The sequence below is a fragment of the Capra hircus genome, chromosome 8 (assembly GCF_001704415.2).
Source record: "Capra hircus breed San Clemente chromosome 8, ASM170441v1, whole genome shotgun sequence".
Lineage (NCBI taxonomy): Eukaryota > Metazoa > Chordata > Mammalia > Artiodactyla > Bovidae > Capra > Capra hircus.
This window is the reverse complement of record NC_030815.1, coordinates 34,860,903-35,149,260: the sequence shown is the minus strand read 5'-3', so window position 1 is coordinate 35,149,260 and position 288,358 is coordinate 34,860,903. Positions and strand designations below refer to the sequence as shown.

The following is a 288,358-nucleotide window of genomic DNA, read 5'->3' as shown; positions in this document are numbered from 1 at the left end:
AAGCTACTAGTGACAGAAAAATGATTAATTGAAAATGAATAAATTATGATACAGTTTCTAGGTTTCTTAATGGTTCCCAGTGATGACTTTCAGTCCATCTATCTAGATTCATCTTTTCATTTTCAGACAACACACTGTTTATAATTGGTTCATTCATACATCAAAGGAATGGTCTGATTACTTTTTATTGTATCATGGTTTTTCCTGTTTTGATTTTGAGGCTCTGGGTGTTGAGGAGTTTTTTCGCCTGTTTTTTTTTTCCCCCCTAATAAACATTGCCTAATTTAAAAATGCATTATTCAGGGTTGCTTTTCCTTTGAACAAAATGAATAACACATAAAATGACCTTCAGATTTTACAAATAAGCCATGATACTTAATTCTTTACAATTTGCTCTAATTCAATGTTCTTTTTTCTTTGCCCTTATGAAACCACGTTAACATTAATGATGTTTTCTTTCGATCACTAACCATATAAATTCATAAATACCATACCTGAACTCTGAGCAAATATTTTCTAAATAATTATGTACATGTGCACCATTTTCTTTGCAAGAGGATAAAATAGAAGGAAGAATAAAAGCAGATTCATAATTTTCTTAATTAATATCTTGGAAAAATTAATGTGCACTTATACATACTTATTTTTTTCTTTTGATTATCTGTTAGATGAAGCTTGGCTCAAAATAGCTAATTCTGCTACAATATGTCTCAAACTCAATAACTTTCATCAAAACAGTGATAAAATTGCTGAATAAACTCATACTGTAACCAGAAAGAAAACACAGACACATGAACACAAACACAAATTAAATAGTTATATAAACCATAGTTTAAGCCAGCTGAGAATTTAAAAATAGAAGCAGAAAGCAGTTCTCTTTAAATTGCTGATCTCCTCATACGTCTAGTTGCCGTTAGTTGTTTCGGTCAGTGAGGAGGATCATTCTGACAGCTACAACTTGTTAGTGTTTTTTAATAAGATATGAGCAGAAATATTATAAGATATTCTTAAGATCTGTTTGATGTTTTTAGGCCATTATTTATACAATACTGAAAGAATGGGGACACAGTAAAATAGTCACATGTTCTTTTCCAAAATTGGGCATCCTCAATTACCTCCACAGTAGCATCAAAACTATTTCTTATTTGGCTTTGTTTAGACAGGCAAAATCAATTCATTCACTTCCCATGAAGTACCTAAAAATAGGACTGGGAAATAGAGGGCAAGAGAGATCAAGCGGTAATATTTATTGAGCAAAGGGATTACAGTTTAATAAGATGGTTATATATTACATAATAAATAAGTTGATGCTATAGATATATTATATGATATATAAATATTATAAACATGTATAACATTTGCATTAGTTCCATAAAATATAAATATATCCTGACATTGTGTGTGAACCTGTATGTATGGTTAGGAACAGGTGCTCTATTAAATGCTGGTCCTAAATAATATTCTAAGACATACATTCTACTTACTATCTGAGTTTTGTCCTAGAGCTATAGTTTTGAAAGTTTTCTGCTTAAAGGATAAACCGTGGAATGCATCCTCAACTAATGCTAGTTAATCAGTAAGGTAGAGGACAGGGTTTATAAAGCTCCCTGTTCTCATCTAGGACCATTTTCAATTATTTGTGCCCTCCTTATCATTTTTAGTTTTGCCATTAGAGATAGGAATCAGTATAAATGAAGTTGTCTTTAAAATCCAGCTACAATTCTGATCCCCTTCTTTATTCACAGCCCCTAAAGATATTTATCCAGTCAATATTTGTTGAGTGCTTAGTGTTTGGTCCAGGTACTGAGATGTAACTGGAAATGTGACAAACACAGTCCTGCCCTCACGGACTTAATAAACTAAAGGCAGACTAGGAAATAGCTAAATAAAATGCAAAATATAAATGGCAGCATCTGTAATGTGGAAAAATAGGTATTTGTTTTACCTTGAATGGCCAGTTTGTGTACATGCAGCCTTCTGGATTGAAGTTACACAATATGCGGTAGAATTCATACCAATCCAGGCATAATTTTTTCCTGGGAATCTGCTCACAGATAGCAAATAAATATGTGGCTAAGATTTTCTAGCCTTATTTACTTTTCAGGTAGAGGTGAAATATTGCAAAAGCTATGTATTATGGAAACCAAGTTTTATTTATTTATTTATTTATTTATTTGGAAACCAAGTTTTAAACTAGCCCAAAGTGTTAAACTTGATCAGATGCTCTGAAAACAGAGTATGACACTTGAAAGTCAATTGAAAAGCTGTGAACCTATTGCCATTTTCAATTTGAATGCTAGTTTGTGGATTGAAATTAGTGTGAAAAAGAACAAATACCCAGTGATTAAAGCTCAGAGCAGTCGTGCTGTTGCTAAAACACTACTCCAGAGGGGAGGGCTCTGAAAATCTCTTACAAATGCATGCAAAAATAGATTTATTTTCGAAAAGCAGAAAATGTGGTGAAACATGTATTTCCCCCTTCACATTGTATGCTCTCTTAAACGCTCTTTAGCTGTATGATTATTATATCAGAGCTTAATGTGGAAAAACACGCTGAGTAGAAAAGGGAACCTGCATTAAAGAGCTTGAAAGGCTAGAGAATAGTAGTTTCCTTCCTGTGCAGTCAATCACAGAAAAACATGGGCTGCTTCAGTGCATAAAAAATTAACTTGGGTGTGTTTGGGGCTGGGGCAGTAGAAGTGAGGAAGGATAGAAATTTCAAGCCCTTAAAAACTTTCCCCCTTTTCCTGTAAGATTCTCAATTTGAATGTGTCTGTTTCACTATTTCTAAAAAGGAAATCTGGTTGCTCCTAGTCAGGGAAGGTAACGTCATATCAATATAAATATCCAGCTATACAAAGGATTTGCTGATTTGATAATAAGGAACAAGAATACTGGTGAGACATGCACTATTTCTGTTACTGGCTTCTAAGACGTATCAGGATAATTGCTTTTTGTGTTTCAGTAATAGTCTAAGCATACCATTTCACTTGCTGCATTATTTTATAATTACCTATTTCTGTCTCCCTGCTTGAGGATAGAGACTCCTATTTGTCTCCAAATTCGCAGCACCTTCTCAGTGCTGGGCAGAAGGCAGACCAAAAACAGTGTTTAATTTAACAAATGACTATGCTAACTGGCAGTTCAGCTTTCTCTAATAAGTCATCAGTTATAGCATTTTTTTTCTCTAAACACATCCTAAAGTATTCTATAGTAAATAGAATTTACAAGTTACAGGACAAAAATTAATCTTAATAATTTGCGTAATAAGTCTTACGATGGCATGCACCTAATGGAATCAATAATCTTCATACTTCTTTTGCAAATCTATAAACACTTTAAAATTTTCAAATTACAATATAAAATATGAAAATGATCTGTTGGAGATGATCAAATCCACTGAGCTGACAGAGCAATATGTCAGCACCTTTGCTCACATCTACAGCCTGGAGCTTTGTGAAGGTAAGCAGCACCTTCATCATTCTGGCATTCTATTTTAGTCTAAGTCTACATCAGAAGCCTGCCAGGGCTCAGTGCTGATAACAAAGCACTATCGCTTTTCAAAGTGACAGAGCACAGTGACATATCAACACCAGGACTTAAATGAAAAGCCCCTTCTAATTTAACTGGGGATCTGCTGAAGCTGTATTCAGCCCAGTACTCTTGTTTTCAATTAAAACTTTCTTGTAACAAGAGAAAAGTTTGGCGTTTCCTTTCCTTTTTTGAAGCAGTTATGGAATTAAGTGGAAAGGACAGTATAGAACAGAGATGACCCAGTAACTGCTAAGTACCTATCAGCCTTTTTTTTATCTACTAATTGCAGTTCCTATGGTTCAAGGAAAGTTCTACCTACTTAACTTCACGCTGCTGAAAGGATCCTTTCTTTCAATATCCTGTTCTTCGAGGATTTTCTTTTTTTGTTACAGTGCATAAAGCAGAAAGGGCACATCAGATATCAATTTCTGAACACCTGCTGCATGCCAGGTAGTCTCATGATGGGGATGGGGGGCTCTTACCTGTGCTAGTTCATGAAATTTCTACTGATGTTTCATTATTTGTTAATACCAAAAAAGGAACACATGAGTAAAGAAACTAACATCTCTGTAGTCACACAGTAGTAAACAGTAGAGGTGGAATTGGAGCATATATCCCTGTCCTGCAAGTCTTGCATATTAGCTACAACATTGCTAAGGTATAAAAGTGAAGACTTATGGGTAATAGCAACACTGTCTTGATCAGTTTTTATTTAATATTACTTCCAATTTGTACTTTTCTTAGATGAAATTTCTTAGAACATATTTAGCCAATAGTCTTTTATCCTTAAACTGATTAAGAGCACCTCAACACACTGTAAATTTCTAACATGAATTCATACTACAGCTTAAAATCTGTTTCTGAAAACTGTGTTGGTGTCTGTTCTTACTTTAAAGGCATAGTCTGAGAGATTGCCACTACCTACTGTAGAAATGTGGTTAAGGGTATGTGGTAAGGACACAGGTTAAGACCTATGTCCTCTTTATAAAGCCCTATAACATATCTCTCAAGACTCAGTGCTAAAAAGCAAATAAATAAAAGCTTTGCTTTTCTTAAATAGCTGATATTTTAAAACCACATAACTCATGGATGCTATAAAACCTTTTTACTATTTCTGCTTCATCTAGTAACAATCCCAAGGCCAAGTTCATTAACCATGTTTACAATTTTTTGGAATTATTTTTCATTCTTAAGTTTACCTTTAGGTTAACATATACATTATATATATGCATACATTATACATATTACATGTGTGTATACATATATATGTATGATTTTATTTCTGTATGTCTTCACATTTACTCTATGCTCATATATATCATGTATATTTTTATAATTACCTCTACTACTTTTGAGAATGAGATGAGTTATCAATAAATAACTAAATGGAAGTTAGACTAGAGTCAGAGGGAGGGTATAGATCAGACTTTTTAATGCATTTTTTAATACCATTAGATCATAACCAGAGCATCCTTCAGAGCATTTCCTCACGTTTGTTGCATTTCAAATCACTAAACCACAACACTGGGTTTTCAGACTGCTATCAGTGAAAGAATAGACTACCCTACTTCAGGGTATAAAACCCCTTACTGCTGCTGATAAAGAATAATTTTAGTCACACACATGGGTACAGCACCAGTTAGAATTTTGGAAGGAACATTCCCCTTTAGGGATAAAACAAGTTACTAGCAATTTGTCTCTGAGACAATCATTAGGTACAAATTGTATTTTTGTATATATATTTATTTAGTATAGCTTATGCTCCCCTATTGATGCTTAGAACATTTTTCTTCAAAAAGTGTTCTGGTGAATTGGCTCCACATCAAATCTCTATCTTCTCTAAAATGGCATCAGTCAGTCTGCCATCACTTGATTGATCAAAGCTTGGACCAAGGAAGGGCAGCCATATGGCATGAAGCTCAATGATGCTATGCTGCAAACTAGAAAATCTGAAATCAGCAGATGCCAAGAAGTGGAATGCATAGTGATGTATGAATTAATGCAGGCAGACAGGAATAAAAATATTGATGCACTTCTAAATTGATATTGGTTCATGTGTATCAATGAGTAGTTACAGAATCATTTTCATTTCCCAAACAAATGCTCTAAAGAAAGATTTTAAAAGATTTTGTTTTAAAAAGTCATCTGCAATTGAATATATATGTAAATGCATAATCTTGAGGTGTTTTTTTTTTCCTTTTTAGAAGCATTGTAACCAGACTGGCATCACAGATACCATAAGAGTAAGTCACTCAATCACTCAGCAAATATTTACTGAGTGCTTTCTTGTGACAAGTGATGTACTAGACTCAGATAATATCGAATCAAGGAAGACAATTACTTTCATGGAGGTTAGTTTCAAGAGTGAGGAGAAAGAATGCAAAACAAATTAATGTGCAAGATAATTTTAAGTAAGTACCCTGAATAAAAGAAAATAGGGTGATGTGATAAAATAATAGGGAGCAGCGAGGATGAGTTTACTTGAGCCAGAGTGCTTACAGTGACATATTAGTTGAGACCTGAATGGAGAAGAGTATGTTATGAAAAGATATGGGAATTAAATGCCCCCTGCATAATCAGGGGTTGCACTTGAAACCAGCTGGTGCAAAAGTTCTTACAGAAAAATAAGCTTAGACTATCTGAAGGCAGAAATAAAGCTTCTGTGGCTTGAACAGAGTGAGTACAAAGTGGGAGGTGGTAGCAGAAAAGAAGAAAGACATCTTGACAAGATGGAAGGCTTCTGTTGCATATTACTTTTGTCTCTTGTACAGATGAAACTTACCAGGGCCTTATGTTTCTAATACGTCATGAACTGATCTTTGGAATCCCTCCAGATCTAAAATATTATGTTGAAGTATTTCTACTTAGAGTTCTAGCTATCTTTGGTAATTCATTCACATTACCCATCTCTGGCATTTAGAAATGGTTAGAAACACATGGAAACACAGTTCAAAACTAAAAGGGTTAAGGCATCTGTCTGTGTCAGTAATGCACTGAAATTTTAAAGCACTAGATAAAAATGTATTTGTAAAATCAGTCGTCCCGAAGTGCTCATTCCATTAACTGGGAGTGTTGTCCATTTTTGGAACCTGTATTAAACTATTTTAGGGTGTTAGGATGCTACTTAGTAAATTGCTGCTTTGCTTCAGTGAGCTAAACTTTAAGCATATATAGACTATATAAAACCAATCCATATGTAACAATCTACTTTCAAAAATCAATGACTTTCAGCCTTTTCCCAAATGTCATGCCATTGTCATATACCTCCCCCCTAGTACTATTCCTTAGGGTGGAATGGGAATTACTCCCATGATGACATTTGGGTAATTTTCTCTCCTTTTTTGGGATGAGATTCCTCCCAAAGGAAAGGGTTACCTTTCATTTAACCTTCCCCAAGATCATTACTTTAAGCTATTAATTAAAATAAATAAAATTCGATCAGCTTAAAAAGCAACTTTTTTTTTTCTCTCACTGAACATATAACTTTGTTTTTATATCATTTTCACTGAAAGTTCTTAAAGAGAGGGGAATATCAGACCACCTTACCTGCCTCCTGAGAAATCTGTATGCAGGTCAAGAAGCAACAGTTAGAACTGGACATGGAACAACAGACTGGTTCCTAACTGGGAAAGGCTGCATATTGTCACCCTGCTTATTTAACTTGTATGAAGAGTATATCATGCAAAATGCCAGGCTGGATGAATCACAAGCTGGAATAAAGATTGCCAGGAGAAATATCAATAGCCTCAGATACCAGGATGACATCACCTTTAGAGCCTCTTGATGAAAGTGAAAGAGGAGAGTGAAAATTCTGGCTTAAAACTCAACATTCAAAAAACGAAGATCATGGCATCCAGTCCCATCACTTCATAGCAAATAGTTTGAGAAAGAGTGGAAACAATGAGAGACTTTATTTTCTTGGGCTCCAAAATCACTGGAGATGGTAACTGCAGCCATGAAATTAAAAGACGCTTGCTCCTTGGAAGAAAAGCTATGACCAACCTAGACACAATATTAAAAAGCAGAGATATTACTTTGCTGACAAAGGTCCATCTAGTCAAAGCGATGGTTTTTCCAGTAGTCATGTATGGATGTCAGAGTTGGATTATAAAGAAAGCTGAATGCTGAAGAACTGATGTTTTTGAAATGTGGTGCTGGAGAAGATTCTTGAGAGTCCTTTGGACTGCAAGGAGTTCAAATCAGTCTATCCTAAAGGAAATTAGTCCTGAATATTCATTGGAAGGACTGATGCTGAAGCTGAAACTCCAGTACATCGGCCACCTGATGTGAAGAACTGACTCATTGGAAAAAACTGATTCTGGGAAAGATGGAAGGCAGAAGAAGGGGATGACAAAGGATAAGATGGTTGGATGGCATCACTGACTTGATGGATATGAGTTTGAGCAAGCTCTGGGAATTGGTGATAGACAGAGAAGTGTGCTGCAGTCCATGGGGTTGCAAAGAGTCAGACATGACTGAGCAACTGAACTGAACTGAAGTGAGTATCTCCCAGGGTTTTGCAACATGCAGGTGTAACATGATCACATGAGAAATGTGTTATTTACACACACATTTATGTTTGACATGTACATGAGTGTCAGGCACACTCCTTAGTGCTGGGGATACAACTGCAAGGTATATATATAATTTCTACCTTGTGGAGCTCATGGCCTAGGATGTATACGTATGTGGAGCTATGGGGGACGGGTTACAGACAGGTTAACAGTCAAGTGCAATGTGCAGTGATAATGTCTATGGTGGGAAAAGGACTAAGTAAAGTACGAGCACCAAGGAAGGGTACCTAAACTCATGTTTAAACAGCCAGAGCACATTTTAGAACAAGGGACAACCAGAGAGATCTTAAGGAAAAAGTAGCAATAAGGCAGACAAAGTGGCACTTGCAAGATTTCCAGGTAAAGTATTAAAAAAATAAAAATAAAAAGGTTGGTGGTAAGAAAATAAGTTCTATTAGCTTATTTATATATACTAGGTTATATTTCCGGAGAAGGCAATGGCAACCCACTTCAATACTCTTGCCTGGAAAATCCCATGGATGGAGCAGCCTGGTAGGCTGCAGTCCATGGGGTCGCGAAGAGTCGGACATGACTGAGCGACTTCACTGTCACTTTTCACTTTCATGCATTGGAGAAGGAAATGGCAACCCACTCCAGTGTTCTTGCCTGGAGAATCCCAGGGACGAGGGAGCCTGGTGGGCTGCCGTCTATGGGGTCACACAGAGTCGGACACGACTGAAGCGACTTAGCAGCAGCAGCAGCAGCAGGTTACATTACCTGAATTTACACATCTGGTGAAAGGAAGCTGAGATAAAACATCCTTTACTAACTTGTTTTTTCTGTGATATCAGAAGATAAGATTATTCACTTAGCTTAAGGGAGAAAGTTATGCGGTTCTAAAATACTGAAGATGGTGAGAAAGTGTGAAATACAAGTAGTGGGCAATGGTTCCACTTAGAGTTTGGATGTAAAACATTGCAGAAAATTTCACTTCCATCTTAGTCACAAAAACAAGTAGATAATCTACAAAATCATAACTAGCTTTTACTTTGTTTTCTAACTCCTCAGACAGTTGAGGTATCAGGAAAAAAAAAAGATTAAATAATAAAATAAACATATCTTTCTAGGAGAGAAAAAATCTACAGTTCCTTTCATTCCTTGCTGAGTGGCAGGGGGATCTACTTGTCATAGATCTTCAGAAATGAAGTAAATATTGCTTTATTAATCCATGGGATGGGGGGAGGTGGGAAGGAGGCTTAAGAGGGAAGGGATATATGTATACTTATAGGTGATTCACTCTGTTGTACAGCAGAAATTAAAACAACATTGTAAAGCACTTATATTCTAGTAATTAAAAAATAAACCCTGCTAGGCTATCCAATATGACTTGTTTTGGTCAAAGCAAAGTTGTAAGTGTTATGCATGCAGCCTTGAAAAGTACCTGCATATGAGGGTTTATCCTTTTGGAACACTCCCCCTTGGATCCTAGCTGCCATGATATAAAAAAGTTCAGTTTTAATGCAAAAAGAGAGGTCACACAGAGCAGGCCAGTAAGATCAAACACCTTGTGAATAAGGAGGCTATATGGAGAAGAACTGAGGCACCGTCTGATAGTTTGTATCAAGGTACCAGAAATAAGAGAGAGGTCATCTCAGAATTTTCATTCTAGCCCAACTACCAGCTGAATTCAGTGATGTAAATCATCATATGGAGGAAAACTGCCTCATCAACCAGAATCATAATGAATACTAATGTTTAAGCCATCATTTTGAGATTGTTACACAGCAATAGATAACTGAGAACACTAGTTACACTGTTAACAAACTTAATTCCCACATGTGGCAGGCATGATGAATGAGAATGCCAGGGAGATGTTGTTACAGAACGAGTCTGAATCCAGCCAGTACGTTTCCCCAATTGCAGAGAAGTGGGCTGATTAGGATAGGAGAGAGGAGGGAGCTTCCTTTGGGCATGTGGCATATCTCCCAACGTCAGTGCCTGCTGAGGAATGACAGCAGGACAGGGATGCTGAAATAACAGCTATGATGTATTTTGAACTTGAACTGACTGGCTAGCTAAGGTTGGGTGAAGCAGAAAATGAGCCCTTGAAAGAAGAAACATTTAAAATCAATGGCTTAAGTTTCTATTAAAAACAAAACAAAACAGAGTAATAGAGCAAAGTAAGGCAAAAAAGAGATGATAGCAGAGGTCAACAAAATTGAAAAAGAACAAAAGTAGATAAAATTGACAAATGCTTAAGTTGGTTCTTTTAAAAGAGCAATAAATTTAACAAAATCTGAGTTATTCTAATCAAGAAAAAGCAGATACTGAAACAGAACAAATGAGAAAAAGAAACAAATACAATTTGACAGTATTAGAAATGAGGAAGCAGATATCACAACAAATCTTTCAGTTCAGTTCAGTCACTCAGTCATGTCCAATTCTTTGTGACCCCATGGATTGCAGCACAACAGGCTTCCCTGTCTGTCACTAACTCTGTTGCCCAAACCGATGTCCATTGAGTTAGTGATGCCAACCAACCATCTCATCCTCTGTCATCCCCTCTCCTCCTGCCTTCAATCTTTCCCAGCATCAGATCTTATCCAATGAGTCATTTCTTCAGATCAGGTGGCCAAAATATTGGAGTTTCAACTTCAGCATCAGTCCTTCCAGTGAAGAATCAGGACTGATTTCCTTTAGGATTAACTGATCTCCTTGAAGTCCAAGGGACTCTCAAGAGTCTTCTCCAACACCACAGTTCAAAAGCATCAATTCTTTGGCACTCAGCTTTCTTTATAGTCCAACTCTCACATCCATACATGACTACTGGAAAAACCAAGCTTTCACTAGATGGACCTTTGTCAGCAAAGTAATGTCTCTGCTTTTTAATATGCTGTCTTGGTTGGTCATAGCTTTTCTTCCAAGGAGCAAGCATCTTTTAATTTCATGGCCGCAGTTACCATCTGCAGTGATTTTGGAGGCAGAAAAAATAAAGTCTCTCACTGTTTCCATTTTTTCCCCAGCTATTTGCCATAAAGTGATGGGATCGGATGCCATGATCTTAGTTTTCTGAATGTTGAGTTTTAAGCTGACTTTTTCACTCTCCTCTTTCACTTTCATCAAGAGGTTCTTTAGTTCTTCCTCACTTTCTGCCATAAGGGTGGTGTCATCTGCCTATCTGAGGTTATTGATATTTCTCCTGGCAATCTTGATTCCAGCTTGTGTTTCATCCAGCCCAGCATTTCACATGACATACACTGCATATAAGTTAAATAAGTGGGATGACAATATACAACCTGATGTACTCATTTCCCTATTTGGAACCAGTCTGTTGTTCCATGTCCAATTCTAACTATTGCATCTTGACCTGCATAGGGATTTCTCATGAGACAGGTCAGGTGGTCTTGTATTCCCATCTCTTGAAGAATTTTACACAGTTTTTTGTGATCCACACAGTCAAAGGCTTTGGCATAGTCAATAAAGCAGAAATAGATGTTTTTCTAGAACTCATGCTTTTTCGATGATCCAGCGGATGCTGGCAATTTGATCTCTGATTCCTCTGCCTTTTCTAAATCCAGCTTGAACATCTGGAAGTTCACACATGGTTGAAGCATGGCCTGGAGAATTTTGAGCATTACTTTGCTACCATATGAGATGAGTGCAATTGTGTGGTAGTTTGAGCATACTTTGGCATTGCCTTTCTTTGGGAATGGAATGAAAACTGACCTTTTCCAGTCCTGCGGCCCCTGGTGAGTTTTCCAAATTTGTTGACATATTCAGTGCAGGATTTTTATAATATCATCTTTTAGGATTTGAAATAGCTTAACAAATTTTACACACATTAAAAGAATGAGAGAATATCATGAACAAATTTATACCAAAATCCTAGATAATTCAGATAAAATGAATAGATTCATTTGAAAACATAATAGACTCCTGTTCATTTCAAGCCAAAAATTAGTTTAAGGTAGATCACAAACCTAAATATAAAGTTAGAACTATAGGAGAATATCTTCAAAGCTTGGATTAGTCAAATATCTCTCATGAAGCACAAAAACATTTTTACCCTGTACATAAAAGCACTAACCATAAAAGAAACTATTATATGGAAATTAATAAACATTAAAAATGACTACTTATCAAAGATACCAAGAAAGTGAATAAATCAGTCAAGCTACAGAATAGGAAGAAATATTATCAGTACTTATATCTGAAAAAGAGCATATATACAGAATATATAAATATCAGATCAACAATACAAAAATAAATAAGAAATTAATCGTGGGCAAAAACTTGAATAGAAACTTCACAGAAGATACTTGAATGCATATCAGTCATATAAGAAGGAACTCAATATTATCAGACATTAGAGAGATAACAGTTAAGCCATAATAAGATATCATTTCAATTTACTAGAAAGCCCATAATCAACAATGCCAACAATTCCAAATGTTAGCAAGAATATAGAATAACTGGAAAGTTTATAAAATGCTAAGGGTTACACTGGTAGACATATAAAATTATGCTATTTTGGAGAACTGCTAGGTACTTTCCTACAAAGAATTAGAAACTTACACTAAAATCCAACTACACTAATAGGTATTTATCCCAAATATATGAAAACCTACATCTGTAAGAAACTTCTATCAAAGTTCTCACAGCAACTGAAAACAATTCAATTATCTATCTACAGGAAAGTGAATAAATAAATAGTGATATATTCAAGGAGTGAATTACTACACAATGATTAAAAAAATGGAACTACTGATAAAAAACAGCAAAACAAAGAATTCTCAAAAACATTCATTTGAGCAAAAGAGACCATATACAAAATAACAGATATTTTGAGATTCTATTTACAGAAATTTTTGGACTAGGCATAAGTAATTATGGAAATAGAAATTAGAAAAATTGCCAATGGTAGATAACTGGATTTGTGCAGGCAGTTTTCTAGAGGGATGCAGATATTTAATATCTTGCCTCAGGTGGTAATTCCAGATAGATATAATTATCAAATTCATTGGACTTAGTATCATAATGTCATGCCACATTGTCAAATCAATAAAATAACTCTATATATGACTTATTTTAATTAAGAAACAAACAACAAAAGAATGAGCCAGAGAGGAAATTAAGTTTGATTTTGGCTTTCTTTATAATCCAGTCCCTGCTGTAGTGTTGTAGAGTTGTTTTTTCTAAAGGGTTTATTATGTTAAAACTAGTCACTATAGTGGAATCAGAAGAATATGTGCTTTTACATTAAAAAATATGTGTTTGTTAAATGCATATTGTTAGAGACAGCCATTTTTCAGAGCTCTTAACAAAATTTACTTTGAGTCCACATTTTATCAGGTAACTGTCAGATTAGAACTTCTACCTTCAATTTTGTAAGCTATTCCAAATTTCAAAAAAACCCTGGATTTAATCTGTTCTCTTGTAGGAAATGCATCTAAGCTATTGCCCATATCTCTGTGATATACTTCAAAATAACCTTGGTTTGAATTAAGCTTCGGAAAAATGGTGAGCATTTAGAAAGCCTATTTAATACCAAAGTAACACAAAACTGTTTCTTTTAAGACAGTACTTCATTTTATTCAGTTAAATCTTTAGCTTTTACCTTTTTCTCCTAATATTTTTATCATAAGGATCAAATATAAAAGAAGCAAGTATTATTTATAATACTAATTTTAATTGATTATATTAAATTTAGATTTTTTATGCTCTCTTTTCTAAAAATATTGTTAATAGATGTTGTCAAATAATTATACTGCTTAAATAGTTTAAATTAGATCATTTTGATTTGCTACCTACATATGACACACACACATTTTAAAATTTTATTTAGGCTTGCAAATTCAATTAAGAACTATCTCTTTCAAAATATTTTCTCATTATGGGCTATATACTTAATCCAGCAATGCTTAAAATGTTTTAAACACATATTTAAATTGCCTTCAGACCAATTTTGAAGCAAAAATAATGTCAGTTATCTAATTTTATAATAATTTAGTTTAATCAAGACTATTATTTTAACATCTAGAGGCACTCTGCATTCACACAAATTAGATTCATATGGGTTTTTTCTTTGCATACAAATAAAACTTACCTTGGATTGTACACTTTAAAAAATTTACTTTTTTAGAGGCAAGGACAAAATTTTAGTAATAATTTTACTTCATATATTTTAACTTATCACTTGCCTTATAGTTTAATTACAAAAGTAAGTTAGAAAGTAGGAATTCAGAAGCAACCTCAGAAGCAACCTCACCGTTCACATTTCTAGTTAGGGTAGGTTTTTTTCCTAACTCCAAATAAGTTTCAGTTAACCCAAATCCCATGTTATTTAAGTCAAAATTAAATCTCAGCTCTCTCATTCGTTGCAGATTCTCATGTATTTCTGTTTTAGTTTTCTATCTTCATTCAGGTTTTACATTTTTCTATTTAATGTCCTTTTATAAATTTTACCTTAGATGATTTTTTTTCTTTTCTTCATTTAATTTCAATTTTGTTCCTCTTTTTTAATGTATCCAATATTAACTTCTAGTATTATCTATTTAGCACTTTGGTATTCCCCATTACTGATTATTTTATATACATAATTGCCTCCTTTATATGTAAAATGCTAGCAGGACCATCCTTATTTGAAAGTGCTTCTATTTATCCTATTATATCCCGCATTTACAACAATAATAATTGCTACTACTTCTGCTTATTGACTACACTAAAGCCTTTTACTCTGTAAATCACAGCAAACTGTGGAAATTTCTTAAAAGAGATGGGAGTACCAGACCACCTAACCTGTCTCTTGAGAAACCTGTATGCAGTCAATAATTAGACCCGAACATGGAACAATGGACTGGGTCAAAATTGAGAAAGAAGTACAAAGCTGTATATTATTACCCTGCTTACTTAAGTTATATGCAGAATACATCATGTGAAATGCCAGGCTAGATGAATCACAAGCTGGAATCAATATTTTCTGGAATTGCCAGGACAAATATCAACAATCTCAGATATGTAGATGATGCCACTCTAACTGGGCACAAAGTGAAGAGGAACAAAAGAGCCTCCTTATGAGGGTGAAGAGGAGAATGAAAAAGCTGGCTTAAAACTCAACATTCAGAAAAAAAAGAAAATCATGGCATCTGGTACCATTACTTCATGGCAAACAGAAAGGGGAAAAGTAGAAGCAGTGACAGATTTTATTTTCTTGGGCTCCAAAATCACTGTGGATGCTGACCGCAGCCATGAAATTAAAGATGTTTGCTCCTTGGAAGGAAAGCTATGACAGCTTCTTAAAAATCAGAGACATCACTTTGCTAAAAAGGTCTGTATAGTCAAAGCTATGGTTTTTCCAGTAGTCATGCATGGATGTGAGAGTTGCACCATAAAGAAGGCTGAGCACTAAAGAATTGATCCTTTTGAATTATGGTGCTGGAGAAGACTCTTGAGAGTCCCTAGGACTGCAAGGAGATCAAACCAGACAGTACTAAAGGAGATCAGTCCTGAATATTCATTGGAAGGATTAGTGCTGAAGCCAAAGGTCCTAACTTTGGCAACCTGATGTGAAGAGTTGACTCGTTGGAAAAGACCTTGATGCTAGAAAAGATCAACAGCAAAAGGAGAAGAGGGCAACAGAGGATGGCATGGTTACATAGCATTACTGACTCAGTGGGCATGAATCTGAGCAAACACCAGAAAATACTGGAGGATAGAGAGCCTGGAAAACTGCAGGCCACAGGGTCACAAAAGTTGGATATGATTTAGTGATTAAACAATGACAACCAAGCTTTAATCGGTCTTGAGACTTAATGAACTTGAAATCTAAGAAAACTCATCTTTAAAATGTGAATAATAATAGAGCCTACTTTAGACTGTTTTAATAATTAAATATGTAAAATGATTGCTTCAGTAACTGTCACTCACCTAGCAAGGGCTTCATAATAATTGTCCTTAACAACCTCAGAAAGGCATGCCTTCGGGTTGTCAAGTGACAAAGATATTTATCTGTGTTTTAGCATATTTAATGTTAGTCTAAAATAACTCGTGCTGAGTTTTCTATTTTCTTTAATGAGTGGTATTAAATATCTGCATTACTTTTCATTTCCAATGAGGGTTCCCAGAACAATTCAAATAAAATACCCACCTTTATTCTCCCAATTGTCTGCATTTTACCTTTGTGTATGTGTGTTTCTGTGTATTTGAACATTTCCTAAAACATGACATCAAGAGCTAAGGCTGGTAAATCTATCTTCCAGCTCAGATAAAGTATTTAAACATTCATGGGCCAGTTAAAATTTCCAATTTGATGTTTTAAAAACACTACAGTTGATAAATATGTCTTGTTTCCAGTAAACTCACAAAGAATTCCATTTATTTACCTAGTTTATTTGAAAAATGAATAATCTTTGAAGTGAAAGAAAAATGGGTATGGAAATGAATTATGCACAGAGCTTGAGAACAGAAAGCAGAGAGTAATTATGGAGGAGTTATGAGCTGAATGGACGTCTTTCTAGATCACACAATGCTGAGAAAGTGGAATTCTAATCATCCAGAATGCAGGCCCCTTTATGAACATTATAGCATTTTCCTGAGATTTCAGAAAGCGTAAAACCTCAATGCTGGAGAGTAAGGGCTGCTCTAAACACACTCTAATAAATTCTAAACTCCATGCTCACATAATCATGCTGAGCAATCCAAAAATTAACTGACAGAATTAAAGTGTTTAAAAGTAGGTAACATAATCCATTTTCTCTAAATTTTATCATTGTTCTGCAATGGCAAACACAGAAGCAAAAACTGTTAGACATATGAAGAGACAGAAAAATACATCCTGTATCCAAAAGGAAAAACAAACAAACAAAAAATGCAGTCAATAGAAATACACATGATGGAATTATCAGACAAGGACTTTAAAACAGACACAGTAAATGGGATGAATAGTTTAAAAGAAATATAAATTTAACAAATGAATAGATAGGAATTCCAAGCAAAGAAATAGCTGTATAAAAATGAAACAAATGAAAGTTGAGAATAATGATAAAAATAACCTAATATAAAAAGCTAACTGGATATGTTTAATATCAGACTATATAGTATAGAAAAAAACAATCAGTACTCATATAAGCAAAATAGTAGAAAATGCCCAAACTAAAGCTCATAGAGAAACAATAGTTGATATCCATCTCTGATATTGTAGGAGAATATGTCAATAATACAGTTTAACTTACATTTGGCTGAAGTGTGAGAAAAGAAGGAATGAAAAAGTTTGGGGCAAAAAAAAAATTGAAGAATATTTTTCAAAAATTTGCATAAGTTCTGCCAATTTGATGAAAACATAAAGCCACTAGTCTAATAAAACTCACTGAACCTGAAGCATGATGAGCATAAACACAATCACACACACACCCACACATACACAGACACAAACACACCCAGAAAATGCCTAAGACATATCAGGCAAATTGCTAAAAGTGAAAGAAAATGAGAAAAATTCCCAAGCCCTCCCAAGAAAAAGGATTATTACAGTTAAAAGAACAAAGATTATATTTTTCTGACTTTTTTCTTAAAAACAATGAAAGACAGAAGACAAAGATACAATATCTTTAAAATGCCAGAAAAGTAAGAATAAACAGTCATCCAAGATTTCTTTATCTAGCCAAAAATGAAGGTGAAATAAAGACATTTTCTGAGCAATATGATGTAATTTGTCATTAGCAGATACATACTTCAAGAAATGATAAAAGTAGCTTTTCATACTAAATAGAACTGATAATAGATAGAAATTAGAATCAACTTGAAGGAGGATGAGGATTGCAAATAACATCTAGGACAAACAGAAAATAAAAGCTAGAATATAAGCATAAAGCCAAATTTATCAATAATTATATTGAATGGAGATAGACTAATATTTAGGGTAAGCAATCAAAAGGCAAGGATTTTCAGAGTGTGTCATAGAGCAAAATGGAACTATTTGTTGTTTATATAAGTGCACTGCTATATGAAGACTCAACTAGGTTAAAAGCAAAATGATGGTAAAATTATACCTTAAAAGCACTACTTATGAGAAATTTGGAGTGCTGTATAAGATGAAGTTGATTTCAGTAAAAGGAACATGACCAAAGGTAAAGAAGACTATTTTATAATAATAAAATGGTCATTTCATCAAGGAGATATAAACAATCCTAAATGTATCTGCACTGAACAGAAAGCTTCAAAATAAATGAAGTGAAAATTGACAACAGTAAAGGGAAAAATTAAAAATTACCGAATTATATTTGTTTATGCTTATGCTCATTTCCAGTAACTAACAGAAAAAAATAAAAATATAATTAGCATACAGAGAATTTGCTTAACACTATCAAACAACTTGACATCATTGGTATTTTTAGAACATTATACCAACTTCAGAATATGTATGTATTTACTTGAAGAAAAGCTTAGGCAGGTATCTTTGCAATGTTTCAGTTGGTAAAAATTCTTACCTGAGATACAGAAAGCTCAAACTTATAACTAAAAAAAATAACTGAAAAGTGGATTTTATCAACTTTGTAAAATTATGTTTACTAAGAAGACACTGATAAAACTGAGTAGAAAAAACACAAATTGAGAGAAAATTAGGTATAATTTTGTAAGAGCACAGATGACAAAAGACTTAAACCAGAATGTATAAACAACTACAACCCAATCAAGAGACTAAGAGCATAAATTTTTGAGTAAAAAAAGTCAATAGATACTTCTAAATGGAAAGTATCAGAATAGCGAATTAACACATAAAAAGGTGTTCAACATTATTGGTCATCAGGAAAGTGCAAATTGAAATCATGATGAGATGCTACTTAATATCCAATGTGAAAGAATAAAGTCAACAAGACTTATCATCAACTGCTGGTAGGAGCGTATCAAACCCCAATATGCTCTACTGCTGCTGCTAAGTCGCTTCAGTCGTGTCTGACTCTATGCAACTTCGTAGACGGCAGCCTACCAGGCTCCCCCATCCCTGGGATTCTCCAGGCAAGAACACTGGAGTGGGTTGCCATTTCCTTCTCCAATGCGTGAAAGTGAAAAGTTCTATGATCCAGCAATTCCATGATGTGGTATTTATCTTGCCTAAATGAAAACATGTCACAAAAACTGGTTTTATAAATCATATTCAACCAAATGTACTCCACTGATTTTTGACAAAGGTGCACAACTAATTCAATGGAAGAATGATTCAATAAATATATTAAAGCAACTGGACATCTATATGCAAAAAAGAAAAAAGAATCTTGTCTTAAGCTTCACGTCTCATACAAACAATAGACATTATCTCAAAGTTCAGCATAGACTTAACTATAAAATAAAGAATGAAACTTTACAGAAGAAAATCACAGAATGTCTTGGAGGACAAGGGCTAGGCAAAATGTCTTTAGAAATGACAACTAAAAACATGATTGATAAAATTAAAGACTGATAAATCGAACTTGTGATGGTTACCTTTTCGTGTCACCTTGGCTAGACTATGGTGATCAATTGTTTGTTCAAATACCAATCTATAAGTATTGTAAGGTATTTTTAAGGACGTGATTAACATTTAAACTGGCAGACTTTAAATAAAGAAGATTATTCGACACAATCCCATCAGTTAGTAACTTTGTAGAGAATTAACAACAATAATAAATCAGACTAAATATTGGTTTGCTTTTTATTAAATAAAAAAAGATTTAAGTTTCCAAAAGGAGAAGGAATTCTGCCCCAGACTGCAACACAAAATTTCTGCCTGAATTTCCAGTTTTCATAGCATTCAAGACTATAACATCAATACTTACATGAAACTTTACTAAACTATCTTGCCCTACAAATTTCAGTCTTGCCATCTCTTGAAACCATATAAACCAATTAAAAACAATCTTTCCCACTCCTGCTCTGTCATATATAGGTATATATATGATGGAATTATGAATTATATTTGTATGTATTACAAATAACAATATATTATACAAAATATATGTCTCCTATTGGGTTTTATTTCTCTGCAAAATATTGACTAACAGGGCATAATGAATATTAAAAGTGTTTGCTCTACAGATGCTCATGAAGAGAATGTAAAGGTAAGACATATCCTGGGAGAAACTCCTAATCACATATCAGGCAAACAGCTAATGTCTGGTATAAACAAAGAACTCGCAACACTCATGAGTTGAAAAAAACTCAAATAGGAAACCAAGCAAAATACATGAGCAAATATTTCAACAAAGAGAATATAGAGATGATAAATAAATATACTGAAATATGTTCAAAAGCATTAGCTATCAGGGAAATGTAAACTATAATCACAATGAACTATCACTATACACTGATCAAAATGGATAAGGAAAAAAAAAATAGTGACAACACCAAACACTGGCAAGAAAATAGAGAAACTAAACCACTCATATATTTGCAGGTATGGATGCAAAATGGTATAGTCATGTGGAAAATAGTTTGGTGATTTCTTATAAAACTAATTGTACAAATACCATATGACCCAGTAACTGTACCAAATATGCATATTTTTGTATAATCCACATGACAATGTATGTTCACACGAAACCTATATACAAATTTTCAAAGCAGCTTTATCAAGAATAGCCCCAAACTGGAATCTGCTTAAATATCCTTTAATAGGTTCAAAAAATTTGGGGATATCCATACCACTATTCAGCAATAAAAAGGAATGAATTCTTGATAGCACCACTACTTGGATGAATCCTAGAGAATTAAGCTGAATAAAAAAGCCAGTCCTAAAATGTTATATATTACTTGATTCAATTTATGTATCATTTGAAATGACAAAATTTTAGAAATGGAGGAGTGATTGGTGGTTGGCAGTAGTCTGTAATGAAGTGTGGATGGAACAAATGATAGAGAATGGATTGAGGAAGGGAACATAGGTGTGCATATATAAGAGCAACGTGATGCATACTTGTTGGAACTGTTGAGTCTCTTGATGATGGGTATTCAGTCCACTCAGTGTGGTGGATACTCTACATGTGATAAAATTGCATCTATATAAAAACATAGGGGCTTCCCAAAGGCGCTAGTGGTACAGAACCCCCCTGCCAATGCAGAAGATAGACAAGGGGTCCATTCCTGGGTGAAGGAGATGCCCTGGAGGATATGGCAACCCAGTTCAGTATTCTTGCCTGGGAAATCCCGTGAACAGAAGAGCCTGGAGGGATTTTGTCTACAGGGTCACAAAGTCAGACACGACTGAAGTGACTTAGCACAAACACATACCAGTAAAACTGCAGCAATTTGAATATGGTAGGGAGATTGTATCAATGTCAATATCCTGGTTGACATTATAGTATATTTTTGCAAAATGTTACATTGGGAGAAAGTCGGCAAAATGTGTAAAGATCTTTGTGTTATTTCTTATACTTGTATGTGAAATCTATAATTATCTCAAAAAAATTTCAATAAAAGAGAGATACAAGATTGATACATAGATTGTTAAATTTTCATACAACAAATATTACTTAGAAATAAAAATAATAAGTAAAATATGTTTAAATCACAAAACCATAGTATGATGAGCAACTAAACTCACAGGAGTACCTATTGCATGATTCCACTGATATGAAGTTCTTTCACAGTCAAAATTAATCTACAGTAACAGAAAGCATAACTGGTTGCTTTTTAGTGGAACAGAGACTGTATGAAAAGGTTGTTGGTAATAGCCTACAATTTGATGGAAATGTGGAATATGCAGGTATACAAACTTTACAAAACAACAAACTGTGCACTTAAGGTATGAAAATTTTACTCTATACATTATTCCTAAATTTAAAAAATGCAAACTACTATTATATAAAAGATATGTAAAAATCAAAGAAGTTTTCTGCACTAAGACAATATCCTGAATCATAGATTTTTCCTTGCATCTTTAACTCTCATCTTTTCAGTTCAGCTGCAATTTATTTAAAGGTACCCTTGTCTTTCTCTTTAAGAAGGGAGGTGGGAGGGGGGTTCATGTTTGGGAATGCATGTAAGAATTAAAGATTTTAAAATTTAAAAAAATAAATAATTAAAAAAAAAGAAGATGGTACAGCTTTAGAAAAAAAATGATATGGGTTTTAATAGAATATCTACTCCATTTTGTGATAGGTCAGGGATTCCAAATTTAGTGAATTTCTAGACTTCCCTTAAAATGGTTCATTTTAGGATTTCAAATAGCATAATGGATTTCATACTTTTGAGTGTAACTCCTTTTTATCCAGCCCACACTCAATAGCCCCATTTCTCTTCCCTAACCTAGAGAGTACAACAGAACAAAAATGGGCAATAGGAGGAGTAAATTTTAATGCTCCCAGAGAGTATCTGTTTTGGTGAAATACATATAGTTTTAGCCCCTGAAAGGCTATAGTTCCACACTGAGACCAGAATGCATCTTAAGACAGTATTCTTTGTATTTCTAATTTGATGGCATTTCAAGTAGCCAGGGCAAGGTGAATGGGATGATTTCTGATGATAAACAACCAGACTTTTAAAAAACTTTATAAAAATTACAATGGTTGAAGCACTAAATCCTTAATTACAAAATTTTGTAAAGCTGACAAACTGAGATCAAAATGCTACAACATTTAGAAATCTAAATATTCAAAATAAAGGTCTCTAATTATTCAGGAAAGCTAGCATAGTTCCAGTTTCCCAATGATGGTATTGGGGACATTGTTTATATTTAACGTTACATCAATACATGTACTTTGGTTTTTATGCGATAACACAGAGTGCGCTGGTACTGGAATAGATATAGTATTTATGTAGGATTTTAAAATAAATATATCTAAAATTTCTCTTGAATGTTGATGTATTCAGAATTTTTACAAATACAAATAATGTCAGCCAATTCACTCTTTAACCACCAGTTAGAGTCCTGAGACAGGTTTCCATGAAGCTAAATACAAATTCAGGAAACAGGCTGAAGATATTTACATTCATGTTTGATTCCTATGGAGGTCCAGCTACATCTTCTGTCCTCCTTTCATTAAGCCCCCTTTACTTCAGTTGGAGAGCGCATATCAGTGGTGAATATGTAGTACCAATCAGTCTTACTGCATAAAGCTGGTGATAAAAAGCTGATCATCTGACTCCACCAACAAAGTCTCACCAGCCATCATCACCAGAGTCAGGCACAATGCTCCAAGTCAATTTACATATCCTGCCAGTGGTCTCTAAGTTGGAATGTTGCAGCTGATGATCTAATGGGAAAGACTGACTGAGAAGAACAACAAGATCACCTCCTTGAAATGAGGCAGAAGCAGCAGCAAATATGCAAAACACATAAAGATGCACATAAGCCTGACTGCTCATCACCATCACTTTGAAGGCTTTCTAGTGTATGGATCTGTATGCCCATTTCAGAATCTACTCTAAGTCTGAGAACCATCAATATTCAGAATATCATTTATTCTTCATGTAAGACAAATATCTCACTTTTACAAATATAGAACCTGAGACTAAGGGATTTAATTAATTTGTCCATTTTAACTCCAAAGCCCACACCATTTTGTTGTCCCATGAAATCTTTAAAACAAAACAAAACTGAAGGGAAACAATAGGCAGAGGATATGTAAAAAGAGGGAAATTAGCTTGAGGTCATAAAATCATGCTTTATGCATTTGTGAAATAATTTCATTGTCAGCTGCTATATTCCAAATTTAATTTTATCTCAAAACATAAGTAAAACCTCCAAGTCTCTAAAATTGTTTTACTCCAAACAATGTGTTTGTCAATCAGATTCCCAGAAATCAGTAAGTTTATTTAGTTCTCCTTATAATTTAGCTCTACTTATAAAGTGAAATGTGCCAATTTGCAGTATAGCTTCCTCAATTAATGTGCAAATATTGTATACTTCCTTCTCTGTAGTGAATATACCACAAGCCTGTTCTAACTAAAGACCTAAGCACAGTCTGAGATTTAGCTACTAATTTTCAGATGTTGCTCCCAGAGCTCAAGGTTAGTGCTTGAGAAGGCTCCAGAGATTCCTGCATTTTAATGGAGCAAAATCACATGGAGACATGGGTTCCATTCAAAGGCAAATACTTCCTGGCAGTTTGCTTCACTTCCTAATACAATTGGAGTCCTTTGCTGACAGTAAACCAGTGGCAGGCGTGCTTTCATGGTGACAGCTGCAGTTCTGACATGGATCACAGACAAGTTCTGCTGGCAGTGCTAGAACATCTGGAGCATTTGGTCCAATTCCAACAGTCAATTTGAGTGAACTGTCTTCTTCCATTTCAGAAAACAGAAGTTCTGAATGCTGAGGCCAAATTTGCACTGAGGTAGCACAACGACTCACTATATTTCTTATTTATTAAATATGGAGGCAAAGGCCACAAAGCATACCAACACTTTTAAAGTCTGGGAAGATAGTTTGTAAAACAGATTATGGGGGCCCTTTCCTTAGGATTTCCTTTGATAATGTGAAAGTATTTGACACAAAGAAAAAAGAACTAACACTTATCCCCCAGAAATTAGTGAGAAGTTGTTACATTGATTTGTAATAGAAAATATTTCATACTTATTGCATGGTGAATGAAGTATTTTTCTAATCATTAAGAATAATATTCAATGCTAACACATTAAATACCATTCTGCTAAGATTACACAAAACAATCAATGTCACTTAATTTCTCAAACCTACTGTTGTGTAGGAGCAAGTGACTTCATTTCCATTTAACAGATGAGGCTACTCAGACTCAAAGAATTAGACAATTGCCCAAAACCTGTAAGTAGGAAGCAGGAAATTGAGATGCTTTCCCAGACTGGAATTGCAAATATCACACTTCTAATGTGTTTTAATCTTTTGAGTACAGTGTGTATACTCTTAGCTTGCAGAACTTATGAGGTTAGTGAGGAAGGCATATAATTTTTCTTTACTATTAAGTAATTGCAAATATGCCAGGCCATATTGTGGGCACTAAGGAAATCCCTATCAAAATATTCATTGTATGAGAATTTAGGACAGAAAATGTTAGAAGAATCAGGCAAAGTAGCTTAATTTGTTTTCAGATTCAATACTTACATCTAGACTAAACAAACAATGCCCACAATTTCTGAACTTAATTGATGATTGTCGAGCCCTCTGGGAGTGAGGAAGAAAAGTTGACAGCTATAGAGACACACCCTCCAACAAGAGAGTTCACATATGAGAACTTTGCCTGTTCCTGATTTGGTGGCTTTTCAAGTAAATGAAACAGATACTGATGGGAACATGGCATCTAAGGATATAATTTTTGAATATTCTATTATGGACTGGGTAGAAAATTTAAATTCAACATTTACCTTCCACTTTTTCATATGACAGTATTTCAAGGGATAAGTGGGAAAGAATCCAAAAATATTAATTGCAAACTCCATCACTGTGCTCATGTGGGTGTATGAAATACGGGAAATGCTACCAAGTAATTTATCTTCAATGTTGTGCCAACAAGGACATGACTTCTTATAGTCCACATGCCAAGGAATGTCCTTTCAAATGATATTTGAATATTTTATGGATGAGTGTGTGACTAATGGATAGAGACTAATACGTTTTCCTGCCACAATATTATTGAGACCAGAGTAGTTACTTCTAGTACACACTGACAAATGTTGCTGTTTTAGTTTTTTTTTTCTTTGATTTGAATCATTCATTTCTTCTATTATATTGGTAGCTTTCAGGGGGAAAAAAATCTTGATGTGTTTTTTAAGGGGGAGGCATGTCAAGCAAATAGTGTAGAGCTAAATATCTTTACAGAAACGTGTTCTGGCAACACCCAAGAGAAAATGAACAATCATACCCTCTCTGGCACGTGAAAATGTTGGTCGATGTTTGGCACCTGAAGAAATTACCCATGAAATGAATACTTGGGGCTTGACTCATTAGAATTCAGTGCCTGTGTCTTCAAATGAATAAGAATCTCTCACAGATACTGAGAAATAGAGATAAAAAGGAATGCAGAGAAAATGACAACACTTCTTAACTATGCAGGAAACTTAGATTTAATGGAATTTGCTTCCTAACACACACAGTATGAAAGCGCGATTATAGGTTCACAAGGTCATAAATTTCAACACAAGGAAAACTATGTATGTTTAATTATTCAAAGAAATAGCCAATCAGAAAAATATAACTTTTAATTTAACTACCTTGCTTCTAGCTCTATATTTATGTATTATACAAGTTTTATTTTATATCTATAACCTAGTCAAATGTAGGTTGGAATTTTTAGTATTTTCATAAAGAGAAACATAACTTCATATATTTAAAATTCAGATGCAATTTTTAATTTTTTAATTAATTTATTTTTCCTGCTTCTGGCAGACTCAATTTTTAAAGATAAATGTATCATAATGACATATTTCACAGTTTTAAGTGTATTTTAGGAGAAGTATATGTTATACTACTACCAACATATGTTTCATAAATGTGTTTTTTTCCCGTAGAATATTTAATATGTGTCATTGATGCTCATATTCTCTGCATCATTTAATTATGTAAACCTGTATTTTCCCCATACTTATTGACCCTGTTCACCATCTGTATAATGTCCCATACTATCGATGGGATTCACTAGAATGAGGGAGAAAATTGCTTATAAAGCTGGACAGAACTAACAATGTCATATTTTTGAGTTTGACTTCACTGGAATATAGTCTTATCAACTCTGCTAATATACAAATAAATACACACAATTACATGATATCTCATATTTTATCTGCAACTATATATCAGCAACACTGCATAATGAAAAGCATCTTTCACCAAATGATTTCTTCCTGTTTGCTTTATATTTTAAAAATAGGTTAAATTCAGTGTCTCGTGGACATAATATATATAACTTCAGAACTGTGTTTTGCATTCAAGTAGTTACAAAATACATGTCAAATTCATGTGTTCTCATGTATACAGATGAAAGTATATGAAATATTAGCTACTAACTGATATTTTTCATTACAATGCATAAGAAGAGAATAAACCTGAATCTAATTTTCTTACAATATGTAACATAAATTTAATAAAAGTTTTAACATTAAAAAGAAATGCAAAAACTAACAAATACCTGCAAAAGTTTAAAAGATTGTCCTCCTCTGAAAGTTTACATATAGAATAATAAATGAATAGGAATTCTGCTATTACATTTATTCTTTTTATCTTAAATTATCCTTTATATAGCCTTAAAGTGAAGTCGCTCAGTCGTGTCCAACTCTTCGCAACCCCACGGACACCAGGCTCCTCCGTTCATGGGATTTTCTAGGCAAGAGTACTGGGGTGGGTTGCCATTTCCTTCTCCAGAGAACTTCCCGACCTAGGGATCAAACCCAGGTCTCCCACATTGTAGACAGACGCTTTCCGTCTGAGCCACCACTTGATCTTAGCCAAAAGGCTTAGCGCATACTTATTACTGTTCATAATTATTGTGAATAGACTATAAACTCCTGGAGGGCTGGCAGTTATGTTTTGCTCATTGACTCTAACTTGCCCCCAGCTTTTTCGCCCAGTGCCGCCGTCTTGTTGTGCAGTTGCTCAGTCGTGTCTGACTCTCTGTGACTCCCATGGTCTGCAGCACGCCAGGCTTCCCTGTCCATCACCATCTCCTGGAACTTGTGCAAATGCATGTCCATTGAGTCGGTGATGCCATCCAACCATCTCATCCTCTGTCATATCCTTCTCCTCCTGCCTTCAATCTTTCCCAGCATCAGGATCTTTTCTAATGAGTTCACGTTTCGCATCAGGTTGCCAAAGTATTGGAGCTTCAGCATCAGTCTTTCTAATGAATATTCAGGATTGATTTCCTTTGGGACTGACTGGCTTGATCTGCTGTCCAAGGGATTCTCAAGAGTCTTCCCCAACAGCACAGTTCAAAAATATCAGTTTTTCAGTGCTCAGCCTTCCTTATGGTCCAACTCTGACATCCATACATAACTACTGGAAAAACTATAGCATTGACTATATGGATTTTTGTCAGCAAAGGCCCCATGCCTTGCCACAATATAAATACTAAGTATTTTAAAATTAGTTGTTGGTGCTGAATCAGGTGAAAGAAAGGTTTAAAGACTATAGCTCTGTTTTAATTTCTCAGAAGTAACAGAATATGAAACCCTTGTTTCTTACATGGTCGGGCTATCAGAATAAGTAATTTACATAAATTCTTTGGAATCCAGCACCTCATTCACAAATTCTGATTGATTGGCTGTGATAAGCATAAGACATAATGTCCACAAATAAAAGAAAGAATATTCTTCCAGCACACTGGCCCTCAGGGCCATTCAATAAATAGTCACTAATTTTTCCATACTACTTGAAAGAAAATGGCATTTTCACAAAGAACAAGCATATGACATGATGTGTGTGAGCATGCTAAGTTGCTTCAGTTATGTCCAATTCTTTGTGACCCTATGGACTGTAGCCCACCAGGCTCCTCTGTTCATGGGATTCTCCAGAAAAGAATACTGGAATGGGTTACCATGCCCTCCTCCAGGGGATCTTCCCTGCTCAGGGATCACACCCACATCTCCAATGTCTCCTTCATTGGCTGGCAGTTGAGTTCTTTACCACTAGCACTATCTGGGAAGCTCTAGCAGGTACTACTCAAGTAGTAAAAAAGAGATTACCCTCCCTCTAGTTTCAGAACAAAAATTAGAAATGTGGATGAGAAAATGTACTCAGTTCAAAGCTTCGGTAAAATAGAGTCTTCTGTTGCTTTCAAAAGAGTCGGTGTCTGTTAATCTATACAATATACGTGTTGATAACAACTCTTTATCTTCAGAAGCACTGGGATGTTCTCATTACTTCACACATATCACCCACTTTAGGTTCTCTTCCTTGTCAGTCTCATTTTGTTGCTGTTGTTCCCTCTCTTCTCTGCAAACTCTTAATGTTAGAATGTTCCAAGGCTCAGTCTTAGATATGTTTCTTTATGCACGCACAGTAAAGATTTCATTTCATCTTATGGATTGAAATATCATCTTTATACTACCAACACCTATATTTTTATCTTCTACACTGACATAACTTTCAAACCTCATATACGCAAAGGCTTGCTTGATATTACAATTTAAACAAAGACTGAAAGGGTTCATCACTAACAGGTCTTTGTTGCAAGCTAAAATCAAAGGGTGCTAATTAACATTTTAAAATATATGAATCTGGAAAAGTCCCTGGTAAAGTCAAATACACAGTAAAATCAGATTTTCTATTACTGTATTGATAGTACATAAGTCATTTGCAATTCTATTAAGACAGGTAGAAAAAACTGTATTAAAAATAACTATAATAATGTTTTTTGATATACACTACAAAAGAATGTAAACAGTAACATTAAAAACCTAAAAGGAGAGTGAGAAGTAAAAAAATAAATTTTCTTTTTGCTTTCAAAGTTAAGTTGTAATCAGCTTAAAATAGAATGTTATAATTATAAGATACTTTATGTAAGCCTCACATTAACTACAACAGGGACAAACAAACAAACAAACAAAATAGCTATGGTAGATACGCAAAAGATTATGTGTACAGGAGTCATAAAAATGATGATAAAGGAGTCAAAGCATACCACCACATGAAATATTCAAATCACAAAGGAAAATAGGAAGAGAAAAATTAAGGTGCAAGGAAGGGATCTACAAAAAATTGAGAAAACAATTGACTCAATGACTATAGTATTTCTTGTTTAATTGCTAAGTCATGGCCAACTCTTTTGTGACTCCATGGATTATAGCCTGCCAGGCCTCATTGACCATGGGATTTCCCAGGCATGAATATTAGTGAGTTTCCATTTCCTTCTCCAGGAAATTTTCCCAACCCAGGGATTGAATCTGCCATCTCTTGCACCAGCAGGAGGATTCTTTACCACTGAGCCATCTAGGAAGCCCATAGTAAATACTTACCTATCAATAATATTCTAAATAATAGATTAGATTCTACAATCAAAAGATACAGAATGACCAAAAGAATTTTAAAAAATAGCAATAAAAAATATCCAATGATATGCTGCGTGTAAGAGACTCATGTTAGCACTAAGGTTAAGAATACACATAGAGTGAGACTGAAAAGATAGCAAAATATATCTTAATGAAATGTTTGTTTTTGTTTTAAAGCAGTTATACTTATTTATATCAGGAAAAAATAGACTTTAAGCGAAGAAGCATCACATGACACAAAAGACTGTAACTGTATAATGAAAAAGGGTCAATTCATCAGGAAGATATAACAAATATAAATGTTAGTGCACCCAACATAGAAACACCTAATTATTAATAGCAAACAACAATAGAACTAAAATGAGAAATAGATAGCAATAGAATAGTTGGGTACTTTAATACTTCATATTCAGTAATGGACAGACCATCCAGAGAATCAAAAAGGAAACAGCAAATTTGAACAACACTAGAATATAGAGACCTAATGGATAAGTAGTATACAATATTCCACCATCAGCACAAGAATACACTTTTCAAGGACACATGGAACAAGCATAGATCATATGTTAGGCTCATAAAACAAATCTAAGACACTTCAAAAAGACAAAAAATTATATCAAGTATCTTTTCTGACCACATAAAATGAAGTTGGAAATGAATAACAGGAGGAAAGCTGCAATGTTCACAAACATGTGGACATTAAACAACACATTTCTGAACAACCAACCAATGCACCAGAAAGAATTCCAAAGAGAAATTTTAAAATATCTTGAGACTAAAAGGAAAAAAAAAAAGAAAAGATAACATACTAACACTTACGGAATGCTGCAAAAGGTGTTCTAAGAGGAAATTTTATAGCAATAAATATGCACATCAAGGAAAATAAAAAATATCTGAAATTTAAACCTAACTTTACCCCTCTAGGATTGAGGAGAAAACAATAAACTAACCCCTAAGTCAGTGGAAGGAAGGAAATAATAGAGATTAGAGAAGAAAGGAATGATATAGAAATAGGAAAACAATAGAAAATATTAATAATGTTAATATTTGGTTCCTTGAAAAGAAAATGAAAAAATCTTTAGCTAGACAAGAAAAAAGGAGACGATTCAAATAAATAAAATTGTAAATGAAAAGAGACATTACAATTTATATCATGGAAACATAAAGAATTATAAGAGACAGTTATAAACAATTTTATACCAAGAAATAGAATCATCTAGAAGAAACTGATAAGTTCCTAGAAACATGCAACTATTAATACCAATACTGAATCATAAGTTTTTCCAGTAGTCATGTATGGATGTGAGAGTTGGACTATAAAGAAAGCTGAGTGCCTAAGAATTGATGCTTTTGAACTGTGGTGTTGGAGAAGGCTCTTGAGAGTCCCTTGGACTGCAAGGAGATCTAACCAGTCCATCCTAGAGGAGATCAGTCCTGGGTGTTCAATGGAGGGACTGATGCTAAAGCTGAAACTCCAATACTTTGGCCATCTGATGCGGAGAACTGACACATGTGAAAAGACCTTGATGCTGGGAAAGATTGAGGGCAGGGGAAGAAGGGGATGACTGAGGGTGAGATGGTTGGATGGCATCACAGACTCGATGGACATGGGTTTGGGTGGACCCTGGGAGTTGGTGATGGACAGGGAGGCCTGTGCTGCGGTTCATGGGGTCACAAAGAGTCAGACATGACTGAGTGACTGAACTGAACTGAAGTGAATCATAAATAAAATGTCTGAACAGATGAATAATGACTAAGGAGATATAAACAATAATTAAAATCTCCCCCAAATAATCATCTTTCAGTGTCATATCTTTTTGCCTCTTCATACTGTTCATGGGGTTCTCAAAGCAAGAATGCTGAAGTAGTTTGCCAATCCCTTTTCCAGTGGACCAGATTTTCAGAAATCTCCACCATGGTCTGTCCATCTTGCGTGGCCCTACATGGCATGGTTCATAGTTTCATTGAGTTACACAAGGCTGTGATCCATGTGATCATTTTGGCTAGTTTTCAGTGATTCTGTCTGCCCTCTGATGGATGAGGATAAGAGGCATGGGCAAATTTCCTGATGGGAAGGACTGGCTGTGGGGGAATCTGGGTCTTGCTCTGATGGGCGGGGCCATGCTCAGTAAATCTTTAATCCAATTTTCTGCTGACAGGTGGGGCTGTGCTCTCACCCTATAGTTTGGCTTGAGACAGCCTAGTCCTGGAATCTTGTTCTAAGATGGCAGTTAGAAGGATATGCACACGTCTTCTCCTGTGAGTGTCTGAGGCTCTCTTGCAGGGGCATGGGTCAGCAGTGACCTGCTGCAGGAACAGGGGTGCTGGCATCAGCAGTCCTGGGAGGTGCAGCATGTGGCATAAAGTACGGAAAGATGAACACCCCAGGTCTATAGGTGTCCAAGATGCTACTGGAGAAGAGCGTAGAAACAGCTCAGAAAGAAAGGAGAGGCTGAGCCAAAATGGACACGACACCCAATTGTGGATATGTCTGGTGGTGAAAGTAAACTGTGATACTCTAAAGAAAAATATTGCATAGGAATCTGGTATCTTAGGTCCATGAATCAAATACAAAACTATTAATTAAGGTAAATTAGAAGTCATCAAACAGGAGATGGCAAGAATGAACATTGACATTTTAGAAATCAGAGAACTAAATTGGACAGAAATGGGCAGATTTAATTCAGATGACCATTATATCTATGGTCAAGAATCCCTATAGTCATAGGCCTAATGAGTCCAAAATGCAGTACTTGGGTGCAATCTCAAAAACAATGGAATGATCTCAATTTGTTCCCAAGGAAAATAATTCAGCATCATAGTAATCCAAGTCTATGCCCCCAACCACTAATGCTGGAGAAACTGAAGCTGACTGGTAGTATGAAGACCAAAAAGACCTTCTAGAACTAACACCAAAAAAGATGTCCTTTTCATCATAGGGGATGGGAATGCAAAAGTAAGAAGTCAAGAGAGACCTGGAGTAACAGGCAAGTTTGGCCTGTTACTCCAGGTCAAAATGAATCAGGGCAAAGGCTAACAGAGTTTTGCCAAGAGAACACACTGGTCATAGCAAACACCCTCCTCTGACAACATGGACATTGACTCTACACATGGACATCACCAGATGGTCAGTACTGAAATCAGACTGATTATATTCTTTGCAGCAAAAGATGGAGAAGCTCATAGAGTCAGTGAAAACAAGACCTGGAGCTGATTGCGACTCTGGTCAAGAATTCCTTATTCCAAAATTCAAGCCTAAGAGAAGAAAGTACAGAAAATCACTGGTCTGCTCAGGTATAACCTAAATTAAGTTGCTTATACAGTGGAAGTGACAAATAGATTCAAGGGATTAGATCTGATGGAGTACCTGAAGAACTATGGGTGGGATTTGTAACACTGAACAGGAGGTGGTTACCAAAATAATCCCCAAGAAAAAGAAATGCAACAAGATAAAACGGTTGTCTAAGAAGGCCTTACAAATAACTGAGAAAAGAAGAAAAGCAAAGGCAAAGGAAAAAAGGAAAGCTATACCCAACTGAATGCAGAGTTCTAAAGAATAGCAAGGAAAGATAAGAAAGTCTTCTCAAGTTAAACAATCCAAAGATATAGGGGAAAACAACAGAATGGGAAAGACTAGAGATCTCTTCAGGAAACCTAGAGATACCAAGGAAATATTTAATGTAAAAATGGGCACAATAAAGGACAGAAACAGTACAGACTTAACAGAAGCAGAAGATATTAAGAATATGGCAAGAATACACAGAACTATACAAAAGAGATCTTAATGACCCGGATAACCATGATGGTATGCTCACTAACCTAGAGCCAGACATCCTGGAGTGTGAAGTTAAGTGAACCTTAGGAAGCATGACTATGAACAAAAGCTAGTGGCAGTGATGGGCTTCCAGCTGAGGTATTTTACATCCTAAAAATGATGCTGTTAAAGTGCTGCACTCAATATGCTAGCAAATTTGGAAACTCAGCAGTGGCCACAGGACTGGAAAAGGTCAGTTTTAATTCTAATGTCAAAGAAGGGCAATGCCAAAGAATGTTCAAACCACTGCACAATTGTGCTCATTTCATATGCTAGCAAGGTAATGCTCAAAATCCCTCAAGCTAGGTTTCAACAATATGTGAACTGAGGATTTCTAGCCACAAGAGCTGGATTTAGAAAAGGCAGAGGAACTAGATGTTAAACTGCCAACATCCATTGGATCATTAAAAACCAAGAGCATTCCAGAAAAAAAAAAACAAGAAAACCACACTAAAGCCTTTGACTATGTGGATCACAAAATACTATGGAAAATTCCTACAGAGATGGGAATATCAGTGCATCTTACCTGCCTCCTGAGAAACCTGTATGCAGGACAAGAGGCAACAGTTAAAACCAGACATGAAACAACAGACTGGTTCAAAATTGGGAAAGAAGTATGTCAAGAATGTATACTGTCACCTTGTTTATTTAATTTATAAGCAAAGTACATTGTGTGAAATGCAGGACCGGATGAAGCACAAGCTTGCATCAAGATTCCCATGAAAAGTATCAATAACCTCAGATAAGCAGATGATATCATCTTAATGGCAGAAAACGAAGAGGAAGTAAAGATCTTCTTGGTGAAGGTTAAAGAGGAGAGTGAAAAAGCTGGCTCAAAACTCAGTATCCAAAAAATGAAGATCATGGCATCCAGTCCCTTCAGTTCCTGGCAAATAGATGAGGAAAAACTGGAAACAGTGGCAGAATTTATTTTCCTGGGCTCCAAAATCACTGTGGACAATGACTGTAGGTAGCATGAAATTAAAAGATGCTTGCTCCTTGGAAGGAAAGCTATGAAAAACCTAGAGAGTGCATTAAAAGGCAGAGACATTACTTTGCTGACAAATGTCCATCTAGTCAAAGCTACAGTTTTTCCAGCAATCATACACAGATGAGAGAGTTGGATCATAAAGTAGGCTGAGCACTGAAAAATTGATCCTTTTGAACTATGGTGTTGGAGAAGACTTTCGAGAATCCCTTGGACAGCAAGGAGATCAATCCTGTCAACCCTAAAGGAAATCAAACCTGAATATATATTTTTTAAAATTAATTAATTAATTAATTTATATTTTACTTTACAATACTGTATTGGTTTTGCCATACATTGACATGAATCCGCCACGGGTGTACATGAGTTCCCAATCCTGAACACCGCCCCCCCCCCACCTCTCTCCCCATATCATCTCTCTGGGTCATCCCAGTGCACCAGCCCCAAGCATCCTGTACCCTGTATCGAACCTAGACTGGCAATTCGTTTCTTACATGATAGTATACATGTTTCAGTGCCATTCTCCCAAATCATCCCACCCTCTCCCTCTCCCACAGAGTCCAAAAGACTGTTCTATACATCTGTGTCTCTTTTGCTGTCTCGCATGCACATTGGAAGGACAGATGAGAAGCTGAAGCTCCAATACTTTGGCCACTGGATACAAAGAGCCAGCTCACTGGAAAAGACCTTGATTCAGTGAAAGATTGAGAGGAGGAGGATAAATCAGTGACAGAGGATGAGATGGTTGAATGGCATCACCGATTCAGGACATGAGTTTGGGCAAACTCCAGGAGGGAGTGAAGCACGGGGAAGCCTGGTGTGCTGCACTCCTTGTGTTTTCAAAGAGTCCAACATGATGGAGTGACTGAACAGCAACAAATAATGAAGGCTCAGAATCAGATTTTTTGCTAGCAAATTCTACTAGATACTGGTTTGGCCAGAAAGTTCACCTGGTGGCTTTTTCTGTAAGATGGCACTAAGAAATGAACAAACGTTCTGGCTGACCTAATATATAAAGTAGAATTCATGCTAACAGTTCTCAATGTCTTTCAATAAATTTAAATGGTGGCAACACTCCCAAATCCATTTAAGAAGCCAATATTACCCTGATACCACAACCAGATAAGAACACTATAAGAAAAGAAAGCTACAGACCAATATCCCTGATGAATTTAAATGAAAAAATTCTCAACAAAATTCTTGCAAATCAAATTCAACGGCACATTAATAGACTATACACCATGATCAAGTGGGATTCACCCCTATTTATCACGGATATTTTCACATATACAAACAAACGTAAAAAGACATACACATAAAATAGAAAGACATCCTATTTTTATGGATCATAAGTTGAATGGATTAGAAAAATCAGTTACAAGAAAGAACAACAAAAGTAGAGGCATTGCATTGCCTGATTTTTATCTATAAATATAAAGCTTTAGTAATCAAAACATGGTACGGGCATAAAAACAGACACATATTTCAACCTAAAGGAAGCAAGAGTCCAGAAATCAATTCATATACATATGGTCAACTAATATTTGCCAAGAGAGCTGAGAATACTCAATGGAGAAAGTAATCTTTTAAAAAAATGCTGTTTGAAAAACTGGATTTTCACACGCAAATGTCTGACAGTGATTGCCTATTTTTCAGGATTCAAAAAATTAACTTGAAATGAATTAAAAACTTAAATGTAAATCCTGAAACCATAGAACCCTTAGAAGAAAACTGAAGGAAAAAAGATTCTTGACGCTGGTCTCAGTTATGATGGACAACAAGAGCACATGTGAAGAAAAAGCAAAAATAATCAACTGGAATTACATTTTTTTCTAACAAAAGCACAGCAAAGTAAACCACTAACAAAATAAAGTCAGTTTGCAGAATGGGAGAAAATACTTGTAAGCAACATATTTTTTAAAGGGTTAATATCCAAACTATATAAGAAACCCTAAACTAGATATTAAATAAAACAAATAATCTGATTTTAAATTGCATTAGTAATATTAGTAAATGAATTAGTAAACTGGAAATATTTATCTAAATTGATAACTGTAAAATAAGGTATTTGGTTAATTTCCCTCATTCTTTGCTACTCTAAAGACTTTTTAAACACACATCAATTCTGAATATTCATTGGAAGGACTGATGCTGCAGGTGAAGCTCCAAAAATTGGGCACCTGATGCGAACAGCCCACTCACTGGAAAAGACCTTGATGCTGGGAAAGGTTGAGAGCAAGAGGAGAAAGGCAGCAGAGGATGAGATGGTTGGATGGCATCACTGACTCAATGAACATGAGTCTGAGGACACTCAGGGAGATAGTGAAGACAGGGAAGCCTCGCGCGCTGTAGTCTATGGGGTCACAAAGAGTTGAATATGACTCGGTGACTGAACAATGAACTCTGCCTTGATCTCTTCTGATAGCAATCATGAACTGAAGTAATATGCAGTCTTTTAAGTTTACAATTTGAAGGCTATATAGAAATGGATAACATTTCTTAAGGGTAAAAGTATTTATTACATTTAAATTGGGAAAAAATGCATGTCTTAAATGATGGTTTCTATGAAGCAGCACAAGGATGAGAAAGAAAAGCATGACATCTATTTAAACCTTGATATTTCAGAATCTGTACCCTAGGATGACTAATGAGGATACTTTTCTTTCATAGTTTCCTTTTTTCTTGTATTTTTAAAACTAGTTCTTGATATTGCCAAACTGTCTTTTGAAGGATATGCAAATAGTTTTGGATACAAGAAATACAGTGAAATGCTGCAAATATCCACATATGTCAAGAGCAAACTGTAGGTCTCCTTACTTTTCAAAATTTTGCATTTTATACTTTCCCATAACATATTTCCAGAACTGTACACATTATTCATTTTTTACACAATTATGAAAACAATCAAATTCCTTGCTAGAAACAAAACAAGAGATTAAACTTTGGCCCTGCTTCTTGGGATTTTGAAGACATGTGTGAGAAAAGTCCAGAATAGAATGAAGAGAAGTGAGATAAATGGATACGGCCAAATAGCACTCTCAAACCCTCTTTGTTGATGGTGTTATCTTTAGTGAGAAGTCTGTAACTTCATTTTTTGGTCTTCTCATAGGCCAGAGATGTCAGATGGATTTATAAGTACACTCTGATGGACACAGGATGAATCACTTATTGGCTGTTTCCTCATTTGTGACAACTCAAACACTATACTGCTAGGTTTTCTCCCTAAATATTTTTTTCTTCCCCAGTGATTTCATTTTGAAATATTATTTTTCTTGTCCAATACTTATCTAAAACAATCATAATCTACTAATTGTTACAATTCATAAATGGACAATACAAATTATTCTTGTATTTAAAAATTGTTACATATCTGTATGAATCTTTGAATTCAAAGCGATGAAAATAATTTGTACATGCTACCTTTACAAACACAGTGATACATATGAAGGTAAATTATAACACAACCATAGGATTTATTTGTTTTTAACGTGCAGTGAGGTTAGTTACTCAAAGAATACAGCAATTAACAATGATGTCATTGATAAAATGTTTCATCTCAGGATTTTTTTTCCCATTTTATCAAATCTATGATTCTTCATTACAAAATTCAACACTTCACAGGGTATATACTGGCTTTGGATAGGAAATCAGAATAAACAGGGTGATTCTGGAAATTGATCTTGCATAATGACACATAAACATTATTTTATTTTAAACAAAATCAGTATTTTATGGCAAAGAATACACATTTATCAGGAGTTTAACAACTGAACATGAGAGAATATAAAGTTAGCAAAATTTTAGAAGATTAAAAACCATATTTAAAGAAAGTCTGCATGTGCATTAGGTAATTAATAGTGAGATTCTGTAGACTGCCTCTTGGAGGGCAAGTTTTTGGTTAGGACAATATTTTGCCATTTGAGGAAAATGTTGTGAACCACTTCTCTAGGGTATCTTATGTCCTTATCATGGGAAAAAAAAGATGTCCAACTACTTTCTTGGCTTATGTACACTGACTCCCACACTACCGGTTTCCCAGGCATACAGTCGAGTACACAGATAATAAACCTACGTTCATTATTTGAGAGTCAAATACAAAAGCAGCGAGAACACCAGCCTGCCTCTCAGAAGGTAAAGTCCAGTAAAGAGATCACCAAGTAAATGTAAAACCATAAAATAATCAATCTAATAGAAATAGAGCCATATTTCAGTGGGAAAATGATAGAACAATGGGCTATCTGAGGACTCACAAACAACTTTACAAGGAAGGCTGTGAAACTTGAAAGAATGAAGCAAGAGTAGCTCCTTTTCAGTTAAATATGCATAAGCTGGTCAGGTATAAGGGAAGGTTATAAGGAGGATAGACGGAGTGAGGGTTGCTTCTTGGAGTGTAATTGTCATGTTTTTGAGAGACTAGCATGGGCGAAGGCAAAAGCTTGAAAACAAAAGGCCTGTGAATGCATTGTGGATGGGAACAGGGCTGTGTGATTTTGTGAGAGATCAAGTTTTTATGCTGTATACTTTAAAATTATTCTACTGAAAATGAGTTACTAAAGAATTTTGAGAAAGGATGTACACATAAATACTAAGAACTGCTTATTTACTAGGCAATTACCTACTTAATTTGATTTTTGCATCTCTGGAAACTTTTCATTCTGAAGTAGAACCATAGCTTATCTATTTTGTCCTCAGGGAAAATAAAAATATGCATTCTGGAAGAATGTAGTATACCAACAAAGTATAATAAGTATAACAGTTACTACTGGATACCTGAACAAGAACCATCTCTCCTTTCCATCTTCTTAAAAGAACTTGAATATTTTAAAGTTCTTTCTTTCTCTGCACAGACCTGAGACTCTGGGGAAGCAGGACACATTTTCAGATACATAGCATAAACATAATCTGTTTAAGCCAATAGGAATTTAGACTGGGGCATGTGACATGTTTGATCAATGAAATGTGAAGGAATATTTGCGGACAGTAGGCAGTCAGGTGGGACTTATTAAATAGCTTCCTTAACCTCAAAAGACAAAGAAAGTGAAGTCTCTTATCTATTGGGTATCTTGTATCTGGGTGGGAAACCTGAGATTATGGTAAGCATCTTTCAACACTGAGGGAAACTTGGCAAGGACAAGGCTATGAAAAGGGACAAAGTACAAAGATGGAAAAAAATAGGCCCTTGATGATGTTAGTGAGTCACTAAATTAATCATTCATGGAACTATACAACTGCTCAACTTCTTGTAAAGTGTAATGATAAACCTTTTTTAGAGTTTAAGCAAGTTAGTTTCCTATTACTTGTGACCCAAAGCATACCAACTAATACAGAAAGAATAATAAAATGTAAAGGGATTCAAAATTCATAGTGTAATTTTCCTTGTTTAGTATTTGAACAAAAGGAAGATCTGAGAAAATGAATGACTTGGTAAGGTCACACATAATTATAGGCAAAGTCAGGATTCTTAAGTGTCACAAATAATTTGCTAACTCACCTTTGGCATATTTTAATTTGATCTCAAAAATAACTCTCTGATACTCTTGTATAAAGTCATCTAGCAGTGTATAGTGGGTGATTAAGTGCTTAGGAAATGCTGATAAATACCTGACTGAGAGTATGGGTTCTTGTTTTTAGTTTTGCCTGATAGTTTTACATTCGTCATCCAATGATGACAATGAAAATAATATATGCTTCTTATACACAACCAATTCAGTCATACCTCTATTGATCTACAGCTATTTCTACTTGCTTTGGCCTCTCTATAATGTTATGTACGCTTTCTTTACCATCATCAGATTCTATGTTCCTTAAGCACTAATTATAACTTACAGTGAGGCAATTCTTAACTTTCCTCTGACAGTAAGCTAAAGTTTTGATGGAGTAACAAGGAGATATGCAGCATAGAGAACTTCATAGGTGATGACCCCTTTATATCTGCAGGATAACCTTAGACCCTTCTATAATCTCTCAGGAACTATACATTTCCTGCAGGCTCTGTTCATTGTCTATCAGTTTTCCTAGCACATAGAGATGCTCAATGTGTTTCCTTGGATTATTGAAGGTATGGGTAGTAGAAAATGGCTATCTACAACAGAGATAAGCAAATGAGAGAAAAGGCATAAACATTGGGGAAGGCTACTAGAGGAAATGAATAAATCCTCTTAATTTTTCCTCCACCTTTCCTTCATCAAAACAAACAAACAAATCTTTATCTAATCAAAAATCACATAATTCCCTAGTAATTTTTAGGAAATGCTACTATAATGAAATTGAAACCATTAATCACATAATAATTGCTATAGAAAAGAAAAAATGTATTTAAAGGAAGAAAGTGGCTCACGAGGTAAAGATTGCTTTTAAAATCACATTTGAGTTTCAAGTACAAAAAAAGACAGTCACCAAAGACTGGTATCAAGAGATAACAGTGGCAGTTTATTAATAATCTGTCATGTAAAGCTGACATATTAGAAGCTGAATTCTGCTCAGCTTTACAATGAAATCCCATCCATTTTATTACTGCCAGAATTAAATATGTTCTGTTGAAAGTCTTAAATATATTTTAAAGTTCTTTTTTTTCAACGCATTTAACTGCTTTAACTACCACCTCGTTATCAACAAATCAACAAAAGTCTAATCTTGATTCCCATGATATATCAAACGGAGTGCAAGATAGCATACACTTTCTTCACAGAGGTTGATAAATTTGCATTTAAACAAATGGAAAAGCCTTAGCAACTAAATTACTTGTTCCTAACATGCTGGGAACAGAAAGAAGGCTAGATGTAGTGTGGAAATAATACAGAGTAAGTAATGCTTGTCTCCAAGCCAGGCTTCAGCAATACATGAACTGTGAGCTTCCAGATGTTCAAGCTGGTTTTAGAAAAGGAAGAGGAACCAGAGATCAAGTTGCCAATATCCGCTGGATCATTGAAAAACTGAGAGTTTCAGAAAAAAAAAAAAAATCTATTTCTGCTTTATTGACTATGCCAAGCCTTTGACTGTGTGGATCACAATAAGCTGTGGAAAATTCTGAAAGAGATGGGAATACCAGACCACCTGACCTGCTTCTTGAGAAACGTGTATGCAGGTCAGCAAGCAACAGTTAGATCTGGACATGGAACAACAGACTAGTTCCAAATAAGAAAAGGAGTATGTCAAGGCTGTATATTGTCACCCTGCTTATTTAACTTCTATGCAGAGTACATCATGAGAAACACTGGGCTGGAAGAAGCACAAGCTGGAATCATGATTGCCGGGAGAAATAACAATAACCTCAGATATGTAGATGACACCACCCTTATGGCAGAAAGTGAAGAGGAACTAAAAAGCTTGTTGATGAAAGTGAAAGAGGAGAGTGAAAAGGCTTAAAGCTCAACATTCAGAAAATGAAGATCATGGCATCCGGTCCCATCACTTCATGGAAAATAGATGGGGAAACAGTGGAAACAGTGTCAGACTTTATCTTTTTTGGGCTCCAAAATCACTGCAGATGGTGACTACAGCCATGAAATTAAAAGACTTTTACTCCTTGGAAGAAAAGTTATGACCAACCTAGATAGCATATTCAAAAGAAGAGACATTACCTTGCCAACAAAGGTCCGTCTAGTCAAGGCTATGGTTTTTCTAGTGGTCATGTATGGATGTGAGAGTTGGACTGTGAAGAAAGCTGAGCAGCAAAGAATTGATTCTTTTTAACTGTGATGTTGGAGAAGACTCTTGAAAGTCTCGGACTGCAAGGAGACCCAACCAGTCCAATCTGAAGGAGATCAGTACTAGGTGTTCATTGGAAGGACTGATGCTGAAGCTGAAACTATAATACTTTGGTCACCTCATGAGAAGAGTTGACTCATTGGAAAAGACCCTGATGCTGGGAGGGATTAAGGGCAGGAGGAGAAGGGGATGACAGAGGATGAGATGGCTGGATGGCATCACCGACTTGATGGACATAAATTTGGGTGAACTCCGAGAGATGGTGATGGACAGGGAGGCCTGGCGTCCTGTGATTCATGGGGTCGCAAAGAGTTGTGCATGACTGAGAGAATGAATTGAACTGAACTGAACTGAAGTATTAAAAAATAATACAGAGTAAGTAAACCCATAGGATTCAGGTATGGATAATTTAATCAAAATTATGTGTGAGCTAGCCAGGTAGGAACAATCTACTCAAAAGTGTAAAAAGCTGATACTCTATACATATTTAAACTAAAATATTTCAGTTCAGTTCAGTTCAGTTCAGTCCAGTCGCTCAGTCGTGTCCGACTCTTTGCGACCCCATGAATTGCAGCATGCCAGGCCTCCCTGTCCATCACCAACTCCTGGAGTTCACCCAAACTCACATCCATCAAGTCGGTGATGCCATCCAGCCATCTCATCCTCTGTTGTCCCCTTTCCTCCTGTCCCCAATTCCTCTCAACATCAGAGTCTTTTCCAATGAGTCAACTCTTCACATGAGGTGGCCAAAGTATTGGAGTTTCAGCCTCAGCATTAGTGCTTCCAATGAACACCCAGGACTGGTCTCCTTTAGGATGGACTGGTTGGATCTCCTTGCAGTCCAAGGGACTTGCAAGAGTCTTCTCCAGCACCACAGTTCAAAAGCATCAATTCTTTGGCGCTCAGCCTTCTTCACAGTCCAACTCTCACATCCATACATGACCACTGGAAAAACCATAGCCTTGACTAGATGGACCTTTAGTTGGCAAAGTCATATCTCTGCTTTTTAATATGCTATGTAAGTTGGTCATAACTTTCCTTCCAAGGAGTAAAATATTTAGATAAGGCATTTTATAAGTAAACATCATTGAATGAGTTTTTCATAAATATTAATTGAAATGCCTATTGAAGTTGAACTCTATTTTCTCTATGTATTGCCCATCACCAATTATTCAACATATTTTTACATAACCTATGTTAGCCTTAGACTTCCAAAATGCTATGTTGACAAGCAGTGTTTAGAGGAAAATGAGCTAAAAAGCATATGAGCTATTCAAACAATTTGGAAAAATATTAAGGCTTGGTATAGAATTAAATAATAAGCAGAGTTCAGAGAGTTCGATTAAGGATTTGGTATGGCAATTAACAAAAAATATACAATACTTTGTATTTTGTGCTGAGTTAGACTGATAGTTTTCATCCATCAGGTAGTTAAAAGTATGTACTCTTATTACTTAATCCTAGGGTTTCCCTGGTAGCTGAGCAGTAATGAATCCTCCTATAATGCAGAAGACATGGTTTAGATCTGTCTACACATTTGCACTTACCAATTGCATTGCCAATGACTGAACAACAAGAGAATTTGCCATCTGCCTCTATGGAGACCAACCCACTGCTGCCATAGCTGTTGCCTTTCAACATCCTCTGAGGGAGTTCAGGGTGGAGTGAACTCCCACCCTGAGTGCACTCAAAAGCATCAATTCTTCAGCACTCAGCTTTCTTCACCGTCCAAATCTCACATCCATACATGACTACTGGAAAAACCATAGCCTTGACGAGATGGACCTTTGTTGGAAAAGTAATGTCTCTGTTTTTCAATGTGCTATCTAGGTTGGTCATAATTTTCCTTCCAAGGAGTAAGCATCTTTTAATTCATAGCTGCAATCAACATTTGCAGTGATTTTGGAGCCCAAAATATAAAGTCTGACACTGTTTCCCCATCTATTTCTCATGAAGTGATGGGACCAGATGCCATGATCATAGTTTTCTGAATGTTGAGCTTTAAGCCAACTTTTTCGCTCTCCTCTTTCACTTTCATTAACAGGCTTTTTAGTTCCTCTTCACTTTCTGCCATAAGGGTGGTGTCATCTGCATATCTGAGGTTATTGATATTTCTCCCGGCAATCTTGATTCCAGCTTGTGCTTCTTCCAGCCCAGCGTTTCTCATGATGTACTCTGCATAGAAATTAAATAAGCAGGGTGACAATATACAGCCTTGACATATTCCTTTTCCTATTTGGAACCAGTCTGTTGTTCTATGTCCAGTTCAAACTGCTGCTTCCTAGCCTGCATACAGGTTTCTCAAGAAGCAGGTCAGGTGCTCTGGTATTCCTGTCTCTTTCAGAATTTTCCAGTTTACTGTGATCCACAGAGTCAAAGGCCTTGGCATAGTCAATAAGCTGAAATAGATGTTTTTCTGGAACTCTCTTGCTTTTTCCATGATCCAGTGGATGTTGGCAATTTGATCTCTGGTTCCTCTGCCTTTTCTAAAACCACCTTGAACACCTGGAAGTTCACAGTTCACGTATTGCTGAAACCTGGCTTGGAGAATTTTGAGCATTACTTTACTAGCGTGTGAGATCAGTGCAATTGTGTGATAGTTTGAGCATTCTTTGGCATTGCCTTACTTTGGGATTGGAATGAAAACTGACCTATTCCAGTCCTGTGGCCACTGCTGAGTTTTCCAAATTTGGAAATATATTGAATGCAACACTTTCACAGCATCATGTTTCAGGATTTGAAATAGCTCTACCAGAATTCCATCTCCTCCACTAGCTTGTTCGTAGTGATGCTTTCTAAGTACCACTAATTTCACATTCCAGGATGTCTGGCTCTAGGTGAGTGACCACACCATCGTGATTATCTTGGTCGTGAAGATGACATTGGATCCTCATAACTAATAGAAACATTTCTAAAATGAGTGCTTAATGAAATTGAACTCTATCTTCTCCTAAACCTTATATATTGACCTTTCTCTTTGGAGCTGTTTCTCAGAGCTATATGAGGTGCTGCCTCTCAGGCTGCAGTCCTTATTTTGCCCCAAATAAAATTTTAACTCACAACTATGAAGTTGTGCATCTTTCTTAGCCAAAAGATCCCTGGGTAGCAATATGCCGGCAAATTTGGAAAACTCAGCAGTAGCTACAGGACTGGAAGTGGTTAGTTTTCATTCCAATCTCAAAGAAAGGCAATGCCAAAGAATGCTCAAACTACTGAACAATTGCACTCTTCTCACACACTAGCAAAGTAATGCTAGCTTAAAATGCTACCTTCGGCTCAAAATTCTCCAAACCAGGCTTCAACAGTGTATGAACCATGAACTTCCAGGTGTTCAAGGTGGATTTAGAAAAGACAGAGGAACCAGAGATCAAATTGCCAACATCTGTTGGATCATTGAAAAAGCAAGAGAGTTCCAGAAAAACATCTACTTCTGCTTTATTGACTATGCCAAAGCCTTTGACTGTGTGGCTCACAATAAACTGTGGAAAATTCTGAAAGAGATGGGTGCTGGGAGCCAGCGTGAGGAATCCCACCCATGACAAGGTCATGCGGAGAGGCCTGATGGGCAAGGCGAGTCAGGTCTCAGGGTTTCCCCCTAGAATTTCTCGAGCATGTACCCCCAAAACCAGAATCTGCCTGCCTTATTGTACTGTGCTTTTCCATTCTTCTGACACACTCTGGAAATGTTAACTCAGGGCTTTAGTCTTCTGCATTTGAAAGGGATGTTTCAGTTCAAACCCCCTCTGATAACTCTCTAGCTTGCCTAACAGGTTCCCCTGTAATTTTTACAGCTGGTGAATTGCTTACAGCCCCCTAACCGTGAGAGAGACAAAGCTTAAAGCATCTTAAAGATACAGAGCCTTTTCTAAAGAGCTAAAAATCATATTGGTGATGGATTTCACATTGACTCAATGATTGCTGCCAGGCCTCCATATTCTTTATCTTTTAGACACCTGGGAGTATGTTAATCAATGTAATCGGGATATGGAAAAAGGTATATAATAGTTTTGATGTTAGCAGCACTAGACTTTTGAGTTAATTACTTTTCTTTTGTTATAAATCACCACACTCCTTTTGCTTGTTATAAATTGCTATATCTTTGCTATGTAAGAATGTAACTTTATTTAGTGCTTTCTGAGAGTGGCACCATATTTTGGGAAGATCAACACAAATAAGTCTTCTGGTTGACAAACCTTTATCAGAAAAAAGGCTGTAAAATGTTAATTGGCCCTTTTGGCCAGAAGATGATGTAAATCACCTAAGACCTGTGTATACAACTAGGTATGCAGAGAGAAAAGCCTGGATTTGATGAGTCTGGACTGCTAACGCTGCATAACTTTGTGTTACCCATTGATCTCCATGTACTATCAAAAGTAGAAAAAGCCTTCTGAACAATAAAGGATGAACCAGTTTCTCAGACTAGTCTCTCGACCTAGTTTCTTGGAAATCTGGCTCCCTCTGTGTCTCTTTCTCACTCTTCCTCCCTCTCCTTTTCTGGCTGAATTCCTATCTGGAAGTGGGAGGCTCGCCACATCTACTAACTTGCCTGGCTTCTAAGATCCGTGAGAGAGAGAGCCCAAGGCAGGGCACTCTCCAATATTCAAACAGGTGCCGGTGGCCCAATGTAGATGGTGCAAATCTCTTGTTCTGAGATTTTATTGGCCTTCCCCGTAAACCAAGTTATTCAGCCTCATTTCTCCACTAATTTTCCTACTACACTATTTTTCCTAATCTAATCTTATATTTCTAATTAAATAAATAGATAAGTTTTTCCTCGCCTACGCCATCCCCACTTCAAATTACCCTGGATCTCCCGGGGCTGGACCCCGGCAGATGGGAGTACCAGACTACCTGACCTGCCTCTTGAGATATCTGTATGCAGGTCAGGAAGCAACAGTTAGAACTGGACATGGAACAACAGACATGCTCCAAATCAGGAAAGGAGTACGTCAAAGCTGTATATTGTCACCCTGCTTATTTAACTTCTATGCAGAGTACGTCATGAGAAATGCTGGGCTGGATGAAGCACAAGCAGCAATCAAGATTGTCAGAAAAAATATTAATAACCTCAGATATGCAGATGACACCACCCTTATGGCAGAAAGTGACAAAGAACTAAAGAGAATGTTGATGAAAGTGAAAGAGGAGAGTGAAAAAGTTGGCTTAAAATTCAACATTCGTAAAACCAGGATCATGGCATCTGGTCCCATCACTTCATGGGAAATAGATGGGGAAACAGTGGAAACAGTGACAGACTTTATTTTCTTGGGCTCCAAAATCACTGCAGATGGTGACTGCAGCCATGAAATTAAAAGATGCTTACTCCTTGGAAGAAAAATTATGACCAACCTAGACAGCATATTAAAAAGCAGAGACAGTTTGCCAACAATGTTCTGTCTAGTCAAAGCTATGGTTTTTCCAGTAGTCGTATATGGATGTGAGAGTTGGACTAGAAAGAAAGCTGAGCACTGAAGAATTGACAATTTTGAACTGTGGTGTTGCAGAAGCCTCTTGAGAGTCCCTTGGACTGCAAGAAGTTCAAATCAGTCTATCCTAAAGGAAATCAGTCCTGAATATTCATTGGAAGGACTGATATTGAAGCTGAAACTCCAATACTTTGGCCATCTGATGCGAAGAACTGACTTCTTGGAAAAGATCCTGATCCTGGGAAAGAGAATGAGATGTTTGGATGGCATCACTGACTCAATGGACATGAGTTTGAGTAAACTCCAGGAGTGAGTGATGGACAGGAAGGCCTGGCATGCTGCAGTCCATAGGGTTGCAAAGAGGTGGCCACAACTGAGTGACTGAACTGACTGACTGACCCTGGGTAGAGAGGATACCCTGGAGAAGGAAATGGCAACCCACTCCAGTATTCTTGCCTGGGAAATCCTATGAGAATCGGACATGACTTAGTGACTAAACAACAAAAAGGGCTGCTGCTGCTGCTGCTACTGCTGCTAAGTCGCTTCAGTTGTGTCTGACTCTGTGCGACCTCACAGATGGCAGCCCATGAGGCTCCCCTGTCCCTGGGATTCTCCAGGCAAGAACACTGGAGTGGGTTGCCATTTCCTTCTCCAATGCATGAAAGTGAAAAGTGAAAGTGAAGTCGCTCAGTCGAGTCCAACTCTTAGCGACCCCATGGACTGTGGCCCACCAGGCTTCTCCATCCATGGGATTTTCCAGGCAAGAGTGCTGGAGTGGGGTGCCATTGCCTTCTCTGACAAAAAGGGCTATGAATATCAATTCACTTTTTTTTGTTTTGTGATTAAAATTTGTTTTAAATAGACCTGAAGGTTTTATTTCTTTTTGTTTAATTTCACAATTAAAACATAAATCCTCTTTAGAGATCTCACACTTGAATTCCTCTCATCAAGTGGGCAATACTTTAGTACCTACTAGCATACAAGAGTCTAGGGGGAGAGAAGAGGAGAAAAGGAATTCCAGGATGTAAGTATACTACCCAAGACAAAATTTTACCACAAATACCAAAAATAAAAGCCAGTGTATGTGTGCATGTATTTTTCTCATTCCTTGGAGAAAGCATTATGTAATAGTGCTCATAAAGGACTTTGTAAGGAGAAGATTTTTAGAAGTTCAAAAAAAGTAGAAATAGAAGTCATTCCCTCTTAGTTTCAGTTCATACACTTCCAAATTAAGGCAATGGGAAATAATTTTTAAAGTTTAAGGACAGATGATTTTAAACTGAAGCAGCTAAGTGGTTAAATGTTTACTCAGTCAATGTAAATAAAAATTTTACCCAAAAAAGAAGTGCATTTTCTATCAAATGTTCTGAAGATCAAGGTGAGCACAAATCTAAGAAACTGGGCTTATTGGCATGGTATTATGTGTATACAAAAGTGTTAAAGGGAAAGTATATGACATTAGATTAAGGAGAATGTGCGAGCATCAATAATATAATGATGACTGTAAATGACACAACATTATATGTGTTTGCATTCACACACTAGGTTACTAGGATAGTTGCTTGCATTTGCACTTAGTCCCTCAAGAGTGTCTTATTATTTGGGGACCCCATGAACTGCAGCCCTTGAGGATTGACTGTCCATGGTATTTCCCATGCAAGAATACTGGAGTGGGTTGCTATTTCCTTCTCCACGGGATCTTCTCGACTTAGGTATCAAACGTGTCTCTTGAATCTCCTACACTGGCAGATGGATTCTTTACCACTGTGCCACCTGGGAAGCCCAGGGTAGTTGGGTAGGCACCTTTTTTTCCTTTCTTTCTTAGTCCTTAACAAATAACTGCTACTTGGCTTTTATGGATCTTCCCTGGTGGCTTAGAAGTTAAAGTGTCTGCCTACAATGCGGGAGACCCAGGTTCAATCCCTGGGTCAGGAAGATCCCCTGGAGAAGGAAATGGTAACCCACTCCAGTATTCTTGCCTGGAGAATCCCATGGATGGAGAAGTAATTAACACACACACACAAAACCTATGTGCCTCTCTTTGAATTGCTACTTAAATGATTTCTTTCTTCACTGTTACTTATTCCCTCAACTTTGTTTAGCAAAGTGGAAATAGCATGAACTCTGGTAATATATCATGTTGGTAATATATGTAAAAATCCTTACTATCTTGGAATTTTAGGTTTTTATCCTATGATAATACCTCTCTCAGAGATTTTGTGAAGATTAAACAAAATAGCAAGAGATTTATTTTAACTAACTACCAGAGTCCAATTTTTCCTCTTAGTAATGCTCCTTCTACAATTTTGTTTTAATGTTCTGTGTTATCTACCTACTTTTCTTTTCATATAAAAATATATCATTCATTTCTCTCAAAAACAGCTTTCCCAAAAGTGATCTAAAAACAACCTGTTTTAGAATCACCCTTGCAATGTTTGATTAAAACATCACTCCCAGATGTTACTCCAGATCTACTAAATCAAACACCCTGGATGGCAGGAGTACCTGAAAATAAATGCAATGTTTTAACAAGCTTGCTCTGGGAAATGCTTTGCATGTTAAATTTGCATACAACTAATTCAAATCATTATGCTTACACAATGGGCTTAATAATCCTGTATTATGTTCTATCACTTCTTTTTAAAGAAAATTTTAATCAAAGATAACAGGTTGCCTACTACATTTGCCATAAGAAAAGCTAAAGGCGGGAAATGGAATTAGTTTCATTTAATAACCCAGCTTGAACAGAGCGAACGATGGGAGGAGTTTATCCACTAAAGCACTTATCAAAAACCTATGCCTGACTCTGCTTTTGGTGACTTCTGTTCTTTTTTCTGAATTCTTTGTATTCTTTGTTACTAAATACTAATCAATGTATTGCTTTTTTATCTTTTTGTTTTCAATCTTAATTTTGAGAGAAAAAAGTATCTTACTATGGTACAGAAATCATAAAGGAAGAAATCTGTAGTTTAGAAGCCAATTTTGTTATTGTTCTCTGAAAATTTGAGCATATAAATGGCAAAGCAGTAATACGGTGAAATAAATATTTTTATATTTGCATTTATAAAAGGTCTTCCTGAATATTTCTATTTATGTTTTTACAGATGAAAGGTAGAATTGCTCATTATAGTAAGATTAATATAACATGTTTGATGCAAAAGCAATTCATTTCAAACCACAAGTTCAATCAAGTGGATGAAAATACATATGAACACTGATTTTAGGCCCATAAAGATGACTTTCAAAGATTACATGAGAAGAGCCAGAGTATTTAGTTATACACTTATTTTTTCCTAGGAAATTCACACAATTTTGAACGAGTGAGCTAAAAGCATTTTGCTAAGCAGTATATTAAAAAATTTTTATTCAGATTAAGTCACTGAGGCTGGTTGGAAGAAAAATAATTAGCTTTAATTTTCCAGTTTCCCCATTCTAAGTAAATGTAAGTTAATCTTGACTTTCTTTTGATAAGCAGAGAATAACACAGGATTTAGATTTTTTTTTTTTACATATAGCCCTTTTTCTGTTTCCTTTGTTATTTTCCCAACCTCATTGGCTTTTCCTGGGAGACTAGTGGTTATCGCTGCCCAGCATGTGATACATCTCTCTAAGGGCTATAAATACCTTGACTTTTCAAACATGGCAATGGGAAATCTTTCAAGGTATAAAACATGAAATTTTCCCACAGCAACTAGAAAACATTTGGGGATAAAAAGCAAAGAGAATCCTAACTGGGATAGAATAGAATCCTGAGTTATCAACTACCACAGATTTGTCAGTCCCCTCGTTTATGACTTTCAATCTTTTTAAAGGGGGAAAAAATCTACTCATAGCTGGTTACTGTTGGAGAAAACAGATAAGGTTTAATCCATGCACAGGATAACAGAATCAGTAATATAGCCTCAAAAGTCTCAGATGCTTCAGCATTAACTCAGAAGCCACTTCTTTTATTTTAATGTAAATATATAGCATCAGAAAATTCTAGAACTCAAAAAAAATCTTATAAATCATGTTGTCCCACTATCACATATTATAAATGATAAAATGAAGGCCAGAAAGCAATACTCCGAGAAAATCTTGTTAAATGGAAATATTCCCAAGGGGGATCTGCCTTCACTTTCTTGCAAAGCTCATAATCTTTCTGTAATTTTACAACCTGCTCAAATTTTACACCCATAAGAGAAAATGCCTTCATAGACTCTAGTAGGCATCTATTATAATCTTAGCCTCTCCTATAAAACTTTCTCCATGTTCTTCTAATAGGATGTATCATCTCTAGTCTACTTCTCTCTGGTTGTCCAGCCTTGAGCAAGCTGCATACTTTCTCTTCATCTCAATTTTACTGGAAGCAAAAGTCCTTTCTCACAGAGGTATTATGAGGATTAAAAGAGATAATCGCTATAAGGAATTTAGCACATGGCCTGGCACATTTTGCATCCTCAATATATCTTACTATTGTTGTTGGACTAACTTATGATATACTCACACATATTTGTCCCTTTCACCCCTCAGGATGTTGCAAAATGAGCTCTTATTCAGTTTGCAGGCTAATGATTGGCACTGTGTTATGCATATATTTACTTTCAGTAAGTCTGTGTGGAACACATGAAGGAATGAACACTCTCACATGCTTGATCCCTGGTGACATTCTTTTTCCATATGTCCTCCAGAATAGGTATGGTGTCTTTTAATCCTTTATATATAAATATATGTATATTCTTAACTGAAATCACTTCCAAAAGTTTAAAATGAAACACTGAACAAGCCAGTGCTTCTGTTATATGTGTCCTTAATAAGGTTAGGTTTCTTAAGTTTTACTTGAGAAATTTCATACCAAGTTTAGGAAGTATCCTTCTTTGATTTCTCAAGAAGAAAATGAAGTCCCTCCCAAATATATTGGATTCAGTCTTAATTTATGTTCAACCTTTTCCTGATACTGTGGTTTGACCTGAAAATTTTGTAGTTATGTTTCTATTTCATGCATGGGCAAATGTTCTAGTAATAGTATTCAAAATAATTTTGCATGGTAAGCCTTTCATACAACATTTTACTTGTCATGCTTGAAATTTACATTATAAGAACAATTGACTTACTAATGATACTTTTAAGGAGTTGTGAAAGTTCATGAATAAAATTAAATTTTATGAGTAATTTGAACTAAAATAGTTCTACTTTAAATGATTGGATTAATAGGTGAAAGATATTTAAATATAATAAATATGTGTCAATGTGTTATAATTATCTCTGATTTTTAAAAGTACATCTTTGCAGTGACAAAATAATCAATGATCATAGTGATAAGCATGTTTATTCTGCTATTATTAACAGACTCATTGTGCAATAATGATGTCATAGCAATTCCATCTCTATAACAGATATATATGCTAGTAGATGGACAGATCCTATGAACATGGGAAACCAACTTTACTAAGAGATCTGTTAGAACCTCTTGAGGTTAGAGATGAACCTCTTGAGGTTAGAGACAAATCTCACACATTTTTTGTTTGAATTTAGATAGAGGGTTTATTAAAAACATTATCGCTTGTAAGAAAGAAGTACACTTTAATCTCTTATTGGTTTCAGAGATTTATTAAAATAACAAGATCCTCTTACCTAGTATTTTTCATACAATACTTTCCAGGAGAGAGTCTACCTTAAGTATATTCACTTCATAGATTTTATAGCTGGGGCAAAAGCTTAATTTAAAAATCCCCAGTCTATGTCTGATGCAGGATACAGCATGCTTGGAGCTGGTGCATGGGGATGACCCAGAGAGATGTTATGGGGAGGGAGGTGGGAGGGGGGTTCATGTTTGGGAACGCATGTAAGAATTAAAGATTTTAAAATTAAAAAAAAAATAAAAAATAATAAAAAAAATAAAAAATAAATAAAAAATAAAAATAAAATTGTATAGTTGAATACTGTGCATTTGGAGGAATAATAAAGCTGTTGTTGCTTAAAAAAAATAAAATAAAATAAAAATCCATACTTGGAAAATAAACTTACCCTTGCTCCTAAATTGTAGATGTTCAGAGCTTATGATTTGCCCATTGATTCACAGATATTATTAAATGGTGTTGTTTTTTAGATAGTGGGAAGGTGGGTCCCAATTACGCTGCTTCAAAATACAGTATCTGTAATCTCTATTTTCTTAGTCTGTCTTTCTCTCTCTCTTCCCATTACCTCCTATAAATGTCCAATACAATGGAAGTATCATCAGAATAATAACTATTGAATCTGTTAAAAGTTGCTATGTAATAAGTATTTTGGAATAATAACAAAATTTCCTCAACTCGCTCAGCTTTTTCCATTCTCCACATTGTTTAATTTCCTTTTACAACAATATAGATCATGGTCCATTCAAGAGCATGTGGCAAGAGTGGGAGGAATCAGCAGAATGTCTGTGCCAAGTTTTTAGTGATACCATTATAATTTTTGATGGTAATTTACTTATGTGGTGAAATAATCATAATTTAACTTAAGCATATAATGGAGACATCAAGTTAGTTTTAAATACCTTCTACTTTTCAATTTATTTCGAAATAATAAGGTATTCATAATGACATTATCATAACTCCTTGTCATCCACCAGATTGGAATGAGATGCATCAGCTGAAACAAATTCATGTTCTGGTATGTTTATAGAAAATATATTTGCATTCTTGCAATAACTATAAATCAAAATAAACTCATTGAATATGTGACTATCACAAATAACAATAGAAATCAAACAACCATTGTTAGCCCATTTATTAGAATCTGAGATTGAAAATTCAATATATGTAATTGTTAGATGTAAATATCTGAGATCCCTAAAGTATTAATGTTCTTCCTTTTATCATATCATAATTCTTCAGTTGCTGACGTAAAGTATGGTTATCATGTGTAAAGAGAAACTCTTTGAGAAGCCAACTGATAAAGTGCCAAGTTTTTCTGTATTTGTTAATCAAGGCTAAATATCATACGGTCATCTCAAGACTATAGCTAGGGATATGCTGGACTAAAATACAAAACTGCCAGAGGTGATGGTCCCATGAGAGCTTCTTCCCTTAAATGGTAACATTCAAATCTCTCTGTTGTATAATCAGATAATATCTATTTTCCTTAGCAGTGGAATGGTTTGAACTAAGTGCAAAAAAATTCCCAAGGTCAAACTTTCAGGGAAAGTGGATCAGAATGCAGGTCAGACTGTGGTCTTGTGAATGGATATCCACTATGATAACTTTAGCTAGTAAATATGTGAAAGAAGGGATGTCATGATGCAAAGGAAGGCAATCAGTGGTCCCACCTCCAGAGACAGAGAAAAAGAATGACAGAGAAGCTTCCTATGTTTTCACCCTTGTTAAAGAAGGCAGATACGGATGTATAGAAACTTCTTTGCAGGTTAACAAAATGAAAGAAAACACTGTTTTCTTTACACTTGGATTCCTTCAAGTTGAGAGATGCAGTTTTCTAGAGAAGATAATAGTAAAGACAGAAGTTTATAGAGACCTTTCAGCTTCTTTTCATTTTAGTAAATTTATCCTGTTTAATTTTAATGTTTGCTTATGTTTTCCTGTGAGAATTCACATTAAAATTAGAAATTCTTTGCTCCTTGGAATAAACTCTTCCTATTTTTTTCCCAATAATTTCTTTAAAGAATAATCAGCTATTGCTACTCCTTTCATTGCATATACTGTCCAGATCTCACTATAAACTCACATTATAACCCCAGAGCTTATTGAAGTTTGTTGCACTACATGTACATTTAATGTCAGCCTCATTCCACAGAATGCTTGGGTCCCAACAGTTGCCATATGCCTTTGCAGCATCAATTCATACATACTTCTATAACCATCAACCAGGACTGTTAGCTACGAGAAGCTGCTTTGCCAGATCATTGGCTTTAATGAATACTTAGAATGTACAGCATTGAATCCTCATTTCCTACTTCCCTTCAAATAGTTTTTGTTTGAAGTAATAACTGCAAAAGAGAGGGAAGACAAGATATTCTTGATTCCAAATGGAGTTATTGATTCTATTACTAAAACCTGCCTCCTAAATCCGTCTTAACCAACTTAGTTGTGAATGGTTTTGCTACACAAACCAATTGTTCAAATGTAGGATTCATGCTTGCCATTTTTTCTCTCACCATCTATTTCAAATCAAATAAGTCCTTTTGGTTCTGCATCCAAAATACATTGTAAATTCATCACAGAGATCCCATCCTAGTTCGTTATCACATCTCTCTCTAGAACTCTGCAAATGTCTCCTCCTAACCGACCTTCTTTCCACTTCTAGAAATACTTCCCACTAATTCATTCTCCACAAAGAACTTATCTTAAAACACTTAGGAAAAATGATCAACAACTTCCAATGGCATTTACAACAAAATCCAATACACTTACCATGACCTACAAGACTTAAACTTTGTCATGCCTCCTTTCTTTTTACTTACTGTGATCCGTGCACAACTAACATTATTTACCCTCTTCGAACATTCCAAGCTCCCCTTTTCCTCAAAGGGTAGAAATCTATTTATACTCCTTTTTCTCTTCATTCCCTCATATGGGAAACTCTATTTTTCCTTTGAAGCAGTAAATATCAAATTCTGTACCAGTTATTTTATATTTGAGAATGTATTTCTTCATAATATTTTTCAAAATTGAGACTTACTTTACCAATAATCCTTTTTCTTCTCAGATGGTAAAATTAATAAATATATATGTCTTGTCTGTTCTACCATTGTAACATTAGCTAGCCATCTTCACAGTGCATAGTAAATCCTTCACAAATGTTGGAATTTGTGGAATGAAGGAAGGAAGGGAGGGAAGGAGGAGGAAAGGAAAGTTTGGAAAGAGGATGTATTTCAGAAAAAAAAATGGCTTATTTAGCAAAAGAAACTAAAACTTCTACCTGGTTTATATAAACTTGATTTTCTAGATAGCAAAGATTCAGAGAACATCTGCTGTTGCCAGATATTGGGCCAGGAACTAAAAATATGACTTTTCAGGGAGAGAAAAAACAATATTTCCTTTAACAGTTAAATGAATATATCATTAAATATGAACTAAAAATATACAGATGATATTTTGGGTGTCCAATAATTTCACTCTAAGTTTAGTAAATTTAATCTTATGTGCATTTTACTACAATAAAATGTTAAAAATAAAAATTAAAATGGCATTTAACTACAGAAAAGAAAAAAAATTCAGTCTTCATTTATAGTACCAAAACATCTTAGTTGTTCGGATTTTTTTTCAGAATATATTTCACCATTTTTTTTTTTCTTTTTAAAGGGTGTTTGTACTCTCAGATTATAATTTCATGGCTAATTCAATTTTGTTTTAGTTTGGGGCTCAAATCATATATAATAAAATATTCTACATGCTGACATCTCTTCAGTTTCTACTGTTTTTCTTCCTTCAATAAGTTAGCTGTGTATCTTTGAACTTTATTTGCCCTTAAACTCTGTAATCTCTGTGTAAAAGAAGTATATTTAACTGTTATCTTCTATTCAGTGTCTGTCTTCACTGGATTTTTTTTTTTTCTTTAACTATCATTTATCTTCAGGGATAGACAGATTCATGAATTAAGGTTTGTGTAAGCTGTGCTGTATTTCACAGATAAACTCATTATTTAGCTATTTAAAAAGACTAGCGCAGGATTAGACTTATTATTGCCATGTAAAGTCTTTGAACCAGTCTTCAAGACACCTTTCAGTTTTTCATTCACCTTTGTCCTTCCTGCTTTAATTATCCCACAGTGATTAGTAATGCTGTAACAGTGTAAATCAGCTAATTAGTTTATAATTAGCACACACTCCATATTTTTTCATCGTTAGCTATCTAAAGCAGGCAAGATGATTCAAAAGAATAACAACTCTGGGGTACTAATCCCAGGCTGTCTCCAAATATATGAAAATAAATCAATGTCATCTTTCTTTAATTTCAAGGATTAGTCTATAAATCCTCAATTTTTCTCAGCAGACTTCTCACTATTATAAAGATTTGAAAATTAGTAACTAATTGTTAAAACACAACTTTATATCATTTACTTTTGCATGCCCATTGTTTGAGTTATGAGTTACTCTGAAGTCAATGAAGTGGCCTGCAATAAAAACTCAGATATTAAAAAAGAAACAGTCTATTAGATATGTGTGTATTGAAACTATTAAAATTTCCATTTGAAAAAATATTTAATTCCATTATGTTTCATTAAATCTCTCAAATATTTTGACTACTATAGGGAAAATTGAATGTATTTAAATCAAAAACATTACTGGAAGAGGAAAAAACACATTCAATTCACAGAACTGCATAAAAAGACAATACAATCTGTGGCAAACATATAGACATTTATATAATTTACTCAGAGTTTTAAGAAAAAAAAAATACTGTGTTTAATATTATCATTCCTGTTAGGCAAAAAACAAGTATGTAGTACACTACTGTATTCCATCAAAAATTTAAGTCACATGTCTATATTGATATCTATCTATTTATGCATGTGTACTCAGTCATGTCCTATTCTTTGCAGTCCTGTGGACTGTAGCTGGCCAGGCTCTTCTGTTCATGGATTTTCCAGGAATGAATACTGGGGGGAATGCCATTTCCTCCTTCAGGGAATCTTCCTGACCCAGGGATGGAACCTGCGTCTCCTGTACCTTGTGCACTGACAGGCAGATTCTATTCCACCGAGCCACCTGGGAAAACTTATCTATCTATACCATCTCTACCTTTGACTATCTTAATGAGGTTTACACAGCCATACTCTGTAATTAATCCTTCATGATATATTTATCATGATGGTTGCTGTTCAGTGTTCCTCAACTGCCGTCCGACTCTTTGCAACCCCATGGACTGCAGCAAGCCAGGCTTCTCTGTCCATCACCATCTCCTGGAGCCTGGTGATGCCATCCAACCATCTGATCCTGTCATCCCCTTCTCCTCCTGTCTTCAATCTTTACCAGCATCATGTTTTTTTCCAGTGAGTTGGCACTACGCATCAGGTGGCCAACATACTATAGCTTCAGCATCAGTCCTTCCAATGAATATTCACGATTGATTTCCTTTGGGATTGACTGGGTTGATCTTCAGCGGCCCAAAGCATCAATTCTTTGGCACTCAGCCTTCTTTATGGTCCAACTCTCACATCCATACATGACCACAGGAAAAACCATACCTTTCACCTGAGGGACTTGTTGGCAAAATAATGCCGCTTTTTTAAAATATGCTGTCTAGGTTGGTCATAACTTTTCTTCCAAGGAGTAAGCATCTTTTAATTTCAGGGCTGCAGTCATCATCCACAGTGATTTTGAAGCCCAAGAAAATAAAGTCTGTCATTGTTTCCATTGTTTCCCCATCTACTTACCATGAAGACATGGGACCAGATGCCATGTTCTTCAATTTTTGAATGTTGAGTTTTAAGCCAGCTTTTTTACTCTCCTCTTTCAATTTCCTCAAGAAGTTCTTTAGCTCCTCTTCACTTTCTGCCATAAGGGTGGTGTCATCTGCATATCTGAGGTTATTGATATTTCTCCTGGCAACCTTGATTCCAGCTTGTGCTTCATGCAGCCTGGCATTTGTATGATGTATGCTAAATGTAAGTTAAATAAGCTGGGTGACAATACACAGCCTTAGTGTACTCCTTTCCCAGTTTGGAACCAGTCTTCTGTTCCATGTCTGGTTTTAACTATACAGGTCTGCGTCTTGACCTGTATACAGGTTTCTCAGGAGGCAGGTAAGGTGGTCTGGTGTTGCCATCTCTTGAATAATTTTCCACAAAATTTGTTGTGATCCACACAGTCAAAGGCTTTGGCATAGTCAATAAAGCAGATGTTTTTCTGGAATTCTCTTGCTGTTTCCATAATCCAGTGGATGTTGGAAATTTGATCTCTGGTTCCTCTGCCTTTTCTAAATACAGCTTGTACATCTGAAAGTTCTCAGTTCATGTACTGTTGAAGCCTAGCTTGGAGAGTTCATTACTTTGCTAGCATGTGAGATGAGTGCAGTTGTGTGGTAGTTTGAATATTCTTTGACATTGCAATACTTTGGAATTGGAATGTAAACTGACCTTTTCCAATCCTTTGGCTACTGCTGTTTTCCAAATTTGCTGGCATACTGAGTGCAGCACTTTCACAGCATCATCTTTTGGGATTTGAAATAGCTCAGCCAGAATTCTATCACCTCCACTAGCTTTGTTTGTGGTGATGCTTCCTAAGGCCCACTTGATTTCCCACTCCAAGATGTCTAGCTCTAGATGACTGATCACACCATTCTCGTTATCTGGGTCATTAAGATAATTTTTTGTATAGTTCTGTGTATTCTTGCCACCTCTTCTTAATATCTTATGCTTCTGTTAAGTCCATACTGTTTCTGTCCTTTACTCTGCATATCTTTGCATGAAATGTTCCTTTGGAACATTTTTCTTGATTTTCTTGAAGAGCTGTCTAGTCTTTCCCATTCTATTGTTTTCCTCTATTTCTTCACATTAGTTACTTAGGCTCCTTGTTATTCTTTGGAACTCTGCATTCAGGTTGGGTATATCTTTCCTTTCCTACAGTTATATGTTTATTCAATTTAGATGATATAATGTTTTGGATACAAGAAAATATATTTTGACAATAATTTTATTTGAATGCAAAAAGATTAGCCTAATATTCTGAGGGCTGTCTTTTTTTTCCCCACTGGTTCTGTAGAATATTTTTCAGACTTGGTTCATTCAGTAATATATGATGGAAATAAATTGCCTACAGTTAAGGTTAAAGTTACATATTAAGTTTGCTATGCTGCTAGATACTTGAGGGCTTCCCAGGTGGTGTAGTGGCAAAGAATTTACGTGATAATGCAGGAGATGCAAGAGAAGTCAATTCCATCCCTGGACTGGAAAGATTCCCTGGAGGAGGAAATGACAACCTACTCCAATACTCTTGCATGGAAAATTTCATAGGCAGAGGAGCCTGGCTGGCACACTACAGGGGGCCACAAAGACTCAGACATGACTGAGCACCAGATATTTAATTTCAAAATAATAGCCATATGATTATGTTATTTGAAACTTATAGGGGACAATGCACAAATACATATACTATTTTCATAAAATATGACAAATTACTTATAAACAGCTACATCAAATTATTAAACACAAATATCAGTGTTGTCATGTTTATATATGAATTTTACATTAAAAAGGTAACATTATCACAGAGCATTTACTATCCTAATGAAAAGCTATCCAGCTAACTATCTTAAGTATACAAGATATTACCACAGAAGAATTATCTTTAATATCTTGAGATCATTAAATGTGAAAATTCAAATGATAATTCAAAACTATAGAAAAATATCTTAACAATCACTGCTAAGGTAAATATTTCTTAAATAGCACATTAAAATCCTAATCACATAAGAAATAAACTTAATAAACTAGAATAAATTAAAATGAAGAATTCTATCCATCAAAAGATACTATCACGAGATAAGAAATTCCACCAAATGGTTTCATACATAGTGTAAGTATCCAGTGTCATGCGGGGTAAATTTTTAAAAACTAGCTTTCCAATAAAAAAGTTAAAGCCTGGTTTTCAAACGTTTGCCAATGTATGTGATGTAAATGTTTCTATCATGGCACCTTTTCAAACTAATAAACAGCTTTCAAAATTCTTCACACAACAGTTGGCGCTTATAAATCAAGTTGATCCACTCCAGTATATTAGTGAATGTATCCAGTTTAGGATTCAATTTTCATATGTATATAATAAAAAAGGATACATACCATAATTATATAAGGATATATAATATGACAAATAATTATAAAGTTTTTAATATCTTTAAGATATTCAAATTTAAAAAATCACTCTATACACATCAAATGAACTGAAATAGAAGAAGGAAAAATCTAAAGCATTACTGAGATACTGTATACTCAAATATACAGAGCAACTGAACTGACATCCTGCTGTTGAAACATGATATAACCACTTTGATAAAATGTCAGTATCTACTAAAGCATAACATATATATATCCTATATATCCAATAAAATATATAACAGATTCCCTAAAAAAGCATGTTCCAAATGTCTATATAATCATTACTTATAAGAGCTGAAATCTACCCAAATGCTTACAAATGAGAGAAAGGACCATAATCTGGATACAGTTTAATATTACACAGCCATGAGAATGAGTGATTTACCAATGCATACAATCTCACAAATGTAATTTAGAGCAAAAGAAGCAAAGCAGTACATACCATATGTTTACATTTATAAAACGTGATTAAGTAAGCAAGGTAATCTATCCTTCTAGAATTCAAGATAGTGCATATGCTCTGTGGGTATAGTTGCTAAAAAAGTAACTATATGAGGTGGGGTTTCATGTACTCTTTTTTTATCCTTTTGTTTTTTAATTTCTATGAGTGCTTGTTAAATGGGTATGTTCATTTTATGGCAATTCACGGAGACTGTGCCCTGAGATATGAGCAATTCTTTCTATGTATGACATGCTTATATAAGAATATTAAAAAGACTAGCAATTCAAATAAATCTTACAAATATTTTGTACCATTTTTTAAGTTAAAATAATTTATCATTTCATTTAGTTATATTTGTAAACTACAAGCTACAAATTAAATAACAAATTCTCAAGGATGAAATTATTGCTCTATTCATATCCAAAAAACATCTTCCATTATTAGCAGAGTTCTTGTGGTAGAGCAGATAATTCTATGTGGTATTTTTTTTTTCTTTTTTATAATCATGCCTGGAATATTTCTAATAGCCTCACCAAAGACAATACCTTTGAGTGCCCAGAGGTGGTTGCTGCCTATAGTCACTTAAAACAATTTCTTTGATATACATTTCAGTAATGCTGTTTTATCATATGAAACAGTAATGCTGTTTTATCATATGAAACAGTAATGCTGTTTTATCAGATCAAGAAGAGATTTAGTTCATTGTCTCTGTGTTTCCAAAGATGTCGTTTTTGCCCAAATATGAAATGTATGATACAAATGCCCATACTATCTGCAATTTATATCTCAATTACAAGCTAAATCTTTATCAAGTTTACTATTAAGGAACAGATACGTCCTGAAAATTCTCTTACTAAAATAACCCAATTAGTTTTACAACACAAACATATGTTTAGTTATATTCTGTAGTAATCAATTATAAATGCAATATATCTTCACACTTTTAGCACATTATTGAATGTATTAACCACATAAGTTAACAAATAAATAACACCCCCCAAATCACCTTAGGAGTTACTGGTTATTTCTTATCATTTCTATTTCTATAGTTATATGGTTTGCTTTTAACTCTCTAAAGCTCCAACATTAAACTTTCATAGAAGAACCCAATTTTGATAAATCCTGACAAGTGTTACAATTAATTTTCAATAACTCATTGCCCTATTCATTGGCATCAAACAAACCTCACTATAAAAATTTTAATATATAATACTGTCATTCATAGTCAAACAATTTTTCTCCATGGTATAAATCTTTACCTTTCTGAGCAATGCTTCAAATTCACTTAGGAGTCTATCCAAGACTGTATCAAATGACTATCAGTTGACTATATTACTATAATCTACTCAAGACCATAAACATTTGATAGAAAATATTGCATAGCTTCTTCAACATTTATGTAAAACTAAGGTAAAGTATCAAATTACCTAAGCAAATTCCCTTTACTGTTATTAATCAAGCAGAGGTAACAGGTAAATAAATCATATAATTTAGTATATTAATCATAATCTTACCACAGGCTGACAGGTTAGGAATTCAAAGAGAAAGTTCACCACCCTGAGACCTAAATAAAGTACAACCAGAAACATTTTGTATTAGTAAAGATATTGCATGTTAATTTAAGATCATAAAATGTTAAATAGTGATTCAATATCATGAAAAAATTTATTGTATGTGTAATTAGTGTATATATTTTGACTACAATATTTGTCTAAAATAGCATTGCCATTACTCAGTTCACATCAGATTACTGTGATTTGAGATCAATTACTCTAATTTCAGCTCTTTAATGAAGGAATAACAAACAAGTAGAGAATTTTTATTGTCTCTTGCTTCTTGCGGGACTATGGGTGAGGGATATATTTGTAAACAAAATATATTTTGCATATATTATTTTAGAAAGTCTTCTCAGTTACACTCGGTTAACAGTGTCAAATACACACACACATATGCTATCATACACATGCATGCACACACATGTACAAATATGGTTATTACACCATTGTCCAGTTGATGTGTTTTAATCAGTGGGTAATATATAGCTATTCATGAATATAAATCTTTTATTTTTCATTTTAAAGGTCATGTAATATTCCATAGTTTATTATACATCTTTAATTGTTTAAGATATTTAACGATAGCTCTTTATGAAACTGGTTATTGTTATTTTCACTTAATCAAGACATTTGATTACTATCACATATAATCATATTTAGTAGTTAACATGCTTTGCAACAGTTTTATCATTTTGATGCAGTGGTAACTTACTATTCAACACACGTTTACTAAGCCGTTAAATTTGCTTCCTGATAAGTAGATACTGTTTTCTATCAACAAAATAAGGAAACTGAAGATTTTATTTCTACCCTCTAGTGAAGAAATTAATAGCATTTATGAACCTTTTAGAAAACTCATGAATGACATATATAGGCAGGTACACTATTGTGTAATGTATCATCATGTTGGCTAAAAAGTTTGCTTGCGTTTTTCTGTACTGTGTACTCTGGAAAAAACCAAATGAACTTTTTGGTCAACCCAATACAAATTCATAAAACATACAAATTGTAATAAATTGAATCTATATATTGTACCAGTTCCTTATGAGTGGTGTTGGTTTGGAGGATATGCTTCTCTCAGGTTCCTAACCATTAAATCTTTTTTACTGCTAATGAAGGAAACATTGTATAACATATTTTATCTGATAAAAAATGCTATTTAATTCTTAGTAGAAATTGTATGTGGAAATGATCTTGACAGTACTATGAACCACTTGAAGAATGAAATAAAATATTTCTAACATTCTTCTGATCAAATATTAGTGGAAAATAAACTAGTACTATCAATTAAGTGTAAATATTTACATTATTTTTTATGCAAATTGAAATGCACATGTGGAGTTAAATCTTCAATAATGCACGCTCAGACTTTCTCAGTCCAAGTCACTGAACCAACTGGGAGACTTGACTGCACTCTGAGTCTCTGATTCTCTGAGTCTCAGTTCATTGTGTTTCACTCCAGTTATTGGCCATGCCTTCAGGTCTCCTTGCCCCAAGTCATTATTCTGTTTAATAGCCCTCTATGGATGTCTTTGCTGCCTATCCTTTTTGCTAATTCCAGTGCACATGGACTAACTTTGCAGATGTCCTAAACTCACTATTCAACTGCCTTCTGCTTGCATTTTCCCTACAGGAGCAAGGAAAGGAGATGACTTGAAAAAGTCTACTTTCTACTGATGTTGATTAAAAGGGAAACCTTTCCTAGTTGATCTGAATGCTAGTTGATCTGAATGCTTATACCCTAGTTGATCTGAATGCTTATACTTCATAAAGTCATTCAAAGAATTATAGTGACTTTTCCCCATCCTTACCTCTTTAATCAAGAGGTGCATCCGGTTAAATTTAAGGCACATGTTAAAAAAGTCCATCAGCAGATGAATGGATAAGAAAGCTGTTGTACATATACACAATGGAGTATTACTCAGCCGTTAAAAAGAATACATTTGAATCAGTTCTGATGAGATGGATGAAACTGGAGCCGATTATACAGAGTGAAGTAAGCCAGAAAGAAAAACACCAATACAGTATACTAACACATATATATGGAATTTAGAAAGATGGCAATGATGACCCTGTGTGCAAGACAGCAAAAAAGACACAGATGTATATAGTGGACTTTTGGACTCAGAGGGAGAGGGAGAGGGTGGGATGATTTGGGAGAATGGCACTGAAACATGTATACTATCATGTAAGAATTGAATCTCCAGTCTATGTCTGATGCAGGATACAGCATGCTTGGGGCTGGTGCACGGGGATGTTGTGGGGAGGGAGGTGGGAGGGGGGTTCATTATTGGGAACGCATATACACCCGTGGTGGATTCATGTCAATGTATGGCAAAACCAATACAGTATTGTAAAGTAAAATAAAGTAAAAATAAAAATTAAAAAAAAAAAGTTAAGTATTAGAAACAATATTTGGTTGAAGCTAAGTATTGCCATTGGGGAGTGAACTCCTTAGATACATCAATTGAAATTTTTAATTGTTATTATTATTTCATTATTAAAATTTAAGTTCAAGCTTTAAGATTTGACATTATACTATAGAAACAATAATTTCTTTTAGCACTATCAGATGCTAGGTTACTCCTGCAGGCACTATGTTACAATTTGCAATATAAATTGATACTTTCAATCAAATAATACAATTTCTACATAAAAAGCACATAAGGTTATTTACGTCCAGTTATGCATAGATTGCTTATCTCCATCTAAATGTGAGTACTCAGATATTAAGAGTCAATCCAAAGGACATCTGTGTTTGTATCACTGACCCTGTTATACTGATCAGATATGTTGGATACTCAGACTCAAAGTCACTGCTGCTGCTGCTGCTAAATCACTTCAGTGGTGTCAGACTCTGTGCGACCCCATAGACTGCAGCCTACCAGGCTCCCCCATCCCTGGGATTCTCCAGGCAAGAATACTGGAGTGGGTTGCCATTTCCTTCTCCAATGCATGAAAGTGAAAAGTGAAAGTGAAGTCGCTCAGTCGTGTCCGACTCTTCGTGACCCCAGGGACTGCAGCCTACCAGGCTCCTCTGTCCATAGGATTTTCCAGGGAAGAGGACTGGAGTGGGGTGCCATTGCCTTCCCTGCTCATGCTTAAATTCAGGGATTCTAGAAATGACATTAAATATATTTGCTTTTTGTTTTTCAAAGACAAGGTCAAGCCAGGGAGGTGATTTTAGGCATACAAGAAAGCCAAAGCAGAAACATGGCCTACCCCAACATTAATCTGGGGCTTCCCTGGTGGCTCAGAGGTTAAAGCATCTGCCTGGAATGCCGGAGACCCAGGTTCAATCCCTAGGTCGGGAAGATCCCCTGGAGAAGGTCAGGTAATCACACATTTATTATATGTCTACAATCACCTTGTGTGTGTGCTAAGTCGCTTTAGTCGTGTCCAACTCTCTGTGACCCTGACCCTATGGTCTGAGTCCGCCAGGTTCTTCTGTCCATGGGATTCTTCAGGCAAGAATACTGGCATTAGTTGCCATCCCCTCCTCCAGGGGACCTTCCCAGCACAGGGATCAAACCCTCATCTCTTATGTTTCCTGCACTGGCAGGCAGGTTCTTACCACTAATGCCAACCTGGGAAGCTCCTACTATCACCACTCGGGAAGTCCCTACTAACAGCTTAGTGGATCCTAATATTAATAGCAATATTAATAGTTGTTAACATTGGTTGAATAACTACTATGTGACAGGAAGTAGGTTAAGTACTTTAGGTTCAACTCATTTAATCGTTAGAACAATCCTATCAGATATGATTACCAGTATTGTATAGATAAGACAATAGAGGGCTTCCAGTGTGGCTCAGATGGTAAAGAATCTGCCTGCAATTCAGGAGATCCAGGTTTGATCCCTGGGTCAGGAAGATCCCCTGGAGAAGGGAATGACAACCCACTCCAGTATTTTTGCCTGGAGAATTGCATGGACCAACGAGCCCAGTGGGCTACAGCCCATGGAGTTGCAAAAAGTTGGACAGGACTGGTCAATTAACCTACACACACACACACACACACACACACACACACACAAGACAATAGAGAAATTTTAAAATGTACGCAAGAGCACAGAGTCGTAGAAGTGGTACAGCTGAATTTCAAATACAAACTCTCCTACTCCATTAGTTACATGCAGCATAGAAATTCTGATTCTTTTAATGAAGAGGAATTGTGAAAGAAATTGAGTTTTGATTGTATTCTATTTAGAATGAAACTTAAAACTTCAACTCCATAAAGCAGAGATACAACTATACTCTCAAATTTTTAAAATAAATCTACAATAATGGTAAATAAATTCTTCCCATCTTACAACTCCAATATATTATGATTAATTTTAGATAGATAGCTCCATAGTGCCTACTTTATTAAATGATAAATTGAAACGATACAGTATTTAACAGTATGCCAATTTCTAAAATTTTCTGCCAATGGAGTTTAAAATACAATGGATTTTATAAAATATGTACATTTTGTGCAGTATATATGCAGTTTTTGTATAAGTTATCAGAAATGCTTTCTTGGGAAACCAGATAGCCATCTATTTAGTTAGAAAATTGCAAATAATGTGTTTTATTTTTAAAAAGCCCAAAGTTTGAACTCTTAATTCTTTGAAGAGTGTCAACCTTATCTACTCAGAAATAACAATTCCCGTTATAATTGTAGACTACATGTATGAGAAAAAAAAGAGTAGTTTCAGTGAAGCTTGGCATATTGTAAAATCTCAGTAAATAACTAATAAACACCTACATAAATAATGCTTCAATAAAGAAATAATTGCTAGACAATTCCCTAGTAAGAAAACGATCCTGTATTTAGGTGTTAGATTTTTACCTTAGCTCAGTAACACCCAAACTTTCTCAATGTCTTTTCAATGCCTAGATCATTTCTTTCAAAACAGATCTTAAATCCTGGGAAAGTTAGAGTGATAGTGATAAGTTTTGAATTATCAACTCATCCTAAGATTAGATAATTTGTACATATGTTATTTAACTGTAAACAACAGATACAACTACATAAAGTTAACTCAATAATCCACTTACTTATTCAATAAATATTTACTGAGCAACTATTTAGTCACTATTATTCCAGAATATGAGGTTAAATGATGAACAAGATAAATATGGTCTTTTCTCATCCTTTTTATATCCTGGTTACAAATATGGCACTTAATCATTTTATATTTTATTGCCACTATCAAAAGCCACTACATATGTTGCCCTAAGAGTCTAAAACCTTTCATAAGGATTGTTCTTCAGGTATTCCAAATCTTAGCTTAATGCATTTTAATAAGTTCAAGTGGCTTTAAAACTATGACAGAGAGTTCCAGTTATCCTCTGATATTTATCTTTCCCTATTTTCAGTAAAGGGCTGCTGACTTAAGTAGGTTAATGGCTACTTGGAAAAAGATTCTTAGTCTTGGTGTTATGAAACTAAACTCTGGAAAATGCCTGTGTGTGTAACTACAGCGAGTAACTTCCAGGAAGTGGCCCTGAATATAGACAACATACCCATCTTTTCCCCCTATTCTCCTTAATTCTCTAGCTAGAAGGTAGTATTAATGCCTGAAACTCTAGCTCCAGTGACCCTTTTTTTTTTTTTCAAAAATCATGAGAGGATACTACCACCCCCCACCCCTGCTCCCTTAAACTCTACTCTGTAACAGTACAGTAATAAGATATGGACTGAATCCTGGACAAGGTGTCATCTCAGGCTTGGATGGAAAACCATTTGAATATCTGAGAAATTCTATAGACACGGAAAGCAGATTAGTGGTTTTCAGGGACTGAAGGGTGAGCAGAAGGTGAATGACTGCCAATAAGTACAGGATTTCTTTTCAGATCATGAAAACAGTATAAAATTAGATAGTGGTACTGGTTGTGCAATGCTGACTACCTGTGCACTAAAGCCACTGACTGTACACTTCAAAAAGTTTCATGAAAAAATAATCTAATGGTATGAGATTTATATCTTAATAAAGCTATTATAAAATCACTTGTACCTGGCATCACCTTATTAGTTTAATATGATCTCAAAGAATTTGGATACATTTTACTGTGACAGAAAACTAATTGTACAGCATATTCTTTGGGGATTCAAATTTGTCTGAACCTATTAGTTTCTAACTATGCATTAACATGTTTGTATACATTAGAGAAAATTAAAATGACAAAAGATGACAATATTTCTTCCATGGTTTAAAATCTACTGAGGAAAGATGTTATTTGTGAATTAACTCCACAAACCATAATCTCCCAGGGCTTCTGCAAGGATTTCATTATATAATCGGAAGTTATTTGAAAACTGCTATATTTTAAAATATATGACTAGGGGAAAAAAAGTTGCCAAAAACATTATAGACTGGAATTTGTCTTTTAGGCTGTTGGTAGAGGTGCCTTTGATATTTTTGCAACTGAACAACTATCTGCTTTGAAACTGTGCTTACAAAAATGCAAAATGTTAAAACCTCTAACTAAAGTTTTATCCTCATTAAGAAATTATCAAATTAAAGTAGTTATTACAAATATTTCTGGTGTCAGGGAGGGAGATATAGAAATAACATCAAGCAATCCATATTGAAAGTGGGTATTTACATGTTTTAAACTAAAATGTATAGATCCTTACATTTAATATTTTGACTCTTAAATATCACTGTCCTTAAACATGTCACTCCAAATTATTCAAAATATTAAAATTTTATAAAAAGTTTGTTGTATTCATATGATCGGCAACAATAACTTCCAACTACAAAGGGGGGCATTATAAAGAGATTATCCAAATTCTTTTTCATGAGTGACAATGTCATGCCATAATTTTCCTAAGTTGACATTCAGCTGTATTAATTAATGGAGTTTCAAAAACAATAATGTTCATCATAAAAGTTGTGTTATAGATATCTACACATTTGGGTGAAATTAAAATTGTAAACTGTAACTTCTGGAATAATATCACAATCTTTTCATTACTGGAGTTGGTTATATTGAGAAATCGTAAGAACCTATGAAAGTTCACAGAACTGGTTTAACTCTATACATATTATTCGGTAGCTATGGAAACATTAATTTTCGTCTCACATCAGCTGTCGCCAAAGCCCTGATAAACTCTAGAGCTTCAGTTCTGCAGCTGCCATCACGACTCTTAGATCCTTCTCTCTCCCTGTTCTCAAAACAGAGCTGTACTGGGGCCTCACAGTGCCTGTCTGGCTATTCCTGCATAATTGGCTACTTGAGTAATCCCCTGGAAATACCCAGTATTCCTCCTGCTTTCCCTTTTACCATTTTCATGGCAATTACCAACACAGAAGTCGAAGTAAAGTGTATGTCAGCACCTCTCAAACTGAAAAGTACAGACTTCTGAAACATGCATGAAAATCACGTGTGATTCTTAATAAACTGTAGATTCTCACTGAAGTTCTGGACTTGTTAGAACCAGACTCTCACGGCCTGCTCCAGAATTAAGGACCAGAACCTTCATTTTAATCATATGGGCAAGGTTTCTAAGCCACAGGTCCTTTATCTCTTAAAATGGGGTAGTTTTAGATCATGTACTCTGAAACCTCTCTGTTTACATTTAATCTCCCTTTCACTCTAATCCTCCCCAGCTCAATGAAATGATGTTCCATAAAACTGTCTCCTCTAATCCTTGGGAAAGAAAGTTGCTATACCAAAGTGTTTGCTTCCTGCTTTGCTATTCTACCACACAACTAGCCATATGTGTTGCTCATGTTTCATCATTGTTATAATTTCTTAACAGTTACCTACCCATTACATTCCTAATGGCCACTAAAGTGAAATATTTCTAATCTCTTCTCTTTTCTGTCCTTTTCCTATATTTCATTTTCTCTCCTGCTATGCCATAATTTGCTCATACATTTTAAGTGGATTAAAGTTATTCACATTAACAGCTTCAATTTTTCTATCTCCAGTTAAATAATGTACCTATATATTCATCTGTTCCTCCCTTATTACTTTATATTCAAGGAAACAAAGATCCATCTAGCCCAAGCTATGGTTTTTCAAGTAGTCATGTATGGATGTGAGAGTTGGACCATAGAGAAAGCTGAGTGCTGAAGAATTGCTGCTTTTTGAACTGTGCTGTTGGAGAAGACTATTGAGAGTCCCCTGGACTGAAAGAAGATCCAACCAGTCCATCCTGAAAGAAATGAGTCCTGAATATTCATTAGAAGGACTGATGTTGAAACTAAAACTCCAATACTTTGGCCACGTGATGCAAAGAACTGACTCATCCTGATCCTGGGAACAACTGAGGAAAGAGCCTGATCCTGGGAACAGGAAAAGAGCCTGATCCTGGGAACAATTGAGGATGAGAAGAGAAGAGGACAACAGAGGATGAGATGGTTGGATGGCATCACTGACTCAATGGATTTGAGTTTGAGTGAGCTCCGGGAGTTGGTGATGGACAGGGAGGCCTGGAGTGCTGCAGACCATGTGGTTGCAAAGAGTCAGACATGACTGAGGGACTGAAATGATTCAAGAAAAAAGACTTTCTCTCCTTCTTGTATTCTTATTTTCTTTTGCCTATCCTAACTTCACCTTTTATGCTTTTTCTAATGACAATTTCTCATTCTCCATTTAACTGTTCCTTTCAACCTGTAATTTCAAGCCTTTCGTTTCCTGGAGAACTTTGCCTTTGACCCACTTCTTCAAGTTTCCATCTTTTACTTTCCTTTTGGGTGGGCAGTCTATACTTACTTGCTATACCTAACAATATGTTGTTTACCCTAATAATGATAATGACATTCTCCGTCGATTATCTCCAATAGTGCCAAAACACTAGATCATGTTCTTTTTAAAGTCATCATCACCCTCAAATAACTAACAGCAGGTGCACTTCTTGACTATTCTTCCTTCCTTCAAGTCTCTTATTCCAGTGATTCCATCAGTGCCTTACTTTTTATTTTTAGGTTTTGTTTTTGTATTTAATATTCTGATGAATACAACTTAAGGATTTTGCTTTTTTTTTTTTTTTTCTCCTTCCTAAGGATCTTTAAATGTAGGCAGTCTTGCAGCATGTTTATGTTCAGCACCAAGCACAAGGCCCAGGGGTGGAGCTATACTTGGGGATTTTCAAATGAATTATGTGAATCAGAGTGCTGGTGTATTTTATGACTCCAATGTTTCTACATCTTTCATATCTGAAATTATCCTCATACTCATGACTTCAGTACCAGCTCTATGGGTAGTATTTCCAAACCATTTTTTATAGATCTGCCTGTAGTCCCCAGCTCAAGTTCTAGTTTCCAACTTTGTGCTATACATTTAAACTTACCTATGGCATAGTTAACTTGAAGTCAAAAATGTCCAAAACAAAATCCATTCCTGTGTTGCCAAAACCCACTCTACTCTCTGGATTCTACTGATAGCTCTAACGTCATTTTTTCAACTTCTTTGGCATATAACATTACAGCATATAACACTAAAATATATATAACATATATTATATATGATATTATATAACACCTTAAGGTATACAATGTGTTGAATTGAAACATTTTTGTATCACAGTAAGATTACAACTAAAACCTCAGCTAACATCACCATCATACAACAAGATTATCATTCTTTTTTGTGTGGTGAGATCACTTAAAATCTATTCTCTTAGTAATTTTTTTAATGTATAATATGGTATTGTTAATTATAGTTACAATGCTGTGATTAGATTCCTGCCACTTATTCCCTTTCTAACTGGAAATCTGTATTATTTGACATGTCACTATTCTCCCTACCTCCTAAACCATGTATGCTCTGGTTGGAGGTTGTGAGTAAGGAAAAGCTGGAGGTAGGTTAACTAGGGCAGGGCACTCAATGTGATTGACTGGGGAGCATTTTTGGCTTTCTCTAGTTGGTTTTGAGTTGGAAGCAGGAGACAAACATTAACAAAGTTGGTAATCACTCACTTGAAAATATCCTGAAAGTACTGGACTTTCCTAACCACACTGAGCCAGCTGAGGCAAAAGTTGTGGCTTGGATTCCTAGGCTTATTGATCGGAGCTTTAGTGTCATACCTGGTCTTATTGTTGTCCACTTATGACTCCACTTATGTCTCTCATGACTCGTTTTTCTCCTCCAATCACAGGGAAGTTCAACTTATTAAGTGAGCCATTTATAATACATTGATGAATGTTTGTTAATACAACAAAAGTCTAATTCAATTGGCACCCAGAGAATTATTATGTGGCTATAAATGCATAATAAAGTTGTAATTTCTGCAGCATGCAGGCTCCGTCATGGTTCATTGACGCTAGAGCGTGGGCTCAGTAGTTGTGGCGCATGGGCTTAGTTGCTCCAGGCATGTGGAATCTTCCAGGACCAGGAATCGAACCCATATCCCTTACATTGGCAGTGCTGAAGTTACTGAAGCCCACCAGCCTAGAGCCTGTGGTCCACAACAAGAGAAGCCAGCACAATGAGAAGCCCACATATCACAAGGAAGAGTAGCCTCCTCTGGCCACAACTAGGGAAAGATTGCGCAAAGCAACAAAAACCTACTGTAGACAAAAATAAGGTAAATAAATATTAAATAAATAAAAAAGAAAACCAACAAGAACCTAGTGGATAGCAATGGAACTCTGCTTAATGTTATGCGACATCCTGGATGGGAGAGGAGTTTGGGGGAGAATGGATACATGTATATAAGTTTGAATCCCTTGCTGTTCACTTGTTACTATCACAACATGGTTAATGAGCTATATCTCAATAAAAAGCTAAAAAAATGAAGATGGGATAATTTGAGTACTAACAAAATAATAAAGTTGACATTTTTATGAATTGAGTTTTATGTACCAAAGTACATTTTTATTTAACATCAAAAATGTTTTTATTGAACATTCTTATGTCTCCTAGTTATCAACTGTTCAATATGAAACATAATCAAACTGCATTAAAGATAATTTAATTTGTCTCAATACTTAAGATTTTTTCCCCATGATTCTATGAGGGAAAATATCTTTCTTTTAAATACTAGGTTTCTTTATTTTTTAACTAGAAAACCCCCTGAATATTTTCACACTTCTCCACCTTTTCTATTACATAGGCTAGACTTTGTTAAGTAAAAGAGATCTACCCAGATCTAATGCAACTACTTAGCCCATTTGTACACTCTTGACAACTGCCTAATAAAAATAGAGAGAAAAAAAGATTTTTTTCTTTAATATGATTTCTATAATCTTTTATTCAATAGCATAGGAGATATATTTTACCAGTGTTTGAAGAAATTTTTAGTCATGTCCTTGTTCTCACAATTAGCATGTATTTATTGAACATCTATCATGTATCTAAATATAATATCAGACAACGGGAAACACAAAGCATTACCTCTTTTTTTATGATGTTTTGTTAGAGAAGACGTTTAGTTTAGAGAAGCCAGTCTATTAGATCAATGTTAAACAATAAAGGAGGAGAAAATGTGTATAAAAAGACAAAATATATGGTACAAATACAACTTTTGTACATAGAGGGACAGGGGAGGAAAAAGCAGAACTTTATTTAGAGGAAAACAAACTTGGGATCAAATCCTAGCTGTATCATGTCTAGCAAGTCATTTAACTTACTGAGGCATCATTAATAATTATAATTGACAATAATAATGATGGTAGCAAACACATATGAGGATTACATGTGTTTCAGGATTTTTCATATGCTAGTCAATTTAATCGGTCTTCCAAACAACTCTAAGTGGTAGATACTTATATCTATTTTATAAATAAATTAACTGAGGAACACAGAAATAAGGAACTCAAGGACATAGATCTAGTCAGGAGAGGAGTCTGGTAATGATATAGTCTCATTGGTCACCATAATTTATTTGAAATAATTTAAAGGACCTCTATGGTAACTAACTCTTGGTACCTGTCCCCACAAATATCCATTTGTTTCCTTCTAACTGAGTACCAGTTACCATGCATGCTTCTCCACCTTCAGAGTATATCAGAATGGCTGAAGGGGTTGATTGTACACAGATATCTGGGCCCTGCCCCCATAGTTTCTGATTCTGTACTGGGGACTGCAGTCCAAAATTTTGAATTTCTAACAAGATCCTAGGGCCTGCTGCTGCTGCAGCACCCTGCTTTGAGAACCACTGAGTTAGTACTTACTAACAGAATCACACTTATCTGGTCTTGGCCTCTTAAGTTCTAAATCTAATGAAATTCTGTTTTGAGAACAAAATAAATACAATAGATTAGTTAGCAAATAGAAACATGCCCATGTAAGTTATTTACATTTGTAATAATCAAATATGGTTAAAACTTATAAAATAAAACCCAAATGGAAACAAAACCCAGTTGGCTAAATGTACCATACCAATCACTTACTGTGGGATAGTTTATAATATTTCTACTTTTTGAAATACATTTATAAATAAGAATCATGGAGCAAATATTGTTCTATAATCTTTTTTTCCCATAGTGCAATCTATCAAAATCATTTTCTGTTCTGCTACAATATAAGTTCCATAAGAGCAGAGATTTTTGTTTCCTTTGTGGATGAATATGTTTGAATATGTTTTATATTGAACAGTTGATAACTAGGAGACATAATGTTCAATCTAAGTATTTAGGACAGCATCTAACATGTAGAAGTTGTTCCCAAATGTTTGCATGTCTCATTATTTCTTTTGGTTTACAGGAATTACTGAATTTAAAAATATAAATGGTTTACAGCTTTGGATTGGTATTACCAAATGACCTCCAGGAAGACTAGTCTCCCCTCTCACCAGCCTGGGGGACTTGTGCACATGTCTCTTCCTCCTAAACACCCCTGCATCAGCCAATAGTAACATTTATTGCTATGTGTTTACCATATGTTGTTTTTCAAATTTTAGCATCTTTAAAATGAGGATGTATACACAATGGAGTATTTTAGTTTTGTTTTTTGTTTTTTTTTCCTTTTGTACAACTCTATAAAATAATGATTTCTTTTATAATTCCGTCACATTTTAGGAAAAAAAAATCCAGTGACACATAAATCTTAGTGCTGCATTTGTAAACACTAGTCATAATTACTTCAAAAGCTATCTAATACTGTTGAAATTTTGAAAGATCACTGGAACACTAGGTGATGAATGTTGTCATAGGCTGCTGATTAACTTCCTGAGAAATATCTTACTTTCCGTGTGCTTACTGAGGAATCAAAACAAGAGGACCTGTCTTAATGACTACAAATCAATATTATGTATCCTGTGCTTTAAAAAGATAGGCGATAAAGAGAACATGCTACAAGATTTAAATAAAAAAAAAGACTTTAAAATAAGAACATGTTAAGAAATAAATGAAAATATGTTAATACAGATGCAACCAAATCCCTGTAATATTTCCATGGGAAGAAAATGTATGAAGTCTTTAAGAGAAGACAGCTCAGTTGGTAAAGAACTTTCCTGCAATGCAGAAAATCCTGGTTTGATTCCTGGGTCAGGAAGATCCCCTGGAGAAGGGAGAGTCTACCCACTCCAGTATTCTTGGGCTTCCCTTGTGGCTGAGCCGGTAAAGAATCTGCCTGCAATGAGGGAGACTTAGGTTCAGTCCCTGGGTTGGGAAGATCTCCTGGAGAAGGGAAAGGCTACCCACTCCAGTATTCTGGCCTGGACAATTCCATGAACTGTATAGCCCATGGGGTCGCAAAGAGTCAGACATGACTGAGTGACTTTCACTTTCACTTTACTGAATTTATCTGACATATGCTATAATGGCAGTGTTGATTTTACTCTCAGATATTAAAACTAATATCATATCTGGTGGGCTACAGTCCATGCGGTCACAAAGAGTCAGACGCAACTGACCAACTAAGAACAGCACAATAACATCAGATAAAACTATTGTATGTTTTTTCACCATTACCTAATTTTCAATATTTTAAATCTTTAAAAGTAAATATTCATTTGGTCAGTTACTTAGAAATAAGAAAGATGAAATGATGTGGATTGCTTCATAATGAATAAGCATAAGAATGGTCAAGTTCATTAGTGATACATACAAAAATTTTTAAATCTGATAATTTTTTTACCACAAAACTGAAAATATCTTATTGGAATGAAATATTAATTTTTTTCCTAAGCCTCAGTTTCTCCAAATGGGATACAAAGAGTTCATACCTCATTGCCAGAACTAATGGATATAATGCATGTAAAGTGTGTAGAAAAGTTAGAGTGTATAACAAGTATTCAACAAATAGCAACTATCTCACAATGACATTGATGATTAAAATATTTAGAAAATTAATCTATGTGCCTGCTCGAAGCTTTAATTTCTCTTTTCATGTTTACTTCTGTAATTAACAGAGGATTCATAGCAGTAGTGGTATAATTGCCCACCTTCATAAACATGGACATAGAAAAGAAAAAAAAAAATTAGCTTCCTTTCCATTGCTGTGAAAGGGGGAAGGAATGCAAATATGTATAGGTATACCAAAGATTATATCTATATTCACCTCTGCAAAGGTTTAATTACTCAGCAATTTTTCTCATTGAGGAAAGGGAAACGTGTTTTGTTGTTGCTATTTTTCCCTTGGATTTTGACAGTCAGTTAAGGACTCCTTGTAAGAGAATATGATGAGAATAGGGTTTGAAGCAAGAGGGAATGCCTCTGAAGGAGATGTTGAGAGTATGGGAGGGAATTATTGCAGATTACAAGAAAGTTGGAGGACAAATGCCAAGTGATTGAGCATAGGGCATTCCCAGGGAGCACCCTCAAGAACCAAGGGAGTTCTCCTAAGAAAGGAGAGAATTCTCTGTCCTAAAAGTCAGACCTAAGGAAGAACCAAAGTGAAGGTAGTGGAGGAAGGCCAGCCATTTTCCACCTGATCATTAGTCTTTGTTGGGTTGAAATTCTCGAGTAATCTGTCACTTGGAGAAATTGTTTCTTCTTTAACACCGCATGCCACCAACTGACTGTGCAGGAAGAGTGCCCTTTATGAATTAGTTCAGTATCCTTTTCATTACTTTCCAAAAGCATCTACTTCCCAAAGACCTGCAGCTAGAGTAAAGGTGGTGGGAGTGCTGTCCATCCACTGACGTAGTGTAGGATGACATCGGTACATGGACAGTGGATGGCAGGTGATAACACAGTCATTACAATTCTACAGCATTTCTGTGCATGAAAGATGTCAGTTCAGTATGAACCAATTTAGAATCAAAGAAGGAACACTTGATAGTCTAGAGTCAAAAATAAAAATGAACATTCAAAGATAAATATATTAGAGATATTTCCTTAGACACAAATGTTAGAGTGTCTTGCCAGTTCTCAAGATGAGCAGTGTAATAGAAGTAAGGAAAAACACCATTCCAATTAGCTCCATTGCCAAATATTTTGTCCTTTGGAGTTTGTGTGTAATCCCGTGAACATACATGTCCTTTGCAGGAGTTTGTGTTTAACTAGGAAAAAATGTATTTGTACTTTAGAACACATATATTTATGTATGTGCAAAGGAATACATGTGTACATTATTTATCACTGTGCTTAAGTTAAATAGGTATTAATTTATATAGATTGTGTTTATTCTAAGCCTTGGTCAAATGCCAAGCTTAAAATATAGGTAATATTAAATGTATCTTTAGTGAATACTTTCTGAGCAGAGAGCCAGATAAAATAAACAGCATGATAACAGAATAATCCCTGAATAATTCTTATCTGGGTGTTCTACATGGTACACATGTATTATACATAAACACATTTATATAGTCAATAAAATATTCAGAGATACACTTTCCATTTGCTTAATGTTTCTTGAAGAGATGATGTCACATTATATCATCTCTATATCTTCTATTGTACATTTTATAGAAAACCTTATATTCTCTTCTATTTAGAGAGGTTGATGGTAACTGTTAATACTCAGAAATATATTTTAAAATGCCACTAGCACTTCACTTTCACTTTTCAATTTCCTGCATTGGCGAAGGAAATGGCAACCCACTCCAGTGTTCTTGCCTGGAGAATCCCAGGGACGGGGGAACCTGGTGGGCTGCCGTCTATGGGGTCGCATAGAGTCGGACATGACTGAAGTGACTCAGCAGCAGCACTTCATATATAATTTGTGATGTTAGCATGACTAGCATGACTTTCCCAAGACTAGCAAAATGTACAAAAAATGATTGATTGCTAATCTTTCATGAATCAGTGACAAATCAAAAGCTGAAATAATATAGTCTAGGATATGGTTTAATATTAAGACTTTGTTGTGTGCTAGTCCATATTCTTCAAACCAAGATCTAAATTGCCTTAAGAGGACTATGTATATGAATTGGACAGTGAATTGAACTATTATTAGCTTAAATTCATTTTATTTATTTATTTTTTACATTTTTATTTTTACTTTACTTTACAATAAATATGTGGATATATATATATATAAAACACATTCTGCCCTCAATTTAAAAAAATGTCATTCAGATTATCAATTAGTATATATGATATTATTCACAATCACAGAACTCAGTACACAAAATTAATCATGAAATTTGTATCCATTATTTTGGTAAGATTATCCTGCTGTGAAGTAACTGGATGGGTCAGAGAAAGAAAATACCTCAGACCGAGAAAGCGAGTATTTAGCCGGAATGGAGATGCAAGGACTTCTGTCAAAGTAGCTGGAAGTGAGAAGCTCTCAGTGGTTTCTCAAAAACTAACAAAATTGAGAAGACAGAAAACAGCCCTTAAACACATGCCCAGTCTCCAACATTGAAGGGGGGAAGAAGGCAAGGAGAAAGATAAAAATCATACTTAAGAGCAAAAAGTGGGAAAAGAGAAAACATATAACCACCTCCATTGCTGAATATCAGCCCATCCAAATGAGAATGGGGAAAAGCCCTAGCTCTGAAAAAAGTAAAAAATGTTTATTACTATAGTATAATAACAGCATGTTAATTATGCTGAATGAGGAATATTTTCTATGTAAAAGTGACAGAAAAGTTACAGGCCCTGGTTTAAATTTCACTTAGGAATAAAGAACTAGTCCCATATATTAGCCATAAAAAAAAGGAAACAAAAATACTAAAGTTGCTTCAGGATGACATTCTTTGAGTATGGATTATTTATGATGATTATAGAAATAATTCATACTTAGAGAACTACTTATGAGCAAACATATCATACAGTTGCAAAAACTAAAGTAGGGGAGAATTTTATAAAGCTAGGGAAAGTCAACAGAGGGAAGTATGGCAGAACAGTCAAGACATAAGGACAGTAAAAAAAAAATAAAAATTAGTGCTTGTGGGGAAAAAATGTCATTGATAATGATGGAGAAAGAAATTTGGTTCAAGAGTGCAAGTGGGGAAATGAAATAGGTAGACAAGAAAGAGAGGCAACAGAAATACATATATTTGTAAAGTTGGCAGTAAAATAGAGAAGTAATAATATATATAATAGAATGGACAATGACAAACACTAAATTAGTAGTGTTGGTAAAAGAATACACTGCTGCTGCTAACTCGCTTCAGTTGTGGCCGACTGTGTGACCCCCATGGACGGCAGCCCACCAGGCTCTCCCATCCCTGGGATTCTCCAGGCAAGAACACTGGAGTGGGTTGCCATTTCCTTCTCCAATGCATGAGAGTGAAAAGTGAAAGTGAAGTCACTCAGTCGTGTCCGACTCTTAGCGACCCCAAGGACTGCAGCCTACCAGGCTCCTCCATCCATGGGATTTTCCAGGCAAGAGTACTGGAGTGGGTTGCCATTGCCTTCTCTGAAAGAGTGCACATCATTCCCTAAATTTCCTTACTATTCAAACTAAAATTTTTTTGTTGTGCCATAGTTTTCATTATTCCTGCTACTCATATAAAGGTTAAGTGCCAGAAAACATATGTGTCTGAAGACTTTTTTCCTACAAACTATTATATAGTCAGGATTTCAAGATTTCAGCAACTCTAAAGAAATTCCAAATGGCTCTCTTAGAAATCAGATTTCATGGTAGCTTATTCTGTTCACCTATGATATAATTCATTTTTGCCATCTTAAGTTATATTCATCAGAAAATGCCTGAGATGATAAAAGCCTTCGGTTTTATGCCAATAAGTTTAGGTGATTTATTCCACAGAAACGAAAGAACTAATATAAAGCAAATAAAGGAATAAGCAGTCAAAAAATACAGCACAGTGTGAAAAGTACCATAATGGAACAATGGGAAAAAAGACATAGGAAATCAACTCTGTTAACAAGAATCAGGGAGGTGGCGTTTAGATTGGATAGGGATTGAAAAAAATAGGAACTATTCCAAGTGTGGACATTGGAAAAGGCTTTCTAGGTAGAAAAATCACATGCAAAAAGGTATGGAAATCTGAGGAAATAGCATGATTCAAAAAGTGACAAAAGTTTTGTGTACTGGTTGCTTAAATGCAGGTGGAGTCTATCAAGAAGGTTTAGAAAAGCATCCCAAATTTCATGCATCTTTGTAAATGACTAAGCATGTGCAAGACGTGAAATTCTCAAACTGATTACTTGGTTATAGGAATACATTTCCTCTCAACCATATACACTTACAATATGGCTAAATTAATTGATTTTGCCAAGATTATCCAATTAATGAATACTGGAACTTGGATCCCTACCTAGGCACTGGTCCCTGTATTATACTGCCTCTCTGTTACACTGAGATTTCAGTAGAGAACACCTGTTCTATGTCTCCATGAGAATTCAAATTTCCCATGTTGAAATAACATATTTTATACTATTTCCCAAATATGTTTCATGAAATGCTAATCCTAGAGATATCTGGTTGGGAAATGGTCAAATAAGTCTGGAAACTCGTCACCAAAATATTTGCTTGGAGATGCACAAGTGATGCTCATTTCTTTAAAGTTCTCAAAACTCTGACAAAAATGAAGCCTATTTAATTATTTTAAAAGAGTATTATGACCCATTTCATTCTGTTGAGTTATTTTCAACTGGTTTCAACTTTATTTGGGGTTATTATGCTTCTAATTGCTCTTAACATCTCACTGAATGACTCATTGAGAAGTGTTAATCAAGGGTGAAATAACTGAATCTTTTACTCATTAAAAATTGGCTTAACCATTACAGACATTATTCTACAAAGAAAAGCATCCACACTAAGGATGCACTCTAGCTCTGAAAAATCTCATATGTATCATGCAGGTGAATAAAAATGATAGAACTCTTTCACCAGCAGATAGAATTTTCTTATTCTTCTTTTGCTAATGGAGATTCTCTTTATTTCTTCACTTTCTTCTTATTTCTAGGTCCTGTGACAAACCTTATCCTGTCATTATTCCTTAACCTCCTCTCCACTTTTGGCCTTTCCCAAATACTGCTCCTGACTTAATCACCACATCTCAATTTCCTGCTGATATTCAGAGGATTGAACACACAGGTAGAAAGTATAGTCATAGGACCTTGAGATGAAATAAAAATCAAAATGAACCTAGGCATATTTCAGTTTAATGGTTACTTAATTTGTCACTGTCAACTTCTGATGACCAGCGCATGCATTCTTCATCTTCAAGACTCTTATCTCTTTTGTAAAACTTCTTGAACCATCATGCACAGTAAGTTTGTCAGACTTCCTGGGACAAATGAATTTTTGATGTTGTGTGTTGTCTCTGCTACTTTATGACCCATTTTGAACTCAAACAAAAAAGCTGCTCGAGTTTGCCTTTAAGAAGTGTTGAAACTGGAGCCGATTATACAGAGTGAAGTAAGCCAGAAAGAAAAACACCAGTACAGTATACTAACACATATATATGGAATTTAGAAAGATGGTAAGATAACCCTGTATGCGAGACAGCAAAAGAGACACAGATGTATAGAATGGAGTTTTGGACTCTGTGGGAGAGGGAGAGGGTGGAATGATTTGGGAGAATGGCACTGAAACATGTATACTATCATGTAAGAAACGAATCGCCAGTCTATGTTCGATACAGGATACAGGATGCTTGGGGCTGGTGCATGGGGATGATCCAGAGGGATGATATGGGGTGGGAGGTGGGAGGGGGGGGTTCAGGATTGGGAACTCATGTACACCCATGGTGGATTCATGTCAATGTAATGCAAAACCAATACAGTATTGTAAAGGAAAATAAAGTAAAAATAAAAATGAAAAAATTAAAAAAATTTAAAAAAAAGGAGTGTTGCATTCAATATGCCAGCCAATTTGGAAAATTCAACAGTGGCCACAAGACTGGAAAAGGTCAGTTTTCATTTTAATTCAGAAGAAGGGCAATGCCAAAGAATGTTCAAACTACCAGACAATTACACTCATTTTGCATGCTAGTAAGGTTACACTCAAAATCCTTCAAACTAGGTTTCAGCAGTACATGAATCAAAAACTTCCACACGTAGTAGCTGGGTTTAGAAAAGGCAGAAGAACCAGAGATTAAATTGCCAACATTTGTTGGATCATAGAAAAGGAAAGGGGATTCCATAAAAACATCTACTTCTGCTTTATTGATTATGCTAAAGCATTTTACTGTGTCAATTTCAAAAACTTGTGGAAAATTCTTAAAGAGATGAGAATACCAGACCACCATACCTGTCTCCTGAGAAATATGGGTGTGGGTCAAGAAGCAACAAAATAGAAACTTACATGGAACAATTGACTGGTCAAAACTGTGAAAATAGTACAACAAGGCTGTATATTGTCACCTTGCTTATTTAACTTATGTGCAGAATACATCATGCAAAATTCTAGGCTGGATGAATCACAAGCTGGAATTAAAATTGCCAAGAAAAATATCAACAACCTCAGATACACAGATGATAGCACTCTAATGTCAGAAAGTGAAGAGGAACTAAGGAGTCCCTTAATGAGGGTGAAAGAGGAGCATGAGAAAGCTGGCTTAACACACAACATTCATAAAACTAAGCATATGGCATCTGGTCCCATCACTTCATGACAAATAGAAAAAGTAGAAACGCTGACAGATTTTATTTTCTTGGGCTCCCAAATCACTGCAGACAGTGACTGCAGGCATGAAATTAAAAGATGCTTGCTCCTTGGAAGGAAAGCTATGACAAACCTAGACAGTGTATTAAAAAGCAGTAACATTATTTTACCAACAAAGGCTCATATAATCAAAGCTATGGTTTTTCAAGTAGTCATGCTATGAATATGAAAACTGGATCATAAAGAATGCTGAGCACTGAAGAATTGATGCTTTAGAATTGTAAAGCATTGTAATTGTAAGCAATTGTAATTGCTGGAGAAGACTCTTGAGAGTCTCTTGGACAATGAGAAGATCAAACCAGTCAATCCTAAAGGAGATCAACCTGAATATTCATTGGAAGGACTGATGCTAAGCTGAAGCTCCAATACTTCGGCCACCTGATGGGAAAAGCCAGCTCATTTGAAAAGACCCTTATGCTGGGAAGATTGAGGGCAAGAGGAGAAGAGTGCGGCAGAGGATGAGATGTTTAAACAGCATCATCAACTCGATGGAGATGAGTCTGAGCAAACTCCAGGAAATAGTGAAGGACAGAGGAGCCTGGGATACTGCTGCCCATGGGATAGCAAAGAGGTGGACATGACTTCGCAACTGAACAACAGCAAACCAACCTTCATGGACTAAATGTCTCACAACCTGCATACCCTCCAAACCTCACCTAGCTTAGACAAAACATCACAAGACTCTTTTAGATCTCCTCTACAGATGACACTTTTGACAAATGGATCACTATAGTAATGGCTGCTTAAGATATTTTTTAGAAATAGAGAGCTAGAGTTGCATAGTTTTAACCAGTCAGTACCACAGACCACTCAACTAGACCTGTGTGAATTTTTAATAGATGACATTTTGTCTTCAGGGGACCAAAAGCTCCACCCTCAGATCATGTGAATCATTTTCCAATCATGTCCCATGAAGAAGCATATATCCAATAAGCCTGGACAGAATATAGATTACTCCACCTTTTTCCTTGCCTCCAATCATCTTTCCCCACACTCAGACCATCTTGCTTCTTTACCCCACAGATGTACCAAGTCCCTCACCTTTGGAGAGACAAATTTGAAACTTATTCCTCCATCTCCTCATTGGCTACCTCATGAATAAACCCTTTCTCTGCTGCACACCCTGACATCTCAACATTCAGCTTGCTGTGCATCAGACAAACAGATTTGGTTCAGTAACAACATGCCTAGGGTCATGCATATAATACAAATTTGAACTTGTTTTGAAATAGTCATTTTCTGACTGCTAATTCAGTACCCGAGTGGTCTATACTGTGATAAGCAACAGAGACAAGGAAGGGGGATAAAATAGCATTCTGCCTCCTGAGCAGGACCGTGCAGTTCACCTAAGCCAATGGCAACTTCATTGTTAGGACTCGTACTGCCAACATTCTCACCGTTCTCACAACATCAAGAGTCTCACAACTAAAGCCCCTGCTTCCACCATGACACAGGCATGCAAGAATATGAGTTCAGGGTCATCGATTCATAAATGGCTTTTTTACCCCACTGTAGAGCTAAATTAAAGCCCTTCTATATCCTCTTGGGTAAAATTCCTTGTATAGTTACATAACCTGCACTACTGTATATGTTAGGAGGGAAAAGGGGTAAATGAGAAAGAGGGGTATGAGAGCCAAATACAGAAGGGAGGGGAAAGCCTGGTCTTTTATATTTTCTCTAGCCTGAATTCATTATAATTAGCGATCACAAAATCTCTCTTAATGCCTCCATTTTTCTCTGAGCTTGGTGAGCATCTATATGAGTATTACTTTGAGTTCTTGATCTGGTAAATTGCTTATCTCTGTTACATTTATTTATTTTTGTAAGGTTTTATCTTTTTCTTTTTGTCTTTGTCTTTTTAATGTTTTGTCATGATTGCTGCAGGTTCATTGGAAGACAAGGTTGGATCCTCAGACTGCTGGCTGTGAGGTCCATCCTGCCCACTGTGGGCACACTGGTGGTCAGGGCTACCTCCTGGCTTTCCTATGGCTCGATCACAAATACTGTGGTGTGCTAGTAGACAGGCTGGCCCCCATCCTATCTATCTGTAAGGCCTGGCTGCAGCTTTTGGGAGCACTCTAATGGGTGGTTCTTTTCCCCACAGACAGAGCTACTTTAGAGAGACATCCACACAAGCTAGGGGTCCTGCTAAGGTGGGCTGTGTGGGGGTCTGCTTTGGACATCGCACAGTGTTAGGTAAGGTGAAGAGTGAAAGAAATGTCACCTGCCAGCACTGGCCCAGTTAGGTTGAAAGAGAGTGAAAAAAAGGGCTGGTCACCAGTGCTTCTGCCCCAGAGGAAGTTCTCCCAGATTACTGCCCCTCTGGCGCATACCCTGAAGTTAATGAATCTCCTTCTTGCATAACCCAGTGGCTTTCTAATCTATAACTTTGCACTGAGACTTAGAGGGAGGGAGGGAGTTTGTGTGTAATCCCTTCAAGAGCAGAGTCTTAAGAAGGCTTCCCCCAGTAGCCCTCCGGATTTCCCAAACGTAAGTCCCACTGTTTTTCAAAGACAGGTGGTCTGGTGGCTTATTTTCCTGATGCATGCACCCTGGGCTAGAGAGCCCAGTGTAAGGCTTGGCTGCCTTGCTTCTCAACAGGGCTTCTGTGATTTTAGAAGCCTCCCAGAGGAGGATTTTGACATCTTGCAACAATTCTGACTTTCCTGTGTCTCTGCCCTTTTTACCTGTCTGGACATGTGTTTTTCTTTATATTTGTAAAAGATCTGTTTTGTGAGTCTTCAGGTAATTCTTAGAGACAGTTGTTCTATATGGAGCTTCAGTTTTGCTGTGTCTGTCGAGGCAAGGTCTGTATCTTCCTATTTTGCCATCTTAATACAAAACTTGAGTGTCAGTATTTTTTGATTCAAAGTGCCCCCTGACCTGCAATTTAGCTCCTCAAATTTCTTGGTCCTTAACACCACCCCTCAAACTAAACACTTTTGAACTGATAAATGAAAATAATACCGTTCTAGTATCAGGATTAGAGCAGTGTGGATATTCAGAATAAATGCCTACCCTGAGAGTACTGTTATCTAATAATGCTGTGGTCGGGTTTTAGAGTAATATTTAGTGCCTACATCTCTACATATTAATTATTACCGCACTTCTAGAATCCTATAACAGGCGGCATTCCCTGAGTGCTCACATTCCAGGCACAAGGGTGAGCAGCACTCTCATTACCTATGAGACCCATGACAGTGCCGCACATCAGGGACAACCACATGAAGCCCTTTCACAGAAAAGGGAGGCTAAGCCCTGAAAAGGACACATACTGTACACAAGGCCACTCACTCCCCTTTAGTAAATAGCTACATTTGGACTTGGGCTGAAGTGCATGCACTCATGTCTTCTTGGACCTTGAGAAACATTAAGATAGTCTAAGCTTTCTTGAGCCAGATTTGGACCCTGCTAATTCTTCAGTATCTACAGTATCCCCTTTAGGAGCTTTTTTATCATAGGCTAATTCTCCTATTCTAACCTCCATGTCTCTCAGTTTCTTTTTCTCATATTCTTATCTTTAACCCCATGTGTTTCATTCTGAGTAGTTTTCCAAAATTTATCTTCTAATTTATTGATTTTCTATTTAATTTTCTTTATCTATGATTTAACCCTCATTTCTAAAATTCAAACTGTTATGAATCAGCATTTTGACAATTTCTGTAAACTTAGAAACTCATTTCTCTATACTTCCATTAATATTGGAAAATACAAAAGAATATGTGCTACCATTCACAATAGAAAAAATAGTTATAAAATATGTGGTCATTAATTGAATACAGAATGGTTACAGACTTTATGAAACAAATTATAAACTATTGACATTAAAGAAAACCTGAATAGAGAAATATATGATATTAATTAACCAAATTAACATTGTTAATATCTCCTAAATTGCCTCTAAATTATTTATTTTAATCTTTGGCTTAATTCTTTGATAATATTTAAAATGCACTCTGAGTTTAAGCACATGAGTTACAGATGAATTTTTAAAACCCTGAAGCTTGTTAACTAAGGACTGCTTTCATTTTGTGTCATATGCATCTGGGATATACAAATTGATAACTGAAAGAAAACTCACAGAGGTACAAAAGAGCACAAGTACAAAGGGACTTTCTAGCTAAGTCTTTGTAACACAATAATTTGAGAAGGTAATAATGAACTTTTAATCTGAGACTGAATAATGACAGGGGAGAATACAGTGGACACATTTAGTATGTCATTAAGTTTTGGTGGAAAACTTATACTCCAGCATGTTACTTTCTTTACAATGAAAATATGCAAAAATAATAAACTCTTCCTCTGTGGATATTACTCACCAATCACCACTCATTCATTCACTCCTGTCTGCTGCTCAGGCCAGTTTTAATGATTAGGCACATCACGGAGAATAAACGTTCTAGTCAGGCACACTGACACTGTGAAGGGAGTCATTTTGTGCCGTGTGAGAAATATCTAGCAGCGTCTGTGGCATTGTAGAGGAAAGAGTGATGAACATAGGAGGAAGCAGGCAGATGTCAAAACAATCAAACAACCAAAAAGCTCTCGCCTACAAAGAACATCGACTGTTCCTTTTAATGTTCTTTCTTCCCTTATCCTCAGGCGGAATCTCACCAGCCATGCCAAGTATTCTATAACTACAGCAGAACTGTTCATCCTTCTGTTTTCATTCACTGACTGAGAAGTTAGAAATATATAAAAATTCCCTTTGTACTAAAATTTAATGAATAGTTCCCAAGTGGAAAAGTGTTTTTCCCTTCCTCACAAAATGTGAACTAGCTTGCCACATTTTATCAGCCTGTCTTATAAATAGGAGCTGTGGTAAAGATACATTGGCTAGTGAGGTTACAGATTTTGTGTGTGTGTGTGTTTCATAATATATTTGGTTGTTCAGTTCAGTTCAGTTGCTCAGTCATGTCCAACTCTTTGTGACCCCATGAATTGCAGCACACCAGGCCTCCCTGTCCATCACCAACTCCCGGAGTTCACTCAGACTCACGTCCGTCGAGTTGGTGATGCCATCCAGCCATCTCATCCTCTGTTGTCCCCTTCTCCTCCTGCCCCTAATCCCTCCCAGCATCAGAGTCTTTTCCACTGAGTCAACTCTTCTCATGAGGTGGCCAAAGTACTGGAGTTTCAGCTTTAGCATCATTCCTTGCAAAGAAATCCCAGGGCTGATCTCCTTCAGAATGGACTGGTTGGATCTCCTTGCAGTCCAAGGGACTCTCAAGAGTCTTCTCCAACACCACAGTTCAAAAGCATCAATACATCAGAGTTCAAAAGCATCGGTGCTCAGCTGTCTTCACAGTCCAACTCTCACATCCAACATGACTACTGGAAAAACCATAGCCTTGACTAGATGGACCTTTGTTGGCAAAGTAATGTCTCTGCTTTTCAATATGCTATCTAGGTTGGTCATAACTTTCCTTCCAAGAAGTAAGCGTCTTTTAATTTCATGGCTGCAATCAACATCTGCAGTGATTTTGGAGCCACCCAAAATAAAGTCTGACACTGTTTCCAATGTTTCCCCATCTATTTCCCATGAAGTGATGGGACCAGATGCCATGATCTTCGTTTTCTCAATGTTGAGCTTTAAGCCAACTTTTTCACTCTCCTCTTTCACTTTCATCAAGAGGCTTTTTAGTTCCTCTTCACTTTCTGCCATAAGGGTGGTATCATCTGCATATCTGAGGTTATTGATATTTCTCCCGGCAATCTTGATTCCAGCTTGTGCTTCTTCCAGCCCAGTTAGGGTGACTTTTTTTCTTAGTTCATGGTATAGCTAAAGCTATCTAACAATTATTCTAAAAATCTAAATATTTTAATTGATTAATAGCCCAAAATTATGATAGAAAAAATACAATGCTGGAAAATAAAACAATGAAATCCAGTCCAGAAAACAAGCAAAGAAAAATCAAGAGTCAACTGATCCAGGGTCAATACACTGAAGGATAAAAGATTCAATTTTGTATATATATATGATACAGAGTTTAATAGTTTACAGTCCACTCCAGTACTCTTGCGTGGAGAATCCCATGGATGGAGGAGCCTGGTGGGCTGCAGTCCACTGGGTCTCTAGGAGTCGACACAACTGAGCGACTTTGTTTTCACTTTTATTTTATTTATTTATTTTTTTTAAATTTTTTTATTTTTTTAATTTTATTTTTTTTTATTTTTTAAATTTTAAAATCTTTAATTCTTACATGCGTTCCCAAACATGAACCCCCCTCCCACCTCCCTCCCCATAACATCTCTCTGGGTCATCCCCATGCACCAGCTCCAAGCATGCTGTATCCTGCATCAGACATAGACTGGCGATTCAATTCTTACATGATAGTATACATGTTAGAATGCCATTCTCCCAAATCATCCCACCCTCTCCCTCTCCCTCTGAGTCCAAAAGTCCATTATACACATCTGTGTCTCTTTCCCTGTCTTGCATACAGGGTCGTCATTGCCATCTTCCTAAATTCCATATATATGTGTTAGTATACTGTATTGGTGTTTTTCTTTCTGGCTTACTTCACTCTGTATAATCGGCTCCAGTTTCATCCATCTCATCAGAACTGATTCAAATGAATTCTTTTTTACGGCTGAGTAATACTCCATTGTGTATATGTACCACAGCTTTCTTATCCATTCATCTGCTGATGGACATCTAGGTTGTTTCCATGTCCTGGCTATTATAAACAGTGCTGCGATGAACATTGGGGTACATGTGTCTCTTTCAATTCTGGTTTCCTTGGTGTGTATGCCCAGAAGTGGGATTGCTGGAACATAAGGTAGTTCTATTTGCAATTTTTTAAGGAATCTCCACACTGTTCTCCATAGTGGCTGTACTAGTTTGCATTCCCACCAACAGTGTAGGAGGGTTCCCTTTTCTCCACACCCTCTCCAGCATTTATTGCTTGCAGATTTTTGGATCACAGCCATTCTGACTGGTGTGAAGTGGTACCTCATTGTGGTTTTGATTTGCATTTCTCTAATAATGAGTGATGTTGAGCATGTTTTCATGTGTTTGTTAGCCATCCGTATGTCTTCTTTGGAGAAATGTCTATTTAGTTCTTTGGCCCATTTTTTGATTGGGTCGTTTATTTTTCTGGAATTGAGCTGCAGAAATTGTTTGTATATTTTTGAGATTAGTTGTTTGTCAGTTGCTTCATTTGCTATTATTTTCTCCCATTCAGAAGGTTGTCTTTTCACCTTGCTTATATTTTCCTTTGTTGTGCAGAAGCTTTTAATTTTAATTAGATCCCATTTGTTTATTTTTGCTTTTATTTCCAGAATTCTGGGAGGTGGATCATAGAGGATCCTGCTGTGATTTATGTCTGAGAGTGTTTTGCCTATGTTCTCCTCTAGGAGTTTTATAGTTTCTGGTCTTACATTTAGATCTTTAATCCATTTTGAGTTTATTTTTGTGTGGGGTGTTAGAAAGTGATCTATTTTCATTCTTTTACAAGTGGTTGACCAGTTTTCCCAGCACCACTTGTTAAAGAGATTGTCTTTACTCCATTGTATATTCTTGCCTCCTTTGTCAAAGATAAGGTGTCCATATGTGTGTGGATTTATCTCTGAGCTTTCTATTTTGTTCCATTGATCTATATGTCTGTCTTTGTGCCAGTACCATACTGTCTTGATGACTGTGGCTTTGTAGCAGAGCCTGAAGTCAGGCAAGTTGATTCCTCCAGTTCCATTCTTCTTTCTCAAGATTGCTTTGGCTATTCGAGGTTTTTTGTATTTCCATACAAATCTTGAAATTATTTGTTCTAGTTCTGTGAAAAATGTGGCTGGTAGCTTGATAGGGATTGCATTGAATTTGTAAATTGCTTTGGGTAGTATACTCCTTTTCACTATATTGATTCTTCCGATCCATGAACATGGTATATTTCTCCATCTATTAGTGTCCTCTTTGATTTCTTTCATCAGTGTTTTATAGTTTTCTATATATAGGTCTTTAGTTTCTTTAGGTAGATATATTCCTAAGTATTTTATTCTTTTCGTTGCAATGGTGAATGGAATTGTTTCCTTAATTTCTTTTTCTACTTTCTCATTATTCGTGTATAGGAATGCAAGGGATTTCTGTGTGTTGATTTTATATCCTGCAACTTTACTATATTCATTGATGAGCTCTAGTAATTTTCTGGTGGAGTCTTTAGGGTTTTCCATGTAGAGGATCATGTCATCTGCAAACAGTGAGAGTTTTAACTTTCATGCGTTGGAGAAGGAAATGGCAACCCACTCCAGTGTTCTTGCCTGGAGAATCCCAGGGATGGGGGAGCCTGGTAGGCTGCCATCTGTGGGGTCGCACAGAGTAGGACATGACTGAAGTGACTTAGCAGTAGCAGCAGCTATAATAATGTTTGATTTACAGTTACTTATGTTAAACATTTTCTTTTCCTTATTAAGCTGTAAAAAATCAATTCACCCTTTAAAGAAAATTCCTGTCCAAGTTAACACCTAACATCGTTGGTTGATAATCCTCTGGGGAATGGTGCCCGCCCTTGTTGAGGTTGACATAACAGAGGTAGAGATATTCAGATCAAAAATTCAATGCCAGGCTCTTAGCTCAAATCTGGACCCTTATTCTAAATGTAAGGTACCTTGTCATCATAAATCTATTCATTTGTTCTGGAAATAATGAGGGACTACTTTGTGTCAGGAATAGTTCTAGATGCACTGTGAATTAAATAGACAAAGATCACTGTCCTGGTGGAAGATACAGGATAGCATGTAGAAGAGACAATAAACAATAAATATAAGGCATGAGTAAAGTATACAGTATGGTGATAAGTGCTAAGAAAAACAAACAGTGGGGGGTATAAGAGATGAGGGATCTTTGGTTTGAGAATGAAGGTTGCAGGGAATAAATAATTAGAGGATCGCTAGTCATCATAAGCCTGTGTATTCTGTATTTCATACACATTAAAGTAGCCTTAACTGAATGAAGATTAGACGATTGCTGTGCATGCACCTGTGAATCTCCTCTGGGAAGATGATCTGCTGTCTTCATCAGACTCTACAAGTGATCATGTTCCAAAGTCACGTTAACTACTATCCTTTCGTGTAAATTACAACTGACACAAATCAGAAAATACAAGTGATTAGAAAGTTATTTGATTCTTGCCATATATTATATTTTTAAACTGAAAATTGTATAGCTATCATTAGTTTGATTAACAGCATTTTGTTTAATATCTAAAGGTTCATTTTTTTTTTTTTTTTACTGGGAGACATGTGTGTGCTTGCGTGCTAAGTCGATTCAGTCACGTCTGACTCCTCATGACCCTGTGGACTACAGCCTGTTGAGTCCTCTGTCCATGGGATTCTTCTTTGCAGCACTATGGACTGAAGCCCACCAGGCTTCTCTGTCTATGGGATTCTCTAGAAAAGAATACTGGAGTGGGTTGCCACGCCCTTCTCCAGGGGCTCTTCCTGACTCAGGGATGGAACCCACATTTCATTATGTTTCCTGCATTGGCAGGTGGGTTCTTTACCACTAGTGCCAACTAGGAAGCCCATAAAAGTGTATTATTTGAGAGTTGGTCCCCAGTTTATCAGTCATTATCAGTAACAGTAAAAACTATACTACTTGATGAATGCATTTATTAGCATCTCAATTATAGGTAGAAGGTATTGATCAAACAACAGAAATGCATCTAGTCAGTTCAATACTATTTCAGTGACAACACATAAAAATATAAAATCCATTTAACAAATTTAAATGCACTTCCTTTAGTTTACTATGTATGATAGAAACAACTTTGAAAATCAAATTCCACTTGTCAATGTCAATTATGATATAGTTTAAGTAAAAGCATTTATCAGATTTTATGAAAGGGATGCTGGTCCTTTGTAATCTAAATGATTTCTGTATAAAAATAGATTAACAGAATTTTAGTACTCACTGTAATAATGTAATGTATTTCTTTTGGAATTAATGCTTTTGTTATAGAAAGATACTATAAGTCACTATAAAAATCATTTTAACTTTATAAAACTATAATGATTTATGATGTTCCATGAAGTGTTCTTTGAACTGGAAATTCTTCACTAATTCTGTCGTAAGCACCAGTATTGTTACTCTTTACATCGTACTGTTACTCTTTGATCATTCATCAAAACATATTTTCTTTAAATAGTTTGTGTAGACATTTAAATCATATATGTATGACTGGCAAATTTTCAAGAGGATATGTTAGACAAGATCAAAAAAGAGCCATTTCCATGGCAAATACGTTTACATTTCTAGTCTTTAATCATATGTTCTGTTCTTTAGCTTACTAAAATGAACATACCCCAAACACTTGATGGCCAGGAAATAGATACAATTCACAGAATAATATATATTACAAAAGAAACTAAAAGAACAAAAATAAATATATGAGGTGAGGTATATTATAATTACTTTCTTATAAACTTCCCTATCTTGCTTAAACAAGAAACTAACCATGCTATTATTTAAGTAAAATCTAATATGCCAGAGCTTTTTTTTCAACTGTGAACTATACACTCAAAAATTGAGATTTTTTTTCTGTTAAATCTGTTTGAATGGAACTTGCACAGCATTCTATTTTTATCTAGCCAAACATTTCCTTCCCATTTGCCCATTATTTTCACATAATTTATACACTGGAACTATACCATAACATCATTCCAAGCCTTTATGGCAATTCCACATTAGACAATTTGTTACAATGCTTCTCACATTGAAAGAAAGTAAAATTTAGAAAATGATTGTTAAAGGCCTATTATATCCAAAGCACTGTGCTACAACTGAAAAAAAAGTGAAAACTTATGTGATTACATTTAAAACATTTTTCGTACATCTGTTCAATCCCTGACCTATATTTTCTATGCCATTGGCAGATATGAACTCTCCATGTTACAAAACAAGCTAGGAAAAAAGCCTTGCAAAGATTTATAGCATCGCCTCCTCCTTATATTACCAATACATTTTTAAAACATTCTTTTTTCATTTGTATGTGTGTGTGTATGTGAATGCATTATGAAAAACCTGGTTCTCTATAACAAATATTCTCTATCCTATATAGTTTACTAATGATTTAGATTGTACCATATGCAGGCAATAAGGAACAACTGCAGATGTATAATCATGAACCTGATATGATTAAATTTGTATTTCTGATCATCAATATAGAAAACAGAAAGTAAGGAGTTCAAACTAACGTCAGAGAGAACAATTAGGAAGTTAAGGCAAAACTACAAGGGCAGGAATTATATATATATGAAGATCATTTCTAAATTTCAAAGTCTTTACAAATGTTAGTTATTATTGTTAGTTGGATTAATGATTCTGGTAATTAAACCTCCTTGGATTAGGTACAAGGATGAGCTGCATTAGCCAAATTTCTCATCATAACAGGCTTGTCATAATGAGACTCCTTTATGTTATAAGTAAAGGCCAGAGTGCAAGACTAAGCTGCTGGCTGACTGTTTTGCACTACAATGGCCCAGCTGTCTATTTAAATAACTCTTATGATAAAATGAAATCTGTTATTATGTTAACGTCCCTTGGTGCTGCAGAAAACTATCTAAAACTGTTCCACAAGGAGTCACTTTTAAGAGCAGGCTTTCCAGGTCAACCAGAATGAATTTTTCTAGATGTAACCTAATTTAAATGGCATATAAATCTCCAATTTGCCATTTGCTATGTAGATAATCATAAGCATTCTAATAAGAAAATGTAGGTGTCATTACACTCAATCAAATTTACTATTAAGTGACTAGCTAACAGACTTGGAAAATTTTACATCCTTTATCAATAGAGATGTCATTAAAAACAGACCCTGGAGCTATTTTCTGAATTTCATTCTAAAATCAAAGTATATTATCAATATCTGGTTCTGTCTCATTATAATTAGTTTGGTTTTCAGTAGAAGAGCAATGTCTTTAAAGCTTATTGTATGTTAGAATTTAAATCTGATTTTTTAAATGACACACAGCTTTCAGGTATTTCCTCCCCCCATCTATGCCCACCCATTACTGCGCTGTCATCTCATACGGCTATTAATAGAAACCTCCCACCATTTTGGGAAGTTATGTCTGGGAAATCTTAGAAAAACAGCTATGAATCAAGATGTTAAGCAAAAAAGTTGCTGATCATAAACATTTCAGGAAAAAGCCCTAATGCCCCTGAATTTTAGCCTGCAAATAGTGGCCTCTATTACACACTTATAATATCTACCACCTGGGGGGTAACACAAGCCACAGAAAAGGTTGTCTGACATCAAAAATACAACTGAAGTTCCTACTAAAACACTAGATTGAGGCAGACAAATTTCTTAAGGCCCAAAACAATAACTGATCATGAAGCACATAGATTACGTCTGAGTATACACCACACACAAGCCTGCAGGCTATACTTTAGAAAAGAGTGGTCTTCGTCAATGATTAAGGTAGGTAGAGCTAGGTGGAAAGATCATTTTGGTGGGGAAATCTGACTCCTCGGCACTGCTATAAAAATGATGTGCTTCTGCCACACCAGAGAGCAACATTGAATTCAGAGGAATTTATCCTCAGATGAAAACTTCCCAAAGCAGAGCACATGACTGATACCACCATACAGACTGAATGTAATGAGTTATTTAATTACGTACATTAAAGCCTCTTGAAGGTGAAGATTAAAAGGGCAATGATATACTTGTCATGATATAGAGCATAAGATGAAAAAATCAAAAGTAATTCTATCACACTGAAATCTATGGGGAATGCTGGGCATTTCTGTTTTTACTGATAGGTCTTTAACCTGATAATAAGCTCTTTGTAGGGAAAATCCTCGGAGAAGGCAATGGCACCCCACTCCAGTACTCTTGCCTGGAAAATCCCATGGATGGAGGAGCCTGGTAGGCTGCAGTCCATGAAGTCGCAAAGAGTCGGACACGACTGAGCGACTTCACTTTCACTGTTCACTTTCATGCATTGGAGAAGGAAATGGCCACCCACTCCAGTGTTCTTGCCTGGAGAATCCCAGGGACGGGGGAGCCTGGTGGGCGGCCATCTATGGGGTTGCACAGAGTCGGACATGACTGAAGTGACTTAGCAGCAGCAGCAGAGAAAATCCTACACATACACACACACAAACACACATATTTAAGCCACTTGATGCACTAGACACTGTTGTTCCCATGCTCAGTTGCATTCGACTCTTTGTGGCCCTATGGACTGTAACATGCCAGGCTCCTATGTCCATGGATTTTCCCAGACAAGAATACTGGAGTAGGCTGCCATTTCTTTCTCCAGGATATCTTTCCGACCCAGGGATTGAACCCAGTCTCCTGAGCCTCCTGCACTGGCAAGTAGATTCTTTTATGACTGAGTCACCTGGGCACTATGCTACATGAATTTAGCTAAGTTTATCCTCAAAACAAGCTTAAGAAACAGAAATCATTAGTACCTTTACTATATAAATGAAAAAACTAGCTCAAGGTCACACAGCTATGGTGAACTGAGATTTAATTGCCCAAAGTCTGATAACACTGTCAGGCTTCCTTAAGAAACCTGTTAAAGAGGAAAGTACAGTCTCAATATGGTGTTAGTTGAGCTAAAGCCCATGACATTAAACCTAGATTTCATACCTTACCTAACTGCAGTTTTGACCTTCCCCCAAAATTTAATCTCAATTGACCATTCTGAAATTTCTGGTCAGGAACAATGATGTAATCTCCCTGTGGGTCCTCTCCAACCCTCAAAGGAAAAATAGGCAAGCTTCATGATAGACCCTCACCCTTCTCCCAAAAGAAGACGACCTGGTCTAAAACAAATTTTCTTTGTCTTTTCCTAATAACTTCTTTGCTCCACCTTCCTCCTATAAAAACTCTCCATTTTATACAATTCTTCTATTTATCAGATGTGATGTTCCCTATTCATGAACTGTTGAATAAAGCCTATTAGATTTTCAGATTTACTTGGATGAATTTTGTCTTTTAAACATAGGGCCACAAGTGGGTATTTCATTTTGTTGTTGTTGTTAGTTTCAATCTGTTAGGTAGTTAGAATAGGAAAAAAGAGTCCAAAATAGCGGTGGCTAAAAGACAAAGAAGGGAGAAGCCTGCAAAATGGAACAGAGGACTGGAGTGAGAACCTCAGGTGACACAAACAGCTCTTCTGGCTAGCCCAATTTACATAGGGCAGGCTCAGGGGAAAGAGAAAACCCGTATAATAAAAGGAGCCAAGACTGAGCCCCTCTCTTGTTTTGGGTCGGCTCACCCTCATACCTTCAGGATGTATTTTCCTTTGCTTGCCAAATAAAACTGAGCTGTAACCAAGCTATATCACTGGTTCTCCGTTTCAAATTTTTTTGCTGTAGAGAGACAGAACCATAGAAATTACACACTTCTTTGATCTATCAGGTGCTATTTCTTGGATTTAACCTACCTGAAACAACCTCAGACCGGCCCCCGCGAGGCAGAGGCCAAGCACAGCGGAACCCCAACTCGGTGAAAGCTCACATGGTGGAAGCTGAATGAGAAGAAACCCCAGCACAAGGGATGTGACAAGAAGCCCAGTATTCTGGAAACCGGGACAGCAAAAACAAACTTGGCAGAAAGTTCATGTGGCTCAGTCCCAGATTCCAGAAGACCTCCGGTTAAGGTAGGAGGTCCTCATCCCAGTGGCTGGAAGGACACATGGCTAACAAAATCCTAATTTCTTTACAATCTTCTTATGCCAAGGATTAGGCCTGTGGAAACGGTGAGCACAGGTCAGGTATTCACCAGATTTTCTGCCAGGTTATAAAGGGGATTCCTTGGCACATTTTTCCCACTGCTTTTTCCTCCTGTCCTTCAGCTCCTTTATCTATGCCACTGCTTATAAAGATTTGGGCAGGGCATCATCTTTCCATTTCTGAAAGCTGTAGTTGAAACTTTTTACCTAAGATTGGGACTCAAACCCACATAGCAGAGACACTGTGCTTTGCTTAGTCACTCAGTTGTATCCGAGTGGGACTTGAGTCTAGTCAAAACCCCTGGTGCCTTGGTTTCAGGACCTAATGAAACTCAGGTTCTTGATGTTTCATTGCAAAAAATTCAGTGAGAGACACAGTGAAAGGTAAGAGGCAGATTTATTCAGATTCAGAGAGAAGCACACTCCAAGAGTGGAGGCCATCACAGAGGATGAGTAAGGTGACCATGGAATGTGGTGTGGTTAGTTTTTTATGGGCTGGGTGATTTCACATGCTAATGAGTGGGAGGATCATTCCAACAATTGGGAACCACCCACTCCTGGGTCTTTGGATAGTGCCTTGGAACTGTCCTGGTGCCTCTGGGTGTATCATTTAGCTTGCAGGTTGAGAATCAAGATTTAGTTGAAACTGACTTGTCTGTCATCTTAGACCCATTTGATTTTAATTGGTTTATATTATGCCCTTGGGCTATGTCATTCTTTCAAAAGTTGTGCCCTACCCCCTTCGCTTCTGTTTCACGCTCTTTTCCTGAGCCCTGTCCAGGACCACAGTGTTGCCTCTACAATCTTCTGGAGGGACAACCAGAAAATAGCTGGCCCTTGGCAGGGAAATACTGTATAATATTAGCCCTGCCGGCTGTTTGGGCCCAAACCCTTACCACCTTTCTCCTAAAGTTACAAGCATACCCCCAGATCAAATCTCCACTCCACTTTTATGAGCATCTGGTCCGTTGTCCTCTTACCAATTTGTTCTTAGGCCACTTACTACCTCCTACAACCAGAACCCTGCCCCCTTGTAGGCAATGTTGCTCCACCCCACTTAAAATAAAATACTCTTAATGCCACTTACAGGACCAGATAACCCATTCCTTTGTCATTACTTCTGTTATTACCTAAAGTGGGTCTATGACAATGAGATGTTGGAAAAACCCTAAGCTGCTCTTATGGAGGACTAGGGGAGGAAATCAAAAACTTACATTCCCTCAGAGAAATAAGAGGATAAGGCTTATGGCTGTTTCACGAGGTTCCCAGTCTCAGGGTACAGGATTCGATTTCTTTAAATAATGTGATCTGTTCCCATCCGAGGTGGACAAACCGGCAATGAGGTAAGATTACAACCCCTTAATCCTACACAGCAATAATCATGCTGGAGACCTTGGGGATGCCCAACTCCAGTCTGGGGGTCCCAGGAGGTTGACCTGCCTTGATCTTCCTAAGGATCTGGTCCTTGGGAGGTTGTCAAGCCTCAACCTGCCCAGGGATCTGCCAGTCCAGGGATCCCAGGAGGTCGATATGCCTCAACTGCCCAGGGACCCAATTCTTGCATGCCTTGACCTGCCCAGGGATTCAGTCTCCAGGAGGTTGTCATGCCTCAATCTGCCTGGGAATCTGTACCCTGACCCAGGGACACCTGGCTTTCAGGTTGCAATAGTGCTGGGTAGGATAAGCTTCAGAAATACACACCCCTAAGGAAGTCTACCCTTGGAAATAGTAGGAGGCCTATTAGTTTTGGGCTTGTGCTTGGTCTCAGCAATAACTCAGGAGACCAAGAAGAACCCCACTGCCTTTCTGGAAAGTATAAAAGAGGCCCTCCAAAAGTTTATCAATCTGGACTTAGACTCTTACGAGGGACAGGTGATTTTAAAGGAAAAAATTCCTGTCCCTGTGCATCAGACATCAGGATAAAGTTACAACAGCTAGTGCAGCAGGACCCTTCTGCCTCTTTAGATGAGACGGTCCAGACAGCCACCAATGCCTTTTATAACAATGAACAGGAGAGGAAGGCCAAGGCCCAGGAAAGGGAGAAAAGAATAGAGACAAGGCATGCCCTGATGCTTCCCTCCAGGGAAGCCCTATGGCAAACCCTGAGTTCTTAAAGGACAAGGCATGAGGCAAATGCCTAATCTATAGACGGGCAGGACATTGGGCCAAAAAGTGTCCAAACCATGACAAGTTTCCTATAAATGGCTTGCTACAAATGCCATCAGTTGGGAGACTGGGTGTCACTCTGTCCCTGGCACTCAAGAGCCTCAAGGTCAAGCACCACGATGGTTCAATAGGACGGAAGCAACCTGCTCCAGTCAGCCTGCCTGTCACAGATAACCCTCACAGGGCTAGAGCCAAAGGTGCAACTGGATGTGGCAGGTAGGTCCGAGAATTTCTTGGTTGACACAGGGGCTACCTATTCTGTCCTGACCTCCTATTCCAGAGCCTTCTTCTTCCAAACCTGTACCATTTGGGGTGCTACAGAAAAAACAATTATAAAAAGATTCCAAGCAATTCTTTGTTGCTTGGACAGACAAATATTTTCCCACCAGTTTCTGGTGGTCCCTGAGTGCCCTACTCCCTTATTGGGAAGAGATATACCCTCATAGCTCAGTTGATAAAGGATCTGCCTGCAGTGCAGGAGACCCAGGCTCAATCCATGGTCAGGAAGATCTCCTGGAGAAGGAAATGGCAACCCACTCCAGTATCCTTGCCTGGAAAATCCCATAGACAGAGGAGCCTGGTGGGCAGCAGTCCATGTATTATGAAGAGCTGGGCACAACTGAGCAACTAACACAAGGCATTCTCACTAAACTTGAGACCACCCTTGTGATGGGAAGCTTTTCAGCCCCTAGAGCCCTACAGCTTCCGGTTACTACTGAGGAACCCATTACACTGTCTCCAATAGGGAGGGATGAAAAACTATAGGAGGACAAAATTATCCCCCAGGTATGGGACCAGGGGACTCGTGGTCGAGCCCACCAAGCTGAAGCAGTTATCATTGTCCTCCAAGATCCCACTCAATTTCCAAGCCAGAAACAATACCGTTTCAGAAGAGAAGCTCAGGAAGGATTACAGCCTCTAATGAATAAATTCCTTGCCTGTGGGCTATTGGACCCCACCAATTTGACTAATTCCACAGTGTAACACCCCGACCGTCCCTGTAAAGAAAAAGGATGGGACCTGGTAAATGGTTCAAGATCTCTGGATCATAAATGAAGCTGTATTCCCCCTCCATCCCACAGTTCCCAATCCTTATGTAATCTTGGAAGAAATCCTGCCTGGTGCCAAGTGGTTTATAGTCCTGGATCTCAAGGATTCATTTTTTTGCATACGACTGGCTGAAGAATCTCAATATCTTTTTCCCTTTGAGTGGGAAACTCCAGAAGAAAAACACCAACAGATGACTTGCACAGTATTACCTCAGGGGTTTAGAGATAGCCTCCACCTGTTTGGACAGGCTCTTAGCCAGGATCTCCTAGATCTGGACCTGGGACCTAATGGGAAAATATTACAGTATGTAGATGACTTACTAATCTGCTCTCCAGATGAGAAAAATGCCCAACAACATGCAATTCAGGTTCTAAACTTTTTGGCAGAGAGAGTATATAAAGTCTCCCATGCTAAGGCACAGACGGTCGAGACAAAAGTCATTCACTGGGAGTTCAGATTACACACAGGTCCAGGAGGCTGTGCTCTGATGGAGTACAAGGAATCCTCCAGTTGCCCTCCCCCACGACTTGAAAATAATTGCAAGCTTTCCTGGGACTAACTGAGTATTGTAGAATCTGGATACCCAAATATGGTCTAATTGCCCAGCCCTTATATGAAAGCTTGAAGGGATGGGATGATTCAATCCCACAAATATAGGGAAATCCTCAAAAGAAGGCAGAAGCTACACTAAAAGAAGCCTTAACTCAAGCACCTAACTTGAGGTTGCCAGACCCAGAAAAAGCACTCCAACTTTATGTCCATGAAAAAGAAGGAATAGCCTTGGGCGTGTTATCTCAAAGGTTGGGACCTGAGCCCCAGTCTGTAGCTTACTTACCCAAGAGGATCGACCCAACTACCTGAGGCTGGCCTCCCTGCCTTCAAAATCTTGCAGCTATTGCAGTCCTCATACAAGATGCTTTAAATTCTCTTTTGTGGGCAAACTATTTTTACCAGCAACCAAGTGAAGCAACTCCCAAACGTGAGAGGCCATTTATGGATGTTTAATCAAAGGATCCTCAGATATCAAGTAGTGCTGATGAAAAATCCAGGCCTGATCGTATCGCATTTTGAGGTTCTTAACCCAGCTAACCACCTGCCTACCCTCAAGAGCTCTCTCCCCTTTCATTCTTGCCTAGAAACTTCAAACCATTGCACAGAACCACAAGAGGGATTGTCGGAAGATCCTCTGACCAATCCTGAGGAAATCGAGTACACTGATGGAAGCAGCTTTGTTCTAGATGAAAAAAGAAGAGCCAGATATGCAGTAGTCTCCAATTTTGAGATCAATAGAAGCTAAACCTCTGCCACCAGGTACTACAGCCCAATTAGCTGAGCTCATAGCCCTATTTGAGCTTTAGAGCTGGGAAAGGAAAAAGAGTAGCCATTTTCATTGACTCCAAGTATGCCTTTCTGGTGCTACATACACATGCTGCTATTTGGAAAGAAAGAGGCCACTTGACCACCTGAGGGCCCCCAATCAAATATGGTGACCAAATCCTTAGGCTCCTGGAGGTAGTCCATTAGCCCACTGAGGTTTCAGTCTTCCATTGTAAAGGACACCAAAAAGCGTGAACAGAAGGGACATGAGGGAACCAAGCAGCTGATCAGGCAGCTAAGAGAGCAGCATTACAGAACAATGACCTAATAGGGGTTACCACCTTAGTTCCACTGACTAATTTGCTAAAAACTCCTTCATATACTGAAGGTGAGACTCTTAATTCTAAGAGTGAGGGCTTTCAAGAAGATCATATGGGATGGTTCCGAAATGAGGGACTCCTTTTCTTCCCGGGAACCTCCAATGGAAGTTGGTTAACTCCTTATATGCCACCACTCATTTAGGGGAGTAGGCCCTCCAAAGATTACTAGAAAGTTCCTTCAGAGGAACAGGCCTCCACACAACTATATGGCAAGTGGTCTCCCTTGTCCCTCTTGCCAATTAAACAACCCTGAAGGAGCTCGAAGACCCCAGCTGTCCCGCCCATCCAATGGCATGGGATATATCTATGAGAAGACTGGCAGATGGACTTCACCCAGATGCCAGTTTCTCAAAAGTATAAATACCTACTAGTCATGATAGATACATTCACAGGATGGATTAAAGGTTTTCCCACCCGGACTGAGAAGGCTGAGGAGGTGGTAAAAGAAAACTGCTTCATGAAATCATTCTGAGATTTGGCCTTTCCAGGTCACTACAAAGTGACAGTGAGACATCATTTACTTCTAAGATCACTAAAGCATTGGGCATTACTTATTATCTCCATTGTGCCTGGAGGCCTTGGTCTTCAGGAAAAGTAGAAAGAGCCAACCAATTCTTAAAATAAGCAATAAAACAGATAATCCAGGACACCTCCCTGGGATGGAAGGAGGCTTTACCAATAGCTCTCCTCCGCCCCCACATTGCCCCTAAGGAACAGGTTGGTCTCAGTCCTTATGAGATGCTATATGGGAGACCTTTTGTTTATGTCAATGACCTTTTCTTAGATGCAGAGGCTCAGACCCTCCAGTCTTATACCATGGTCATTGGGCAATTCCAGCAAGATATATTCTTCTTGGGTGTCAACCAGGACACAAAATATTCTAAAGAGCCACCACTATATGCTCCAGGGACTCAAGTCCTAATTTAACTCTGGACAGATGGGTCCCCAAAGGCTCAACTCCAGCCCACATGCAAGGGCCTCTAGGCTGTAATACTTTCTACCCTCACAGCAGTCAAGATATCAGGACATGACTCCTGGATTCACTACTCATGAGTCAAGCCATGGAAGAAAACAGAAGAGGACACTCAATACACCTGTGAACCCCTAGGAGACCCAGATATCTATTTAGGACTACAAATGAGTGCCATTCTAACGAATACTCCCAAAATTAATTTTCTGGGGATAAGACTTCTCAGGGTAGCTCTAAAGAGCCAAAACAACACAGCTTGGCAGGGGTTGTGTTCCAAAACAGACAGGAGATAGATCTCCTGATCTTTGAACAAGGAGGGACTTGAGCCATTTTGAATGAGTCATATTGTTTCTGGGAAAATACCTCCAGCTAAGTTGAAAAAATCTCACAGTTCTCAAGAAAAACATTCAGGTCCTATGGGATCTCAAAAAATCAGGTAGAGAGTCTTCAGGAGGGCTACAATCTCTCTTTAGGGTATCCTCCTCCTGGTAAGGGGAAATTTGGAGTTGGCTAATGCCCCTACTACAGCCATGAAATTAAAAGATGCTTATTCCTTGGAAGAAAAGTTATGACCAACCTAGATAGTATATTCAAAAGCAGAGACATTACTTTGCCGACTAAGGTCCACCTAGTCAAGGCTATGGTTTTTCCTGTGGTCATGTATGGCTGTGAGAGTTGGACTGTGAAGAAGGCTGAGCACCGAAGAACTGATGCTTTTGAACTGTGGTGTTGGAGAAGACTCTTGAGAGTCCCTTGGACTGTAAGGAGATCCAACCAGTCCATTCTGAAGGAGATCAGCCCTGGGATTCCTTTGGAAGGAATGATGCTGAAGCTGAAACTCCAGTACTTTGGCCACCTCATGCGAAGAATTGACTCATGGAAAAGACTCTGATTCTGGGAGGGATTGGGGGCAGGAGGAGAAGGGGACAACAGAGGATGAGATGGCTGGATGGCATCACTGACTCGATGGACATGAATGTGAGTGAACTCTGGGAGTTGGTGATGGACAGGGAGGCCTGGCGTGTTGTGATTCATGGAGTTGCAAAGAGCCGGACACGACTGAGTGACTGAACTGAACTGAACTGAATGCCCCTACTAACCCTGTTATCACCATATTGATGCTCTTTATGACTGCTCTATGTAGTATCAATTGTCTAACCCATTTTGTCTCTGCCCAGGTCAACAAACTACAACATGCAGTGCCAGGTCAATAAGGATATATAAAACTGCATCTAACCATGGAAAATATCACTCCCCCTTAGATGCACACTGAGGCTTGAGACTAGCAAGAGGTGGAGGCCCAATGCCCCTTGCCATCCCAGCACAGCAGGAAGTAGTCAGAGAGACCTTGATGCCCCTACTCCCAAAGAAGTGGGCCTCCCATCTCTTGATGAGGGAATGTTAGATAGTTAGAATAGGAAAAAGGAGTCCAAATTAGCCATGGTTAAAAGAAAAAGAAGGGAGAAGCCCACAAAAATGGAACAAACCAATTAAATAAATTTAAATAAAAAAGGTCTGAGGACCTGAGTGAGAACCTCAGGTGAAACAAACAACCCTCCTGGCTAGCCCAGTTTACATAGGGCAGGCACAGGGGGAGGAGAAATACCATATAAAAAGAGGAGTCAAGATTGAGCCCCTCTCCTCTTTTGGGTCAGCCTGCCCTCATGTCTCCTTTTCTTGCCAAATAAAACTGAGCTGTAACCAAGCTGTAAAACTGATCTGCTCTTTTAAATTTTTGCTGCGGTGAGACAGAACTGTGAGATTATACAGTCTCCTGACAAACCTATCTAAAGAGACTGGAAACGATATACCCTTAAAACACTTGGGAAGAGAACGTATAATCCCGGAAGTTGTGTCAAACTCCTGTACCTAAATACATAGATTGCTAATTAGAGAAATTTCACTGGTGAGTGTTCTGAGGAATTTTTCCTGGTAGATTCCAAAGGTTTGCCTCAGAAGTGAGGCAAATGTGACCAAGAAAAGTGGAACTGAATTTGCACCCCAGAATATACACCTTTGACGTAAGCATTATTTTAGGTTTATATTTTTAAGAACCAGTGTACATAGGAGAAACTGATAACCAAGTAGAAGTACCCTTTTGTAAGAGACATTTACATTCATAAGGGAAATCTCCGTCTTTAAGGGTATCTCCCTCTGTGTACCAGGGAGAGGAAGATAGTTCTTTATCTCCAGAAACTGTCATCAAAGGAGAAGGCAAAGACTTAAATCCGCATAATAAACATACCCTACTTTACTGTATCATTCCTGATAACATCACATAAGATAACCCCATATGTTTTCTTTTGTCTTTAGCTGGAGACGGTTTTTAAGGTGGTGGCTTGGGCACTTCTGGGGAGTTGTTCAGTTTTCATGGCTATTTTCCAAGAATACAGGATATTATTAAACTTGTTTTTCTTCTATTAATTATTTTTTTTATTACAGCAGTTTCTCCGTCAAGAACATGGAAAGGTAGAAGAGAAAATCCTTTCCTCCCCAGACAGTGGCAGAGGAGCAGCCACTGACAAAGCAAGATGACGAAAAACACCCAGTCAGCGTTGCTCCCCGAAATGTAAGTCAAAAACAGGGTCAAACACCCTTTGCTGCAGCAGAAATATTGCCTGCACTATGCTCTATAGACTGTGATTGAAATAGGGTTAATGTATACTCCCAGTACACATATACACTCCCACTCTCGAAGACAGAGAGGGAGATTACAGGGTTTTAAGTCACCAGTTACATCCTACAGATTCCTTATTTGTAGAGAAGGTAGTCTGGCAGAGTGGAAAGAGCTTGTATTTTGAAGAGCAATAGACCTAGATTAAATATGGGTTAATTTCAGAATCCATTATCTACCAGGTAAAACATATAACTATAATGAGACACAAAGAAGTTAAGATCACTGCCTTCAGGATCAGACTGATCAGGATCATAATCCAGCTCTGTCCCTTACTTCTGTATTTCCATGTCTGAAAAAGAGATGCAGTGATCGTAGCTGCCCCATAGATTTCTATAAAGATTAGTCAAGTTTTGAGGTACAGAACATATTTCCCTACATGAGCTTACTAAGCATTAGTTACTATTGCTGTCATTACTGGTATTATTACATAAAACCAAACAATTACTTTTAACATATTTTTAAATAAATTAAGTCATAAAAGTAATTTTAAAGCACCTAGAGCATAGTATTTAATCTTTGCAACATGTCCTTTTCATTAAACAATCATCTAAAATATAGTACTAAAGTTTTTGAATCAAGGCTTTCCAGTTGGAAAAGGCCTTTCTTTTCTTAAAGAAAAGCTTTTTCCTTTCTTAAAGCAAGATGGGTCCTCAAGTCTAGCATTCTCCATCTAAATACCTCCTTCCCTCAAATGTGATCAGTGGTCCTTTGCCAAGGGCATCCCTGCTTGAAGGCTAATACGGACGCACTTTAACCTACAAGAGTGTTCCATGAATAGAATCTAGAGATGTAGAAAAACAAAATTCCATCTCTTGAGGAGTCTGAGATGAGCAAAAAAGGCTTCAAACTGTTAATAACATGGAATTCTTCCAACTTCTGTTGTTATGCTTTGCATCTACTCAGAATTTCATCCCTGTCCTCTGGTGACAGTTGTGGCACATAAGTTGACCCTACTTAACTTGCTGTATGATTCCTTGTTCAGTGCTTTGTTAATTTTAAATTTATTAGAGTTGACAGTTTGCCTAAATATATTATTCTATACATTATTTTCTAAGAATTGTCCTCTTCTGTGGCTTGCCACCTTGCATTTACAGTCTCTAGGATTTGGTTTATTCTTGGTTTGGAATAAAATAGCTTCCCTTTGTTCTGGTTCTTTATTTCCCCTGTGCTATCAGAGATGCTATGACATTGTAATTACACCTAGCATTTCAAATTTAAAATAATGTGTTTAATTTTTGTGAAAGGTCAGAGCATAGATCCAAGCGTATATACTGTGTAAGAAGCAAGGAAAGTGGATGTGAGATTTGTGCACATATACTCGATTTCCTGATATTCTCATAATGTTTATCCATGGCATTTACAAACTTACACTAATTTATTATCAAATGAAAGTCTCAAACACCCAGTAATTTTAAAAGCAAACATATATTAGAAATAAGAAACTTAAAATAGAATTGCCTAATTGAACATCAATAAATCAGACAATGGTGTTTCTACACACATATGCATGGAAATTATGAATCTTCCTTTAAAATTTTTGTCTGCATAACCTTAAAATACAAAAACAAATAAGAAGAATACAGCTTTGTCAAGAACATCATAATAAGCAAGAGTGTGTAAGTTCATAAGCTTGAATTCTTCCTACTGAACACCAAATCTAGTTCACTGGCACGCTGTGTTAAGTCAACTCAGCAGTTTTTTTATTGGAAATTTTACATTTAATAACTAGATTTTTAATGTTTTAAAAGTCAGAAGATTTAGGCTACTATTCCTGATTGGCAAATGAGGCTGAAAGTGAATACTGCTGTTCCTTTACAGCATATAATTTGCAAATGCCTCTTGGCCCTCTTCTTTCCCAGCTTTCACTCATTTATGTCAGTCATCATCTACTCTGTCTGTATTTATGCTTGAGACCACAGACAGAGATGCCAAGAGAAGATGCCAAAACGTGACAGTCCGCAGTGTATAAACCTAGTAGAAAGAGGTTAGGAATCCTTCAAGAGGTTTTATAATACAGGTTATTTCAATATAATAATGGCCACAATGCAAATGAGAATAATTACCCACTTAGCACTTGAACAACTATGACATTATGCAGCCATTAAACATGATGTTTTGAAAAAATGTCATATGCAAATATGAAAATGATTTGATTAAATGACAAAATTACAGATAGATCACACAGTTGCAGGTAAATGAGTACTGGGTATATTACAGAGATCATTGGAACTAGATGTCCGCTATCAAGACACCACTCTCATCAATGAATGGATAATCATTTAGAATTGTACTGCTAAAGTGGGCCAGGGAAACCAATTCTATGACCAAAACTTATATCTACATATTAATTTCAACTAATTATATTTTCATTGAGATTTTTAAGGAATAAACTAGTGAGACTACTATGCTCCTTTGAATAGAGAGAAGTTAAAAAAAATATTGTGTAAGTATTAGCTGAAGTTTAAGGTCTGGAGGGTCTAAAGATCATGCTTATCTTTGGGGTTAATGAGTCTAGCACTAGTTGGAGAAGGCAACGGCAACCCACTGCAGTACTCTTCCCTGGAAAATCCCATGGACGGAGGAGCCTGGTAGGCTGCAGTCCATGGGGTCGCTAAGAGCCGGACATGACTGAGCGGCTTCACTTTCACTTTTCACTTTCATGCACTGGAGAAGGAAATGACAACCCACTCCAGGGTTCTTGCCTGGAGAATTCCAGGGATGGGGGAGCCTGGTGGGCTGCCATCTCTGGGATTGCACAGAGTCGGACACGACTGAAGCAACTTAGCAGCAGCAGCACTAGTTAAGCAATGGTTTTACTAGCACGATTATTTTTCTGATTTTTTTTTTTTTTGCATTTTTAAGTAATTGTGTTTTTGTTACCATAAAAATAATTCATTATTAATATAGATGACTAGAGGGCTTCCCAGGTGGCTCAGTGGGTAAAGAATCCACCTGCAACGCAGGAGATACAGCATATGAGGGTTTGATTCCTGGGTCAGGAAGATCCCCTGGAGGAGGGCATGGCAACCCACACCAATATTCTTGCCGGGAGAATCCCATGAACAGAGGAGCCTTGGGGACTACAGATCCCAGGGTTGCAAAGAGTTGGACACAACTGAAGTGTCTGAGCACGCACACATAGATGATTAGAAGATAAAGGTACAAACTAGAAAATACAAATCATTTATAATGTTATTATGAAAATTTTACTAGTAAAAGTTTTTAATCTTTAGTTTCTAGTCCTGTTCCTGCTAAAACATATGCTATATGAGGATCAGGGGCTTCTGATTTACTCACTAATATTCAAATACCTAGACAGTACCTGCAAAAACAAGCAAAATGGAAGCATTCAATAGTTACTGAGTGAACATATGATTTCACAATTAAGTTTCACTGTACTTAAATTTTGTGTCTGTTAATTCATTTAATATCATATTGGAATCAAGCTGGAATCAAGATTGCTGGGGAGAAATATCAATAACCTCAGATATACAGATGACACCACCCTTATGGCAGAAAGGAAAGAACTAAAGAGCCTCTTGAAAGTGAAAGAGGAGAGTGAAAAAGTTGGCTTAAGACTCAACATTCAGAAAACTAAGATCATGGCATCTGGTCCCATCACTTCATGGCAAATAGATGGGGAAATGGTGGAAACAGTGGCTGACTTTATTTTGGAGGGCTCCAAAATCACTGCAGATGGTGACTGCAGCCATGACATTAAAAGATGCTTGCTCCTTGGAAGAAAAGTTATGACCAACCTAGTCAGCATATTAGAAAGCAGAGACATTACTTTGCCAACAAAGGTCCATCTAGTCAAGGGTATGGTTTTTCCAGTGGTCATACATAGATGTGAGAGTTGGACCATAAAGAAAGCTGAGCACTGAAGAATTGATGCTTTTTAATTGTGGTGTTGGAGAAGACTCTTGAGAGTCCCTTGGACTGCAAGGAGATCCAACCAGTCCATCCTAAAGGATATTGGTCCTGAATATTCATTGGAAGGACTGATGTTCTTTAAGCTGAAATTCCAAAACTTTGGCCACCTGATGTGAAGAACTCACTCATTTGAAAAGACCCTGATGCCAGGAAAGATTGAAAGGTGGAGGCGAAGGGGATGACACACGATGAGATGGTTGGATGGCATCACTGACTCAATTAACATGAGTTTGAGTAAACTCTGGGAATTAGTGATGGACAGGGAGGCCTGGCATGCCGCAGTCCATGGGGTCACAGAGTCAGACACGACAGAGAGATTGAACTGACTGACTGATTGAATGTCATATTTTAAGAATTTTCCTATCTTTAAATGTTCTAACAAGGTAACTTTTAAAATGGCTACTTGATGGGTTATAATTTCTGCTACCAAAAGCTTAGATCGTCTTCAAATTATTGCTTTCCTTCAAAATGTTTTAGTAAACATCATTACACACAGACTTGATTTGTATATGATTGTTTAATTATGACATATAAAGGGCAAAAGGAGAAAATGTAGATCAAAAGAGACTATTTAAGGCTTCTGCTCTATATACCATACATATATTTCTACCAGCAATAAACTGACTTAAGTTTATCTCTTCAAATTTTATAGAAAAAAAGGTATTTGTTTTGGTTTGTCTTTACTTGATTACTGACATTACCGAGTATTTTTGTATGTTAATATAGCACTACCTTTAGTTGGAAATGTTGCTACTCTAAAAATTTAATAGAAAATTCAATATATATACTGAAAATATCAATATATATATCAATATTTGGCTATGGTCTTCCATGGTAGCTCAGACTGTAAAGAATTTGCCTGCAATGTGGGAGACCTGGGTTTGATCCCTGGGTCAGGAAGACTCCCTGGAAAAGGGAATGGCTAACCCCTCCAGTATCTTGCCTAGAGAATTCCATTGACAGAGGAGCCTGGAGGTTTTGAGTCTATGGGGTTGCAAAGAGTCAGACACAACTGAGCAACTAACACTTTCACACACATATATTAAAAAAGGAACACATAACATCTTTTGCTATGCAATTATATTAATTATATTAAGTTACCATGTCTCAGAATATACACACACATGTATATTCATATATATGTATTAAATGTGTGTTAATTGTACATTCACTAACATATGAATATTGTCTTATAACACAGACATATTCAATTGATGTAAAATCATTTGGAGAATAAAATTATTAATATTGGTATATAGATTTGAAGTATAGAATGGTATCTCTTGGTCTATTTACACATCAAAATATATTCATGCCTCATTCAGATATCATTTATTACACTATGCTCATTCTCTCTCTCACACACACATATACATACACATTTTGAGTTGGATGCATTATTTGCTTTAGTAATTCTGTATAAGTAACACGACAGATATTAAATACCTTCACAAATACTTAGAAGTGTCACCTATTTTGATAGCAGCACTGAAAAACTAATACATCTGTTGCGCAGGCATATGAAATCATTTCAGTTGTGTCTGATTCTTCGTGACCCTATAGACTGTCACCTGACAGACTCCTCTGTCCATGGGATCCTCCAGGCAAGAATAATGGAGTGGTTTGCCATGACCTCCCCCAGGGGATCTTCCTGACCCAAGTATCAAATCCATGTCTTTTATGTCTCCTTGCATTGACTGTCAAGTTCTTTACCATTAGGGCCACCTGGGAAGTCCAGTATATCTGTTTTAATATATTTTAACCCTTCAGTTTTGGCAAGCATAATTTATCTATGCTATATTGGTAAATTTTGTATTTAATGAGGATAAATATGCAAATATTTATCAGTATGTAATAATTCAGATACCTATTTATTTAAGGTTCCTTTTTCCTTTTTTTAATTTGGAGAAAAATTTTTAATTATACCTAAATGCAGGTGGGAAAATCAGTATTAAAGTTCCTGAAATGAAGCTGGAAATGTGGCCTTGACTGAGTGCTCGGATGGAAATAGCATAATCTGTAAGTATCCTCACTGTTCATAGACGCCCTCTGCTCTGCCACTGCAGGACACAGATCTTGTTGCTGCTGGTCATCTTTGAAAATGAGACTCATGTAACCAGACCAGAGGCAGATGTGTCTGTCTGTGACTGCAATAGGATCCATCTGCAGTTTGCACCTGTTGTTTTGCTGAAACCAGAGTGAAGGTGTGAATATAAAAACTCAAAGAGCAATTCAACAGCAAAATTAACGAAGCGGTTTTTCTTCTCAAGACTTTTTTTTCCCCTTTTCTCCATCAGGTCAAAATGCTGATGGAATAATAACCCACAGTCAGCTTCAACCAATTATTCTAAGTCAGTAATTATCATAATTTTTTCACTACAATACAAAAAGAAGTTGATAAGATAAAAACAAATCTGAAAGCCAAAAAAATAAATAAATAACCCAGAGATAAATTATTATTTAAGGGTAAACTCTGCTTGGACTAGTTTGATTCTTGTTGAAATAAGAAATATTTTGCTGTTAACAGAAACACTGCTGTGTGATTACATATTCAGTGTTTCACTTTTTCACAAAACATATTTGGTTTAAATATACTTCTAAAAATAATACTGAGATATTTTGGGGAGTCTTTCAATAGCTGATTATAACTTAAAAATCAGATCTGTAGAAGAGTAATTCTCAAACTTTTCTGTGTATATTAACAATTGTTTGTATTGTGGACATGAACATTCAGATAAAATAGGTTTGGGCTGGGGATTGAGATCAGCCCGACTTTCTAACAGACTCTCAAATGGTACTGATGTTGCTGGCTCAAGCAGTCTACTTTGACCAGCCAAACTGCAGATTATAGGTATGAGATTTCATAACACATGTGGAATAATTCTGAAAAATATAAACAAGAACCATATAACAAATATAAACAATTTAAGTATTAAGCTATTATAGGTTTCTTGTAGGCTATAGGTTTTCTGTAGTCTTTATCAATTTAAAAAACATTCCTCTCTATTCCTCCTTTATTGAGTTTTTATCACACATGGGTGTTAGATTTGTTAAGTTTTTGCTGCATCTCCTGGTATCATCATGTATTTTCCTTGTGGCTCAGCTGGTAAAGTATCTACCTGCAATGTGGGAGACCTGGGTTTGATCCCTGGGTTGGGAAGATCCCATGGAGAAGGGAAAGGCTACCCACTCCAGTATTCTGGCCTGGACAATTCCAGGGACTGTTCAGTCCATGGGGCCACAGAGAGTCGGACATGACTGAGTGACTTTCACTTTCACTTTTCCCTTTTGGTCCATTGATGTGTTGGATTATATTTGTTGATTTTCAAATGTAGGACGAGACTTGGATACTTGGGATAAATCCCACTTGGTTGTAGCACTTGTTCTTCAGTCACACAGTTGTATCCGGCTCTATGCGATCCAATGGACTGCAGCAAAGCCGGGCTTCCCTGTCCTTCACCATCTCCTGGAGCTTGCTCAAACTCATGTCCATTGAATAGGTGATGCCATTCAACCATGTTGTCCTCTATCATCTTCTCTTTCTGCTTTTAATCTTTCCCAGCATCAGGGTCTTTTCCAGTGAGTCAGCTCTTCACATCAGTGGCCAAAGTATTGGAGTTTAAGCTTCAGCATCAGTTCCTCCAAAGAATATTCAGGATTGATTTTCTTTAGGACTGACTGGTATGATCTCCTTGCTGTCCAAGACTCTAAGAGTCTTCTCCAACAACACAGTTCAAAAGCATCAACATTTTGGCACTCAGCCTTCTTTATGGTCAAACTCTCACATTCAAACATGACTGGAAAAATCATAGCTTTGACTGTACAGACCTTTGTCGGCAAAGTAATGTCTCTGCTTTTTAATAATCTGTCTATGTCTGTCATAGCCTTTCTTCTAAAGAGCAAGGGGCTTTTAATTTCATGGCTGCAGTCACCATCTGCAGTGATTTTGGAGCCCCCCAAAATAAAGTCTCACACTGTTTTCATTGTTTCCCCATCTATTTGCCATGAAGTGATGAAACTGGATTTCATGATTTTCAATTTTTGATTGTTGAGTTTTAAGCCAGTTTTTCACTCTTCTCTTTCACCATTGTCAAGAGGCTCTTTAGTTCCTCTTCACTTTCTGCCATAAGGTTGGTGTCATCTGCATACCTGAGGTGATTGATGCCTCTCCTGGCAATCTTGATATGTGCTTCATCCAGCCCATCATTTAGCATGATGTACTCTGCATAGAAATTAAACAAGCAGGGTTACAATATACTGCCTTGACGTACTCCTTTCAGAATTTGGAACCACTATATTGTTCCATGTCCAGTTCTAACTGTTGCTTCTTGACCTGCATAGGTTTTCGCAGGAGGCAGATATGGTGGTCTGCTATTCCCATCTCTAAGAATTTTCCAGAGTTTGTTGTGATCAACACAAAGGCTTTAGCATAGTCAGTGAAGCAGTAGATTTTTGAGGTTGTGGTACATAATTCTTTTTATATCTTTTTGGTTTCAATACGCTAATATTTTTTGAGAATATTTGCTTCTATGTTCATAGAGATACTGTTCTGTGTGTGTTTTCTTGTATTTTGTGTGTCTTGCTTTGGTGTTAGGTATACTGTATTGATAGAAAAAAATTAGGAAGGCCATTTATTTCTGATGCATCCTTCCCTTTACTGTGAGGTACTTTATGTTGAAAGCAGGAACTTCCAAATTTTTCTCTTGATTTTTTTTTTTAAACTCAGGAACTACAAATCATATTTTTCACTTATCTCTACTTTTTCCAATTAATTTAGCAATAATACTCAAATTTGGAAAACTCAGCATTGGCCACAGGCCTGGAAAAGATCAGTTTTCATTCCAATCCCAAAGAAAGGCAATGGCAAAGAATGCTCAAACTACCACACAATTGCACTCATCTCTCATGCTAGTAAAGTAATGCTTAAAATTCTCCAAGCCAGGCTTCAACAATACATGAAATGTGAAGTTCCAGATGTTCAAGCTGCTTTTGGAAAAGACAGAGGAACCAGAGATCAAATCGCCACATCTGCTGGATAACTGAAAAAGTAAGAGAGTTCCAGAAAAACATCTACTTCTGCTTTATTGACTATGCCAAAGCCTTTGACTGTGTGGATTACAATAAACTGTGGAAAATTCTGAAAGAGATGAGCATACCAGACCACCTGACCTGCCTCGTGAGAAACCTGTATGCAGGTCAGGAAGCAACAGTTAGAACTGGACATGGAACAACAGACCGGTTCCAAATAGGAAAAGGAATACGTCAAGGCTGTGTATTGTCACCCTGCTTATTTAACTTCTATGTAGAGTACATCATGAGAAACGCTGGACTGGAAGAAACACAAGCTGGAATCAAGATTGCTGGGAGAAATATCAATAACCTCAGATATGCAGATGACACCACCCTTATGGCAGAAAGTGAAGAGGAACTAAAAAGCCTCTTGAGGAAAGTGAAAGAGGAGAGTGAAAAGATTGGCTTAAAGCTCAACATTTAGAAAACTAAGATCATGGCATCCAGCCTGATCACTTCATGGCAAATAGATGGGGAAACAGTGGCTGATTTTATTTTTCTGGGCTCCAAAATCACTGCAGATAGTGATTGCAGCCATGAAATTAAAAGACGCTTACTCCTTGGAAGGAAAGTTATGACCAACCTAGACAGCATATTAAAAAGCAGAGACATTACTTTGCCAAGAAAGGTCCATCTAGTCAAGGGTATGGTTTTTCCAGTGGTCATGTATGGATGTGAGAGTTGGAGTATACAGAAAGCTGAACACCGAAGAATTGATGCTTTTGAACTGCGGTGCTGGAGAAGACTCTTGAGAGTCCCTTGGACTGCAAGGAGATCCAATCAGTCCATCCTAAAGGAAATCAGTCCTGGTTGTTCATTGGAAGGACTGATGTTGAAGCTGAAGCTCCAAAACGTTTGCCACCTGATGCAATGAGCTGATTCATTGGAAAAGACCCTGATGCTGGGAAAGATTGAGGGCAGGAAGAGAAGGGGACGACAGAGGATGAGCTGGTTGGACGGCATCACTGACTTGATGGACATGGGTTTGGGTGAACTCTGGGAGTTGGTGATGGACAGGGAGGCCTGGCGTGCTGTAGTTCATGGGGTGGCAAAGAGTCGGAGAGGACTGAGCAACTGAACTGAACTGAACACAAATCTTCAAACTATTAGAATTCCACTATTATCTTTTTCTGTCCAACCACATTGTTCTTTTAAAATTTTCTATGCTAAGTGTGGTTCACTGACTAGTAACATAGGTACAAAATGAGAGCTTGTTAGAATCTCAAGTCTCACTCCAGACCAAGGAAACTACACCCTGTATTTTAGGAAAATCGTCAGGTGTTTATGAAAGTTTGAGAAGCAGTGCTGTCAACTCCAACACTGATTATTATGAAATATAAACCTCTGCTTGACCTAGAGTTAGAACTATGGCTATAATAAATAGGAGGTTTGGAGAAGGATAACTATCCAAATCCTAGCCCTCTGCTTCTGAGATGGCTCTCTTGAATGGGTAACAACAACTCTCACTTTCCTCATCTGTGAAATTGCAATAATAATACCATGTTGTTGTATTAAAAAGATTGTGATGAAACTATATAGTACTCAGCACAGTATGGCACGTTATAATCAGTTGTTGATAAAACATTGCTATTATTTTCAGAGAAAAAGAAATTAGAGAAATGATAGGTTGTATTGTCTGAGATTCAAAGTGGTTAGGTATAGACCTTTGTGAATCAAAGCTGACCTGATAACCATTTTGATTTATTCTAATACCACATAACTGTGCCATGATATAGTAATTTTCAGCAGTTCAATTAATTTTATACTTTCAAGGATTCTTAGTTTTCCCCTGGCATCATGCTCAGCATAGTAATTTTTCTTTTATTATTTTCTCTGAGAAACATTTTTAGGTAATGGAGAAAAAAAAAAAAACGAGCCTTCTTTTACAATATATCAAAGCAGTATAAAAGACTGTTTAAAATATATTTCTTTGCAAAACATATTAAATGGGTCAGTATTTACATAATATTTTAAAAAGTCATTACAGCCTATTGTGCAAATTTTAAACTGACATTGGATAGGTAAATTATGTTAAGGCAGTTTTCAAAAACTGGATTTTTTATTCAATAGACCATAGCATCTCTTTGATGTGCTATTCTGTAATTCATTAAATTATTTTCCAGCATATGCAGAGCTATCATGATGCTAATGGATATTCATATTTAAATTATGAACTAAAGCTATCTTACACCTATATAAGTCAATTTTTCATATAAAAAACTTGGGACTGAAAGAGCTATAGAGCAGAACGCAGTATTTGAACACATTTTTACAGTGTTGTGATTTCTAGATCACCTCTGTATTTGTTAAGCATGTCTGCTGTGCCAGTTATCAATTTATTGCCTCTCAGTTCTAAATGTACTCTTCAAAGTGATAAACAACAGAATTTGTTTAAGCATTTCTCCTTTAAAGTGAATACAATGTTAAACTTTCTCAGTAGAGGGCAATGAGGGGATATTGCAGGAGGTGGAGGCTTTCTGCGGTTTGCCCCACAAGCAAGGAGGGTCAGCAGTGTGGGAATGAGGACATCTGCTTAGGAACTACCCAGCAGCGATGAGCCGAGGATGTGGTGTTTGACCTTGTAGCCTGGCCTATCAATTTCTGCAGACTGCTTGGACCCTTCTGACAAGCCCTGAGTAGCCTGCATGTTACCATCTGTGTCCCGAAGGGTCACACACCAAGTAGTCAATCCTTCTTCAAAGAGCAAGCTCTTAGAACCTTTTGTTCATATTGGCATCTGGGCTCCCACTGTATGCCTAACCATCAGCTACCAATCATCTGCTCCTTCCATGCATTGTGGAAGGTAGCCTGTTATTTGCACAGCAGCTCCAGACCAGTTTCAGAATGGCCAAACCAGCAATCACCTCTGTCATCCAGAGTCCAAACTACATCTTCTCCTGGAAGGACTTGAAAGTCTTATCCTTCCTGAGGTACTCTCTCTCCACCTTAGAAAATTTCTTTATATCTTATAGCTGCTTTCATCAATAACTCTTTGTATTAAACAAGCCCTCAACCTACTGCATGGTTGCTGTCTCCTGACTGGACCTAGACCACTAATGTGGCTTTCTCTGCTAAGTTGCTTCAGTTGCGTCCGACTCTGTGCGACCCCATAGACAGCAGCTCACAAGGCTCTGCCGTCCCTGGGATTCTCCAAGCAAGAACACTGCAGTGGGTTGCCATTTCCTTCTCCAATGCATGAAAGTGAAAAGTGAAAGTGAAGTCACTGAGTCGCATCCAACTCTCAGCGACCCCATGGACTGCAGCCTACCAGGCTCCTCCGTCCATGGGATTTTCCAGGCAAGAGTACTAGAGTGAGGTGCCATCGCCTTCTCCATGGCTTTCTCTAATTAGAAGTAAAAATTGTTATAGAGCTCATTTTGTTGCAATAAGGGCTACTAATTAATGTGAACTACCTATGGCCCAGGCTTTTTACAACACTGTCTCAGTTAATCCTCTCCTTCTCTCTTTCTTTCTCTCTCTCTCACACACACACACACAACATACGAAGTGGTTACTTTGTTGTATAAATGAAGAAACTAAGATTTACACTTAAAGTAGCTTATTCAGGATCAAGACTGACTAGAACTTTAAAACCAGTCTTCTCTTAGTACTATGACTGTGTCTACAATACCAACTCTATAACTAACAATCATTCCTTATCAGTTTAGTTCAGTCGCTCAGTGGTGTCCAACTCTTTGTGACCCCATGAATTGCAGCCCACCAGGCCTCCCTGTCCATCACCAACTCCTGGAGTTCACTCAGACTCACATCCATTGAGTCAGTGATGCCATCCAGCCATCTCATCCTCCGTCGTCCCCTTCTCCTCCTGCCCCCAATCCCTCCCAGCATCAGAGTCTTTTCCAATGAGTCAACTCTTCGCATGAGGTGGCCAAAGTACTGGAGTTTCTGCTTTAGCATCATTCCTTCCAAAGAAATCCCAGGGCTGATCTCCTTCAGAATGGACTGGTTGGATCTCTTTGCAGTCCAAGGGACTCTCAAGAGTCTTCTCCAACACCACAGTTCAAAAGCATCAATTCTTTGGCACTCAGCTTTCTTCATAATCCAACTCTCACATCCATACATGACCACAGGAAAAACCATAGCCTTGACTAGACGGACCTTATATAGCTTCAATGTCCAAGAGTACTTCACCTTTCTTTGGGAAATGGCCAATAAACATTTTTTATACAGCTTTATTACCCAGATAGAAATAATCAGAATGGATAAATTGCTCAGAATGGATAAAGGAAAAGAGAGACTTCTTATAACTTGTTTGTCTAAAAATTAATTCAGATCCCTTGCCTTAATTACAAACATACTACTGGCGATACAGTTATGAGAAGATGGTGAACTGCCAGAAGAGGTTTAGTGAGAAATGCATATTGGAATGTAGTTTATTAGAATAAAGTGAGTAAAAGTATCACAAATAACATATACACAGCTTTGAAAATAAATAGGAGAGTCTTGGGCATAGAGTGAAAACAAACAGGTAGGGAAAGGTCAGTAAAGGTCAAATCCTAAAAACTCAGTAGATACTTAGTTTAAGGAGGAATCTAATAATCTAAGAGGCCTGTGAAAATGTAAATAGACACAAGAAAACATGACATCTTGGAGACAAGATACATATTTCTGAAAAACCAGAACACAACTTGGGAGGGGTAGGGTAGGGTAGAACTAGTGGTAAGATATTTTAATGTAGAGAGCACCTCCTAAGACTTGTTAGAATGCTTAGTTTTGTTTTGTTTAACTTTGAAAGGAGTTTCACCACTTAGACTATCTTAGAAGTAAGATTCTCTCTTCAGGTTGGCGATTAGGTTGGAAAAAGGCAAGACTGGAAGCAGAACAAAAAAATCCTTACTAAAAAAAAAGCCATTATCCTTTCTCCTTTGTGAGGGGCACTGCCCTATGCTTTTAATATGTATCCTTTTTATCATTACACCAAACTGAAGTTGAGATTTAGCAATATTAGGGAATTACCAAAACAGAGATGTTTTGGACTCCATATCTATAGAGTCAGAAAACTCAAGTAATGGCACTATTTTATATGAGCTGCATTAAAAATTAACTTTGCCAAGTAACCTAGGTAAGAACGTGAGCAAGATAATAGCAGGAACTTCAGAAGACACAACAGGTAGACAATATATTAAGAAAGGGAAGACAACTAAACTTGATGTGCAGGGGGTAGGATAAAAAAGAAAAATATCTCAATATTTGGTAACTGCACTGCCAGTGAGGAAATAAATGGGAAGAAGAAGCAAAAGGAGGTGAGGTAATCTCTATTTTGAATATGTTTCCTGTGGGATGAACACTGGATATTCAAATGTTAACATCAAGTATGTATTGACTCTATACTTCTGAAACTTGGGAGAGTAGTTTAGGTGGGAAATAGATTTTGAAGTCATAATTTCCTACATTGTACTAGAAGGCATAGCTATAAATGGAACCACTTAAGGAGAACATAGAAAAAGATAAGTCAAGAAAGTTGGGTAAACCCTAGGCAACACTGCCCTTAAAGGCACAAATGGAGGAAAGGAAATCTCTAAAAGGAACTGAGAGTATATAAAATAACTTTTTCCAAAGGATAGAAAAAAGTAAGAGAAATACTATCCTAAAGGAAAAAAGAAAAGACTGTGAGAAGAGAAATCCTACTAGAAAGATGATAGAAAATGTGTGTTCAAGTTTAGCAACACAGAGGTCACTGGGGAAAGCTGGGAGTAAATTTCCCTTTATAGCAAGGTGAATGAACAAGTAGTGACAAGGTTTAAACTTTGAGCAAAGCAACGCTTGTAAAATTCTTGACTATGAAAAGAAAGGTGACAGCTGCAAAGATACATAGGACCAAGAAAGTGGTTTGGGCTGTTTGCTATAAGATGAAAAAGGCTTCAGAATGTTGAAATTGAGACATTTTGAGAACTACAGGTAAATATATAGGAGTAAGGAAACATGATAAAGCAAAATCCTCAAGACAAAAGGTACAGGCAGGTTTCAAATAGCACTAGTTAAAGTCAAAGAACTCTTAGTCTTGAGGATTATTCATACCAACTTTGACATTTACTGATTTCGATATTGATCAAACTCAACATAGTTGAGTTTCATGATTCCAGTATGATCAGCATACTGTCTACTGACATACTGTCTATGGAGGTAGACAATATTTGTTTTCAATATGTAGGATTCGTTTCTTTAACTATATATGGTTTTCCTTGGCTTTAAAGTCCTTCTAGTAGAATATTCTAGTGGTTTGTGAGCCATAAATAAACTCAACTTTTGAAATTTCTGATTTCCTACTCACTGTGGTGTTCTCTAGTTATTCTAGGTAGCAGAAGTGCTGAATATACAAAGTTTATACTATCACAGTAAAAATATCAAACTTGCAAAGAAAGGATATACATACTTCAGAACATAAATGATGTGGATAACTATACTCAATTACACTATAAGCTATTTGAAAGAAAGACCTATGTCAAATCACTATTAATGAACCTATTTTTTCACAATGGATGTATAGTTAATTAAGATAGTTTGATAACCAAATTCATCCTTAGCTAGTGTGTGGAGAGGTTTGGCTTCTATAACAGCTTATATAAGAGCTGTATCTATGATAACTGATTTCTTCCAATTTTAAACTAAACAAAATATTAAGCCCTCTCCCATGGCAGAGTGCTCCAACTATCACAACACTCCTCTATCTTTTTATAGTCCTTATTCTCATTCAGCCAACTCCTTCCCATTCCGTTTTCAAATTTGACCTGTCAACATAAATCTGCATGCTCTGACCTAACTTACACTGGGATAACTCTTTTTCACAATTTTGACAAAATTAAAGTGGGTTCCTGGCTCTAGGAAAAAAATATATACGTTAGCTCTTCCTTTTCTTGTAATTTTTGAGATCCAAGTGGTGACATAGTGCTTTATTGTTAGCTACATCAGCAGCTAGCTTTGCCAAGTAAGGTTGCTAGCTCTTCTAAATGCAAATTAAAATAGAAAAAAAAGGAGCAAAGCATTAGCAGGCAGCGAAAGGCAGCAAAAGGATATGGTACCCAGCCAACAAGGTAATAGCCTTTATTGCAATCCAGTGGCCCAGAGATGGAGACTTATCATGACAACATTGTTAAACTTAAGACCCAGGTCCCCTTGTGCTGGTGTCACTGGAGGGCAGGGGTTGAGATGGAGGGGGAGATAAAGAACCTCTCACTAAACTGGTTATCAGCGTCCATCCTTCATTAACGATAACAGAGGGGCTCTTATCCATGAGGGTAGTTGCTGTCCAGACTGTAAGAATAGGCAGGAGGAGGTGTGTAATGCTCATTTCTTCTAACCATGAACACATTTGGCAACAGGAAGGAATCTGCAGTGCCCTCCTCATTCCCAAAAACAATATGCCTATATATTATTGAACAGTGGGGATTGACAGAACATCTCATCTATTTTTAGAGTTTTACCTCATGTTTATAAAAACATTCCCATTTTTCTCTCCCTGAAAAGTGCCTCTTGAACTGAACCTGCCAGTGACTTCCCACATCCCTCATCCTATTTCATTACAGAAACACTCATAAAGACACAATTTTCTCCTATTAATAAATATGTTTGATGTTACATAGAAATTCTGTGTAATACAGGCAGAACAATGGAGTCAGACTCTGGGATAAATTATTATGAAAACTTGAAGCAGTGAGCCTGCCTCTGGATGCTTTCTTGCAGATATAATGTGGATGTGCAGTGTGAAAGCAGGCTGAGCAATAAAGACTGTGAGTAATAATCATAAATCCCAAAGAGGCATCACCCTCTCTTAAGACATTTTTTAACTCCTTCAAAAAGATGACTGTAAGGTGCAATCTGCTTTTAGAAGCATTAAATATATTTAAAGCATATTTAAAATTTGAAGTTGAGCATGCCTGGACTGCAGTGGCCCACTGATGCAGGAGACTCAGTTGGTAGTTCCATGGATTGTGATGGTGCTGTGAAAACACTGCTCGTGTTGCTGCTGGTGTTTCAGATGGGCCCTAATCATTTCCTTTATTTAGGTTTTCTTTTATTTTTATAACATATTCCTAGTAAAAGTTTCTAAAATCTTCTAGCCATAAAATGTCTCAAAACATGGAATCTGTATGGAAAGTATTCAAAGACAAAGAATGATTTAATGCAAATTATTTATAGGATAGGGAACAAATAAAAAGAACTATTTTTTTTCCTTTTTTTGAAAATAGATCCTTGGGTCTGTTCTATTCAACTGTTTTTATCTGCTTAGCACTCATTGAAAACAAAATTCAGAGTACTGACTGCCAAGATAAACAGCTTTATTGCATGTTTCATTTTTTTTTTTCACACAAAGATACATATAAGTCAAGTAGAAATTTCAGAACTAGACACATTGTGTGGAAAATGTTAAGCTGGATATGTCTCCACTAGTACTATCTACATGAGCTCTTAGGTTAACATACATAAGACTAACATTTCTTCCTTTTGCTTATCAATTTGTGTCATTTACATACTGCACAAATAAAACACTAGTATATCTCAAAGGAACAAAAGAAGAAGTACTAACATATTTGTCAACAAAAACTCCTAGCAATTTATCACTGAAATTTCCAACAATGTTGTTCTTTTCACGAACATTATGCAAGTTCAATGAGTATTTCCAAATCCACTGTCATGTAAAGTTTGGATGTTACTGGGATCCCAGAAAAAAAGTTCATGCTGCCCTTTCTAAGTATTAGTAAAATATATTTATAGTGTTCAAATACCAAGGATACAGTGAGGCAATTTTTAAGAATCACTGGACAACAGTATACATTTGACAGGTTTGTTAAGGGATACATTCTCCCTAGGCATCTAAGAACAGGAGTCTTTATTACTTCCAGCAGCTCCACCAATTATGGAATTGCTATGATACCTCAAAGGAAAAGATTCTAAAAGTCCAGGTAGAAAGTCACTGGCATACAGTCCCAAGTCTTGCAGATTTCACGCCACAGAGATAAGTGACATATGCCTTCTTTTATAGAAAATCAGTCAGAGAGATCCAGTCAATAGAGTGAACAGGACTAGGAGACCTAAATATCTCTACAAAGGGGAAAAGCTTTACAAATACTATCACTTGCATAAATGTTTCCTTTTGCAATTTACTAACTTACTTTCACATAACACATCTAATATAAAGTTAAGCAATGGGCAAAACATTTTTCTATTCTTTAATTGTTGTCACTTCCCTGTGCACTTACTGCTCTAACAAGACCTGAATATTATTATGAAAATACTGAGCAGACGTCATGCTCTTTGGAGGCACGGAGTATATACCAAGTTTCTTTTCATAACTGTAACGCACACACACACACTGCTATAATAGTTAGTACATGACAGCTACAAATTGAACACTGAAACAGTGAATCCCCAGGTGAATGAATGAGTACCTCATGTTGCCCTGTTTCTATTAGCACTTTTGGTGATCCATTCAATTCATTTCTTGCTAAATACCTAATACTGTGCTACACTACAGGGTATAAATGATATAGCTATCAATTAAAAAGACTTACTCTAGTGTGGTCCAATGACCCACCTGCTGCCATCTGGATGCTTGAAAAAACTTCAGATTCCTGGGCCCCATCCCAGATTTCCCAAATTAGAATCTCATGCATACTGAAGTCTGAAAAGCACTGCATAATAAGCTAACAATCTTTTTGTGAAAACAAGTTAAAGGATTTTTTAAAAATAATATTCAAGGAGCAGTGTTTCTTACATGAGTATTTTCTCTGTGCAATTTCTCTTAGGTATAGATTGGGTAAGACTAAAATTGGGGGGAATAAGGGAAATGGCAAACTAAGAACAATATTTAAATGAAAGTTCAAAGTCAAGGTGAAGGGTGAACTAGTTTAGTGGGTAAGGAACTTTTTAACAAACATCACCTCAAGGAAACTAACCTCCTGAAAAACATTGATATTACAGCAAATCAGACGGGGATCAACCAAGGATACAGGGTAATAGGCCAAATGGCAATTTATGTCTTTAAATGACAATGGAGAAAATGAAAATATTCATCCCCAGTAGTGGGAAAAACAAGTCTTAGTTAATTAAATTATATTTTATCATTGGCTTACAAGATGTTTTATTTTTTAAAACTGTATTATTTACCAATCTCTTCCTTTCTGCCAATTGACCATTTATATTACTCTATGCACACATGCTAAGTCGCTTCAGTCATATCCAACTCTTTGAGACCCTATGGATTGTAGCCCTCCAGGCTCCTCTGCCCATGGGATTCTCAGGCAAGAATACTGGAGGGTCACTGCCATGCCCTCCTCCAGGGGATCTTCCTGACCCAGGAATTGAACCTGTGTTTCTTACATCTCCTGCACTAGCAAGTGGGTTCTTTTACCACTAGCACCACTGGGAAGCCTACAACTCCATATCCCTAAATCACCAATATTTTTCATTACTGTGATTGTTTTGAAACTGTTAGAGTTCAGATTCTTGAGATCTAACACAGAGTTTAAAAGCCCAGTTTATTTACTATGTCCAACACGTTTCAGTAGGATTGAGTCAGCACTAGCGAATGCAATCAGACATGGGATCTTCTAGCTGTTTCAGAACTCTGACGGTGCTGTTTTAGGATCAGTTGCTACATATAAACTGGATAAACTAGTGGGGAAAAAATGAATTTTAGAGCTGGAATTTTTTATAGCTCTGTCAGTAAATAACAATGTAGCCTAAGGATACTTATGAAGTTTCCTTTCCTCTAAAATTTGGTCATCAAAATGTAAAACAATTATTTCAAGGAGAAAAGATAGTTATCTATTGTCTACTGAATAGTAGGATTAAAAATAATCACTACTGTTAAACAACTCTTAAATCCATAATAATGACTTGGAGGCCCAGAAAGGCAAATCAAATTTAAGTCACACAACCGATAAAGTGAAGTGAGTTTGGACTTGTCTTTACTTAATCTTTGCTCAGTGTTCTTTCCACTCTAAAACCTCTCCACCTACATTCACAGATGGGTTGCAGTGGGGTGACAGACAGGACAGACAGGCTATGGAGGCCATGGGAGTGGACATGAAAGTTGCTTCACCTGTAGATTCTATTTGAAGAACAGCAGAATAAAAAGCGGAGAAGGCAATGGCGGAGAAGTACTGGAGAACCCACTCCAGTACTCTTGCCTGGAAAATCCCATGGACGGAGGAGCCTGGTAGGCTGCAGTCCATAGGGTCGTGAAAAGTAGGGCACGACTGAGCGACTTCACTTTCACTTTTCACTTTCCTACATGGGAGAAGGAAATGGCAACCCACTCCAGTGCTCTTGCCTGGAGAATCCCAGGGACGGGGAGCCTGGTGGGTTGCCGTCTATGGGGTCGCACAGAGTCGGACACGACTGAAGTGACTTAGCAGCAGCAGCTGCAGCAAAATAAAAAGCAGTTAATCGTTGATCGTAAGAGGACAGGACTAATTATAATGCTGCATTGCTGACTTGTTTGGAAAGACAGGACTATGACGGGAACTGATGGAAAGATGACTTTTTTTTTTATTCCAGTTCTGCAAATTACGTGGTTTTGCCTTTGTAACTCAATAGCAGCCATAGATAATAGGTAAATAAAGGAGCATGTCCATGTTCCAAAAGGACTGTTTTCCAAACAGGCAGCAGCCCTGATAAGGCCGACCAGTTCATAGCCCATCCATTTTTGCTTTAGACTAGAAAGTTCAAAATGAGAAAACATTCATGATGATTCTAGTGTCCCTCTCCCAAGTGAGTGAGACACCTGAATTTTTCATGAAGCAAAACCCTTTCCATGTAACTCAGAAATCTGCATGTGTTAGTGCAGTGCTTCAGTGTGGGTAGTGTGCTGACAGCAAAGACTATTTTTATAATGAAGCTTGCAAAGCAGACTAAAAGGTAAAGCTCTGCCTGATTTTATATCCTGCTGTTTCTCAGCACCCAGCACAGTGCCTAACAAGTCATAGGGTTTTACAAATTTCTAATAAAGGAAGCCATTCACATGCATGCAAATTCAGACGAGAATTATGAGGAAGAGCTCACTTCAAATGACTTCAAATATGAAGTCTGTATTTACACTTTAAGCTGAACTATTTAAAAGTTAAAAAACCAAAATGGAAACGAGAGAAATGGAGAGGATGAAGAGATAGAGAGTGAAAAGGAGCAGGGAGAGAAAGAGAGGAAAGAAGAAGGGAAAAAAGGTAAATTTTCTTGAAAAATTCACATGGATTCATGTGTGTTTGAGACACACTGATGAGAGCCACATTTTTCTGATTCTCAAGTATTTTGCATATGATATATAATTTGTAGTAATTCAGCTCTGTAAGGTAGGGACCATAATTTCTTTTGTAGAGAAAAGATTTTCAGAGGTAAAAAAAAAAATGACTTAATAAAGATTAATTATCTAACAAGTGCCAATATAAATACAACTTCAAACATTCTTACTACAAATCCATTTGACTGTCCATGAAATTGATGTTGGGTGGAAGAAAATAGAGGAATCAATGGGAGGAACAAGTTGAAGGATATAAACTTGTCAACATTAAGTATTTATTAATTTAATATAAATTTTAGGATAATTTGAGAACACTGTTAGATAGACTTAGAGCTTTTTATGATTCAAGAAATATTAAATTCTCTTTTATAGAAGCCATGCCAAAGCTTGTTGTACACTTTTAGTCAATTCCTCTGCCTGATTTGTATTCAATTTATTTGATATGTTAATAACATTATTGGTTGCTATGATGAGAGAGCTAGAGATAAATGAAATCAGTTTGAATCAATTTGATAGGTCTTTTCCTCTAAAGATTAAGTACTGTTTTGCAATGGTAGAATTTCACAGCTTACACAGCTCTTCTCAGTAAGATGGGTCTGGAAGGCAAGGTCTCTGTCAATGAAGTGAAAGACAAAATCCATTTAACCAAATAACACATAAACTGCTCTGCATAGTTGTTAAATAACTGAACCTCTCCTATTTCTTTCAATTCAGACTATAGGGAGCAGAGGGAGAGGTTTCTAAGAGAGATTACAGGGGAAAGGATATGTTGGAGAAGGGAGACACACTGCAAAGTCCATTTTAAAACGTGATAAAAAGAGTTCATTAATTCATTCTAAAAAGTCAGGAAACAAACTTACTATGATATTATAAAGTAGGAATAGTAACATATTAGAAGACTACATTACTCTAACAGATGACAGCACAGACTGTCACCTAGCCTCTAACAGTGATTTCCCAGCTAATTTCACCAGCTACCATGTTTCTCAATAGCTTGCCTAGTACTTAATTACTAGTAAGACCCCATTACGTTATGTTAAAAAAGGGCATTCACCGACTTTATTTCTTTATTTTTCATCTTTATGGAGCTCTCCTTGATTTCTTCAATAACCTCAAATTCTTTACCTGGCATGTGTGATAACTTCTAAGTCTGTGGCCAAGCCTAGCTTTACGCTTGCAATATCTTACTTCATACGCAACAGGCAGCCCAAACTCAGCATTTCCAAAACTACCATCATCTCCCAGCTTTCACTTTTCAGTTCCTCACTTCTGTTGACTCTTCCTGATTTCTCCTCACATATCCTCAGATGAATTCTGATCATCTCTCAAGATCGACATGTCTTTGCCTTTTCTGCATGCCATTCATTGGTCTTCAGGGTCTGAACACAGCTACCACAGGAAGTCCCTAAAACACGGTCTGAATCTTACTTCCCTTGGCAAAAAAGGTTATTACTTCAAAGATATTTTAGTTTAAATGTTTTAAAAGCATAAAGTAAAAATTACTGTCTTCATTAAGAGATACTGAATGAAACAAAAGTCTCCAATTCTAACTACTTCTTTAGCAAACTTCACTAGAGGTAAGTTCTACTAATAATTTGGTTTCCAGATTTTCTTGGAATTATAAAAGAGCTTTATGAGCTCTAAGAAATGTATATATACTTTAAATATGAAAGCAAATTGTATATTTATAAAATAAAATTGATTAAAATCATTGTATACTTACATTTCTATAGATAGAGATATTTTTACTATTAACATATCTGTAGGTACACACATTTATTTAATTTTATTAACTATATTTGTTTATTTAATTCTTTTCAATTACATATCAGTAATTATAAATCTAGAGAGCATATTAAAAAGCAGAGACATTACTTTGCAAACAAAGTCTATATAGTCAAAGCTATGGTTTTTCCATTAGTCATGTATGGATGTGAGAGTTTGACCACAAAGAAGGCTGAATGCAAAAGAACTGATGCTTTTGAAATGTGGTGCTGGAGAAGACTCTTGAGAGTCCCTTGGACTGCAAGGATACCAAACCAATCAATCCTAAAGGAAGTCAGCCCTAAATATTCATTGGAAGGACTGATGCTGATACTGAAGTTCTAATACTTTGGCCCTCTGATGCAAGGAGCTGACTCACTGGAAAAGACCATGATGCTGGGAAAGATTGGAGGCAGAAGGAGAAGGGGACGACAGAGAATGAGATGGTTGGGTGAGTCCTTATCACCGACTCAATGGACATGAATTTGAGTAAACTCCGGGAGTTGGTGATAGACAGGGAGCCCTGTCGTGCTGCAGTCCATGGGGTCTCAGAGTTGGACATGACTGATGAACTGAATGAACTGAACTGAATGTCTATACCTGGGTGATTAAAAGTACAAAATACTTTACCTTTTTAAGTTTCAACACCTACTAATCTTGAGGGATGGACAACTCCATTGATGTCTTGCATGAGGTGACAGATGGGAGAACTGACTCCAGTGAGGTACCACCACTCATGCCCTATGTCTGTCCCCTTCCCTATGTCAATTGACAGAGTGTAAAGGAGGAAGGAAATGCTTGAGGGGAAAGGAAGGGGATGATTCTCCTAAACTGAAAGTGTTGGACGGATGATGCTTTGAGAAAATGACTCAAATCAATTTGGAGGGTACACAGGGAGAAGATAGCATTCCAGTTCTCAGTGGATGTCTTAGTGGGCAGTGTTCTTGCCTTGTCATGTAGCAAAAGAGCAGGGAATGTGAGAAAGAGTGAGACTTGACAAAGTGAGGGATACTCAAGAAGGTGGCAGTGAAGGCTGCTGCCTGATTTTGGTTTCTATTTTCTGTGGAGCAAGAAAGATTACTTTTATGTGTGCCCCTGGAGCTGACAGTTACTCCAAGAGGAGTCTGGGACTGGGATTGGAGGCTGTGGTCCTTCTGGGAGACCCAAGCATCAGGGGTGATGCACCAGCAGGTCAGCCAGAAGCTGTGCTTACTCTTGCAGGTCTATTGTTACAGGTTACAAATTCTGAAGAGACTTGAACAGAGGTGAGCTCCTCTTTATATGGACTGGTTTGAGGTTGCCACTCATTGACATTTAGGTCACAGAAAATTTGCTGGGTAGTCATTTTGGATAGCAAAAGAGAATAATTCATCCTTACCACAGTCACCTAAAAATATGTTTGCTCTTTTCCTGATTTTATTCACTTAATAGAGGAGAAGGCAGGGGAAACATGATTTCTAAGATGCAGCCTAAGTTCCACTTCTCCCAAACCTTCCACTTTAAATCACTGAAGCTATAGCACTAGGCTGCAGAGAGGAGAGGAGAGAAGAGGAGAGGAGAGGAGAACAAACAAGAAATAACCTGGAAATTTTAAAATGCACTGAGATTAGTCTCAAACACTCAAATAATAAACTTATATTAACCCAAAGCAGCTAGCAACGTGTAAAATCAGAGCACAATGCTTCCAAAAGCAAACAAGGAAGTCAGTACATAAAACCTGGGGGAAAGATAGTGACTGAAACATCAAGCTACTTCCCTGTCATTCCAAATAGTAGAGATTTTTCAATAAAGTGATTTCACAATATTCACAGGTTCATTTTATTAGACTTATTTGTATATATGTTTACTGTTTCCAATCAGACTAGACATTTTAAAGTCAGGAATTAAACTTTATACAACTTTTTCTCTTTAGAAACTAAAATATATATAAAGTGCTCAATATGTATTTGTTGATTTAAAATAAAGAATTAAATGTGAATAATTAGAAAATAAGTCATTAAAGAGAGTGAAATACAATAGTAGAAATAGATGTAATGTTTATAGATTAATTTTGTTTTATATGTGTTGAGTGAAGGGGCAGCTGACTATAAAGAAGCATATTTGACTCTGTCATGATTTTGAAGCAACTAAAGATTAAGATTGTAATCACAGGGGCAGGAGGTTAATTCCTTGTCCTCTTACTTCCTAGCTGTGTGGTCTTTGAGAAGTTGTCTCATTCATTAAAAAAAAAAAATACAAAGAGTAAGGTCTAGGCTATAATCCTTTATTATCCTCCAAGTAATAAAATTCTACAAATCCATGAAAATTAAAGAAGTGACCACAGTCATAAGCTGTAAAAGCTATACCAAGGGTTCCATTTGGAATGCACTGACTGTATATTGACAAATGCCAAAATTTAATCTTTCAAATGTTACATTTAACTCATATGGTATATTATAAGTAAGATGCAAATGTTTTTCTTGGTTCACTGGATTATTTGTTCAGCATTCCTTTGTTTCAAATAATTGTTTGTTTTCTAATTTTTAAAAATTATAGTCTGCATGATTCAGCAGTTTTCAGGATTATGTTAGGGAATAACTTGCGAATCAAGGAGATAAGACTCATCCTGATCCCAGCACAGTTGTAAACAAGTCAGGTATCCTGATCCCAGCAGTTGTAAACAAGCCAGGTAACTTAAGCAAAGGAGTGAGTTTTCATCTGTGTGTTTGAAGTGCATTTCTGTCTTTTGTTGATGACACTAGACATAGCAAAGCATAAAAACAATCATCTACAGTTAGCAGGGAGCATCATCTTACAATAGAAAAATAATCAGAGATTCATTTACACCACAAAAACAAACAGCCAGATTCAACCATCTGCTGGGGCAGTTAAAGCAAACTTTTAATTATTGGAAGATGTAAATAATTGGGAAAGATAAATCATTATACCTCAATAACAGTACAATGATGACATATTAATCCTTTGCAAGAAGTTCATCAAAATGATATAACAACTAAAGTTTATAATGGAAATATAGTTTGTTTTAATAGTGAATTGAGTTCCTTTCAACATGCCAAATCAATCATTTCAATACAAAAGATACTAGGAAGAAAATAATGTTATGATACTGAGTAATGTTTTCCTCACTTTTTTGTTTCAACCTCTTATTGTTAGAACTCTCCAACCATTATGTGGGTTGTAAACCCCCACCTCAGACATTTCACCAGGAGGCTAAAAAGAATGCCTGATAAACTACACCAACAATGAGACATTTATATGGATAGAGATCTAGATAAAGACATACATGTGGCTATGAGAGACTGGAAGTTTGTGAAAGCATTCCCAGGATATGTGATTTTGTGCAAGACATTGATGGATGAGAAGGAATTGTTAAGTTTAATGGAAAGAAAGCATTCTGTAGAGGGCATGTCAGCGCCAAGGAACAGAGGGAGTCCTTGGGAAACATGGCCAGCTGGGAAGGCATGGGAGGAAAGATGAAATCAGAGGGAAAGGTTATCACCAGTGGTTGGGGAGATTCAATATAACATTTACTGAGGCATTTTAACTTTATTCTAAAGATAGCAGTTGTGTGTGTATGCTCAGTTATGTCTGACTATTTGAGACCAACCAGGCTCCCCTGTCCATGGGATTTTCCAGGCAAGAAACTGGAGTAGGTTGCCATTTCCCTCTCCAGGGGATCTTCCTGACCTGGGAATCAAAACCATGTTCCCTGTGTCTCCTACTAAGTGGATTTTTTACCACTGAAGCACCTGGGAAATCCCTAAAGATAGTAAGAAGTTACCAAAGATGACATGAAAATGTAGCTGTAAGGGAGGAAAAATGTCTTTCTACCTTCTGAGGTGCTGTGGGTGAATCTAAGAGTTAAAATGACATAAAACATATTAACAGGGATAAAAATTGCCCACATTTTATCTAATATTTGTGTGTCCATGTGGAGTCTTCAAAAGGAATATGAAGACCCCAAAAAGTTGTTAGGCCCAAAACAACTTTCTAAATATAGCAGAATAAATTATGGGACTGTGATAAGACAGTTGGTTACGGGGACAGTAAATTATGGAATGGTGACTAGAAAATATATGGGGGAAATAATACAAACGAGGATTATTTCAACGGGTTGTTTGTTCGTGTTTTGACTCCCAGTCTTAGTGATAAGAATGCCCTTTTCTTCCTGGTAGAAGAAATGCAACTTTCTCATGGAAAGTTTTATGACCAGCCTTTAATTAGAAAGGGGGAGGTCACAGAGCCCTTCCTGAGTCTGTAATTTCTTAGGTGCCTTCAGCTCAAAATATTCAGTATGCCAAAACAGTGTATGTTTGTATAGCATGCTCTAAATTCCTTTAGAGTTCAAACTACTCCCAAGCATTATTTCAAACCAGCACCTAATTCCTTTCATTGCCTTTGCATCTAGAATAAAGAAATAAGGTTCAAAGAGATTAAGTTCATTATTACTTATTTATAGCTATTGAAAGTGAGGAGTATCTGCCCCATTCCCTGAAGCCAGTCTAGTTCATATGATCTCATCATCCACATTCTTTGAAGAAAGCAAATACATAAAAATGTTTCCTGAAGGTTGTAGTTTGTCTTATGACAGCCATAGGATAAGGTTCAATGAACTTAGAATAGGAAGAAATATCTTTCACAGAGACATTTTTAGCTGACAATCTAAAATTGCAATTTAGAAAATTTATTTTATCTAAGAATATTCTCAGAATTTGTATTGTTTTTCCACTGCAAATCATTACCATAAATAGACTATATGTACACACAACACTCCACATTCAAACAACCGTGTACAAACACATACTAAGCCAGAATTGAAGTTTACAAGGTTAAGTTTTCCCTTAAATCTAACTATCACTGAGGAAGAAAATATATTATCTGAATATGAAACCTTATGAAATAGAGTATAATCAGATCTTAATATTTTTATGTAACTTTTAATTATTTAAAGAACGCTCAGTATTAAGTCAGCAATATGTTCATCTTGACAAAAGCATCTTAAATTATATGGGAAAAATGTAGATCACAAAAGTAAGATGATAGTCCCTATCAAATTTAAATGTATCAAAACTCTGTTCACATACAGATGTATCAGAAACCCAGGCTGATTCTACTGAAAATCTTGTGACTATTCAAAATACTTGAAAACACCTATTATGATATCTGATAAATAATAGCTAATCAATAAAAGTATCTTTCCTTCATTTTTCGATATAACCCATTATCAAATTAAAGTGAATTTTCTCTACTTTTGCATATTGGAGGTCCATATTCTGAACATTGCCCCCATCTTTTCTTTTTTTTTTTTTTTTCTTTTGCTATAATATGAAACCAATTTCCTATAATCTCCACTAGTGAAAAGATTACCTTCATCTGTTCAATGCTGTATCATCAGCACCTAACCCATGCTTGGTATGTAATCGCTCAATAAATAATTATTGAGCAAGTGATTAAACAGCCCCAGGTATGAAAGTTAATTGCTGCTTTTAAAGTCTAAAATTGCTTCCGAATGGAATCTCCTAGAGACATAAATGTAAGAGTTTGAAGGATTATAAAAAAGAAAAGGGGAAACAAATGTCCAGAACGTAACATGGCTCCAGCATACAGAAAAGAGCGCTTCCCTGGTGGCTCAGACAGTAAAGAATCTGCCTACAATGCAGGAGACCTGGGTTCAACCCCTGGGTCAGGAAGATCCCCTGGAGAAGGGAATGGTTACAATCCATGGAGTCACAAAGAATCAGACATGACTGAGCAACTAACACACACACAGAGAAGGCAAAACTACTTGATTTTGGAAATATTCCCAAGACTATTAAGCTTTTTTTTGACACCTTAATATATCTTTTATCTTCTAATAAAAAATTAGCTAAGGAGAAGGGGGTTATAAATTTCAATGCTAGAAATACCTGAGCAACTCAGGAACTCAGGGATTAAGCAACAGATGAGAACAACAGTAATAAAAAAAACACTAATTGTGATCATTTATTATATCAGATGAGTCTCTGTGTGTATTTGTTAAGACTACAAGAACAATCGACTTGCAAATTATTTAAATTCATACAATTACCCAGTATCATAAAAGGAAGGAAATAAATGTTTGGTTATATCTTTTTCAGGTAAAATTTATGTTTTATAATGCAATCACCACAAATATGAACATAATAAACTGACATATTTCACAGCAGTAGTTTCTTTCTAGTCAAAAGGTATAATCTAAAAAGCAGTCAATTCTAAAGGCTCAAAAATCACGGTATCTGATTTAAGAGTGGATTCCTGGCATAGTGCATATATACCCTCATTGGAATGAATGTAGAGTTACATGTTAACTTCCAACTGTGTTAATGGGACACTAAGGACCTGTTTCCACAGAGTGGGGATTACAGTTTACTTTCATGTTGAGTACTTGTGCTACTTTCAATGTTAGCTACATTGTGGGATAACCAGTAAGAGAGGTAAGACTGTGCAAAGCTGTAGGATGAAAGAGATTTAAAATATAATAAGGAAATACAAATCACAAATAAATAGATGGATTAAATGGCATTTGATGTTTAACAATATATTGAGCAAATGATATTTAATGTCTGAACAACAGAACACATTCTTACTAGATTTTTAAAGGATGGATTAGACAGGCTACTGTTTATCTCTCTTCAGTTAAGGATGATATCTATAGCATTCAAATTAGAATAAAGTTGTGTGTTTTTCCTTCAACACATGAGATCATCCATAGAAAATCACAGTTATGATATATTTGGATGATTTATGCTTTCAAATGATAGTGAGGGTCTGCTATATGTTAGTTATATTTCTTTCAGCCATTTGCCAGTAGAAGATTTTGCCCAAATCTCAGCTTAGGGTGTCTCAGGATAGACCATTTTTCCTCCACTGAGTGCTCCCAGTGTAGTTATAAGGTCCTGTGCTTTGCATGGAAAGAACTCCTGTTTCGGCACTTACATATTTCATTTGGGTCAAGAGTGATTATTGACTCAAATTCTTTGGATAAGGAACTGATTGGTTATATTTTTATAGTGAACAGAAGAGATTCTCATCTTTGGAGCCATTGTTAACGTTTTTACAGAGCACTAATGCAGGGTGTCTCTGTAAGGTCTTAGCCTTGTTGCCGCTCCTTCTCATCCTCTGTTACTTCCAACTGTACGCTAACATGGACCACTTCCTCTGGCTGTCAGTTACTTCAGCAAGCATGAAACTCAGAAATCACTGTAAATAGCAAACATTTCCTTGCTCCTTGAACTACTACTCCCAAACCATATCAAATCTACCCCAAGTCGTGTCAAGTTTTTCTTTTAAATATTTACCAGGCACTTCTCTAAATCTGTATCACAATATTCAAGTCAAAGTATCATTATCTTTCACAATGAAAAATTCTCATTTTCTCCCCTTATTCATTTTGGGTTCCCTTTACAGAAGGAACAGTGATGTCTCTATGATTTCACTACTCTCTGATTCTTCACTGTCCAGCCACATGGCATTTTTCCCATGTTCTTCCCAGCAGAAACCCTTCTTCATTCATTCATATGCTATTCATTTTTCTAGTCTCTGCTTCAGCTTCCCATGCAAAAAAAATTTTATATATCATGTTTATTTAGCAGAAGCTTTCAAACATATTATAGGATTCTCACATTTTGTAACTTTTAATTTATTGATTAAAGTTTGTAGGAGACATTCTGGTTCATTTTCAACATCTGTGTAATCTATGTGTATAGTTCAGGCCAATCATCATAATTCCTTCCCTCTATCCCAATGATGGATATAAGTATGTATGTATGAGTATGTGTTTGTGTGTATATGTGTGTGCATGTGTGTATATATGTATACACATACATATACATATATACACACACACACACATATAGACCTGGTCTTCCCTGGTGGCTTCAGTGGTAAACAACCCACCTGCCAATGCAGGAATATAAGTTCAATTCCTGGGTTGAGCAGATACCCTGAAGAAGAAATGGCAACCCACTCCAGTATTCTTGCCTGGGAAATACCAAGGACAGAGGAGACTCGGGGGCTACAGTCCATGGCGTTTCAAGAGAGTTGCATATAACTTAGTGACTAAAGAACAACAACATCTGGTCTATGAAATGCAAGACAAAAACTAAACTGACAGGGGACTTCCGAGAGTCTTAGACTTCTGAGAGTCTTCACTGTCTGTAGACAAAATGAGAGACAGTCTTTTCCTCTAGACACTTTAGGTTTACGTGTAGCCTCTGAAAGTGCATTAGCTTGTATCCAGTCTGAAGATGAAGCCAACACCAAGGGTGGCAGAGTAACATCACTGAGACATTTTATCATTTAACCTCAAACCCTTTCCTACATCTGTACTAACAATTTATGAGCGAATACTTTCCTAATTATTAAACCACTTAGGGATATACAGGTAAAAGCACCTAGCTAGTCTTATACTGTAAGGTTCATGACAGCAGACCTCACAACTGCTTTTATTCACCACTTTAGTACTAGTACCTAGCTTAGTGCCTAGAATATTATTTGTACTCGTTGAATTTTAATCGGTAAATGAATACCAACTTTTTTTTTTGAAACAATTCACCGAAATACTGACTTTTTTTCCTTCTAGCTACCTAGTTTTATTATTTATGTGGACAGTTCCTTCTGTTTCTCAAAAGGCATAGTTTTACCGTGGTCATTTCCCTATGAGTAGGCTATATTTATCTCTGCCCCTCTGAAGTATCATACTTTATATTAGGTAAAATTCTTTTGCCATTATCTGGACAGACAGATAGATATATCATGTCTCTCACTCAACAAAGATCAGTATTTTATAAATGAAATTATGGATGAGAATTACTGTGAAGCCTTTGAAAAAATATATACCTCTACAGCATCCCTCTAAATTCTGGGTTGGGAGAGCTGTTGTGATTTATACACAGGCATGCTTACTTTTTCAGTGTTCCCTGAAGTAATTCTGATATGATATTAGATCCATTGTTCTATATACTAAACTTTGGTAAACTGAACTTAAATTTGCATTAAAACTTAAATGAAACTATTACATTAACTACTCATTCTAAACATTACAGCTTGAAGAAAGGACACGATTGTTTCTTCAAGAATCAAAAGGTTGCAGAGAAAACATAAACAGGCTTTGTTCTGTAGAGTGTGAGGAAGCAAATATGGATTAATGAGAGGAGTTTCCAAGAAGTTAAATTTTGTTCCACTATACAGAAAAAAGACATTCCCCTCATTTGCTTCCTCTTTTCTTGATAACTCAACCTTAATATCTTCTTAGAGATCTGTCCCAGAACTCTCAGCCCATAAGGCATGAGGAGTGAAAATCAAACCCACACCAAAGGCAGATGTGTGCTTGTTGAAATAAACCAGAGCACTCCATTTCTTCCTCCAGAATGATGGGCTTAGTGACATTCATATGATCTGAATATAGTCGATAATGTTTGAGACAAATCTTGCCAGGAATGCTCAAACAGTGGTTGGCACTCTTTCCTGCAGTTTTTGAAGTGAAGAAAATGTGAGATCCTAAGGCGAGAGCAACTATTTTATGAACTTAAAGAAGAAAGCCTCTCTGTAAGCAATGAAGCAGAACTGGGAGACCACGAGAGAGGAGCAAGGGCCCAATGACATTGTTTTTGATCTCTATATTCTGCCATGCCTGAAGCCTTTGCACTTTTCATTTAGTTGGGGCAATAAATCACCATTTTATTCAAGACAGTTTAGATCAGATTTTCTGTTACTTGGAGCAGAGTTATAACTTGCCATAACTGTTACAATAAGGAAGAGCATTTTAAATTATTAAGCATATTCATAAAGAAGGTAGATCCTTAGTAGGTATCAAGTTATCAATCCTTAGTAGGTATCAATATTTAAAAATTCATATTCTAACATTAGGCAATTACATTAAAGGGATGATTTAAAATGGACCATGCATCAGAATGGAGATTGGTCTTGATGACATTTATAATGCTTGGAAGCCAAGGGGTGATGCCAGGCAGCACAAAGTAAAAAACAAGGAAGAAAAGAATCTTAAGGTGGTGTCCTTTGCCCCTGGGTCACTTATCTGATTCTGCTGTTGCTAAGAGGCTGTTGTAAATAACAGATACTTAAGGCAAGCACATTATATGCCAGCCAATGCTGGCACTAAGTCATCTGAATTGACTGATCTGGTCTGAGTCAACTTTAGACCAGATCCAACTGGTTTACTATCAAGATTACTCTACAGGCCTACAGGGTGTGATGCTTCACATGGACAAGCCTGGATCAGCAGAAATTACTAATGATTTTGGAAGCTAACAAGTTCTATGAGGTAATAATGAAAACTATAGCTTTAAATAGCCTGGTGGATAAATGCAATGGGGCAGAAGGGAATTGCAGTGGGCTCCCTAAACTGTTCTGTTGATGTTACTGAGCAAATATAGCTCCTTGAGTTGTTCTTGTTTCATCAAAATCATGATACTCTTGAGTGTTGGCAAGGAAATATCAGGTAATGAGAATTCAGTGAACATGCCTTTCATCAGCTGAAAATCTTTAATTGTAATTGCAGCCTGTAATGGTGTAATTAGTTGTCTAAGTGACAGGATAGGCTCAAATCTTTCCTAGTGTTTGGCAAAAAAAGACCATTATGTTTCCATAAAACCTTTCTTCAAATGAAATGAAGGGCAGGTAAAAATGGGAAGGCACTGATTTTTAACCCCATGAACTGAGCAACCTCACAAATAGAAATGGTAAGAGGTTATATGAAAGCAAACAAAATAGATTGCTACTAGATATATTTGGGTTTTAAAGGAGCAGTGGCTGTGCAGCGCAGGAGTGCCTGAGAGGAGATACCCCATGCTGAAGGTAAGAGAAGCCCAAGTAAGACGGTAGGCACTAAGAGAGGGCATCAGGGGGCAGACACACTGAAACCACGATCATAGGAAACTAACCAATCCAATCACATGGACCACAGCCTTGTCTAACTCGATGAAACCAAGCCATGCCTTGTAGGGCCACCCAAGATGGACAGGTCACGATGGAGAGGTCTGACAGAATGTGGTCCACTGGAGAAGGGAATGGCAAACCACTTCAGTATTCTTGCCTTCAGAACCCCATGAACAGTATGAAAAGGCAAAAAGGACACTGAGGATGAACTCCCCAAGTCAGTAGGTGCCCAGTATGCTACTGGAGATCAGTGGAGAAATAACTCCAGAAAGAATGAAGGGATGGAGCCAAAGGAAAAACAACACCCCGTTGTGGATGGGACTGGTGATAGAAGCAAGGTTTGATGTTGTAAACAGCAATACTGCATAGGAACCTGGAGTGTTAGGTCCATGAATCAAGGCAAATTGAAATTAGTCAAACAGGAGATGGCAAGAGTGAATGTGGATATTCTAGGAATCAGTGAACTTAAATGGGCTAGAATGGGTGAATTTAACTCAGATGACCATGATATCTACTACTGTGGGCAGGAATCCCTTAGAAGAAATGGAGCAGCCATCATAGTCAACAAAAGAGTCCAAAATGCAGTACTTGGATGCAATCTCTGAATCAACAGAATGATCTCTGTTCATTTCCAAGGCAAATCATTCAATATCACAATAATCCAAATCTATGCCCTGACCAGTAACACTGAAGAAGCTGAAGCTGAACGGCTCTATGAAGACATACAAGACCTTTTAGAACTAACACCGAAAAAAGATGTCCTTTTCACTTTAGGGAACTGGAATGCAAAAGGAGAAAGTCAAGAGATACCTGGAGTAACAGGCAAATTTGGCTTTGGAGTGCAGAATGAAGCAGGTCAAAGGCCAACAGAGTTTTGCCAAGAGAACACACTGGTCATAGCAAACAACCTCTTCCAACAACACAAGAGAAGATTCTACACATGGACATCACCAGACGGCCAACACAGAAATCAGACTGATTATATTGCAGCCAAAGATGGAGAAGCTCTATACAGTCAGCAAAAACAAGACCAGGAGCTGACTGTGGTTCAAATCATGAACTCCTCATTGCCAGATACAGACTTAAATTGAAGAAAGTGGGGAAAACCACTAGACCATTCATGTATGACATAAATCAAATCCTTTATGATTATACAGTGGAAGTGAGAAATAGATTTAAGGGACTAGATCTGATAGACAGAGTGCTGATGAACTATGAATGGACATTCGTGACTTTGTACAGGAGAGAGGGATCAAGACCATCCCCAAGAAAAAGAAATGCAAAAAGCAAAATGGCTGTCTGAGGAGGCCTTACAAATAGTGTGAAAAGAAGAGAAGTGAAAAGCAAAGGAGAAAAGGAAAGATATAAGCATCTGAATGCAGAGTTCCAAAGAATAGCAAGGAGAGATAAGAAAGCCTTCCCCAGTGATCAATGCAAACAAACAGGGGAAAACAATAGAATGGGAAAGACTAGAAATCTCTTCAAGAAAATTAGAGGTACCATGGGAACATTTCATGCAAAGATGGGCTCGATAAAGGACAGAAATGGTATGGACCTAACAGAAGCAGAAGATATTAAGAAGAGGTGGCAAGAATACACAGAAGAACTGTACAAAAATGATCTTCATGACCCAGATAGTCATGATGGTGTCATCACTCACCTAGAGCTAGACATCCTGGAATATGAAGTCAAGTTGGCCTTAGGATGCATCACTACGAACAAAGCTAGTGGGGGTGATGGAATTCCAGTTGAGCTATTTCAAATCTTGAAAGATGAGGCTGTGAAAGTGTTGCACTCAACATGTCAGCAATTTGGAAAACTCACCAGTGGCCACGGGACTGGAAAAGGCAATGAAAAAGAATGCTCAAACTACCACACAATTGCATTCATCTCACATGCTAGTAAAGTAATGCTCAAAATTCTCCAAGCCAGGCTTCAGCAATATGTGAACTGTGAAATTCCAGATGTTCCAGTTGGATTTAGAAAAGGCAGAGGAACCAGAGGTCAAATTGCCAACATTCGCTGGATCATCAAAATAGCGATAGAGTACCAGAAAAACATGTGCTTTATTGACTATGCCAAAGACTTTGACTGTGTGGATCACAATAAACTGTGGAAAATTCTGAAAGAGATGGGAATACCAGACCACCTGACCTGCCTCTTGAGAAACCTCTATGCAGATCAGGAAGCAAGAGTTAGAACTGGACATGGAACAACAGACTGGTTTCAAATAGGAAAAGGAGTACGTCAAGGCTGTATATTGTCACCCTGCTTATTTAACTTATACCCAGAGTACATCATGAGAAATGCTGGGCTGGATGGTGCACATGCTGGAATCAAGATTGCCGGGAGAAGTATCAATAACCTCAGATATGCAGATGACACCACCCTTATGGCAGAAAGTGAAGAGGAACTAAAGAGCCTCTTGATGAAAGTGAAAGAGGAGAGTGAAAAAGTTGGCTTAAAGCTCAACACTCAGAAAACTAAGATCATGCCATCCAGTCCTGTCATTTTATAGCAAATAGATGGGAAAACAGTGGAAACAGTGTCAGACTTTATTTTGGGGGGCTCCAAAATCACTGCAGATAGTGACTGCAGCCATGAAATTAAAAGATGCTTACTCCTTGGAAGAAAAGTTATGACCAACCTAGACAGGATATTATAAAGCAGAGACATTACTTTGCCAACAAAGGTCCATCTAGTCATGGCTATGGTTTTTCCAGTAGTCATGCATGGATGTGAGAGTTGGACTCTAAAGAAAGCTGAGCGCCGAAAAATTGATACTTTTTTTTTTTTTTTTATGTTTATTTATTTATTTTTTTTCTTACATGCGTTCCCAAACATTTTGATCTGTGGTGTTGGAGAAGACTCTTGAGAGTACCTTGGACTTGCAAGAGATCCAACCAGTCCATCCAAAAGGAAATATATCAGTCTTGGGTGTTCATTGGAAGGACTGATTTTGAAGCTGAAACTCCAATACTCTGGCCCCCTGATGTGAAGTGCTGACTCATTTGAAAAGACCCTGATACTAAGAAAGATTGAGGGCAAGGAGAGAAGGGGATGACAGAAGATGAGATGGTTGGATGGCATCACTGACTTGATGGACATGAGTTGGAGTAAACTCCGGGAGTTGGTGATGGACAGGGAGACCTGGCCTGCTGCGGTTCACCAGGTCACAAAGAGTCAGACACGACTGAGCAAATGAACTGAACTGAGCAGGAAATAAAAGTGGCATGCTTTAGAGACACTGAAATATGTTTACATACATAAACACATATACATATACACATATATTATTTACTTTCTGTATCCTAGACACAACTTTGCAAGATAGGTCTCTCCCCCATTTTACATATGAGGTAACTGGGGCTCACAGAGATGGACCAATGTACTTAGGGTTATATAGCTAGTGTGATGCACAAGCATGCTGTATTGCTATAGGACAAAATCTGGCTCTTTGAGACTTCAAAGTCCATTATCTTGTCCCCAGAATGAGCTACCTTTGACTCTTCAAACTCTTAGAATACAAGTTTTCATATTTCTGTATATATAAGAATTATAGTAAAGTTTATTAAAATGTGAGTTTCCATATAAGAGAGACGTGAGTTGGAATGTTATGGAAGAAGCCAAGATACTTTCAATTTTAAAATAATTCCTCAGGGAATTTTGAGCTAGGCATTGTTTAGAGCACATGGTCTGGAATGTCTTTTGCAGAATTCTGTGTGAGAGAGGCCTGGAGACTCTTATACAGGGAAATCCTATTCTGAGGATTATACGAGTATCTTGACGACAAAGAGCAACATGTAAAAATCACAGACTTATATTTAATCAGAACTAGCCACTTCAAAGTCTCTAGACTTTGCAGAGTTAAACTAAAAAAAAAAAAAAAGACATGGGTGTCTCAGTCACTAAAATCAAATTGGATTTGTAACACCAGGACTGTTAGGAAAACAGCTTTTTCCTCTATATCTATTACAGTGTAGATGATTCTTGAATGAGCAGGCTGAATACTAGAAAATGTTTTTCTTCATAAAGCAAACAGTGCTCTAGCCACTGTGATTGGTGGTTGGGATAGTGGGTCTTCCCTTTGTGTTCTCTCCTTACAAAATTGATCCTATCCTCTCTTTTAGACATAGGAGCAAAAATAGAAAGGAGAATAAAACTAACAAAATATATTTTTCTAAACTGAAAGGCTTGAAAAGCTCTACTTGCTTTGTCTATCAAAATGGTACCATTGAAGCACAGCCAAATCCAAATCAGAAGCTATATGAATGATTGTTCTTAGATAATAGTTTCCTTTAGTAAAATAGAAAGCTCCTTTTCCCAAAACTCTTATCATGGGTTTCCGAACACAACAAATCCTAGTTTTCTAAAATAGATGTTTCATTTTGGAATCAATTTTGCCTTAATTTTACCACTGTCTGCTGAAGAATTATATCAGAGAAACTCATATGCCTTTCAATATGATAGTGTAAATTCTACTGTCTGCTTAGTAATTCTATCAAAGTCATTCATTTTAACAGGAGGATGTATGTATCACAAAGGTTTGGTTTTCAAACTGCTTGTCCTTCAATGTTTTTTCTCTTTTTTTCATAAATAAATGTAAGCATTCTGTTTTGCTCAAGAAATACAAATGAGTTATTGGAAATTTTACTCATAAAATATTTACATAGAACTATTTGGTATGGCAGAAAGTATGCATTGCTTTAGCCATAGTTAACTCTCCTGATATTTTGGATTTACCTTGTATAGGAAAGGGGAATGTTTCAAGCAGTGAAGAATGGATGAAACTGGGAAGGAAAAAGAAGGAGGTTAGGGAACAGCGAAGCTTTTTTTGCTTTGTCTGGGCTTTTCTGTTACTTGATTTAACACAGCAGAAATCAAATATCCAGGACGCTGATTCATGATACCAGTGCAATCTCTGCTGCTATGCTTCAGTTGTTCTACTCAGAGAATTATAATTTCAAATTATTTGGTCTGAATAAAAACTTAAAAGCCAGTTAAAACAACATTCTCTCTCTTGCATTTCAGCTGTGGAGTAATGAAAATAATAAATATAGCTTTCTGTAAAGTTGGCTTTGAATCTTGACTCTTTTACTGTGAAAGTTTGGGTGAGTCATTTAACTTCACTGAAACCTTAGCCTTTCTCTTCTCCATGGGATCTTCCCAAACCAGGGATTGAACCCAGGCCTCCCACATTGCAGGCAGATTCTTTACCAGCTAAAGTCACAAGGGAAGCCCAAGAATACTGGAGTGGGTAGCCTATCCCTTCTGCAGGGGGATCTTCCCGACCCAGGCATCAAACTGGTGTCTCCTGCACTGCAGGTGGCTTCTTTACCAACTGAGGTATCAGAGAAGCCCCAACCTAGAAGCAATAGACAAATTTTTAGAAAGGCACAATCTCGCAAGACTGAACCAGGAAAAATAGAAAATATGAACAGATCAATTACCAGTAATGAAATGGAATCTGTAATTTTAAAACTTACAATAAACAAAAGTCTAGGACCAGATGGTTTCACAGATGAATTCTACCAAACATTTAGAGAAGAGTTATTAATAACACCTATCCTTTTGAAACTATTCCAAAAAGTTGCAGAGAAAACTACACTTCCAAACTCATTCTATGATACTAGCTTCACTCTGATTCCAAAATCAAAGATACCACAAAAAAGAAAACTACAGGCCAATATTACTGATTAACAATCAATGAGGATGCAAAATCCTCAACAAAATACCAGCAAACTGAATCCAACAATAGTTAAGAGAATAAAACACCATAAGCAAATCCCAGGGGTGCAAGGATTTTTCAATATCCAAAAGCCAATTAATGTGATATACCACATGAACAAACTGAAATAGGAAACCCATATGATTATCTCAGTAGATGCAGACAAAGTTCTTTTAATAAAATTCAACATCCATTTATAAAAATTTCTCCAGAAAGTTGTCATAGATCTAACATATCTCAATATAATAAAGGTCATTTAAGACAAACTCGGGCTTCCCAGGTGGCACTAGTGGTAAAGAACCCATCTGCCAATGCAGGAGACATAAGAGACTTGGGTTCAATCCTTGAGTCAGGAAGATCCCTTGGAGGAGGACCTGGCAACCCACTCCAGTATTCTTGTCTGGAAAATTGGAGAGGAGATTGGTGGACTATGATCCATAAGGTCACAAAGAGTCAGACACTAATGAAGCAACTTAACACAGCACAGTACAAGGCAGACTCACAGCTAACATCATACTTGAAGGTGAAAAGCTGTAAACATTTCCTCAAAGAGCAGGGATAAGACAAAGATACCCACACTTGCCTCTTTATTCAACATAGTTTTGAAAAACCTAGCCATAGCAATCAGAGAAAATAAGGAGTATAACAAACCCAAATTGGAAAGGAAAGAGTAAAACTGTCATTGCTTGCATATGACATGATACTAGACATAGAAAATTCTTAAGATGTCACCAGAAGACTACTGGAGCTCGTCAGTGAATTTGGTACAGTTCCAGGATACAAAGCTGATATACTGAGATCACTTACATTTCTACACACTAGCAAGAGAAATTAAGGAACCATTCCCATTTATTATCTAACCATAAAATATAAATACTTAGAAGTAAACCAACCTAAGGAGGCAAAAAGATCTGTACTCCAGAAACTTTAAGACATCAATGAAAGAAATGGAAGGCAACACAAACAGATGGAAAGATATACAGTATTCTTGGACTGGAGGAATCAACATTGTTAAAATGATCATACCACACCATACCACACAAGGTGATCTACAAATTAAATTCAATTTCTATCAAAATATATTGTTCACAGAGATAGAAAAATAAATTTAAAATTTGCATTGAAACACACAACTTGAGCAAGAAGAATGGAGCTGAAGGCATCATTCACCTTGACTTCAGACTAAACTACCAAGCTATAGCAATCAAAACATTACAGTGCTGTCACAAAACCAAACATATAGATCAATGGAATAAGATAGAAAACCCAAATATAAACCTATACACTTACAGTTAACCTACAACACAGGAGACAAATATAGTCAGTGGAGAAAAGAAAGTCTTTTCAGTAAGTGGTGCTAGGAAAACAGAACAGCTACATGTAAGAGAATGAAATTAGAACATTCCCTAATAACATATTTAAAAAACCTCAAAATGAATTAAAGATCTAAAAGGAAAATCAGATACTGTAAAACTCCTAGACAATAACATAGGCAGAATGCTCTTTGTCATAAATCACAGTAACATGTTTTTGGATGTTTCCTAATGCAAAATAAAAGCAAAAATTAACAAATGAGACCTAATTAAATTTAAAAGCTTTTGCACAGCAAAGGAAAACATCAACAAAATGAAGTGACAATCTATTGAATGGGAGAAAATATTTGCAAATGATATGACAGATAAAAGATTAATATTTAACATATATAAATAGCTTATACAAATCAACACTGCATTTAAAAATGGGCAGAAGAAATGAACAGACATTCTTCCAAAGAGGGCATACAAATAGCCAACAGGCACATGAAGAAAATGCTCAACATTGCTAATCATTAGGTAAATGAAAATACAAACCACCACATACCCATCAGAATGGCTCTCCTTACAAAGAAAATGAATTAAAAATCTTGGCAAGAATGTGGAGAAAAAGAAAACAAATGGATTATTAGTGGGAATTTAAACTGATGCAGCCACTGTGGAAGACAGTATGAAGGTTTCTCAAAGAAACTAAAAATGGAACTATCATATAACCCAGCAATGCCACTCCTGGGTATATATCTGAAAATAACTAATTCCAAAAGATGCTTCCATCTCAATGTTCATAGCGGAATTATTATAATTGTAAAGATATAGAAATGTTATTTATTTGCTTGAAAAAAATCAAAGAGTTAAAATGTTTCTTATTTAACTTTTCAGTACTTTATCTTGAGAAATGAAGCTAATTATATTCTAGGGTTTTGGGTGTATTCAAAAGGTGCTACAATAAGGATAAACTCTAGAATCAGACTCAGCTGGATTTCCCCCATCTCTCGCTTTTGTTTTTTTGAATGATATGTTTTTTCTTTTTATTATTTAATTTTCCCCTTTATTTTTTTGGAAGTTATAATCTTCATGTCTAATCTTTTAGTGTTATTCCTTGCTTTTATCATTCATGTTTACGCTTCCCTTTAACAATACAAATAAAATAAAGTATTTAAATGCCAACAACTTCCACCAAATTTACATGCAAGTTTTGTGCAGCATCTTCATCCATACTGTTTCCCTCTCCATAGATGAGACATTGTTATTGCTGTTGGTAGAAGTAGTTTTTGTGTAGGTTTAGAATGCACTTCATGTTTATTTATATTTAGAGACATATTCACAATTATATTTATTTACCAACAGCTTTCTATTTTACATCTTCCATCTAGGATAACATTTATTCTGCCAAAATTACTTATTTAGAATTTCATTTACCAAGGGTCTGTTGGTGGTAAGCTTAATATTTATCTTATTTTTTATCTTTTAATATCTTTATTGTACCTCTGGCTACTGGGTATAATTTTATTGATAATTATCATAATTTTACATAATTTTACTGGGTACTATTAGGGCCTAGAATTCTATCTTATTTTGGTTCATGTACATGTGTGTGAATGAGTGTGTGTGTGTGTGTTTATGTTGCTTAGTAAATTTAAGACACAATTCTACTGTCTTCCAATTTCTATTGTTGGAAAATTTAGAATAATCATTGAATAAAAGAGCCATCAGTCATTTGAAGGAAATCTGCCTGTTTCTTCTGCCAATAATTAAGATCTCTTTTTGTTTTTCTGCTGATTTATATGCATGTATGGATGCAACTTCTATTTATATGATTTTGCATTGTTATTTTTAAGCTTGGGTTATATATTCAGTTTTCCAAAGAATATTTATGCTTACTTGTCCCAGTTTCATATGTATACTCCCTCTACAGTTCAGTTCAGTTCAGTCGCTCAGTTGTGTCCGACTCTTTGCGACCCCATCAATCGCAGCACGCCAGGCCTCCCTGTCCATCACCAACTCCTAGAGTTCACTCAGACTCACATCCATCGAGTCGGTGACGCCATCCAGCCATCTCATCCTCTGTCATCCCCTTCTCCTCCTGCCCCCAATCCCTCCCAACATCAAAGTCTTTTCCAATGAGTTAGCTCTTCGCATGAGGTGGCCAAAGTATTATAGTTTCAGCTTTAGCATCATTCCTTCCAAAGAAATCCCAGGGTTGATCTCCTTCAGAATGGACTGGTTGGATCTCCTTGCAGTCCAAGGGACTCTCAAGAGTCTTCTCCAACACCACACTTCAAAAGCATCAATTCTTTGGCGCTCTGCCTTCTTCACAGTCCAACTCTCACATCCATACATGACTACTGGAAAAACCATAGCCTTGACTAGATGGACCTTTGTTGGCAAAGTAATGTCTCTGCTTTTCAATATGCTATGTAGGTTGGTCATAACTTTTCTTCCAAGGAGTAAGCGTCTTTTAATTTCATGGCTGCAGTCACCATCTGCAGTGATTTTGGAGACCCCAAAATAAAGTCTGCCATTGTTTCCATTGTTTCCCCATCTATTTCCCATGAAGTGATGGGACCGGATGCCATGATCTTCGTTTTCTGAATGTTGAGCTTTAAGCCAACTTTTTCACTCTCCTCTTTCACTTTCATCAAGAGGCTTTTTAGTTCCTCTTCACTTTCTGCCATAAGGGTGGTGTCATCTGCATATCTGAGGTTATTGATATTTCTCCTGGCAATCTTGATTCCAGCTTGTGTTTCTTCCAGTCCAGCATTTCTCATGATGTACTCTGCATATAAGTTAAATAAGCAGGGTGACAATATACTGCCTTGACGTACTCCTTTTCCTATTTGGAACCAGTCTGTTGTTCCATGTCCAGTTCTAACTCTTGCTTCCTGACCTGCATATAGATTTCTTAAGCGACAGGTCAGGTGGTCTGGTATTCCTATCTCTCTCAGCATCTTCCACAGTTTATTGTGATCCACACAGTCAAGACCACTTTAAATTATTTTTCCATATAATATGAAAATGGGCCAAAAATCAAATTTAGCTTGTGGTCATAAATTCTCATTGGAAACCTGTCTTTCCCTTTATCCTATGCCAAGATCAGGATATGTTAAGCTTTCTCCCAGGAACTGTGTGAGCAATGGGTTTACTTCTTATTCACCCTCATTGTGACAGAATCTTGGCTTAGTTTAGCACATTTTCTGTTAACCTCCATATCATGAGAATGCCGTATATTTTAAATCTCTTCTGTCATCCCCCAAGAATCAAAACTGGAAGCTCAGACTATGGGCTCCTGAAACTCTCTGACAACCACTTCAGTTCTCAAGGGCACTTACAGCCATGGTGTGTCCTCTGCATATTCCTTCATTTCAGAACAAAATTTACTTTGCAATGAAACTGTAATATATATACTCAAGCAGTTATTTTTTCCCTGACTCCCTCACCCTCTTGTGAGATTTGGATTTTTGTTTTTCTGACAGTTATTATGTTGATTCTGAAAGAATTGTTATATATATAGTTAATAAATATATGTATATGTATTTAATAATATAGTAGATTGGGTACGTCACTGAGGTGTTTAGAGGCAGAAAATATTTTAGAGATTATCCAGATCTAACAACATCTGGGCAATGTAGAGGCTTGCCTAGTTATGCGTGGTGACAGTTGGGACTTGACTTCAATATTGCTTGAATTTATTAATGAGGTAAATTTTATGTTCTGTATATAGCAAACCTAAAATATAAAGATATATTTGCTATATTTTCTTTTTCACATTTCTAAACTTTTCTTGAAACAAAAATTCAAACTAAACAAATAGTCCAAACCCTCAAATGAGCTGTGGGTAGAAAATAGAAAAATGAAATCCATCAGAGAGGCGTTAGCTAAAATAGCTACCAAAGAAGCAAAGTTCACTTTTCTCCACACCCTCTCCAGCATTTATTGCTTGCAGATTTTTGGATCGCAGCCATTCTGACTGGTGTGAAGTGGTACCTCATTGTGGAGAAAAGGGAACCCTCCTACACTGTTAGTGGGAATGCAAACTAGTACAGCCACTATGGAGAACAGTGTGGAGATTCCTTAAAAAATTGCAAATAGAACTACCTTATGACCCAGCAATCCCACTGCTGGGCATACACACCAAGGAAACCAGAATTGAAAGAGACACATGTACCCCAATGTCCATCGCAGCACTGTTTATAATAGCCAGGACATGGAAACAACCTAGATGTCCATCAGCAGATGAATGGATAAGAAAGCTGTGGTACATATACACAATGGAGTATTACTCAGCCATTAAAAAGAATTCATTTGAATCAGTTCTGATGAGATAGATGAAACTGGAGCCGATTATACAGAGTGAAGTAACCCAGAAAGAAAAACACCAATATAGTATACTAACACATATATATGGAATTTAGAAAGATGGCAATGACGACCCTGTATGCAAGACAGGAAAAAAGACACAGCTGTGTATAACGGACTTTTGGACTCAGAGGGAGACGGTGGGATGATTTGGGAGAATGGCATTCTAACATGTATACTATCATGTAAGAATCGAATCGCCAGTCTATGTTTGACGCAGGATACAGCATGCTTGGAGCTGGTGCATGGGGATGACCCACAGAGATGTTATGGGGAGGGAGGTGGGGGGGGGGGGTTCATGTTTGGGAATGCGTGTAAGAATTAAAGATTTTAAAATAAAAAAAAAAAGTTAAAATAAATTAAAAAATAAATAAATAAATAAATAATAAAAAAAAAACAAAGAAGCAAAGTTCAGGCAACAGTGAAGACTAGCAGCAGCAAGCAGGTTCACAAAGGAAGCAAACATCATAGGGAGTGTCTGCATTTCTAACCAGCCAAATGATGGGGCCTAGGTGATAAGGTCTGAATTTCCCAAGTCCAAAGAATGAGCCGGGGGAATTTGAAAGGCAGTAAACAAGCCAAGACGGAAATGTTATTCAGGACCTAAAAATAAGTAAATTGAAACTATATACCCTACAGTAATGTATCAAGAATTGTCAAGAAGACTCATTTCATATGTTTTGATCCATGTTATATATTAATAGGATACACTAGAATCCCAAATTTGCTTTTTTCCATTGTATAAGTAAAACTACTTCTAAACACAGCAATTCATTCTCATACTACATATTCACTGTGAGGCAAACAAAAAAGAATATGCAATACATCTCAAAATTAGCAAAGTCTGGAGAAGAATGTTAATGGCAGCAAAGATAATAAACTGCTTAAATTCAATAGCACTCATTTACCCATAAATATATGGAAAAGAAACTTAGTGTTTAACTGATTGCATGATCTTAATGTGGGCAAGAGTTTTATAAGTAAAAATCATAAACAATTGATAGATCAGTCTACATTCAAAATAAGCAAAGGAAAAAAATCAAGATGTATTAACATATTCATTCTAGTTTTAGTGAGACTAAATCATGTTACAACCATAGATAACTAAAATATTGCTCACATCAACTGTCATTATATATGAAATTCTTAGAAGCAGAGGTACTATTATATATTACTTACATAAAATTACAATGTATTTACCTGATTTTTCTATCAGTATTATTGTCAAAATATAACATTCTAGATTTAAGATTGGCTTGAAAACCTAATAAATGATTTTGCATTTTATTCTGTAACTTATGTGTCTTTATTTTTTTCTATCTTTTAAAGTAAAACTGGTAAGTTTGGAGTATATGTATTAGCGTTTAGATATGTAGTAGCATATTGTGTTTCCTTTAGGAAAAGACAAAGTAAAGTATGGAGGATTGAAAAAGTATGCCTATTTTACATTTCTGATTAGCACTGTGAGATTTATTATATTCACATGGTTCTAAAGAACAATCTCCTATACCTAGTAGTTGATTAGCTGAACCATCCATATGTCACCACATTGTTCTGGATAAATGGAAGTTAAGTGTTAAAACACTTGTTAGTTTGACTCTACTCCATTCAGGATAACATAATATTATTTTTCTTTTTTAATCAAACATATTAACGTGCATGAGTGTTAAGTCGCTTCAGTCATATCCGACTCTTTGCAGCACTATGGACTGAAGCCCACCAGGCTTCTCTGTCTATGGGATTCTCCAGAAAAGAATACTGGAGTGGGTTGCCACGCTTCGCTCCAGGGGATCTTCCTGACCCAGGGATTGAACCCACATCTCCTGTGGCTCCTGCATTGCCGGCAGATTCTTTACCGCTGGCTGGGGAAGCCCACATATTCACTACTTTCATCAAAACATTTTGTAGTTTTGATGTAACATTCAGTACATTCATGCAGTACATTCAGCTAAGAAAGTCAAAGAAACGCAAATCAAAATAAGATGCAACTTTTCAGCCATAATATTAGCAAAATAGCAGCAGAGTTGCTCATAAATAACCTTCTAAGTGTTAATCTTCCTGATGAGTATGTTCTGGGGTACCTCCTCTCCATAAACTTTTTATAGAAATCTGACCTCATACATTCATATGAAATTTATGTATCAGTTTTATATCTCTGAATGAGAATTTGCTTCTAAAATTTAAACTCACAGTCCCAGATGAGAGTTAACTGGTAGGTCTCAGATGATATACCTCAACATTCAACTTGCTCCACAAGAAATCTCTTTATTCACAAATTTTTGATTTCTCCCTTTCCATAAATATCTATAGCATATTTAGTTCTATCATTTGTATTTTCTTTACCTACCATCTTTGTTGTTGCCAACAGTTTTTTTTCTTTAACTTTTTATTTTTTATTGGTGCATAGCCAATTCACAATGTTGTGATAGTTTCTAGAGGACAGCAAGGGACTCAACCATACATATACATGTATCCATTCTCCCCCAAACTCCCCTCCCATCCAGGCTGCCATATAACATTGAACAGTTTCCTGTGCTATACAGTGGCATCTTGCTGGTTATCCAGTTTAAATATACAGCAGTATGTACATGTCCCAAGCTTTTCTATCACTTCGCCCTTTTTCTCCCCGCTCCTTCTGCCAACCTGATTTGTTGCTCCAATTCTTTCGCTTCCTCCTCATCTATTTTCACATAACAATAAACATGAGATACCTAAAGAATGGTATTTGTCCTGCTGATTTTGATATTTAATCATATTGTTTTTTCTTTTGGATGAAGAGAATTCTTTTTTTTAATCTAACAAGCTGGGTCTTGAATGGTAAATACTAATTTTCCCAGCAGAGAATGAGGAACAACTTTCCAGAATATAGTATTGTACCCTGGAGAAGCACATTATACTCAAATACTGAAGATACATTTCATGTATCATTAGAAGATACAAAATATGTTTGAAGCAGTGATTTCTTAGTAAGCAGGTATTATGTACAAATTGTTGACTCTACCTGGAATTAGAATTAGAAGGGCTAGTAGGAGTCCTTGTTGTGCTTGATGTCAAGTGAATGAGTATTTCAACGCTGTTTAACAACCCTAAAACATCTGCAGCCTCATTTGTAGATTGTAAATAATAATGTGTAATCTGTGAAATAATCCAATATACAGTAATATACAAAAAGCTGTCAAAATAAAGAGAATGTAAGAAAAATATAATTCCATTTAAGACAGCATCAAAAATAATAAACTACCTAGGAAAAACAGTTAACCATGGAAGTGAAAGACTTGTATGCTGAAAACTACAAAAATAGTGATGAAGGAAACTGAAAATAATATAAAGAAATGGAAAGCTATCTCAAGCTCTTGGACTGGAAGAATTTATTTTGTTAAAATTTCCATACTACTCAAAGCAGTCTGCAGACTTGATATAATCCCTGTCAAAATACTCATGACCTTTCTCATAGAACTAGAACAAACAACCTTAAAATTTTTATGGAACTACAGTGGCACCAGTGGTAAAGAAACCACCTGCCAATGCAGGAGAAATGAGAACCGGGTTTGACCCCTGTGTAGGGAAGATCCCTTGGAGAAGGGTATGGCAACCCACTCCAATATTCTTGACTGGAGAATCCTTTGGCAGAGGAGCCTGATAGGCTACAGTACATAGGGTCACAAAGATTCGGACATGACTGAAGCAACTTAGCATGCACAAAAGACCCAAATTTGTCAAAGTGATCTTGAGAAAAAAAGAACAAAGTAGACGTATCATACCAGACTTCACACTACTCTACAAAGCTATAGCAATCAAAACTAGATGGTACTGGCACAAAAACAGACACACAGATCAGGGAAACAGAATAAAGGTTCAGAAACAAATTTATTCTTATATGCTCAATCAGTCTCAAAAAAAAAAAAAAAAGAGGAAGGCAGGAGAGAAGATACAATTGGTACTGGGAAAACTGGGTGGTGACTACATGTAGAATAATGAAATCAGAACATTTCCTCCTACCACATAAAAAAAAAAAAAAAACAAACATGGATTAAAAACCTAAATGTAAGTCCTGAAACCGTAAAACTCCTAGGAGAGAACATAGGAAGAACAAGAACAGTCTTTGACATAAATCACAGCAGTATGCTTTTGGATCTGTCTCCTAAGGCAAAAGAAGTAAAGGCAAAAATAAATAAGTGAGACCTAATTAAATCCACAAGAAATGGAAACCAGTGATGAAACAAAAATAAAACCTAGTGATTGGAAGAAAATGCATGTATGATATGACCAAAAAAGGGCTAATACCCAAAATATTAACCTGGCTTCCCTGGTGACTCAGTGGTAAAGAATCTGCCTGCCAATGCAGGAGATGAAAGTTCAATCCCTGGGTCCAGAAGACTCCCTGGAGAAGGAAACAGCAACCCACTCCAGTATACTTGCCTGGGAAATTCCAAGGACAGAGGAATTGAAGGGCTACAGTCCATGGGGTCACAAAACAGTCAGACACAACTTTAATGACTAAACACAACAAACATCCAAAATGTATAAATAGCTCATACCACTCAATATTTTTTTTTAAAAAAAGCCTGATTAAAATTGGACAGAATGTCCCAATAGACACTTTTCTAAAGATGAAACAAAGATGACTGACATATGAAAAGATGTTCTACATCACTAATCATCAGGGAAATGCAAATCAAAACCACAGTGAGATATCACCTTATACTTGTCAGAATGGCTATCATCAAAAATAACACAAATAAGAAATGTTGGCAAGGATATAGAGAAAAGGGAATACTCATACATTGCTGGTTGAAATGTAAATTTGTGTACTTAGTGTGGAAAACAGTATGGAGGTTCCCAAAATACAAAAAATAGAACTAGCATATGATCCAGCAGCTCCGCTCTTAGGTATATATTTGAAAAAGATGAACCTACTAATTTGAAAAGATACATGTACCACAATGTTCACAGCAGAATTATTTACAATAGCCAAGATATGGAGGGAAACCAAATACTCATCAACATATGAATGGATAGAACAGATATGGATATTTACACAATGAAATATTATTTATCTACAAAAATGAATTTCTGCCATCTACAACAACATGGATGGACCTAGAGATCATTATGCTTACTGAAAAAAGTCAGACTCAGAAAGATAAATGCAGTCATGTTATCACTAACGTAAGGAATCTAATAAGTAAAACAGATCAATATATTGGTATATAACAAGACAGAAACAGATTCACAGATGAAGAAAACAAGCGAGTTGTTATCAGTGGGGAGAAGAAAGGCAGAGGAACAATATAGCAGGATGGGATTAACAGTTAAAAACCACTCTGCCCAAAATAGATACACAACAGAAATATTGTACAGCACAGAGAAATACAACCATTATTTTGTAATGCATCTAAATGAAGTATACATTGAATATTATGTTGTACTGCTGAAACTAATTTTGTAAATCTACTTCAATAAAAATTTTTTAAGAACATCACACCTTTATTTATACATATACATAGACAAAACCAGCCTCAAGTTTCTATCATAATTGGGCATTCCAACAGGCTGCTTATCTGTTTTCATATTTAGAAACTATACTGAACATCATGAGAAAATTATTACTCAAATACCATGTTATAAATCAGTGGCAGGAAGAAGCAATCCAAATAAAAGCCTTGAAATGGTTTGCTTATAGACACCAAGACCAGCACTGAAAATTAGTGTTTCAGATGTTGACAGTATTTTACTCTTTGATACACTTCAGGGTCTCCTTCCCCTAAAGGTATTCGGTTTTGATAGATGATTAACAAAGGACACATGGTATCTGAAGTAATAAAGACAAATTAGACTCTTCTTCTTGCTCCTTTATAAAAGTCTTGAAATCTCTTATTATTTTCAATAGAAGACTTATTTAAATGGTGCTTTTGGTAATTTCTATCACATATGAACTTTTTTTCTTTTGCTTTGATGTAGTGAAGATATTACAGACCTCACTTAGAACATGATGAAAGGAGGGTTAAGGTTACAAAATTGAAATCTTACAAGGCCACTCTCTTAGATCAAAGACTTCAGCTGAAAATAATGGACTGGGTTCTGATAACTCATTCTTACAAAGTATACTCTTTTTATTCAACCCTAGGCTACACTATAATGCTTCTTCAATATCATGTAATGGGCAGGTGATCATACCGAAAGACTTAAATAAACCTATTGTCTCTTAATATTTTTAGTGAGTAAGAATTTATTGAAATACTGAAGTATGGCAGGCATATTTTCATGAGCAGTAACAAGTTTTATATTCTTGTTTAATCCTTGAATAAGTAATGATTTCAGTATGAGAAATATGTAAATTATATTTATACCCATGTCTAAGTATATACTTGCAAATATCAATAAATTATACACACATACATTAAGCATAAGCAGTTCATGACAACACTACATTTAACTGGTAATTACTTATCCATTATAAACACTTTAAGAACACATATGTGAACCGTGAACTTCCAGATGTTCAAACTGGTTTTAGAAAAGGCAGAGGAACCAGAGATCAAATTGCCAACATCTGCTGCATCATGGAAAAAGCAAGAGAGTTCCAGAAAAACATCTATTTCTGCTTTATTGACTATGCCAAAGCCTTTGACTGTGTGGATCACAATAAACTGTGGAAAATTCTGAAAGAGATGGGAATACCAGACCACCAGACCTGCCTCTTGAGAAACCTGTATGCAGGTCAGGAAGCAACAGTTAGAACTGGACATGGAACAACAGACTGGTTTCAAATAGGAAAAGGAGTACGTCAAGGCTGTATATTATCACCCTGCTTATTTAACTTATATGCAGAGTACATCATGAGAAATGCTGGACTGGAAAAAACACAAGCTGGAATCAAGATTGCCGGGAGAAATATCAATAACCTCAGATATGCAGATGACACCACCCTTATGGCAGAAAGTGAAGAGGAACTAAAAAGCCTCTTGATGAAAGTGAAACAGAGTGAAAAAGTTGGCGTAAAGCTCAACATTTAGAAAACGAAGATCATGGCATCTGGTCCCATCACTTCATGGCAAATAGGTGGGGAAACAGGGGAAAAAGTGTCAGACTTTATCTTTTTGGGCTCCAAAATCACTGCGGATGGTGACTGCAGCCAGGAAATTAAAAGACACTTACTCCTTGGAAGAAAAGTTATGACCAACCTAGATAGCATATTCAAAAGCAGAGACATTACTTTGCCAAAAAAAGTCCGTTTAGTCAAGGCCATGGTTTTTCCAGTAGTCATGTATGGATGTGAGAGTTGGACTGTGAAGAAAGCTGAGCACCGAAGAATTGATGCTTTTGAAGTGTGGTGTTGGAGAAGACTCTTGAGAGTCCCTTGGACGGCAGAGAGATCCGACCAGTTCATTCTAAAGGAGATCAACCCTGGGTGTTCTTTGGAAGGAATGATGCTAAAGCTGAAACTCCAGCACTTTGGCCACTTCATGCAAAGAGTTGACTTGTTGGAAAAGACTCATGCTGAGAGAGATTGGGGGCAGGAGAAGGGGACGACCGAGGATGAGATGGCTGGATGTCATCACTGACTCGATGGATGTGAGTTTGGGTGAACTCCGGGAGTTGGTGATGGACAGGGAGGCCTGGCGTGCTGCGATTCATGGGGTCACAAAGAGTCAAACACGACTGAGCGACTGAACTGAACTGAGAACACATAAAAATGGCACCTGAGAATTCCAAATAAATTGTGCAAAATCATTTCAATAAAGAAAATAAATATTGTTCATAGAAAGTTCTTCATCTTAAAGTTTGGAAATCTACTTCTTGTCTTCTGCTGCTGCTGCAAAGTCGCTTCAGTCGTGTCCGTCTGGGTGACCCCATAGACGGCAGCCCACCAGGCTCCCCCGTTCCTGGGATTCTCCAGGCAAGAACACTGGAGTGGGTTGCCATTTCCTTCTCCAATGCATGAAAGTAAACAGTGAAAGTCTACAGTAGGTTAAAATAATATGATTATGAGATTGGTTAGAAGCAGCTACCACGTCAAAAGCAATACAATGTCAACTGAGGTCTACACATGCATGTAGCATGCACATATACACCTCAGACTTGCTTGGCAAGTTGAAGTGCTGCGCTGTGCTTAGGTGTTCATTCGTGTCCTATTCTTTGCAACCCCATGCACTGTAGTTCCCCAGGCTACTCTGTCCATGGGGATTCTCCAGGCAAGAATACTGGAGTGGGTTACCATGCCCTCCTCCAGGGGATCTTCCCAACCCAGGGATCGAACCCAGGTCTCCCGCATTGCAGGCAGATTCTTTACTACCTGAGCCACCAGGGAAGCCCTGGCAAGTTATGAGTGATTTACCCTCTTTAAGAAATACTGAAAGCATCTCTAGAATGGAGCCTAACATAAAAGTTGGTCGTAGCAATGACTTTAAGAAACTTCTAAATGATTTCATCCAGTTGGCATTATTACAAGGGTATGTACAAGTTATATTTAAGAATAACCCTTTTCCACAAAGTGAACTATTTTTTGAACTGAAGATTGCATGTAAATTATAGTTATCTGAAAAGGCTATATAGGCCCCTTTGAGATAGGGATGTTATTTATTCTAAACCTAATTGTCTTTAAGTGGGGATCATAAAAATCATTCTATAATATTACCATAAAATTCTATGATCAGAATAATCAGAAGACAAGCCATGGACTGGGAGAAATTATTTGCAAAAGACACATTTCATAAAAGATTGTTATCCAAAACAAAAAATACTCTTTAAAATCAATAATAAAATACACAACCCAATCAAAAAATGACCAATACATCTGAATCAATGCTTCATGAAAAGACATACAGATTGAAAACAGGCATGTGAAAAGATGTTCAACAGATGTTGTTAGGAAATTCAAATTAAACCAGTGAAATGCCACTACAGACATAGTAGAATGGTAAAAATGCAAATGTTAAAAACACCAAATGTTGGCTAGAGTATAGAGCAACAGGAATTCTCATTCACTGTTGGTGAAAATGCAAAATGGTATAGCCACTTTGGAAGACAATTTGCCAGTTTCTTACAAAGCTAAATACAGTCTTATTGTAAGATCCAACAACCAAACACCTTAATATTTACTTAGTTTAGTTCACTTCAGTTGCTTAGTTATGTTCGACTATTTGCAATCCCATGGACTGCAGCACGCCAGGCCTCCTTGTCCATCACCAACTCTCAAAGCTTGCTCAAACTCATGTGCATTGATAAGGTGATGCCATCCAACCATCTCATTCTCTGTCGTCCCCTTCTCCTCCTGCCATCAATCTTTACCAGCAATTTTCCCCCCAGATCTTTACCTAAATTATATGAAAAACTATGTCCATATAAAAACCTGGACACAGCAATTTAAAGCAACTTCACTTACAATTGCCAAAACTAAGAAGCAACCAAGACCTTCTTCAGTAAGTGAATAGGTAAAATAACTGTGGTATATTCATAGAATAGAATACTTTTCAACGCTAAAAATAAATAGCTATCAAGCCATGAAATGACTGGCAGGAATCTTAAAAACAAATTATTAAATGAAGGAAGACAAACTGACAAGGCTACCTAATATATTATTCCAACTACATAACACTCTGGAAAAGCCCGAACTTTAGAGAGAGTTAAAATATCAGTAAGGAATAAACAGGTAGAACACAGAAAAAAATTTATAGCTGTGAAACTATTCTATATACATTAATGGTAGATATATGTCATTAAACATTTGTCAAAAGCCATGGAATGTACAATTTATGGTAAACTATTGAGTTAGGATGGTAATGGTCTGTCAATGTAGGTTTATCGCTTGTAACAAATGGAGCACTCTTGTGAAAGAGATGTACTACTTTGGCATTTAGGCTTTTCCATAACATCTTAGGAAAAAACCTGAATGACCTTTTTGGCCAATCCAATAGATAGTAGGAGACCTTGTGGGTTTAGAGGGGCAGAGCACATGTAGAAACTATCTGTACTGTCCTCTCATTTTGCAGAGAATATAAATATTCTTTAAAAAACAATCTATCATATTAAAAAAACTTAAATGAGAAAATTATATCAAGAATTTAGCACCATGTCTGGTGCCTAGTGTGTACTCAATAGCAATTGCTTTGACTCATCAATAATGTTGAATCCCAAATACCTAGAGGAGAATCTGACATATAATAAATAGGTGCTTGGAAAATAATTTGGCTAAATGAATGAATGAAACATCTATTCTTCCAGCTATGTAATGTAAAAAGAAAGAAAATGAAATAAAGTCTATCATCATTATAATACAAACTGGTAAATTATCTATGATTTCAAATATGCGCTGTCCAAAAAATATCAACCAAAGTTACACATTGCTGACAACTACATTCTTTTAATCGGCAGATGTTTTTTTTCCTCCTAACAATACAAGGTGAAAGACATAAAAAGCATACATTCACTTGTGACCACAGGCTTGCACCACTGCAACAAACCAATGGAAGGGAATCATCTTTCCTGTGGCAGTGGTTGCTACAATATGCTTTAAAGTAAAGCCAACTACAAACCTTTCACAAAGCCCTTAATTAGGCAGTGCAGCATGATATGGTAGGACACTTGTCCTTGACCTAAAGAGAAGATGGGACCTGAACGCCCTTACATATTTAATCCAGGCAAGAAGAACTCATTTTTACTTTTATGCTTAATTTCATTTGGAACCTTGCCAAATTATTTGCTTCCAGAATACTTCCAGCCAGCAATGTTTTTTTTTTTTTTTTTTTTTTTGTGAGATCACATCAAATTCTCTACATGTTACAGGTGCTATGTTTTTATTGATAGTTAGTGACCATAATGGGCTTCCCTGGTGGCTCAGTAGTAAAGTACCCATCTGACAATGCTGGGTTTGATCCCTGGGTTAGAAAGATTCATGGAGAAGGAAATGGCAACCCACTCCAGTGCTCTTGCCTGGGAAATCCCATGGACAGACGAGTCTGAAGAGCTACAGTCCATGGGGCTGCAAAAGAGACATGACTCGGCAATTAAACAACAACAACTGTAATAGCCACATTATTTAAAGGAAACATTTAATGACCAAATGAGAATATCCAAGGCAATGAATGAATCTGGTCCCAAGTGCTTTTTAAAATAGTTCAATTAAATTAAAACTATGGATATTTGTCTTTCATTTGTTTAGCCTGTTAGGTGCTAACATATATGCACACTTCAAAAAAATTCACCTAATTAATAGCCAGTGAAAGGAGAATGAGAGCAGACAGTTTACAGAAGTACCTGGGTACAACAACCTAAATATTTTGAAGTTTATCAAGTCAAACTGGAAGATGCTGGAGGGTTTAGAGTGAAGGAGTGACATGGTTTGATTCATTTATTAATAGCATCATTTTGTCTCTGGAGAACAGTCAATAGGAGACATGGATAGAATCAAATTTGCTAGCAATGAGACAAGTTAAAAGGTTCTTTCAGTACCCAAGCATGAGGTTATGGTGTCCTGGATGACTGGACAATTGAGATGGTGAGGATGGTGGAGTCTTAAATATAGTTTATTTTGCAGTACCTTTCAAATTCTTGATTTGGGTTGTGCTTGGGATGTGGGATGTAGAAAAGAGAGACCAACATGACTATGTAACTCTTGACATGTTCTGTGTTTTCTGAAACTGGTAGTTGTTCTAATATGATCATTTACGTGACCATCCTAATAAGCTGAAACTTCTCATTTTACCTAAGAAATGAAAAATGACATTTTATTGGGATCTTGAAAGAGCTTCCAAGTTTTGGGCTTCTTCACACCTTGAGGCATGTAATAAAGCAATTTCTATTGCCTTACCAACATCTGTTCAAACATACACATAGTATATGTGTAGAAAATTAAGTATTTTAGAAAAAAATCAAACAATGTCATAGACTTTACCATCCTTTCCATTATAATAAATTTGGAAATAGAATTGGAAAGTTCTATTTTTCCAATTCTGGGATTCAGTACCTTGTCATCATTATGTGTCATATTTAAATAGTGACTTTCAATAACTAAGAATTTTAAAGGCTTCATGGGTAGCTTCATAGGAACATGATGTTTATTCAGCTAATTATCTAGCAATCCTGTTGCTGAAGAATCACCACATAAATTTCCCCAAGGAAATATAGCTCTCTACATTAAAAGGAAAAAGCCAGACACTAATATTAAAGGTTTCCTCTATGTGGGAGCCTTAAGCATAAAATGTATGCTATATACTTTCAAAGGGAGAATATTTAGATGATTAGTAAATAATCCAGAGGGACCTGTGACTTTCTCACTTCTACACACATCATTTTCTAATTAAGACTATTTTCACATAAACAAACGAATTGCTAGTCCAGGTTCAATGCATGATACAAGATGCTTGCGGTTGGTGCACTGGGCTGACCCAGAGGGATGGTATGGGGAGGGAGGTAGGTGAGGGGTTCAGGATGGGGAGCACGTGTACACCTGTGGCAGATTCATGCTGATGTATGGCAAAACCAATACAATATTGTTAAATAATTAGCCTCCAATTAAAATAAATACATTTATATTTAAAAAAAAGACTTCACATAAATAAAAGTAATTTTATAAAAATACTATCCAATAACCTGAAACTAGTATTTTTAAACTCTTACTTCAAATGAATTACACAGTTTACTTTAAAAACTGATACACTGTACTGTCTCTTCTCATTCTTTTTCAAATATTTTTCAAATAATGTTTTAATGCTTCAGTCTCAAAGCAATTTTATTTTCTATGGACAAATAATGGCTACCATTTAACAAATGATATTAAGCTGTGTTATCATTGGCAATACAGAATACTTACTCTACCTCTACAGAATACTTACATATGCTTTATTTGTTCACATTGTCTTTCCAGCACCTCAAGTTCCATGAAAACATAGAAAATGTAACTAAGTTTGTCACTATTCATCTAGGATATTGCACATAACACAAGGCACAAAACAGGATTTCAAGAAGAGGAGTGATATATGGTTACATTTTAATCATTTAAGGAAAAAAAAGAGGGGGACAAAGAAGGGAGGAAAAGAGAGAGGGAAGGAGGAAGTGAGGGAGATAAGAAGTCAAGGAGAGGCAGAAGATCCTGTGGAAACTGGGAGATTTGAAGGTTTGCTTCAGCTTGGTTTTAGAAAGATATGTATGTGCATATGTGTGTGAATGTACACACTATATGGTATGATTAAGCATTATATATACACACACATAACGCATCTATGAAATATAATACCTATGATTATTGATCTAATTTAAACACTATCAATGTCTGATTTTACAAAAGTAGTCAAATGCCGCCATTGTACATAAAAAATTACATTAACAGCATTCTTCTATTTAATAATAAAGGAATGGAATATCCTGAAAATTTCATATAGTTATGAAATATCTTCAGAGACTGGGAAGGCAAGGTCTGTTTTAGTATTTACATACATTATCACTGAACTTCTGATATAGAGGATCATAACAAACCTATTATCTAATTATTATGAAAACTCTATGTGTAGTAGAAAAAGACAATTGTTCAAATATACACTTTAGGGAGTTAAATTGGAAACTGCAGTTGCATTTCTTGAAGGAATGCAATCATCATCATTTTATTGGTACCACATTACTGCTACAATAGCAATAGGCTTCTTTTTTAGAGAAAACATTCTGTGCTATAAACAAGCAATCAAGTATAAAAAAGCCATCAACGATATAAGAGCCAACTTTTGTTACGGTATTTCTTATTATTTTACACCACATGAAGTAATAATATTTCTACTTCTAATAAAATATCTGAGTAGTATCAGAATGAAAAGGCTAGAAAAACACTTTCAATCACCACTTCAAGAGATTCTATAGTCCATAAAAAGTAAGATTCTTAATAAAACAAAATAAAATGTCTAAAATGGCTAGATATTTTCCTGTTTTAGAATTACATGAATTAATCCACAGATGGGATTGGATCAAGACATCAAAACCACTTGGATCTTGGTGTCTTGCATATGACTCTTATCTAAGACTAACTTGGCTCCTGGTTTATGCATACATGTTTTATCCCTCTCTAGACTGTAGAGTGTTAAGACCAGACTTTTGGTTGTGTTTCTTTTTTTTCTCAGTAATGTGGTTATTATAAGCATCGATAAATGTCATCAACTTTAGTTGAGGCAAAAGCAAGATTTATTTTCCCTTTATTTATGAGCTTATTTAAACATATTTTGTATATATGCAATTCCTGTAATTCCCATCTAATTTGGCAATATAGAAATAGAAAAACTTGATTTGACATTAAACAGAAGCTAGCACATGTGTTTATATGCATGTGGATGTTATAACTAGCAATTTTATGATAATCAAAAGCTCAAAATTAAAATTAAATATTGGCATGGGTTGATATCGTTAGACCATCTCACACTTACCATTTCTTCTGTACTCAACAATGTCATGGAATAGAAATATTATTTTTAAATAGGATTAACTAATTATGCTGAACAACATATAAAATAAAATACAATCACTAAAGAAATATTTATATATGAATTTGCTAGGTATATTAATAAACTTAATTTACAATAATACTTAGTAAAGACATATATAATTCAATGTAAACAAAAAAAGTGACATCATCCCAATTACATAACCTTAAGATAGAAATTCCACCCAGACTGATAGTAACAATCATCCACTTAACTTCTATAGTGGTCTTCTCAAAGGCAGTTCAAACATAAGCCAAACCTAATTATACTTCCAAACCTAAAAAATTTCTACTCCAGCCTCATCTATTAATAAGAAATGTCATCATCAAATCAATTTGCTTACATAAAAAAAATGGGCATGATAAATGATCTCCCTCTTCTTCCTTTTTCATATTCAAATGATCACCAAGACAAACTTTATTTTTTGTGTATTCATTGGAAAAAGTGCCATAATAATGAGAGTTTCACAGCACTGTAAATATTAAGCAAGAATATTTGATACCTAGCATTGTTTTCTAATAGTTTTGATTAACAGTGTAACATCTGATTGAATTCATACCTTAAATGTCAAAAGCAAAGTTCAAAGTCATTTTTTTAAAAACTAGTGTGGTAACTGAATTTGGGTCATTTTAAAGGTAAAGCTTTAGAAACTCAGAAAATTTGGTTTTTTAAACAGATACACATTTCAGTTCAAAAGAGCTTTTATCTGCATGAGATTACAGTAAGTACAATTAGTTTTAGTAGAATCTTTATATGGATACGAACATTTAGACATATGTAAGAAAAGGCACAATATGCATTTAAGAAGAAATTCTACAAATTATAGAGTCTCCTAAGTTTTAAAGATGTAAGTCTTAACCATTAGCATATTTAGTAATTATTATTGATAGTAATAGCCATTAATGAGCTTAATAATTGCTGCTGAGGTGTAATTATTGATACAAATATACTAGAATCTTTTTCTAAATGATGCTGCTGCTGCTGCTGCTGCTAAGTCACTTTAGTCATGTCCGAATCCGTGCGAACCCATAGACGGCAGCCCATGAGGCTCCGCCGTACCTGGGATTCTCCAAGCAAGAATACTGGAGTGGGTTGCTATTTCCTTCTCCAGTGCGTAAAAGTGAAGTTGCTCAGTCGTGTCCAAGTCTTAGCGACCCCATGGACTGCAGCCTACCAGGCTCCTCCGTCCATGGGATTTTCCAGGCAAGAGTACTGGAGTCGGGTACCATTGCCTTCTCTGTTCTAAATGATGAAATAAGGATAATTTACTTCTAATATTTCTTCTGCCTTTAAGCATTGCCTCTTTTGTCATATATTAACTTTATTTACGAACTAAGCTAGACTTCAGTGCTCATAATAAACAAGATTTGACATATCTGCAATTGGATAAGCTCTTTTTTCCATTTTAATCTTAATACAAGGGTTTCTAATTTAAGCACTGGAAGCTAAAGGGAACCCTATAAGGTCTGTCAATTTCATCCACAAAGCTCTTCTATTAGATAGTTCTGTCAAAAGTTAGACAATTCATTTAACTAGGAAAAGAACTGATCAGTAGAAAAACAAATTGCATCCTTAATGCATGGACAGATCATTGGATTACTGCTAATCTATTATTAGTCAAGCAGAATCTCCTTTTGAAGGAGCCTTGCAGTCCATGTCATAAACTGATTAAAAGTCAGTGAACAAGTACCTTCTACCTTTGTTGTATATTAATGAGAAATATTTTATCCCAGAAAGCTTTTTGAACTAGTAATTTTTAGCTTCCTGAAACTAGGGCATATTGGAGCCGTGTAAGCACAAAATAAGTTTCCCAGTTGTTAATATAAAAAATACATTTTAAAATTGATTTAAATTAGAATTTTCTTTTTTATGTTGTATTGTTAGCCTTTCTACTCAAATTCTTAAACCTGAGCATGTAATGCAATAGTATCACTTGTTTCTTCATGTGTGAATATTTGCTTGTACTAAACCAAACTAGACAAAGAAAAGGGCATTGCGTGTGTGTTTGTGGAGGGGGAGGGGCACAAAAGAAAATAATTATGCAAAAACTGACAACTATGAGAATAGTGTTCTTACTCAAAAAGATGAATAGCCAACTTTCTGTTATGGATAAAAGCCTTAGGGTGGGTTATTTAAAAACTGTAAATAATCGATAGCCTGAGAAGCAAGATATAGATATATTCAGTACTACTGTTTCTACTCAATTTGTTTGAGCTATATACATTTACAAAACAGTTGCTAAATAAGATCAAACATTTTTAGAGGCGATAAAAGATTATTTTCATTCAGTATTAAAAATATATAAAACGTTTACTGTGTTAGAACACAAAAGAAGTGAAACTAACATTGATCGATTTCTTACTATGTCCTTATTTTCTGACATATATGAGATCCTAAACTAAGATCATGGCATCTGGTCCCATCACTTCATGGGAAGTAGATAGGGAAACAGTAGAAACAGTGTCGACTTTATTCTTTTGGGCTCCAAAATCACTGCAGATGGTGACTGCAGCCATGAAATTAAAAGATGCTTACTCCTTGGAAGAAAAGTTATGACCAACCTAGATAGCATATTCAAAAGCAGAGACATTACTTTGCCGACTAAAGTCCGCCTAGTCAAGGCTATGGTTTTCCCTGTGGTCATGTATGGATGTGAGAGTTGGACTGTGAAGAAGGCTGAGCGCGGAAGAATTGATGCTTTTGAACTGTGGTGTTGGAGAAGACTCTTGAGAGTCCCTTGGACTGCAAGGAGATCCAACCAGTCCATTCTGAAGATCAACCCTGGGATTTCTTTGGAAGGAATGATGCTAAAGCTGAAGCTCCAGTACTTTGGCCACCTCATGCGAAGAATTGACTCATGGAAAAGACTCTGATGCTGGGAGGGATTAGGGGCAGGAGGAGAAAGGGACGACAGAGGATGAGATGGCTGGATGGCGTCACGGACTTGATGAACGTGAGTCTGAGTGAACTCCGGGAGTTGGTGATGGACAGGGAAGCCTTGCGTGCTGCAATTCATGGAGTAGCAAAGAGTCAGACACGACTGAACGACTGAACTGAACTGAACTGAACTGAAATATTCAGCAGAAAACACTGAGATTACATGAAGTAAAATATCCCACGCAGAATTTCCTCAGATACTGGATGGGCAAGGGTTCAAACCTGGTTACTCAAGATCCATGAGTAAGCTCCGGGAGTTGGTGATGGACAGGGAAGCCTGGAGCACTGCAGTCCCTACAGTCACAGAGTCAGACACGACTGAGCGACTGAACTAAACTGAACTGAAGGTCCATTCTCTTACAGCAACAAACCCTCATCTCAAATATAAAACACCCCACAATGTCTGATATTTTCCAGATATTAAAGATATTGGTACAAAAGTAAATTCTTCAAATGACTGATTTTTCAATGAAGTATTTCTTTCACAGTAGTGAAGTAAACTAGGAACTAACTATGCCTGCCGAAATTCCAGGCAGCATACTCTGAACATTTGGTTAGTAATTTCATTGAAAGGATAAAGCATATTTCAAATGTTTATTTTTTTAAATTGTTTTAATAACCAAAGAATGGATATAAACTCCAAAAAGAGGAAGAGGAAAAATGTGAAAGAATCCAGTTATTCAACTTCTCAACTTTCAAAGAGGCAGATGCTGTCATATACAAAAATAGACAAATAAATAAAATGTCAATGAGTTGGCATAACTTGTCTGGAATTGACTTTTTCAACAGCTATTTACATGTCAAATATGTTTATTCCTTGACACAAAAATTCTTCATCTAGGCATTTATACCTATGAAATAAATATGTATGGGGCTGAAGTTCTATTCATAGCATCAAACAAAGAAAAGCAATCAAGTGTCATTGGTACCGGATTAGCTAATTAAAATATTGATCCTTTATAAGATAGTATATTGTTCAACCATTAAAAAGGATATTTATTAATATATGAATGCATCTATGGCCCACTGTAAAATTATAAAAGCTGTTTCCAAAACAAACAGTTCATAAATTATGGCCCCACTTGTATAATCTATCTTTCATAGACAGAATGTTCACCTTCTAAAATATTTCTTCTCTCTGGTGGGTGTTTGTGTGATTTCTACTTTCTTCTTTTAAAAGTTAAAATTTTAAAGTTGCACACAGTTCAATTTTATTTAAAAAAATGTCAGCAGTTAAAAACAATAACCAGATGTTACTACTGTTCCTCCTTCTACTGATACTAGTAATAATGGAATGTGGATTTTAAATCATTGATCTTGTATTTAATCAGTTGGCAACTTTCGTTAATCATTCTCTTTAAATCTTATTTTTTGGCTTATAACATTCTACCTAAGGTCTTTATTTTATTTCAGCTACACAGCAGCAGTAGTCCTTCAATTCCACAACTAATTTCTTTCATCTTCCATGAATTCAATACATAGCCATTCTAAAAGCAAGAAATGGTTGAGAAAATACCATAAGAATTTCAGAATGATCTAACTAGAATGTTAAAAATGAGATCATATTCCTCTCTCATCTTTTTTCCTTGTTCTTCTCCCTTTCCATGGATATACTGTTGGATATGAATCATAGGCAAAGGCCTGGTTATAGGTTGTTTGAACTACTGATAAACATTTTTATTAATATTCTTTAAAAATAAGCAAAACCCATAATTTCATTAAACACATTTCAAGTTTACCCCTAATGTACAAACACACTGGAATAGCCTGGCCTCTAAGATTATGATCTGATTCATTATATCTTTATTTTCTTTTCACTCCCTTTTCTCCATGTGCTTCATTAGTAACTGATGAATCACAATGGTTAATACCAACTGTACTTCTCTAACTTCTGAATTTTCTTATGTTGATTCCTCATGCAGCAAAATCTTCTTCAAAAATTTCCACCTCTGTCAAAGCTCCAAATATTTCTACCCTCTATCCAAATTCTATTATCTTCCTAAACCTTCTGAGAGTCTTATATACCCAATTAGCATCTCTCAGCCTCACTTTCCAGTCAGATATTTTATTTTTCTTAAAGAACAGTCTTAATAAAGTAACAAATATGAATACTGTGACCAGAGCAAGAAATATCTGCTCTCCTTCACTCACTGGTTTTCATAAATGTCACAGGACAATGTATATTCACACAGTTCATAGGCTATACACTGGTATTAATGTAAGAGATTATTATTTTAATTATATGTATATTACTTTCTACTTACAAAGTGGTTCTATCCTTAAATGTGAATTCATTAAATAGCCCAAGGATTTTAAGAAATGATCAGCTGCTAACAGCGAAGGCCAAATGACCTAAGCAAAAGCTGGACAGTTTGTAGTATCTGGTAAACCCTGGCAATGCTTAGAGAGCTGGTTACCAAATATGAGCATGCTTCTGAATCCTTTGTGATGCTTACCAAAATGTGTATTTCCAGTATATCAGTCAGAATCATTTATTCAGATATCTGTGGGGTAGGAAAGGGAAGGGACAATCTGCATTTTGTGAAGTATTCCCACCTGATTTTGAGTGAATGGTCTGGGGGTGGTCCCACTTTGTAAAGCATTCTCTCAACAACGGGACATTCATAAGTATTTCTAAATAAAGATTTATAGCCTGCAGAGATTACTAGAATAACTTGTAGTTAAATAAAATTCTTATGAAAATGGGACAACTATTGTTCACTTTCCAGTTCAAAATCAGAGCTAGAATTTTAGGTTCTCAAACTCAAATAATCGTTTGCTTTGTTAAAGTTAAAACAAAATAACCTCCATATATCTTTTGAATAAGCCCTCAGGTCTCATGCATGGAAAGCGGAAGAAGCTCTTAAGAACTGATTAAAAGCACAACTGATAAAAGGAATTGAATTCCAGTGTCACTTTTTTTCTTATGCAACACTATTGAATAACCATCTGGACCCGACAATTTATTTCCTGAATATCTTCAGTAAGACTTCACATTTCCTTTCCAGAAATAAAAAAATAAAAAATAAAAAAACAGTTTGAAAGGATTTTGCTTATTAGTGGAATTCTTTGCTAATTGCAGTCTTCAAAGTCTAAATTAAGTCTGATTTGGTTACCCTGAGACACACAATATCAGAGTATATTGTATTAATCCTTAAATGCCTTCTTAATTACTACTGCCTTTTTAGTACATAGTTTATCTGTTTTTTCCTCTAAATGATTCCAATTAAGTTTTGATTGGCCTTTTTTTCCCCCATCCTCTGAAATTATAAACTAAATCTTATCTTCTTTTCACTTAATAGATTTGTTCCTTCAGCATAAAGAGAAATTCAGTTGTCCTAATCATTTAAACCATAAACTTGCCCCTGGAAATTGTTAGCACTCTAAAGGTATTTGTACCTATTTGTTTTTACTATTATTATTTTTAAGCTGTTAATCAGTTCTTCTGATTCTTTCTTCTTAGACCTCTATTGTTTTATAGATTCATGACACCAGTGTCAATAATGGGCCTTTCAAATTGCCTTTACTTTCTCTTGCACTCCCAGCTCAATATTTTTAACAAGAGCCTTCTTTGGAAGGCAATATCTCTTTGGGGACTAACTCTAAATTTAAGTCTTAAATGACATTTTGATTCATGTGTTTCTTTTAAATTAACTCTTGATTAGCTGTTGTAATGAAAAATAATCGTGAAACAGCAAATTAATAGCCATTTCGTCTTCCCTGTTTGCTCCAATGACAACAAAGAGTAATTCTAACTTCCCGTCACTGAAATGGACAAGGAACACAGCCAAGAGAGATTCTGCTAGTACAACAGAAACACCCCCTGCTCCTGATTATGGATTATGTTGTTGCTTCTGGACTGCATAAGGAAATCTGTTTTCTATTCCTAATGAGTTGATGTTGTAAAGAGAAGACCCAAAAGATCAAAGTGGGCCTCTAATAGAGTTCTTAGAATCATAAGCGAGTGCTTTAAAATAACAGATGATTAGCTAGCATTTCTACAATACCATTTTCAACAAACTTTGAAAATTGATGTAAATCTAATGTTTTTGGAGTAATAAAAAATTGAGTTTTATTCTAAAAATGAGTTTTAACTTATAAAAACATGATCTTTATCAAATTGTCTGAAAATAAATTGTTTTAACATTTCAAATATATAAACTAACGTATTTATTGCATGCTTTTGAGAATTAAAACTCTAAAATTTCATAGGAATTTGGTCAATTTCAATATTACATTATTCTCCTTTATATACTTTTAAGTCAGAATTGTCCATAGAAAACATTGAACCAGAAAATAACTTGATGACAAGACACTATAAGATCAGAGCAGCTGAGAGAAAAGAGACTCACTGTCGCCATAAATATGCTCACATGAAACATCCAAACTAAAGGAGACTATGATTAGGGAGTTTTTATGAAATTTGATGGGAAGAATAAAAATTGCCATAGTACATTAAACCATCAAGACTTGTCAGGGATACATTTGTGAAGATGAGCGAATCTTTCCTGTAACTGCTGTAAAAACTGATCACTGTAGGGGAAAGAAGAAGATACTGATATTAAGAAGCACAGAGAATAAACAAGGAGAATATTATTTATTTCAATATACGTAAATGAAAGAAAGCAGATATAATTTTACATGTTTCCTAATATAACCGCAATATAATTTCTAGAGAATAGTTGTAACAAATACAAAAAGATATGATCATTAGTAAGTTTCACCATCTGGAAAAAGCCTATTTTTCAGTAAAGTGAAAAAAATTGGTAGATTATTTACAAAGAGCAAAAAATAAAATATCATATAGGTGAACTGTTAAAATGAAAGTATTAGCTGCATTTAGATATTGGTTATTTGTGCCTACTGGTATTTTAAGAACTTTTTGAAATAGTAACTAATTTAATATTCCAAAGTATCTTATAAAGAATACACTATTATTCTTATTTTACATATGGTTTTTAGAAACAGAGAAGTTAAGTAACTTGTCCGATATCACATAAATAATAAATGGCAGAGATAAAATTCATTAACCCATTATTATTCCTAGAGCTCATGGATCTGAATCATTATAATTAGCTAAACAAAATGAGGCCTCACTAAATGAGGCCAAAAACATTTAAAAATTTTTAAAAATATTTAAACCCATTTACTCCTGGAGCTCAAGAATCTGAATCATTATACTTAGCTAAACAAAATGCGGTCTCACAAAATGAAGCCAAAAATATATTTTAAAACTTTGCCTATCAATCTCCCTCTCAGACTTCAGTTTAGTCTCTATAGAGATACTGAGAGAAAAAAGTTTTTAGTCATTCAATTTCACTAGTGACAAAACAGGTTTCAAAAGATTTAGCAATCCTAAAGAGCTAGTAAATGTAGTCTACAGGCTTCCCTGGTGGCTCAGCAGCCAAGAACCCAGCTCCAAAACAGGAGGCCTGGGTTCAGTCCTTGGTGGGGCAGATTCTCTAGAGAATGAAATGATAAACCACTCCGGTATTCTTGCTTGGGAAATCTCATGGACAGAGGAGCCTGGTGGGTTACAGTCGACGGGGATGCAAACAGTTGGACATGACTGAGCAAACACATGCACACCTCTGGAGTAAACAGGTTTACAAAATATAGATTTGAAACATACAAGCAACAACAAATGCCTCAAATTATTGCCAGATAGCAGCAGGTACAGCACCCACACAAAAAAACCCAATCCACTGAGTGGATGATGCCATCCTCTGTCATTCCCTTATCTGCCTGCCCTCAATCTTTCCCAGTATCAGAGTCTTTCCCAGTGAGTCGGCTCTTTGCATCAGGTGACCAGAGTATTGGAGCTTCAGTTTCAGCATCAGTCCTTCCAGTAAATATTCAGGGTTGATTTCCTTTAGGATTGACTGGTTTGATCGCCTTGCAGTCCAAGGTGCTCTCAAAAGTCTTCTTCAACACCACAGTTCAAAAGCATCAATACTTTGGTGCTCAGCCTTCTTTATGATCCAACTCTCACATGCATACATGACTGTGGAAAATCCATAGCTTTGACTAGACAGATCTTTGCTGGCAAAGTAATGTCTCTACTTCTTCATATGCTGTCTAAGTTGGTCATAGCTTTTCTTTCAAGGAGCAAGCGTCCTTTAATTTCATGGCTGCAATCACCATTTTCAGTGATTTTGGAACCCAAGAAAACAGTCTGTCACTCTTTCCATTGTTTCCGTCTGTATTTGCCATGAAGTGCTGGAACCAGATGTCATGATCTTTGTTTTTTATTTTTTAATGTTGAGCTTTAAGCCAACTTTTCATTCTCCTTTTTCACTTTCATCAAGAGGCTCTTCAGTTCTTCTTCACTTTCTGCCATAGGGTGCTATCATCTACATATCTGAAGTTATTGATATTTCTCCCGGCAATCTTGATTCCTGCTTGTGCTTCATCCAGCCCAGCATTTCACATGTCGTACTCTGCATGTAAGTTAAATAAGCAGAGTGACAGTATACAGCCTTAATGAACTCCTTTCCAGTCTGGAACCAGTCTGTTGTTCTATGTCCGGTTCTAACTGCCATTTCTTGACCAGCATACAGATTTCTCAGGAGGCAGGTCAGGTTGTCTGGTATTCCCACCTCTTGAAGAATTTTCCACAGCTTGTTGTGATCCACACAGTTGAAGGCTTTGGCATAGTCAATAAAGCAGAAATAGATGTTTTTCTGGAATTCTGTTGGTTTTTCTATGATCTAACAGAGATTGTCAACTTGATCTCTGGTTCCTCTGCCTTTTCGAAATCCAGCTTCAACATCGGGAATTTCTTTGTTCATGTATTATTGAAGCTTCACTTAGAGAATTTTGAGCATTACTCTGCTAGCATGTGAGATTGAGTGCAATTGTGTGGTAGCTTGAACATTCTTTGGTATTGCCTTTCTTTGGTATTCAGAGAAAAATGACCTTTTCCAGTCTTGTGGCCAGTGTTGAATTTTCCAAATTTACTGGTATATTGAGCGCAGCACTTCAACAGCATCATCTTTTAGGACTTGAAATAACTCACCTGGAATTTCATCACCTCCACTAGTTTTGTGTGTAGTCATGTTTCCTAAGGCCCAATTGACTTCAGGCTTAAGGTGGTCTGGCTCTGGTGCTTGATCATACCATCATAGTTTCTGGGTCATTAAGATTAAGATATCTAATAAAAATCATGGCAAACATCATAGTTAATGGGAAAATAACATCATAGTTAATGGGAAAATGCTAGAGGCATTTTCAATGATTTGCCAACCATGGTAGTTACTCAGGTTCACATCTCTCCATATGTCTTCTAAAAAAACTTACAGAACAATAAGCAGGAAAATAACCCCCAAACTCCCACAACATAAGTGCTCTCAGCACAACAATACAGTCTCCAATTTTAAAACAACTCTCTCTATATATATATGTATATATATAAATTTCTAGACAGAAAGAGAATGTTACCCTATGTGAAAATACTACACACACACACACGAACACACAGAGTTCCTGATAGAGGAGTGCTGATACTAGCAAATGAAATTGTTACTCATTTGCTCAGTCATGTCTGACTCTTTGCAACCCCATGAATTGCAGCACTCCAGGCTTCCCTGTCCTTCACCATCTCCAGGAGCTTGTTCAAACTCATGCCCATTGAATCGGTGATGATATCCAATCATCTCATTCTCTGTTGTCCCCTTGTCTTCCTGCCTTCAGTCTTTCCCAGCATCAGGATCTTTTCCAATGAGTTGGCTCTTTGCATCAGGTGGCCGAAGTATTAGAGCTTCAGCTTTAGCATCAGTCCTTCCAATGAATATTCAGTATTGATTTCTTGTAGGATTGACTGATTTAATCTTGCAGTCCAAGGGACTCTCAAGAGTCTTCTCCAATGCCACAGTTTGAAAGCATCAATTCTTTGGTGCTCAGCCTTCTTTATGGTGCAACTCTCACATCCAAACATAACTACTGGAAAAACCATAGCTTTGACTATACATACCTTTGTCAGCAAATTATTGCCTCTGCTTTTTAACATGCTATCTAGGTTTGTCATAGCTTTTCTTCCAAGGAGTGCCTGGACCCCTGCAGTGAAAGCACAGAGTTCTAACCACTGGACCATCAGGGAATTTCCAGCAAGCAAATTAAAGGATACATAATATTAGCAGAGAAACTTTAAAGCTTACACTGAGACATATAGACAAAAGGAACAGATATCTTAATTCAGTGGTGAAGAGGAGAAATAAACAAAGGGGAAAATTGATTCCTTAATGAAAAAATGAATTAAAACAAAAATCAGAATGTAAGCATGCCTCATTGTCTCTTTCTCTCTCATCCCTCCTTTCCCTCTGTCCTCTTTATTCTGCCACTACAGACACATTTATAAGCACAAAAATTTTGCTATATAAAAGAGGGACACTTGATTTAGGAATCTTGTAATGTACAGATACATTAATACTATGAAAGACAAAGAGTCTGTGTGTGTATATATATATAAACTTCTGAATATATATATATATACACACACACACATATACATACTACCCAAAGAAGTAACAAACTGTAAAAGGCATAAAAATAGAGACCATGTGCAACCTGATGGAAGTATATACCAGTTAGGAATTAATCTTACTGAAAAATAATAATTATATCAATCAGTCCTCTATATTTAAGTAATAATTTTCAGAGGAATTCAATAGACAACATCACAGTATGACATCAGCAAATTTCAAATCTGGAACTTTTATGTAGTAGACATTCAATGTAGACCAGTGCAAACCAGATGAATGTCCTGGAATCTCCATTCTTATAATGAACAGAATATAGGTAAAAAAAAGTGAGGAAAGGAAGTATCATAATTGTGAGGACTTGATCTGCCAGTTCAATTGAATTTCAGTACAAACTTAAAGACATTTTGATTAAAAACAAAATGAATATGTGAAAAACATTTATTTCTGCTGATCTTTCTAGAAATCCAGAGAGTCTGTCAATAACTTTCAGAATAAATAACAGCACACAGAAGCAAAAGTGTGTTTACTCAAGTAGAAAAATTGATTAAAGATATGCAAAATCTGTCACAAGAACATCTAAATACATCTCTTGCTTTTGAATAAAAAATAATCTGTTTATTCCTGTTGAGAACAATATTTTAAAAATAATACTTCCCTTTCAAATTTTTCAAGATAAATATGGTATCAGGGAAACAACGAATACTGCTAAGACTTGCTTGCATTTGACAGTTATATGTCTCATAATAGCTTCTCAATCTTACAAAGATATTTTATTTCAAGCAATCCTGTCAAGGTAATTTTTCATCTCAACTATTTTTCCACTTAAAATGATAAAAAGCCTTTATCTTCTGTAATCTATGAAAGGATAAATAAATTTTCTTATTTGAAAGATTGGAATGTTTCAAAGCTGAGACTGTGAAGTATCTAATTCGCATTTAAATATAGTGCTTTGGAAATTCAAATATGAACATAAAAGCTCATTTCTGTATCATTCATACATCAATTCCAAGATTATACAGTTCCAGTTTTCAGAAACTGCTAGAATTGCTAGTACTTAAAAAAATTATATGTATATGTTATTTTTATATAATATGTAACTGAATCACTTTGTTGTATACCTGAAATTAAACACTGTAAATGTCATTCTTCAATTAAAAAAAATTACGACACAAATTGCTTTATTCCAGTCATGTGAACCTCAGTGAGAAATAATTTTATATTTAGTTCCCAAAGCAGTAAATTCAATAATAATGATAATAACATTTTAGCATGTATTTGTATAAGTGATATGAAGAGGTAGTTCTTTTTTCTCCAGTTTTATTGATATAAAATTGACATACAGCACTGTTAGTTCAAGGTGTGCAGCAAAAATGATTTGACTTACATATGTCATGAAATGATCAAAGTTCAGTGAACATCCATTATCTCATATAGATATAAAAAAATAAATTTTGTTGTGATGAGAACTTTTAAGATCTACTCTTAACAACTTTCACATGTAACATACAGTAGTGTTAATTATATTTATCATGTTGTGCACTACATCCCTAGTACTTTATAACTGATGTTTGCACCTTCTGACCACATTCATAGAATTCCTCCTTCCCCCACAGCCCACTAGTTAATCACAAATCTAATTTCTATGAAGTAAAACTGACGTACAATACTCTATCAGTTCCTGTTATACAATACAGTAATTTGATATTTCTATATATTTTAAAATGATCACAGTAAGTCTAGATACCATTTGTCACCATGCAAAATGTTACATACTTATTGATCATATTCACTATACTGTATATTTAAAACCCATGACATTTATTTTGCAACTGGAATTTTGACCTCTTAATCTCCCTCACCTGTTACTCTTCTTCTTTTACCCTGTCCCTCTATGGAAACCAAGGATATATTTTCTGTATTAATAACTCAATTTCTGTTTTGTTGTGTTCATTCCTTTGTTTTTTCATATTCCATGTATAAGTGAAATAATTCTTAAAATCCATCCTTTCATGTCTCATTTTACTTAGCATAATACCCTCTATATCCATCCATGCTGCATGCTAACGGCAGGGTTTCCTTTTATGAATGATTAATATTCCATTGTATATATATACTCAACCTTCTCTATCCATTAATTTATTATTAGTTGTTTCCATAACTTGGCTACTGTAAACAACACTGCAATGAACAAGTCTTTTCAAATTAGCATTATTTTTTTACTACTTTTACTTTATATTTTCCTTTAACAATGAGACTTTTCATTTAATACTTTTCATATTTCTAGTTGTGACCTCTTCTACTTTGAGAATTCCCTTCAACAATTATTGTAAAGCTGATTTCATGGTTTTGAACTCTTAACCTTTGTTTGCCTGTGAAACTTTTGATTTTTCCTTCAAATCTGAATGATTGCCTTGCTATTAAAGCCTAACATTCTGTGGCCCATTTCCCCAGGGAAGGACTCTTGGGATAGGACTAGGAAAATATGCCCAACAACAACTTTTGGGAACCACTATTTGATCGAATTAGAATAGATATTTCAAAATAAATATATGTTCAGTTCAGTTCAGTTCAGTCGCTCAGTCGTGTCCGACTCTCTGCGACCCCATGAATTGCAGCACGCCAGGCCTCCCTGTCCATCACCATTTCCCAGAGTTCACTCAAAACTCATGTCCATCGAGTTGGTGATGCCATCCAGCCATCTCATTTTCTGTCGTCCCCTTTTCCTCCTGCCCCCAATCCCTCCCAGCATCAGAGTCTTTTCCAATGCATCAACTCTTCGCATGAGGTGGCCAAAGTACTGGAGTTTCAGCTTTAGAATCATTCCTTCCAAAGAATACCCAGGGTTGATCTCCTTTAGAATGGACTGGTTGGATCTCCTTGCAGTCCAAGGGACTCTCAAAAGTCTTCTCCAACACCACAGTTCAAAAGCATCAATTCTTCAGCGCTCAGCCTTCTTCACAGTCCAACTCTCACATCCATACATGATCACTGGAAAAACCACAGCTTTGACTAAATGGACCTTTGTCGGCAAAGTAATTTCTCTACTCTTTAATATGCTATCTAAGTTAGTCATAATTTTTCTTCCAAGGAGTAAGTGTCTTTTAATTTCATGGCTGCAGTCACCATCTGCAGTGATTTTGGAGCCTCCCAAAATAAAATCTGACACTGTTTCTACTGTTTCCCCGTCTATTTCCCATGAAGTGATGGGGCCAGATGCCATGATCTTCATTTTCTGAATGTTGAGCTTTAAGCCAACTCTTTCACTCTCCACTTTCACTTTCATCAAGAGGCTTTTTAGTTCCTCTCCACTTTCTGCCACAACAGAGCAAAAAATATAGTCTAATGATAGAAAGAATGATCAAAGCTGATTTTTCCACTTAATTGAATCTGTAATATATTTAATTTATGTAATAAATACATTTATATTTTCAGTGTCTTATAGTGAAGCACAATGTTCTTTCTGTAGTGTGATTCTAGGGTGTGGAGTCCTGTTTCCTTGGTTAACAAATTGCTTCAACAGCTCTGTGTTCTTATCCAGCACTGAACCACCATCTCAGCTGAAGATATTAAAATATCTGAACAGGTACGTGCACTTTAGTTTTTTCCCCTGGCATTATTGATGTTCTAGTCTTTAACAGCCTGGGTAAATACTGTCACCCAGTATTAACTGGATAAATCTGAATTTATAAATCTGAATAATATCAAAACAGATGGTACATAAAGATAGGATCTCAATACATAACCCTACTGGAAGCAATATTATCTAAACCCAGCATGCCCACCACATGTTGACCCGCTTGCCTCCCTGTGTGACCTTTTTTTACACTTTGATATCTCTTTTAATCCGAATACCTGAAAAGAAAGAAACACCATATGAGGTTGGGAAAGATTACTTTCCCTCTCCTTGCATTTTGTGTCTCCTTGTCGATAATTAATCTATTTCATGTTATCCCTGTACAACAAGTAAGTCATTTTAATACCAGAAAAGTGAATGTTGAGTTTAGCAATTGCTTTAATTAAAAGATGATCACCAGAGGGTTGATTTCCTACCTGGCTGTTGACTTACAAACAGAAAATAGTTGGCACAAAAAAACCAGCATGAGGGACGCCACTCAGGACACAGAAGCTATTGACAATTAGAAAGTAAAATAGAGTAAAACAGAGTAAAATAATTTACATTTATATAGGGGATTCCCTATTTATGTCTGTTTCTAGCTATTAGAATTCTATAGCTTAGAAAAGACATCACCTTGAACTTTCTTTCTTGTCATTGTCCATTCTCTTTCTTTGACAATTGATGAGCTTGACAATCTCATTAAACTGCCAAATACATAATTTGCAGAGGTTCTAACTTAGGCTTCCCTGGTGTCTCAGAGGTTAAAGCGTCTGCCTGCAATGAGGGAGACCTGGGTTCAATCCCTGGGTTGGGAAGATCCCTTAGAGAAGGAAATGGCAACCCACTCCAGTATTCTTGCCTGGAGAATCCCATGGACAGAGGAGCCTAGTGGGCTACAGTCCACAGGGTCACAAACAGTCGGACACGACTGAGCGACTTCACTTTCACTTTCTAACTTGCAAGCCCCTGGATAAGAGCAAAGAAGTGGTTTAACACAAACCTGGCACAGAGCTTAATGAAAAACTTGTTTTATAAGGCAGGTTACTGGCCTGTCACCCTCTTTGAAGTTTGCACTGGCTTGAGGTAAAACTGTGAAATTAAAAGATGGAGACAGGATTAGGTGATCTTTCAAGGCTCCTCTGAACTGTTTCTCTAGTCTTATTGTGGTACTGGATCCTCTTCCCTCTACTCCTAATGATACATTTTTTTTTTTTTCCTAATGACTTTCCCTGGTGTCTCTCTATGTACTGAGAATGATCACATTTTCTAATGATCACAGTTAACTAATGATTTAGGATCTGTATTTAGGAGATTTTCAAGGCTTATTTCTATAGAACAAGAATAAAATATGTGTTTTAAAGTTTCTGTTATTTCTTTATTTCTGGTGGAGGTAATTGATCAATACAAGTAGATGTGAGAAGGTGAAAGTAAACCTTAAAGAGGATTCAGGCAAAACCAACCAACCAAACAAAAGACGGGGAAAATGTTTACTGCCTTCAGAGTTGACCCATGGAAGTGCTTGGGGAGAGAAAATCTTACTGCCCAGGCACTGTTGCAGAACCCTGGAATATGCTTGGGAACTAAGACATTGTCTGGAAGCCATTTGGCCTTCCTTTGAATAAGAACTTTTCTCTCTGGCACTCAAAATCTTCGTAGTAAACTACTAAAAATACATAACTTAAGAGACTGTTCAGCATGAATACTGCCGATCAGTTCTACAACTTTTTACCTAGTCCCACAGAAGCTCCAGACCTCCTAGTTTTGTAAAGAGACTGATCTTCATCTCTAGTTAGGTGGTGGTGGGGAAGGTCCCTGGAAGTAACTTTGACAAACAAGATATGGACACCCATTATTGACAGTCTCATTCCTCTGTATAGCCAGATCAACAAAGATTTATTGATAGAATGTAAAGTCGCAACATTTCTTAAGACAAGGGACTTCGAAGAAATATAATTATCTGAATGCTAATATCTTCCAAGCTAAAGTCTTGAACCCCACTTTGAGAGTAGTTTCTTATTTCTGCCATTTGGAGGAAAGCTTTAAAGTGCTAAATTAGGCAATCACTAAAAGTATAAAAGATTTATATTCAACAAGTTAAATGAGCTGTTGTTAATTAAGAGTTTTAACATAAAGTATTAATGAGTCTTAGTTGAAAGGGGGAAAGGGAAATTTTTCTAGATATGCAAGAAAAGACTGATTTTCTTGAAAGCCTGCACTATAGGCTATTGGTAACGTACAACACCATCAAGTAAACAGCACAGTTTCTGGCATACATCTGAGATCTGGGGACAGATACTAGTCCCTGGTGAAACAGACTAGTGAGAGAACAGATGACAATCCAAGAAAATCAAAGTACAAATATCAATAAAATATATGTTATATTCCATCTTATCAGAGCAACTGAAGAAGTAACAATGCATGTAAAAGACAATATCCCTATTTTACTTTCAGAAAGAATGAAGAGGGCTAACAAGAGCTCCAATGATAACATTTTCAATGATATGCAAATCTTTAATATATAGATAAAAACTGATTATTCTTTTGCATGTTTTCTTCCTCTAAATATAAGAGCAAGCACTCAGAAAAATAAAATAAAAATGCAGAATATGAACTTCAAGGTAATGAGTTTATTTCTGTGACGCACTTTAGCATTAGATTGTTAATAATCACAGGAATTTACAATAAAAAATGAAAAAGCGCATAAAACATAAGATAAGCATGTACTTAATTTTTCAGGATAGTAGTGTGAGATAATTATGTAATATATCATCTCATATGCATAAAAATCACAAAACAGATATTATATAAAATTCAGAGGTGATTATTCATTTTAATACATTAATATTTATAATCTCAAAAGCCACTCTCTGAAGATTCTAGATTAACTTGGGTTCTAAGGTACAGACTATTTGAATTCTAAAAGCAATTGTATGACCCCAGCAATCTATGCTGGCAGAAACAAGCATAATCAACATTCATGTTCTTAAAGACAAGAACATGCTCTGAAAATGATAGTAAGAGCTTCTTATTTGTAGTTTAAAAGAGATTCTATAGACTTCTAGCAATCTGTTTTCACAATCCTGCCAGGAATAAGATCAGATGCTTCAATCATAATTGAAGAGACCACTTATTCCACATTCAACAAGGCAGTATGAACTTATAACATTTGACATGCAGTGTTAGCAATAAAAGTCCATGTAACATTCTATATTATTCAAGGAATCAAATATTCTTTTAAATACCAAGAATAATTCAAAATTAAGCCACTACATAATCTAACATTACTTGGCTGACTAATTACTGCACACTATAATAGATGACATTTTATCACTTCCCAGCACTGATTCTGTGTGTTGGGCAGATTTTCATTTGTAAGATACTTGAAGGCACTTTGAACATCAGATGTCAACTTCCTAGATCAGTCTAGTCCTAAATATATCAAATGCCTTATTCTCAGTGCCACTAGCCAGATTTCCCTTTGCCATTCAGTGAAACTTCTACAGTGGACTAGTTGCTTACTTTTTAGCCAGCAACTAAGTAAAAATGCATAGGATCAGGTAGAGGAAGTCAGTAAGAATTTACTTTTTATTCAGTAAATACATATATATAATTCTTTAACAGTAGATAAATCTCCTAGAAATTGTTTTTGTTAATTAATGTATTAGATCAACATGGCAGATTTTGTAATATTTTTCAAATTTTGCAAATGGATTATTATTTGGATGGATTATTTATTCTACTTTAAGCATTTCAGAAATGTTGTAGTCTTTATAGGAGTACAAAATGAGTGATTATAATTATAGAACTAAAAGTCACACTACTTAGATTCTAATATTTTCTCCATCACTTTTTAAGCATTGGTCCTGGGCATATTATTTAAGCTCCTCTCTGTGTATCAGTTTCTTCCTCTCTAAAATAAAAATAGGCTATACCTCATAGTGTTAAGAATTTTATTTAAGTTGATAACTTGAATGTATTTTCTTGAAACATAATAAACACTTTAAGTATTGTCACCCATTGCTGATAAAAAAATCTTTCACTATTTTGCAAATTGAAAAAATTAAAGCATAACTTTAGATATATAATCCATTTGTATTTTAATTATCAAGCATTTTTATTATAGCTTTTCTATCAACTTCTAAGAAAAAATATAAAAATAAAACCAGTGTGCGTCTCATAAACACACAAGATCCTTAAATGTGCAGTTATATTTATATGGTGTGTGTATATGTGCGTGTGTATATACAGCATGTGTGTATGTACATATCTCCTATCTGTATACATATATATATGTGTGTGTGTGTATGTGTATAAATATATATATGTATATGAACCTATATATGTATATGTGAAAGTGAAATTCACTCAGTTGTGTCCATTTCTTTGCAACCCCATGGACTGTAGCCTGCCAGACTCCCATCCATGGAATTCTTCAGGGTAGATTACTGGAGTGGGTAGCTGTTTCCTTCTCCAGGGTATCTTCTCAACCCAGGGGTTCAAACCCAGGTCTTCCACATTGCTGGCAAATTCTTTACTGTCTGAGCCACCAGGGAAGCCCGTGTGTATACATATATATGTATATGTATCAATAAATGGAGAGATAGTTTATGGTATATTTGCTTTAGAGACTTTACTATTTTAGAAGAATGCTAAAGTAATCTACATGCACATACATACATGTAAACACAAACTGAAAACAAGAAGAGGCTCTCTGAGTTCAAATTTAAGTTCAGAAAATTTTTATTGGATTTATAATTGAAAATAAAGTTATTTTACTTTAGGGAAAACTATTAGCTTCACATTCTTTGATTTAGATTATTTTAAGTGTGTGACTCCTCTATCACTTTAAACATATATTTTGAACTTAATTTTTTTCTCATAATGCTTTGAAATAATGGAAGTCACCCAATCACTAGGGCAGACAGAAAGAAAAATTAAAAAAAGAAAAATATGTAAGATCTATAAGATAATATAAAGCCACAGTAATCAGGTGAGAGAAAGAAGAAAAATGTATTCAAATTGTGTGGGAAGAGGTAAAATTATCACTATGTGTAGATGACATGATACTCTATATAGAAAACCCAGAAGACTCCACACAAAAACACTAGAAATAATAAATGAACACAGTAAGGTAGCAGAATACCTGATTAATATACAGAAATCTGTTGAATTTCTGTATACTAATAATGAAAGATCATAAAATGTAAATAAAAAATAAAAACTTGTTTAAAATTGCATCAAAAATATCAAGGAATAAACTTAACCAAGGTGATAAGAGATCTGTATGCTGATAGCCATAAAACATTGAAAGAGAAAACAAGATGATTCCAAGTCATGGAAAGGTATCCCATGCTCTTGGAACGGAAAAATTAATACTGTCAAAATGACCACACTACTCAAAGTCATCGAGAGATTGAATGCTTTTCCCATCCAAATTTCCTATGCCATTTTTCACTCAACTGCAATACATTCATATGCCACAAAAGACCCAAAATTGTCAAAGCAATCCTGAGAGAAAAGAACAAAGCTGAAGGCGTAACACTTCCAAACTTCAGACAATATTATCAAGCTACTATAATTAAAATATCACATTGGCACAAAACCAGACATAAAGATCAATGGAACTGTAGAGATCCCAGAACTAAACTCAATCAGCAATAGTCAGTTAAGCTATGATAAAAGATACAAGAATATACAAGGGAGAAAATGCAATGTCTTCCACAAATGTTGTTGGAAAAGCTGGACAGCCACATGAAAATCAATGAAATTAGTCCATTCCTTCATACCATATACAAAAATAAACTTAAACTGGCTTAAAGATCTAAATATAAGACATGATACCATAAAACTCCTAGAAGAAAACATGAGAAAAACATACACTAACATAAATCATAGCAATAATTTCTTAGACCGGTCTTCTCAGGCAAAAGAGCTAAAAGCAAAAATAAACAAATGATCCCTAATCAAACTTAAAATCTTTTTCAAGGAAAGAAAATCATCAACAAAATGAAAAAGCAACCTTTGGAATCAGAAAACATATTTATAAATGATGCAACTGATAAGAGATTAATATTCAAAATATAGAACTCAATATTAAAACAAACAAAAAATAGCTAAATCAAAATATGGGCAAAAGACCTAAATGAAAGATGACATGCAGATCAACAAGTATAAGAAAAGTTGCTCAACATTGTTAATTAATAGAGAAATGCAAACCAAAACCAGAATACGGTGTCACCTGACACGTGGCAAAAAAGGCCATTGTCAAAATTGCCACAAACAATAAATGCTGGAGAGAGTATGGAGATAAGAGAACCCTCCTACACTGTTGGTGAGAATGTAAATTGGTGCAACCATTATGAAAAACAGTATGGACATTTCTTTAAAAAATCTAAAATAGAGATACCATATGATCCACCAACACCACTCTTGGACTCATACCCAGAAAAATGATAAGTCTAATTTGAAAAGATACATGTGCCTCAATGTTCATAGCAGTGCTATTTGTAGTAGCCAAGACATGGAAACAACCCAGTTGGCCATCAACAGATGATAATTAAGAAGTGTATATATATACATATATAAGATGTGTGTATACATATATATATACACACACACATATAGATACACACACATGCAAACACAATCAATGTTGCCATTTGCAGCAACATAGACTGACCTAGAAAATATCATACTAAGTGAATTAAGTCAGAGAAAGAAAAATATCATATGATATCACTTATATGTGGTATCTAAAAAATAATACAAATGAAGAACTCATTTATAAAACACAGACTCAGACATAGAAAATATATACATGAATACTATAGGAGAAAGAGGGGAAAGGACAAATAAGAGTATAAGATTAATGGATACAAACTACTATATATAAAATAGATAAGCAAAGGGAACTATATTCAGTAAACAATAACCTATAATTGAAAAATATAAATGTATATATATAACTGAGTCACTTTGCTGTATACCTGAAACTAACACAGTAAGTCAAATATATTTCAATTGTAAAAAGAAATGTGTGTACACAGAAAAACTATCTGCACGTAGCATGTATTTAAGCATGTATTTATAAGGGTTAAATGATTAGGCATATATACAACTATAAAGAAAGACATTCTTAGAAGTCAAACTTAATTGCTATGAGAACACAAATGCAACTTTCAGAAAAATGCTTCCTAACTACATGCTGACTTCTTCTAGTATTCCTCTCCTTTCGTTTTGGTAGTACAGGAAAGAGAAAGATGAGTAAGACAAGATTCCTGTCTTCCAAGAATTTCTACTTTGACATTAGGTCATGAACTCATTGAGTACAGAATGTTATTAATCTCTGTATACTAACACCTAAGAATGCAGTATTCAAAATAAGTATTAAATAAGTCTATAGAAAATGAGCTTAGTAGAGGGAAAGGAAAGGTGAGCCAAATACATAAACACACAGATCTTCACACCATGTCATTAACAATGCAGTTCAGCCCATGATATCCCAAGAAATAGAGAAAAATTGTGTTAAAAAAAAAAACTCAGGACGCTTGTCTACAAAAATAACACAAAAATACAGACTTTGCTAAAATAAAGAAATGTGGACTACCTTTACACAGGTGTAAGAATAACATGCTTAGGTGACAGAATAAGTGGAACCCTCTTTGTGTAAGCTTGAATAAGAGGGCGACTCGATAGACATGAGTTCAGGTGAATTCCAGGAGTTGGTGATAGACAGGGAGGCCTACCATGCTGCGATTCATGGGGTCACAAAGAGTCAGACACGACCGAGTGACTGAACTGAACTGAACTGATGCTCTAAAGATATGTTTCACAAGGCTTCCCATTAGTAAACAGCCTTAGACTTCCCATTAGTAAACAGCCTTAGACTGTCCAGAAGAAATGGTCCCAAATGCCAGAGGCTGGCTGTGTTCTCTGGTCCTCCGTGAAATTAAAAACAAAAAAAAAGTGGAACATGCAGAAAAAATTCATAAAGTTAAATGTATGTAGCCCAAAAAACAATTACCTTCCTTTAATAAATAAGCAAATTATAAGGTGCCATTAAAATAAAAACAAATGGGCTTTCACAGGTTTTGCACACATCTTAAACTTCTCAAATTCCAGAGATATTTTATAGAACAGGTATTTTAAAAATATGGCTAGGAGAGATACATGTTTCTTTTAAGTGCCTGATGTTATATCTTGGTTATTGAAAGATGAATAGATGCTTCAGTTCAGTTCAGTTCAGCCACTCAGTCATGTCTGACTCTTTGCGACCCCATGGACTGCAGTATGCCAGGCCTCCCTGTTCATCACCATCTCCCAGAGTTTACTCAAACTCATGTCCCTTGAGTCTGTGATGTCATCCAATCATCTCATTCTCTGTCATCCCCTTCTCCGTCTACCTTCAATCTTTCCCAGCATAGGGTCTTTTCAAATGAGTCAGTTCTTTGCATCAGGTGGCCAAAATATTGGATTTTAGCTTCAGCATTAGTCCTTCCAATGAATGTGCAGGACTGCTCTTCTTTAGGATGGACTGCTTGGATCTCCTTGCAGTCTAAGGGACTCTCAAGAGTCTTCTCCAACACCATAGTCCAAAAGCATCAATTCTTCGGTGTTCAGCTTTCTATATAGTCCAACTCTCACATCCATACATGACTACTGGAAAAACCATAACTTTGACTAGATGGACCTTTGTTGGCAAAGTAATGCCTCTGCTTAGCTAAGTAAATAGTTGATATGCAAACAGATATATATATACACGCACACACATATATTCAACATCAGCAGAGAAAAAAACTGCAAAGTTGAAAATAATAAATACATGAATATGAATATAAACAAATCAAGTGCAACTTATTTCTTATATAGCTAAATAAATGCTACATTTAATGTGTACCCTTATCTGTTAGACTCTCTTGAGTATCAGCTCTATGGTGATAGATTGCACATTTGGGATCTCAGTTATACTACCATCCATATTTTATTTAACTTTCTCTTGGGCTTTCTTCCCTCATTTGCAAAAACAGTATATTTTATTAAATCCTGGGATAATAACCATTTTGATAATAAATATATGGGATAGTTATATGTAATTCAGTTCAGTCGCTCAGTCGTGTCTGACTCTTCGTGACCCCATGAATCGCAGCACACCAGGCCTCCCTGTCCATCACCAACTTCTGGAGTTTACCCAAACTCATGTCCATCGAGTCGGTGATGCCATCCAGCCATCTCATCCTCTGGTGTCCCCTTCTCCTCCTGCCCCCAATCCCTCCCAGCATCAGGGTCTTTTCCGATGAGTCAGCTCTGCATGAGTCGGCCAAAGTATTGGAGTTTCAGCTTCAACATCAGTCCTTCCAATGAACACCCAGGACTGATCTCCTTTAGAATGGACTGGTTGGATATCCTTGCAGTCCAAGGGATTCTCAAGAGTCTTCTCCAATACAACAGTTCAAAAGCATCAATTCTTCGGCGCTCAGCTTTTTTCACAGTCCAACTCTCACATCCATACATGACTACTAGAAAAACCATAGCCTTGACTAGATGGGCCTTGCTGACAAAGTAATGTCTCTGCTTTTGAATATACTCTCTAGGTTGGTCATCATTTTTCTTCCAAGGAGTAAGTGTCTTTTAATTTCATGGCTGCAGTCACCATCTGCAGTGATTTTGAAGCCCAAAAAATAAAGTCTGACACTGTTTTCACTGTTTCCCCATCTATTTCCCATGAAGTAATGGGACCAGATGCCATGATCTTCATTTTCTGAATGTTGAGCTTTAAGCCAACTTTTTCACTCTCCTCTTTCATTTTCAACAAGAGGCTTTTTAGTTCCTGTTCACTTTCTGCCATAAGGGTAATTAACACCTAAATATTTATTTTCACTTAGGAACACTAAAGAGTTAGGAATTAAAAAAATAAATTTTATAAACCCTGAGGCGAACAGCAAAGGAAAAGCCACTTGTTGGAAAGCTTCACATTGTGAATTATTTATCAGATAAATTTAGTATTTTTATTATCATTTATGTTACAGATTTATCAAAATGTACAAATTAAACAAGTTATAAAATGTCATATATCACTTATTTCTGCCCACCTTTATAGTCATAAAGTCATTTGTACATAATATCTCTTTGCTGCTATAAAATTTTCTAATATGTCTTCATTCTGCTTGTGCTACCTGTGAAATGGGCTCTTCAGTTAAAAAAATTCAAATGATAATTCAAAAAAGAATCTATAATTGGATATTTTGGGTGTGGTAATGCTAGAAGTAATCTTTAGTTCTGGTACCTGCATTTTAGTCAACCAGATTCTATGAAATGTAACCAAACACAGCATTTGTGTTCTACATGTATGACTTCTACCGAGTTCTATATTTTCAAACACAATGGTATATTGTTAAAATTTGGTAATAACCAATATCTAGTTACTTTCCTTTTATTTCTGAGTTACTAATAACCATTAAAAAAAACATTAAAAAAATCTTGTTGATTTCTGCTTAACTGATGGTTATTTTCTATTTTATTTCCTTATTTCGAAGGAGATAACTAAATTATGTAATTGAGGTCTCTATGTCCATATCCTGCCAACATAAGGGAAATAAGTGTCTGTGATGCTATAACAAATAGGTAAATTAATTTAGAACTCTAAGAGGAATTATCTCTGTTAGAGCTTTTTAAAAGTATCACAAGTTAAAAATACCCCATTTTTAAAAATTCTCACTTGGAAGAATCTGAGTTTTGTTTTTACCAACCAAGTGTCATGAAAAGGTCACAACAGTGGGGCTTCTATTTGCTAAGAGTCCTGTTTCTTGCTGTCACTGAAATCACAGGGACAATTAAAGTTTCAGCAGTTGAAAATTATCCATTAATTAGAATTAGAAGCAAGAAGCGGTGAAGTATAAGTGATAACCATAAATTAGAACGATTAGTCTGTCTAGAAGAACAACATGATCTAATCAGAATCAGCATACCAGCTGCTCATTTAATCTGGAGTTGTATTTTATTTTTTTACTCCTTGTGAGATAACCCTGCAGAAGTAGCTTAGGTCTGACAAATATACATTCTTCAGAATTATTCTTTACTTCAAGGTATTAGTACAATAATATCATTTTTAAAAAAGCTTTTGAATTTGAAGAGAAATATATGATATTCAAAATGTGAAATTCCCTAACTATAATTACACATTTTAAACTAGGACCAATATAGCACTTAAATTGGAAAAGATACTGAGCCATATATTTTTCCTGTTTTTGATATTGATTAAAACTAATATATTATATTATTTATTATGTTGCCATTTTAATACTGGCTTTGGGCTATATGTAGGCTCTTATAAGGAAAATTATTTTATAATTTAAAAAATCAATGTTTCTTAAATCATTTTTAAATTCCTTATTTTCTCAGAGATTCCTGTGAACTTTAAGTAGGAAAATAACCGTGTTTAAATGTGTACACATTGAGGACATTAAGAAATACAATAAGAACAGTTCCTATACAGATACTGAATGATGTGTATTATTCATTCTGAGAAGAGCTAAGAAGTTTGATATAGGAAGATTCAGTTCAGTTCAGTTCAGTCGCTCAGCCGTGTCCAACTCTTTGCCATCCATGAATCACAGCACACCAGGCCTCCCTGTCCATTACCAACTCCCGGAGTTTACCCAAACACATGTGCATCGAGTTGGTGATGCCATCCAGCCATCCTATCCTCTGTTGTCCCCTTCTCCTCCTGCCCCCAATCCCTCCCAGCATCAGAGTCTTTTCCAATGAGTCAACTCTTCACATGAGGTGGCCAAAGTACTGGAGTTTCAGCTTCAGCATCAGTCCTTCCAATGAGCACCCAGGGCTGATCTCCTTTATTTTTTTTATTTTTTTTTAAAATTTTTTATTTTTTTAAAATTTTAAAATCTTTAATTTTTACATGCGTTCCCAAACATGAACCCCCCTCCCACCTCCCTCCCCACAACATCTCTCTGGGTCATCCTTTAGAATGGACTAGTTCGATATGGACTGGTCCTTGCAGTCCAAGGAATTCTCAAGAATCATCTCCAACACCACAGTTCAAAAGCATCAATTCTTCGGTACTCAGTTTTCTTCACAGTCCAACTCTCACATCCATATATGACTACTGGAAAAACCATAGCCTTGACTAGATGGACCTTTGTTGGCAAAGTAATGTCTCTGCTTTTTAATATGCTATTTAGTTTGGTCATAACTGTCCTTCCAAGGAACAAGCATCTTTTAATTTCATGGCTGCAGTCACCATCTGCAGTGATTTTGGAACCCCCCAAAATAAACTCTAACACTGTTTCCCCTGTTTCCCCATCTAGATTATGGATATGCAAAAAAGAAATTAGGAGATGAGCCCCAAAACACAGAGTAAAAAAAAAATAGTGTTTTATAATATAGTGACAGTTGTATCATATACAACAGTAAGCCATTACAAACCTAAAATATTTGAGTAGAAAAACAGAATTTTATTTAATTTATTTAAAGAATATCACCTGACAATTTATAGAGTAGATGGGAAGCAGATAAACTGGAGACAGAGAGAACAATTAGATTGGAAATGTGTGGGGAAAATCTGGAGAGTGTGTATAACTTTGATTTGTAATAATGGTGATGAGTGCTAATAAGGTTTAAATGAGGCAGAAGCCAAATTTACTATAAAATGAACTTTTTTCTTGTGCTTAGTATTTGTAGAAACACTGATAAACAATTGGCATTTATACAGTCACTGGTCTTCTGAATTGTAGAAGTGGGGCCAGGGAATAAGAGATATGAAGGAGAGACCATGGAGAGGAAGAGTAGATAGGATTTAGAAGTTTATTATGTATCAAAGATACTATGCTGAAGCTGAAATCAGTCAAATAACTCATTTTTAAATGAGATGGATAATTATGCTTTTAATAAAACTTGAGAGTCCACAAGGAAGAGAGTTTTCTGAGGGAAGAATATAGGTTTTGCTTTATACACAGAATTTATTTGAAATCTTAGGTCTTGTACTGAAGGTAAAGAAAAAAGCTGAGAGAATTCAAGTAATCATTTGAATGAAGAGGTAGTTTAACAAGATTAAGAATGAATTGATAATTGAAAGTTACAAACATCTAGTAAGTCATGAAGATATAATCAAACTAATATTATGCTATAAGTGAATTATATACCAACAAAACAAAACATGAATTCACTTTGGGAAACAATATATAAATTAGGGGGTAATCTAGAGAAAGACCTTCTGTCATGTTGATACTTATAGAGTTGATAATAAAAGAGGAGTGCAGAAAGAAAATGACAAATCAGAACCCTTCACGTATCACAGCCTTGTTGCGAAGAAAGAAAGAAAGAAAGTCGTTCAGTCGTGTCCAACTCTTTGTGACCCCATGGACTGTAGCCTAACAGGCTCTTCTGTCCATGGGATTTTTCAGGCAAGAATACTGGAGTGGGTTGCCATTTCCTTCTCCAGGGGATCTTCCCGACCCAGGGATTGAACCTGGGTCTCCCACATGGTAGCCAGACATGAAGGGACTTGTATAATTCAATGAAGCTATGAGTCATGCCATGCAGGGCCACGCAAGATGACTGGGTCATAGTTAAGAGTTCTGACAAAATGTGGCCCACTGGGAGAGTAAACAGCAATCAACTCCAGTATTTCGGCAAGAGAACCCCATGAACAGTATGAAAGACAAAAATAATGATACTGAAAGATATGCCCCCAAGGTTGGCAGATGTTCAATATGCTACTGAGGAAGAACAGAGAGCAATTATAATGGCTCCAGAGAGAATGAAGTGGCTGGGCCAAAATGGCAATGTCACTCAGTTATGGCTGTGTCTGGTGGTGCAAATAAAGTCTGATCTGCAATATATATATATATATATATATATATATATATATACACACTGAACATCAACCTCTTAGGAATCAGTGAACTAAAATGGATAGGAATGGGAGAATTTAATTTAGATGTCCATTAAATCTAGTATTATGGGCAAGAATCCCATAGAAGAAATGAAGTAGCCCTCATAGTCGACAAAAGAGACTGAAATGCAGTTCCTGGGTGCAATCTTAAAAAAAAACGAAAAGATCTCAATCCGTTTCCAAGGTAAACCATTAAACATCACAGTAATCCAAGTCAATGCCTCAACCACTGATGCCAAAGAAGTTGAAGGTTAGCAATTCTGTGAAGACCTCCAACACCTTCTAGACAAATCCCCCCACAAGATGACCTTTTCATCATAGGGGATTGGAATTCAAAAGGAGTAAGTCAAGAGATACCTAGACTAATAGGCAAGTTTTCCCTTGGAGTATAAAATGAAGCAGGGCAAAAGCTAACAGAGTCTTTCCAAGGAAACATATTGGTCACAGAAAACACCCTTTTCCAACAAGCCAAGAGGCTACTGTACACATGGACATCACTAGATAGTCAATTTCTAAATCAGATTGATTGTGTTCTTTACAGCCAGAAATGAAGAAGCACTATACAGTCAGCAAAAACAAGTCCTAGAGCTGACTGTGGCTCAGATCATCAGCTCCTTATTTCAAAATTCAGCCTTAAATTGAAGAAAGTAGGGAAAACCACTAGACCATTCAGGTATGACCTAAATCAAATCCTTTATATATATATATATATATATAGTAGAGGTGAAGAATAGATTCAAGGGATTAGATCTTTTGGAGTGCCTGAAGAATTGTGAAAGAAGTTCATAACATTGTACAGGAGGCAGTGACCAAAGTTATCTCAAAGAAAAAGAAAAGAAAAATGGCAAAGTAGTTATCTGAGGAAGCAAACAAATTGCTAAGGAAAGAAGAGAAGTGAAAGGCAAGGGAGAAAGGAAAAGATATCCCAACTAAATGCAGAGTTCCAGAGAATAGCAAGGAGATATAAGAAGGTCTTCTTAAGTGAAAAATGCAAAAGGAAAATAATAGAGTGGGAAAGACTAGAGATCTGTTGGAAATATCAAGGAAACATTTCATGCAAGGATGAGCACAATAATGGGAAGAAACGGTAAGGACATAATAGAAGCAGAAGAGATTAATAAGAGGTGGCAAAATACACAGAACTATTAAAAAAACTGTCTTAATGACCCAGATAACCACAATGGTATGGTCACCACAATGGTATGCCAGGCTGGATGAAGCACAAGCTGGAATCAAGACTGCCAGGAGAAATATTAACAACCTCAGATATGCAGATGATACCACTCTAAAGGCAGAAAGCAAAGAACTAAAGAGCCTCTTGATGAGGCTGAAAGAGAAAAGTGAAAAGGCTTGCTGGAAACTCAACTCTAAAAAACTAAGAGCATCACATCCAGTTCCATCACTTCATGGCAAATAGGAGGAGAACAAGTGGAAGCAGTGACAGATTTTATTTTCTTGGGCTGAAAATCACTGTGGATGGTGTCCACAGCCATGAAATTAAAAGACATTTGCTCTTTGGAAGAAAAGCTATGACAAAATTAATGTATTAAAAAGCAGTGACATCATTTTTCTGACAAAGGTCTGTATATTCAAAGCTATGGCTTTTCCAGTAGTCATGTACAGATGTGAGAGTTGGGCCATAAAGAAAGCTAAGTGCGGAAGAACTGATGCTTTCAAATTGTGGTACTGGAGAAGACTCCTGAGAGCCCCTTGGACTGCAAGGAGATCAAACCAGTAAATCTTCCAGGAAATCAACCCTGAATAGTCATTGGAAGGACTGATGCTGATACTCCAATAATTTGGCCACCTGATGCAAAGTGCTGACTCACTGGAAAAGACTCTGATACTGGGAAAGATTGAAGGCAAAAGGAGAAGGGGGTGGCAGAGGATGAGATGATTAGCCAGCATTGCCAACTCAATAGACCTGAATTTGAGCAAACTCAGAGAGACAGTGGAGGACTAAGGAGCCTGGGGTGCTGTAGTCCATTGAGTTACAAAAAGCTGGACAATGACTTAGTAACTGAACGGCAACAAGAGGAGTGTGAAAAGAGGATGATCAATCAGAGCTGACCAAAATACGATATTATGGTACCCAAGGAGGCCCAGAGTTTCTTAGTGGGCTCTTTCTGCTTCAGATGTTCCAAAGATACCAGTAAGACTAAGAAAGTTTTTACATTTAATGAATAGAGGTTTCTAGTGATATTCCAAGGAAGTAATAAAATTTCATCTGCTGGAGTGGGACTTGGAGAGGAATAGATTCTAGGTGAATAATTAATGGAGAGAAGACAAATAATGGAGTTAGTAAATCCAAACCATTTTTTAAAGAAAATTAGTAATGAAAAAATGGAGGAGAATGAGACATTTCAGAGGGATGTGCTTTTTGAAATAGAAATTCACTTCAAATATGTCTCTCATAGATCAAGGAATTGGAGAAGGCAGCTTAGTCAAAAATAGTGGCAACTCATTGTTTATTGAGTGATTTCAAGAGAAGGGAAGCATCAAGGCATTATTAATTAGTGTACTTAGTGGCTAGCTTCTTATATGATTTACAAGAAGAAAGTGAGATGGAGGAACAAATAAAAAAATAAAGACTCAGAGTCTCTGACTCCATTTTGGTGCACACCATGGAGACAACCTAGTACTATTTCCTTTGTAAACAGAATGCATTTTATCATCCAAACTCAAACTTTCATGATACCCTAAATCCTTTGGTTGATTTATTTTAACACATAAAACCTTGGTAGCCAATGTGTGATTCGTATACCAGAACATTAGTATCATCTGACAGTTTACTAGAAATGCAGAAACAGGTTCCACCCCAGACTTACTGAATTATCAGCTGAACTTTTATAAAGAATACAGGCAATTAATATGTACATTAAAATCATGAGAAACAGATTTATAACATAATAAGGCAAATAATATATTACCATTTGCATCTGTATAGCTGATGATTTGGCTATCTGTTAATTTATTATATACAGTCCACTTTTTTGGAAGAACATTTGTTGATAAACAAGTCTTTTATTATTATTATTTTTTTTGGCCAAGAACCAACACAAATTTAATTTGTTCTTAGAAACTGGGAAGATTAAAAACATAATAATATAATCATAAAGAGCTAAAGTTTGAGCAAAAATATATGCTATATCATAAAGTGGAATTACAAACATATACAGTGAGCGCTTTTCTCTTTTTGAAAAATAAATCCTTGATTACTTTTAGTTGTTTATTAAATGGTTCTCCAAGATGACTGACATCAGACTGGCTTTGAAAATGTAGGTGTCAATTACTTGCATATTATATTAGCATTTCTCAAACTCAAGTATGGAACATCCACAAACAGCAGATTAGTAGTTATGGTTTAGGCCAACAAAAGGATTGTGGTTTACTGCAGCTTACTAAAAAAAGTTGAAAAATCTTATTCCTTTACCTGAGTTTATTCACAGATTAAAAAACATTAAAATCCACTAGACATATTATTTCAAATTATTATTCACTACTCTATATCTGTGGCTAAGGCAAATCAAAACAAAATGTTGAAAGAGCATCTCATTTGTGATGCCCCATGGGCTTCCCTGATAGCTCAGTTGGTAAAGAATCCACCTGCAATGCAGGAGACCCTGGTTTGATTCTTGAGTTGGGAATATCCCAAGAAGGAAAGGCTACCCACTCCAGTATTCTGGCCTGGAGAATTCCATGGACTGTCCAAAGAGTCGGACACAACTGAGTGACTTTCACTTCACTATGGATGGTGAAAGAAAGACAGCCACAAATTATCTGATGATTCTCCAGTTAAAGGGTTCAGTGTAATTCCTCTCACTCTGACTGTAGTCTAGAATTTGTGACTAACTTGAACAAAACAATGAAGTCAAAGATATATTATGGGATTTTCAAAGCTGTCTCAGAACTACTCCTGCAACTTCTGCCTGAGTTTTTTGGGAGCCTTGATTCATCTGTCATCTACTTGAGACCACCATGATGGAAAGTTCACAGGCAGGTGCTCTTGTTGACAGTCTCTGCAAAGTCCAGCCTACTGATCATATCCATCAAAGCACTAGACAAAAATGAAACCACCTTACACACTCAAGATCAATCATCTTGTAGGTAAATACCATTGCATACCTGTTGATGCCTCATAGAACAGAAGAATATCCAACCAAGCCCTGTCCAAATTCTTGACCTCAAAACTCAAGGGAGAAAGTAATATGGAAGTTCTTTTAAGCCATGAGTGTTTGGGTAGTGTATTAAATAGTGATATATAAATTAACTCTGGTTCCTCAAGTTACATGTTTTTTGTATGCCATCCTTTCACTCTCCTTTTTATTGGGATAAATGTGAGCAATTGTTAATGCTACACAGAGCACTTCACATAGAGCTAGAAATTAATCTTACATACTTGGTTGCATCTTAGGTCAAGTACTATTCAGTAAACATTCACCAAATTGCATATGACAGGTAATATTTCAGAATAGTTTCTTCATTTTTATGCTGGTGAATTCATGCTACTGAATTACTGTAAATGAATTAGGATTTGAGAATAATTTTGAAATGTAGAATTAGACATTTTCCATTATGATTAGCTTAATTAGATACAGAACTGAGCCAAGGAAGTATGCAGAGGCTGAAATCCAATATTTTGAAATATAATTATATTGAAATAAAAAGTATATTTTTCTACATTAAAACAGTCTCAAATAGCATTAACATAACATACAAAGTATTTTTATATTTTAATCTATAATTGCCAAGAATGAGATAAATGCTACTATATAAAATAGACACTTGAGGCCTATTCAAGTCCTTGAGGTCTTTGTTCTTTATGGTCTTAATAGCACATAATAAAATATTAATGATAGAATATGATGAAAATTGAAATTATCAATTTTCCCTATTAAAAGTATTTTACATTAAAACATAAGAAATATAGTAACATAATATTAAAAGTTAATTCAACTATGTTAGCTAGTTTTGTAGGACATACTAATATATAAAATGGTCAAAGGAGTTTTATCTCATATTTTTTGTTATCTGTGCAGAATGACTTTTCAATTTAGTATTTTTATCATCTTGCCACATTCCTGAGAAAGTCTGACTGTAAGATACATAGTTAATATTTACTCAATCATTTTAAAATTTATTCTATTTTTCTGCCAGTGATGTCAGATAAGACAAAGAGAAAGGCAGCCTTGCTTAGTGGAAAGAGTATCCTAGGCTTCAAAGTTCAAGAAGCCATGATTTGCATAGCTCTTGGCCAAATCACTGCATCTCTTTGAGTAACAGTTTTCTATCTATAAAATGAGAATATCATCTCCTTGCAAAGTCCTTGTTTTAAGCTAAATAATCTAGACAGGGGCTTTCCTGGTGGTCCAATGGTTAAGAATCCACCTTGCAATGCAGAGGACACTGGTTCGATCTCTAGTCCAAGAAGATCCCATATGTCACGAAGCAATTAAGCCCTCGTGCCACAACTACCGAGCTTATGCTCTAGAGACTTCAAACCACAACTACTGAAGCCCGAGGACCTAAAGCCTATGCTCCACAACAAGAGAAGCCACTCCCAACAAGAAGCCTGCAAAGTGCAACTAGAGGGTAGCCCCCTCACCACAACTGGAGAAAAGCCTACACACAGCAGTGAAGAACCAGCACAGACAAAAATGAGATAAATAAAAATAAACAAGCTAAGCAAAACTAACACAGTTAGTGGCACATGAATAATCAATGTTGTTGTTCTTTAGTCACTAAGTTGTGCCCAATTCTTTGGTGACCCCATGGATCTTAGCCCTCCAGGCCCCTCTGTCCATGGGCTTTCCCAGTTAAGAATACTGGAGTAGATCATAGGATAGTTTTATTCCTAGTGTTTTTTAAAGAATCTTCATACTGTTATCCATAGTGGCTGTATCAATTTGCATTCCCACCAACAGTGCAAGAGGGTTCCCTTTTCTCCACACCCTCTCCAGCACTTGTTTGTAGACTTCTGGTGATGACCATTCTGACCAGTGTGAGATGATACCTCACTGTAGTTTTGATTTACATTTCTCTAATAATGAGAGATGTTGAGCATCATTTTATGTATTTATTAGCCATATTTACATCTCTTTTTGGAGAAATGTCTGTTTACTTCTTCTGCCCACTTTTTGATTGGGTTGTTTGTTCATATATACTCAGGAAACCATAACTTAAAAGACACATGTACCCCATTGTTCACTGAAGCACTATTTACAGTTGCTAGGACTTGGAAGCTGGAGAAGGCAATGGCACCCCACTCCAGTACTCTTGCCTGGAAAATCCGATGGACGGAGGAGCCTGGAAGGCTGCAGTCCATGGGGTCGCTAAGAGTCGGATACAACTGAGCGACTTCCCTTTCACTTTTCACTTTCATGCACTGGAGAAGGAAATGGCAACCCACTCCAGTGTTCTTGCCTGGAGAATCCCAGGGATGGGGGAGCCTGGTGGGCTGCCGTCTATGGGGTCACTCAGAGTCGGACACGACTGAAGTGACTTAGCAGTAGCAGTAGCAGGACTTGGAAGCAACCTAGATATCCATCGTCAGATGAATGGATAAAGAAGTTGTGGTACTTGTACACAATGAAATATTACTCAACCATAAAAAGGAACATTTTGAATCAGTTCTAAATAGACGTGAATTTATAGCCTATTATATAGAGTGAAGCAAGTCAGAAAGAGAAAGACAAATATCATATATTAATGCATATGTATGGAATCTAGGAAGATGGTTCTGATGATCCTATTTGCAGGGCAGGAAAGGAGACACAAAGCAGAGACATTACTTTGACGACTAAGGTCCGTCTAGTCAAGGCTATGGTTTTCCCTGTGGTCATGTATGGATGTGAGAGTTGGACTGTGAAGAAGGCTGATTGCCAAAGAATTGATGCTTTTGAACTGTGGTGTTGGAGAAGACTTTTGAGAGTCCCTTGTACTGCAAGGAGATCCAACCAGTCCATTCTGAAGGAGATCAGCCCTGGGATTTCTTTGGAAGGAATGATGCTAAAGCTGAAACTCCAATACTTTGGCCACCTCATGCGAAGAGTTGACTCATTGGAAAAGACTCTGATGCTGGGAGGGATTGGGGGCAGGAGGAGAAGGGGACGACAGAAGATGAGATGGCTGGATGGCATCACGGACTCGATGGACATGAGTCTGAGTGAACTCCGGGAGTTGGTGATGGATAGGGAGGCCTGGCGTGCTGCGATTCATGGGGTCGCAAAGAGCTGGACATGACTGAGTGACTGAACTGAACTGAAAGGAGACACAGATATAAAGAAGAGAGTAATGTTGGGGAGAGGGAGGGTGGGATTACTTGAAAGAGTAGTACTGAAATATATGCATTACCATAAGTAAAATGGATAGCTGGTGGGAATTTGTTGCATGATACAGAACCCAAAGCTGGTGCTCTGTGATAACTTAAAGGGGTGGGATGAGGAGGGAGGTGGGAGGGCAGTTTAGGAGGATGGTGATATTTGTATACCCACTGACTCGATGGACATGAGTCTGAGTGAACTCTGGGAGCTGGTGATGGACAGGGAGGTCTGACGTGCTGCAATTCATGGGGTTGCAAAGAGTCGGACATGACTGAGTGACTGAACTGAACTGAACTGATATCTGATCCATGCTGATGTTGGGAACCATCACAATATTGTATTTATCTTTCAATCAAAAATAAAAGTAAAATTTAAAAAATAAATGGGTAGAAAATAGTACAGTATATAGCAAGTGCTCAATAAAGTCACTGTGTGGAAGAATTTCTCTTCAGTCACATAATTGCATTTTTTAATCTTTTTTTTTTGCCATTTTCTTTTTCAGGAGCACTGATTGTATGCACTGGTTTAATTACTATAGCTTTTTAGATGTTTCAGTTCAGTTCAGTTCAGTCACTCAGTCATGTCCGACTCTTTGCGACCACATGAATTGCAGCACGTCAGGCCTCCCTGTTCATCACCATCTCCCGGAGTTCACTCAGACTCACGTCCATCGAGTCCGTGATGCCATCCAGCCATCTCATCCTTGGTTGTCCCCTTCTCCTCCTGCCCCCAATCCCTGGGAAGTGTGAGTCCCTCGACTTCATTCTTTATCAAGATTGCTTTGACTCTTCTGGTCCCTTCCATTTCCATATTAATTTTTGAATCAGCTTATCAATTCTGGCAAAAAAAAAAGACAAGATTTTTATGGGGATTCAGTTAAATTTGTAGATAAATTGGGAGAGTATTGTCATTGTAACAAATTAAGTCTTGTTCCATGGACATAGGATGCCTATCCATTTATTTATTTTCTTTCATTTATTTCAACAGTAATTTGGAGTTTTCAGAGCATAATGTTTGAACTTAATTTTATTATTTTAAACTTTTTGATACTATTATAAGCGGAATTGTAGTTTTCATTTAATTTTCAGATTACTCATTGCTAGTGTGTACAAATAAAAGTGATCTTTGTATACTGACTTTGTATCCTGTAACCTTGTTGAAATCATAATTTATACCTTTCTGTGTGTAAATTCCTTAAAATTTTCTATATTCAAGATCATGTCATCTGCAAATAAAGATAGTTTTACTTCTTCTTTTTTGAAAAAAGAATACTGGAGTGGGTTGCCATTTCCTTTGCCAGGGGATCTTTCTAACGAGGGATAAAACTCACATCTCCTACGTTGGCAGGTGGATTCTTTACCACTGAGCCACCAGGGAAGCCCTGAATAACCAATAGCTATTTGTTATCATGAATACTACCACCTCTCTCAGAACTAATTTTATTACCATGCAATTCATTTTGCAAGAGTCACTAATCTGGGAAAAAACACAGTTGCAACATAAGGAAACTACAACATACTCTGTCTATAATCTCTTAATGATGACTATATATGAAATGTTTTGAATATAAAGTCTTTAATAAACAATCTTGATTATTCTGTAGTATTTCACTGAAGTGATCAAACCCAGTGCATATCCTAATTTCTCATTAAGTTTTTTCTTCCAAAGCATTAACAGACACAAAAACAGGTAAAGGTTACATTCAACTATTACAGTATATAATCATACATCAACATATGTTTGCTAATTCTTAAAGACTAAAGTGTGTATCTAAATATTTCAAAACAAATCTAAACAAAAGATAAAGAACAAAAGAGTGTGAAGGGATGCTAGAATTCATGTATTATATAGAACCATGATGGTTTATTTCCTAAGTTGTGTCTGACTCTTGCAACCCCATGGACTGTAGCCTGCCAGGCTCCTCTGTCCATGGGATTCTCCAGGCAAGAATACTGGAGTGGGTTGCCACTTCCTTCTCCATTTCTCTCTTCCTGACCGAGGAATTGAATTTGGGTCACCTGCATTTCAGGCAGATTCTTTGCTAACTGAGCTACAGGGGAAGAACCATATAGAAGCCCTATATGGAAACATATATTTATAGAACCATACATAGAACCTGTATAGAAGTCCTATATAGAACCATAGAAAGAGACAAATTAAAAAATCTGAAAACTCTTATATTCATTCAAAAGACTTTCTGCCCATATCCACTGAAATAATTAGATACTAGCAAAAATAAAACAAAGAGCTATTTAAAAGAACTAAAAATGAGAAATGTTGCTCAACACTGATAATCTGTGGTCACAGATAAATTAATATCTAATATTTAAAATGATCAGCTGTCAAAGCAACAGTGACACTGTACATCTAAATATTTTTGAAATATCATAAAGGATTGTGTAAATAGTATTTTTCCATTTTAAAAAATATGTTAGTGTTTTGAAGGCAATATTAAATGTCATGTATATACACACAAAGTATATTCTGAAAGCTAGGGATACAGTTATCAAACTAAAATAGTTTATTGAATGAAACATTTTACTGGCAGCCCTCACATAAGCTAGAGTCTTTAGGGACCACATACCTACGAAAAATTCTTATTACTCACTATCCATCTTATATAAGATACCAATCATCATGTCATGAACAGGACATAATCTAATTTACTTTTAACCCATTTCTAATAGAACCTAATACAGAAGAACAGTTGAGGCTACTTGTTTTGATAGAAAAATAGCCTCTGATGTGCAAAATAATAGGTACAAATAAGTCATTTCTAAATAATGCTGCCATACTCATTTTACTAGCACTGGGAGTATTGTTTATATTATCTAGGATGTGATCTGCAAAATAATTCAAAAATCCACATTTTCTGAACTCATCAAGTGGAAAAAGTGTCACATGTGAATAATCAGAAGAAAATTAAGCTTTTCCTTTAACATATGCATTTTCCCTAAAACATGTTAAGTGTTTAGCTTCTTTCTTTTACCTCCATGTTGTAAAAGTTCACATTATTTTTGGTGACATGTTTATAGCACTACTCCACTGGGCTTCATTCTGCTAAATTAAGGACTGTTGAGAACTAGAGTTATTTGTCCACACAATCAAGGGTTCCACATTGCTATGCTTTTAAATTGCTGTTGCTGCTTAGTCACTAAGTCATGTCTGACTCTTTCAAAGCCCCGTGGACTGTAGCCTGCCAGGCTCTTCTGCCCATGGGATTTCCCGGGCAAGAATACTGGAGTGGGTTACCATTTCCTTCTCCAGGGCATCTTGACCCAGGGATCAAACCCATGTCTGAATTGGAAGGCAATTCTTTATCACTGAGCCAAAATGGAAACATGATTTTCTATGTTTTATGCCTATTAGAGTTCTGATTTTCTCTTTCAATGTCAGTTTTTATTTCCCAAGGACACATGTCTACCTCTAAAAATTCTCTCACTTACCTTCTATGTGCCCTGTTTAAACCAGTAATATGAGATGAAAATATGACTAACCTTGGAAGGATTTGCTCAGAACTAAGAATGGGAGATTAACGGCACTCAGACAAGTTTCTCTGTAAGAATTCAGTACCTTTCAGTTCAGTTCAGTCGCTCAGTTGTGTCCAGCTCTTTGCGACCCCATGAATTACAGCATACCAGGCCTCCCTGTCCATCACTAATTCCCGGAGTACACTCAGACTCACATCCATTGAGTCCGTGATGCCATCCAGCCATCTCATCCTCTGTTGTCCCTTTCTCCTCCTGCCCCCAATCCCTCCCAGCATCAGAGTCTTTTCCAATGAGTCAACTGTTCGCATGAGGTGGCCAAAAGTGGCTGGCATATATAGTGTATGTTTTGGCTACAGAGTTCTACCTATTAATACTTTGGGGTTATTCACTGGGTTTGTCATAGTCAAAGAGGTATAATGGTTTTGTTGAAAATTATGCTTACAGAAAGTTTTGCAATTATTAAGCTCAATTTTACTAATTTTAGGGCATATGCCACTGATACAAAAATAAGTATTTACTCTTTCTTTTCACCTGGAGGTTCTTTTCCTAGTTTCAATTTCCTTCTTACCTATTTTTTTTCTAGTAGAGTTTATTCAGACTGAAAAGAAGGAAAAGAAGACACTTTCACTTGTCAGATGCAAATTCACTTAAAAGTTTTATGGAAACTTGCATAGTACCTGGCTTCCCAGCCATATAATTCAGGATGCCTCTGAAAAGACAACATGACATATTTTCTACATTCCTATTTAGGTGAAATCTCATGGCAAATTAAACAAAATACAATTCCTTAAAGCTATAATTTTATTAAAGTGAATTTTTCCTCTATTTTGCCAATCCTAGATCTTTATGGGTTATATTTGGGTTATATTATATAGCATCAACTGTACCATGGACTTCTTGAAAACAGTAATCATATCTTTTCGTATCCATAGTCCCAATTTCATTAGTAAATGAATATCAAGAGTTTAAGACCATATAACATGTTTCCTTATTTGGAATAAACTAACATATAAATTTTAAGGTAAGAGTACATGGTTTTGCAAGGATTCAAATACCAAAACAGAGCAATATGAAGAAAAAATGATTAGTCATGAATACCTTATTTTTGTTTGATATTTAATTTTTTTCTTCCAGTTTTATTGACAGATTGACATATAACACTATCTAAGGTATACAGTGCAATGATCTGATTTATATACATCATGAAATGATTACCAGAGTAAGCTTAGTGAAGACCCATCAATTCATAGAGATTTAAAATTAAAGAAACAGAAAAAAGTATTTCTTTCCCTATGATGAGAACTCTTTGGATTTATTATCTTAAAGAAACTTTAAATTCTCCTATAACTTTCTGGATCCCTATTGTATTTCTATTTATTTTACAGGTTATATCGCTTATTTTGAAGCATTTTCTTCATTATTTATAAAATGGGTGTTACAGTTTTCTATAAATTTTCTTAAAATATTTATAAAATGTCAGCAACATTTACTAAATGTTATTGAAACATAGTCAACTGCTAGAACTAACTCAATAATCTCTATCGCATATTTGCAATTGCAGGATAATATATATGCACTGTTTCATTGTGGCAAGGGCATGCATCTAACAAGAAGGCCTGCATTCAGGTAGTAAACACAGACCGAAGCCAAAAAAAAAAAAAAAAAAAGAACTGATAAATCACTATAAAATAAGAAATGTATAATGAGCTATTTGATTTATAGCATTCATTTCCATTTCATATAAGTACTCTATCTTAATATATGCTACAAAACCTTGCATCTGTTTTAGTAAGTAGTAATTTCATTTCAGCTCTTCTAAAGGGGACAGACAGTATTCGGGTAATGTAGCAGATCGTTTCTATTTAGCAGAGGGTAGATTTAAATGAACTTTAAAGGGTCAAAAATAATAGTATGGTTTGTTCTATGTTATTGTTTCCAGTATGGTTACCACAATTTATATAGCAGCAGCCATTTTACCACATTTTGGAGATTCAGAAACACTCTGTCCACATAGGTTGATTTGCCTGTGTTTATATACATATGGACAGAGAAGCCTGGCATGCTACAGTCCAAGGAGTTGCAGGAGTTGGACACTGAACTTATATATGCATGGATATGCTTACCCTGGAAACTTAATAATTAAGTCCAACTAATAATAATAGAATATTTTTTCTGCTTTGTAAATGGACTTGTATATTTATGAAACTATCTTCTATTCTGAGTACATTGTAACTCAGTAGAAAGCAACTGTTTTGATCACATTCAGCAAACATAAGCTTTTTGCAAGTAGAAAAATTTTTTTAACCTCTTGTGTAAAATTATATAGCTCTCTAGTGTCACTATGATGAATGCCATTTTACTAAGTGTAAAATATCAGAATGAGCTCAATCTGTGTAATACAATCTACAAATACACTTTAGTGAGTATAGTTTAATGTTTCATTTGATCTTTGTTACAAAGTTGGGTTTCCCTTGTTGCTCAGCTGGTAAAGAATCTGCCTGAAATGCAGGAGACCTGGGTTTGATCCCTGGGTTAGGAAGATTTTCTGGAGAAGGGAGAGGCTACCTACTCCAGCATTCTGGCCTGGAGAATTCCATTGACTGTATAGTCCATGGGGTTGCAAAGAGTCAGACATGACTAAGCGACTTTCACAAAAGTATAAAGTATTAATAGAGGGCATATCACTCCATTTTGTTTTCCTTAAGGAGAGTAAAACTCAAATAAGGTTAAGTAGTTTGGCTTTTTAAAATAGCTGATTAGTAGCAGAAGGAGGGCAAAAACCCCAAACTCTAAAATTTAAGTCTTTTGCTCCTTCATATACAAGAGGTAATTAGAGTTAACCCTTGAATAACAAGGGTTTGAATTGTGCTGGTTCACTTATACATGGATTTTTTTTTCAGTAGTAAATACCACATGACCCAGGGTTGGTTGAATCCAAGGAACAGGAACCTCAACAGAGTAACTGCACATATGGAGGGTCAACAATAAATTATATGCAAATTTTCAATAGCACTGAAAAAGGGTCCACATTCCTAACCTTCATATGTTCAAGGGTCAAACTGTGTAATGGAAAGGGTGATTAAGAAATCTATTAAAGATTTAGACCTATGATAATGTAATTTAATTCTTATAAAGAAAGAAATTTGACAGATTTTATCCCAAGTACTTGATTCCTGATTGTGAATTATGAAAAAAATCAGTGAATTTAAAGATTGCTTCTTTATTCCGGATCATTCTAGCATTATTTAAAATATTTTTGTACTGTTAATTCTAATAAGATTTTTTTTTGGTATAGTTTTGATTGCTAATCAAAAAGACACACAAAGAGAACTAGAAAAATGTATTTACCCAAAGGAAATTTTGACTGAATCTATTTTATTTTGAAATCCTTCTTTTAAGTTAAACAAGATTATACTAGTTTAATTTGAAAGCATGGAAGGAGTTACCTAAGTCACTATAATGTGTGTGTGTTAGTCACTTCAGTCATGTCCCACTCTTTGTGAACCTGTGGACTGTAGCCCACCAGGCTCCTCTGTGCATGGCATTTTCCAGGCAAGAATACTGGAGTGGGTTGCCATTTCCTTCTCCAGGGGATCTTCCTGACCCAGGGATCGAACCTGGGTCTCCTGCATTACAGGCAGATTCTTTACCATCTGAGCCACCAAGTTAGATATCAATATAGATGTGTCAGTTGGTATATATACACACATACAGATCATATATTCACATATGCCATATATATTAATATGTTGAAACCAAGTGCTTTGTTGCTATCTACATTGTAGCTTTCAGTGAATAAACATATAACTCTAGCAACAACCAAAATAAAAAAGGTAAGTCAAATGATGATCTAGATTACCTATCATCTTATTTTAAGGGTTGATTGTCAGAGATAAAATATATACTGAGAATAAATGATTTCTATTAGTTACACCCATTTTATTCTAGTAGTTCTCACAAAAGGAAATTGAGCATCCATGTGCACAGTGGCAATGTCTAGAGACACTTTTGATTGTTATAACTGGTAGGCTGCTCCTGCATATGTTATGTCAAAGCCATGGATGTTGCAAAACTTTCTACAATACACAGAAAGGTCTTCAGCATAAACAGTGTGAAGGTTGAGAAATACCAATCCATTCAAATAGCTCTTATTGTGAGTTACAAATGAGATGAATTTGCACAGCCTAAATTAGACGGATTTGCTTCAGAGTTGTGGCATGACATCTAAGCTAAACAAATATGTCCAACTATATGAAGAGCTGTTCACTGGGAAAATAAACCAGTAATAGTTCCCTCAATACTAATACTGCCATTTCAATGCATGAACATACACGATTTCTCCTTTAGGATTCATCCCAGTGTTATTGTTTTGTGATCTTGCACCAGGCTTAGTAATACACACAACTCAAAAATAGCTTTTAACTTAATTTAACCTGCAGAAGTTAATTTTGAATTTCTACAATATGAAACCAAATATAAAATAGCTATAATAAAAGAATAATACCCATTGAATATTTTCTCTCGTTTACTTCTGATTTCTTTTATTAGTGAACATGAAAATAGTAACCATCTGGACTGAAAAGGAAACAATAACATTTCCCTTTGCTAAAAGAAAACAGCAATAACCATAAGCCTGAAGAAATAAAATTCATCACATTTTCTCCCCTATTGCTCGAGCCTAAAGACACACAGACAGGCTGACAAGTCTGAGATATGAACATAAACCTTGATTGTGACTTTTAAAACAAAGTTTATTTTTTAAACTTCAGTTCATTAATATTTTTAATTTCTACAATGCCAAAAGCTGATTTTCTCCATCAAAAACAAATTAAACCCTCAAGGAAGGAGAAACCCTAACCTATGAGAAAGTTTCCTTTTCAGCTTGTCAGGATAGGCATACCTAACTACTGGAATGGCTGACAGCAACTCTCTGCTAGCTAACATAATTATTGCAACACATTACCAGTTTTGAACATGCATGTATCCTTCAGATACTATAATAAATTATTAAACCAATTATTCTGACAAAAGCTTTTATTCAGTTTATCCAGTTGGTTCCAGAATAATGCAAATTTATTTGCTCTATTTGAGCACTTGAACCCAGTAATATACCAGGATGACCTAAAAAACACATTGAAAGTAATCTATTACCTTATCTAGCTTTTTAAAAACTTACATAAAACATTCTCTTATGGTGCTTATTAACTGTTTTCAGTAGAAGGTTATGTGATTGCTTTAGTAACAGAACTGAAAAGATAAAGCCTATGATGGATGAGAAATATATAATTAACTAATAAACAACTCGTTTGCTAAATTAGCCACTAATCTTGTCCAATGTGACTTGTTCATATCTTTGAAAAACAATCCTAATGTTCAGCATCTCTTAATCCATACACAAACTTCTAAATAAAATAGCTACACATGGGGAAGACTATTTCGTTTGATAAACGACCCACTGCATTGATGTCCACACTTGCTTCTTTAAACAAAATGCTCACAGTGTTGCACCTTATTTATATCAGATATGCTCAGACTTTTTAATACTTTTTCGTTTAAGAACAAAGCTTAAAGGCATAAGTTTTTCTTGTATGTTGTTAAAACAAGACAGAATCAGAGACTGAGGACATTTGAGATGAGAAAAGGAGATTATTATTTTAACCACTGAAGAATGATAAAAAGCATCAAAAATGTCACTAGCCCTCCTAGATCTCTAGCTCTTTTACTATACACTATGAAGAAGAGCAAAAAAAATTGTGTACCACACTTTAGTCCTTGTTTGCTTACAGTGAATGAGATGGGAATTAATCACAAACAATAAAGAAACTATAGATTATGCCAAGTGCAAGACACAGGGTCCAAGCCATAAAATAATGATAATTTAAGGCCAAAATAGAATATCTGTGACATTTTCAAGCATTATAGAGACCTAAAATAGGTCTGGCCCTGAAACATGGTTCATTAAAAAAAAAAAAAGAAAGAAAGAAATACAAAGCATTCCAAATCACTCTGTCTAGATCAGGGAAGATATTTAACTATTTTATTCATACTCTTTTATTTTAATGATTTCCTTTTAGTGGTAAGCTGCTGAGAAATATATGAGAAATTGGTCCTATATCTACACACTCCACTGGGATTCTGCTACACAAACTTTTGCTGGGAAACTTCACCACGTAAGGAGGAAATTCAGTACTTCCTGAGGCCTTGGAAAGACTGTGAATGTTTATGCTTGTCTTAGGTCCTTTATTGATAGAGCAAGAGGCTACAAATGCTCTACAGCTAAGGACGCACTGTAGGACAAGAAGTAGAGCTGTGAAAGGAACAGCAGCACCCAGCAGAAGCAGGAGAGGCCCCACAGCGGGCCTGCCGGACTGCCACATGCTGGCACCCATTCACATTGTTTTAACCACAGGGACAGTACAGAACATAAGAACAACATAGTGGCAGAATAAATCTTCAATGTAATGTTGGGAAGTTGCATTAAAATTATAGCAATGTGTTTCAATTTTATAGTGTGGGCCTTTGGTGAGGCTTAATTTCCTACCCTTCCTTATTAGTCACAGTTTTCTTCTCCAAAGTTGTGTCTCAACAATGCAAGTGCCGGGAAACTCTCTCAAGAAACTTCTGAGAAGCTAAATGATCCTCCTTACTTCTAGCCACTCACAAGCCAAACATTTACTTTACATAAATTTCATATTCAAAATAGAGTGCCTATGACATAGCTTATTCAGATACATAACAATATAATGAGACAAATGTATCTTTAAAAACAAGTGGTCCATTTGAGCAAAAATTTATTATATACAAATTATTATACAAAAATAATGAATAGTGATTTGCCTCACCAGAGCTTCCTATATTTACAGCTAAGATTAAGTTGCATTTTTTTAAACTCCTAATTGATATAAATGCTTCTCTTACCAAAGGATTACAGTATATTTAGTCTTATAATTATTTTTCAGTGGAGAACCACTAAATTAATACATTCTTATATACCAATTATATAAACTACTTTGGTAAATCATTGCAACACTAACTACTAATCTAAAATAAAACTGAAAGTTTCAAGGACTGACTTGGTTTCTGTCCATAATCATACAATTCTGGGCAAGCATGAGACAATTTTGAGAGCTCTTACAATTTGCATGAAACATATTTTGGCATATAAATATAAAAATTGGAAATTATAATGATAATAAGGACACCACTTCACTAGTTTAAATCACTGAGTGAAGTAAACATTGCTCAGTAATGTAGCTGAGGTAATTAGCTAGTTCTTGGCCAAAGAAATTAAGCTATTTCTTTTTGTACTGTTTTTGTAGCAAAGTTAAGATGAATCCAAAGTAGAAATAAATTAACCACTTAAAAAAACAAAAGAAAAGAAGTGAGTTAGTATAGACTCTTGAAAGGGGGAAATTCTTTCTAAGTATGACATGAAACCAGAAACAATAGAGGAAAATATTAGAAAATTTAATAACATAAAAATTCTGAGTAGCAAAATACAAAAGTGACACTTGTTTGACATAGTATGAACAGGAGGCTAGATTTCTATTTATATTCACTCAAAACTTTGATATCAGTTCAGTTCAGTTGCTCAGTCGTGTCTGACTCTTTGCAACCCCATGAATCGCAGCACACCAGGCCTCCCTGTCCATCACCAACTCCCGGAGTTCACTCAAACTCACATCCATTGAGTCAGTGATGCCATCCAGCCATCTCATCCTCTGTTGTCCCTTTCTCCTCCTGCCCCCAATCCCTCCCAGCATCAGAGTCTTTTCCAGTGAGTCAACTCTTCGCATGAGGTGGCCAAAGTACTGGAGTTTCAGCTTTAGCGTCATTCCCTCCAAAGAAATCCCAGGGCTGATCTTGTTCAGAATGGACTGGTTGGATCTCCTTGCAGTCCAAGGGACTCTCAAGAGCCTTCTCCAACACCACAGTTCAAAAGCATCAATTCTTCAGCGCTCAGCCTTCTTCACAGTCCAACTCTCACATCCATACACAACCACAGGAAATACCATAGCCTTGACTAGACGAACCTTAGTCAGCAAAGTAATGTCTCTGCTTTTCAATATGCGATATAGGTTGGTCATAACTTTTCTTCCAAGGATTAAGTGTCTTTTAATTTCATGGTGGCAATCACAATCTGAAGTGATGTTGGAGCCCAAAAAAATAAAGTCTGACACTGTTTCTACTATTTCCCCATCTATTTCCCATGAAGTGATGGGACCGGATGCCATGATCTTCGTTTTCTGAATGTTGAGCTTTAAGCCAACTTTTTCACTCTCCTCTTTCACTTTCATTAAGAGGCTTTTTAGTTCCTCTTCACTCTCTGTCATAAGGGTGGTGTCATCCGCTTATCTGAGGTTATTGATATTTCTCCTGGCAATCTTGATTCCAGCTTGTGTTTCTTCCAGTCCAGAGTTTCTCATGATGTACTCTGCATATAAGTTAAATAAGCAAGATGACAATATACAGCCTTGACATACTCCTTTTCCTATTTGGAACAGTCTGTTGTTCCATGTCCAGTTCTAACTGCTGCTTCCTGACCTGAATACAGGTTTCTCAAGAGGCAGGTCAGGTGGTCTGGTATTCCCATCTCTTTCAGAATTTTCCAGTTTACTGTGATCCACACAGTCAAAGGCTTTGGCATAGTCAATAAAGTAGAAATAGATGTTTTTCTGGAACTCTCTTGCTTTTTCCATGATGCAGCGGATGTTGGCAATTTGATCTCTGGTCCTCTGCCTTTTCTAAAACCAGCTTCAACACCAGGAAGTTACGGTTCACGTATTGCTGAAGCCTGGCTTGGAGAATTTTGAGCATTACTTTACTAGCATGTGAGATGAGTGCAATTGTGTGGTAGTTTGAGCATTCTTTGGCATTGCCTTTCTTTGGGATTGGAATGAAAACTGACCTTTTCCAGTCCTAGGGCCACTGCTCCCTGTCTACTGTACAATGTCACGAACCTCCATCCATAGTTCATCAGGCACTCTGTCTATCAGATCTAGTCCCTTAAATATATTTGTCATTTCCACTGTTTAATCATAAGGGATATGATTTACATCATACCTGAATGGTCTGGTGGTTTCCCCACTTTCTTCAATTTAAGTCTGAATTTGGCAATAAGGAGTTCATGATCTGAGCCACAATCAGCTCCTGGTTTTGTTTTTGCTGACTGTATAGAGCTTCTCCATCTTTGGATGCAAAGCATATAATCAATCTGATTTCAGTGTTGGCCATCTGGTGATGTCCATGTGTAGAGTCTTCTCTAGTGTTGTTGGAAGAGGGTGTCTGGTATGGCCAATGCGTTCTCTTGGCAAAACACTTTTAGCCTTTGCCCTGCTTCATTCTGTATTCCAAGGCCAAATTTGCCTGTTACTCCAGGTGTTTCTTGACTTCCTACTTTTGCATTCTAGTCCCCTATAATGAAAAGGACATCTTTTTGGGGTGTTAGTTCTAAAAGGTCTTGTAGGTCTTCATAGAACCATTCCACTTCAGCTTATTCATGGACGGATCTTGGGGCATAGACTTGGATTACCGTGATATTGAATTGTTTGCCTGGAAACAAGCAGAGATCATTCTGTTGCTTTTGAGGTTGCATCCAAGTACTGCATTTCAGACTCTTTTGTTGACTATCATGGCTACTCCATTTCTTCTGTGGGATTCTTGTCCACAGTAGTAGATATAATGGTCATTTGAGTTAAATTCACCCATTCCAGTCCATTTTAATTCACTGAATCCTAGAATGTCAATGTTCACTCTTGTCATCTCCTGTTTGACCACTTGCAATTTGCCTTGAATGTAGTTTTATTTAAAAGAGTACGCTTAGGATTAAATTTAACCAAAGAGGTAAAAGCCTTGCACAATGAAAACAGTAACACAATGATTCAGGAAAATAAAGACAATACAAATACACAGAAAATTATTTTGTGTTCATGAAAGAGGAATTAACATTGTTAAAATATGTGTACTATCCAGAGCAATATACAGATTCAATGCAATCCCTATTAAAACATGTCATTTTTCATAGAAATAGAATAAATATCCTAACTGCTAAAAACACTGCATAGCCAAAGCAATCTTTAGAAGGACAAGCAAGCTGGAAACAATATGCTCACTGATTTCAAGCTATATTAAAAAAGTATAGTAACCAGAACACTATGTTCATTGGCAGAAAACACACAGAGATCAATGGTACAGAATAAAGAGCCCAGAATAAACCCATGTGTGATCAATTAACTTTTGACAAAGGAGCCAACAATGTACAATGAAGAAAGGACAGTATTTTCAATAAATGATGTTGGGAAAACTGGATAGCAAAACACAAACAAATACAACAATCATTTTCGTACACCATGCACAAAAATTAACACAGAATAGATTGGAGACATAAATATATACCCTGAAAACATAAAATTCTAATGAAAAACAAGCAATTAGCTTCATGACATCAGTCTCGCTAATGGTTTTTTGGATTGGACCCCAAATGCCAAGGTAATAAACATGTAGGATTATATCTACTGATTAGAAAAACTACAGCAGAGGAATAGAAAGCATCAATGAAATGAAAAGGCAACCTATGGAATGGGAGAAACTCTTTGCAAATCATATATCTGATAAGGGGTTAACATCAAAAATATATAAAGAACTTTTACAACTCAACAGCTAAAACATTCTGATTAAAAAATGGGCAGAGGATCTGAAGAGAAAGTTTTTCAAAGAAAATATACAGTTGGCCAACAGGCACTTGAAAAAGAACTCAACATCACTAATCATTAGGAAAATGCAAATCAAAACCAATACTATCAGAATGACTATTATAAAAAGGGTAAGAACTAAGTGTTGATGAGGATGTGGTGAAAAGGGAACCTTGGTTCACTGTTGGTGGAAATGTAAATTTGTATGCCACTATGGAAAACAGTATGGAAATTGCAAAAACAGTTAAAAATAGAACTACACTATGATCCAGAATTAATTATGATTAGATAAATGCATCTGGGTGTGTATCTACAGAAAACAAAACACTAATCCCAAAAAACATCAGCATCTCTGTGCTCACTGCAGCATTATTTACAATAGCCAAGATACTGAAACAACCTAGGTGTCCATCAAATGGATGGACGGATAAAGAAGATATGGTGCATGTGCATGCATAAATACTTAAAAATAAATGTACAGTGGAATATTATTAAGCCATAAATAAATGATGAAATTTTGCCATTTGCACCAACATGGATGGATCTTGAAGGCACTGTGTTAACTGAAATAAGATAAAGTGTTTTGGCTCATTTCTAGAATCAAAGAGGAAACATCTGTTTCAGATAAGACTAAAAAAAATAGAATATATATTAAACTCATGAATTGTCTCAACATCAAAAAGAATACAGACAGTTGATATGCTGATGAAGAACTTAATGCATCACAATAAGAATGCATTCACATGTAACAATGAGCACTTTCACCTCAGTATGAAAAACTTTTAAAATTCTATTCCAGGCAGATGTTAAGTGGAGAAGTGAATAGCATTAAACACTTATCAAACAAGTGGTAATAAATTTTAAATGAGCTTACCTTTCAAAGAAAGAATGTATTAAGCTCACTCATCTTGTTGACATTATTTTGGTGGCCAATTTCAAAATCACATTTTCACAGCTTCAGTTTTATAACAGAAATGGAAGGAAAGATTTTAAGCAAAAGTGATTTGTGATCCCAAAGGAAAGTTTACCACAGATGTGAGCAGCAACACTTATTCCATAATTCAACCTGCAAGCCTTGGACAATGTAGGGAACGACGAAAGAATGAGAGAATTTTCTGTGCAGTTGACAGAAATAATTGTATTTGGTGTGGTAAACTCCTCCCTTTGAATTAGCAGACACTGCATTTACAAAAAGAATGTTGGAACATGAACTATTTGATACTTCTGGGTGTAACACCCTTATGGTAGAGAGTACATATTTGTAAGTCTCAAAAAGTAATTTAAAATAACTATAGTGAAAGACTTGAAATTAAAGGTCCAAATTTTCTAAGTCAATTTTGAGTGAAAATTCTAATCATAACCTCTCAGAAAATACCCTCTTTAAAATTTCCTTACATATCTGTAGTGAATTGAGCACTGGTGTTAAATCATGAGCAGTTCGAAGAATTCTGTTCATTTCTTTTTTTTTTTAAATTATTCAATTATGGAGGCTTGAGAGAAAATAGCATACATCTTACAAACATGAAATTTGTCTTACAAATATAAAATTTGTCTTACAAACATGAAATATGTAAAAGAATAGATGTAAGTATAAAGGAAATATCTATCCACTGACATTCTGTAAAGGAAGTACACAAAAATATCTTCTTTTATAAAAGAAAATGACATTGCAAGCATGAGAATGAAACAAAAAGATCTACAGTAAAGATAAAACACCATCATGCTGACACTCAACACTCAACTCTGCATGAGCTTTGGTGAGAATTTGAGATGGCATCTTGTAACTATCAGATACAAAGACAGAGACTTCTATTCAAAATAGATTATCAGATTTAAAAATAATTTTGGTAATAATTACATGTAGACTCATGTTATAGAGGAGAAAACTGAGACCTAGTGATTGTAATTTGTTTGTCAGACGTCACAGGAAAGTCGATAGTAGAGCTGGCCTATAATTCATGCTCAAGGAAAATGAAGGTACTCCTGAAGCACAATATCATTTTGATACCTATATTTTTTCAAGCCAAGAATAAGTCACCTGGTGTTTTAAGTTCTTATTTACTTAAGGATATGAGGGCAAAAATCTTAAATCAAGACAAACAGAAAATCTAGGCAGTATACTAAGCATAGAGAATGACTATGCATTGTTTTAAACTAGGTAATTGGAGAAACTTAAAAAAAAAAAATTAGCATTGTCTCCATATATGACTTTTATTCCCATACAAATGACTCCCTCTTGGGAAGTCTGGCTTCAATCACCACATTAAAACAGTGGGGAGAAGTTGCAACAGATGATTATAAAATACTCTCCAAGAATATATTTAAGATTTTCCTTACTAAATTTTAAAGTCATAAAGTATATGCTAAAGCACTGCTACATGGTGAGAATAAACACTGTAAAATAATAATGGCATAAAATAAATCCTCTAAAATGATGCTCCTAAATGTGACAAATGGAGAAGAGAGAATTTAAGGGCTATCTTCCTTTTAATCAAGAAAAAAATAGTCTTATTTTTTTAATAGGAATTAATCAGAACAGATTTTAACCTTGATATTGTAGACTTGACAGGCACAAAGTAAAATGAAGTGGTTTGATAAAAGGCAATGATACTACAAAGAAGAAAAACGTAAAAGTACAACTTCCCTAATATATTTTTAAGTCTGACTTTAGGATTCTAGAATGATGCTCTCATGTGTTTCTATTCAACACAACAGAGTTTTTTAAAGAGATGGACATGAGTGTGTCCATGTGATCTTGGACAGTGTCATGAGTTCTTATGGAACCCTCAGTTATCTGCTGCTCAGATCACTTCTGTGTTCATTTGAAGGGTGTAACTATCAAATTATTATTAAGAATTATGGTAGGAACTATTCTAGTGCACTGGAATGTAGAATGAAAAGTCATTTAAAAAAGCACAGAAAACAAAATAAAATTTTAAGTTGTGAATACTAAATAAAACTTTTGGATGTATAATTTAAAAGGTATTTTGCTTATTTCTGAAGTAAGGTATCAGTTCAGTTCAGTCGCTCAGTCGTGTCCGACTCTTTGCGACCCCATGAATCGCAGCACGCCAGGCCTCCCTGTCCATCACCAACTCCCAGAGTTCACTCAGACTCATGTCCATCGAGTCAGTGATGCCATCCAGCCAGCTCATCCTGTGTCATCCCCGTCTCCTCCTGCCCCCAATCCCTCCCAGCATCAGAGTCTTTTCCATGAGTGTTAATGAGGGAGGCTTGCCACTATAATCACCCCTTTACGTTTTAATGTAGTTCTTTTACCCAGGTTTCTTGATTTTCTTTTCAGGATAGAAAGTATTTGCAAATATTCAGATACACATAGATAGAAGAAAATGTCCACATTTTCTTTTTCTTTTTTTTCAAAAAAGAAGAAATATTTGAGATGTTTTTCTGTGACAAATACTTTTGTGAATATTAATGACAAATTGCAGAACTTTTGGAAATTGAACTGAATGTTTCAATATAAAATAATTATTCTTTTAAAATAGCAATAAAAAACCAGAATTATTTATATATAGATACATATATAAAAATAACTGGAAGTTTTATTCCAAGTCTTTTCTAGCAAGAGACAATTTTAGAGATGCAGGGATCCATATGGTAACAGGGCAATTACCGTGGACATGAACCAAGCCTTCATGTGTCTTCAATTTTTAGGAACCAGCACAAACTCTGGTTAAAAAGGGAATCTCAAAATCTAAAATAGGGGCTGCGGTGGCTAGCCATCAGCAGAATAGTATAAAATCCTCTGTATTTAATCCTATTAGCATAGCCCTTGTCCCTTAAAGCTCGCCTTGCCACTTACCATTTCTCAGTACCTACAACAAGATGCTATGATTCTCATTAAGCATGTTTTTTTACCTAAAACTTAACAAGTCAAGTAAGTTGCATTTCATCCTCAGGTAACTCTATAGTTGCTACAGGACTCAACACTAGATTGGTTGGTTTATGTCTCTGCTCTTGCCCAGTTGTCCACATATTGTGGAGAACTGTCTTTCTTCAACCTCATTTTATTAGTTTTCCATGTTTTTTGTTCATGGGCAACATTTTAAGGCATTTATTTTTTTTTCTGATACTAGAGTTTGTATTGTAGGAGTGGTTTTCAGACTGGGTCAAAGCAGAAATGATTGTTCAAGTGTCTCTTTCAGAAATAAAGGGAGAGGGATGAGCAGGGAAGGATATCAACTCCCATTTGTAGAGTTTCCCTGATATCACTTGATATTTGTTGGACAGTAAATCCAGTGTTCTGAAAACCTCAGACTGAGGAAGTAACATACAACAAATAGAACAATAAACAGGCAATTTTAAAAATTAATTAAAAAATCAGGATAGTGTTCCTATTTTTTAATGAGCACCTGGATAAGTATTGCTTGACTTAGGACAGCAGGCAAGAAATCAAGCAAGGAATGCCATGCTTAATAAATTACAAAACATTCTTACAATATGTTAGTACTAAGAGAATGTCAATAGATTTACCAGAATCCCTATTTAAATAATTTTCAAAAAAGCACTTATTAATATATGTCAGATGAGAATAGCTTAAATAAAAATATAGATAATGCACTTTTCCACTAAAAGGACACTTCACCATGTAGTCCAGTTACTGACAATTGTAGAACCCAATTCAGGGTTGTTATTAGCAAATATACAAGTCTTATGCCATGCTAGGAAGCAAATTACTAATTTGACAATTTTTGCTCAGTTCTAAGGATGTATGTTTAACAACTGTAGCCAAGAAATTAAAAGATGCTTGCTCCTTGGAAGAAAAGCTATAACCAAGCTAGACAGCATATTAAAAAGCAGAGACATTACTTTGCCAAAAAAGGTCTGCCTAATTAAAGCTATGTTTTTTTCCAATAGTCATGTATGCATGTGAGAGTTGGACTATAAAGAAAGCTGAGTGCTGAAGAATTGATGCTTTTGAACTGTGGTGTTGGAAAAGACTCTTGAGAGTCCTTCAAATTGCAAGGAGATCCAACCAGTCAATCCTGAAGGAAATGAGTCCTGAATATTCACTGGAAGGACTGATGTTGAAGCTGAAACTGCAATACTTTGGCCACCTGATGCAAAGAGCTCACTCATTGGAAAAGACCCTGATGCTGGGAAAGACTGAAGGCGAGAGGAGAAGGGGACGACAGAAGATGAGATGGTTGGATGGCGTCACCGACTGAATGGACATAAGTTTGAGCAAACTCTGGGTTTGGTGATGGACGAGGAAGCCTGGTGTGCTGCAGTCCATGGGGTCGCATAGAGTCGTACATGACTGAGCAACTGAACTGAATGGATGTTTAATAACTAGCCATCTTCCCAAAATGGAATATACTGCCTTGTAAAGCTTTTCTGAACTCTGATCCTGAAGGTGAAATTAGGTGAGAGGAATAAGCATATACAAAAATTAATGGAAGTTGAAATGATATACCAGTCAAGTCAGCCTGAATTCCAGATGTGATGTCTCTGATTCTTAAGAGTTGAATCAACATTATACTGGTAGATTTTACTCTCCCATGACCATTTTAGAGGCTTTTAATGACTGCCATGAAATAAAATTAGGCACAACTTGTTGCCTAATTTACCCTTCCATGGTAGTGGAATTAAATCATTTCAGTTCTAGGTAATTGTATACAACTGTTTTTGATATTCATTCTTACTTGTTAACAAAAGAGGTTATGTTTAATTAATTACTGCATAAATGATACTAGTTGGCATGTTTGTGGCACTTATAGTATTACCTCTCTTAAAAAGTAAAACCGAGCTAACACATGGAAGCTTCCACCACACAAGGAAGAAAAAAAAAACCAACAAACTGACATAGGAGAGGGTGTTGTTTTATATCAATTCAAAGAGTAAAAAGTTCAACAAAGATGATGCTGAAAACCCTACCAAAAGAAACTCATCTAAGACAAGGAGACTCTTAACTTAGGAAAAATGAAATGATTATTTTTATGGTCCTTAATATGAATCTTATTCTATATCAGGTAAGATTGAAGAACTAAAAGGATTATTACAAGAATGTTATTCATTTTCAATTGGAAAGTGTACCCTTTTAAATTTAGATACTTGTTTTGTATCTTTTCCCTTCTTAATGTTGTTTGGATCTAAAGATATTTGGGAAATGAATAATAGTTGATATAGATGTATAGTGTTTCCAAGGCTTTTGTTTCGGGGGCCTATGTTACTGCTATGCCAAGCAAATAAGTTGTACCTCAGACTACCTGGTGATAGAAGAAAACTATTTTTAAATAAAAAATAATATTGCCAAAATATGCCTCTGGAAATGTGACTCCAGATTTCAAATTACATAAATACTATGACGCTCATTTTCACAATAACCTGATTGATTTGAGCAGACTTTAGGCTGCTGTAACAAACCAAGAACATAAGAACAACCAAAACACAGCAACTCAGTGGCTTAAGACCAATAAATTTCTTCTTGATCTTTAAACTGGTTCTGGACCTTGCCATAGCAGCTCCCTTCCATGAGATGACTCAGGGATCCAGGATTATATACTGCTGTGGCTCTGTTATTTCAAACTGATGCCACTTCTGTAAAGGCAGAGAGAGGCCAGAAAGTTTATAGTGTTTTCACCTCATCTGCCCCAAGGTGGTACACTTTTTTAGCTTCAAAGTAGAGGAAAAACAGCATCTCTCTATTACTCAAGAATGAAAAGAAACCCTAATATCAGTGGATACTAACAAAGTCTCTCACACTGTCCAATAATCTTCTATCTCAGCAAGGTAAATAGAAACAATGAAAAGCCTAAAACAAACATTGAGAAATTTAGTCAATACCAATTTTAAACATAAAGAAATAAAAGCACCAGAATTACACAGAACACGCAAAATGACAGTATGTGAACTCAGTCACATTCTTAAATTACCTCAACTCTATTAGATTGTTTACACAAATAAGTTACTCAGTAAGATGTGAGAGAATAAATAAATGAATTGATGATAGTATGACTCCTCTGTTTGGTCTCTAAACATGTATTTTACATTCACATCGTAGAAAACTAAATTGAAAATAATTTTAATAACTGTATATGGCTTTAAAATTAACAAAGTATTTCTTTTAAATTTTTCATTGAAGTAGAGTTGATATACAAAAACATTCTGATTAAAAATGGATAAAAGGGACTTTCCTGGTGGTCCAGTGGTTAAGAATATGCCTGAAAATGCAGTGGACACTGATTCAATCCCTGGTCCAAGAGCTAAAATCCCATATGCCATGGGGCAACTAAATCCACACACCACAACTACTGAGCCTACACACTTTAGAGCCTATGAGTCACAACTATGGAAACTCGCATGCTCTAGAGCCCATTCTCTGCAACTAGAGAGAAGCCACTCCAAGTAAAGAGTAGCCTCCACTTGCCACAGCAAGTGACTATAGCCATGAAATTAAAAGGTGCTTGCTCCTTGGAAGAAAAGCCATGATAAACCTATACTGCATATTAAAAACCAGAGATATCACTTTGCTGACAAAGATCCTTAGAGTTAAAGCCATGGTTTTTCCAATAATCTGTATGAATGTGAGAGTTGGACCATAAAGAAGGCTGAACACTGAAGAACTGATGCTTTTGAACTGTGGTGTTGGAGAAGACTCTTGAGAGTCCCTTGGACTCAAGGAGATCAAACCAGTCAGTTCTAAAATAAATCAATTCTGAATATTCATTAGAAGGATTGATGCTGAAGCTGAAGCTCCAATACTTTGGCTACCTGATGCAAAGAGCTGGCCCATTAGAAAAGACCCTACTCATTAGAAAAGACCCTGATGCAAGGAAAGGTTGAAGGCAGGATAAGAAGAGGAGGAGAGGACAAGATGGTTGGATGGCATCACTGACTCAATGGACATGAGCTTGAGCAAGCTCCAGGAGATGGTGATGGACAGGGAAGCCTGGCATGCTGCAGTCCGTGGGCTCACAAAGAGTCAGACACAGCTGAGTGACTGAACAACAATAACAGTTATCCAGCAGTTCTACTCCTGGGAATATATTCATAAAAATACACTAATTCAAAAAGATAAATGCACCCCAGTGTTTACAGCAGCTTTATTTAAAATTGCAAACATAACAAAAGCCAGCACAGTGTCCATCAACAGGGGAATGATAGAGAATCTTAAGTATATACTGACAATTCAATAATATTCAGCCAAAAAAGGAATGAACTTTTGCCAACTGAAGCAACATCAATGGACTTGAAGGTATTGTGCTGAGTGAAATAAATCAGAGAAAGGCAAATACTGTATGATATCAATTATATGTGGACTCTAAAAATACATAGTGAACCAATGAATATAACAAAGAAAGAAGCAGACTTATGGATACAGTCACCACTAGAGAAGGGCGAGAGGCAAATAGGGGTAGGAGACTAAGGTACAAACTCTTAAATATAAAATAAGCTACAAGGATATGTTGTACAATATATAGGGGTTATAGCCAATGTTTTATGATAACTACAAGTGGAGTAAGCAAAGTATTTATTTATGTATAAATGTTTCCTAATGTAAAACTGTGAGGTAGGCATATGTGTATGGTTTGTTTCTTTCAGTTTTTATACACAACATAAGATCTTTAGAAAACAGATAGTATTTTAACACCAAATATATAATTCTTGATGAGGGAATACTGTACAAAGTACAGGTATTTTGGTATATGTCCAAGAAATATTCTTAATCCCTCTATATCAGAGATAACACTCAGTTCTTAGAAAACACAATACTCAGTTGAACATTTTATATTATTATTATAAAGAAATTTCATGACTAATTCTAAGCACATGAATGTAATTTGCAGGTTGTCAATAAAACTATTTTAAAAAATCAGGATGGCCAAACTAAAAATTTGTAGTAGTAAACTGAGAACACAAATGAGAGAATGAAACATGCATTAATCACCATAGTCTAACTAAAGGGCTATGTGAGGCTCCAGTATGTAGATTCTGTTTTGGTTAATGACCTGAATATGAATATTTATATATATTAGGTATATATAAATATGACATAAAAGATAAGATATATGTGATATAAAATGTATATGCAAACACACAATTTGGGTGTAGACTATGACAAGCCACCCACCTTGGATTTAAAGTAAGTAGGCTTTTCATCCTCCTAAGGCATCATCAACTCAATGGACATGAGAATGAGCAAGCTCCAGGAGTTGGTGATGGACAGGGAAGCCTGGCGTGCTGCAGTCCATGGGGTCACCAAGAGTCAGACATGACTGAGCAACTGAACTGAAATAACTATACAGTACAAAAGGCTAAATCTCATTTTAACTACTTCGGTATCACTTTCCTTAAAGACTGCAACTAGAGTTGTTATTAAACATGTAGAAATGGATATTACCAAAAGTATACTAGGGTAAATCTTTTTTGAGAAGACAGTGAAGTCTTTGGAAGCCTAGAAACAGACTGAAATCTCAGCACCATAATTAAGTGATTGTAGATGAACTAACCAAGCTCTCTGACCCTTTGTCTCCTCAGCTATAAAATGGAGATCAAAATGCATGCCTCATAGTATGATCGGAATGTAGAAATGAGGGTACGTACATTAAAAAAGAGCACCTGGCAAAGCACCTGATACACAGTGAATCCTTACATAATTATGAATGTGTTATTATTTTGACCTCTTAAAAGGTCCAAACTCCAGGTGCAGAAACTAAAATTTATGAATTGGAACAGATTGCTGCAATTGCACACACAGATACAAAATTCAGTGAATCATAAACCTTAAACACATTATTTTATGTAAGTGAAAAAATGCTGCAATAAGGCTTTCTGTAAATATTTTCAACTACAATGCGGGCAATGTTAGCTCTTCATATGGAAGTAAAATTTTATTACTGGCATTTTGTTCCAGAGCAAATATTATTTTTTTAGCTTGAGAGTTATACAATAATTGAATAGAATACATTTGATCTATTTAATTTGTAACAGTTTGCATATTATCCTTTACACTTCAATACTATTCCAGTTTGAATTTTGATTTTACTTTCTTTTCTCTGAATTTCACTCCAAAAGCAATTTTGTAGACTATATCAGTATTAACTGAAACAAATTATGAATTATATCTTAAACATCCTCCATGTTCAGGTCATTTTTTCCTATTAAAACTCATAGAAGCAAACAATATAGAAGTTAAATATTAGGTTTGAGCTTTTAGTAGAGTGAGTACAGGTGAGATCCTAAATAAGTTAATTAAAAATATTTCTTGGGGAACTACTAAAAACAGAGCAATATTTAAAGGAGGCTGTGGTAAATAGCCTAAGAGGCTATTGCTACCCCATTTAACAAGCCTGCAAAAATGCTAAGTAGAAAATACACACACAATAGAGCACATAATAGCATAAGTTAAAGTGCTAAACTTTGTGATCCTGAAAATAAAGAGTTCAGAGAGGGCACAATCAAACCACAATATTTAAAGCAATGAAGAATTCCAGGAGAAAATGGGAGTTGGAGTTGAACTTGGCCTTGAGGGATGAATGGAATATGGGTGTACAGGCAGTTTGTTCACAGAAGCTGAAATAGTGACAATGGGGGCTGTGCAAGGAAAGGTTTAGCTTTGAGTTTTTTGGTATGTTTTCAAGGAAGACTGCTTTTGAGTTAGTATGGCCAAACTCAATTACTACATATATAACTGTTTACGGGTAAATATCCTTATAGGCGATATGGCAGGATATAGAAGTATGAAGATAAGTTGCTGATGTGAGGAACCATCTGTTTTATGAGATGGATTAGAAATGAGATAAATTAGAAGATAGACCCAAAAGATAAGTGTGATGATGAAAACTGCTCAAGAACACACTGTCGACTTAAACGAAGAAAGGCTGGTAGAATTTAGAGAAGGATAATTACAGGAGGCATGTCCAGATCCCACAGATACAATCAAGAGAAGGTTTAGGATAGAGAAAATATCCAGGAACCATTGGTGTTATGATTCTGTACCCTAGTTTTCTTCTCAATAAATCAAATACTTAAACAAAGTTTTCTACAGTATTTGTAGAAAGTGCTGAAGGGATTGAATGTTAATCCTAATCCTCATCCTAGAATAAATTGTGTCAGCTTTGTTATCATTTGACAGATGGTATAGACTGGATAGAGCCTGAAGTTGTACAGAATAGTCATGCTAGAACGACCAGAAGACACAGGTTTGGAAATCCTTGGAAGCGTTTGTGAGCAACAGGTAATGAACAATAACAGAGACATGTGGAACTGTCACCACCCTCCTATGTATCCCAGCAATATCTAGTCAATAGTAAAGAGTGATATAGAAGACTGTACTCCTGTAAGGTATCTAGTTAGAATTTTATACTACTCTTGGCTGAGTATTATAGAAAGGGTGACTCTAGTAATCAGGAAAGTTGTAGACTCTCAGATCACAAAAATAAAAATCCAAGACAGAGTATTATTGAGAAAAAATAAATAAGATTTAAAAATGAGATTAACTAAGTTTTACAGTCTTGCATAGATTCAGAATATTGTAGAATCCAATAGATGAATTTGAATGTGAGGAATGTTTCTATAGTATATGGATGGGGTGTAAGATGAATATAAACCTGAAGTTTGGAAAAATATAACTTATAGAAAAACTTCTACCTCAACTAATCATCTTTTTAATTAAACAATCTATCTTTTCCATGTATGTACCCGGCAGATACTATAGAAATTTTAAGAGTTTTAATGTTGAAAAGTGCACTGCTTTCAGTGTATTTCTAACTCTGTAATACATAAAGTATAATATCAACACTGTAGCAATAAAAACCTTTTTAAAAATTCAGCTATCAAACTCAGGTTTTCTGTGGTTTTTATTTTGTTGTTGATCTCTTTTAAAAGAAAAACATTTCTAGTTGATACTCTGCCTTTTAACTGAATAACCTTTTATCCTATCTGAGACTCTTCCAGTGGTGATTTCTGTTTCCTTAAGAAACAAATGCTACCCCTTCTTGGAATATTCTCCTAACCCATAAAGTTGAATCTTCAAGAAGTATCTGGACTTAACAGATGATCCCATATGAGTTAAGATGGAATTGACCTTCTCCTGACAGCCCTAGGAGATTCAATCTTAGGTGATGGAAATGAGGAGAGAATTAAGAAAAAGGATTAAGCTTGAGATAGGAAGAAAGATAACCTCCAAAAATTTGTGGCTAAAGAAATGAAAATATTGACAGTACAAAAAAAAAAAAAGTGTCTTACCAGAATTCTGAAGTCACCAGATGATCCAAGAGTCCAAGCCTAATTAGAAAAAAAGAGGGGAAAAAAAGTTACTTTTGTTTTAAAAATAGGTACACAATATTTTTTATAATTCTATAATATCATTGCATTTATAAAGTTGTAGATTGGTGAAAATAGATTAGGAAACCATTTTTTCTAGGCTTTCACTTAAATTGAACTATTTACTTAATCTCATATTGTGCCATACAAAGGCAAAAAATATAGTTTAGATCTTGAAAATACATTTCCAACTATTCCGGTGACCGTAATTATTCAGCATAATTCTTTAAAATCTCAAAAAGGTAGACTGTTACTAAATAAACTTGAAATCTCATGACAGTAATTACATGCATTTATTTTTCTTATGGGAGAGGTGATCTAAAGCTTCATTTTAAAATATGTTTTCTCATTTTTCTGCGTTTGTTGATTATCAGACATTAATTAGTTTTGACTTTGATTCATTTTGAAAATTAAATCCATGGGATATTATAATGACAAAAACAAAAATGTTTTAATTTCAAATTATATCAAAATGCAGCCTCTATGTTTTTAAGGTATTTGAAGTTCAAATGAAAGGCAGTATCTGAAGAGCACAAATCCCTGAAAAGACCTAGCACCTGCTGTGGGATGCAAAGGTTTTAAAAATGTTGTCTTGTGTAAAGGCAACGGCAAACACTTTGAAGCCTTTTGTAAATACGACTGCCTGCCTCTTTGTTTGAGTAGAAATATTGAACTTCTAACCATTATTACTATAAAATAAAGGAAATTATTTTTTAAACTTATGATCATCTTTTCCTTTTGCCTTGGGGATTAAGTTGGAAATTATATATCATACAAGTATGGAAAAAAAACTATGTAAAAGAGAATGAAAAATAACAATAAACATGACAATTTAACACTGTGTATACAGTTTTCTGTGTCAATAAATATGTGTTCGCCTCTTTTGTCATAACATTTAAATTAGGTTATCTGGTCAGAATTAAATACATAATGCTGGACCACTAATTGGTAACAAACTGGCCAGAATGAATCTATTATAATTCCTTATCTAGGGCTTAGACTCATTGAGAAGACCAGTGGTTCACTTGAGAGGAGCAGGCCATGGATTTTGTTGAACTATAATAAAGCTTTTTGGAATCTCTAGCCTGGCTTCAAAGGTGCAAAATCTCTGTCCTTGGATTTTAGTTCTTCTCATGAGAGGCATAGAAAATACTTGGTATATTTTCTTTCCTTTTCACAAATATGTTATTGATTTATCAGTTCAGTTCAGTTGCTCATTCGTGTCCAACTCTTTGCAACCCCGTAGACTGCAGAACATCAGGCTTCCCTGTCCATGAGCAACTTACAGAGCTTGCTCAAACTCACATCAATTGAATTGGTGATGCTATCCAACCATCTCACCCTCTGTTGCCCCCTTCTCCTCTTGCCTTCAGTCTCTTCCAGCATCAGGGTCTTATTTTCTAATGAGTCAGTTCTTTGCATCGGGTGCCAATGTACTGGAGCTTCAGCTTCAGCATCAGTCCTTCTGATGAATATTCAGGACTCATTTCCTTTAGGATTGACTGGTTTGCTCTCCTTGTAGTCCAAAGGACTCTGAAGAGTTTTCTCCAACACCACTGTTCAAAAGCATCAGTTCTTTGGTGCTTAGCTTTCTTTTGGAAAAGGAAATGGCAACCCACTCCAGTATTTTTGCCTGGAGAATTCCATGGGCAAAGGAGCCTGGCTGGTTACAGTTCATGGAGTCACAAAGAGTCAGATACAACTGAGTGACTATCACTCACTTAACTTTCTTTATAGTTCAACTCTCACATCCATACATGACTACTGGAAAAACCATAGCTTTGACTATATGGACCTTTGATGGCAAAGTAATGTCTCTACTTTTTAATATGTTGTCCTAGTTTGTCATAGCTTATAAATCATGCAAGAAACTTGCAAAAGTGCAAATGTATATAGCTCAATAGATTATCACAAATGAATGCTCATGTAATCAACATCAGATCAAGAACTAGAATGCAACTAACACATAGAGGCCCACAGCATGGTCTGTCACTGTATATGTGTGTATACACACATGTATATACACAGCATGCATACAAGTACTATATATATATATATATATATACGCACACACAGGGCATATACAAAAACAGTATACATACATATGTGAAAATGTTAGCTGCTAATCATGTCTGACTCTCTGTGACTTCATGGGCTAGAGCCTGCCAGGCTCCTCTGTCAGTGGAATTCTATGCAAGAACACTAGACTGGGTAGCCACTCCCTTCTCCAGGGGATCTTCCCGACTCAGGGATTGAAACTCTGTCTCCCACATTGCTGGAATATTCTTTACTGTCTGAGTCATCATACACATACCTAAATACATATAAACTCACTTGATTACTTCTTGTGGGTTATGCTAAAGCACAGATTCAAATAAAATGCAAATCATTTGAGGCAATACAGATGCATATGATGTGACTGTGGAAATGCAGCACTAATGTCACAAATTCATCATAATTTTGCATGGCATATTGACAAGGTGTTGTCAGAGAGGGGCAACATTTTGGACATGTCATTGAGCATATTGTATATTGTAATAACTATATATCTATATCTATATATATCTGTTTTGTTTTTTGCTCATCCTATAGTTTTGCCTTAGTTTTGAACTTTATAAAATTGAAATAATATACCGTATTTTTGTCTGTATTTAGTTTCTTTCCCTTAACATGTCTGTGATTCATTCATCTTGTTGTTTGTAACTATAATTATTTTTTGTTACTCTATAGAATTTCATTGGATAAACACTACATAATTTATATTTTCAATCCTCTATTCACAGTATGGATTGTTTCTACTTTCTAGTTATCATGAATAATTCTATTAGAAGCATCCTTTTATACATGTACACATATTTTTTCTTGGATATTTCCTAGAAATAATTTACTAAAGTAAAAAAAAAATACATATGTTCTTCTTTAGCAGACATTGCCAAATAGTGTATCAAAGTTGCCATTGTTGTACAGATTCACCAGAATATACTTTTATTTTGCTTAACTTTATTCTTCACTTTAGTTTACTATGTAGTATAATTATACTTTGATTTACATTTCTGTATTAATGTGTTTTAGTGCATTTTCACATATTTCCATATATTTATACATAATTCATACAAGAGGACAGTCTTCAATTTGCTTGTCCCCCTAATGTCGGTTGTCTTCTCCTTATTAATTTGCTGAAGTGTTTTATGTAGTCGAGATATGATCCTTTGTTGATTATATTTGGTGAAATATGTTTCCCCCTCCATATCTCACCCTTTTATTCACGTTTTGTGCCTCTTGTTGCAAATTAATTCCAAGTTTTACAGCAAATTTAACTGTCTCTGTCTTTTTGTGGCACATGCATTACACAAAATGATCATATATAATATAAATCTTTTCTATCTTCTTCTGAAACTAAAGTTTGTTATCGCATTCTTCTGCCTCTCACATCTAATCCAAAACCTACCTGAAATTAATGTTTTGCTCTGTGTGATTTTTTATAAAATGTTACTATTTTCCAGATTGATACAATAAAATTTACTGAAAATATCTTACTTCTGTCACTGTTATGCAAAGATAATTTTTCCATAAATTAATTGTTCACAGATACTTGGGTGTTTCTATTAATACATATCAACATATCCCATTTAACTATTTGTCTGTATCACATGAATCTATATCATGTCTTATCTCAACATGATGTAGGTAGAAGAGAGGGATCCTCAACCTTTTCCTTAACAGTGTATTGACTATTTAAAAATATAATGCACATAACATAAAATTCACTGTTCTAAACTGGACAGTTTCATGGCTCATATTATGTTTACAATGTTTTGTAAACATTATCACAAATTCCAGAACATTTCCAAACTCTGAAAAGGAAACCCTGTACCTATGAGCAGTCAATCTCATTTCTCTCTTATCCACTTCCCCTGGCAACCTCTAATCTGCCTCTCTGGATTTGCCTATTCTGGACTTTCATACAAATGGAATCACACAATTTGAAGGCATTTCTGTCTGTCTTATTTCACTTAGCATAATGTGTTCAAGGTTCATCTATTTGTAGCATATAGCAATATTTATTTCACTTTTATGGTTAAATAATATTCCATTGAATGTATGTAGTATTTCTATTTTTCATAACACTTGTCTGTAAGAATAAAATTGGCTTTCTATTGACCTTGTATTGAGCAAACTTAATTTACCTGTGTATTCTTTTCAATTTATTATCTGCACTCTCACATTATACACAATAATGGTTTCATATATTTCACTTAAATCTCCGAGTATTAAAAACATGCCTATATACATGTATTTATGCATTCATGTATGTATGCACATGGGCATGAATGTGTGTTTGCATTTTGAATCACTGCACCCACTAGGAACACCAGAACAATGAACAGAAGTGGTGTTCCTAAACACCCTTCTTTTGATCTCAAAAGTAAACCTACCATTAAGTCCACTGTTTGCTGTAGGTGTTTGGTAGATTTTTTTTTTTTATCATAAAGAGAAAGATTCCCTCTATTTCCTTTATTATGAGCTTTAGCTATACAGGACTTTTTATTATTCATTGCATTAATAGAATGCAACTACTTAGATCATCTTATTCTTTCATCACATTTTGGTTAAGTTAAATTTTAACTGTAAGTTTACTTTAAGCAACATTTTATTTTTTTAAAAGCTATTTCCAACATCTTTTAGCATTTTCAGGATTTATAGAGACAACGTCTATTCCTGATATGAGTTATTCTTGATGCCTCTCTTTTTTTTTTAACTTGGTCAGTAACATTGATATCTACAACTTTTATCAGTTTATTCAAACAGCAACTTTTAGTTTTGCTAATCATCTCTACTGTATATTTGGTACATTGTATAATATTTTTCATTATGTAACCTCCTGATTTTTATTATTTCTCTCCTTCTGCATTTGAGTTAAATGCACTGTTTTCCCTCAACTTGAGGTGGATGTTAATAAACAATTTTCTGCCTTATTTTTTTCTTATATGTGTTTTGAAGTACGTTTCACTCTAACATTGGTTTTACTTTTTTAAATACAGTAGTTTAATTTTTATTCATTTCTAAGCATTTTAAAGTTAAAAGTTTACTCAATAAGGGTTCCAAAAGAATATATTTTAATTTCTTAATAGCTAGAGGTTTTCTGATTCAAATAACTTGTACACAAAGCACTTACTCAACATGATGTCGATCCTCTAGAGTATATTGAAACTTGTTATATGATTCAGCATCTGATCAATTTTCATAAGTAGTCTATATGTCCTTTATAATGATATATATTCTGCAATTATGTGCATTGATCTATACACATAAATTAAACATGTTAATAATGTTGCTCATTCAGATACTGGAAGATACATATTGTATACTCCCACTGTGATTTTAAGTTTGTCTTTTTTTTCCTTTTAGTTTCACCTCTTACAGAGAAGGCAATGGCACCTCGCTCCAGTACTCTTGCCTGGAAAGTCACATGGACAGAGGAGCCTGGTGGGCTCCAGTCCATGGGGTCGCAAAGAGTCGGACACGACTGAGCAACTTCACTTTCACTTTTCACTTTCATGCATTGGAGAAGGAAATGGCCACCCACTCCAGTGTTCTTGCCTGGAGAATCCCAGGGATGGGGAAGCCTGGTGGGCTGCTGTCTATGGGGTTGCACAGAGTCGGACACCACTAAAGTGACTTAGCAGCAGCAGCAACAGTCAGAGCTGCCATCTCATCCAGGGATAGTCAAAGGAGGATTTAACTGAGGTGCATACATATACCAAACAGGAAAAAAAAAAAAAAAAAAACAGCCTGTGCAATAACCCAAAAGGCAATGTATTCTGTGTAGCTAGTGCCTGAGCATGTGGTGGAAAGAGGTATGACTGATATTTGAAGACACGACTTAAAACCGGATATGAAGAGCTTGATAATAGTAAGACTTTAATAGTTAGCTAGCAATTTCAAGATAAGGCAGAAAAGATTTTGGAGTAGGGTTTTGATGAACTAAACTAACATGAAGCAACCTAGAATAGATGGTAGAGAAATATGAAAAGTAAAATTTTAAATGAGTTTTAGAATCCAGTAGTGTCTCTTGGCAGGTTGCTCTAGTAAACTACTGGACATGTAGGTCTGGAGTTCAGGAGAAAGTTATAACTTTATAATCTGACCTAGATTTGGGATTTATCAGTGTTTTAGTGGTAAATGAGGCATGGGAGAAAAGGAGGACACAAAAGTGATGATCAGTAACGGATACTTAAGGGAAACTCAACAATTACTGGAATAGGCAGCAAAAATGTAATAAGCTAAATTGGTTGAGAAACTTAATAGATGTAGAATGAGCAGTGAGCCAAGAGCAAGTGACGTCAGCAATTCGAAATGTTTTTCGGAGTGTTCCAAGATGATGACAACAAAATTTGGCCTCCACTATTGCCTACAGTCACAACATTCAAGCAGAATGCGGAGATTAAAAGTTTTAACGCTTTGAGTGATGGATGCTAGCTTAAAGAAACAGTTCACCAAATGTACGATTTCTTTTTTGAATTTCGTTGAAAAAGGAAGGGACAGAATCAGGGCTGGAGTGTGGTGACAGAGTCAAGGAAAGGTGCCTTTTGTTTATGCACAAGTTATGTGCAAAATTTTAGGTCATCAGAGAGCCTCATGCATATTCTTAGTCTGCTTTTAAAATATCTGGCAGACTTCTGAGAATATTCATTGTAATCGTTTCTCCTTTTCTTTTCAAATAAGTATAGAACATAGAGCTTTCATATTTAAACCAGTGGCTTCCACCATGTGGATATGTCCCTTAAAAATATCATCTACTTCCACCCCTTTTATTAGCTGCTGTTGATCAAGGATATATGTCAAGTAGCTTTCTCGGCTACTTGTGGGATTATATTAACTACACTTGCTGAAATTTCAAGTATCTTTTTTGTGTTATACATACTTGTTATACAGCTATACAGAGACATAAAATCAATCCTATTGTCACTGTTTTTCTTTAGTTTCTGATAATGACTGAGCATAATTGTACTTTTGTCTACGTCACTCCAATTAATCCAAATAGTGCCCATTTTGTATTTGTTTGTTTTTTAGTCACTCAGTTGCATCTGACTCTTTTGAGACCCCATAGACTGAAGCCCCAGGCTCCTCTATCCATGGGATTTCCCAGGCAATGATACTGAAATGGGTTGTCAATTTCCTTCTTCAGGGGATCTTCCCAACCCAGGGATCAAACCTGCATCTCCTGCATTGGCAGGTAGATTCTTTACCATTACCACTGAGCTAGCAGAAGCCCATCCATTTTGCATACTCTTATTGTGAATATATTTTTATATATATATATTTTTTTTTTCCCTTTCAGTTAACCCTTAGAATACTCTATCCCTCCTTTGATTTAACTTTCCATCCTTTCTGCAGTCACAGGCTCACTGATATTCAGAAGGCATTTATTAAATAAATCAGTAAGTTTGAATGAAAAAAGTAAATGTACAAAAGAATAAAATTGTTTTATGTAAATGGAAAGTCACCTGCCAAACGCATATTTCAGTTCCTTCAGAGGAAAATGGTCATATTATAAGGCTAAGGACATTGATCTCAAAAAGAGTCTGTGTTTTGACTCTACGGTTTTTGAATTTTATTAATTTAGATCACTTTTCTAACCTTCTGTTTATTCACCTATAAATGGATTTTCATTTGCAATTGTTACAGGATCATTTAATAATTAAGCTATTTCTATGAAGATGCCTAAGATAGTTCTTGCACTTTAGTAGGGATTCATAAGTTGAGAAAAACCTGGATCTGAGATACAGTCTGACCTTCCTAAGAGCCCATTTTTTAGGTACCATGAACAATGATCTGTTCCTCAATACCATCTGTGTAGTCAGCTGCTCACAGTACATATCACCTTCTCTATCCAAAGCCATGACCTTTAACTGGAAAAGCAGATTAAAACAATGCATGAAGTGAAGTGAAAGTTGCTCAGTCATGTCTGACTCTGCGACCCCATGGACTCTGCAGTCTATGGAATTTTCTAGGCCAGAATACTGGAGTGGGTAGCCTTTCCCTTCTCCAGGGGATCTTCCCAACCCAGGGGTTGAGCCCAGGTGTCCCACATTGCAGGCAAATTCTTTACCAGCTGAGCCACAAGGATATCCCAAAGCCCAAGTCTTGGTACTTTTTCCTCAAATTTTCATTTATATAAAATAAGTGTATTTTAAAATTCTTCTGACTCACTAAATTGCCCTGGATAAAATTAAGTGGGTTTGACGAGCATCTCTTTAGTTCTCAGTTTTGTCTTAAATTTTTATTCAAGAAGAAAAAATCACAGGCTAATGTATGAATAGTCAAATTAATAACCAATTTACTCCTACTTTTAACATTTATATGTCCTTCATAATTTATCTAATTAGGCAGTATTTTGATGAGCATATGCTGTTAAAATTTCTAAATACATTTCTTTGACTGGATAACAGAAAAACTTTGAAACTTTAAGAATTCTCTTGCATATACAGTTCTGATTTCTATCATTCTGAAGTTGAATTTAACTCAGTTGGGTAACTTAATTCAATCTTCCAAATTATTGCACTCCTCAAATAACTAATAATTTATGATGGAGATTCAGGCAATTATTTACATTGTCTGATGAAATAATTTTTTAAAACTTTTTTTAAAGGGGAACTATAGTTGTTTTTAGAAGTAGAAATTGGAACAGATGGATTAGTGGCAAAAATTCTATTAAACACCAGTATGTTCTACAGATCTTCTACATAGATGTTAAAGGCTAAATATATTTTTATCATGGAGGATGAAATGGTAACCCACTCCAGGATTCTTGCCTGGAGAATACCATGGACACAGGAGCCTGGTGGGCTGTAGTCCATGGGGTTGCAAAGAGTTGGACATGACTTAGTGACTGATCACACACACACATGTTCTTATCAAGTTTATTATTTACAACTATACAAGACTGAATTCAAATAACTGATGATGAGTTGACATATTTGCCATAGCATTACCTTGGTTTAGTTTAAATGGCTCTAACTGATCATCTATTTTGATACACAAAATCTTTTCTATTACCGCAATGATTTCACTAGTGATATACCTTGATACTTTCTCAATTTTGCTTTAAAGAAAGATGTTTCTCTCAAATGTATTTTATGAAAAAGATATACTTATTACTGTCTCCCTCTTCTTAGTATCCACAATGCACATTAGCAAACAAAGAACTATTAGATGACTCCAAGAGGAAGAGATTTAATTTGGCTTAATTTGCCTTAAATTTCATCAAACTATGGAAATGGTTTTTTGTTTGGATTTTTTCATGTAAATCAAAGTTGCTTATACCAAATGTGAATATGACTAGATGTAATATTAAATGTAGTTTGATGTGGAAATAACTGAGTTCATCATATTCTAAAAATCCTCACTTTTTCTTCTTTTTATCTTATGTTATAGTAGTATCTATGTGTTTATGCATCTATTCAAAAAAATATGAATCAGAAAAAAATATGACTGAGACTCAATTTCTGCTTTTAAAAGGACATCTTAGTTAGTAAAAGCTGTAGTAAATAATTGTCAGGTATGGTATACATTGCAAGTGTTTGCATGCAGAAACACAAACTACACAGATATGTTTTGTGATTCTAGTGCTATAGATACCAATTCTCCAAATTTTCAAATCAATACCTTTTTCAGGGCTCCCAGGCTCGTTTGCCTAATCCTTTTGCTCAGAGGGATCAATTACAGCAATACTTTAATTTTTCTCCCAACCTTGACAATCCTAAAGACTAAGCAACTGAGAGGAAGAAGTAGAGGAGTTTTTTATCATGGGTGAATTTCACGAGGATCCTGTGTAATTTTTGTAAGAATCTGTTTCAGTCTCCCACTAGAAGGCCAACTGCATTCATTTTGTCTGCCTTATTTACTGCCGTGCCTAGAATGCAGAATCTAACACTTGGAAGGTACTACATAAATGTTTGTTGAATCAACCGCTTTTTTCAGGCTGAGTTTTTGGTGCTAGTGATGTCTCCTCATGAACCCATCACCTTTATACTCCAGGCACTTCAGTTCTCAATATTCCGACTTCAATCACAGCACCATCAGATAGCGGTAACCTCTCCCAATAAGTCCCTAAAGGTAACAACCATGGAAACCCTATCACATGTTCTAACTCAGTAAAATGGGACGAGCCAGTTAGAAAGGTCTCATAACAAGATCCTTCATTGCCATTATACTCAGAGTAAAAGTTCCCAAGTTTAATAATGTGACAAATAAACTAATTCTTAGTTATTTAAGCTCTGCTGAAGTACTAAGAGAGAAATACCATTTTCTAGGACCTAAATCTCTGATTCTGATACCTCGAGTGTCCCATTATTCCCAGTCTGTGTCCTCATTGCCAAATATGCTAGTGATCTACTTGACTTGCCAGCCCCTTACCCTGTTTAGCTCTACTCAGTGAAGATGCCATAATAAATCCCTTAAATATTTATTCGGATGGCCAGTTCCACTAAGAGAATTCATCTTCTGTGAATTTTTCATCTTTCCACTGGTTGGCTGGTCTGTTTCTGCATGTCTTTATAGCACAGTGAGACCTGTTAGAGCCTTATATTTGGATTTCCAGAGTTTGAATTTCCACCTGCTTGAAAATAAGCTTTTACAAAAGAATAATACAGAAAACCCTATTAGTGTGTTTATTTTTCATGTTTAGTTGAGAATACATTTTGAAGAAAAAAATCCCTTTTTAATCCTTCTGCGGAGTAGTTTATTGGGAACTGAACACTTTTTATTTCTACAGAATAAAGTATAAAGGCAGGTGTTTGGAGTAACTAAATGCATGGAGAAAAATCACTGAAGTTCTTGGTATTCACAGCTAGCCCATAGACAGTGTTATACAAAGTGATTCATAAATACCTAAATGAGCTACAAACAATTTTCAGTTAGTTGGTGTTCATGGTGACTCAGATGGCAGGTGATAAAAGATGGAAATTGTTTCAAAGAATACGTTTCCAACAGTAACCTACTGTTTTCCTGAGTGATTCCTGGAGAGATAATTTTTTTTTACTTCCTGTTTTCAACAAGGGGATAGAATGATAAACAGAACCAATCATTTTATCACTATATATGTTTAAGGTGTACAGCATTATAGTTTAAGATCTATATACACTAAGAACCATCACCACTACAAGCCTAAGTTATGCCCCCACCACCATACACCTGACTCCCTTCACCTATTTCACTCACCACCCATTTAACCCCCAGCCTAAATTTCTTCCCTTCTTGTAACTACTATTCTATTCTCTGTATCTATGAATTTGTTTTTGTTTTGCTTTTTATAGATTCTGCATATGAGTAAAAGCATGACACTGGTCTTGAGACAGAAAAGACAATAACAACAGCTACATTTCGCTTTCTTAATGTCCTTTATTTTGCCATACATAAGTCTGGGGATTAGGTTGCTTTAGATTATAAGAAGAGTTTTTTTAAAAAAGGAAATGCGATGCTGTTTCCCAGGTTTCAAATGGCTATCACTACTTTGAAGAGTGGCTTCTGGAGCTAGATTTTATGATAATATCAACCAAACGATGGAACTTTCATCAAAGAATGGGGTACATGTTTATTGGTTATTTGATACACATGTAAGCTCATTATGGACCAGGCCCTGCCCTGTTATACATATTAATTTATTTTGTATTTAAGACAGCTTTAGCAGGTACATATCATCACCATCTCCATTTCACAGAAAGAATGCTAAAGCACAGAGATTAGTAGTCTAGTCCTGGTCACACAGCTGCTACTGCTGCTGCTAAGTCGCTTCAGTCGTGTCCGACTCTGTGTGACCCCATAGACGGCAGCCCACTAGGCTCCTTTGTCCCTGGGATTCTCCAGGCAAGAATACTGGAGTGGGTTGCCATTTCCTTCTCCAATGCATGAAAATGAAAAGTGAAAGTGAAGTTGCTCAGTCGTGTCCAACTCTTAGCGACCCCATGGACCACAGCCTACCAGGCTCCTCCATCCATGGGATTTCCCAAGCAAGAGTACTGGAGTGGCATACCATTGCCTTCTCCAGGTCACACAGCTAGTAAGCAGCAAAGCCAGAATTTGAAACCCAACAGTCTAGCACCATAGTCTGTGTCTTTAGCCATTTTATTATACCATCCCTCAAGTGGCCTAATGAAAAGTAACAAATGAAATATTGTACCATTTCCCAGATCTGGGAAAAAGTCACAGAGAAATCAAGCTTCAGCAACATCACCGCAATGAAGCCTGAACAGGCATTTCCTTGTGAGATGATCAGTGCCACTCCCCCTTATCAAAGATCAATACGTGAATAGCCTTATGAGTTATAACTGGATACTGAAACAGAAAACAGTTTCCTTTCAATAGTCCCTCTCTCTCAACTGCCTGGCAAAAATCACACCATAACTAAAACTTGCATTCTGCTGTCAGCAGACTGGGTTTTGGATTTTAACTCTTAATCTTACTGTCACTGAGCAACTTATTTATTTCTTCAAACATTTACACTCACTACAATTTAATTAAGCAAGTACTATCTTTATACCCATTTATACATGACAAAACTGAGCCACAGAAAGTTTTAGTAACTTGCCCAAGGTCACACAGCAATGGAGGCAGAGAAAAGTTTCCTATCTAGACAATTTGGCACCTGAGTGCAATCTCACTGAGTCACATTGAAAATTAAATGAGCAATGCCTTCTCTGACATCCCTCAGTCAATTTTTTCTTTTAAGCAGCTGTATCTCTCCTTGTGAGAACTTGCAATACTTTTTAATGCTTTATTTAGTTAGAAAGAGATTTTTTAAAAATCTGTCCTACTGTGACCTAACATGTTGAAAACAGATATTGTTGATTTGACTCAATGAGCAACTAAAGATAATGCCTGACATGCAATAGTTGAATGAAAGGATTAAAGAGTAAATTAGTCAAGAAATGATAACCTGAAATGCGTGACAATTAGTAAGTGATCAATCAGTAACAATTATTAAGACTATAAACTAAAGTATAATCTAATTCATTATATGGCTTTTATGTGAGTTCTCCAGCAACTTTAATAATATCAAATTTTGGAAACTATAAATATACCCTTGAAAGTAACATTCACATGCAGTTCCACTCCAGCACTGGAACACTATCAATCAGAAATCAATTAAAGAAACTCCTTTGAAGCTGACTCCCCTGATGACAAGTTAACTAAAATCTATGTAGAATAAAGAAGTGGTTTTGATTAAAATATTTTTTAATGTCCAAAGACAAGCAGATTGGTAAAGCATAGTTAACGTGAAAAATACATAAGTCTTATAAATTAAAATATGAAACTAGTTAACTGAAACAAAGTATTCAATATAATTCATCCTAGAACAACATAGGTTTAAATGGCAGGGGTCCATTTATAAGTACCTTTTTCACTAAATACTTATTAAACAATCCACATGGTTGGCTGAATTTGTGGATGCAAAGCCATGTATGGAAAGGACCTAATGCAAAGTTATTGCAGCTTTTTGTCTGGGGTTTGATGCCCCAACGGCCCACATTATTCAAGGGTCAACTGTAGACTCAAACTAAGATGCAGACATTTGGAAGGAACCAAAAAGTTCATCATGCTTGTACATAGTCTTTAATAATTATTTTAACTAGATATGTATTGAGTGGCTATGTCTTAGATGCTACATGGGAATAAAACAACTTGATGTCTTATGCTATATTAAACATTAAATTATTGAGGATTAATTCAATAATTCTATAATTCTATTTTGAGGATTAATTCAACCAATGCTATCATTGGTTGATAAGCTGTTTCCTGGAACTAAAACCACCTGGAGAAATAAGTAGAGCAAAAAAAGAAACAAAAAAAGACCCTTTCTTCTACAATATGACTCACAAAATGAGATCAGAATTTGGAAAACTTTACTCCATTCCATTCCCCTTTCTTCAATCACCATCACTACCTGAATAATTTTGGCTGAATCCAGCTTCCTGGACAATCTCTAGATAAAAGGTTTTATGGTTATGGAAAATGCACACAGACAGCAAGATGTAATTTAGTCCAGTGGAAATGGATATCCTTTAGCTAGAGGTCATTCTTATAATTTCCCCAAAATACCAGAACAAATTACTATTTCCTTCAACAGTATTGCCAGGACTTTTGCTCCTTTACATATCAAAACATCTCAGAAAATTTTACCTGCCTCATTCTCCTGCCCAAACTTTCCGAAGATGCTAAATTAAATTGCAGAGTATCCCTTATTGCTCATAATCATTACAGTCTATATCATTTTGCACAGTCTGGCCTTTTGCCTATGTTTATAACCTCAATTTCTTTTCCACGTTTGTACTCTAGCCATATGGGCCTTTTTTCCATTTCTAAAAGTCACTGTGTTCCATAACCTTTGCATATGGCATGGTGAAGCAACAGTACCGTACAGAGACCAGGTCTGAGTTATATAGTCTTCAGGAGTTTATATCCTGGGCAAGATTATTCAATGTTAGAAGGTGACATTAAACAAGATGTGTTCAGAAAGAACTTCCTTTGTTACAGAGGTAGTGCTGATTTATTTTTTTTAACTTTTGTAAGACACTATCTAAAGAAGTACACTGCCAAAACAAATGCCTGGAACACAAAGCAGAAAAAGAATGTTCTGAACCTGCAAACAGTATCAGTTCTATATGTGTTTGAAACGGTTTAAGTTGACCATGAAAAACTCAGCTGAGCCTCCTAGAAACCTGTAAAAGAGCAGCAGGAAAATGAACATTATTGACATCTCCATTGCTACAGAGAAAATTACCACAGAAATAAAGAAGTTTCTGATGTTTCTAAATGTATAGATTTTAACCAAAGCTTGGAAAAAAGGGAGGGGTGGGTTTTTTCAGGCCTATCAGTAGTTTCAGATCAAGCTGGTTTTCCAGATGAAACACATGTGAGGTTAAACAATGAACTTTCCCAAGAAAATATGTTTCATAGGCTTAAGTATCTCCTTAACTGAATAGAGTTAGTGGCAGCAGTTGACACAGCACAAAACAGTATCCCTGCTCACAAGAGAGGGTGTCAACTACATCATAAAGCAGAAGCCAGATTTATTAGAACATTGGGGTTCTAGAGATCTTGAGCTCAGAAAAGAAACGGAAGTTAAAAGGTTTTGAACTGAAAAGGTTTGGGGATAGAAAGTCACCTCAGTTTATACTTAATGACTGAATCTGCCATCTTTACAAGATTCTAAACTTAGCAAAATGACCAGAATGTTTCAAATTGCACTTTGAGAAAGGATTGCATGTATAGGCAGATATTCTCCAAGGTCAATGCAGTGCAATGATTGAGTTAATGATAGAAGAGATCTTGTAGGAGTTCAGAGGTTTTGGAAATCACAGATCTGACTGGCATCTTAGCAAGGCTGCTCAAAGTAAGATCTTCATGTAATACCTTCTTTCCACAAGTTAACACTAAATATCTGATTCACTGCTATAGGATATGTGTTTCATGTTTTCTAAATTCAGTAAATATAAAGGCTGTGCTATAATAATCTACTGATTCACTGTAGTTCTTAAAAACTGAGATCTCACACTAAAGGAATTCTTGCTTACTTCCATGAGTGTTCACACTAGCACTGTTGTTAATATCAGGAATAATAAAAGAGGAACAAAGATCCATTGGAGGTGACAATTTGTGGCATACACTACCAATGAACCGCATCTACTGCATTAAGATAGATGATTCAGAATCAAGAGTACCAAAGAAAAAGGACAAAGTATTAGGTCCAGCATGATTCGATGCATTTAAAGTTCAAAAACGTGCTAAACGAACTGCAATATACTTAATGAAAACTATGGAGATCAGAATGATGGTTACCTAATCGTGGAGGAGAACTTACTAAGTGCTAAAGGAAGAAGGAGCAGTTTCATTAAGTGACAGCTGGTGAGGTTGCCTGCACTATTCATGAATCACAGGAGTTATCACTGACTAGCTGGCTGAGCAAAAACTCATTTTGGATTTTAATTTCTTCACTTAAAGAATTTTGGCTTTTCATATACTTGCGGTTCCACACTGCAAGGTGATGTAATTAGGGAATTTCAGTCAACCTCTGGGAATTTGATAATGGAAGAACTATATTGTCTCTATTTGAGGCTTTCTATAACAGAGACTTCTACCTCTGCTTCAATCACTATGCTAAAGCCTTTGTGGATCACAAGAAACTGTGGAAAATTCTGTCTCCTGAGTAACCGGTATACAGGACAAGAAGCAATAGTTAGAATAGGATGTGGACTGATTCAAAATTGGGAAAGGAGTACATCAAGGCTCTGTACTGTCACCCTGCTTACTTAACTTATATGCAGCGTACATCATGCAAAATACCAGGATGGATGAATCATAGGCTGGAATCAAGACTGCTGGGAGAAATATCAACAACCTCATATATGCAGATGATACAATGATAATGGCAAAAAGTGAAGAGGAACTAAAGAGCCTCTTGATGAGATGAAAGACGAGAGTGAAAAAGTTGGTATAAAATTCAGCATTAGAAAAAAACAAAGATCATGGCATCTGGTCCCGTCACTTCATGGCAAATAGATGGGGAAAATGTGGAAACAGTTACAGATTCATTTTCTTGAGCTTCAAACTTACTGCAGATAGTGACTGCAGCCACAAAATTAGAAGATGTTTACTCCTTGGGAGAAAGACTATGACAAAACCACACAGCATATTGAAAAGCAAAACATCACTTTGTCAACAAAGGTCCATTTAGTCAAAGCTGTGGTTTTTCCACTAGTGATGTATGGATGTGACAGCTGGACCATAAAAAAGGCTGAATGCTGAATAATTGATGTCTTCTAACTGTGGTTCTGGAGAAGACTCTTGAGAGTCCCTTGGACAGCAAGGAGATAAAACCAGTCAATCCTAAGGGAAATCAACTTGCTGACGCTCTAATACTTTGACCACCTGATGCAAAGGGCCAACTTAGTGGAAAAGACCCTGATGCTAGGAAAGGTTAAGGGTAAGTGAAGAAGGGGACAACAGAGGATGAAATGGTTGGATGGCATTACCGACTCAATGGACATGAGTTTGAGCAAATTCAGGGAGATGGAGAAGGACAGAGAATCCTGGTGTGCTGCAGTTCATAGGGTCATAGAGAGACACAACTTAGTGAATGAACAGCAATAACAGAGACATTATATGCTTGCATACTGATATATTTATCAAATATTATTTTAATCTATAATTTAAAACATAGGTGGCAATAATTTGAAATGGGAGGACTTAGTACTGTGAGAAAGCTCAACAAGTGAAGAGAACCCTAGATGGACGATGTTGGGTAAAAGTCTTCCTTCTTCCTCTTGCTTGGGGGTATCCATTAGAGCAACCCTTCTGGCCTCCTCCCAACTCCTCTGATCCCAAAGTTTGTCAGAAAATACTGAGCATATGGAGCTTAGCCTGCTGTGAGCCGTAGCATTTCTCAATGCCTCTTGAGGTCCTCACAGCTCAGTCAATTTCATTGATCACATCTGAAAAGCTGAGGGGCCACCTTGTTCCTGTAAGGAATTTGTTTACCTTGTTCAACTGTGTCGATATCCAAGTTAGAAAGTCTGCTTAAATCAGTGATGGGGTATTGAATCTATTTGCATACACTTTTAAAACTATATTTCCTCATCCTCTTTATAAGAAAACTAGCTGTTTGACCTCTATTTCTCTGTCTCCTAGGTCTTAATTCTGAATTGATTCTAAACTCAGGAGGGGAAGAACAAGGCATTAATTATTGATCCCCTACACGCCAACAGCAGTGAATTTTTAAAAAACTGGTTGGCATTATAAGATATGTATTATTATCAGATCAATCATTGTTTAACAATCTTAATTCAAGATTCCATAACAAGACAATATTCTATACATTTAATAGAATCCACAGATTATTCACACCCTGGGGTCAGTGGAGTAAGTATGCCTTTTTAATAATAAATCATTTTTGTGTTTTCTTTTTTTTTTTGAGGAAGGAAGGCCTCAGGGATGGATTTATATTAAATGTCAGGCAGATCATTTGGAAACATCAGAGGCAGAAGGTAGGAGTATAGGAGCATTGTTATCAGGATAGCTCTCACTTAGAAACAAGCCCTGCCTCTATTCCCCTTTATCCATTAAAAAGTTTTAAAAAAGAAAAAATAGGAAAAGAAGTTGGATTTAGTTAAAATTGGATTCAGCTAAACTCACTTCAAATAACCAGCGATCTTTCATTAGAATCCAAATAAAATAAAAGATACTTGTTCATTGATAGGTATTTGGGAAACTACTTATACAGCACTTCATAAGAAATAGCTATGTGATTTTGGAAATGAGTATTTTAACTGGCAACAACTCAAAACATTAACTTTTGTATCATTAATATAAATCGATTTTACATAACATTACCACTAGTATGCCAATCATCACTAATACAAATTGCAAAGGTTTTACCATTATATCAACTCCTTTACTCATGTCCTCAATGCATATCCTAGTGTGATCAAAGATGATACTTATTTAGATGCTTAAATTTATTCAACCAATTGTATATTTCAAGTATCTGTTATGGAAATTCTCATAAACAAAACAATGTTAACAGCACTCAGAAAAAAAAACTCTTTTTTTGCTTTTCTTCAATTTTAAAGCAAACCAAAATATGGCTGAAAAGAAACAGATTAAACTTCTAGTCTATATCACCAATATAAAGGAAAATAGGCTCCCTGGCTTACAAATCCACAAACCAAGATGACTCTACCATAAATCTCTTTGCTGAGAACCACTATATTCCTTTTTCTGACCTAGACCTATGTTAAGATTTCCACTGTTTCACTGTAACCAATTGGAGTGTTCTTTAAAGCAGAGTGAACATAATAGAGTCCATAAAACTGTAAATGGATAACTGTAAATGTCTCTTAAATTTCCACAGATAATTGTACTTTTTTTAAAATTTTTATTTTACTTTACAATACTGTATTGGTTTTGCCATACATTAAAAAATATATGTTTATTAATATAATTCCCCATTTAGCATAATATCAGGCATTTAGAAAAAGTGACATCTCTAACCACTGCCAAGATATCTTGTGAAATGTCTTTTTATGAAACTATTGGGATAATAGGGGTTATTCATTGGATGAACTTAAGTATTCCAGGGACTCAAGGGCCTAATGGAAACTTTCCTATTTATTCCAGTTTCTAAATGCAGGTGCTCCCTCCCTTCTTGAAGCCCATCTGCTTCCTCCAAAGGCCTAAGACTCTGCCTTATTCACTTCTGTATGGGATACTAACGAGAGGTGCTCAGGGCAGAGCCAGATTAATCGGTAGCCAGGCAGTTTCACAAACATCAATCATTTAAAAACAGTAAAGTACAACTGAGGAAAAGGATCAGAAATGCTATGCTGGTTAATTTTGATCTTCTAAGGTAGATTTCATCTCTGAGTCAGGAATATCCTTCAGAAGGGGGCACAGCAATCCACTCCACTATTCTTGCCTGGAGATCCCATGCATAGAGGACCCTGGCGGGCTACAGTCCCTAATCTCAAAGAGTTGGACACCACTGAAGCAACTTAGCACGTGCATGTGCAAGGCAACTCCTTATATAGCTGTGGAATATTCACTATCCCTCTCTGCAGCCATACTTCAATATAAAATTCTCAGAGTAATTATTAATATAAATCTTCAAGATGACTTGGGGTTCAGGCTTATTTTTAAATCTCTGTTCAGACTTGGAGGACTGAAGGGTCAGTTCTGACAAATGCACCTCTGAACCCTTGATGTGGCTGGTGTTAGTGAATCCTCTATATCACTGAAGGTGCCAGAAAGTTTATGCTCAGTATTCTTAGTCCTGGGACATTGATGCAGCCTGTTTCTTTGTGAGTTCTACAATTACTAGCTAAATAATGAATAACATCATCAAATGTTGATGTGAATCCCAGATCTACCATTGACTAGCTTTATGACCTTAGGAAAATCAATTCAACATTGTAACCTTAGCTAACCCATCTATTAAATGGGAATACCATCGACCTCTAATGAACTGAATTAAATGGAAGCATTAACTGCCAGCACCTCAGATTGTAACTATTTAGAAATAGGGTCTTTCATAGAAATAATCAAGGCAAAATGAAATCATACTGAATTAGGGCCCTAAACCCACTTGACTCACTTCCCTATAGAAAGAATGCCTAACAGACATGACATGACAAAATAATAGAAAGACAGACACCCAGAAAGAAAGCCCAGTCAGGATGAAGGCAGAGACTGAAATAACACATCCACAAGTCAAGGAGTGTCAAAACTGCCAAACAAATAAATTATAAAAGAACAAATAAACAAAAAAACTTAAGCTAAGAAAAAAGTATGAAATGAATTCTCTACCACACTCTTAGAAGGAACTATCTCTGTTGATATCTTGATTTCAGATTGCTTGCCTCCAGAGCTATAAGACAGTAAATTTCTATTGTTTGAACCACTCAGTTTGTGCTACTTGGTTATGTCGACCCTAGGAAACCAATACACTAGCCAACAAAGGGATCATGAGATTTAAATGATTTGCAAAGCAACTGACATAAGATAAACTATTAATAAATTATGATGAGTAACAACAGTGTTGGAGCAGTTTTGCAACATAACCCACTGGAAGACTACACAAGAGCTATTCTTGATCTAGTCATTTCTATTTTTGGAAATCAAGATATTAAAATACTCTGGTAGGAAGGCAGTGAGGAATTATAAAAAAGATAAATCTCATGCCAGGGTGTGCTAATTGTTTGAATCCCCTGTAAATGGTCTGGCAGAAGAGGAGGTTGGAACACTTACCTAAATTAAAGTTTGGGGATTATCTACAAATTTAAAGTATCCATGCCATTTTGGCCCCTATTAGTACAAGTAATTGAGAGGAAAATCTTGCCAGTTATGCTTTTCCATAAGGCTTAATGTGGACTTCAATATTTAAGTAATTCATTAGCAGGCTTAAATGGTGCCATGGAACAACATTAGAGGACACAGAGACAGTCTGTGACCTTCATTTTAGAGACGAGCAGACCAGGGCCCATAGAGGTTATAATGAGCTCAAGATTATATAGTTTACATTGAAAAAGCTAACACAACAACCTTTGTTTCCTAATTTTCTGTTGAAAATTGTGCCTTTCAGAATTCTTTTCCAAATTTTATGGAGCTTTTCTAATTGTCAGAACTCCAACTCTGCAAGTGGAAACGTAAAATCACAATTGGGAATATTCAGATTCAGAGAGAAGAAAGTGACACTGTAACAATGTTCAGTAAAGAAGCCTCAAAAATTGCATCTGGTGAAGTGTGAAGTAGTAGGGATAGAGGACAATGATTTTTACAATAAAATTACAAACTGTAGAACACATTTACAGAAATCTGTTTTACATTGTTTGGAATACGCATTAAATATGGCTTGACAGGACCTTTCTAGGACAAGTCATTAAAGCTCTAAATGGTATTTGGAAATGTGGCTACCTATGATTGAAGTCATTTGCATTTCATTAGGAAACACATAGGACACTTGGTCATCAAGATCACTGGGGTGGTTGAACTTTGCCCCATCACATGATTTTGAAAATACAGAGTGTACTTATAAACTGCTTGACAATTAACCCCACTTAAATGAAAGTAGCTGCCCTCATTCACCTCTGGTGTACTCAGCTTTTAAGTAGACCTTGTCTGAAGAAATATCAGACCTTTAATAATAAACTTTGTTTCATTGTTTGCTGTTTTCACTTTGTATTATTATTTTATATTTCTCCATCTTTAGAGGACATTTCCATTTTGCCTGCCCTAAGGATACCAGTACTGTAATTGAGGGGCCCAGTTCAGCATCTATTCCAGAGAGAAACATCCAGTTTTATTTTGTAGCTTCATAGCCCAGAACCAGAGCTTTTCAAAAGACACTCAATAACACCAATGCAGGGACCCCTCAAGACAACATATCAATTTGTATTATGAAGTGAATTATGGTTGTACCCACCAGAGCTGATATAGTTAAGTATCTGTCAGTGTTTCCATTACGTTTTGTGGGCTTCTTGCTTGGCTGGAAAAATACCCTTCAGGCTAAAGCATACAAGGCCAGCCTAGCAAGTGAGTGCTCTTTTTGTTTAGTATGATTTTTTAAAAACACCAGCTCTCTTTTGTGCTTGCTTGCATACATCTTATAATGAGAAGAGGTTTGATTTTCTAATCAAAAAGGATGCCAGAATAGTGATTTTTTTTATGAGGGTTTTAATGGGATGAGATCACTAAAGGTCTCATTTCTGGGTATGATCCAGCTCTCCATGAAGGATGCCAAGGCTCCAAATCTGGGGATTCCAATGTGGCGAAAATGCCCTCCACAAAGTACACTGATTAGGCCTCTAACTTTTAAATCCAGATATCGCTGTTTATATACTGGACGGAATAGGACTACATTATGCTGAGGGTTTTCCTCTATCCTCCCCTTTCAATGATCTTGTCCTTAACTCAAATCCTTGTGAATTCTTAGCTTTCCTTCAAAATCTAGTGCAGATTTTCTAACTTCTGAGAAGACTCCCCCAATTCTCTCAAACAGACTCAGAGATTCTTCCTGCAAGCTACTTTATACAGAACTCATAACTCTAAAATAGCTATTATCATAAGATACCATTTCTGTTTTCTGATCAGACTGTACAAACTGAGAACAAAGTTTATGCCCTATTTATTTGCAGAGTACTAGACATATTGCACAAGATCAGTAAATATTGATTACATACTGAATGAAGGGAAGAATGGAGTAAATTTTCTATGAAATACAGACAGTGACAGGAAATTTGAATGATAAAGCCATTTTTTAAAAGAATTGTCTTTAATATGGTTTCTCATGCTGGGAGAAATACCAATAACCTCAGACAGGCAGATGATACCACTCTTATGGCAGAGAGTGAAGAACTAAAGAGCCTCATCGTGAAAGTGAAAGAGAGTGAAAAAGTTGGCTTAAAACTCAACATTCAGAAAACTAAGATCATGGCATCTGATCCCATCACTTCATAGTAAATAGTAACAGTGACAGACTTTATTTCTGCGGGACTCCAAAATCACTGCAGATAGTGACTGCAGCCATGAAATTAAAAGACGCTTGCTCCTTGGAAGGAAAGTTATGACCAACCTAGACAGTATATTATAAAAGCAGAGACATTACTTTGCCAATAAAGGTCCATCTATCAAAGCTATGGTTTTTCCAGTAGTCATGTATGGATGTGAGAATTGGACTATAAAGAAAGCTGAGTGCCGAAGAATTGATGCTTTTGAATTGTGGTTGGAGAAGACTCTTGAGAGTCCCTTGGACTGCAAGAAGATCCAACCAGTCCATTCTAAAGGAAATCAGTCCTGAATATTCATTGGAAGGACTGATGCTGAAGCTGAAATTCCATTATTTAGCCACCTGATGAAAAGAACTGACTCATTGGAAAAGACCCTGGTGCTGGGAAAGATTGAAGGGAGGAGGAGAAGGGAATGACAGAGGATGAGATGGTTGGATGGCACCAACGACTCAATGGACATGAATTTGAGTAGGCTCTGGGAGTTGGTGATGGACGGGGAAGCCTTGTGTGCTGCAGTCCATGGGGTTGCAAAGAGTTGGATGCAACTGAGCAACTGAACTAAACTGAACTGAACTGATGATTTCTCACTTCCAGTTTTCAACATTCCAAAGGGTACAAGTTCTCATATTCCCCATAATGAAGAATCCCCCAGAAAGCTGACTGTTTTATAAATTCTTACAGGAAGAATTATAAGAAACAGAATTTGTCCAGAAAAGTACTGCTCAAGGAATTAGGAGATCATGTGTTTGTTCTGACAGTCACTGACTCTGTGACCCTATTCAAGTTACTTAATAGCTCAGCGATTCAATCCATCTGCAAATGGTGATAAATAGCAGTTCTTGTCTGCTCCTCAGGTATGTTTGGGGGCAAATATGTTAGCACGTATGAGATACCTTAAAGAAAATACTTCAACTATATATATATTATATAAATTAAATTTTAATATTGTTGCATTGCGATTACAGCTATTTACTAAATACTAATTTATTTCAAATAAGACTCTCTGGTGAATTCACATTAACAAATTCACAAAATCTAACTGGAGATTTTATTCCGTCACATGTCACGAATGATTGGATTGCATCCATTCTATAAAGAAGTAGAATGTAAAGTATATTGTTCAGTTGTTTCTGCAGTTGGCATTTGGGAATGGCCCATGTGATTATGATACCTAAATTGTCATGTTCTACCTGAATTATTAGACACATTTTCAATGAGAAGAGCTTAATAGAATAGTAGATAATTTTATAAGTAAAATGACTGTAAGAAATTATTGCTTTTTAAATCACAGGTTTGCAAACAGATTAAACATTGAGGGCTATAAACCTTCCAGTGTTTCTCAATCAATGAATTATACTCCTCAGTATAATCTGGAAATGCCCAAACTTCATTATATAAGTAAAGAATAATAAACTTTGGGGTGGAATCAAAGAACCTACATTTTAAACAAGGTCACTAGATGGTTTCTACAAAGATACTCAGGTTTGAGTATTACTGTAGGAGCTTCCTCTGGTCCAGGAAGCAAATGAAGCAAGTACAGACTGCCAAATATCAGAAACCAAATACTGAACTTTCCTGTGTAACAAAAAGTGATAAACTCTTCCCCTTTAAAAATCACTGAGTATGCTGTCTTTTGGGTAAACGGTAGACAAATTAGAAGTTAATCATATAATCCTATTTTGGGGGGTGGGGGGATGTTTGGGGAAAATGTGGGTAGACTGAACTAAAAAAAAGGAAAGAAAGAATTGAAACTCCAGTGTGCTGTATTTTATGAGAATCCACAGGTATTTGATTTATGGAGAAAAGTAGGGCTCAAAATTTTTTTCATTCTCTTTCTTCTTTAAGGTCCTGAAAGCAAGCCAAATTGCTTTAAGTTCTCAAACATTTTGATACATTTATTAAGGGTTTGTTCTTCTAGCAACTATCAAGACAAACTGGGTAAAAATATCAAAACAAAGTATGGTTGTAATGTGATTATTATTAAGTGGATATAGCTTTAATATTTTGCTTCCATTTATAAGGTCGTGCCATGTGGAAAATTTCAATAATTAGAGAAAAGAATATAGAGGCAAATGAAAAAAACATGAAGATGTGATACCCAGTGGCAACTACTGCTCTCACTTTGGTGAAAATTCTTCTACGGCTCTACATCAGTTCAGTTCAGTTCAGTCACTTAGGTCATGTGTGACTCTGCGACCCCATCAACCACAGCACACCAGGTCTCCCTGTCCATCACCAACTCCCAGAGTTCGCCCAAACCCATGTCCATTGAATCAGTGATGCCATCCAACCATCTCATCCTCTGTCATCCCCTTCTCATCCTGCCCTCAATCTTTCCCAGCATCAGTGTCTTTTCAAATGAGTCAGCTCTTTGCATCAGGTGGACAAATTATTAGTTTCAGCTTCAACATCAGTCCTTCCAGTGAACACCCAGGACTGATCTCCTTTAGGATGGACTGATTGATCTCCTTGCAGTCCAAGGGACTCTGTAGAGTCTTCCCCAACACTACAGTTCATAGTCGAACTCTCACATCCATACATGACCACAGGAAAAACCATAGCCTTGACTAGACGGACCTTTGTTGGCAAAGTAATGTCTCTGCTTTTGAATATGCTATCTAGGTTGGTCATAACTTTTCTTCCAAGGAGTAAGCATCTTTTAATTTCATGGCTGCAATCACCATCTGCAATGATTTTGGAGCCCCAAAAAACAAAGTCTGACACTGTTTCCACTGTTTCCCCATCTATTTCCCATGAAGCGATGGGACCAGATGCCATTATCTTCGTTTTCTGAATGTTGAGCTTTAAGCCAACCTTTTCACTCTCCTCTTTCATTTTCATCAAGAGGCTTTTTAGTTCCTCTTCACTTTCTGCCCATAAGGGTGGTGTCATCTGCATTTCTGAGGTTATTGATAATTCTCCCGGCAATCTTGATTCCAGCGTGTGCTTCCTCCAGCCCAGCATTTCTCATGATGTACTCTGCATATAAGTTACATAAGCAGGGTGACAATATACACCCTTGACTTACCCCTTTTCCTATTTGGAACCAGTCTGTTGTTCCATGTCCAACTGTTGGACATGTTGCATGTCTAACTGTTGCTTCCTGACCTGCATACAGGTTTCTCAAGAGGCAGGTCAGGTGGTATGATAATCCCATCTCTTGAAGAATTTTCCACAGTTTATCATGATTCACACAGTCAAAGGCTTTGGCATAGTCAATAAAGCAGAAATAGATGTTTTTCTGCAACTGTCTTGCTTTTTTGATGATCCAGCAGATGTTAGCAATTTGATCTCTGGTTCCTCTGCCTTTGCTACACCAACTATACAACAAATCCAGGCCTGGTGCATGGATTTTAAAGTTTTTCTAACAACTGTGGAGATTTCAGGGCATGTGTGCTAAATGTAAAGTATCTAGTTTACTTGGCAGTCTCTCGTGTAAAATACAGCAAAATAAGCAAATGAAATTTAAATTAAAAAATAAGTTTGATCATGCCAAAAAACCACTACCAACTGTAGAATATGATTACATTACAATATAATTTTAACTACAAATTTACATATATTTACATATATAAAGATAAACATAGATAATACATATTTTTATATTTTAATATGAATTTATTTTAATTGGAGGCTAATTACTTTGCAATATTGTATTGGTTTTGCCATACATCAACATAAATTCACCATGGGTGTACACGTGTTCCCCATCCTGAACCCCCCTCCCACCTCCCTCCCCATCCCATCCCTCTGGGTCATCCCAGTGCACCAGCCCCAAGCATCCTGCATCATGCATCAAACCTGGACTGGAGATTCATTTCACATATGATATTATACATGTTTCAATGCCATTCTCTCAAATCATCCCACTCTCGCCCTCTCCCAGAGTCCTAAAGACTGACTATTCTATACATCTGTGTCTCTTTTACTGTCTCGCATACAGGGTTATCATTACCATCTTTCTAAATTCCATATATATGCATTAGTATACTGTATTGGTGTTTTTCTTTCTGGCTTACTTCATTCTGTATAATAGGCTCCAGTTTCATCCACCTTATTAGAAGGGATCCAAATGTATTCTTTTTAATGGCTGAGTAATACTCCATTCTGTATATGTACCACAGCTTTCTTATCCATTCATCTGCTGATAAGACATCTAGGTTGCTTCCACATCCTGGCTATTATAAACAGTGTTGTGATGAACATTGGGGTACATGCGTCTCTTTCAATTCTGGTTTCCTCAGTGTGTTATGCCCAGCAGTGGGATTGCTGGGTCATATGGCAGTTCTATTCCTAGTTTTTTAAGGAATCACCACACTGTTCTCCATAGTGGCTGTACTAGTTTGCATTCCCACCAACAGTGTAAGAGGGTTCCCTTTTCTCCACACCCTCTCCAGCATTTATTGCTTGCAGACTTTTGAATAGCAGCCATTCTGACTGGAGTGAAATGGTACCTCATTGTGGTTTTGATTTGCATTTCTCTGATAATGAGTGTTGTTTAGCATCTTTTCATGTGTTTGTTAGCCATTTGTATGTCTTCTTTGGAGAAATGTCTGTTTAGTTCTTTGGCCCATTTTTTAATTGGGTCGTTTATTTTTCTGGAATTGAGCTGCAGGAGTTGCTTTTATATTTTTGAGATTAGTTGTTTGTCAGTTGCTTCATTTGCTATTATTTTCTCCCATTCTGAAGGCTGTCTTTTCACCTTGCTTATAGTTTCCTTTGTTGTGCAGAAGCTTTTAATTTTAATTAGGTCCCATTTGTTTATTTTTGCTCTTATTTCCAGTATTCTGGGAGGTGGGTCATAGAGGATCCTGCTGTGATTTATGTCGAAGAGTGTTTTGCCTATGTTCTCCTCTAGGAGTTTTATACTTTCTGGTCTTATATTTAGATCTTTCATCCATTTTGAGTTTATTTTTGTGTATGGTGTTATAAAGTGTTCCAGTTTCATTCTTTTACAAGTGGTTGACCAGTTTTCCCAGCACCATTTGTTAATATGATTACATTATATGTTAATATGATTATAATTTTAACTAGTTGAATTTACATATATTTACATATAAAAAGATAAACATAGGCATATATGTACTTTTATACTATATTTTTATATGTTACTTTTTCATGCCATTTACTTTTTAAAAACATCTCATCATCATGAGTACTAATATTAACCAGAAAATAATTAGACCTTTAAAGCTGCTGCTTGCTGTTTCATCTCTTTCATTTATTTCTAAGAAAAGGATTCCCTCTTAAAAAATTCCTCTATAGTCCTCTTATTTTCAGATTGATATTTCCTGGGAAATTCCCTCTTGCCCTCAATATCTCTCAGCCCTAAATTCTACCTTTAAACCATAATATGTAAAGAGAGAGAACATGAGTGTTAATTATCAATTTCTAGAGCAAGAGGGTATCAGTGATTCATTAGCCTCTAAGTAAATCAAAGTGCACAGCTTCTTTCAGTCTTTCCCTGTTCTGATGACTTATAGGAACACTTCTTAGTGTTATTTACTACATTTTTCCTTGGATGCTGAATAGGACCAGATAAGCTTAACATTTCATTTAACAGGTATTTAAGACACACAATGTTCTAAGTGGACTGTATGGATTATTTTACTGACTTCTTAGAACCATCATATAAGGTAAAAGTCATTCCTGTCTTTATACGAATAGAGAATTACTGATTCTCAAGGAGAGTAAGTTGAATGTCTATACAATTTGTCATTGTGGAACAGGTGGGTGAAGCAGGAATGGGGACCAACTACTCAATTGGTAATGAGTTGTATTTGAGGTGGTAGAATATTCTGAAACTATACTGACATTGTGAATGTATCACTAATGTACTAAATGTCTGAGCATTGCAAAGTCGAGGCTTTTGAACTGTGGTGCTAAAGAAGACTCTTGAAAGTCCCTTGGACAGCAAGGAGGTCAAACCAGTCAACGCTAAAGGAAATCAGTCCTGAATATTCATTGGAAGGACTGAGGTTCAAGCTCCAATACTTTGGCCACCTGATGCAAGGAGCTGTCTTATTGGAAAAGAACTTGATGCTGGGAAAGATTGAGGGCAGGAGGAAAGTGGGGCAACAGAGGATGAGATGGTTGGATGGCATCACTGACTCAATGGACATGAATTTGAGCAAACTCTGGGAGAGTTCCCTGAAGGACGGGAAGCCAGGTGTGCTGCAGCCCACGGGTCACAAAGAGTCAGACTCAACTTAGTGACTGAACAACAACAAAAAATTTATATTTTGTGAATTTTCACTCAATTAAAGATAATATAGCAGAGATCAAATCCAGTCTGATTCCAGAAACCACATTCTTTAGCATTCTATAACACTGCCTCTTACATGGCTATATTAGTTTTCCCTGGTAGCTTAGCAGTAAAGAATCTGCCTGCCAATGCAGGAAACATGAGTTCAGTTCCTCAGTTGGGAAGATCCCCTGGAGAAGGAAATGGCAACCCACTCCAGTATTCTTGCTTGGGAAATTCCATGGACAGAGGCATCTGGTGGGCCACAGTCCACAGGTTCACAAAAGAGTCAGACATAGTGTTTAACAACTAAACAACAACAATTTAAAAGCATAGCAATGTGAAGTCTTGATTGTGTGGGCAAATAACTATGAAGATATATATATATATATATTTCCCTGTTTCTCTTAATAAGACAGGAACTGCCTTAACCATAAATAAAAACACACAGAAGCTAATTCTGTGGGAGTTAAAGGCCTTAAATTAAATAATGTCTGATTTCTTATAATAAAATAAATAGTGCTATTTTCTTTTAATAGGAAAAATTAAGTCTGGTATGGGAGAGTGTCATATGTTTGGGAAACCCAAGAGTTTGAAGGGGTCATCCTGCAAGATTTGCTCCAATAGCTTTGACTATCTCATCCTTATGAAAGTGAAAGAGAAAGTCACTCAGTTGTGTCCAACTCTTTGCGACCCCATGGACCATACAGTCCATTAAATTCTCCAAGCCAGAATACTGGAGTAGGCAGTGGTTCCCTTCTCCAGGGGATCTTCGCAACCCAGGGATCAAACCCAGGTTTCCTGCATTGCAGGTGAACTCTTCACCAGCTGAGCCACCAGGGAAACCCAAGAATACTGGAGTGGGTAACCTATGCCTTCTCCAAAGGATCTTCCCAACCCAGGAATCAAACCAAGGTCACCTGCACGGTAGGAGGATTCTTTACCAGCTGAGCTATCAGGGAAGCCCCGGTATCTCTGGTATAAGGAAGGTATCTCATCCTTATAATAGACTTATATTCTTGATATTTCCCCAAGGCTTCCAACTTACATGTGAAACTACCTTCTTACTGTTTCCTTATCTGGACTTCTAGATAATATATTTTCATTTTCTCCACCATCTCCAATCAGCCATCATATATATATTACTCAACATACTAACCATAAGAACTCTTAAATCTTAGCAGTTAAACAGTAGAACTCCTTCCATGAAAAAATACATGAAGAGGTATTTCACTGAAAGTATACAAAGATGCCATGTAAGCACATAAAAAAATGTTCAAACTCACTAGCCATTAGATAAATGAAAATTAATACTACAGTGAGATATCACTGTGCATCTATCAGAATGGCTACAATACAAAGACTGATGACACCATATGTTGCCAGGGACGCAAAGAGAAAAGGTAGGTGTCACTCTGAGTTTTCTTCTGTTGGCTTGCAGGCAGCTACCGTCTTCCTCTGTGCTCACATGACTCCTTTTTGTGCATACAAAGGATGGTGGAGTAGTGGGGGTAGATTCTTCTAAAACCGTGAATACTATCAGGTCATGAACCTACCTGTAGGTCATGTACTTTAATTACCTCCTAAAAGCCCAGCCTCTAAATACAGTCATATTGGGGTGAGATCTTCAACATATGAATTTGAGGAGGACACAATTAAGTCTGCAGCAACTACTTTCCTCTGCTGTATAACAAATTACCACAAATTTAGCAACTCAAAACAAACATTTATTAGCTTGAAGTTTATGGGCATAGGCCCAAGCATGACTTGGGTTAGTCCTTTGCATGGCTGCAGCTAAAGTATCAGGTTCTTATCTGAAAAATCCACCATCAATATATCCACTTTCAACTTGTATGGGAAAAGCAAAGTGTTCTCCTTTACTCTCACTCACAATGCTTCTGACACCAGATGTGTGGAATTTTACATCATGCATTTCTCAGATACCAAGTCAGGATCCTGGAATAAAATCCACTTCTGACACCAGCCAGAGTCACCGTAGCAAAGATCTTATAGGTTAAGGGCTCAATTTCATAAGACTTTCCCCACTTCCCCAAAAACACTGAGATGCCAGTCTCAAATCCAGATTGTTACCTGTGCTTTTAACCAACTAGCTATAAACCAGAAGTTCCCATGACTCTTGTCCTTGGATTTGATTAATTTGCTAGAGTGACTCACAGAACTCAGGAAAGCCGTTTACTCACTAGATTCCAGGAGATCTCCCCAACCCAGGGACTGAACCCAGGTCTCCCACATTGCAGGCAGATTCTTTACCAGTTGAGCCATAATTTGAGCCCTTATTACAAATATTGATCTATTAAAGTGTATGAATGAACAACTAGATGAAGAGACATAGAATGAGATCTAGACGAGCCCTGAGGGCAGGAGCTTCTGTCCAATGGAATTTGGGTGTGTCACCATCCCAGCATGTGGATTTATTCACCATAAGCCCTCCAAGCCATTTATTTGAGTGATTTTTTTTTTAAGTTTTCATCATGGAGATATGATCAATCATATCTCAATCTCTAGCCTTTCTCCCCTTTCTTGAAAAAACAGGAGGGGAAACTGAAAGTTCTAATCTTCTAATCATGCGTTGGTTTTATTTATTTTTTTAGTGACTACCCCTATCATGGAGCTATCTAGAAGTCACATCACTAGAGTGAAAAAAGACTCCTGTCTCCCAGAAAATTCCTAAAGGTTTTAAGAATTCTGCATCAGGAACAAGGGTCAAAGAACAAATATTACAACAAAAGATACTCCTAGTACTCCTAGGAAATTTCAGTGGTTTTAAGGTTCTGTGCCAGGAATTGGGGGCAGATATATGTGTGTGTGTGTGTGTGTGTGTGTACATACATATACACATACATATATGTACATATATTTATATTTGTTATTTCACACAAGTTTACTCAGGGTGCACACACATTATACTTTATGACTATAGGAATTACATCCTTGACTTCTTGCTGGCTGTCATCCAGAAGCCACTGTCAGCTATAGAGGTTTTCAGTTTCTTGCCATGTTGCCCTCTCTATAGACCCTTGCCCACCATGGCAGCTTACTTAAAGGCCAGCAGGAGAGCAGGAGCCAATCTTCTAAAAAATATACAGTCTTATATAATGCAAGGTACATGTGGGAGTGTAAACTCATCAGTGCTGTCACAGAACAATCACAGGAGTGGTACCCTGTCACCTTCTCCATACTCCATAGGCTAGAAGAAAGTCAGAGGTTCTGCCCACATCTATGGGAAGGGATTACAAAAAGGTATGAACATCAGCAGTTAGGACTCAGGAGTATCACACAGGATGTGTTCAATGCAATTATATAAAATATAAAAGACATCAAAGTATAAAAAAAAGTCACACATATATCTACCACATAAACATAATCACTGTTAATGACGTCGAATGCATTTCTTTCTAGTCTTTTTCTGTGTGCTCTCCTTGATCCCTGTCCCCTAACAAAAGCACATCATGTGTTGAGTATTTCTGTGTTTTCATGTTTTATATAAATACGTGTATAAAAGCATATGCATAAAAGAGACATGGTATTATAATACTATTTCAGAGTTTGACCCGATTTTTAAGAACACAGCCTCCTTAAATGATCTTCAAAATAATGAATTTTACTATTATGTAGTAGTAGAATTTTTACAATTATGTAGTTGTTTATTTATAACACATTTATTAAATGTCTTAAATATAATTTATTTGGCAGTTTCCTTATAATTTGACAGCTAATTTTGTTCCTATTATCATGTTATAAGTAACACTATGATAAACATCTTACTCCTACAAAAACAACCTTCAAATATAACTTAAATTTTACCTTCAAGAACAGGTGGGAGGATTTCACTTTCCAATTCCAAATCCATACTATCGTCTCTCTTAGTTCAGACAACAGATTCCTAACTGATTTTCCTGCCTTTTTTTGACACCTTCCCACCATTGTGCTTCCACATTTGACTGATATCCAACCAATTGATCATCACCTTTTAAGACACCTGAGTATCAAGCCCTCCAGAGAGCCAGACTGATTAGAATGACCCTTTCATAAGGCCCTCTCATTGGCACCTCACCCTTGTATTATGTTACCACATCATTTTAAAATGCCATGTTTCCCAGTCTTCTGCTTTTCATTTCCCTGAAGGCAGAGAACCTCTATTTAGTTTCTTCTCTGCACTCTTAGCACCTAACACTGTATATGAGATACAGTATTTTCTCAATAAGTGAGCTGAAGTAAACTATGAAAACTAAGATAATTTGGGTGTGTAGGAAAGATGTATAATTTTTCTAAGCCATCTACATTCTACAATATGGTTTTTCATCCCTGAGCACACTAACAAGGGCTAAAATTAAATCAAAGACATGCAATACACTCTTGTACAACATAAAGACCCTTTTTATCAAGGGCAAATTTTTTGGCTATTCCACACAACTTGTGGGATCTTAGTTCCCTGACCAGCAATTTCACCCAGGCCCTGGCAATGAAAGATGGTCCTAATTACTAGACTGCCAGGGAACTCCCTCAAATGTAATATTTTTAAAAAGGAACCAATATAAAAATGGTTAAGAAGTTCACAACACTTCCTTATCAAAAAGATTGTGCAAGGATAAAGACATATTATACAGGCTTATATAACCTCAAATTTACAAATGAAGAGTCATTTCTCTTCTATTCACAGAATGATAGAGATAATTATTTACAAGTTTAACACAAAACTGAACTCATTATAGAAATGGGAAGTGGTAAAAGAACATTTATTAAATGTCTATTATGTAACATGTATAAAGATGTGCTTTATGACAAATTTATCATTTTAATAGTCACAAAACCTCTGTGAAAATTATTGCTAAATCCATTTTATATCTGAAATAACCTGGCCAGGACAGCTAGTGAGTGACAGAGTGGCTCTTAAAACTCTGGAAGGTCCAGTTTCAAAGCTACAATCCACCTACTTCCTCACACTGTGAGGACACCTAGGAAATGCCCTAGTTTTCAGTTCATTATCAGAAATACTGCTCCGTGGATTATCAGGGGAAAAAGTAGTACTGACTAACAGCAGGCTTGAGGTTGAGGCTGCACATCTATTGGAAACCAAGATTATTTGCATTGTGCTATTTGATTTAGTTCCCTGCCAAGTGTCATGCCAGAGCCCTGACACAACAGAGGTTTGTGCCTGGAGCCATTCATTCCCTGTCTGGCAGAACACATTGGCTGGCATACTTTCCTCGGATATTCTAACGTCACACTAGTCTCTGAATAGAGGCTGAAAAATGACTAAGAGGAAAAGCTTATGAAAAGAGGGGAAAAAAAAAAAAACTAAGTGTATTTCAATTTTAAAATCTCAGAAAATTATCCAGATATGCAGATGAGTAGTTTATTCTTTCCTGGAAGGGTAACATGTGGAACACATAATTTAGAGCCATATTTAAAATATAAATGTGTATATAAGCCTATTTTCAAAAAATAACTGTGCATAAAATAGAACAGACATCAATTATTATTCATGATGGCATATATAGCCACAATTTTTCTTTTAACCATGAAACAACTTCCAAGTTTTCTTTCAATGTAAAGTTACTTTATCATGCAGAAAAATAAAAAGAACTGCCTTGCCAAATTCTGTGTGGGGTTGGAAGGACCCCAAATAGAATAAATGATCTAGAGAAGATTTAGAGAAATTATAACAGACATTTGTGAATCCATTTGATATTTAAATATCTCTAAATGAACAACATCAAAGCTTGTATCAATACTTTATCACTTGAGTTCCTCATGTGTTAGTTCATCTTTTCATCCTACTTTCTCCATAGCAAAGAACTGGGTTTAATTGCTCCTATCTGTGAGTTTCAGTTTTACTTTAAATAATCTTCATCCTGTCCACTACAGTCCTTGAGGATCTCAGTCTCTACGGTCTAACTCAAATTTCCCACCAAGTACTTTTTATTTACAGTACACATTTTCTTTTCAGCTCTCTCTTAGGATTCAAGGTTACTACAATTCTTGATCTTTGCAATGTTCTATGTTCCATTTTTTTTTTTAATAACAGAATTCAATTTTGAAATCATAGGCATCCTTTATCAGCCTTGTAACTGACCCCCTTATCTTTCGGGTACCATATTAACATCTTATTTAGCTATATGTGTACTTATTTTCCTGCTTGCTTCCTATTTTCATGCTGATTTGTAATTTTTAACTAATTTCAACATTTGATTTGCCAAAACTAGACACATGGGTAGTTTTTGACAGGCAATTTAACTAACCTATATCCTATTTCAATAATTTACTCATCAGCATCATTAATGACTATGTTAAATACCTTCCATCAGCCTTAGAATAGCTTCACTGCTTTGTTAACAGGCACAGTAGCAACAATAGTTCTTTGAATATAGGTTGTGTGGATTAAGGCATCCTGTGGCAAGACAATACTATGCATTTAACAATTAGACTTTTTAATTCTGTTACTTTATCACTAGAGTCATATTTTGCCAGATCAAAGAGTATATATCATATACATAAACATGTATTACAATTCCATACAGCTAAGCCTGAGACAATAATGCAATTATTATAACATTTGTATATATTACTCATGAAGAAAGTTTGAAATATATTTTAAATAGGCATACCTTTGACCAAGGCACATCCTGCTGTGGTCTCAGGACAGGAACCTATTGTGAAAAATACATATGCATACTTATTAATACACTTAGTATTAAAAACAGATTGAGAAATACCAATACATAAAACAGGAACATGCTTTAAACTCAAACATTGCTCAAAATAGGAATCTACCCATTAACTTCTAAAAGATGGTCTTTTTGTCTTTTATAGATGAAGTTCATTAAGAAAAAGTGGAGATAAATACTCTGATATAACACTCAATTTGAATCTCCAAATGAACTCTATTCCTTTATATCTTAAAATAAATGTTTTTCCCAGAAAGAGGTAAACCCTGATACATAAATTTCAGGCAAAAATTGAGACATTACTTTTCAAAAATGCTAAATGAATTATTATATTCAAAACAGGAAAATTATGAGACAAGTTTCACATATTTTATAATAACAAAAGCCTTAGAATATTTGTTGATCAAAAATGGCATCAGAGCATCAATTAGAATTAATAGAGAATCATTTTCACATCAGTAATGTTTCAAACTTTCATTCACTGAAACTAAAATATGTGCAGATAATAGATTTAAATACATTCAAATCAATTTGAGTACTTTAGAAACCAAAAGAGGAAACAGAATCACATTTTGATACACTAGAGCCCAATATTTTCATCACTTCTATTTCATTTTTCAATTAGATGCAGTGACACACTTCCAAATGTGTTCAAAGACCCATCCACTCACATAAATGTACAAATGTAAGTGCAAGAACTCTATTTTTTTGCAGGGAATGAGGCGTTTTAAGTGGTATCTAACAGCTATAATTCTAGGTTCTGTGTTTTGCTTATGCTCCGGCATGACTAGAGGAACAGAAAATCTCAGTAAATGACAGGGAGGCACTTAAAGTTTTCCACCAGTCAAGCAAGAATCCAACTGCCTAACATTCATGGGAGTAGAATTATAGGGTGAAGAGAAAGTACAAAACTCTAGATAGTCAGCATTACAGCCAGGGTAATGAATTTATCACAGAAAAGCATAGTGTCAACAAAGTCAGGGCTGAATTCACAAAAAACACTATCTCCATATCCTAAAATATCCACTTCTCTGGCCAGATAGGAATAATTAGGGTTTTAAACATAGGATTAAGGGTACTTGCTTTGATTTTTCTGAAAGGAACATATACTCCTTTAAGTGGAAATAAGTTGCAAGAGGAAAGGAAGGAGACATATTTCAAAATAGTGTTTTAATTGAACTTAGCATAGGTTAGAATTAAAAGGGGAAAAAAGACTTCAGATGAGAAAATGGGGGAAAAGGGAAGAATAAAATGACAAGAATAAAACACCTATAGACTCAGTAAGGAAAAATTTAAATATCAAACCTGATAGACAGTATATTTGGAAAGCTATGTTTTGATTGGTTGTTATTTTTTATATATCATGATGGTAACAAAGGGTTTTCCCTCATAGCTCAGTTGATAAAGAATCTACCTGCAATGCAGGAGACCTGGGTTTGATTCCTGCGTCGGGAAGATCCCCTGGAGCAGGGCATGGTAACCCATTCCAGTATTCTTGCCTGGAGAATCCCATGGACAGAGGAACCTGGCAGGCTATAGTCCATGGGGTCACAAGAGTCAGACACAACTTAGCAACTAAACCACTACCATGGTAGCGAAGGGGAGGTGGTGACCTATCATCACTTCATTGACATTGTTTAATTGTATTTTTGTGTGAAGTTTTTTTTTTTTTTGTATTTTTCCAATGCTGTATAGGTTTCTGTGGTATAACAACATGAATCAGTCATAACTATACATATATCCTACCCCTCCTGAGATGCAGATGTAGAGAACAGGCTTGTAGACACAGTGGGGGAGGGAGTGAATGGGACAAAGGGAGAAGGTAGCATCAACATACACACTATGGTGTTTGAGTGGACAGTGGTGAGAAGTTGCTGTGTACCACAGGGAGCTCAGTCTGGTGTTCTGTGATGGCCTAGAGGGGTGAGATGGGAAGTGGGGGTGGGAAGGCTCAAGAGGAAGGGGACACGTGTACATCTAATTGTTTTAACACAGGCATTTTCTACCAGGTGTAATGTCCTTCCACTCTCATGGCCAGAGACATTCACCAAACCCTGGAGACGTTTTTGGTGTCCTAACTGGGGGTGGGGGGCTACAGGCATAACTAGTGGGTAGAGGCCAGGGATGCTGCAAAACATCCTACAATTCACATGACAAGCTTCCGCAATAAAAAGATTTTTCAGCTTAAAATATCAATCATGTTCTTAGGTTGAGAAACCCTGTTTGAATTAGCAGGGGATATGGGAGCCTCCTGCTACATAAGCTCTTCAAAAACCCTTCCAAATGATGAGATTATATCATTTATGTAAAGTGAGTCTTCAGCAAAAGAGTTCTAACGCTAGTCAACAGTCCTACTTAAATACTGCACACCTAGTACTTAATGAAGCCATGCATTGAATTCAGGTTGATCAGATAATAGCCACAAAGTTTTGTGTCAATCTGAACCCTATAGGGAACTACATCCTCATTCCTTTTCTCAAATGTTATTTAAGGTCAGAAAATATTTTAGTGGATTATCATTTTTGTTAGTCTTGCTCTCAAAGAACACTAAATTCAAGGTCATATATCACGATGCTTGAAATAATTCAGTTTAAGAGATATTAGATTTGTAAAATTATACAAATATCCTAATACATCAAATATTAATTCAATAGTTAACAATCAAAATAAAAGGTTTTTGAATATTACTGTTCTACTTTTTAATGTACAGAAAATAACAACTAAATTTCGTTAAGGAAATCTAAGATATATGGCTATTGAATACTTTCATAAAAAAAATATGTGTATGTAGTGACTTTGACTAAAACTAAACTTTGAGAACAGTTGTTACTATTTAAGATAAACTAAAGTATAATTCTGCACCATTCTCATTTTGTTCATTTGAGAGTTTCTTTATCCCATTGCTAAGGGTATTTAACCTGTAAACTACAATGTTTCCTTGATATTGATTTATTGATATTTACAAACTATAAAACATACCATGTTTTAATTTGTTGGCTGCCTTCAAGGAACTTCTCTGCAAAAGCCAAAAATCTCAGGAGGAAATTCCCTAAAACCAATCATTAATTACAGATGAATTTGTACAGCTAAAAGTGATGCACTAGGGAAAGAAAGAGGAATGTTTTTATTTTTGTAATTCAGAAGAGAAGCCTTAATTTAGAGAAAGCTTGCTGCTAAGTTGCTTCAGTCGTGTCCGACTCTGTGCGACCCCATAGACGGCAGCCCACCAGGCTCCCCCATCCATGGGATTCTCCAGGCAAGAACACGGGAGTGGGTTGCCATTTCCTTCTCCAATGCATGAAAGTGAAAAGTGAAAGTGAAGTCGCTCAGTCGTGTCCGACTCCTAGCGACCCCAAGGACTGCAGCCCACCAGGCTCCTCCGCCCATGGGATTTTCCAGGCAAGAGTACTGGCGTGCAGCGCCATCGGGAAATGGTCAAATATGCACAGCAGTGCAATGCCACAGGACCCACAGGTCCTTACTATGTTTGGAGCACAAGAAGTGTTCTTACCAAAGTGTATCTAAGCCAACAGTTACTTCACCAGAGCAGAAACACTGTTTTACTCCAAAATAAACAAACAACACTGGGATTTATGCCCTTTTATTAAATATGAGTGCTTTAGAGACTTTGTTATTACTCTCACCTTTACTAATGATTAGTATCCAATAAATTTAACTATACAATTATATTTCAGTAATTTTCAGATACAAAGTATTTTAAACTGTTTCTTATTCCTGTCTTTTTCTTTAGTCATATCAAGTAAATAGTTGTTAATGTACACATGAGTCAGTGCGTGTATTTAAAAGCTACATTTAATTTTTCCATGCCTTATTCATACAGTGACGTATGGGATAACTTTATGTCATTTATGGTTACAACTGGATGTATTCATTTCCATGTTACATACAATGGGTTTGTAAGCATAAGCCATAGAACTTATCATGGAAGGCTTTCTCCAGACTATATCATTTTTTCCTGTCAAATCTGTCAGAATATCATAAGGATAGGGGCAGAGTTATTCCACACTACCATATTTAAATGTTAGGTCCCTAAAAACGGCAATGTTTCAACCTATCTCAGAGAAAATTTTCACTCCATTTTCATTTCCCTACTGATGAATGACCATTTCCCTACTGATGAATTTCAGGAGCAAGTTCAATAGATACACTCTTTTATGCCAGACTTAGAAAGCTAACACAGTTTGTAATTTCTAAAGTATATTGCAGCTTTACACAAACGTGTAACAGAGGTAAATCTTAGACAGTCTTCTGTTTTTCCTATTAATACTTATCTTTCTCTATAATGGGCTTATTGCATAATCAATGTTCTCCTAATGTTCCCAGGTTTCAAGGGCTTGTCTATCAGTGGACACAGCTTCTCTTTCTTGCCTCCCCAAATGTACTCTTAAAGTGATTCTCTCTTGACTTAAAGAATCTAACACAAAGATTCTAATTACTGAAAATAGGTTGGCCTATATCTATCTTCCAGGGCATTTGTTTGCAAAAAGTAAATAATACTGTTTTTATAGAGCAGCTTTGTGTGGTATTTCCTTTTGTTTTGATAGTAATGGACAAGTGTGGGACAATTGCCGTCTTCTCTCATTGACAGCAGTAGTATAAACCGGAAAGCAATTTTCCAGCCTGCATCAAGGACTAAAAAATATGTGCCCCCTTTCCTCCAGTTATTTCACTTCTGGGACTCTCTCAGAAGGACATATCAACAGAAGTTGACAAGCATTTATGTGTTCTGATAATCCACTTCACTACTCTTTATACTAGCTCCTCTCCCTGCAAAATGGCAATAGTTTAAATATCTCCTAAGAGAGAAACTGAATTACTCTCATGGGTGAAGAAATATTGTATTTTAATTTGCAACCATACTCTCAAAAAATTTTAACAGCATGGGAATATAAAGTGAGCTTCAGAATTTTAGGTGAACATCACAATACAATAGGGTTCAGTTATAGAAAACTAAATCCACAGTTTCAGGAATTCGCTTTAGTCTTCCTCCCCTTAAAACAGAGAGCCAATGAAACACTCAGTTCCAACCAGTAGACGTAAGTTTTTCAACAGAATCCTTCACTATCTTGGAAGGAATAGGGAGAAAGAGATTTTGCACAGTTACAATCTGTGACTACAAACTGGCAACTGCTTCACTCTTGAAATGACCTGTCTCTCCCTCATTACACCCAAAATAATCGGCAAAGATGACATCCAATTGCAACTTTCCTTTCTCATTTGGAGGATCAAGATGAAGTATTTTTTTCTTCCCTAACAGAGGTATCACAAAGCATCCCATGGCAGAAGCCACGAAGACTAAATAATGTTCCATACTTTGACCTATCCTCTTTGTCATGAGGTACATGCATTATTTTATTGGAATGCAACAGGCTAAACCTTGCTGTACCATGATCATCAAATGAAAGTTTAGCAAATCTATATTTTCAGAAATAAAACATTGTTTTATTATTTTGTAACCTATGCTCTTGGGCAAATCATTGATCCTCACTAGGGATGATGATTGTCTGAATAATCAGTCTCATAGTGAACATTATCAAGTATAACAGCCCACTAAAATCATCCACCTGAATAAATATATGTACCTGTAAAGTGATCTTCTCTATATGAACAACTAATTCTATTTATCAGACACTGAAATTTTCAGTCTGAGAGAGCTAGTAGCAATGTGGTTACCAAATTATACGTATCAACGTGATTTAGGCGCCAACAGAAGTCTCAAGCTGGTTATTAAAAAAAAAAAAAAGATTCTATGTAAATGCTAAGCACTATAGTAGGCTACACTCCATATATATTTTTTTTTGTTTGAATTTTGTGAACATACTGCAAGCCTGATAATTCTTAAGGGTTGCTTATAATATTCTCTCCCCATCATGTTCATGATTGCACTTCATAAATGTTCAAATTTCAAAAAAATCAGAACCTACAACAGAAAACAAAGCAATGGATTTAATGTGGAGCAACAGCAGCACTGCCCTTATGCTGGGTTTCCCATCATTATTCAGAATGTAGTATTAGCACCTTGCAAGGAGGCAGGATAGAGGGATCAGGTCCCTCATTATTTCCGAGAGCAGGACTTGAGCACCAGTTAGTTTGAAGATTTCAATGTTCCATTACCATCAGTCAATAACTAGCATTTATAGATCTGACACCCCACTGGATCATCAACTAATTACATTAATAATCAGATCTCATTGTCCCTTGTCTTCTTAATTATAACCACAGAGAGTTTTGTCCATGAAGGTCACTTGTTTTATGGTACTGCACAGACATATCATCATTAATACTTCAGTTAAAATATTTCTATGAAGCTGAAAGGCTAGCTCCTTGTGAATTTTAATCTGTGCTTTTTGAGAAAGTAGAAATCAAGTTCCTAAGTTACAGCTTTGTCAGAAATTCTGTGTCTTTGGGCAAGTCATTTAAACTGTCTGACCTCATTTTCTGAATTGTAGAATGAAATAATTAGAATTTCAAATCTTAAGATTCACTTAGTCTTGAGTAGTTGTTCTACCCCTAAACTTTCTTTGGGGAAGAAGAGTGGAGTTTCATACAACACCCAGAAGCCAGAATCTTCTAATTAACCTGTCTTTACTTCTTTACTTACACAGCCTTTTGTTTTGTAATAGGCATATTATCCCAAGAATGAATTCTATTTGTGTCCTTCTTCCACTAATGTCCTAAAAGAGCTTTTCACCACCTAAGACAATATATAAACTCAGTTTTGGCACTTTATGAAAAAATAGTTGCTTTCTTGCTTATCTCCCACAATTCACTTATGTCACCCTTCTGCTCCTGAAAAAATAAAAATAAAAACACTTGCTGTTCCCTGAATATGCTATTTTCTTTCACTTCTGTGTCTTTCATATTTGTTTCTTGTTTTCTGAATAATATTTTCCCATTTTCTCTTCTGGCTAAGTTCCTACTCAGGCTGACCCCTTCATAGCTCATCTCATACCATGGCCCTTCCATCCTTTCCTTGAATTTATTTACATGACCCTAAAATGTGTATATCTTATATGCCTTGCATTTCTGTATCATAACCCTGAACTCCCAATTTTTGCTTTAAAGGTGAGTCTCTTCCAAATACGTCTCAGTTTCTAAACAGGAGGGACTTTGCTGTTCGAATTCTCTTATTTAGCACCTAGCACAATGTTTGGCACATAATAGACACTAAGAACACATTTACTGAATAAATGGATTAAAAATTAACCATGTTTCATATAATAATTTATTATTACTTGCTCTTTTTTATATATAAAAAGTACCCCAAACAGTCTAATCCTTTTATTTTATAATAACGAATATGCTAGTTTAGTAACTAATCAGCCATTACATGTTAGAATAGAGATGGTGACTTTCACTGGACTTTCCCTTATATTTAAAATTTTTTTTTCAAAAAATTAAGTTGAAAACAAAAAAGAAAGATCGATGTAGTTTGGTTAAGCACCATTATCCTCTTTCCAACAGCTGTTCACTTCCACTTCATAGCACATCAGACAGCAGACGTTAGCCGTTAACTAGATAATAGCCAGCTAATTTTACACACACATTTTCCAAATAGTCAGCATATACTTCCTCACATCTTCTTGGTTGAAAGGCATAAATTCAGAGAACCAATTGCCTAGTCATCCTATAAAAATACTTTTTAATTTAAGCATCCATGTGAGGATATTCTGGATACCACTGAAAAGTAGTTTTATAAATGTGTACCTTGTCATATATAAATTCACATCTTAAAAGAGATAGGATATCATGTCTAACCTGTATTATGTATGTTAAGAATACTGGAACTTACAGGAAGAAAACTAGAGACAGTCATCTCTGGGTTTCAGATTTTAACTATAAAATGAGATGACAAAAATTTTTTTTAAATTAAGTTTAGAATTCCTATTTGAGCAAAGAAAAAAAGCCATGAGTATCTGTTTCCAATTTCACCTAACATATTTCCAAAACACACATAAATAAACATGTATGTGTCCAATCACGCAGATAAAGGAATAGTTGTCAAAAATTAAATATACCTCTTAAATATGTAATTTTAGAAACATCAGTATTTTACACTGATTTCAAAGAAAGATCTTACTGTTCTTTATAAAGTATATTATAATAAGTGAAGAGCAAAAATTGCAAGTGTCTACAAAGAGAATTAGAGTACCATTCGGTTCCTTTCAGTGTTCAGTCATGTCCGAGTCTTTGTGACCCCATGGACTGCAGCACACCAGGCCTCCCTGTCCATCACCAACTCCTAGAGTTTACCCAAACTCATGTCCATTGAGTTGGTTATGCCATCCAACCATCTCATTCTCTGTCGTCCCTTCTTCTCCCCCTTTCAATCTTTCCCAGCATCAGGGTCTTTGCAAATGAGTGAGCTCTTAGCATCAGGTGGCCAAAGTATTGGAGTTTCAGCTTCAACATCAGTCCTTCTGATGAACACTCAGGACTGATCTCCTTTAGGATGGACTGGTTGGATCTCCTCACAGTTCAAGTGACTCTTAAGAGTTTTCTCCAACACCACAGTTCAAAAGCATCAATTCTTCAGTGCTCAGCTTTCTTTATAGTCCAATCCTCACATCCATACATGACTACTAGAAAAACCATAGTCTTGACTAGACGGACCTTTGCTGACAAAGTACTGTCTCTGCTTTCTAATATGCTGTCTAAGCTGGTCATAACTTTCCTTCCAAGAAGCAAGTGTCTTTTAATTTCATGGCTGCAATCATCATCTGCAGTGATTTTGGAGCTCAAAAAAATAAAGTCTGTCACAGTTTCTATTGTTTCCCCCTCTATTTGCAATGAATTGATGGGTCTGGATGCCATGATCTTAGGTTTCTGAATGTTGAGCTTTAAGTCAACATTTTCCACTCTCCTTTTTCACTTTCATCAAGAGGCTCTTTTAGTTCTTCTTCACTTTCTGCCATAAGAGTGGTGTCATCTGCATATCTGAGGTTACTGATATTTCTTCCGGCAATCTTGATTCCAGCATGCGCTTCATCCAGCCCAGCATTTCTCATGACGTACTCTGCATAGAAGTTAAATAAGTGGGGTGACAATATACAACCTTGACGTACTCCTTTTCCTATTTGGAACCAGTCTGTTGTTCCATGTCCAGTTCTAACTGTTGCTTCCTGACCTGCATACAGGTTTCTCAAGAGGCAGGTCAGGTGGTCTAGTATTCAAATCTCTTTCAGAATTTTCCAGTTTTTTGCGATCCATTCAGTCAAAGGCGTTGGCTTAGTCAATAAAGCAGAAATAGATGTTTTTCTGGAACTCTCTTGCTTTTTCTATGATCCAGAGGATGTTGGCAATTTGATCTCTGGTTCCTCTGCCTTTTCTAAGACCAGCTTGAACATCTGGAAGTTCACGGTTCACATCTTGTGGAAGCCTGGCTTGGAGAATTTTGAGTATTACTTTACTAGTGTGTGATATGAATGCAATTGTGCAGTAGTGTGAGCATTCTTTGGCATTGTCTTTCTTAGGGATAACACACTTTTCAACAGAATCAGCCCAAAGTGGTTTGTCTGTGAACCATTGTATAAAATACTCTCTGAATATAAGAAGTGAGAAAGCCTGGATACAGAGGATACTCCAAGGATAGGGATAAGGTCTAACTGATTCTCTAATTAATACCAATGGTGAGACCAGAGAAAGAAATCTAAAAGGGATCACTCTAAACAATTATACATAGTTGCCTAATTGAAGTGTTACCTGTGAGATCTTTTGAAGAGCTACATGGAGATATGTAACATGTCAAGTAACAGAACAAGTGTATCTCACCAAATACTGCCTAAAACCAAGTAGATTCTCAACAAATATTAGTTTCCTTTCCCCAAACTGGGCTAAAATCTTTGATATTGGAGTTTATCCTTAATGAGCTTTCAGAATTTCTCAAAAGGCCCTTTCTCTCTGTCCAGGAGGCTTTTGCATCCTTCCTTTTCCTAAAAATAGTACTTCTGCTATTATCTACTTGCTAATTTTTATTTTTTGCAAAATCTCAATTTAGCTAATCTTTCTCCAGAAATAAATGTTGGGGTGTGAGTGTATATATACATATATATGTGTATGAATGTGTGCAGATGAACATGGTATCTCCTCAGTAAACACATGCTAAAATCGTAAGATATATTCTCTATTGCCATATAGATAGATATAGATAAACCATTACAATGTATTTTGATACCATTTTATTAAGGTTATTATTGAAAAGCAGATAAAATTAAGATGTTTCTGAAATCCCTAACTCCTTCAGACCCACTGAATTAAGGAACACATTTGCCTCACCAAAAACAAAGACCTTTCAAAATTGAAGTAAGTTACTAATTTATTAATTGAGGGAAATTCAATGCATCTTTTCAAAAACTCATTTGACAGAACATGATACCTAGGCTGAGAAGTTATGAAATTTATCTAGCCTTACACAGGTAATTTTGGCAGACCTAAAATTGGACCCTTAACCCTGACCTTTCTGTGTTGTACATGCTGTTTTGTTGGAAGAACTTCTACAATGAGCTTAAGTAGCTGTGAGTTATTCTCATGGAAAACAAAATGAGGACAGTCAACAAAGGTTGACTCAGTAATTTTACCTGCCTAACTGTACTAGTCTATCAATCCCTCAAACCTGTTATAAAGCCCCATTGTTAATTCTCAATTTGAGGTCCAAATACTCTATTTGAATACTCAGGAAATCTTCAAAATGAAAGGAAATTTTATTATTTTGTGGTTGTTATACCTTTCCATAGTATTTTTCTAGTTTAATGTTATTCTTCAGTAATACAAGTACCTGTTAACTGATTTATTTGGTTTAAGATATAAGTAGACAAGCCCCAAATATAAACTAATGTAATTTAAATACATGAAGGTAAATAACCAAATTACTGTGGAATCTGCTATTCTCTCTTTATGTTTAACCATTTTATCTAAATGCTTCCCAGATTACCAGGGATGGTTTCTATTTTTTTAAATTTAAAAAAATGTATATCAAAAGCTTTCTCCCATGCAATGTTAAGTATTAGTTATTTTAAAAGTACAGTTGCTTTAGATCCTGTGTCTGTATTATATTCTCAAATGATATTTTCTTGCTCATTATTGGAGATATGCATTTCATATATCTTCAGTCAGTGCATTGTACAGTGCAATGAGAAAAATTAATTTTCAATTTCTCTCTTGCATGAAATATCTGAGCTAATAATTTGACCCAGAAGTAGAATCTTTTTTTTTTCTTTTCATTAGACTTCCCCTTCAAGAAAAGCTTTGTTAGCCTAGTGAGTCATGACAAGTAATCCCTTACATGCTAGGGTACACTGTTATTCCTGATGAACTAACAAATTAAAATGTAATGTGAAATGATGACACTGAGAATACTGAGAAATAGCCATTGATATAGGAAGGAATCCATGATTAAACCAAGATATATATTTTAATTATAATTGTATCAAATTGATAACAGAATAAAATACAATTTGAAAGAAGCCAAAGACACCATAATGAGCATAAGAAAAATATCTCATAGCTTTTGCTGTTTCCCATCCCTCCTGCTGTGGGGCCTCCTGTTACCCTCCACCTCTCCAAAGTCTTGTTTCAATGTATCTTGTCAAGAATTATGAAGAAATAAAATGGTTTTCATCACCTCATTTCAAATTAAGGTAATTATTGGTCTGGAGTTTTGATTTTTTTCCCGTTTCCCCCTGCCCCCGCTTAAACTTGGTTTGCTTAAGAATAAAATGAACCACAGCACTTATCAGCTCAGTGCATGCACAAGGGATACTGAAGGCAACTGACTGAGAGTAAAGTCAGAAGTTAGCTGCAAATCCATTAGTGAATTTAAATAGTGTGTGTATTGGCGGGGGTGCTGCCTGAGTTTTTTCATGAGTCTGTGATAAAGCTGAATAATTGCAGAAGTCACAAAATAAGGCAATGTAATTTGCATTAATATGTCATCAGATTGATTCACAGAAAGCTTAAAGAGAACAAAGTTTTCCTGTAAGATGACCAAAGCCATATTTGTTTATGTATCTAAAAGTAAAATTTCTTATGTTTTGACATAGGTTACATTTAGTACCTGTACAGAGCAAGAAGCTGACATATCTGGAAAAAATTTTTATCATCTCTGAAGCCTTTACATATCATATAAATATCTAGAATGTGTAGAATATATTGAAGAAATTTATGAAGTATATACTGGGGAATATTATAGTTCAGTCGCTCAGTTGTGCCCAACTCTTTGAGACCCCATGAATCGCAGCACGCCAGGCCTCCCTGTCCATCACCAACTCCCAGAGTTCACTCAGACTCACGTTCATCGAGTCAGTGATGCCATCCAGCCATCTCATTCTTTGTTGTCCCCTTTTCCTCCTATCCCAATCCCTCCCAGCATCAGAGTCTTTTCCAATGAGTCAACTCTTCCCATGAGGTGGCCAAAGTTGTGGAGTTTCAACTTTAGCATCATTCCTTCCAAAGAACATCCAAGGCTGATCTCCTTTAGAATGGACTGGTTGGATTTCCTTGCAGTCCAAGGGACTCTCAGGAGTCTTCTCCAATATCACAGTTCAAAAGCATCAATTCTTTGGCACTCAGCTTTCTTCGAAGTCCAGCTCTCACATCCATACATGACCACTGGAAAAACCATAGCCTTGACTAGACGGATCTTGTTGGCAAAGTAATGTCTCTGCTTTTGAATATGCTATCTAGGTTGGTCATAACTTTCCTTCCAAGGAGTAAGTGTCTTTTACTTTCATGGCTGCAATCACCATCTGCAGTGATTTTGGAACCCCCAAACATAAAGTCTGACACTGTTTCCACTGTTCCCCCATCTATTTCCCATGAAGTGATGGGACCAGATGCCATGATCTTTGTTTTCTGAATGTTGAGCTTTAAGCCAGCATTTTCACTCTCCTCTTTCACTTTCATCAAGAGGTTATTTAGTGACATAATATTCAATTAAATTTGCATGCTTTTTATGATGTATTTGATGCTAATAAACTTCCAACCATGGTATCTACATATATTTAAGGAAAAATGTATCTTTATGACCTAATCTTACCTTCTAGAGTTACAAGTCACTGTACTGTTTGCTTTGTTCCTGTTTATTTATTTCAAAGCTATGGTAAACTTCAATAAGGGAACTCTCAGGTCAGATATTTTGTCACCATTAAATCATCACAGCACTTACTTGAAGAATTTTTAATTAACAGATTAATGATATAATAAAGACCATATTGACTCATTCAAAGCAATTACAAAGCATTGGTTCTTTAACTGATGCTGTGCTAGCTTAAAACTTGAAGAAAATTGCAATGTCAATACATATTTGCTGATATATAGTATTAGTGTAAATATGTTCTTGTTCAGTCACCAAGTCGTGTCCAGCTCTGCGACCCTGTGAACTGCAGCATATCAGACTTCATGAGCTTGAGCAAACTCAGGGAGATAGTGAAGGATTATATCCTGACTTGGCTCAAACTCATGTCCATGAGTCAATGATGCCAATCAACCATCTCATCATCTGGCATCCTCTTCTTCTCTTGCCCTCAATCTTCACAGCATAAGAGTTTTTTCAAATGAGCTAGCTCTTTCCATCAGGTGGCCAAAGCATCAGAGCTTCAGCTTTAGCATCAGTCCTTTCAATGAGTATTCACAGTTGATTTCCTTTAGGATTGACTGGTTTGATCTCCTTGTTGTCCAAGGGATTCTCAAGAGTCTTCTCCACCACTGCACTTTGAATGCATCAATTCTTCAGTGCTTAGCTTTCTTTATGGTCCAACTCTCATATCCGCACATGACTACTGGAAAAACCACAGCTTTGACTAGATGGACCTTTATCGGCAAAGTGAGGTCTCTGCTTTTTAATATACTGTCTAGATTTGTCAGAGCCCTTACACCATCCACAGTGATTTTGGAGCTCAAGAAAGTGAAATCCAACACTATTTCCAATTTTCCCCCATCTATTTGCCATAAAGTGATGGGACATGATATCATGATCTTCGTTTTTTTGAATGTTGAGCTTTAGGCTAGCTTTTCATGCTCCACTTTCACCCTCATCAAGAGGGTCTTTAGTTCCTCTTTCTTTTCTGCCATTAAAATGGTATCATCTGCATATCTGAGATTATTGATATTTCTCCCATCAACCTTGATTCCAAGTTGTGAGTCATCCAGTCCAGCATTTTGTATGATGTACTCTGCATATAAGTTAAAAATAAGCAGGGTGACAATATACAGCCTTGACATACTCCTTTCCCAATTTTAAACCAGTCTATTTTTCCATATCCAGTTCCAACTGTTGCTTCTTGTCCTGCATACAGGTTTCTCAGGAAGCAGTTAAGATGGTCTGGTATTTCCATCTCTTTAAGAATATTCCACAGCTTTTTGTGATCCACACAGTCAAAGACTTTAGTGTGTGTGTGTGTGTATACACACATGCCCATGATATTATGGACAGGGTTTGGTATGCAGAGGGTTTGAGTGACTGCAATGCACCGTCACAACAAAACTTAGCTAAAAACATATGTTGAAAAAGAACTTAGCTAAAGTCTTTGGAAGGGAAGCTAGTCCTAAATAATTAATAGGAACAAAAATAAAAACAATATATTTTTGTCATTTCTTAATATTAATAGCAATCAATAAGAGACATAAGGCCTATTATATAATAATAAGTAGGAAAAATAATTGAAATACAAAATTACCATCATGTAAACATCACAATAACTCTTACTGTAGGCAAAATTTACCAATGAATGCTAAAATAATTGTATGAAGCAGGATATTTTCATAGCCTTAAAGTATCTCTCCCAGCATATATTTTAGTTCAAAGGGAAGAATAGTATATATAAAGTAGAAAGACCTGGCACACGTTACCTTAATTGAGAACATCCTAAGAGAGATTAAATATACCATATACTTCCTTATATGATGCACTGAGAAGGATACAGTGCTACTCCTCTGGCATTGCCAAAAGTACTTCTCCTTGATCTAACCATGAACAGTATCACACAAACTCAAAGCAAAAGATGTTCTAATACAAAGAAATTGACCAGTATTCAAGAACTGCAAGGTCATGAGAGTCAAAGGAAAATTTAGCAACTCTCATAGATTAGCAGAAACTAAGAAAACAACAACTGAATATTTATAATCTGGATCTTATTTTGGATTCTAAAACAGAAAGGAATGACACTTGTGGGAAAAACTGATGAAATTCTAATAAGAACTTTAGATAAATTAATACTGTTGTTTCAGTGTTAACTGTACAATTATACAAAGAAATTATTATGATATATCAAGTATTAACATTATGGGAGTCTGGATGATGGATATATGTGTAACTATTTTTGGAACTTTTTGTTGAGCTAAAATGTTTTCAAAAACTTGTATAGCTATTACAACAGAGATTTAGGCAGATAATTACATAAATCAAGCCAACACATATCAACATTTTCTTTGTAGCTACCAAATTATTCCAATGTCACCATTTCACTGAATTTTATAATTATTCACTTTTCTAGTTCATTTTTCCTCCAAAGAAATGGATGAGGATATATGATATAATCATATCTCATAATCAATGACATGAACCAAACCAATTGCTTATGTCTGTGCTTTTTATTTTCATAACTATATTTGCCTATTTCAAAATATTACCTTATTTATATTATTTCTATAAACAAGTATTTACCAACCGCTACTACATGCCATATACTGAAGATGTGTGATGATTACACTACATCTATCTAGATTAATAAGATCTTAAAAAAACAGTTAATGTAATTTGCATCTTATATGTCTACTCTAAACCCTTATGATATAACTGAAAATTATTTGGGAGATCATTGGTAAACATTTGCATTTATTTAATGGTTATACTCTTGGTAGAAAAATACATTGTATCATTGAGGAAAGATTGAGAACCTGAAGAGTTTTATCATTATTATTTTGGAAAATAATGGTATAAAGTCATACAGGCAGAAAGGAGGAAATAAATAACAAAGTAATGAAAATTTTGTAATGTGATCTTTCCACTTCTGGAAGAAAATGTGAAAATGAGGATAGAATGTCAGAAGCACAGTGGAAAACTCCCAGCTGGGATTAGCAATAAGAAGTGTATTTACAATCTCTTCGAGGTGAGCCGTTCTAGATTCTCACTTTAATACTGATTTTATTATCTCTGTGTTTTTATTCACAAATGCTACATTTTCCTCCATAGTTTACTGAAAAAACTTATACTATCTATTATTTCCTAAAAGCACAAACAGTACAGTGTAATGTAAACACTGTCAGTAGAAAATGAGTAGGTGGTAAAGAGTACCGTATTTCACCAAACATAAATGTTTGTTAGCGGCCAGTTGAAAGTTCATATTTGTTTATGAGATTTGGAATTGGAACACTGATAAAAAATAGAATACTTTATGCAGTACACAAATTGAAAGTGGTATGTTGTGACTTTCCCATGCTGTGGGTAAGTAACTGAAGATGATGACAAATAAGCATTCGTAAGTAAATGTAAACATATACAATCATTTCCATAACATTCAAATCTTTCATTGTCCAAAATTAATTTATTTGTTAAATTTAATTTTCTCTGTTATTTTTTTGGTCAGTTTTCTTTACAATCTATGGCCTAAGTACATAAATTTGTGAAAGAGAGAGTTAAATTAGATTCCAGGAAAAAAAATTAAGGAGACTGGAAAGGTAACAGGTATAAGGGATTTGAGACACCTAACATAACAGATAAGGAAAAAAAAAAAAGGATAGAAGAATTGCATCACTAAAGGCCAATGACTTGGGAAAGATCCCAGGGATCTTCACAACCCAGGGATCGAACCCAGGTCTCCTGCACTACAGGCAGACGCTTTACCGTCTGAACCCCCAGGAATCCAGGCAAAATTAAGAGTAGGAAGACTCAAATCTGCCCAACATATGTAACTTGTAGATTATAATTATCACAAAAACTTAACATCAAGTACAAATAAATTGTGACACTTTAGTTTTTCTAAAGCTGTTTCCCCTTTTTTCTGGTTATGCATATCTTGATATGTGGAAGAAGAGTACCTGGAAATAGTCTACTCTAAAAAGTGACGTCATAAATAATAAGACTCCAAAACAGCTCTTTCCTTAAAGGGCAGTAACATTTTATTCTAACTCCACAGATCAAAATAACATATTAGTCTGCTACAAGAACAAAGACATTTAGCTAAAGGAAGAAAGATAATAAGCAAAGAGCAACCAGCTACTAAATAGGCTCCATGCTTGCAACATTTTAATATTTGGCCACATTTGATCAAATTTTAAAGATGTATTATTCTCTCCACCTAAGGTTGATAGATAAGGAGTAAACTGTAGGCAGGGGGGAACACTTACATCTTTCATATTCTTCATCTGGAGTGAAAATTATATCTCAGATGGAAACAACTAGAAGCAACCAACACTTAAGTCATGGATTTACTCAAAAGTCTTCAATGTTTTTCTAATGCTTTCAGAATTGATTTGAATTCCCTTACTGAATTTGCTATACTCCATTACCTAGGACAACACCTAGCGCATTGTTGCTGTTGTTGTGTTTTTCAGTTGCTCAGTTGTGTCTGATTCTTTGCAACCCCATGGCCTGCAGCACGCCAGTCTTCCCTGTCCTTCACTATCTCCAAGAGTTTGCTCAGACTCCTGTCCATTGAGTCAGGGATGCCATTCAATCATCTCATGCTCTGCCATCCCCTTCTGCCTTTGTCTTCAATCTGTCCCAGCATCAGGGTCTTTTCCAATGAGTTGGCTATTTGCATCAGGTGGCTGAAGTATTGGAGCTTCATCTTAGCATCAGTCCTCCCAGGATTGATTTCCTTTAGGATTGAATGGTTGGATCTCCTTGCTGTCCAAGGGACTCTCAAGAGTTTTCTCCAGTATCACACTTCGAAAGCATCAGTTCTTTGGCACTTAGTCTTCTGTATGGTCCAACTCTCACATGTATACATGAGTACTAGAAAAACCACAGCTTTGACTAGATGGAACTTTGTTGGCAAAGTGATGTCTCTGCTTTTTAATATGCAGTCTAGGTTTGTCACTGAGCACATAATAGGTGTCTGATAAATATTGATGGGGGGAGTGTGCTGGCTGGCTGTTTTCTATAACATCCTTGCCTTTATACATATTTAGAATTTACTGTAGGCTACTTTGTATCATTATTTTTTATGGTTCTGTTTATTTCTTTGTTAAAAGGAATTGCTAATTAGAACATGTCAGGGAACAAGCCTCTATCTGTGGTGGAAAAATCTAGGTAAGACTCAAACTAGAATGACTAGCCTATATTTAAGACTTTTTTTTTTTTTTTCCTTATAGCCACTCAGTGAGTTTCTCAGTACAAAAGTATCTGAGCATGGAGGTTGCACTGGATGTCATTCAAGGTGTAGTTCATAGGGTGTAAAAAGATCCAAATAATTCTTTGCTTCAAAACATTTCATCCTGAATTGTTATCTTTGCCCACAAGGCCATGATCTTCCACTGAGGGGGGAAAAATCAGCATCTTACCTTGGAATTTTTTCCCAAGAGAAATATGAATCAAAGTTAATGTGAACTAATCATCCTGACTACTGAAATCACTTTTTTAGTATAAATAGCCTGGAAAAGCTTTGATTCTATTTTTGTCTTCAAACATGGAGCCTAAGCACTTAAGTAAATAGTTTGTTTATATTTCTAGGATAACTAAAAGAATCCAAATAATTTCTCAACTTCAAAGGATCAAAGATTGTTTTTGCAGTGTGAAACTTCTTTCTGATTCTTTCCCAAATTTCCTCTATTCCTAATGCAGAGGCAGGGACATCTGGCTCAGCATCCTGACTGCTTTTCATTAGCTCTCCATCCTGAGGTTTACCTTAACTGGATCTCAAGTCACTCAACTGTAAAAAGTGACCATTTTTATAAATACTTTTTTAATGAAGAGGAAAAAAGGTAAAATACTTTATAAAATATAATCAAAATTATCATCACCATCATCATTTAATTTTTAATTTGTTTTCCTGTCCCTAGGACCTACAGCCCTGACAACACCACCTGTATGCTGATTGAGCAGTTGTTTTGCTCTGTTGTTCATGTTTCCTTTTCTCTCAAAAATCGAAAAACCTGAGGCTCTGCTGCCCACTGCAGGATGAATAAGAAGAAGTCATCTCCCTTCTGCCTACATTCTCAGGTGGACTTATTGTTAAGTGCTTTGTTTTTTACTCTGCGATTCATTACTTGAAGAATCTAGCTTATTATTTTCGTACTATGAACTCAATACTAACTTACTATGTATAAGGATAAGTTTGAGTAACTATTGTTCTCATTATACAAAACTAAGAAAAATAACAGAAATTCAAACAGCATATCATAACAAACATTTTTTGTTGTTAGTTATAATGACTATATAGACATTTCTACAAAATGTTGGGCATTCCGATCCAGTTCCTGATTCTTCTATTTTCCTGATATAATTAGTTGATGGATCTATTCAAAACTTGCAATGCATTTCAGTGATTGCCTAGGAAATGAGCCAACTATTATAGTAGGCAATAAATCAACTTTGAATAAGTAAACTGATCTACAAAAATATATTAATACATGTGAAAAACCCAATCTAGTCTCATAATATACAAAATAACCAGTTCATTTTGGAAAGGCTCTAGCGTGTTTTGGAAGAAGAGTGAGGATTCAGTATATATCACAAATTCATAAAATGAACAGGAAAATATAATAGGTAATATTCTGAGTTTTATTTTTAATAGCTCATTATGGAATATATCACGGAACTTTCCTCAAAATTTCTAGTATAGTAAAATTGTATTACATATTTTTCAGGGACTATAGAAAATATGTTTTCTTATTATGCTGCATATTTCTATAAATATGTGAACTTTTACCTGACGTTAAAAGACATTTTTTTCATAGCTAAACAAAAATCCTAAGTTAATTTTGTTAGTTATAATGGGATTATACCTTTAAAAATAAAAGAGTGTATTGGAGTTCTTTGCAAACTGTTTATATATTTGGTCTATAAAAGATCTATACAATCATAAAATCACAGGTGTATTTTTAAAAGCTGAAATGGACTTTAAAGATGATAAATTTAAGGAGTTTGGTTTGAACCTGTTCAATTACGATAATGACCTTTAATTCTTCCCTAATGGCCTAGATGGAATTAATTGGTTATTTCAATGCCAAGGGCTCATCTTGTTTGGAATTTTAGAGAGTATCTTCTTTCCCATAATGGGTTCTATCAAGCTTATTTAAAATATTCTGAAAGCGTATTTTTAAGAGCTGTGACATTCTCCTTTTACTATCTCTCTTTCATCTTTCTTCATTATTTGCAGTAAGAAGAACCCATTTTTGTTCCTTTGTAATTCTGCTTTGGTCAAGCTATCATTTAGATCTTACTAACAGTCTTTTCTTAATTATGTTTCCTATGCAGAGAAAATTTTGTGACTGGAAAGTGGATACTATTTACAAAAATCTTGAAACTGTTTCTGCTTAATGGATGGTACAAAGTACCAAATTTCTAAACAGCTGCCATGCTGCCATCTTCTGGTTATTCTGTAACAATTTTTTAAAGCTTATAAATTTTATTATAAAAATACCTCGATGTAGTTTGAAATATTAGAAAAATAAATTTATATTAAACACAACAATTTGAAAGACTACAGTCACTATATCTAGAGTCCAATTGCCCTGAAATCCTAAAGGTAATGCATTATATGTTTAAGTGTGCTTCCCAGGTGGCAAAGGAGAGATGTGGGTTCAATCCCTGGGTTGGGAAGATCCCCTGGAATAGGAAATGGCAACTCCAGTATTCTTGCCTGGAAAATCCTATAGACAGAGGAGGCTGGCGGGTCGCAAAGATTCAAACATGACTGAGCAAGCATACACACACACATATTTAAGTATAATAACTGAATGGATCCATGATAGAAAAGTGTTTTATACTATGATTATTTACCTTGGACATTAATGAGAAGGTTTCATGACATCTTCTTTTTCTAATCAGACTGCTTTTTATATCATTTCACTCACACTCTTTAAATGTGGTTTAACTGAGCATGAAACTTTCCAAAATCTACAGTTCCTCTTATTATTAATAAGTGAGGCTATTTAATGGCATTGTCAGTAGCACTGAGCATTTTATTCCAATTTAATGCCTAGTTTTTGCTTTAAAACTTTTCTAGTATCTCTAGCAGTACAGGCCAAAAGCCCAGAAAATGGCCAGAGAAAACAGGGTTTAACATCTTTAAGAGGTTTTGTGTTTTAAGAGACCATTAAAACCTATAGAACTTTCTTTTTGTTTATGTTTATTCTGATGACTTTTCCTTTTTGTGTGTGTGTGTGAAAATACCTATTTACTAGTATTATCATTTTGCTGCTGCTGCTGCTAAGTCGCTTCAGTTGTGTCCTACTCTGAGCAACCCCATAGACAGCAGCCCACCAGGCTCCCCCATCCCTGGGATTCTCCAGGCAAGAACACTGGAGTGGGTTGCCATTTCCTTCTCCAATGCATGAACGTGAAAAGTGAAAGTGAAGTCGCTCAGTCGTGTCTGACCCTTAGCGACCTCATAGACTGCAGCCTATCAGGCTCCTCCGTCCATAGGATTTTCCAGGCAAGAGTACTGGAGTGGGTTGCCATTTAGTAGCTTTTAAAACAATGATTTTATATAAGATAAATTGATGGCTCACACAGAAAAATTATTTCAGAATGTGAAGTATAACATGATTTTATTTTTTTTATTTTTTAAATTCATTTATTTTAATTGGAGGCTAATTGTTTTACAATATTGTATGCCAAAACATGATTTTAAATTCAAATAAGAAACAATGTCTTTAGATTTTATGCTTTTTCAGATGACTATATGAATATAAGTCATAATAGCACATTGAAAATCAGAATGCAAATAGCCCCAGTGAATGTTTAGCAACAGAGGATTCTCTCAGTTGTTTATTAAGTGCAATCCAAAATCTAAAGCAGCTGAG

General features: G+C 36.0%; 1 long non-coding RNA gene across 1 annotated transcript; it reads right to left on the bottom strand.

The window, feature by feature from the left end:
• LOC108636636 lies at window positions 63,658–266,347 on the bottom strand. Its single transcript, XR_001918499.1, has 3 exons — window positions 266,315–266,347; window positions 230,304–230,342; window positions 63,658–63,707 (listed from the first exon to the last, which is right to left on the bottom strand). It is a non-coding gene; the product is annotated as an uncharacterized LOC108636636 (long non-coding RNA).